General features: G+C 43.1%; 3 protein-coding genes and 2 long non-coding RNA genes across 9 annotated transcripts in view; 4 read left to right on the forward strand and 1 right to left on the reverse strand.

Moving 5' to 3' along the window:
• Window positions 1–81,591: 81,591 nt before the first annotated feature.
• LOC117529936 lies at window positions 81,592–105,150 on the reverse strand. Its single transcript, XR_004566153.1, has 3 exons — window positions 104,967–105,150; window positions 98,598–98,603; window positions 81,592–81,602 (listed from the first exon to the last, which is right to left on the reverse strand). It is a non-coding gene; the product is annotated as an uncharacterized LOC117529936 (long non-coding RNA).
• A 6,181-nt stretch (window positions 105,151–111,331) lies between these two features.
• LOC117529087 (transcription factor 4-like) lies at window positions 111,332–117,950 on the forward strand. The gene is made up of 3 exons (XM_034191791.1): window positions 111,332–111,698; window positions 111,861–111,899; window positions 117,711–117,950. Exons 1-3 carry the CDS (start codon window positions 111,627–111,629, stop codon window positions 117,948–117,950), a joined length of 351 nt encoding a protein of 116 aa, XP_034047682.1. The 5' UTR covers window positions 111,332–111,626.
• Window positions 117,951–139,503: 21,553 nt separating this feature from the next.
• Window positions 139,504–216,589, forward strand: LOC117529755 (transcription factor 4-like). Of its 2 annotated transcripts, XM_034192610.1 has the most exons (5): window positions 139,506–139,987; window positions 140,150–140,188; window positions 146,034–146,106; window positions 215,028–215,083; window positions 216,331–216,432. In XM_034192610.1, the coding sequence occupies exons 1-5, from the start codon at window positions 139,916–139,918 to the stop codon at window positions 216,415–216,417; spliced, it is 327 nt and encodes a 108-aa protein (XP_034048501.1). In that variant the 5' UTR covers window positions 139,506–139,915; the 3' UTR covers window positions 216,418–216,432. The 2 variants fall into 2 exon arrangements, with proteins under 2 accessions (XP_034048502.1, XP_034048501.1); XM_034192611.1 differs by lacking the exon at window positions 140,150–140,188 and having other exon boundaries at window positions 139,504–139,987; window positions 216,331–216,589.
• A 29,162-nt stretch (window positions 216,590–245,751) lies between these two features.
• LOC117529754 (transcription factor 4-like) overlaps window positions 245,752–288,358 on the forward strand; it is a 236,245-nt gene continuing 193,638 nt past the window's right edge. For all 4 annotated transcript variants that reach the window (XM_034192606.1, XM_034192604.1, XM_034192605.1 and 1 more), the window contains exons 1-2: window positions 245,752–245,815; window positions 247,061–247,136. In XM_034192606.1, the coding sequence (XP_034048497.1) occupies window positions 245,762–245,815; window positions 247,061–247,136 (130 nt within the window). In that variant the 5' untranslated portion in view covers window positions 245,752–245,761. The remainder of the gene's footprint in view (window positions 245,816–247,060; window positions 247,137–288,358) is intronic.
• LOC117529759 overlaps window positions 270,703–288,358 on the forward strand; it is a 22,900-nt gene continuing 5,244 nt past the window's right edge. The window contains exons 1-2 of the long non-coding RNA XR_004566094.1: window positions 270,703–270,782; window positions 276,731–276,737. This is a non-coding gene — a long non-coding RNA (uncharacterized LOC117529759). The remainder of the gene's footprint in view (window positions 270,783–276,730; window positions 276,738–288,358) is intronic.

The raw sequence follows: 288,358 nt of genomic DNA on the forward strand, positions 1-288,358 counted from the left end.
AACACCCAGCAAGAGAAGTCACAACTACCACACACACCAAGCCATTCCCCAAAACACACTATAATGCAAGAACTACACAGAAAAGCACAGAACCCAAACCAAGACATGACCGAAAACTGGATAAGACACCCAATACATGACATGGTTGACCTAAAATGACCTGATGAGCCATGTTCTCAAAAATGTGAAAATACATAACTTAAGTAGGGTGGTCAGGGAAGGTTAACCCGGCAGACTCAGTCACTTGTGTTACTTTACCCATTGGACTGCCATTCATGGCGTTAACCACCTGGGGTGCTGCAGATCAGACTGTTTAAGCTGGAGTTCTCCGACAAGAGCTCAGATCCAGAATCAATAAAAACAGGCAAAGTCACTGAAGCCGCATCAACAGTCAAGGTGACCTTTAAAGTGTCAGAAGATGAGCTGTGAGTTACTTGATTCATACTCACCCTTTGATCGGGTGGAGACATTCTCCTGACGGGACATAGCTGACACTCAGTGATCACATGACCGGGTTGACCACAGTAAAAACACAGTCTGTGCTGCAGCCGTCGTTGACACTGCTTCGCGGAAAGGCGGTTGCTTCCCATCTCCATGGATTCCTCGCCGACGACTCCTGATGTGGCACTGCTGGGATGGAAAGGACAAAATGGCCACATCGATTGCTCCCACGGGGTGAAGACAGCTGGCCGCTGGCGCCGCTCTCTTTGCATCATCTCTCTGACAGCCGTTTGTTCAGATGGAGAGCGCGATAAGTGAATCCAAATCCTGGGGCAGATCAGCGGGAACCAGCTGTGTCTTGATCCTGTTTGATAAACCTTGAAAAAATATATCAGTTAAGGCTGCCGCGTTCCAGTCACTCTGAGTGGCAAGTACGCGGAAGTCAATGGCGTTGTTCGCGACCTGCCGCACACCTTGTCTGAGCTTCATTATTGACCTCACTGTGTCTCTCCCTGGTGAGCTGTGCTGAAACACCTGATGGAGCACGTGAGTAAAATTAGCTAGAGTCTCACATAATTCAGCTCTGCTGCTCCATTCTGCGGTAGCCCAGGCACTCGCTCGACCTGACAGGTGTGAAATCATGAACATAATATTCGTGTGATCGGTTGGAAAAGCCGAATTCATTAATTCAAAATGCAACTTGCACTGAGTAATAAAAGGTCTGACATCACCAGTCTGTCCTGAGAAACGTTCAGGCTGCGAGAGATGATTACATATGGCATTGTCTCTCATGGTGGGTGTGGCTGCTCCTGTTCCCAAGTCAGGTGGGGAAGCTGGCACAGTGGAGGAAGACGTGACAGCTTTGAGTCTGTCCAGGAGATGCCCAACATGCAAACTCAGCATAGCCACTAGTTTGTCCTGGCGTTTAGCCAGCTGAGTGAGTCCGGTACACAAAGTAGCTCCTGTCTCTTCCTGTTGAGATAATTGTTGTCCATGGGTGTGCAGCCCCAAGCATATGGGGTCAGTCCCTGCTGTGCCCACATACTGGCCTGATGGTTCTATCATGGTTACAGACTGAACAAGGCAAGACACAAATGTAGGACTCAGACAAAGGAAGGATTGTTCAAAAGGCTTCAGTTGTAGTTCAGGCTGGATTTGGTACATGGTATAGCAGGCAGCACAAAGTAACAGTGTTCAAAACAGACGAGTAGCGAGGTCAGTAGACAGGCAAGAAGTCGGTACATGGCATGGCAAAGACGAGGGACAAGGACACTAGGACATGAAAGCTAGAAAGCTATGATCAGGCAGAGGAGTGCAGGAAACAAGGGACTTAAGAACAGAAGTAATTGGAGACAAGCAGATGCAGGTGGAGAAGGATGAGCAAGAAGAAGGCGTGGTCAACGAAGAGGGAACCAGACACACCCACACCAAGACACAATGAGGGACTAGAGTGCCAACACAAAACACCAACCAAAACTGCACAGAAAAAACCCCCACACAACAACTACAAAATAAAGCACACAGATTACCCACAACTCCACATCATGACATCCCAGTCCGTGCTTCAGACTGCCTGTTTTCTTGGACAAGACATTTCTCTAACTAGTCCACCCAGCTGTAAGTAGGTACCGGCTTTTTGGACAAGACACATCTCTAACTAGTCCACCCAGCTGTGTAAGTAGGTACCAGCTTTGACTGGGGAAGCAACCTGTGATGGACTGGTGTCCAATCAGTGGGAATCATAGACACTTATCTTCCTCAGGTTACAGAAGAATCCCTGGATCAGTCCATAAATAATGGATTTCAGGGCCTATGTTGAACTTGCTTCTTCTTTTTTAAAAGCAATTTTTTTTTGTTAAAAACATTTTGATCAATTTATAAAATCACTGATGAGACCTGATGTATCCACTGAAATTAGTTTTGGTATGATCATTATGACAAACAAAAACAGATTTTCGTGAAAACAACCTGATTGATGGGTTCTGTGCTTTGTCATTTTTCCAAACAATTCACAGATTTTGAAAATGTATCACTCTGGAACAAAAAGGTTTTTTTCCCCACCGTGGAACAAAAGTAGATAAACCTTTAATTTCCTGCACAGGTGTTTGTCCTACAACAGTCACACCATTGACACCAAACAGATTTTCCTGAATGAAGTATTATTTATTTATACCAAACAGATTTTCCTGAATGAAGTATTATTTATTTATTCATCTTTACAATCACTTACTTTTGTTTGTCGATTGTTGGTAAAATTCGGGAAGGTAATAAATAAGTGTTATATACAAGCTTACTTTCATGTATAATTTTATTTAATTAACATAGAGGCACATTAAAGGGAAACTGGACAGTTGTTTAGTGAGAAATGAACACTAACCTTTCACTTGCTGATATTTATTTCACACAACATCGAGTGAAACACCTGCTTCAAAAAAAAAAAAAAAAAGTGTCGTCACTGGCAGTCATATTTAAATCTGATACCCTCATACATCACAGCAACATTTTCCAGACGGAAAACTGGATGTCAAAATACTTTGTCAGGAAGAATGTCTGTCGCCATGGTGATTGGATAAATATTTAAGGATCTGTTGAGTTTGTTGAACTGGTGAACTGGTGGTTGAAGGTTCAGTCTGAATGGTCAGACCTGTCAAAATAATCTGTTTTAAAATGAATTTAGCTCATCATGAGTGTGACGAATACACAAAATCACCAAAGCTAAATTTACCCCTCAACATGAGTTCATGGAAGTATTTTGTACTAAACTTCAACATACTACTGATGTCTTGTTTTTGCAGCAGAGGTTCCTTTAAATGTAATTCAGTTTAGTTTAGTGTCTGTTGAACTAAGTGCTGCTTTTATGGATGAAAACACAAAGTTTGCAAAGGCCATAAAAATTAAAAACATTTGCAGTTTATTTAAAAATTCTTGAAACAAAACAGTCTTAAGTAAAATGCCCAAGTATTTTTGTCACACACATTCTACGAGGGTAAACAGTGTTTTGATTTAAATTTTTTGTTTTTTCAAAAAATAAAATAAAATAAAATAAAAATTCCCCTAAATGAGTCTAAGTGGTGCTCCAAATGTGTCTGTCAGTGCATTACTGGGTCCTTGCTGGGAAGAAGGTCTTATCCTGGTTGTCAGAGTCATCAGCAGCAGCTATGACGTCATTATCTTCAAAATGTTTTCTGGCTAATTGTTTTTTCCTGTTTGGGAACAGATGGAAGTCCAACGGTGACAAATCACAGCGCGGTCGTTGTGTAATGAGCTTGAAGACACAGTCGCACACAGTAACCATGGCAATGGGTGAATTGTGAGGAGGGACGTTGTCCTGATGAAACAAGACACCTTTTGTCAGATTTCTGAGATGCTTCAACTCGATTTCTTCACACAGCTGAATTGGCAGCTTGGCACAGTGGAACCCTTAGCAAGTCATCTGCATCACCAAAAAACAAACAGCCCTGTCATTTTCCCTGCAGATGAAGCCACCGTGGCCTTCTTTAATGGAAGTGGGGACGGGTGTTTGGACTGCACTAATGGTTTCTTTGTTACTGGTGAAAAGTGATGGACCTGTCAGTCCCCCTAGGTTAGAAACCACCTCATGAAATCACCTGGATGTGCTTCAGACTTTCATTGGAGATGATCACTGTAGACATAAATTTTTGGGGGAGATGTATCAGAATCACCCTGCCCTTCCATGTGTCCACGTGTCCTCTTACGCCAGTTGATGGATGAAAGTTCCCACAGTGGTTGCACATCACATGAGCATGTGTATAAAGGAAAATAATGCCAGTTAAACCTTTTTAAAAGGGGCGATAGCTGAATTTTTGTTGTTTTTACAATGGATGTCTCCACGATAACTCATCGACGCTTCATCTCGGACATGGGTGGTCTCTGAAATGAAATCGTGGATGGGCTTGTACGGGATGACCCTTATGGCCTAGGTAGAAGTAGGTCAATTTAAAAGCCTTGGCATCACGAGGATCCTTTAAAACGTGGGTGAGGCCAAGAACATTTTGAAGTACCTTCCTAACTCACTACACAGACACTAAAGGAGCTGAAGCCTATCCCAGCGTCACAGGGCGGGAGACTGGGTTCTCCCTCAGTAGGATGCCATCTAAGCATTTACGACCAACAGTATATAGTAATACATGCAAGCATCGGCTATCAGTTGTCTATTATGCATCATGTGGTGCTCAAGGGCAGCATGGCAGCTTAGTGTGGATAGCAATATTGCCTCACAGTGAGAAGGTCCCAGATTCTGTACCCACTTTCTCCTTTCTGTGCAGAGTTTGTATATTTCCTCTGTGTTTGTGTGGGTGAACTGGAGATGTTAAAGTGACTGTAGGTGTGGGTGAGAACGTGTTGGACTCCATTGCCGTTGATGTGGCTTCTTCAGTTTTGGAAGGCACTCAACCTTCCTTTTGTCACTCAACTGGGTGAGTTCTTCAGTTTTTTGATTTGCTGGGTTTCAAGACATTTTTTGACTTCTTGTTGGTCTTCAAGATGTTTCACCACTTATTCCAGTTACTTTATCAGTTTTTGGACTTATTGTTGCTCTTTGAGACGTTACTTTTGTGTGTATGTGTGTGTAAATAAAACAACTATAGTCACTTGAACGAGTAGCAAAAGTTCTCGAAGACCAACAAGTCGTCTGAAAACTAAAAAAGTACCTGGAATAAATGGTGAAATATCTGGAAGACCAATAAGTCCAACTGCTGAACAGTAAATTTCTAGATGCCGCATTTTCTCAGCTGCAGCTAAAAGATCGTCTGCTAATGTACTAACCATGTCAACATGGATTTGTCTCAGCTAACCTTTTAATTAGGGATGCACCGATACCGACACCAGTATCGAGTATCGGCCCAATCCCGCATTCATTTACTCTTACTTGTAATGGCCGATACTCAGTGACCCAATACCGCTTTACAGCAGTATGATGTCAACCTCTCAATGTGGGATTTTCACACACACACTCGAAATTTCTGGACTAAGTCAAAATGTGTCTGTCAATGCTGTCCATTAATTGGCTGAGAACCGTGGTCCATCATGCGGAGAAAATTCACACACACAGTAAATAAAAAGTCTTACCTGTTTGTGGAATTCATCATCATACGATCCTGAAGAATAATCCACAAAAAGCCTCCCGAGTTTGGAACAGAACATCTGAAAATACTTTAATTCTTTTTGTGGCTGGAAAAAAAAGCTCCTCTTTGACTTCAGCACTTTGCACAGCAGTTCCTCCATCAGAACTCAGATCAGGGTTTCAGCAGCGGAGATTGTCCATCAGGTTTGTGAGTTTCAGCCCTTTGTATGGGTGTTCAGGCGTCTCGGTCCGCTACAGGGGTAATCTGTTTGCGGAATCTCTGTGGCACTGTGTTCGGAACTTCCGCTCGCTTCCACGGTTCATTTACCACAGGCAACGACCTATTCTGTCTGAACCCGAGGAAATCATCCCATGATCCACAAAGGAAAAATAAAATAATGTTAAAATTACTAAGTTTTGCCTTCTTGTGTCGCGACACCGCCTGTGTATGTGTGCGTGGGCGCATGATGCCGTGTGTGTGTAAGCCGTGTTCCTCCAATATTACATGTTCCACCTTTGGTGGGAAAAAACATTTACAGTTTGTATTTGTGTCTGTTACCTGTATGTATTTAATTAAAAGTTACAAAAAATAGTGTGGAGAGTGAAAGACTGTTTAACTCAGTGTTGTAAACAAGAACAGAAACAGGCTCACAGCCGATAAAGCAGAGAAGCTGCTTTTCATCAAAAAGAATCTGCCCCTCACATTTTCAAAAAAGGCTTTTAGTCCTCACAGACATAAATAAAGTTATTGATGGATAGTTTCAGTTCAGTTATTGGTGTGGTATATTTTGCAGTGTTTAAGTTACATTTCAGTGAGATGTCTGGCAGTGTCATGTGCGTTAAGAAACACACAATTAATGTTAAAGAACAATTTGTCGTAGTCAAAATGTGATGTTACATGATTTAAGTGAAATGTTTGTAAATAAAAACCAAGCTAATGATATTGGTAGCACTTACAGTCAAAAAGTAAGGAACAAATGATGAATAAAACATGTTTTCAAAGTCATCATAAAACTGTAATGGTATCATTAAGTGGGTGATTCTTTAACTACGGGCACTATTGGCCTTGTAAATGTAATTTCCACCACACCATTGCCTTACAATATAAAGCGCCTTGGGGCAACTGTTTGTTGTGATTTGGCGCTATATACATGTGCTCTGATGTCACTGTTTATCTCCATAGAAACTACCCAAACAATCTTTCATACAAACTGTTTAGGGACATTACAGTGTTGTGGTGGAAATTACGGCAATAGTGTGGGACAACTACATTTTGTTTAAAAAAATCACAACAGTTGTATGACATTGAATACCCCAATTATGTTTTGATTATTTTACTGATATTTTATTCAGAGATATTTTAAAACATTAGAAAAAAATGTTTCTTTACCATTCATTTTTATCATTGAAGATCAAAAGTCTGGGTGTGGGACAAGCACAACACGGCAATATTTGCATATAATGATGCTGAAAAAAGGTGAAAAAGTCATCATAGACTACTAGAACAAATTTCTTAACACACTTTCATTGTAAAGATAACTATAAAAGTGTGAAATTTCCCCTTTTTTCTGTTTTTCAGATATGTTCAAAGGACATAATAAGTGCCCGTAGTCTAAGAATCACCCAAGTATTCGTTTCAGTACTCGGTATCAACGAGTACCTAAATGTATGTACTCGTACTTGGTGTAGAAAAAAGTGGTATCGGTGCATCCCTACTATTAACTCTCTGGGATCCGAGGGCATTTTTTGGACAGTTCACTCGCCTGGCATAAATGTTTTTATTGTTGCTGTTAACAGCTCTCCCTGCATCCCACAATCAAGTTTTATGTCTCTTTTTTTCAGGACAACCTGTGCTTTCAGAATATATATGTTTTTGTTGTGTTTTATAAGTGTAATAAAGGTTTACAATCAAAAATAGGCAAGGAAAATAAAAATAATTTTCCACACAATTATTCAAAACACACAGCAAACTATAATAAACAACTGTTTTGACACCTTATAAAGGTAATTTGACGTCTTGTGTGAAAGACTGTACAACAATAAGGTTCAAACAATAAACACAAATGCACATTTTGAACAATATATACAAAGTGGTCTATGTGTTTTGTTGTCCATTGATATGGTAAACAGTGCTTCATGCAGAGAAAGCAACAGAGTTATCCAGTAATATTCACATGCAAACTAGTGGAGCAATCCTGATAGTTACACACTCTTTGTTTGAGCATGTGAGATTATCATCAGAGGCTCTCTGTGTGCTCCTGCTTTCACTGATCACTGTGCGTAATGGCGCAGGGCGCACTGAGTATGTACTGATAGTATGTACTCATTGGAGCACCCAGGGGGCTATTCAAACGGGCCAGCTCGTAAGATATCACTCCTGAAAACGATCTTTGGCTTTTCACGTGAGGTAAATCTGCCCTACGATTCGATTTTGGAAAACCATGTGACAGGGAACCAATTCCGATTGGACACTCACATTGTGCACGTCATCACACAGCGTCTATGAGGAGTACAAAGATGGCCGATGGCTGGCTCGAAAGTCCGCAGAGTTAACTTTCCACAAAAAAAAGTAAGTTTCTATCTCATATTCAAAAGTTATATATAATCTAGTAAAACTTGGTCGGCCCCAGAGGGTTAATATTCAGCAGTGGTGGGCACAGATAACCAAAAAATTGACTTCGATAACAGATAATAAGATAACTGAAAAGTTATCTTTGATAAAGATAAACCGATAAACCACCCAAAAATGTATCGGAAGTTACAGATAATCGATAACTGATAAATTCCGGTGTTGTCTATGGGACATTTGCAGTTACTAAACAGCTGAAATTGATTTTTAACACAAAAACGGTAAAAGACCTAAAGAATAAAGAAGAATGTTTGACCATGCTGCCCCCTGCAGGATGCAGCACAGACAAATCCTGCAAGCACCCATGAAATCAACTCTTTTACTAACCATAATCATTTTTCTTTCAACATTCTGCCCCTGCTGGAAGCTCTTGTTTACAACAGTACTCTCACCACATAGACACACCGAGAGCAGCCATAAGGCCAGCTCCCTATCAATTTCAACACTCCGGTCAGGCGGAGGTCTTGAAAAATAAAGTCATACTAACTTACGGTTTTTTGAAAATACTGATAGAATAACTCCATTAATGTCAGTTCTGTCATTTGTACAAAGTTAAAATATAACATATATCTTTTAATGTTGAATAAGGCACTAATTCTGAGGTTTTGTAACAAACACAGACCGCAAAGCATAGTTCAGTAATCCATTATGTAAACCAACACGTTAATGTGACGTGTGTCGTGTGTTGGTTTAAAGATAAATGTGCTTTTGTAAAATATTCCATTTTTATTTGTAAAAACAGGCATTTTTACGGAGCCCTGGAAGTGTCATCGCAATTGCATGTTTTAAAACTTTTATGATGTTGTAAAACGTGCACTCAATATTAGTAAGTAAGTAAATTTATTTATATAGTGCCTTTCACAGACATAAGGCCATGTACACACGTTGTTGGGTATTTGTAAAACCGAATATCTTACCCTTTCGGTTTGGGGAAAAAACTTCATCCACACTACGTCGTTTAAAAAAAAATCCATCCACATCGAACCATATAAATGTGTTGTAATTAGTCTGCCAAACCTCTGGGTGGCGGTACTGATTAAAATTCTATCCAATCAGGAGCCTTATTCTCTTGTCACTTCCACAAAAACTAAAAACATGGCGCCAACCTCGTCCGTGTGGACCGATAAGGAGTCAGAATTACTTCTAACCGTAGTTTTAGAATACAATTTAACAAATATATGCACACAAAAAGTGCCTGGACAATGGACAATACCAATACTTTGAGAGCAGCCATGTACCCAGACGTTTAATACTGCCATGAACACTCCTGGCCAGTAGATGGCAGTAGCGGCCTTGAAAAAATGTCAAACAAAATTCCAGATAATCCGTGTCTGCTACATTTAAGATGCGTGGAATTTAACAAACGCAAATACACTAACGTCTATAAACCCAGAGAATATATTCACGAGAGTTTTAGGCACTAGAATTTAATGCTGTTATCTGTGGACCCTGAACAGCGTGTCTGAAATGCATTTGTCTTGTCATGAACGTCTGAGATTACCTTATGCTACCCATAATGCATTGCTGTCTGGCACAGCATGTGCTCACAAAACTTTAAAAATTAGCACATTACTTTAAAACAAAAACATATATCTGATATTTTCACTTTATAAACTTCAGACATGACAATAATTTTAAATAGCTTGTCTAAAATGAGTGGTTTAATTTGAACCATAAGTTAAACATGTATGCCTCTGGATGACTTGGTGACATCGCGATTATATTAATATGGTGTTAAAGGAAATGACTTTTTTTTTGGTCCCCAGTTCTCCTTTGCTTACAGACGATAGAGTGGTTTGTGTTTGCAGAGGGTAGAACAACATGCCTATTAGAAAACTTTTAACAGGTAGGTCTCAACAGCTTTAACTGTTTTAAAAATGTTTTTCACTGTTCAGCTTAGTTTAATACGTTATCGGTCTAAAAGTTATTAGACGGTAATTCATCGGAAGATAATTAGTCCGATGATGGTTTTTAAATTTATCTAAAAAGATAATCTGATAATGAAAACATTATCTTCGATAATTATCTGTTATCGGATTATCGAAGGTGTGCCCACCACTGATATTCAGATACTTGATGACTCATCATGTTTGGGTTTGATCAAATATTTGCTGTCTCCAACTTTCGAAGTTTAGTTTTGTAAGTCCAATAAGTTGTCTGTAGAATTGGGGAAGAATTGATCTAGTGTCAATTCTTCACAGGTGAGATAAAAGGTCTTCCTTTTCTAGCTGTGTGCCACGTGCACATAATTGTCACTTCAAATATCATGCTGGCTGTCCCTTTCATCACAGTGACCACCGTGGGCAGTGGGCTGCATGGACCACACAACAACGTTTTGTCTGATAGCGCCACCTGCAGAAGTAGCATCCAGTGCTCAAGAAGCCCTGTAAAAGCAGTTTCCCATAGGGCTTAGCAAAAACGAGCAGTGTGGCATTTAGAAGCTTTAGCTGTCTGCTAGCTTCTCTGCATTCATCGTGGCCGAACCCCCCATCTCGTATTTGAACCCCCAGAAATGGGGGGTGGAGTTTATCAGGTCCTACAGACTCTTATTTCTTTTAATATTCTAGTTTCTTCTGGCTATAGCATCGTCTCATAGGATGCTTGTGAAACATAACCTGAATAAGAAAAGTAAGCCCCTTCAGCTGCTGCTTTGTTTACACTCGGGGTCACCACAGCAAAACCAGGTGGATCTGCATGTTGAATTGGCACAAGTTCTATACCAGGTACCCTTTCTGATGCAATTCCACATTACATGGAGAAATGTGGCAGGGTTGGGGTTTGAACCAGGAACCTTCCACACTGAAATCAAGTGCACTAATCACTCGACCATCTCCCAGGCCCAAACTTGAATCAACAAAATTAAACTCAAATACTTTATTCAGGACACAAAAGAGTGGTCCATAACACGAAAGAGACAGACAAAGTAAATACAACAAAACAGTCAGAAATCCACAAAATAAAAAGATGAAATATTTATGTCGAAATTAAATAGCCAGTGGTTACATAGAGTTGAGGTGAACTTGACTGCACACATTGGAGGGTTCACTAGTGTTGCAATTAAGCTGTTGGATGACTCAGATAGTCTACATATACACCTATACATGAGATTCCTGAGTATAGCAGGAAAGGTGGGTACACCAACACTCTCAAACACCTGATTTGCACTGCTCCATGGTGGCACTTTAAGCAGCAGTCTCATGCCATCATTATATGCCACATTAAGTTTCTGCATACTGCTTTTTCTGTAGCGCTGCCATAAGTGGGCAGTATAGATTGGAGGTAATGGTCTAGTGGTTAAGGCGTTGGGCTTGAGACCAGAAGATCCTCGGTTCAAATCCCAGCCTGATTGGAAAATCACTAAGGGCCCTTGGGCAAGGTCTTTAATCCCCTATTGCGCCCGGTGTGTAGTGAGCGCCTTGCATGGCAGCACCCTCACATCGGGGTGAATGTGAGGCATTATTTGCAAAGCGCTTTGAGCATCTGATGTAGATGGAAAAGCGCTATATAAATGCAGTCCATTTATACATTAGGGTGCAAAACATTTTAAAAAGGACACTTTAAAAAGTGTGGTCTTTACACATGATGAACACAGACTAAATTTGCAGTTCAGCATATTAGCTTGTGCATACATCATACAGCATTGTCTGTAAATATCCTTATCATCAGGCAGGTCATCAGTTATATAATGTCATAAATATTTAACTTTGTCACATATTTTAAGGGCAGTACCAGACAAAGAGAAAACAGGAAATGCCAATTTATTGTCCTTGCTTCGATCAATCACAATATTACTCTACTTTGTATTATATTTAATGTCAAAGTCTGAGCCATATTGAGAGCACATGCTTAGTAACTGTTGAAGACCTGCACTATATGGACAAAAAAAAAAAAAAATAATAATAATACGAATGAAGCCTCGCAAAGCTTGCTCATGGTACAAGTGAGTCCTGAACAGGAAGTGCCAAATTTTGAATCCGCAGTAAAACAGGAAATGTTCAAATGTCAAACACTTCCTGGATTGACAGACGAGATCTCATGGAATCTCTCGGGAACTCAGTGGCAAGCTCACACGCAAACAGGAGATGCCAAATTTTCAGTCACAGCGAAACAGGAATTGTCAAATGTTGAACATTTCCTGGCATGGGTGGAGTTAGAGCAGAGGCCAGGGTTGCACTGGACTCCCCTGAATTCTGATTGACACAGATGATTGACATGTCATGGCACCGCACATCTGGTTGAAAGAGCTGCATTTTGAAATTAGTGAGTCACATTGACTGTTAGGTTCCTCCTGTCCAGTAGTTTGTGCTGTGTACCACAAAAAGTTTGAATCCACCTTAGCAGAAGAAGAAAAATGTTTGCCTCAGATTTGAAGTGAACACGTCGTTTGAACTATGGACTTCTAATGACACCAAACTTATATTGGTGAGTAAACCACCATATTTTATGCCAGAAATAAGGTCCAGGTTGTTAAAAGCAGCATTTCTCGTTTAATTCAGGTTGCCTTATATACACATGTTTAAGCTAACAGACAGCAGCTGGTTCATGCTGTGTTGGCTTATTAGTGCAGCAGATAACTGAAACAATTCTTCAAATGGTGATACAAGGATCAAATTCAGCACAAATACAGCTTAGGCACTACACTTTAAAAAACAACAACTGGCCACTTGAATTTTCAATAGGCGGCCAGGTAGGGGTCAGCCCATATATTGGTTCAAATACAGAAACCAGAGGAGAGGTAAGGCAGGTCCTGACATTAATGCCCCCCCCCCCCCCCCCCCCGTTGCATGCGCACCCTCTCTCTCACTCTCTCTCTTATCCACCAGGATATCACCTGTTTAGCAGACTGCAGGACACACTGTCCAGACAGGCTCATGCATGCACAACGGTTTGATCAGATGAGGGAGCCTTAAGCAAGATCAGTGGAGTGGTCAGGTGACCGGAGCTCATGCATGTGCAGTGGTTCGTTCAGATGAGAGAATCCCACGCCTTTCCTCTCTCCACGATATTAGGTCGATGTGCCTGACCACACTACTCATCACCACCACCATAAAGGCCGGACTGCAACTCCACCTCCCCGCCGAGAAATCAGCTACCATTCAGGTAATTTTCTCTGCTGACTCAAAACATTGCATAAGCATAAGCTGAACTTCTTTGCAGCCGTTTTCCTGTGGTGTGTCCTTATCTGTGGGATTGGCGTTTGGTGTGATCAGCGACGGCTTCGCCTCACACCCCAAACCAGATAAGTGGTTAAACAGGAGCTGCACGAGTGTGTGATTGGAGGTGGAGGTGCTCCCTCCTAACTAAACACTGACTGTGGGATTACTGAGTGTGCGAACTCACACTCATCAGGACTGTCTCTGTTCTCTGCCAGCAGTACCGGGTCTGACTGCTGAAGACAGCGGCCACCTGGGGCGCAGGGCTTGGCGGCTCCGGTGTTCTTCAGCTCCGTTGGTGGTGGAAGTTGTGTGGGGATCCGGCTCTTGTCTCGCCAGGCGTCTTCTATCGTCGAGCCTGCCCACACGTCACCTGGTGTATGATTGACAGTCCACCATATTGTTATTGTCTGTACGTCGTTGTGCGATTCACAACATTAAATTGTTACTTTTGGCTTATCCATTGTCTGTTCATTAACGCCCCCTGTTGTGGGTCCGTGTCACGACACTCTCACAACAGGATTTCTCAGCCAGTGTCATGGATCCCGAGGGGCATCAACCATCGCTTGAACAGCCAATGGAAGAGCGAGGTGCACAGACACCAGCAGGAGGCGTGTTGGGTGAGCTGCAGCACATCTTAACCGCCTTTACCGCTCGGTTGGTCTTAGTTACCGAGCAGAGCAGTGTTCTCAATCGTAGGATGGAGGCTCTCACCGCCCAGGTAGAAGCACATGCTCAGGGCGCTGCTGCAGCACCTCCTCCTGCTGACCGTGTGCCAGAAACAGACATTCCGCTGGTCGTTCAACGAACCCCCCCACCTTCCCCTGAAGCATACATAAGCCCTCCGGAGCCGTACGTGGCTGTGTGGAGACGTGCGCGGACTTCTTGATGCAGTGCTCGCTCGTCTTTTCACAGCGTCCCGTCATGTACGCAGCAGACGCCTGCCGGGTGGCTTACGTTATAAATCTGCTTTGAGGAGAGGCATGCGCCTGGGCTACGGCGCTCTGGGAGCAGAATTCACGGCTCCTAACGGTTTATACTGAGTTTGTGAGGGAGTTCCGACAGGTGTTCGACCACCCTCATAGAGGCAAGACCGCTTCAAGTGTGCTGCTGTCGATACGGCAGGGGCGTCGGAGCGCAGCGAAGTATGCAGTCGACTTCCGCATCGCGGCAGCACGAGCCGGCTGGAATGCTGTTGCGCTCCGCGCTGCCTTTGTAAACGGACTGTCTCTGGTCCTTAAGGAGCACCTGGTGGCGAAGGACGAGCCGCGGGATTTAGATGGGCTTATCGACCTGGTTATACAGTTAGACAACCGATTAACAGAACACCGACGGGAGCGAGACGAGGGGCGTGGTCAGGCACAAGCCGTCCCTCTTCCTCCCGGGTCCGAAAGGGAGCCGACTTCCCCACGCTCCGCTGCCAGGGCTCTCCACGTGACAACAGCTCCCCCTGCTGACGTTGCTAGGGAAACGAGCAGGGCCAAAAAGCGATCAGATCAGAGACAAAGGAGGCTGATCCGTGGAGAGTGTTTTCTCTGCAGCTCTACCGAGCACACACAGAGAGAATGCCCCAAACGGTCAAAACAGCAGCACTCGTCCTTAGAGACTGGACTAAGGGTGGGTCACAACACCCACGTGGGGAGACCCCGACGATCTGCACGTATCCCAGTCACGATTCTGAGTGGGGATCTAACCCTTCACGCCCCAGCACTGGTGGACACGGGGTCGGAGGGGAATCTGCTGGATAGCAGATGGGCAAAGGAGGTTGGGCTCCCTCTAGTGGCCTTACCGTCACCATTGTCGGTGCGGGCACTAGATGGCACCCTTCTTCCACTAATCACACACCAGACACAGCCAGTGACATTGGTGGTGTCTGGGAATCACAGGGAAGAGATTGTGTTTTATGTAACACCTTCTACCTTCCGAGTGATTTTGGGTTTTCCATGGGTGTTAAAACACAATCCCCAGATTGATTGGCCGTCTGGGGTTGTGGTTCAGTGGAGGGAAACCTGCCACCGGGAGTGTTTAGGATCCTCGGTTCCACCCGGTGTGACAGCTAAGGAGGAGGTTTCAGTCCCCCCCAATCTGGCGGCGGTGCCAGCCGAGTACCACGACCTTGCTGACGTCTTCAGCAAGGATCTGGCACTCACGCTGCCCCCGCACCGTCCGTACGATTGTGCCATTGATTTGATACCGGGCGCTGAGTACCCGTCCAGCAGGCTGTACAACCTCTCACGTCCGGAACGCGAATCAGTGGAGACCTACATCCGGGACTCGTTAGCTGCCAGGTTGATCCGGAACTCCACCTCCCCGATGGGTGCTGGTTTCTTTTTTGTGGGTAAGAAGGACGGCGGACTCCATCCATGCATTGATTACAGAGGGCTGAACGAGATCACGGTTCGCAACCAATACCCGTTACCTTTGTTGGATTCAGTGTTCATGCCCCTGCATGGAGCCCAAATTTTCACGAAATTGGATCTTAGGAATGCTTATCACCTGGTTCGGATCCGGGAGGGAGACGAGTGGAAGACGGCATTTAACACCCCGTTAGGTCACTTTGAGTACCTGGTCATGCCGTTCGGCCTCACCAATGCGCCTGCGGTGTTCCAAGCGTTGGTTAATGACGTCTTGCGGGACTTCCTGCATCGGTTTGTCTTCGTCTATCTAGACGATATACTCATCTTTTCTCCGGATCCTGAGACCCATGTCAAGCATGTACGTCAGGTCCTACAGCGGTTGTTGGAGAACCGGCTGTTTGTGAAGGGCGAGAAGTGTGAGTTCCACCGCTCTTCTTTGTCTTTCTTGGGGTTCATAATCTCCTCCAACTCCGTCGCCCCTGATCCGGCCAAGGTTGCGGCGGTGAGAGATTGGCCCCAACCAACGAACCGTAGGAAACTACAACAGTTCCTCGGTTTTGCAAATTTCTACCGGAGGTTCATCAAGGGCTACAGTCAGGTAGTTAGCCCCCTGACAGCCCTGACCTCCACAAAAGTCCCCTTCACCTGGTCGGATCGGTGCGAAGCCGCGTTTAGGGAGTTGAAACGCCGGTTCTCGACTGCACCAGTTCTGGTGCAGCCCAGTCCCAAGCGCCAGTTCGTAGTTGAAGTGGATGCCTCTGACTCAGTGATAGGAGCCGTGCTATCCCAGAGCGGGGAGTCCGACAAGGTTCTCCATCCATGTACCTACTTTTCCCGCAGGTTGACCCCAGCTGAACGGAACTATGACGTCGGCAATCGGGAACTTCTTGCGGTGAAGGAGACTCTTGAGGAGTGGAGACACCTGTTGGAGGGAGCATCGGTACTATTTACGGTTTTCACGGACCATCGGAACCTGGAGTACATCCGGACCGCGAAGCGTCTGAACCCAAGCATGCCCGCTGGTCGCTGTTCTTCGGGCGTTTTGACTTCCGGATCACCTACCGCCCCGGGACAAAAAACCAACGATCTGACGCCCTGTCCCGGGTGCATGAAGAGGAGGTCAGGACCGAGCCGTCAGACCCCCCTGACACCATCATCCCCGAGTCCACTGTCATGGCCACCCTTACCTGGGACGTGGAGAAGACCGTCCGGGAGGCCCTGACACGGAGCCCGGACTCGGGGACAGGTCCGAAGGACAAGTTGTACGTCCCACCAGAGGCCAGGGCTGCGGTCCTTGACTTCTGTCACGGTTCCAAGCTCTCCTGTCATCCAGGGGTGCGAAGGACCATGGCAGTGGTCCGGCAGCGCTTCTGGTGGGCGTCTATGGAAGCCGACGTCCGGGAGTATGTCCAGGCCTGCACCACCTGTGCCAGGGGCAAAGCCGACCACCACAAGGCCCAAGGCCTCCTCCAGCCTCTGCCCGTGCCTCGTCGCCCCTGGTCTCATATTGGCCTGGACTTTGTCACGGGCCTCCCGCCGTCCCAGGGCAACACCACCATCTTAACGATAGTGGACCGGTTCTCCAAGGCGGCCCACTTCGTGGCCCTCCCGAAGCTCCTGACGGCCCAGGAGACTGCAGACCTTCTGGTCCACCACGTCGTGCGTCTTCATGGGATTCCATCGGACATTGTCTCGGATCGTGGTCCTCAGTTCTCCTCTCAGGTCTGGAGGAGTTTCTGCAGGGAACTGGGGGCCACCGTCAGTCTCTCGTCTGGGTACCATCCCCAGACGAATGGGCAGGCAGAGCGGACGAACCAGGAACTGGAGCAGGCCCTCCGCTGCGTGACCTCCACGCACCTGAGGGCCTGGAGTGACCACCTGACCTGGATCGAGTACGCTCATAATAGCCAAGTCTCATCTGCCACTGGCCTCTCCCCGTTTGAGGTGTGTTTGGGGTACCAGCCCCCATTGTTTCCACTGGTGGAGGGAGAGGTCGGGGTGCCCTCGGTCCAGGCCCATCTGAGGAAGTGCCGTCGGGTGTGGCGTACCGCCCGCTCTGCCCTGCTCAGAGCCCGGACGAGGGCTAAGGCCCATGCAGACCGCCGGCGTTCCCCGGCCCCTGCATACCAGCCCGGGCAGGAGGTTTGGCTATCCACGAAGGACATCCTCCTGCAGGTGGAATCCCACAAACTCAAAGACAGGTACATCGGACCTTTTCCCATCCTCAAAGTCCTCAGTCCGTCCGCAGTGAAGCTGAAGCTGCCAGCTTCACTGCGGATACACCCCGTGTTTCATGTGTCAAGACTCAAGCCCTGCCATACCTCACCACTGTGTGCCCCGGGACCAGCGCCGCCTCCTGCCCGGATCATTGACGGGGAGCCCGCGTGGACGGTACGCCGGCTCCTGGACGTCCGTCGAAAGGGCCGGGGGTTCCAGTATCTGGTGGACTGTGAGGGTTATGGCCCCGAAGAGCGCTCCTGGGTGAAGAGGAGCTTCATCCTGGACCCGGCCCTCCTGGCCGACTTCTACACCCGTCACCCGGACAAGCCTGGTCGGGCGCCAGGAGGCGCCCGTTGAGGGGGGGGTCCTGTTGTGTGGGCCGCCGAAGAGGAAGTACTGCTGGCCCACCACCACAAGATGGCACCCTGCTTGAAGTGCGGGCTTCAAGCACAAGAGGGTGTCGGAGCAACCAGGAGTGACAGCTGTCATACATCATCCGTACCAGCTGTCACTCATCCACTACTCATCACCACCACCATAAAGGCCGGACTGCAACTCCACCTCCCCGCCGAGAAATCAGCTACCATTCAGGTAATTTTCTCTGCTGACTCAAAATATTGAGTAATAATCTGAACTTCTTTGCAGCCGTTTTCCTGTGGTGTGTCCTTATCTGTGGGATTGGCGTTTGGTGTGATCAGCGACGGCTTCGCCTCACACCCCAAACCAGATAAGTGGTTAAACAGGAGCTGCACGAGTGTGTGATTGGAGGTGGAGGTGCTCCCTCCTAACTAACCACTGACTGTGGGATTACTGAGTGTGCGAACTCACACTCATCAGGACTGTCTCTGTTCTCTGCCAGCAGTACCGGGTCTGACTGCTGAAGACAGCGGCCACCTGGGGCGCAGGGCTTGGCGGCTCCGGTGTTCTTCAGCTCCGTTGGTGGTGGAAGCTGTGTGGGGATCCGGCTCTTCTCTCGCCAGGCGTCTTCTATCGTCGAGCCTGCCCACACGTCACCTGGTGTATGATTGACAGTCCACCATATTGTTATTGTCTGTACGTCGTTGTGCGATTCACACTTTTGGCTTATCCATTGTCCGTTCATTAACGCCCCCTGTTGTGGGTCCGTGTCACGACACTCTCACAACACATTCAGCTGCATTGTGGTGTGCTGCGCTGAGCCTGTGACATGCATCGACTCGCCATGGGGCAGTGGGGCAGCGCACCTGCACATCGTGTGATGATCATATTAGGGTATGTTTGCGTGCAACAGACATTGCACATACCAGTATTTCATTTGTGCTCCCTGAACGGGATTCAGTGGAGGTACACATACAGGTCATCCGTGCCACAATGGGGACATGCCGGCAGGATTTGCTGTGCCTTACCATGGTGAAATACCCTCGTACACGATCAGACTGCTTCAGATGCTGTTTCACACCATTAGCACATTTAGAACGCAGTCAGACTATGATCAGACTGCACTTCAACTGTCGTGCGATCTTTCCCCACTTCGAATGGAACTCGACATTGGAGAGCATGTGCTCTATATTCGGTCTGGCTGCACAAATGCGCCGACTGCTTGAAGTGCACTCAGATAGCTGTCCGAGGTGTTCGATTGCGCTGCAATTTTGACCAAATGACGGTCGAATTTTAATTTAGTTGGCATTCAGGCTGATTCGGCCTGTAGTGTGTAGTGGGTATATCGACCTTTAGGGCAGCCACATGACTGTGCCCACCTGTTCGACTGCTCTGCGAATGCTGTCCGACGTTTCTGAATGCACTTCAACACTTACTGAATGTGATTCGAATGACCAATCTGCCTGGTTTCGGCCTCATTCGTACTAAGTGTGATGGGGTGTTAGGAATCCCTCTGTTGTGTAACTTTTTACTTGCAAGCTTTAAATGTTTAGCAGATATTTATACCACATGCCTTATTATTCTTTAGCATCATAATTGCATCATATATTTCATTACTTTATTACTATCAATATGTCACACTGTAAAAAAGTTACTTTTGTCACTGTTGAACAGCTCATAATCGTGTTTCTGCCATAGTAATTTTCCTGTTTGCCACTTACATCATCGACATTTGTTGGTAATGTTGTTTTACAACTATTAGCTCTTTTGATTTCTTTCCAGAAATCATTAAGACTATTGTTTTGCAGCTTACTTGGAAGCAGTGTTGCCACAGTTACTTTGAAAAAGTAATCCAATTGCTGATTACTGATTACTCCTTGAAAAAGTAACTTAGTTACTTTACTGATTACTCAGTTGTAAAAGTAACTAAGTTAGATTACTAGTTACTTTTTAAGTTACTTTCCCCAGCTGTCGACAACAACCCTCTGCCACCTCAACATGACAATGATACTTGTTTAGCCAAAACTTGCTTTATAGTCACCCTTTCTTGACCTCAATGAAAATAAATACTTGTTTTATAAAAAGTAAAATAAAGACCTCTTTCTTGATCTCATATTTAACTGTTGACAGCACTGTAACAGTAAAACTTGCAATTTCTAGCCTACATTGTTTATAAATGTAACTATTAAATTCTTTGTAACATTTTTGTAACATTTAAATTCTCTCTAAACATTTTACTTGTCGAAATTATTATTATAATAAGTAGTATTAGTAGTTGTAGTAAAAAAAGCCTTCAAAACTGGACCTTTAATCTAGGGGTCATCCTTGCCCCATGCCCCCATTCCATCTGGATTCGCCCCTGCTTTGGTGGTTGAGCACAAAGAATGGATAACATTTATTTATGCAGAAAACATGACCAGATTTACAGGTAAGAAAGTTTTATTGCGTTTTCACATCATGTGGTCCTCAGAAAGAGAGTTTAGGTGCATTTGAGTGGAAAATAGTGTTAGTTGTTGACGCGTCGCGGAGGATCAGCTGTTTTTAACGATCAGATACGGAGCGGCTCAGCTCAGAATTCTAAATAAAGGAGGAAAAAACATAAAAATGTCTTTGTAAAGCTCAGTGCAGGTGTGCTGTTGTCACCGTGCTTTAAGAGGTGAGGACGAGCTGCTGCAGAAAACCGCAGATGAAAAGCTCACAGCCTGCTTAAAGTGGGCAGTTCAGTCGAACCCCGACCTCCTGCCCACGGAGCAAGTATAATGCTGCTATCGACCCACAATGCAAAAATAATAGTAACACACAATGACTTGGAGAAGTAACTTTAATCTGATTACTGATTTGGAAAGATTAACGCGTTAGATTACTCGTTACTAAAAAAGTGTTCAGATTAGAGTAACGCGTTACCGGCATCACTGCTTGCAAGCGAGTCAGACCTCATTGTGGTCTGACTCAATTGTTAATTAGATTTATATCTCTGTTTTATGTCTTCTAAATTTAAGCTTTATGACTTATTTTATTTGTTTGAGGGCTTTCATTATGTGTGTTGTGACATAGTTATTTACAAGCAGTATGTACAGACATACGGATCGGAAGTGAAAAACTAGATCAGTGCAACCCTAGTTTTTACAAACAGACTGTTTTACATATAGACTGTGTTTACAAACAGATGATGTTTACACACAGATTGTGTCAGCACACAGTGTTTACAAACAGATGATGTTTTCTCAGTGTATGTAAACACCATCTATTTGTAAACACTGTAAACTGTGTTTGTAAACAGATGATGTTCACAAACAGACTACGTTTGCAAAGTGTGTTTGCAAATGGATGGTATTTACAAATACATATTGTTTGTATACACTATGTTTACATAGAGATGATGTTTACAAACAGATTATGTTTTCACACAGACCGTGTTTAAATCAGTGTTGACACACAGGCTGTGTGTTTACAAATGGACTATGTTTACATACATCATTTACAAATAGACAGTGTTTCCACATAGTGTTTACAAACAGATGACATTTACAAACACCATGTTTACAAACATGTGATGTTTATAACAGATGTTTACAAATAGACCACGTTTACAAAAAGGTGCTGTTTATACAGAGACTGTGTTTACAAACAGATGGTGTTTACAGACAGATGATGTTTACAAACAGACAGTGTTTACAAAGGACTACAATCAGTAGAAAGAAGGAAACCGATTTAAAGCTTCATCACTGAATGACTTTGTGTGTTTTAGACGGAGAGCGAAAGAAGTGAAAGAAGTGAAAGAGTGATGTCTGGTTTGGTTTCAGGTGTCCAAAATGAATCAGTGTGATGGCAGCTGGAGGTCAGAGGTCACCGCTTCACCCCCTGAAGGTAGAAAATGAGCTGCACCTGCAGACTGACACAGGTGGGGGTTTTACTTTCTGCCTTTATGTGTCTACCCTCACAAATCAAACAGGTCAGGTTCAGGGTCCATATCTGGATTCTGGGAATCTTTACCACTGAAAGATTAGGGAGAGATTTTTTTCATTTTAAAATCTCCGTTGATTAGCCTGATTCCAAGAGAAATAAAACACAATAATAAGCTAATGTCAATAAACCCAGACTGAAGGATCTGATTCAGAAGAGCAGTTTGTACATTTCTGACTCAGCTGCTTTATTCTAATATTTTGACCACTCAGGTTTTCTTCAGGGAAGAATTCCTTAAATTTATCTTCATAAAATTCTTTCATCGCTATCTGTCAGATGCATTTTTGGCACTTTTGAGACGCTCCGTGAAACTTTGTCTCCTTCTCTCTGATGGACCCGTCATTGTCGTCATCGTCCTGTCTCTCTCGCTGTTGCCTGCCAAATGGAATTAAAAAACAATTATTGATAAATGAAGAGTGGCTTTAGCTGTGTGCATTTCTGGATCCAAGCCGAGACCAGAGTACCACATCTGTCATCCAAACGCTGCCACCGCCACTCAAGTGTGACGTAGCATCCTGCGCATTCAACTCACATCTGCACTGCAGTGGCTTCCCTGCAGGGCCGTGTGAAAAATATGTTTTTGTGTGTGAGTGGACGTGTGTGCATGTGCACACGCCTGCTGCCATGTTAGCACGTGTGTGCACGTATGTGTGTGAGGGTGCGAAGGCTATTTTAGACTCTCAGCTTCACGTGTGTTTACTGTGTGACAGACTGACGTATGCACAGATGGCTGATGATGAATATACGAGTTTCTCTTCGCACTTAAGATGTTGACATGAAAACATGCTTAAAGCACATATGATGGAAATGAGACGAACATTCTATAACATAAACATTATCCAAGAATAAAGTCCGAGGACATACTGTGGGGATCCGTAGAACACATTGATAATCGAGTAACCTATCAGTCAATCATTTAAAATAATCAGCACCCGTTCTATAACCACTTGATGTTTTAGTCCATGAAATGTGAAGCAGTGTGTTGGCAAATGTTTGTCAGAAAAAATGGTCGTCGGAGCCAAAGTGCTCATCAGGTCATGTGTCTTAAACAAAAACAACTTTGTTTTTGTTCTTGTTCCTAATAGGGCATCGCAGTCTCGTTTGAGGGTGGGCACTAAAGGGACAAAATATGACGTAATTCCTTTCCTTCTGGGGAAAAAAACATGTCATTTTCTATGAGTTGTTGGGCAAATTACACACAAATAAAGTGAAAATGCAAAGAAAAAGTGACAATGCGGTGGGAAAGTGGACATGTGTTGCAGTTTATTTATGAGCACAATCATGTCAAGGCGGTTTTGCAAGCAAGAGAACTGAGTTACTGTGGTTAGGTGTGTAGGCTAACACTTACGGAAACGACGTCTCCCATCTGCCTCATATTCCCTTCTCCACTGGGAATGGAAAAAAGAAATACTTTTCGTGACTACTTCGGTGATTGCAGCTGAAAACAAAACAGTACACCATTTTTCCATGTGAAGTTATGCTGTGTATATATTGTACAACGTTCATTTACGCCCCCTGTTGTGGGTCCGTGTCACGACACTTTCACAACAGGATTTCTCGGCCAGCGTCATGGATCCTGAGGGGCGTCAACCATCGCTTGAACAGCCAATGGAAGAGCGAGGTGCACAGGCGCCAGCAGGAGGCGTGTTGGGTGAGCTGCTGCACATCTTAACCGCCTTTACCGCTCGGTTGGACTTAGTTACCGAGCAGAGCAGTGATCTCAATCGTAGGATGGAGGCTCTCACCGCCCAGGTGGAAGCGCGTGCTCAGGGCGCTGCTGCAGCACCTCCTCCTGCTGACCGTGTGCCAGAAACAGACATTCCGCTGGTCGTTCAACGAACCCCCCCACCTTCCCCTGAAGCATACATAAGCCCTCCGGAGCCGTACGGAGGCTGTGTGGAGACGTGCGCAGACTTCTTGATGCAGTGCTCGCTCGTCTTTTCACAGCGTCCCGTCATGTACGCAGCAGACGCCTGCCGGGTGGCTTATGTGATCAATTTGCTTCGAGGAGAGGCACGCGCCTGGGCTACGGCGCTTTGGGAGCAGAATTCACGGCTCCTAACGGTTTATACTGAGTTTGTGAGGGAGTTCCGACAGGTGTTCGACCACCCTCATAGAGGCGAGACCGCTTCAAGTGTGCTGCTGTCGATACGGCAGGGGTGTCGGAGCGCAGCGAAGTATGCAGTCGACTTCCGCATCGCAGCAGCGCGAGCCGGCTGGAATGCTGTTGCGCTCCGCGCCGCCTTTGTAAACGGACTGTCTCTGGTCCTTAAGGAGCACCTGGTGGCGAAGGACGAGCCGCGGGATTTAGATGGGCTTATCGACCTGGTTATACAGTTAGACAACCGATTAACGGAACACCGACGGGAGCGAGACGAGGGGCGTGGTCAGGCACATGCCGTCCCTCTTCCTCCCGGGTTCGAAAGGAAGCCGACTTCCCCACGCTCCACTGCCAGGGCTCTCCACGTGACAACAGCTCCCCCTGCTGACGTTGCTATGGAAACGAGCAGGGCCAAAAAACGATCAGATCAGAGACAAAGGAGGCTGATCCGTGGAGAGTGTTTTCTCTGCAGCTCTACCGAGCACACACAGAGAGAATGCCCCAAACGGTCAAAACAGCAGCACTCGTCCTTAGAGACTGGGCTAAGGGTGGGCCACAACACCCACGTGGGGAAACCCCGACGATCTGCACGAATCCCAGTCACGATCCTGAGTGGGGATCTAACCCTTCATGCCCCAGCACTGGTGGACACGGGGTCGGAGGGGAATCTGCTGGATAGCAGATGGGCAAAGGAGGTTGGGCTCCCTCTAGTGGCCTTACCGTCACCATTGTCGGTGCGGGCACTAGATGGCACCCTTCTTCCACTAATCACACACCAGACACAGCCAGTGACATTGGTGGTGTCTGGGAATCACAGGGAGGAGATTGTGTTTTATGTAACACCTTCTACCTCCCGAGTAATTTTGGGTTTTCCATGGGTGTTAAAACACAATCCCCAGATTGATTGGCCGTCTGGGGATGTGGTTCAGTGGAGCGAAACCTGCCACCGGGAGTGTTTAGGATCCTCGGTTCCACCCGGTGTGACAGCTAAGGAGGAGGTTTTAGTCCCCCCCAATCTGGCGGCGGTGCCAGCCGAGTACCATGACCTTGCTGACGTCTTCAGCAAGGATCTGGCACTCACGCTGCCCCCGCACCGTCCGTACGATTGTGCCATTGATTTGATACCGGGCGCTGAGTACCCGTCCAGCAGGCTGTACAACCTCTCACATCCGGAACGCGACTCAATGGAGACCTACATCCAGGACTCGTTAGCTGCCGGGTTGATCCGGAACTCCACCTCCCCGATGGGTGCTGGTTTCTTTTTTGTGGGCAAGAAGGACGGCGGACTCCGTCCATGCATTGATTACAGAGGGCTGAACGAGATCACGGTTCGCAACCGATACCCGTTACCTCTGTTGGATTCAGTGTTCACGCCCCTGCATGGAGCCCAAATTTTCACGAAATTGGATCTTAGGAATGCTTATCACCTGGTTCGGATCCGGGAGGGAGACGAGTGGAAGACGGCATTTAACACCCCGTTAGGTCACTTTGAGTACCTGGTCATGCCGTTCGGCCTCACCAATGCGCCCGCGATGTTCCAAGCATTGGTTAATGACGTCTTGCGGGACTTCCTGCATCAGTTTGTCTTCGTATATCTAGACGATATACTCATCTTTTCCCTACTTTTCCCGCAGGTTGACCCCAGCTGAACGCAACTATGACGTCGGCAATCGGGAACTTCTTGCGGTGAAGGAGGCTCTTGAGGAGTGGAGACACCTGTTGGAGGGAGCATCGGTACCATTTACGGTTTTCACGGACCATCGGAACCTGGAGTACATCCGGACCGCGAAGCGTCTGAACCCCAGGCAAGCCCGCTGGTCGCTGTTCTTCGGGCGTTTTGACTTCCGGATCACCTACCGCCCCGGGACAAAGAACCAACGGTCTGACGCCCTGTCCCGGGTGCATGAAGAGGAGGTCAAGACCGAGCCGTCAGACCCCCCTGACACCATCATCCCCGAGTCCACTGTCGTGGCCACCCTTACCTGGGACGTGGAGAAGACCGTCCGGGAGGCCCTGACACGGAGCCCGGACCCGGGGACAGGTCCGAAGGACAAGCTGTACGTCCCACCAGAGGCCAGGGCTGCGGTCCTTGACTTCTGTCACGGTTCCAAGCTCTCCTGTCATCCAGGGGTGCGAAGGACCGTGGCAGTGGTCCGGCAGCGCTTCTGGTGGGCGTCTATGGAAGCCGACGTCCGGGAATATGTCCAGGCCTGCACCACCTGTGCCAGGGGCAAAGCCGACCGCCACAAGGCCCAAGGCCTCCTCCAGCCTCTGCCCGTGCCTCGTCGCCCCTGGTGCCGTCCCAGGGCAACACCACCATCTTAACGATAGTGGACCGGTTCTCCAAGGCGGCCCACTTCGTGGCCCTCCCGAAGCTCCCGACGGCCCAGGAGACTGCAGACCTCCTGGTCCACCACGTCGTGCGTCTGCATGGGATTCCATCAGACATTGTCTCGGATCGTGGTCCTCAGTTCTCCTCCCAGGTCTGGAGGAGTTTCTGCAGGGAACTGGGGGCCACCGTCAGTCTCTCGTCTGGGTACCACCCCCAGACGAACGGGCAGGCAGAGTGGATGAACCAGGAACTGGAGCAGGCCCTCCGCTGCGTGACCTCCGCGCACCCGATGGCCTGGAGTGACCATCTGGCCTGGATCGAGTACGCTCATAATAGCCAAGTTTCATCTGCCACCGGCCTTTCCCCGTTTGAGGTGTGTTTGGGGTACCAGCCCCCATTGTTTCCGCTAGTGGAGGGAGAGGTCGGGGTGCCCTCGGTCCAGGCCCATCTGAGGAAGTGCCGTCGGGTGTGGCGTACCGCCCGCTCTGCCCTGCTCAGAGCCCGGACGAGGGCTAAGGCCCATGCAGACCGCCGGCGTTCCCCGGCCCCTGCATACCAGCCCGGGCAGGAGGTTTGGCTATCCACAAAGGACATCCCCCTGCAGGTGGAATCCCAGAAGCTCAAGGACAGGTACATAGGACCTTTTGCCATAACCAAAGTCCTCAGTCCAGCCACAGTGAAGCTGAAGCTACCAGCTTCACTGCGGATTCATCCAGTGTTCCATACCTCAAGGATCAAACCCTACCACACATCGACTCTCTGCACCCCCGGACCGGCGCCGCCTCCTGCCCGGATCATAGATGGAGAGCCTGCCTGGACCGTGCGCAGGCTCCTGGATGTCCGTCGAAAGGGCCGGGGGTTCCAGTATCTGGTGGACTGGGAGGCGTATGGACCCGAAGAACGCTCCTGGGTGAAGAGGAGCTTCATCCTGGACCCGGCCCTCCTGGCCGACTTCTACCGGCGGCACCCGGACAAGCCTGGTCGGGCGCCAGGAGGCGGCCGTTGAGGGGGGGGGTCCTGTTGTGTGGGCCGCTGAAGAGGAGGTACTGCTGGCCCACCACCACCAGATGGCGCCCTGCTTGGAGTGTGGGCTTCAAGCACGAGAGGGCGCCGGAGCCACTGGGAGTGACAGCTGTCACTCTTCATCAGCACCAGCTGTCACTCAGCCAACTCATCACCATCTCCATAAAGGCCGGACTGCGACTCCACCTCCTCGCCGAGAAATCAACTACCAATCAGGTAACTTTCTCTGCTGACTCAAAACATTGAGTAATAATCTGAACTTCTTTGCAGCCGTTTTCCTGTGGTGTGTCCTTATCTGTGGGATTGGCGTTTGGTGTGATCAGCGACGGCTTCGCTTCACACCTCAACCAGATAAGTGGTTAGACAGGAGCTGCACGAGTGTGTGATTGGAGGTGGAGGTGCTCCCTCCTTACTGAATACAGACTGTGGGATTACTGAGTGTGCGACCTCACACTCATCAGGACTGTCTCTGTTCTCTGCCAGCAGTACCGGGTCTGACTGCTGAAGACAGCGGCCACCTGGGGCGCAGGGCTTGGCGGCTCCGGTGTTCTTCAGCTCCATTGGCAGTGGAAGCTGTGTGGATCCGGCTCTTCTCTCGCCAGGCGTCTTCTATCGTCGAGCCTGCCCACACGTCACCTGGTGTATGATTGACAGTCACTATATTGTTATTGTCTGTACGTCGTTGTGTGATTCACAACATTAAATTGTTACTTTTGGCTTATCCATTGTCCGTTCATTTATGCCCCCTGTTGTGGGTCCGTGTCACGACACTTTCACAACAGTGGTGCCCTATTAGATGAAGATGCTACAAGATGTTCAGGTGAGCTGGGTTTGAATTCCAGCCCAAAATCTGCTCGTATGTTCATCGCCACATTGAAAAGTGCAAATTATTTACTACTCCAGGCCTGCTGGTAGTGCTATCCAAATTAGTGTGCTTTGTTCCTGCAGGTATAAAGTTTAGCTATAAAAGGTGTTATCATGGCAGATTTTACAAGCACAAGCCTTCGCTTGATTATTGTCTTCTTATTGTCTCATTTTGTCATAAAAATGTATATAATTTAATAATATAATTTAATATAATATTGAAATTTTTGCCACAACATATCAGACAAATATTTATAATTTTGCTAAAAAAGATTACGTCAAGGAAAACCAATAATGAATATATTTTAAAATTTCTTAGTTCCACTGAAATTCAGCATTTAGCATGTAGTTTTTTCCCCTGTTAATTCCTTTTCTTTTCAGTGAAGGTTTTATTGTGAACAAGAATGTAGAATGTTTTTTGTTTTTTTTTTGCGTGTGCACAAACTCCAGGTGACAATGGCTTTAAATGGATGTGTTTGTTTTAAGTAATCTGGGTATTTTTCAGTCAGCTGATGAGCCTTAATAATGTGTCTGTTACAGACATACAAACGGCAAGCACACACAGTAAATTATTATTAATGTGCGTAATAACGGCCTTGCTGTGAATCCATCATCTGATGGCTATCTGTCAGAACGAGGCTATTTTTAGGCTTGCCGCCGGCCGTCTGTGTGTTCCCACATGTATATGTTCTTAAATTTGTGTATTTGTAGGGGTTGTGGGACACGGGTTGTTTTCCACAAAATAGTTTTGTAATTACATCTGCGAGGGGGGAAACTCGTTATCAGCGTTAGCATGCGGCCGACGGCGAGTGCTTTGAAATATGGCTCCTTTTCAGTGCGGCAGCGCCAAAATACTGGTAATAGCTGCTGATAAACAAGGCAAGTGTAATTGCATCTCTTTGCATTTTTAAATAATGCCGCAGAAAAATAAATGTGTTTGCAGAAGACTGTGGCTGCTAGGTGTAAACTGTGGGGGGGGGGGGGGGGCTTTCTGCATTTAGATTTTTAATTTCTGACTGTTTTCACTGCAGATTATCATTTTAGCTCTTTAATAAACTGATATGTTATCTCATTATTTTTGGGATTAATATTAGTTGTATTTATCTGAGGGGATGCTGCTGTCCTTTAGAAAGTTCCAAATGCCTTTCATCAGCAAAAACAGATTTTCTTTTTCATATTTTTCTGGTTTCCTTTAAAGCTAACCAATTTTTTTTTTCATTAAAGTACTTTTTAATTTCTAACACTGTGTAGCCTCAAAAGAACAATCAATGACACAAATGCAAATGCGCTCCTCCTTAAATATGAGAGCATTAAAAAGAGATGTATGATGTTTAAACCATTGTACACAGTATATCTTTAATACAGAACACATTCAATCCAATGCAAATAATTGCATTCTTTATATAGAATGTGTGAACACACGTGCAAACAGGTGTATTCTAATTATACAACTCAGACTGCAGCTGTTGATTTTTTTCATGATCAGTGAATATGTTAATTGAGTTTTTGGTTAATTGATTCATTGTTTGGTCCATAAAATGTTACAAAATAGTGAATAAAAGTCATCAAATGTCTTTTATCCACAACCTAAAGATACCCTGTTTATTGTCAGAGGAGAATAATGACACAAGTTAAGAAACCAGAAAATATTCATATTTAAGAAGCTGAAATCAGAGAATTTGCACATAAAACCCTCAAAATTATTAAAATAGTTGATCAATTTAATAATTGATCAGTCATTGCAGCTCTGTAGAAAACATATTAAAGCCAGTGGAAATTGTTCTGTTCTTCATATAGAAAACTTTAAAACCAGTGCAAAAGGGTCTGTCTTCGATTCAGTCCATTCACTACAACAGAGGTGCATGCTAACTTCAGGTAGTTAGCTTGTTGAGCGACTTTGTCAAGTCAAGCCTAGGAGCATGTCCTGGTGCTGCACTTCACCACATGGACGACACCACGGAACCGCCTTGGGTCTTGGGTGGAAACCACCCAGTCACACAACCGGTCCATTCCCACATCTGTAAAATAACCATCTGTCTGCCACAGCAGGTGAAACATGGGCTTCCCCTTAACCTTCTCCAGCCACTGGCGTCTTCAACACTCAGGTACGCTGGATCATGCACAGCGAAATGTGCGACATGGCCAGAATTTTGAAACTGGCACTCCTTCAGAGCCTCGTCATCTTACCCTCTCTAAGTAACCGTTTATTGAACACAAAATCATTACAGCAGAACCCAAGAATCCTCTGAAGAGACCTGGTACCAAAGACATCCAAGCATCACCTTAGGTCTCTGGTTAGAGTCCAAGTCTTACAACTGTACAGTAAGACAGGATGCACCAGGACCCTAAAAATTGGACCTTCATTCTCCTGCAAAGATATCAAAGATATCAGTATCACCAAACCCCTTTGACCTTTGACCTAATGCCTCCATAAGATCCCAGGTCTCTCTGGATGTCAAAGGATCCAGAGACATGAACATCACTGCTGAGATCAGTGAACGTCTCTACAAGTATAACAACACTTTCACCACATGCAGGTACACTTCAGATGGACGAGTCAAAAAAGTCATTAAAAGTCTGAATCTTAATCTTGACACAGGACAGTCACAAACCCAGACACTCTGTTTCCTCATTCAGCATCATTCACGAAGTCAGGGTCAATAAGCCTTTCCTCACCAACAAAAGCTCCTTAAGTCAATATTTTTCACAACCCAGTCCAACACCCAGCCCAAAACAGTCCAACACCCAGTCCAACATCCAGTCATAGCCCAGCCCAAAACCCAGTCTAACACCCAGCCAAAAAAACAGTCCAACACCCAGTCTAACACTCAGCCCATCACCCAGTCCAGCATCCAGCCCAAAAACCAGTCCATCACCCAGTCCGACACCCAGTCTAACACCCAGCCCATCACCCAGTCCAGCATCCAGCCCAAAAACCAGTCCAACACCCAGTCTAACACTCAGCCCATCACCCAGTCCAACATCCAGTCAAAAAACCAGTCCAACACCCAGTCTAACACTCAGTCCAACACCCAGTCTAACACTCAGCCCATCACCCAGTCCAACATCCAGCCTAAAAACCAGTCCAACACCCAGTCTAACACTCAGCCTATCAGCCAGTCCAGCACCCAGTCTAACACCCAGCCAAAAAGCCAGTCCAACACTCAGTCTAACACCCAGCCCAAAAAACAGTCCAACACCCAGTCCAACATCCAGCTCAAAACCCAGTCCAACACCAAGTCCACACCCAGCCCAAAACCCAGTCCAACGCCACGTCCACCCCCATTCCAACATCCAGTCCAACACCCAGTTTAACACCCAGTCCAACATGCAGTCCTAGTTTGTGATGTCATTGAATATTCTACAAACACATGTTCAACATTAGCGCCATTAGTGATTTTACCAAATAATTGAAACTGATGTTTGACTTTTGTGTATTAGTTTTGGGCAAACAGCGCAGTAGCTATGTCAGCAACTGAAGCGAGCCTTAATGTCCCGCCCAGTGTGTCCTGTGACCAGACATAAATAAGATTTGTAAATTAGGTCTGATGTCTGAAATGGTTTTTCTGTGAAAACGCCTCCAGTTTGTAAATTTTGTAATTTGATTCTTCTCTCTTGTTTTCAACTTTTTTTTAACTCTTCATTTTATTCTCCCTCTCTGTCATCTGTCATCCATCACTCTTCACTCTTCGCCTTTTTTCTTTTCCCTCATCTCTATTCATCAGTCTTTTTATTTTCTTTCTTTTCTTTTTTTTTTTTGCTTTTGCTTTCTCACTTACATTCTTTTTCTTTCTTTCGTTCTTCCTCCACATATATTAGCTGGGCGGTGGGAGGTGGGGGGGTTAGGGTAGGTTTAATTAATACCCGGCATCTCCCTGCTCTGCTCCCCTCTGCGGCTCTGGACATTAATCAGAGGTATTTTCGGGGGAAGTGATGCAGTGCAGGTGCGGATTGTCGGGGCAGAGAGTGAGAGATTCAGATGATATATGGAAATGCACAGCAGACGCTGATCCGGCCGGCCAATCATCATTCATCACCATTCGGTCGCCGGGTGGAAAAAGATGTGCCCACCAATGGAAAACGAGGATGTGACAGATTTAAGTCTGGCTTTATCAGGACAAATAAGACACTTTGTATGTTGAAAACTGGAGACAGAGTTCCTCAATGTATGTCTGGTCACGGAGAAAGAAAAATTTTTACATCAAAAAACAATTGTGGAAATTTATTTAATTTTTGTCACTCCTGCCACTCGAGCCACAACCACGCACTGGTGCCTTGTGCTACCACACCCGCCACACCACGGAATCATTCCGTGTCCTGGATGGCAACCGCCTATGCAGAAAACCATTCTAAACCCACTCGTTTGCTGCAGTCAGGTGAAATGTGGGCGTGTCCTTGTCCTTCCCCTGCCGTTGGGATCCTCAACAGTGAGGCATCTGCACGCTGGATCAGGTCCAGAAAAACACATCACATGGACAAAACGTCATAGCTGATGTTCCCTCAAACAATGTCATTTCAGCAGGACCCAAGGATCCTCCACAGAGACCTGGTACCAAAGACGTTCATTCGTCATTTTAGGTCACTGGTTAGAGTCCACATCTGACAACCAGATGGTAAGACAGGAAGCACCAGGACCCTAACGACTTGGACTTTATCGTCATCACCAAACACCTCTGACCTTTGATCTCATAGACTTCTTCCCAGGATTCTCGGGGTGTCCAAGGCAGAGGACCCAAAGACAAGAAAACCAAAAACCAGATCTTCGTCTGGATCCAGGACAGTTATAAAGCCAGACACAGCTTCTCAAACCATTCATTGATTCCATGAAATTCTCAGCATGTCCTGTTAATCAGCTATGAAGTTTTGTGCTGATTTGATATGGCCTTCTGCCACGGTTGGCAGTCTTTCAGGTTTGTGATAACGAAGCACTCTCTGATAGGTGGATGATGTCATATTTCTATCTGATACTTCCAACTCCATCAGGTCCTTAGATGTGATGTGAGGTTCTGTTGATCCTTCAGAACAAGCATTTGTTCAGTGGTAGTTTTTGGCCTGCTTCCTCAATGATGGAAAGCTTTTAGTGCTTTTCTGTCATAGATTGTTATTTTAAAAGTAATTCCATAAATTTGTGGAATTACTTTTTTAACTCAATATTACTAACCCTACTCCTACCCCCAACCATAACCACCCCCGACTCCCCTGCTGCACTTTTAATTACGTGCACCTGTCATGGAATGAATTAAAATAAATTTGTGCTCCCATGATGAAAATTTTGCACTTTTCATGACAATATGATGAACCAATAGATTAATGTATATTTCGTGCTGCTGAATCACGACATGCTGTGAGACTGACTGGGTTTACATTTTCATAACTTTATGTGGAAATAAATTTGACATTTTTACTGGTTTAAACTTTTTTTTTTATAACATTTTTTACCCACATTTTTACCCCAGTTTTTACCCACATGTATGTTAACTTACGTTTGTAACTATATACTGTCAATGTCCGTACATCGTCTTATTAAAACGTCAATAACAGCTTTATTCAGCATCTCCTTACAATTTTTTAATTTTTATTTTTGGGGTTAAATTTAAACCTTTTCATCCACTTTGATCAAATTTCATTCCACAGTACATTTCCCAAGTTGTTATTCTTTGTAAAACAGTCATTCAGTGACAACACCAGTATAACCAAACAATTCATCAACTAAAAAAACCCCACAGGTTGAGAGAAAACAGTGCTTCACAGCAGCAGTTAGATCAGGAATGAGAACAAATTAATTAAATATCAATAAATGAATTGTCTATATTACTAATCAGCATTTAAAAGATGATGATGATGGCCGTGATTAGAGACAGAGTGAAATAAGCAGCAGGCGAGAGATAATCGTAATGTAATTGCTCCAGCAATACTGTAATCTGATTATGATAGCGTTGCTAAAAAGGGTGAAAACACTCTTTCACTAAATCTCTCCTTCCATCTCTGTCATCCTGTAAACCAACACATTCTCTATATATGATGCCAGTCTGAAAATGTGAAACCACACAAACATTAATCAGTGAGAAAATAAAGAAGCCACAAACTGCAGTACCTGTGCTGCATGTGGGGGGGGGGGGGGCAGTCACGTCACTATGCAGCTGTACGATGACGTCATAACAAATGTATTTACTAAACACACTTAACACAGGTCTTAACCAACATCCTGTAAGTCTAAAGGAAATAAAAATTCACAGTTAAACATAAAAATAATGAAAGAACAGCCAGAGACGTAAAACTATTTTTTAATGAAATTTGACATAAAACATGGTAAAATGGAAAAATAAATTGATTTCAGGTCAGGAGACATGGAGCAAGATTAGCAATAAGATACAGAAGATGTTCTGCAATCAGCCAAGTACAATTTAGCACTAATCTGCCCCCTGGTGGACAGAAAGGCTTTTTCTGTGGAAGGTTGCTAGTTCAAGTCCCGCTTGTGGTCATTTTCTTTCAGATGAGTTTGCATGTTGTTGAATGCAGATCAAATAATTTGGGTTAATTAGAAGATAAAAGTCAGGCAGCACTGTGGCTTAGTGGTTAGCACTGTTCCCTCACAACAAGAAGGTCATGGGATTGATTCCCACCTGTGGCCTTTCTATGTGGAGTTTGCATGTTCTCCCTGTGCTTGCATGGGTTCCCTCTGGGTGCTCCGGCTTCTCCCACATCCAAAGACATGCAAGTTAGGTGGATTGGTAACTTTAAATTGTCCGTAGGTGTGCACGAATGTGTTTGTCTGTATGTGGCTCTATGGGAGATGGGTGTCCTGTCCAGGGTGTACCACACTTCACGCTCTTAATTATAGTAAGCAGTTGAAGATGAGTGAGTGTGAGAAGATTTAAGTCTGTTAGTCAGACTTATCTCACTAACACACACGTATGTACATTCTTGCTTGTCTTTATTAGACTTTAACAGGTTTTGTCATGGACAGTAATATCCTCCCACTTATTACATAAAACACAATGCCGTATGATACGTACACATATTAATGCTCTGAATAACTGATAAAGTCCCTTATATTAATGCTCTGGATAAGTGTGATAAAGTTCTTTATCTGTAGTTTAGAGGTTGATGTACTGGAGTGAATATGGTTGAAGGGTCTGTAATTTCTCCCAGTTCTTTATGTAATATACTACCCGTGTCCAGGAACCAAATCGATATATTTGTGATTTTGAATTTATTGAAGGTCACGTTGAAAATCAGGCCTGGGTCTTCACAGATGGAGTCCATCTTGTGAAAGACCAAGAAGATGGCTCACACAACACCTTTATACAATGTGGGCATTACAGTGGGTGTTGCTTAGTCTATATCTTACTGGCTTTCACAGATAGGGGGAGCCCGCCCTGTATCTGAAACTTGCACATGCGTGATGTAAGTGAAACTTAACTCTTATGATTAAACTTTAAACCAGATCTCAGAGACTTACAAACAGATAACAAAGGCAAATAATTGATCACTAACATAAAATAAGGAATTAGCACAGATATTATCTAACAGGTCTCAGTGTCAGTATTCTACTAACTTTCTGCTTAGCTTTAATGTGAAGGACGATACTTTATGTGATGATCACAGAACATTTAACAGTAAGATCTTTTCCTCTCTTTAAGCGCCATCTGTGTGCAGAACAAGCTGCAGCCACACATGTTGATTAAAGAGTGAATTCACCTTTTTGTAAGTTGGGAAACATGTCATATTATTGTTCCGAAAAAAAAAAAATTAAAAAAGTCTCCACCATCACCCCATGAGGCCGGGACAAACCCTTTCACGGCCCTGTTGGTCCAGTCGCTGCATAAATGTTAGTATAACAAAGTATCGTTGGCAAACATTTTACACCCCGTTAAAATCTTATTGCAACAAATTATATATATATATATATATATATATATATATATATATATATATATATATATATATATGTATATATATATGTTTTTTGTTTTTTTTTACAATTTTCTGTGTGCACCCACACATGCACATGTAGGCTGAAGTTTGTTGTGTGTGTTTGGCGCAAGACAGAGTGGCAGAAAAGCAGCTAAGCTGATGCTCTGGTATTAATTTGTGGGAGGTTATCCTCCGAAGGTTGTTCCGACACGGCCGCTAATCTCTCTGCCGGCTCCCCTTTTAATTTAATTACAGCTTATGGTGTTAATGTTTCATTAAAGTATTATATAGACAAACGTGCGTTTGAGCTGCAGCGTTGGTGTCACGCTCTGTCCCAGACGTGGACGTCTGTTCTCTGGAGACGTTCTCATCCTTTCATCCCGTCTGCTGACAGAAGCTTAACCTGAGAGCCGCTATCAGAGTTTTTCTCTCCACAGGCCACAGCAGATGTCTGATGTCAGCACGAACAAGCGTCAAACCACAACAGCCTGTCATATTTTCATATTTAACTATTCATTTCATTCTAATTTATGGAGTTACGGCAGCAGGAAACACACACACTATGTCAAACACCTGCCCAAACACAAAGTTTGGAACATTTTAGCCTTCTGACCTCAACTGGAGCATTTCTGAGCTCAAATGCACAAAACAAGATCCCAACAGCCCAAATCAAGCTCGCCAGACCTGACTACAACAGTGTTCTGTAACCAGAGCAGCACTCAGTAACTAGAGGAGCACTCAGTAACTAGAGCAGCACTCAGTAACCAGAGCAGCACTCAGTAACTACAACAGCACTCTTTAACTAGAGCAGCACTCAGTAACCAGAGCAGCACTCATTAACTGCAACATCTCTCAGTAACCAGAGTAACACTCAGTAACCAGAGCAGCACTCGTTAACCAGAGTAGCACTCGTTAACCAGAGGAGCACTTATTAACCAGAGCAGCACTCATTAACCAGAGCAGCACTCAGTAACCAGAGCAGTATGTTATGTGTCGACGCGGGTTGAGGAGTGGACCTGCGTCAGACGGAACCCAGCGCTACAAATAACCAGAAAAGCGGTTCCAAAAACAATATATTTATTTCACCCGCTGGTGCATAAAAAGTGTAAAAACAAAAATAGCGTCCTTCTGGTGGAGTGAAGGCTGGCATGCTCTCCAGCGCCCAAAAGGATCGAAGCCCGGCGCTCCTGGACCCACTACCACCGCCAAACACCCCCCAGGTGGACACGACAAACCGACTCTCTGCGAAGCATAGAAGAGGTGAGGTAAGTTAGCAGTTACAACTAATATCCTTCAAAAGACACACACTATCAGCAACACATACAGGTCTGTATTTTAAGCTTTATGCAAATGAGCAGCTTCTCAGAACAGGTGGAGGACCACTTGTCCGCATGCCACAGCAGTGAGAAGCGAGCTGCACAATCCTCATCACAATTCAAGTATACTGCGTAACAAAATACCAAGTTACTATCAACAATTAGTCAAACACCTAATCACCTTTGATGTGTGCTGACAGCATGTGTCCCTCACCCTTCCTTGCTTCACGGGCTCGATGTGTCAAACCCAGGCGCGGTCCTCAGCGTCTCACAAACGAACATCACAAGGTCGAGTTCCCAGCAGTTCTGCTTGAATCACACATGACTTAAATGCAGAACGCCATCCAATTATCTGCTTCAGCTGAAAGTCTTTAAGGTTGCATGTGAGCACCATTCACAGGTGCTGCACATGATGTTGATGAGGGTGAAGGATTCTTCAGCCAGCACCTTCTCCACAGACAAATCAGTTCTCATGCCACCTGGAGAGCAAAGAAAAGAAAAGAACACCAAAATATCCAGCCACACCCCCCAACACACAACACAGTACTCATTAACTAGAGTAGCACTCATTAACCAGAGCAGCACTCATTAACCAGAGCAGCACTCATTAACTGCAACAGCACTCTTAACTAGAGCAACACTCATTAACCAGAGCAGCACTCATTAACTGCAACATCTCTCAGTAACCAGAGCAGCACTCATTAACTACAACAGTACTCTTAACTAGAGCAACACTCATTAACCAGAGCAGCACTCATTAACTGCAACAGCACTCTTAACTAGAGCAACACTCATTAACCAGTGCAGCACTCATTAACTGCAACATCTCTCAGTAACCAGAGCGGCACTCTTTAACTACAGCAGCACTCAGTAACCAGAGCAGCACTCATTAACTACAACAGCACTCTTTAACTCGAGCAGCACTTATGAACTACAACAGTATTCAGTAACCAGGTCAGCACTCTTTAACTACAACAGCAGTCATTAACCAGAACATCACTCATTAACTACAACAGCACTCTTTAACTCGAGTAGCACTTATGAACTACAACAGTATTCAGTAACCAAAGCAGCACTCTTTAACTACAACAGCAGTCATTAACCAGAGCATCACTCATTAACTACAACAGCACTCTTTAACTCGAGTAGCACTTATGAACTACAACAGTATTCAGTAACCAAAGCAGCACTCTTTAACTACAGCAGCACTCATTAACTACAACGGCACTCAGTAACCAGAGCAGCACTCATTAACTGCAACATATCTCAGTAACCAGAGCAGCACTCATTAACTGTAACAGCACTCTTAACTAGAGCAACACTCATTAACCAGAGCAGCCCTCATTAACTGCAACATCTCTCAGTAACCAGAGCGGCACTCTTTAACTACAGCAGCACTCAGTAACCAGAGCAGCACTCATTAACTACAACAGCACTCTTTAACTCGAGCAGCACTTACGAACTACAACAGTATTCAGTAACCAGGTCAGCACTCTTTAACTACAACAGCAGTCATTAACCAGAGCATCACTCATTAACTACAACAGCACTCTTTAACTCGAGTAGCACTTATGAACTACAGCAGTATTCAGTAACCAGAGCAGCACTCATTAACTGCAACAGCACTCTTAACTAGAGCAACACTCATTAACCAGAGCAGCACTCATTAACTGCAACATCTCTCAGTAACCAGAGCAGCACTCATTAACTACAACAGTACTCTTAACTAGAGCAACACTCATTAACCAGAGCAGCACTCATTAACCAGAGCAGCACTCATTAACTGCAACAGCACTCTTAACTAGAGCAACACTCATTAACCAGAGCAGCACTCATTAACTGCAACATCTCTCAGTAACCAGAGCGGCACTCTTTAACTACAGCAGCACTCAGTAACCAGAGCAGCACTCATTAACTACAACAGGACTCTTTAACTCGAGCAGCACTTATGAACTACAACAGTATTCAGTAACCAGGTCAGCACTCTTTAACTACAACAGCAGTCATTAACCAGAGCATCACTCATTAACTACAACAGCACTCTTTAACTCGAGTAGCACTTATGAACTACAACAGTATTCAGTAACCAAAGCAGCACTCTTTAACTACAACAGCAGTCATTAACCAGAGCATCACTCATTAACTACAACAGCACTCTTTAACTCGAGCAGCACTTATGAACTACAACAGTATTCAGTAACCAGAGCAGCACTCTTTAACTACAACAGCAGTCATTAGCCAGAGCATCACTCATTAACTACAACAGCACTCTTTAACTACAGCAGCACTCATTAACTACAACGGCACTCAGTAACCAGAGCAGCACTCATTAACTGCAACATATCTCAGTAACCAGAGCAGCACTCATTAACTGTAACAGCACTCTTAACTAGAGCAACACTCATTAACCAGAGCAGCCCTCATTAACTGCAACATCTCTCAGTAACCAGAGCGGCACTCTTTAACTACAGCAGCACTCAGTAACCAGAGCAGCACTCATTAACTACAACAGCACTCTTTAACTCGAGCAGCACTTACGAACTACAACAGTATTCAGTAACCAGGTCAGCACTCTTTAACTACAACAGCAGTCATTAACCAGAGCATCACTCATTAACTACAACAGCACTCTTTAACTCGAGTAGCACTTATGAACTACAACAGTATTCAGTAACCAGAGCAGCACTCTTTAACTACAGCAGCACTCATTAACTACAACGGCACTCAGTAACCAGAGCAGCACTCATTAACTGCAACATATCTCAGTAACCAGAGCAGCACTCATTAACTACAACAGCAGTCATTAACCAGAGCATCACTCATTAACTACAACTGCACTCTTTAACTCGAGCAGCACTTATGAACTACAGCAGTATTCAGTAACCAGAGCAGCACTCTTTAACTACAACAGCACTCTTTAACTCGAGTAGCACTTATGAACTACAACAGTATTCAGTAACCAGAGCAGCACTCATTAACTGCAACATATCTCAGTAACCAGAGCAGCACTCATTAACTACAACAGCAGTCAGTAACCAGAGCAGCACTCATTAACTACAACAGCACTCTTTAACTCGAGTAGCACTTATGAACTACAACAGTATTCAGTAACCAGAGCAGCACTCATTAACTGCAACATATCTCAGTAACCAGAGCAGCACTCATTAACTACAACAGCAGTCATTAACCAGAGCATCACTCATTAACTACAACTGCACTCTTTAACTCGAGTAGCACTTATGAACTACAACAGTATTCAGTAACCAGAGCAGCACTCATTAACTGCAACATATCTCAGTAACCAGAGCAGCACTCATTAACTACAACAGCAGTCATTAACCAGAGCATCACTCATTAACTACAACAGCACTCTTTAACTCGAGTAGCACTTATGAACTACAACAGTATTCAGTAACCAGAGCAGCACTCTTTAACTACAGCAGCACTAAGTAACCATTTATGGAGTTACAGCAGCAGGAAACACACGCGCACACACACACACCGTGTCAAACACCTACCCAAACACAAACTTTGGAACATTTTAGCCTTCTGACCTCAAGTGGAGCATTTCTGAGCTCAAATGCACAAAACGAGACCCAAACAGCCAAAAACAAGCTCGCCAGACCTGACTACAACACCACTCTTTAACTAGAGTAGCATTCATTAATCAGAGCAGCACTCAGTAACTAGAGCAGCACTCATTAACCAGAGCAGCACTCATTAACTATAGCAGCACTCAGTAACCAGAGCAGCACTCAGTAACCAGAGCAGCACTCATTAACTACAGCAGCACTCGTTAACCAGAGCAGCACTTATGAACTACAACAGCATTCAGTAACCAGAGCAGCACTCATTAATTATAACAGCACTCCATAACCAGAGCAGCACTCATTAACTGCAACAGCTGTCATCAACTAGAGCAGCAATCATCAACTTGAGCAGTACTCAGTAACTGAAGTAGTACTCAGTAATTAGAGTGGCACTCAGTAACTACAGTGGCACTCATTAACTGCAACAGCTCTCAGTAACCAGAGCAGCACTCATTAACTGGAGCATCACCCAGTAACTGGAGCATCACTCAGTAACTAGAGCATCACTCATTATTTAGGACAGTGCTCAATAACTTGAGCAGGACTCATAGCAATCTGTACCCACATGGTACCACTATTGGTGACATTGTGACTTAACAGGTCAGTTCTAGTTGTTGTGGAGCTAATCATTGCACACAAATATCTGAAAATTAGGTAAATGAATATAACCTGAATCAGGAATTTTTCACACAATTTTAGGGGGTCCCAAAAAAACATACAACATTTTATCAGCAAAGAAAATGGTCAAAGCATATGTCTAGGAAATAAATTTATGGCTGGATAGAAAGCTGAAAGGTTGAAGTTTTTCATACCATTGTCAATATTGGCCCTGCATTTTGTCAGTCTCTTAGACAACATGTTCAATGTAGGCTCCGCGTTGGCGCTGCAGATGCTTTGGGGAAAGTGTCCTGAGGAATGTTTCGGATTTCTCGGCAGATGTTTTCATTCAATGCATCGATGCTTGGCATCAACATAAACTTCAGGGTCTCTGCAAGTAAAAAAGAAACATAAGTGATTAAGTTTGTAGCATTTAAGGGTCAAACCGAGTGTTTTAAATGTGTTTTTTTGGGGGGACACCCTATATAGTATATAGTACAGTATAGTATAGAGCCAGAGTTGGGGATAATATTCTCTGCCAGCTAAAAGAAAATGCTGATTAAAGTGATAAATATGGGACATTTTCTGCTGAAATTCACAAAAATAGTATTTTTTTTTTTCTTTTTTCTCCCCTATTTTGGGACATTGGATCACCATCATCACATCATAGCCTCGCTAGTGTAGGAGCCACGAGCTACTCTGGATGCACATTACTCATTACTGCAAACTCATGAACTGCAAACAACTTCATTTGTTTGACTGCAGGTAAACTACTGAACATGTTCAATGCTGCTTCACCTCCTCACCAATGTGTGCACTAGTTCCTAGTTAGTGCCGGCGTTTATGGTGTGATGAAGTTCCAATTTTTCAAAGTGAAGAGATGTGGGTTTTTTCTCAGATGTTTCACAATATAATATCTGTAGTGTCTGTACACCCACCCCCAGTTTTACAGATATGGAATGAAAACCTAAATATCAAAAATATTTACTTATTTATGGTGATTAAACTCTACCTCTAAGGATGAAATACCAAATAATTTTATAAGAACATCAGGCTGATCAAGTCATTGATTACTGTTACCCATACAGCGGCAAAATAAGTATTTAACACATCAGAGCCAAGGACCACTTGTGGAGAGCAATTGAAGAATTGTTTCAAAGAAAACAATAGGTAATGCACTCAACTGTTATGGCCTATATACACGTTCACCACGCAAGACTCCATCGCTGAAGAAAAAGCATATTGAAGCTCCGTTAAAATTTGCTGCACTACACTTAGACAAGCCTGTGACATAACTGGGAGAATATAGTCTGGTCGGATGAGACCAAAATTGAACTCTTTGGTTGCCTGATAGCACTGCACATCACCCCAAAAACATCATACCAACAGTGAAGTTTGGAGGATGGGAATATTGTGGTGTGGGGCTGTTTTTCAGTATCCGGCGCTGGCAAACTTCATATAACTGAAGGAAGGATGAATGGAAAAATGTACTGAGATATTCTTGCTAAAAATTTACCAGGATGATGAAAATGAAACGAGGGTGGACATTTCAGCAGGACAATGATCCCAAACACACAGCCAAGGAAACTCTCAACTGGCTTCAGAGAATGAAAATAAAGCTGCTAGAATGGTCCAGCCAATCACCTGATGTGAATCCAATAGAAAATCTATGGAAAGAACTAAAAATCAGAGTTTATCGAAGAGATCCATGGAACCTTCAAGATTTAAAGACTGTTTTTGTAGAAGAATGGTCTAAAATCACACCTGAGCAATGGATGCAGCTGGTTTCTCCATACAGGAGGAGTCTTAAAGCTGTTATTACCAACAAAGGCTTTTGTACGAAGTATTAAATTTCAGTGTTCAACAGTTTTCCCAGTGTCATTCCATTTTATTACACATAATTTCTATACATATTTGTTTTTTTTGTTTGTTTGTTTGTTTGTTTTTTTGCATGTGTGGATTACCTGGGTTGTTACCAACATCTGGTGAAAACTTCATGTTGGTAGGACGTTAAGAAATGTATTTACTGAGAAAAATGCTCACGTCTTCAATATTTATTTTACTCGCTATATAACAGGTTAGAATCAGCAATTAATTTATTGAAAATGTAACATTGATGTTTTTTAGTTTTTTTTTTTTTTTCAGTTAATTTTTCTAAATTCTAACTTTGCTGTTTAAATGACGTACGAATGAGGAAAAAAACAAAAACAGACCCAGAACATTCACACAAACCATGGGGGTGCTTAAAACATTTGCATATCACTGTGTGAACCTGAAGCTCTTCCCATATTGCTTCATAAAAAGTGATTTTTGTTTTGTTTTACGTGCGCGTGCTGCTACGTTTTCTGACTTGAGCCGTTGTCGCATGAATACAAGGTGAATAAATGAATGAATTGGGAGCAGGTTGCTCATAAGTCGGGTACAGATGTGTTCTGGTGTCAGTCGTAATATTTGAAGCTGTGACGCACATGGCGGTGCTGTCGACACCCGCCTCCGCTGGGACTCGTGTTTGTGCTTCCCCCCGCCACCAAACACTTGAAAGAGACTTGTCAGCATTCCTCTCTGAACTACCTCCGCCTTCTATTAATCTCTCTCTTTCATTCTGTCTTCCCCCGCTCTCCCTCTCTTCCCCCTTAAAGAACAACCTGCAGATTGAATTTTATTTACACTCTCAGACACCAAAATATCTTGAAGAGAAAATGTTTAGAAGACATTAGGAGAAAAATGTTGACCCATGTGCTGCCTGTTCCTCTATTTGTTCTTTCAATATGTTGTATTCATTTTCTGTTTATTACAGTGAGTACTGGTACTGCTACGATAGTACGTCACTGCTACTGCTCTCAGTACTTGCACTTCCACCTACTATTTAGTACTGGTGCTTTATCTGTTCAGTCATCTGCTTGACCCACTGAGTATTGTTGTACTACTGTAATAATACTGTGATAATGCTTTAATAATGCTGTTGTACTGCGCAGCGACATGTTATTGTCCTCTGCTGCTGTTTCTTCATTAGTCACACTTGTTTTCCTGTTGCACTGAGCACTGTTATAATACTGTAATAACTGCACGGACATTATTCTTTCATCGTCACATTGTGAAATATAGTGCAGTTTTTCATGTTGTACTTGTCACGGAGGCCAGCAGGAGTCGCTGTGCATGTAGTAGTCAACCCCCCCCCAACACCCCCAGCAGCCAAAGGATACTGTGGCCACTCAGACCAGAACCTGGGTTTTTAGCCGACTGGTCAGAGCGTCTGTCTCCCATTCCGGAGATCGTGAGTTAGGAGATCAAGTGGGAGGAGTCAACAAACACAACACAATGTAGACGAGAGAGTACAAGCCGCTACACACTGAGTAATTACAGCGTGAGGTAATAGTTGGCAATTAGTGTTGCCTCACTCATTAACCTTTCAACTATTAGTCCTGTTTAAACACAGCTGGCCGTTAATGTAGCAGAGCCCTGTTTAGAGAGTGGAATGGACGACGTTTTTTTCTTTCTGTTCCATTAAATAAGACAAACATGACAATGTGGCTCACATTTTGTCAAGTGATCAGTCGCAGTACTTAAACAGTCAATCCAATTTTTTTATTTTAGATTATTTTTTCAGTATGATACCTTGGCTATGCCCCAGTAACTGTACACACGTCCAGTGTTTGTAGAGATGATGCAGTCTTTGTGCTCGTCTCTAAAACTGCATTACCACTCTACAACTGTTGGTGGTGCTATGCTTTTTCTGTTTTGGATTTCGTCTCTCACAGGTCTCTGCACCCATTGGCCAGATGTACTAAGGTCACTGTATCTGTGTGGTTAAAATAGAACAAATTTAAACTTTTGCTCTGGTGGGCGATCCTGTACGCTTACATCATGATGGGTCAAAGATGTACAGTGCAGGATGGGAAAAGGGCAGTGGCACAGCTGTCAATGTGAACGTGAAGTGAGTGAACACATTCATCAGCACAAAGAAGTCATACGATTTAGCCCTAATGAGGAGCCAACAGCACCATATGTGGCGGTCAGTGGAGGGCGTGGCCAGTAGTGGGTGGCTTTTTTTTTTGTTTGTTTTTGTCTGAAGTTGTTCACCCAGGTTTAGCTAGCCGCTGCTCTGCTAGCAGATAAGTGTATGTGTCTTTCTTCTTTTTGAAATTTGGAACAGGATCCTGAAGTTTTTACTGTTTTGAGTTAAGTGTCAAAGATTTAGCGTGGCTTTGTCTCTTCTGTGATCCATGTAGATTTGTGAACTGTTTTTCTGTGGAAGAGCATGCACCACGCTACTGAAAACAGAATGATATGTTTGCACCAGTTTCTCCGTGGAAGAATGAGCCGTGCAAACAAACTGTCTCCTGCACTCATTTTGTTCGCAGCATCTCATAGCGAGCTCTTGTCAGCGCTGATGCTCGTTAGTGCTAATAGGCACAGATCTGTTCATAAATGACTGGGAGAACGGAGAAGGTGGTTGAGGAAGATGTCAGATTGACAGGCAGGCCAGGATGCTCTTCTTGGATTTGATGTGATGAGAAGGAGTGAAATTTTTCTGCTAAACAGTTTGACTCTGTTTGACTGATAACAGTGATGATGGGTTTCAGGATTTGTTTCTTCTTAGCTGACATGTTTCATTTGAGTTCTGTCATCAACGTTCTGATGCACCAAATTTTTTTTACAGTGGAGAAGCAGTGTGTACCTACAAAGTAATTAGAAACTTGCCACCAACTCTGAAACATTCTCACCGCAGCGCTGACATTAAAATGATTTATAAAATGATGTTGTAACTTGAAAATGATTAGAATCAGATTGATACAAGCTTCATCCCAGCTTCTAATTTAATCTTGACTGATTTTCAATGTATTTGTAATATTTCAGATGTTTTAAGATGTTTTAAACCAGATTTTTAATTTGTAGCTGTCTTTGTGCTGGAGATAGAAACTGTCTCAACTGTTGTTTTAATATGGAAAAACCATCAACCATCACTTTGACCTTTATAGAATTAAGGATTTAAATCATTTACCTGTTGATTGTTATTAGGAAGGTTTAAATTGGAGACGTGTTAGGTGTCATTCTTGGATTATTGGTTGCAACTGGTGCATTTAGCTGCATAGCAACAGGAAATAGTTCCATCATTACAAACAATTTTAATGTAGTATATGAGAACAACGAAGGGCTACAAAATGAACCTTGTGGCACACCACACTTAACTTTAGAATGGTTAAAATTAAACAGACCTGTGCCAGTGTGATGGAGGCCAGCAGCAGTCACTGTGTAATAGCAGTCAATAAACCTCACTCCACAAGTACTAAAAGGATTCTCTGAACCCATGGCCAGAGCCCCGGGTTTTCACCTTCTGTTTACAGAGTCTGCCTCCCATGCCGGAGATCGTGAGTCCACATCCCGAGGGCAGCGAGTGGGAGGAGCCAACAATCATAACAAAAAGCAATCTGCTGCACCAGTAACTCCTACTTGGACAGATAGTAGCATTTGATAGTCACAATTACAACTCTACACAAGGAATTATTCAGTTCAACTTATTTGATTTATATAGTACCAAATCTCAACATTATTACATTTTAATTAATAGTTGTGATCACAGGTAGCCGGCATAGCTTTGCTAGCATACTGGTGGGAATGTTCTCATATTTGTGATCCATTTTTCATTGTTGTTGTCTTGTGTATATCAGCCTCAGTGTTGGGAAAATGTAGTGACACGGACCCACAACAGGGGGCGTAAATGAACGGACAATGGAAGGAGTCAAATTATAACACTTTACTGTTGTGAATGTCACAACCAAACACAGCAGATTCAGAATGTGCAACAGTCAATTAATAAAGGTGTCGTGTGGGCAGGCTCGACGATAGGAGACGTCCGTCTGGAAACGAACCGGAACCACACGATTTCCACCGCCGCCTGAACCCGAGGAATACTGGAGCCGCCAAGTCCCGGAGTCCCCAGGTGGCCACCTTCCCGGCGTGTCGGATCTGGTACTGCTGGCAGAAAGCAAAAGACAGTCAAAGGGTGGGTGTGTGAACACCCAGTAACAATGGTGGGAATGCCACCTCCACCTCTCACTAAACACGTTGCAGCGGTCTCAGATGAAAAGGAGCGCCGTCTTGCACAGCCTCCGCAAAAACGACCGGTTCTCCTGCAAACACTCACAATAACAGATTTATAAATCACAAAAGGCTGAGAGTATTACCTCCAGATGAAGATGATATCTCGGCAGTTTGGTGGAGGTGTCTTCCTGCTTTTATACCAGATGTGATGATTAGTGACAGCTGTCACGGATGATGGGTGACAGCTGTCACCACGGCTTGTTCCTGAGGCGGCAGCGCCCTCTCGTGCCTGAAGCCCGCACTTCAGGCAGGGCGCCTTCTGGTGGTGGGCCAGCAGTACCTCCTCTTCAGCGGCCCACACAACAGGACCCCCCCCTCAACGGGCGCCTCCTGGCGCCCGACCAGGCTTGTCCGGGTGGCGACGATAGAAATCGGCCAGGAGGGCCGGGTCCAGGATGAAGCTCCTCTTCACCCAGGAGCGTTCTTCGGGTCCATACCCCTCCTAGTCCACCAAATACTGGAAACCCTGGCCCATTTGACGGACGTCCAAGAGCCGGCGAACTGTCCAAGCCGCCTCCCCGTCGATAATACGGGCAGGAGGCGGCGTTGGACCGGGTGCACAGAGGGGCGAGGTGTGATGCGGTTTTATCCTGGAGACATGAAAGACCGGATGGATCCCCAGTGAGGCCGGGAGTTGGAGCCTCACTGCGGTAGGACTGAGGACCTTGAGGATGGGGAAGGGTCCAATGAATCGGTCTTTCAACTTGGGGGACTCGACCTGGAGTGGAATGTCCTTGGTGGAAAGCCACACCTCCTGCCCGGGCTGGTATGTGGGGGCCGGGGACCGTCGACGGTCTGCATGGACTTTAGCCCTCGTCCGGGCCCTCAACAAGGCCGAACGGGCGGTGTGCCACACCCGACGGCATCTCCGCAGGTGGGCCTGGACCGAGGGCACACCGACCTCTCCCTCCACCAAAGGAAACAAAGGGGGTTGGTACCCCAGACACACCTCGAACGGGGAGAGGCCGGTGGCAGAGGACACCTGGCTGTTATGAGCGTACTCGATCCAGGCCAGATGTTCACTCCAAGCCGTCGGGTGTGCAGAGGTCGTGCACCTGAGGGCCTGCTCCAACTCCTGGTTGGCCCGTTCGACCTGTCCGTTAGTCTACGGGTGATACCCAGACGAGAGGCTTACAGTGGCCCCCAGTTCCCGGCAGAAACTTCTCCACACCTGCGAGGAGAACTGGGGACCGCGATCCGAAACGATGTCTGTTGGTATCCCATGCAGCCGGACAACATGGTGGACGAGGAGATCCGCCGTCTCCTGGGCCGACGGGAGCTTCGGGAGGGCCACGAAGTGGGCCGCCTTGGAGAAACGGTCCACTATCGTGAGTATGGTGGTGTGTCCCCGGGACGGCGGGAGGCCCGTGACAAAATCCAGATCGATGTGGGATCAGGGGCGGTGAGGCACAGGAAGTGGCTGTAGAAGTCCCTGTGCCTTCTGGTGGTCAGCCTTGCCCCTGGCGCAGGTGGTGCAGGCCTGGATGTAAGCCCGGACATCAGTCTCCAGGGACGCCCACCAGAAGCGCTGCTGGACTACTGCCACGGTCCTACGCACCCCTGGGTGGCAGGAGAGCTTGGACCCTTGACAGAAGTCCAGAACGGCAGCTCTGGCTTCTGGTGGGACGTATAGTCTGTTCTTCGACCCTGTTCCGGGATCCGGGCTCCGTGCCAGGGCCTCCCGGACGGTCTTCTCCACGTCCCAGGTCAGAGCAGCCACGATAGTGGACTCCGGGAGAATGGGTTCCGGTGGATCCGACAGCTCGGTCTTGACTTCCTGTTCATGCACCCGGGACAGGGCATCCGATCTTTGGTTTTTGGTTCCGGGGCGGTAGGTGATCCGGAAGTCAAAACGGCCGAAAAACAGTGACCAACGGGCTTGCCTGGGGTTCAGTCGCTTGGCGGTCCTGATATACTCCAGGTTCCGGTGGTCAGTGAAAACCGTGAAAGGCACTGACGCTCCCTCCAGCAGGTGTCTCCACTCCTCAAGAGCCTCTTTCACCGCAAGGAGCTCTCGATTGCCCACGTCATAGTTCCGCTCTGCTGGGGTCAACCTGCGGGAAAAATAGGCACACGGGTGAAGAACCTTATCGGTTTCTCCGCTCTGGGATAGCACGGCTCCTATCCCTGAGTCAGAGGCGTCCACTTCAACCACAAACTGGCGACCAGGATCGGGCTGCATCAAGACCGGTGCAGTCGAGAACCGGCGTTTCAACTCCCTAAACGCGGCTTCGCACCGATCCGACCAGGTGAAGGGAACTTTTGGTGAGGTCAGGGCCGTCAGGGGGCTAACTACCTGACTATACCCCTTAATGAACCTCCTGTAGAAATTTGCAAAGCCGAGGAACTGTTGCAGCTTCCTACGGCTTGTAGGTTGGGGCCAGTCTCTCACCGCTGCGACCTTGGCCGGATCCGGGGTGACGGAGTTGGAGGACATGATAAACCCCAGGAAGGACAAAGAAGTGCGGTGAAACTCACACTTCTCGCCTTTCACAAACAACCGGTTCTCCAACAACCGCTGCAGGACCTGACGTACATGCCGTACATGGGTCTCAGGGTCCGGAGAAAAGATGAGTATATCATCCAGATATACGAAGACGAATCGGTGCAGGAAGTCCCGCAAGACGTCATTAACCAAAGCTTGGAACGTCGCGGGGGCGTTAGTGAGGCCGAACAGCATGACCAGGTACTCAAAATGACCTAACGGGGTGTTAAATGCCGTCTTCCATTCGTCTCCCTTCCGGATCCGAACTAGGTGGTATGCGTTCCTAAGATCCAACTTTGTGAAGATTTTGGCTCCATGCAGGGGGGTGAACACTGAATCCAACAAAGGCAACGGGTATCGGTTGCGAACCGTGATCTCGTTCAGCCCCCGATAATCAATGCATGGACGAAGACCGCCATCTTTTTTTCCCACAAAAAAGAAACCTGCTCCCATTGGAGAGATGGAGTTACGGATCAACCCGGCAGCTAAGGAGTCCCGGATGTAGGTCTCCATTGATTCGCGCTCAGGTCGGGAGAGGTTGTACAGCCTGCTGGACGGGAACTCCACGCCTGGCAACAAATCGATGGCACAATCATATGGACGGTGCGGGGGAAGAGTGAGTGCCCGATCCTTGCTAAAAACGTCAGCAAGATCATGGTACTCAACCGGCACCGCCGACAGATTGGGGGGAACTTGGACCTGCTCCTTAGCCTGGGAACCGGGAGGAACCGAGGATCCCAAACACATCCGATGGCAGGTTTCGCTCCACTGTACCACCACCCCGGACGGCCAATCAATCCGGGGATTGTGTTTCATCATCCAGGGGAACCCCAGAATCACACGGGAGGTAGAAGGAGTCACAAAAAACTCAATCTCCTCCCTATGATTCCCTGACACTACCAGAGTTACTGGTGGGGTCTTGTGTGTGATTAAAGGGAGTAGGGTGCCATCTAGTGCTCGCACCTGCAATGGTGTAGGTAGCGCCACCAGAGGGAGCCCTACCTCCCTGGCCCATCTGCTGTCTAACAGATTCCCTTCTGACCCTGTGTCTACCAGTGCTGGGGCCTGAAGGGTTAAATCCCCACTAAGGATTGTAACTGGGAGTCGTGCGGCAATATGTGTGTGTCCCACGTGAATTTTTTGGCCCACCCTAAGCCCAGTCTCTAGGGGCGGGCGTTGGTGTTTAATCGTTCGGGGCAGTCGCTCAATTGATGCTCCATTGAGCCACAAACAAAACACGCCCTGCGTGGAAACCTCCTCTGTCTATTAGGTGGTCTAAATGTGGCCCTGCTTGTGTCCATAGCTTCGTCAGCAGGGGGAGCTGTCGCCCCACGGGACGTAGAGGCCAGGGAGCGTGGGAAGGACGGACCTTTCTCGGACCCGGAAGGAAGAGGGACGGCGCGTGCCCGGCCACGTCCTTCGTCTCGTTCCCGACGGCGTTCCTCCAACCGATTGTCTAACCGTATAACGAGATCAATAAGCCCCTCTAATTCCCGCGGTTCATCCTTGGCCACTAGGTGCTCCTTTAGGACTGACGACAGTCCGTTTACAAAGGCGGCGCGGAGCGCAGCGTTATTCCAGCCGGACCTCGCAGCTGCGATGCGGAAGTCGACTGCATAAGCGGCTGCGCTCCGGCGTCCCTGTCTCATCGACAGCAGCACGGTTGAAGCGGTCTCTCCCCTGTTAGGGTGATCAAACACAGTTCTGAACTCCCTCACAAACCCAGTGTATGTGTGAAGGAACCGTGAATTTTGCTCCCAAAGCGCCGTAGCCCAAGCGCGTGCCTCTCCCCGAAGCAGAGTGATCACATAAGCTATTTTGCTTGCGTCTGACGCGTACATGATGGGACGTTGTGCGAAGACGAGCGAACACTGCATAAGAAAGTCCGCACACGTCTCCACACAACCTCCGTACGGCTCAGGAGGGCTTATGTATGCTTCAGGGGATGGTGGGAGGGGTTGTTGAACCACCACTGGAACATTAATATCTAGCACAGGATCGACAGGAGGAGGAGCTGCAGCAGTGCCCTGAGCGCTCGCCGCCACTTGCGCGGAGAGAGCCTCCACCCTGCGGTTCAGGAGGATGTTTTGCTCGGCTATTTGATCCATTCGAGCCGTAAAGGCGGTGAGAATATGCTGTAGCTCACCAATCACGCCTCCTGCAGATGCCTGCGCTCCCTGCTCTCCCATTGGTTGTTCAACAGCCTGGTGACGCCCCTCGGAGTCCATGACGCTGGCCGAGATATCCTGTTGGGAAAGTGTAGTGACACGGACCCACAACAGGGGGCGTAAATGCGTTCATTTACGCCCCCTGTTGTAGCATACTGGTGGGAATGTTCTCATATTTGTGATCCATTTTTCATTGTTGTTGTCTTGTGTATATCAGCCTCAGTGTTGGGAAAATGTAGTGACACGGACCCACAACAGGGGGCGTAAATGAACGGACAATGGAAGGAGTCAAATTATAACACTTTACTGTTGTGAATGTCACAACCAAACACAGCAGATTCAGAATGTGCAACAGTCAATTAATAAAGGTGTCGTGTGGGCAGGCTCGACGATAGGAGACGCCCGTCTGGAAACGAACCGGAACCACACGATTTCCACCGCCGCCTGAACCCGAGGAATACTGGAGCCACCAAGTCCCGGAGTCCCCAGGTGGCCACCTTCCCGGCGTGTCGGATCTGGTACTGCTGGCAGAAAGCAAAAGACAGTCAAAGGGTGGGTGTGTGAACACCCAGTAACAATGGTGGGAATGCCACCTCCACCTCTCACTAAACACGTTGCAGCGGTCTCAGATGAAAAGGAGCGCCGTCTTGCACAGCCTCCGCAAAAACGACCGGTTCTCCTGCAAACACTCACAATAACAGATTTATAAATCACAAAAGGCTGAGAGTATTACCTCCAGATGAAGATGATATCTCGGCAGTTTGGTGGAGGTGTCTTCCTGCTTTTATACCAGATGTGATGATTAGTGACAGCTGTCACGGATGATGGGTGACAGCTGTCACCACGGCTTGTTCCTGAGGCGGCAGCGCCCTCTCGTGCCTGAAGCCCGCACTTCAGGCAGGGCGCCTTCTGGTGGTGGGCCAGCAGTACCTCCTCTTCAGCGGCCCACACAACACTCAGACTGAATTATGAGAGTTTCTCTTTTCATTAATCTGAAGTCTCTGTGTTAATATGCTGCCACCTCTTGTTTATACCTTGTATAAAACAAAGCAGCAGAAAATCAAAATGTTTGAAACAAACTTGTTCACCATTGATTTCTTTGACTGTCATACTGAAGGATTTTAATATTTTGGATTATTTTCAGTTAATTTCCTCACTTATTAGTGTGGATACATAATGCTGAAGGTAAGCATGTGGTCGTGCACACGTTTGTGTTGTTTTGTCTGCATTGCAGGAAGACAACACACACTTGCAGCATTAATTTTATGTGTGTGCATCAGTGCATGCGCGCACACTTGTATCATAGTTTGTCTGTGTGCGTGTGTGTTTAATGTGTATGACAGCAGGTCTGAGGCCACAAAGCACCAATAAACCCAAACCTGAAATCATCAAGGCGGCGTCACGCTGAGATGGAGCGACATGCTGCACGTAAAGCAGGAGAGTCACTAGTTTGAACTCCTCCTCACTACATCTGTCTGCATCAAGCTTCAAAGCTGAAACTTCTCTCAATTTGTGAAACTTCTTAAACATTTACTTTGCTGTGCAGTAACTGGAGTTGGTGTTGGTGTTCTAGACATTCCTCCACTCATCCAAGGGACTTCCTCAGTTTCAAAAGGTGAGCTAGTGAGGGAACCCAACAGTAGACACTCTATGACTAATGCTTTATGTCAGACTATCTTAGCTTTTGAAACTGAAGATATCTCTCGGATGAGTGTTGTAACCCTAAAAACCCCAACAAGAAGTCCACCATGCAAGGCGCCCACTACACTCCGGGAGCAACTAGGGGATTAAGGACCTTGCCCAAGCGCCCTTAGTGATTTTCCGGTCAGGCTGGGATTTGAACCGAGGTTCCTCTGGTCTTAAGCCCAACGCCACTAGACCACTTAAACATTAGCCCATCACCTTCACTAACTAGACCATCACCTCCACTCCCCTGACACAAGTGACTTTGAACCAGAGACTGGAGAGATGCCTTGTTGGGTTACAAGTGTGCCACTGTGCTGCCCAGCACCATCACAAGCTCATCATTCATTCATGTAGTTTATGCCACTTATCTAGGTCCAGGTCGTGGTGGCATCAAAGTAAGGAGCTCATCGCACAATTCCCGATGAAAAATCCAAGGCCAAGTCATTCAACCCCTCTTTGTGGATTCCAAGGCATTCTCATACCAGATGGGAGATGTAATTCTTCTAGTGTGTCCTAGGTCTTCCTCTGGTTCTCCTTCTTTTGGACATGACTGGAAGACCTTCCTAGAACGACGACCAGGGGACATCCCCATCAGGTACCTGAACCACCTCAGCTGGCTCCATTCATTGCGGAGCAGCAGCTTTACTCAGAGTAGCTCCCATTCCAGCTTCTCACCCTGTCCCGGAGTATAAGCTTGGAGGAATGTCATTTCTACTGCTTATACTTGCTATGTTGTTCTTTCTATCACTACCCAAAGATCATGACCATATGTAGGTCAGAATCAGAATAGCCTTTATTCACCAAGTATCCACAAGAATAAAAGGAATGTGACTTTGGTTTGAGCTGCACTGTCTCTGTATGACATGTCTGAATATACACTAAACACTGAATAATTCACAGTAAAAATGTGCAAGTAAAATAAGATGTGCAATAAGAAAAAAATGTGTGAAACAGACAAACAGACTGAATATAGACATGAGGTAGATGAATTAGTGAGGTTTTTGGCAGGTTAAGTTGTTCATCAGTGTGATGGCTTGTGGAAAGAAACTGTTCCTGTGTCTTGTTGTTTTGACGTACAGAGCTCTGTAACGTCCACCAGAGGGGAGGAGTTTAAACAGTGTGTGTCCAGAGTGTGAGGGGTCTGCAGAGATGTTACCAGCTCACTTTCTGGTCCTGCACTGGTATAAGTTCTGGATGGAGGGCAGGCTGGCTCCGATGATTTTTTTCTGCAGACCTGACAGTTTGTTGAAGTCTGTGCCTGTGACGTTTGGAGGCAGAGGGAAACCAAACAGAGATGGAGATGCACAGGACAGACTGGATGATGGATGTGTAAAAGATGATGAGCAGTTCCTGTGGCAGGTTGAACTTCTTGAGCTGTCTGAGGAAGTACATCCTCTGCTGTGACTTTTTCCTGATGGAGTCTATGTGTGAGGTCCACTTCAGCTTGTGGGACATAGTGGATCCCAGCAACCAGAAAGTGTCCACAGTAGGCACAGTGTTGTTGAGGATTGGGGGGGGGGGGGGGGGGGTTGCTTGGTGATGGTGGCTTCCTCCTGAAGTCTATTATCATCTCCACAGTCTTGAGCGGGTTCAGCTGCAGGTTGTTCTCACCACACCAGAGGACCAACTGTTCCACTTCCTTGTCTGTATGCAGCCTCATCACCATCCTGGATGAGTCCAATGATGGTGGGGTCATCTGCAGACTTCAGGAGTTTAACAGAGGGGTTCCCTGAGGTCCAGTCATTTGTATAGATGGAAAAGGAGCATTGGGGAGAGCACACACACCTGAGGGCCTCCAGTGCTGATTGTCCGTGTGCTGGATGTGATGCTCCCCAGCCTCACATGCTGTGTGCTGTCCATCAGGAAGTTGGACATCCTCTGACAGAGAGGTTGGACAGTTTTTTTATGGAGAATGTCAGGGATGATGGTGATGAATGCCAAGCTGAAATCCACAAATAGGATCCTCACGTACCTCTCTGCAGAGTCCAGGTGCTGCAGGATGTAATGCAGTCCTACATTGACTGTATCCTCAACTGACCTGTTTGCCCAGTAGGCAAACTGCAGGGAGTCCAGCAGGGGTCCTGTGATGTCCTTCAGGTTGATCAACACCAGCTGTTCAAAAGACTTCATGACTACAGCTGTCAGGACAACAGGCCTGTCGTCATTTTGGTGAGGGTAAGAGACCAAATGGACTAGTAATTGAGAATCTGGATGTCTGGCTTAGTCCTTTCTTAACCATGACAGTTTGGTACATCATCCGCAGGGCCTCAGATGCCGCACTGACTTATCTATCAGTCTCATGCTCCATCTTACCCCCACTTGTGAACAAGACCCTGAGATATTTGAACTCCTCCACTTGGGGCAGTAACTTCCCCTTGAGCCAGCATGAACAATCCACCCTTTTCCAGAAGAGGACCATGGTCTCAGATGTGCAGGTGCTGATCCTTATCATGTTCACTTCACACTCGGCCTCAAACCTGCTCAGTGTCCTCTGGAGGTCATTGCCAACTGGACACCCTCCAGTTCCTGTCTGCTCCTTGAGATCATGTCTGTGAGCATCACAAACAGGATTGCTGACAAGGAGCCGCCCTGGTGGAGTCCAACAGCCATCAGGAAGAGGTCCAATGAGAGCGAACAAAGACACCATTCCTACTTTGGTCATACAGAGATCGGCTCACGCATTGCAACAGACTCTATATCCCATACTCCCACATTGCCCCCCACAGGACACCTCAAGGGACCCGGTTGTAATCCTTTTCCCAGTCCACAAAACACATGGATTGGTTGGGCATACTCCCAAGCTCCCTCAGAAAGTTGGCCCAGCATTCCATGACCAGGACGGAACCCACATTGCTCTTCCAGGCTCCACAGAGCCTTTTTGCGATTGCATTATTAGCTTTTAGCTTGTTACCCATTAACCTTGACCACTGCATATGACAAGCTAGCGTAGGGTATGTAACCTGTAGTTTAGCAGTAATTTTTCAATACTTATTCATCCTTATAAACATAATTTATGTGTTGTACATATAGATCCCATTTTTTTTTAATTTACCAACTATTACTTGGGCCATGAAGGATGCACTTGCTGTGTCCTTTGTTTTCGGAGGCAGGAAGGCTTTGCCAGCTTCATTCCAAGGAGCCTTTGAAAGCGGACAGCCTAGTCATGGCAGTAAGAGGCTTGCCATCGACGAATGCAGCTTTCGAAGGATGTGGCTCCTGAAGTAGGACACAGCACAAGAGTGACACCTCCACCAAAATGTAATAGTCCGTCAGTCCAGGTGGGGGTGCTGTTTTGCCAAATTCAGGTAACATGGGAACCTATGTGTGTGTGTGTGTGTGTGTGTGTGTGTGTGTGTGTGTGTGCGTGTGTACTTGGTGAAGACTCAGTCACACCTGTTCTGTTCAAACCCTGGCAGTTTGTTGTTTGTCTGCTGCCAATTTGAGGCGTCCCTCGCCCGTCTCCTCTAATAGACTTTGTTGCGATGCCAGAAGTTCAACGCATCTTAAATCATTCTGCCAGTCCAACTCTGACAGTGCATTCTGTGATGTTTAATTAGGAATAATAGTTTCTAATATTTCTTCAATTAGGGTCTGTCTCCCGTTCAGTCAGTTTACGTTAAGTGAAAAAAGCGAGAGGGGGACGAGACGGAAACGAATGCACAGGTAGTTGCCAGGTTGGTTCACCCCAAGGGTTTTATTTAGTCAAAACTGGCACTGCTGATTAATTTAAACTGTTCTCTGAGGAAATCACTAATTAAAATCAGTATGAAAGTCCAAGTGTTTGTGCTACCTGTGGAGGCGACGCTGCTGAGGTTTGTTGGGGAACCTGCAGCACGCTCATCGTTTATGCTGCCAAATCCTGAATCAAACACCAGGTCTGTTAGGCAGGTTAGAGGTCAGCTTGGAAGGACTAAAGCAGGGAATCAAGAATTATTTTTCTTGTTGGAAACAACTTCTGAGGAACATTTAGGTCCAGCATTTGCACACACAGAGGAACCAAAATAACGTGTTAAATAAGATGGATCTGTGATGGAAAGGGCTGAATCCAAAGTTTTGGACTTGATAAGCGTGTATTTGTTGGATTTTCTTTCTGGCTTTATTGTGACTCAGTGTTATTTATGAAAATGGTGTCAGGCTGTTTTTGTTTGTTGGCTTTGGCAGATAAAAGCAGCAACAAAACGCTCACATTTCACTTTTTCTTATTGGGTCAGTGAAGGCTTTTGTGGTGCACTCTGTAAGTCGGACCAAACACACGTGTAAAAGTAGGTCAGACACACACTGTGTCCAACCTGGACCAAAAATTAACACACGTGCACGTTCACATGCCTAGCACAGCATAGCACTTTTAGCTTATAACTTGTGTTTTTGTCTGTTTTCTTCTTGACATCAACAACAAAAAGACCTTTATCATTTGAAAACAAAAATTTGATGGATAGAAAAAATGTAAAAAAAAAAAATGCCCTGAAAAGGCACAAAAACCACAAAACAAATGCACCTCCTGAAAACTGCAGAGCGACACAAAATAGATGCCATTTCCAGGGCGCACTTGATTAATGTTTTTTCGGGATTTTTCCTTTTTTCTTGCTGTCTTTTTTTTAACATTCCTATCGTCTAATAAAAGGTTCACAAACCATCTGTTTCTCCCCCCCAATGCCTTGCCCAAAGGTCCCCCCCTACATGGGATGGCACAGTGCCAAAACACATCCCTTCTTCTCTCTCTCTCTCTCTCTGTCTCTCATCACTTCTTTTTTCTCTTCCTCCTGCCTGTTTCCCCCCTCTGCCCTTCCTTTCTTTCCTCATTTATCTCTCTCTTCCCTTTGTGTATCTTCTCTCGCCTTGATCTCTTCATCCCTTCATCCTTTCCACGATCTCCATTGTTTCAGTCATCTTTCCTCTTTTTCTTTTTGCCTTAACCATTTCCCCTTCACTCTCCCAGTCTTCACTCTTTCTCTTCTCCTCTACTTTAGCTCCCCTTTCTTGCTCTCTCGCTCTCTCTCTCTCTCTCTCCTCCCCTTCTCCCACATGCTGAAGCTCTCTCGCTCATTTACATATTCATAAAGTGCCACTCTCTGCCGTCCAATAGTGTTTAATCCTCCCAAACATCAGCAGCTGGCCGACAGATGGGGCCCGCAGCCAAAAAAAGCAGCAGCACCACCACAAAATAAAAATTTACAGGACGCCCGTGGAATTTATTTAAGGACAGAGGAGGTGTGCGCCGCCCTTTTCTTCCTCTCTCTTACTCTTCCCTCCATTGCATTTTTTCCCCTCCTTTGCCTTCAAAACACCTTAATGTTGATGATTCCTGGTTTCTGATAAAGACGCTCCGGTGATGTAGCGAAAGCTACGTAGTGGTCAGTGTGGAGCTAATCGTCATCCGAATCTAGCATAACAACTGTAAGGTTAGTAAACCTCACTGACTGGTTAGCAGCCTAAAAACACCTGATTAACAGAGTTGATCTTCTACATGTAAATAAGCTCAACAACGTTTTTTCCACAGCTAGCGATGCAAACCATGTAGCGACTAGGCTGCACAAGGAAGTTTGCTAATTTTGTCGCCATTCCCGTGATTCACCTGGCAAAAGAAGACAAATGGCTACATTCAAGAATTGGGGATGACTCAGTTATCTGCCAGGGTGGTTGCTGTCCAGCACAAAAAAAAAAAAAAAAAATCCCACAAAAAAGTACATCGTGATGAAATTTTGTGGACTTGTAACTTGGACGAAGATTGAATTGATGACATTTTCATGGTGTTCTGCAATTCTTTCTTTTGTTTATTTGGTGAGATATTCTTTGATTTTTGTTGAACCTACTTTGTCTCATCACAAAGATGTGAGCAGATGAAGAATAAATAAATGGACTGCATTTATTTAGCGGTTTTCCATCTGCATCAGATGCTCAACACGCTTCACAAATAATGGCTTGCATTCACCCTGATGTCAGGGTGCTGCCACACAAGGTGCTCACTACATACAGGGAGCAACTAGGGGATTAAGGACCTTGCCCAAGGGCCATTAGTGATTTTCTGAGCAGGCTGGGATTTGAACCGAGGATCCTCTGGTCTCAAGCCCAACACTTAACCACTAGACCATCACCTCTCCCAAAGGAGAATTGTCGGTTAATGATATCAGCTATTATTAGCCATTATTGAGTGCTGCGTCTTATTTTTTCTATGATTGTTTCAGATCCTTTTTATGTCGATCTGAAACATTTTAAACTGCATGTCTTAAGGTAAAGTCAATAATAATGATAATAAGTCATGATTGATAGGTACGTTGTGTATTTGTGTAATGGAATAAAATCAGTGTCAGTTTCAGACACACAAACAGCAGCAGTGGAGGAGGCGCAAAGGTCAGGAGGAAACTGAGAATTGGAGAAAAAGGATTAAAACGTGAGGTAATGCAGGTGGAATCTCTGACAAAGAAGAGGAGAGAGAGAAAAACGAAGTAGGAGTGACGGAAGAGAAGAATAAGACTTTGAGGAGAGGAAAGTAGGAAGGTGAAGATGAAGGATGGAGAGGATAAATGGTGTATGTGTGTTTTCTTTTGTTTCTTCTCTAAATGTACATTTTTGTTTTATTCAATAAAATGTAATTTGTCTACAGCAATTTAAAAATCACCTCCAGGGGGTGCTGTTTGACCTTTGAGCAAAAAAAAAAAAAGTACAAATGAAATGTCACACAGAATTTTCTTCAAAATAAGCCTGTACTTCATTTAACTCAGTGTTTCTGTTTTTGTGTCGTTCTAACAACTCAAACTGCAAAATGCTGTAAATATGAGAAACAAGTGATTAAAAACTATCCGATCCTGTATCTACAAATTACATAAAAATATATGAAAGGAAAATTTAAAATAACACAACATGGCTACTGTAGAATAACAAACAAAATAAGCATTTATATATATATATATATATATATATATATATATATATATATATATAATGAAAATCAATACAGCAGTGACACTGGTATACTTTACGTTGTAATGCGTATGCCTATGAGCAAGACCCTGAACCCTAAAATACTCCTGGTGTACACGTTGGCCTCTAGATGTGTACTTGCCTGTAGGGTTGCACATTGGGTCCTGGTGTGCATGTTGGGTCTTGCAATCAGAGTGTGACTGTATTTTGTTTTATTATTATTTATAAAAGTGGACATAATACATGAATGTGAAATGGAAGGTTTGACAATATTGTAATTTGTGTGTTCTGTCACTTATTTTTATTTTTTAAGTAATGAGCAGCCTACCATTATACACCACACTTTATTTAACAAGACACTAACTAGAAACAGCCAGCAGACTCGACCAGCAAGCCATAGGTAATGAGTTATTGGGGGGGAATGTGTTTGATAATTGAGTGACATAAAGTGACCTGCTGGGTTTTTTAATCAGGTCAAAGGTCAGCAGCGGTGTGAAGTTGACTTCAAAGAACGACACTGAAATAAATTCACATAGCTCTGAAAATTTGTGCTGAACATGTGAGTGACAGCAGCAGCTTCCTGACTGCAGCGGCGGTGACATCAGTGTGTTTATTGGTAGAACCTTTTCATCGTGTCTGCCTGCTCCCACCCTGCACTGCACTGACATAAACTCCACCGGGACCCACTCACGGTCAACAAATCAAACACACACCGGGGCGAGCAAACGAGCAGAAAGACACACATGAACAAACACGTAAAGTACCATCCTCCTCCTCCTCCTCAGTGTTCCTCATATTTGAATCTAATCAAAAGCTTGGCTTCCTTCAAAGAGACGTTCGTGACAACTAGAACCCAACTTGTGACTCCACTGCACACATTTTTGTACCCATCTGGTCACCATACATAGGTTGTGGTGTTCCTTTGTAGCCGTTTGCTGGAGCAAATGATCTCACAACCCTCAATGAGCTCCATCCGTCCATCCAAAAACAAACAAAAAGTCCATTTATATCCTTTTCAGACTTAACCCAGTTTCACCCTGAGGTGTAAAATGTGAGGAAAAACCCAGAAGAAGAGTCCAGTTAAAGTTGCAGTTTTCCTGTGTTGAATCCATTAGCTTCTTTCATGGGTCAGGTCTGTCTAAAATCGCATAACACGAACACGATGGTGCTGAAATTAAGCAGAAATATCACCACCACTGTGACCAGAACCAGTGTGGTTTGGTCTAGAAAGTTCAGATCCTTCTCTGAACATTGTCCAGGTACATTTTCTACAGTAAGGGTGATCTGTTGTAAATGCCAATTTCAAAATTGAGGAAATTTGTCACAATTTTAATTTTTTTTAATCATACGAAAAATACATATCACCTTACTGTGCATCCGGAAAGTATTCACTGGACTTCACTTTTTCCACATTTTGTTATGTTACAGCCTTATTCCAAAATGGAGTAAATAATTTTTTTCAAAATTCTACTCTTACACTCCATAATGACAATTTGGATTTTTTTAATGTTTGCAAATTAAAATTAGAAGAAGTCACACGTACATACAGTTGTATGCAAAAGTTTGGGGACCCTTGATAATTTTCACGATTTTCCTTTATAAATCATTGGTTGTCTGGATCAGAAATTTCAGTTAAATACGAGGTCTGTCAATAAAGTATCGTACCTTTTATTTTTTTCAAAAACTATATGGATTTCATTCATATGTTTTTACGTCAGACAAGCTTGAACCCTCGTGCGCTATGCGTAGTTTTTCCACACCTGTCTGGTGACGTCATTCGCCTGTGAGCACACCTTGTGGAAGGAGTGGTCCCGCCCCCTTGTCGGATTTTCATTGTCTGGAAATGGCAGAATGATTTGGACTTTTTTCCATCATAATTTTTAGAGACTGGCACCTGGAACCATTGAAAAATTTATCTGGCTTTCGGTGAAAATTTTACGGGCTTCACAGAGAATAGGACTGTACTACAGCTTTAAGGACAGCTTTAAGGACAGCTTAAGGACAGCGTTAAGGACGCTCGGCGCGCCGCGCTCCAGAGCTGCAACGACGAGGCAGAAAACGCCAGATCATTTCTAAGCTGATGGCTCTGTGGATACAGAGACCATCGTGTGCACTGTCTCTGGTTATCACAAGAGCTGGACATCAGCCATTGTCAGCCATGATGAAGTTTCTAGTATTTACAGAAGTGTGCAATATTATTTAAACAACATGGGCAGATGCATAAATTTGGGCACCCTTGTCATTTTATTGATCTGAATACACGCACTAATTAGTTGAAACACAAAATGCTTTGTAAGCTCATTGACCCTTGACCTCCTTACACAGGTGAATCCAATCATGAGAAGGGTAGTTAGGTGGCCATTTGCAAATGTTTCCCCTCTTTATACGTCTGTTCTAATGAGTGGGAACATGGGAGCCTCTAAACAACTCTCAATGACCTGAAAACAAAGATTGTTCAACATCATGGTTTAGGGTACGGATACAAAAAGCTATCTCAGGAACATAGAGAGGAAATGGAAGACCAGAGGGACAGTACTAGTTAAGGCCGAAGTGGCAGGCCAAGAAAATCTCAGATAAGCGAAGCGAAGGATGGTGAGAACAGTCATAGTCACCCACAGACCTGCTCCAAAGACCTACAATATGATCTTGCTGCAGATAGTGTCTCTGTGCATCGTTCAACCTAAATAGCGCACTTTGCACAAGGAGATACTGTATGATGCTGTAATGCAGAAGAAGCCTGTTCTGTACGCCATACACAGAGTCACTTGTGGTATGCCAAAGCACATTTGGACAAACCAGCCTTCATTTTGGAATAAGGTGCTGTGGACTGATGGAACTAAAAATTTAGTTATTTGAATATAAAAGGAGCAGTATGCATGGCTGAAAAAGAACACAGTATTCCAAGAAAAACACTTGCTACCTACAGGAAAATTTGGAGGTGGTTCCATCATGCTGTGGGCTGTATGGCCAGTGCAGGTACTGGGAATCTTGTTCAGTTGAGGGTCACATGGATTTCAGTCAATATCAGCGGATTCTTGAGAACAATGTTCATGAATCAGTGACAAAGCTGAAGTTGCACCGGGGCTGATCTTTCAACGAGACAATGACCCTAAATGCTGCTCAAATCTACTAAGGCATTCATGCAGAGGAACAAGTACAACGTTCTGGAATGGCCATCTCAGTCCCCAGACCTGAATATTATTGAAAATCTGTGGTGTGATTTTAAGCGGGCTGTCCATGCTCAGAAACCACCAATCTGACTGAACTGGAGATGTTTTGTAAAGAAGAATGGTCCAAAATACCTTTCAGCCAGAATCCAGACTCTCATTGGAAGTCTATAGAAAGCGTTTAGAGTCTATTTCTGCAAAGGAGGATCTACTAATATTGATGGATTTTTTTTCTGTTGGTGTGCCCAAATTTATGCCCTGCCTAATTTTGTTTAAGAATTATTGCACCACTTCTGTAAAGTCTATAACCTTCATTTCACTTCTTAAGTATCACTGTGTTTGTCTGCTATATGATATATTTAACTGAAATTGCTGATCAAACAACCAATGATTTATAAAGGAAAAGCCTGGAAATCATCAGGGTGCCCAAACTTTACATACAACTTATAATATTTACACCCTTTGTGTAAATGCTTTGTTGATGTCACCTTTGGCAGCAATTATAGTCTCAAGTCTTCTTGAATATGAGCCACAAGCTTGGTGCACCTATCTTGAGGCAGTTTTGCCCTTCCTCTTTGGCAGCGACCTCGTCAAGCTCCATCAGGTTGATGGGGAGCGTCGGTGCACAGACATTTTAAGATCTCTCCAGAGATCAATTGGATTGCAGGTCTGGGCTCTGGCTGGGCCACTCAAGGACATTCACAGAGTTGTCTGTCAACGCCACTGAGGTCCTTAGACTGGGTCTCATTAACATAAGATCACTGTCCTCAAATCATTGTTGATTATGATTTAATTATTGATCATCACTTAGATGATATTGGGTTATGTGAAACCTGGCTTAAACCTACAGCTGCCTCCGCCCTTAATGAAGCCTGCCCACCAGCATATACATTTAGTCACGTCCCTCGTGATGCGAAGCAAGGCCGGGGTGTAGCTCTTATGTATAAATCTAGGTTTCGCTTATTAGCTGTTGGGGGTCACAAATATAACTCGTTTGAGCATCTGATTTTCTGCTCTGCTCAGGATATTATGCATTGCCAAGGTCAGAAGAATAAAAATCAGCCGTAGTAGTTTGTCACACTGTATATAGGCCTCCTGGCCCATATTCTGAATTCTTAGATGATTGGTTGCGTTCATTTCTAACTTGTCATGAGAGCAGATAACATTCTGATCATTGGTGACTTTATCATTCATATAAATAAGCTTTCTGATCCCCTCTGCAAATCATTTATGGAAACTGTGGATGCATTAGAATTTCGGTGTTGTGGGCTGGGGTGTTTGGCTGGCTTGGTTTTCTGTTTCTCCCACCAGGTGGTATGCATTCAGGACTGAGTGGCTGAGCATCAGGACCTCACCCTGAACACCTGAGGCTTGTTATCACGTGCAGGTCATCAGGACTCACAGCTGTGGTGTATTTTGTCATAATCAGAGATTGCTGCATTTAAACCTTGAATGCACAGTGTGTGATTGCCAGAGACTCGACCTTGTGAGCAGACGTGTGAGATCGACGTCAGAACAATCTCACCATCACAGACGCAGAGACCGCTCCAGGTTTGACGCCACAGTCTGTGAAGGAGGATTGGGTGAGGTCTCACGCTCTTCAGCACACTTCCTGAGGTAATTTGGTTTTGGTGACTTTTATGAAGTAATGACAGTGGATTTGATGTCCCTCACACCTTGTGTTAGTGAGCTGTCACGTTATGCTAATTGTCTAATCAGCTTCTGCTGCAGTGGAGATTTGAACTGAGTTGTTCCGTGCCTGCAGGGTAAGAAGCTGATGTATAGATTTAAGCCAGGAAGTGTTTGCTGATTGCGTGCACCTTTGAGTTGTGTCTCTCTGTGTGGAGTTGGACTCACCTCATGTTTTCTTTCTTCACAGACTCGGTTTGTCGCGGCCACCTGGGGGGTGTCGGCGGGGTCCCTGGGTCCGAACTGCTGTGGCTCCAGACCGTTTGCGCTGTTGAGAGCGCGCCGTGTTTTCACCTCACCAGACCGCGGACGTTTTAGTTGTTTAGCACTACTACACTGTTATGTTTATTAAATTCTGTTATCCTTTTGAACCGTGCTCTGCTTATTTCATGCTTGGTCCTTCAAACGCTGGGTCGGTTCTCCGACCGCGTCCGAAACATAACATTCGGCAATGCATTCGCGATTCGACGCACATTAGTGGAAATACCCTGGATCTGGTTCTCGCACGTGGTATTGCTGTCACGAATATTGACTTCATTGCCTCTTACATCATGGTCTCTGATCACTCACTTATTAAGTTTACAGTTTCACTGCCGTGTTTAGTGGAACAACAACCTTATTTATCATTACTGCGATGCATCAACTCTCAACTAAGACTGAACTAGAAGCTAGACTGCCTGATGTCTTAGCCTCACTTTTGACAAATACCCAGTCAGTAGACAGACTTGTGGATAGTTTAAACTCAGTGCTCAAACGACACTCGACATGACTGCACCACCTGTGTTGAAACCGCGCTCCCCCAAATCGCAGTCACCCTGGTTCAGTGATTACCTGCGTGACCTCAAGCATAAAGCAAGAGGTCTAGAATGGAAATGGTGTCGTTCAACATTAGTATTCCACCTTGTGTGGTGTGATGCTATCTTCTACAAAGCGTACCTATTACTCTGATTTGATCAACAAAAACAAGCATAACTCAAAGTTCTTGTTCGACACGGTGGCAACACTTATTCATGGACAACTACCTGTAGTTCGCTCTCCTTTTACAGCACAAGATTTCCTGGATTACTTTGAGAAGAAAATAGATGACATTAGGTTGAACATATCCCAGCATGCCTTAACCCAGCCACTACACCCTGCTATTGAGGAGGGCGCCACTACTGAGGTATTACCTAGATTTACAGAATTTGATGGTATCTCTCTAGACATGCTGACGAAACTCGTAACGTCAACAAAAATCACAACCTGTTTATTTGATCCTATACCAACAAAACTGTTAAGGACCTGTGGCCGACTCTTGGGCCGATTGTGCTGGAAATTATTAATCTTTCTTTAACTTCTGGATCTGTTCCCTAAACGTTTCAAATCTGCAGTAATTAACCATTACTTAAGAAACCTAATTTTGACCGTAGTGTATTGAAAAACTATCGGCCGATATCAAATCTATCATTTTGCTCTAAAATTCTGCAAAAAGTGGTGTCACGGCAGCTTGTAGACTATCTTACTGAGAATAATCTCTTTGAGCCGCTTCAGTCTGCTTTTAGAAAATATCATTCCACAGAGACGGCTCTCACTAAAGTGGTGAATGATCTTCTGCTTACAATGGATTCAGACACCACTACGGTTCTGTTGCTGTTAGATCTCAGTGCTGCATTCGATACAGTGGATCATCATATTCTACTTGATAGGCTGGAAAATCATATTGGGATTACTGGGAGTGCCCTTGCATGGCTGACGTCATACTTGACCAGTCGTTCTCACTGTGTTTTGTACAGTAACACTACCTCTAACCTTAGTGACATGAAATTTGGGGTTCCTCAGGGGTCTTTCTTAGGCCCCCTGCTTCTGTCCCTTTATATAGCACCCATTGGGCACATATTGCGGCGTTTTGGGATTACCTTTCACTGCTATGCAGATGATACTCAGTTATATATGCCGATAACTGCTGGTAATCTCGTTCACATAAAATCCTTAGAAGATTGCCTTGCAGCAGTGAGAAGTTGGATGTCTAGAAACTTCCTACTTTTAAACTCTGAAAAGACTGAAATGATGGTTCTTGGTCCAGTGAGACATCGGCATCAATTGACCAGTTAACACTCAGCCTAGGCTCGTGTGTCATACATCACACTGACAAAGTGAGGAACCTTGGGGTAATTTTTGATCCTTCGTTGTCCTTTAGCCTCCATATTAGAAATATTACTAGGACTGCTTTCTTCCACCTGCGAAATATAGCGAAGATTCGTCCCATCCTGTCTATGGCTGATGCTGAGACCCTGATCCATGCGTTCATCTCTTCTAGATTGGACTACTGCAATGTTCTATTTTCTGGTTTACCGCAGTCTAGCATTAGGGGTCTCCAATTGGTTCAGAATGCTGCAGCCAGACTTTTGACACGAAGCAGAAAGTTTGACCACATTACACCCATTTTGGTGTCTCTCCACTGGCTTCCTGTCCCAGTGAGATCAGCTTTTAAAGTTCTGCTACTAACCTATAAAATTATTCATGGACTGGCACCTCCCTACCTAGCTGACCTAATTAAACCTTATGTACCAGCTTGAGCTTTACGTTCTCAGGGTGCAGGACTACTTTGTGTCCCTAGGGTGAATAAGAAGTCTGCGGGCCACAGAGCTTTCTCTTATTGTGCCCCTGTTCTGTGGAATGATCTCCCTGCATCAATAAAACAATCAGATTCTGTGGAGACTTTCAAATCCAGACTTAAGACGCACTTATTTTCCCTTTTATATGGCTAGCATACTAGTGCAGTTTTGTTTTACGCTTTTTACTCTAGCAGGGGTGGTGGCCAAGTGGTTAATGTGCTTGGTTTCAGTTCAGAAGGTTCTGGGTTCAAATCCCACCCCTGCCACATTTCTCCATGTAATGTGGAGTTGCGTCAGGAAGGGCATCCGGCGTAAAACCTGTGCCAAATCAACATGCAGATCCACCTTGGATTTGCTGTGGCAACCCCGAGTGCAAACAAGGGAGCAGCCGAAGGGACTTACTTACTCTTTTAATTCATGTTATTAGTAATTGAAGTGGGCCGCGGCCTCAACTTCACCTAAATTCTGGGTCTTTTAATGAAGCTTAGGGCTAGCGGCCGGCGATCACCTTAGTATTTCTTCTGTTTTTCTTGTTGATTAATGCTGGCAAATTATACAGTATTTTTTGTCTTTCTGATGCCTGATTCTGTTTTTTTCTCTGTTTAAGGTGCAACTCCATCCAGAGATGGGAGTTGTGTTTGTGTTGGCGATCCTCCTGTCCAGCAATTCTTGTGTATACGTCCGTGAATTGTTCTGTGAATTATCTCTGTAATTTATGTTTGTAACATGGCCCAAGCAGAGGGTCACCCCTTTGAGTCTGGTCTGCTTGAGGTTTCTTCCTCAGAGGGAGTTTTTCCTTACCACTGTTGCTCTGGGGGTTGGTAGGGTTAGACCTTACCTGTGTGAAGCGCCTTGAGGCAACTCTGTTGTGATTTGGCACTATATAAGGGAAATAAATTGAAATTGAATTGTCCTGAAGCTTTAATATATTGGCTGTGTGCTTAGGGTCATTGTCCTGCTGTAAGATGAACCGTCGCCCCAGTCTGAGTTCCAGAGCGCTCTGGAGCAGGTTGTCATCCAGGATGTATCTGTACTTTGCTGCATTCATCTTTCCCTCAATCCTGACTAGTCTCCCAGTTCCTGCTGCTGAAAAACATCCTCACAGCATGATGCTGCCACCATCACGCTTCACTGTAGGGATGGAGCCTGGTTCCTCCAAACATGATGGCTGGCATTCGTGCCAAAGAGTTCAGTCTTTGTCTCATCAGACCAGAGAATTTTGTTTCTCATGACTTCAGGTGCCTTTTGGCAAACTAGAGGCGGGCTGCCATGTGCCTTTTACTAAGGAGTGGCTTCCGTCTGGCCACTCTACCATAGAGGCTTGATTGTTGTGGAGATAGTTGTCCTTCTGGAAGGTTCTCCTCTCTCCACAGAGGAATCCTGGCGGTCTGACAGAGTGACCATCAGGTTCTTGGTCACCTCCCTGACTAAGGCTCTCCCCCCCGATCCTCAGTTTAGATGGGCAGCCAGCTCTAGGAAGAGCCCTAGTGGATCTGAACTTCTTCCATTTATGGATGATGGAGGCCACTGTGCTCATTGGGACCTTCAAAGCAACAGAAATGTTTCTGTATCCTTCCCAAGATTTGTGCCTTGAGGCAATCCTGTCTCAGAGGTCTACAGACAATTCCTTAGACTTCATTGGTTTGTGCTCTGACATACACTGTTAACTGTGGGACCGTATATGTAGACAGGGGTGTGCCTTTCCAGATCATGCCCAATCAACTGAATTTTCCCCAGGTGGACTCCAGTTAAACTGTAGAAACATCTCAAAGATGATCAATGGAAACAGGATGCACCTGAGCTCAATTTTTAGCTACGGGCAAAGGCTGCAAATACTTATGTACATCTGATTTTTTAGTTTTTTGTTTTTAATAAATTTGCAAAAGTCTCAAAAAACCTTTTTCACATTGTCATTCTGAGGTATTGTGTGTAGAATTTTGAGGAAAAAAATTAATTTAATCCATTTTGGAGCAAGGCTGTAACATAAAGTGTGGAAAAAGTGAAGCTCTGTTAATACTTTCTGGATCCACTGTATTTTCCACAGTATAACTCACACTGGAGTATAAGTTGAACCTCTTGAAGAGGCAATTTTCCCCCAAACTTTTCCAAAAAGGTAAAATGATTCTGTTTATCTCACAAACCTGTGTTTTGCTTTTCATGGGTTTTATGTTGTGGACGAGGGTCAGGAGGCTTCTGGTCAGAGATTACTGCATATTGCATCCGAGTGTCCACTTTCACCCACTTTTACATAAAATTTCCTCCAAATGACACCAAATAAATTTGATTAGTACTTATTTTTGGATCACGATTTATCCTAACTTCATATTTTATCCTGACATCAAAAATGACACCCAATTAAGGTGTCATTTTTATTTCTGATTTTTTTTTTTTTTTTGCAGCAGAAAAATAAAGGGAGCCCGCCCTTACATACATGAAAAGTGTAGATTTAATATTTCGCATCTTTATTATTTGGGTTTGTTCATTTCTTTCATGTGTTCCTTGTTCTCTGCTGTACTTCATATCAAACTATCTTACGTGCTGTTATCCAGTTTTCAGCAACAAGGAGGGGGTCACCTGATATTTTTACTCTTTTTGGCCAATACACACATCCATCCATCCATCCATTTTCTTCCGCTTTATCCGGAGTCGGGTCGCAGGGGCAGCAGCTCAAGCAAAGCCGCCCAGACCTCCCGATCCACACACACACCTCCCCCAGCTCCTCTGGGGGAACCCCAAGGCGTTCCCAAGCCAGCCGAGAGATGTAGTCCCTCCAGCGTGTCCTGGGTCTTCCCCGGGGCCTCCTCCCAATGGGACGTGCCCGGAACACCTCTCCAGCGAGGCGTCCAGGGGGCATCCAATACACACATAATTTTTTTTATTATTATTTTAATGAACTCTTAGTCTGTACTGTGCTCCTCTTTTTGCGATGACATATTTGTTAAAATACAAACATAAAACACAACGTTTGATTCCATTCTAAATGTATTACTTTACAAACGTAGACATGCCAACATGAAATGTATGACATGATCCCAAATTTTGTTACACCATCACGAACATGTTTTTACTTGTATGACAGTGTATAACAAACTAATACATTAAATCACTTTTCGTGACGTCATTACGAACTTGGCACGAGATCAGGTTGGACATTCACGCACCAAAAGCAAAGAAATTATTTCATCGTGTTGAGATGTAAATTCTGTGCCAGTGCCACACATCATTTGGTAAAACTATCACAGAGCCACATGTAACTACTGCACAAACTGTTAGATTTAATCGATTTAATCTTGCAGTTTGAGCCCAATTAATGAGACTGACAGACATCTTCAGCCAACTGATAAGCTGCTCTGTAGCTATTTTTCTAGTAACAACAGTTTTTTCTCCACAAAAATGAGCATATTTGCTTTTTCACCATCTATTCAATTCCTGTTGTTGCTTCACACCAATGGACACAGTCAGGTATGAGCAAGGGAACGATTGGATTTCCAGTGTTTCTCATGTCATGCAGCATGAATGATTTAAAAAAAAATCTAATTTTCCTGAAGACATGTAAACAATGAAACACATCACGAAAAGGTGATTCAGCATCTTGCCTGTCACTCAGGTCTAAAAGTCCAAACAAACTACAATTCCCATATAATTCCCCATGTGTAGCTTCGCAAATGCCGAACCATTTCATTGGTAAAGTTTTGAAACGATGATGCGTGCACTTGCATGACTCAGTCTTCATTGGAGAAGCACGGTTTATGCTGCATCTTTGCGAATGTGTCCCCCTGCCAAAACGTTAATATCTGCCTATACCGATGTTGTGCCGATATCATCGTGCATCCATGTAAAATTCATGCACTTGTCCACTAGGAGGCAGTATTGTCCTATCACTGTCACTTTGTCTGGCTCACTGAGAAGCAACCACTTGCTGCTGGGTTTGGTTGGCAGCAGATTGCACAATGAAGTTGATGACTATAGCCGTTTCCCCCGCCCACTGTCTGCTGATAGCAGGATCCATGGATCTGGGTTTGAACCTCAGCGGCTGCAGAGCTCTTTGATCCCACACTCCACTCTAATGGAGCTCTCATATGGAGCCTGTAATTTGTCTCTGCTTTAATGCATTTCTGTGTGACACTCAGTAAAGCGTTTGTCTGTCAGATGGACACCTGACATGTAATAACACTGTCACATTAATGTACACCATGTGATCATATTACTGATGGATCCACTGTAAGATCTGTGACTTATTTTATTGTATGTCTGTATATGACTGACAACTGGATGCACAAGTGTCGGTCATGTTGAGGTTCCAGCCGTTCCATCTGCCTCCTGTTTGAAGCATTCATTCATCTTCCATATCCACTTACTCCAAAGGGTCATGGGGGGAGGGGGTGCTCACCCTGGACAGGACCCTCATCTATCGCAGGGTTTTCACCATCTCCCAGACATTTTGCGTACAAATCGACCCTCTTGTTGGCCAGAATTTTAATCCACAATTCAGCAAAATCATTTGGGGAGTGATGTCAAATGTGGAAATCAGGCTTTAGAAATGTTTTCCGAGTTTCTGAGGAGAAAATCCAACTTCTGGATGAAGTTTTTGCTTGTCAGAGATCGAGAAGTCTGTTTCCAGGTTCCATTTAACATAGCATTAGTGTCTTTGTTAGCAGGCTACTTTTTCTCTTACACTGGTAAAGCACAACTTGGCTCAAAGGAATGTGGTTAGTGCATTCTGGCTGAATAAATGATTTTATTAATAATAATAATAATCATAATAATATTTACATAGCATTTTAACACCATACAAATAAAGTGCTTCATAGAATGAAATACAATAACAACAACATGATATCAATGATTGAAACACAATAATAAAAAAAAATAATAAAAAAAATACATAAAACACAATTAAAACACTGCAATAAAATTTCTCAGCGTCAACGATTAGAGGCAGCTGTTAAAAATGTGAGCCCTGAAGCTGAACAATCATCAGTTTTTGAGTGGCAGTTTCCAGTGTTTGGAGACGCGCTGTGTAAACGGCACGCTGAGGGTTTCAAACTACAAACCTCTGCACAGAAGAACAGAGACACTTTTTTTTTAAGTGTCACACCTGAAGCTCGAAGGGACAAATTTATTTGTGTGCTTTTATTACAGTGTAATAAGCAGTTTTCTGTGCGGGTGAGCAGTTTGGACTAATGTTCTCTGACAACTTCACATCATGATAATCGAAAAGAAACAATTCCCAAACCGTCAGCTGCCGTTCTGTGGTTCCTTCACATTGTTGTGCATTTTATGAGCTTTACTTCTTGATCGTAGCGAGTTTTCTCACCCCCCCCCCCCAAAAAAAGGTGAAAATCTACCCAAAGGGAGTCAGTGTTTCCTCGTCTTCACACCTTCCTCATCAGTTCTGCCAAGTTTCCCCAAAGGTGTGCTTCAGCTGGCTGAACGCTGCAGGAAACGATAACGAGCTTATCGCCTCTTCAAACTCTTTCTTTTCAGGATCACAAGCCATTAAGCTTCAATTGCACCAAAGCTGGACATTTTTATGATTTTATTCTACGTGTTTAAACATTTCAGTTTATTCAGTGCACTCATTGCTTTCCTAAATGACAAAAACATGTCAGATCTTTCTCGATTTGTAGGTGTCTTGCAACTGAATTCAGGAAAATGAAAGAATGAATAATGTGCAGAAATGAAGAGATGAAGAGCCGACAGCTTCCTTTCTATAAGTCTTAATAGATCTCTGGTTTTTCCACGTCAGTGGGTGGGACTATTTTTGTGACAAAACATTTTGGATTCCATTTGTCACAGTGTTGAATGTCTTTCACAGCGGGCTTATCTGTTTGTTTGTTTTTTTCTTAAGTGTTAACATTTGTGTTTGTGCTAATCATCTGTTCAATCATTAATCTCAGTCTTTCTTGTGCTTGACTGTTGCCCCAAAAAATCACAAACCTGGCAGTGCTGTAAACTGTTTCATCTGTGGCAATTTGCATATTTATTTATTTTTGGTGATATTATAGATGTTTCCTGATGCAAAATTCTGAAACGTCCTGTTGCCATGCTCAACACTGTGGGGGGTATGCTTCAACCTGTCTGGCCAGCTGTGGTGCAGTGCAAACCACTTGTGCACCACAACAATTATCGCAGACACACCTGGATCTGGACCTAAGCCTGGTCCAGACAAGTCTGGACCATCTAAGGAGAGAAGAATTGGGCTAGCTTATTGGAGGAAAAAAAAAATAAACTGTGAAAGCGTTTGAGGGCCTAATCACACGGCACATGATGAAAGCTGGATGAAGGATAAAAAGTCCAAAAGTCACAAATCGTCAAGAAAATGGACGAAAGATCCTGCACCTTTCCCATCACTGAAAAGCCTGCGAATCAAGAGTAAAGAAAGGAACGAAACAAAATGGAAACTATTGAAAGAAAAATGAAGCGAATGTCGATCTCAATGCTTTAAACAAAATCAAAATGAAACATTCACGATGACGGGATCGAAAGCAGGTATACAACTGAGTGCAGCCAGCCTTGTCTGTTGTGTGGGCCGCTGAAGAGGAGGTACTGCTGGCCCACCACCACCAGAGGGCGCCCTGCCTGGAGTGCGGGCTCCAGGCACCAGAGGGCGCTGCCGCCGACGAAGGCTGTCAGGATGACAGCTGTCACCCATTACTAGACACAGCTGACTGCACTCAGGACGGAGTATATCAGCAGGACAGCGTCTCCACCTCAGTGCCGAGATATCGCCTTGAGATTAAGGTAACCTTCTTTGCTAGTATATATATTGAGGACTCTGATAAACCTTGCTAAACCATTTCAGGACAGCTGATTACAGAAAGCACCTTGCTTGGATAAGTACTCACCTTCCTGCTTCATTATTACAAGAGGTGGAGGCGGCTTCTCCCCTCTCCGTCTACTGGGTGCTGTCGCATCCATACCTGTGTGTTTGTGCTCTTTCCCGCCAGCAGTACCGGATCCGACGAGCGAAGGCAGTGGCCACCTGGGAATTCGGGACTTGGCGGTTCCAGTACTCCTGGTTTTCGGTGGCAGAGGAAATCTGGGTGGTTCCGGTTCGACTGGGACGGACGTCTCCTACCTTCGAGCCTGCCCACACAACACCAGCAGATTTCGACTTACAACTCTAAAGTATTAATTGTTGTATTGGTTGTGCCCTGTTCACAACAGTAAAACTTGTTATTCACCTTTCTCTATTGTCCGTTCATTGCGCCCCCTGTTGTGGGTCCGTGTACCTACACTTTCACAACACTTGTCTTGATGTCTGCAGCACTTGCAGGTGTGGGATTTGGTTAAAACGTGTAAATAGTTACAGTAGTTGACAAAACGTTCTTAACACTATTGTTTCTGTATGAAAATATTGCTTTTTCATCCCAAACGTGGACGGTTCATTAGCGATACAAAGATGTTTTGTTAAGCTTGTCGAAGCTTTTGTTATTGATTCAGTCAGATATCGTCAACCTTCATTCAATATGTCGGACTTGGGAGGTTGAACGAAGTTGGATGAAAGTCAAATGAAAAGGTAACGTCACGAAAACTAAGCAAATGATAAATCAAGAAAGAAAGCAAAATGAGATATAGACGAATTGAGGTTGTCATCGGTATTCGTTCAAATTTTTCAACAGATTTAAAATTCTGATGAAGCGCCAGCTGCAAGATCGAAGCTGGACGAAGGTTAAACGATGCCTCTGAAAGTCAACAACAGTCCACATTTCTTGTTTCGTTTGGGGTTGGTTGTCCTTTGTTAGTGCCGTGTGACCGGGGCTTAAAGCTTTTTACCATCCTCATATGACTCCATTCACACTGAAATCCAAACCCGCATTAACTAATGATCAGTCTACACCATAACAATAGACAGTAATACACAACAGCTAATAAGAAGTTAAAGAGAACAGGTGTTTTTAAATCTGGAACCAAAGATCAGAATCAGATGGCAGGTAATTCCAGAGAAAAGGAGCTCAATAATAGAAAGCCCTCTGACCTGCTGACTACTTTTCCACCTTCCAAATTCTGGAACAGATTAAGTATTTGTGAATAGAACCAGACTGGATTAAGTAATTGTGAACAGAACTGGACCAGATTAAGTTGTTGAGAATAGAACCGGACCAGATTATATCGTTGTGAGCAGACTCAGACCTTATTCCTTTCATTTATGACCCGTCTGAAACAATCTTCTTTGATCTCAATGCACAGTGCAAAGGCAAACGGTCTGTTTCTCATTAACCTTTTACTTTTATAGCGCGTTCCTTTATGCTGCTCTCAGGTCGACAAAATGCTTTTGCTTCACAACAACGAATGCTTTTAATAATGTGCATTTGTACGAGACACCAGAACACTCACACTTGTGGGCAGCTGCTTGGAAAATACCTTAATGCACGCAAGCTCACACGCATGCACACACACACTGTGGCCTTTGAACAGCCAGATGTGTGTATGCAGCAGGTTGTGAGCACGAGTATCATACGGGGGGAGGGCAGGATCTGAAGCTGAAATGCTTCATCAAAAACAGATTCCCTCAACGTGCTGCAGCCTAAACACTTTGTTACAGCTTCACACAGCATGCGTCTCACACAGCGTGCACAGTCCACATTTACACTGGACATGTTCTCCATCTGTTACAGTATTCTCCTAAAAAGCAAGTGGCAGTAGTGAGCAAAGCCACTGTGTAACAAGTTTCAAACAGAAACACATTAAAGTGTTGTGCATTCCAAATAAAACTGCAAAGACTAATTGACTATAATTAAATTAATTGATGGTGATTTGGATAATAGATGAATATTTTGAGGGTTTTTTTTTAAGTTATACAAATTCTCTGATGTCAGCTTTGGGTTATTTTATTTTATTTTTGTTTACTCCTGTCTTGTAGGAAAAACATGACATTTGAAGGGATCATCTTCTGCTCAAGAAAATATTTGATTGACATTTTTCATCATTTTCTGAATTTTCTCGATTAATCCAGAGAATAATTGATGAATCGATTACAAATATAAATGTTAGAGCCAGTCTACCCTGTGTCAGTCTGATCTTGTCAGATCTCAGAAGCCAAAACAGTGTGAGGACTGGTTAGTACTTGGATGGGAGAACTCTTTGGAGAACCAGTGGCTGTGTGCGTTTCTCCAGGTAAAACTGGAGTTGCGTCAAAGGGCATCCGGCATAAATCTTGTGCCAAATACCAATGCGGATCTGGGTGCATCCACTGTGGCGACTCCAAACAAAAGCGAGTGGCCAAAAGGGCAACAACAAAGTTGCAGCCCTCTTCCCGAATCATTGTTCCTAAATTATGTGGCAAATGAAAGAAAACAAAAGACTGTGTCTGACTTCAACATGTCAGTGTGCAGAAACAGCAAAAGTTGACATTATGGGTTTCATTACATCAAAGCTTCGGCCATCTCGTTTTTAAGAGTTTATGTAGATCAGCTGACAGTTACTTCCTGAAGGAGCCAGATGCCATTCGTCTTACTTTTGATCTGTGACCAGTTTTCATTCATCATTTCTGTGTTTTTGTTGAATTTTAGTTGTACGTTTTTTGTCATTTGATAAACTGGATTTGATTTCAGAAAGCGCAGGTACTTTTGTCCATAGAATAGAAACAGTTTTCACCTTAAACTTTATTTTCCACCTGCAGCCTGCACTTTCTCTATTTTTCTTTGCCTTCCGTCATCACTAAATGTTGTGTCTTTGACTTTGACACAGAATGTTCTGGAAGCAGACCCAACAGGTGTCTGACTCCGCCCCCTCAGCACGGCCAGAGGTCAGTGATGTGTTTTGAAGAAAGAAATGAATGTCAGTGTGCAGCATGAAGATTCTGTGTACTTTAAGAAAAAAACAATATGATTCAGACCATCACAATGACATTTTAGAAAACACAATCCATTAGCGTGTGATGAAGCTGCAAAATACCACCATCCTTCAGAGAAATGATTAGATAGTGAAAACATTTTAATAACTCTGTAACTGCAGCCGTGACAATGAAGACACCAAGTCTTATGGTGACTAGGTAGGCTAAGTACAGTATCAACAAGGATGCTATCACATTATTTAAAATTACTTTCCTGGCAAACAACACACTTTATTGCCTGCTACAAATCTGGCATTTGACCTTCATTACCTTGACCCACTTACCTTGATGTTCTTCTGAATGATTTGGCTCATCTTATTAATAAGGTTCCAGAATCCACCTAACTACATATGTCATGTTTGGTCTAAATTTGGTTGAAAATCTAATTCTAGGACTTTAACCCCATTGACGTCGACCTTTGCCAGGGGAATTCCAGGATAGATTTTCGTCCACTTATTAAATTTGGTAGAAATCAACCAAAGACCAGAGAGGAGAAGACCAATAGCCTCCAGCAGACCTTGACCCTAATTGATTCACCTTTGGCTTGCTCAGGAACACACCTACTGTACTTATTTGTGCAAATCATCATCTTTTTCTTTGGCTGCTTCTGTTGGGGGGCACTACAGTTGAACATCCATCTCAATCTGATCCTGTCCTCTGCATCTTCTTCTGTGACTGTCCCTCATCAGCACATCCATAAACCTCCTCTTTGACCTCCCTCTTCTCCTCCTGCTTGCTGGCACCATTCTCAGCATCCATCTCCCTACAGTGGATCCGGAAAGTATTCACAGCGCTTCACTTTTTCCACATTTACAGCCTTATTCCAAAATTGATTAAATTCATTTTTTCTGCAAAATTCTAAACACAGTAGCCCATAATGACAATGTGAAAAATGTTTTTTGATATTTTGGCAAATTTATTAATAATAATAAAAAAACTAAGAAATTACATGTACATTACATGTCCATTTTGGAATAAGGCTGTAACATACCAAAATGTGGAAAAAGTGAAGCTCTGAGAATACTTTCCCTGTATTCCCTTTATTCACACAGCCAAACCTTCTCAGTCTTGCCTCTCTGAGATTGTCTCCAAATCCTGAAAATCCAAATTTGACTATACTGACCCAATAATCTTGATTAAACCACATACCAAGTTTGGTGGAAATAGACCAAAGGACCTGCAAGGATTCTGGAAAGAAATAAAAGCACTCCTTCATTTAGGATCAAGAACAAAACAGCCCCCCCCCCCCCCCCCCCCCCCCACTGTGAATTGTTTGTCAGAGTTTTGAAGCATATGTGCATTATTTTCAAACAAACATAATGTAACAATGATGACGGTGTGATGTTTATTCACACTAGAGCTCGACACAGTTATTATGATTTCAGACAATCAGCCACGTTAAAACGGCAGCTGCTGCTAATGACCAAAAAATCTTCACATGATCAATGTGAAATTATTGAGTTTGGGAACTAACAGTCAGAAATGGATCAACATGAGATTATATGACAATCTGCTCTATGACGACACACACATAGCATGACATACGTCACTGCCACACTAATTCTAATGAGATTCAGGAGCTCAGCTTTCCAACAGAAAATGACCTTTTGTTAAATAGCAACATGCAGAAGGTGCACAGGCTGCCAAAAATTCTACCCGGTCATGATGCTCATTACCACAGACGAGCTAAATTTAATGCTTCTGCTGCTCCAACAACCAGAAAAATACAGAAGAAACCAACTATGTCATAACCAACATGGCAAATGGAGGCTGGATTTTTGACACAAAAAAGTGTTGGGTTCATAAGTATTTGGACAGTTTATGATGTTGCCTCTGTGCACCTCAGTGGAGGTTAGATAAAACAAACAGGATGCACTCTGTAGTGGAGAGTTTCTCTCTCTTTTTGTGTTTAACATTTAAATCAGCTGCAGACTTTGAAATACTGAGGAAAAAACAGTCATCTCTTAAATCTAGACACCCATACACACCAGGCATTCAGTTTTCACATGTTCTGAAATGAACTCTGAAATTATTCATTATTTACTGTGGTGAGCTTCATCCAAATACATATAGACCTCAGCGCGCACACACAAACACGCACATGTTCGCTATAAAGAGCAGACCTCAGCAGCAGCCGTGTCGAGGTCACATTACTCCTGGGCTCAGTGTTTTTGCACGTGCACGATGAGTTTAGGCCACACCCCTTCTTCATCCTTCTATTTTTGCTTATCCTCTCTTCACCTCCCTGCATCTCTCTCTCTCTCTCTCTCTCTCTCTCTCTCTCTCTCTCTCTCTCTCTCTCTCTCTCTGCTGACTCAGCACTTCTTCCTTCCTGTTAAACCTCAGTAACTTAAGCACAATGGTTATATTCAAATGTGTTTCCCACATGGCCTCTGTGGAGCTCCTCGTCCAGTCAGCACAAGCTGCAGCCGAACACGACGACCTACATTTGTGCTTAATAAATCACACCATGGTAAAAATAATCGCCATCATTTTTAGGATTTAGCTTTTAGAGTGCAGAGGAAGAAGAGGAGCAGCTTTGGATATAAATGATTATATGTAATTATAAATCAACCAAAATTGTGATGATGAAGAGGAATAATGATGAAGACTACAATGGAAATCCATCAGTAAAAGTCAAGTTTGGGAGCATGTGCCATTATCACAGTTTGCACATCCGCAACACCACGGAATCATTTTGGGACTTCATTGGCAACCACCCAGGCAGACAACTGGTCCATTCTCACTGTGAACCATCTCTCTGCTGCAGCCAAGTGAAATATGTCTGTGTCCCTAACCAGGTGAAACGTGGGTGTGTCCTTGATCAGGTGAAATATGGGTGTGTGTCCTTGGCCAGGTGAAATGTGGGTGTGTCCCTAACTAGTTTAAATGTGGGTCTGTACTTCACCAGGTGAAATTTGGGCATGTCCTTGCCAAAGTGAAATGTGGGTGTGTCCTTGACCAGGTGAAATGTGGGAGTTAATGAAGTATGTTAATGAAGTATTGATGAGGCTGATGTAGTAAATATGACGATTGGGTCAAGACTGATGATAACGTTGATAAGCTAATGATGACGGTCAAGATGAGGCTACTTGTTGGTGGTGCTGCCATGAAGCTAATTATCTTGCTGTATGGTTGTGAAACTTAACTGAACGAATCTAACCAGTGACCTACAGCGACCACTGGATGTCTTTGATACTGGATCTCTTTGGAGGATCCTTGGGTCCCAGTGGACTAACTTTGTATCAAATGAGGGTTACTTGGAGATACTACGATGAGGAGCATATCACTTGCATTGTGAGGGAGCCGTTGGGAAAGTGTAGTGACACGGACCTACAACAGGGGGCGTAAATGAACGGACAATGGAAGGAGTCAAATTATAACACTTTACTGTTGTGAATGTCACAACCAAACACAGCAGATTCAGAATGTGCAACAGTCAATTAATAAAGATGTCGTGTGGGCAGGCTCGACGATAGGAGACGCCCGTCTGGAAACGAACCGGAACCACACGATTTCCACCGCCACCTGAACCCGAGGAATACTGGAGCCGCCAAGTCCCGGAGTCCCCAGGTGGCCACCTTCCTGGCGTGTCGGATCTGGTACTGCTGGCAGAAAGCAAAAGACAGTCAAAGGGTGGGTGTGTGAACACCCAGTAACAATGGTGGGAATGCCACCTCCACCTCTCACTCAACACGTTGCAGCGGTCTCAGATGAAAAGGAGCGCCGTTTTGCACAGCCTCCGCAAAAACGACCGGTTCTCCTGCAAACACTCACAATAACAGATTTATAAATCACAAAAGGCTGAGAGTATTACCTCCAGATGAAGATGATATCTCGGCAGTTTGGTGGAGGTGTCTTCCTGCTTTTATACCAGATGTGATGATTAGTGACAGCTGTCACGGATGATGGGTGACAGCTGTCACCACGGCTTGTTCCTGAGGCGGCAGCGCCCTCTCGTGCCTGAAGCCCGCACTTCAGGCAGGGCGCCTTCTGATAGTGGGCCAGCAGTACCTCCTCTTCAGCGGCCCACACAACAGGACCCCCCCCCCCCCAACGGGCGCCTCCTGGCGCCCGACCAGGCTTGTCCGGGTGGCGATGATAGAAATCGGCCAGGAGGGCCGGGTCCAGGATGAAGCTCCTCTTCACCCAGGAGCGTTCTTCGGGTCCATACCCCTCCCAGTCCACCAAATACTGGAAACCCCGGCCCATTCGACGGACGTCCAAGAGCCGGCGAACTGTCCAAGCCGGCTCCCCGTCGATAATACGGGCAGGAGGCGGCGCTGGACCGGGTGCACAGAGGGGCGAGGTGTGATGCGGTTTTATCCTGGAGACATGAAAGACCGGATGGATCCGCAGTGAGGCCGGGAGTTGGAGCCTCACTGCGGTAGGACTGAGGACCTTGAGGATGGGGAAGGGTCCAATGAATCGGTCTTTCAACTTGGGGGACTCGACCTGGAGTGGAATGTCCTTGGTGGAAAGCCACACCTCCTGCCCGGGCTGGTATGTGGCGGCCGGGGACCGTCGACGGTCTGCATGGGCTTTAGCCCTCGTCCGGGCCCTCAACAAGGCCGAACGGGCGGTGCGCCACACCCGACGGCATCTCCGCAGGTGGGCCTGGACCGAGGGCACACCGACCTCTCCCTCCACCAAAGGAAACAAAGGGGGTTGGTACCCCAGACACACCTCGAACGGGGAGAGGCCGGTGGCAGAGGACACCTGGCTGTTATGAGCGTACTCGATCCAGGCCAGATGTTCACTCCAAGCTGTCGGGTGTGCGGAGGTCGTGCACCTGAGGGCCTGCTCCAACTCCTGGTTGGCCCGTTCGACCTGTCCGTTAGTCTGCGGGTGATACCCAGACGAGAGGCTTACAGTGGCCCCCAGTTCCCGGCAGAAACTTCTCCACACCTGCGAGGAGAACTGGGGACCGCGATCCGAAACGATGTCTGTTGGTATCCCATGCAGCCGGACAACATGGTGGACGAGGAGATCCGCTATCGTAAGTATGGTGGTGTGTCCCCGGGGCGGCGGGAGGCCCGTGACAAAATCCAGACCGATGTGGGACCAGGGGCGGTGGTCAGCCTTGCCCCTGGCGCAGGCCTGGATGTAAGCCCGGACATCAGTCTCCAGGGACGCCCACCAGAAGCGCTGCCGGACTACTGCCACGGTCCTACGCACCCCTGGGTGGCAGGAGAGCTTGGACCCTTGACAGAAGTCCAGAACGGCAGCTCTGGCTTCTGGTGGGACGTATAGTCTGTTCTTCAGCCCTGTTCCGAGATCCGGGCTCCGTGCCAGGGCCTCCCGGACGGTCTTCTCCACGTCCCAGGTCAGAGCAGCCACGATAGTGGACTCCGGGAGAATGGGTTCCGGTGGATCCGACAGCTCGGTCTTGACTTCCTGTTCATGCACCCGGGACAGGGCATCCGATATTTGGTTTTTGGTCCCGGGGCGGTAGGTGATCCGGAAGTCAAAACGGCCGAAAAACAGTGACCAGCGGGCTTGCCTGGGGTTCAGTCGCTTGGCGGTCCTGATATACTCCAGGTTCCGGTGGTCAGTGAAAACCGTGAAAGGCACCGACGCTCCCTCCAACAGGTGTCTCCACTCCTCAAGAGCCTCTTTCACCGCAAGGAGCTCTCGATTGCCCACGTCATAGTTCCGCTCTGCTGGGTCAACCTGCGGGAAAAATAGGCACACGGGTGAAGAACCTTATCGGTTTCTCCGCTCTGGGATAGCACGGCTCCTATCCCTGAGTCAGAGGCGTCCACTTCAACCACAAACTGGCGACCAGGATCGGGTTGCACCAAGACCGGTGCAGTCGAGAACCGGCGTTTCAACTCCCTAAACGCGGCTTCGCACCGATCCGACCAGGTGAAGGGAACTTTTGGTAAGGTCAGGGCCGTCAGGGGGCTAACTACCTGACTATACCCCTTAATGAACCTCCTGTAGAAATTTGCGAAGCCGAGGAACTGTTGCAGCTTCCTACGGCTTGTAGGTTGGGGCCAGTCTCTCACCGCTGCGACCTTGGCCGGATCCGGGGCGACGGAGTTGGAGGAGATGATAAACCCCAGGAAGGACAAAGAAGTGCGGTGAACTCACACTTCTCGCCCTCCACAAACAACCGGTTCTCCAACAACCGCTGCAGGACCTGACGTACATGCCGTACATGGGTCTCAGGGTCCGGAGAAAAGATGAGTATATCATCCAGATATACGAAGACGAATCGGTGCAGGAAGTCCCGCAAGATGTCATTAACCAAAGCTTGGAACGTCGCAGGGGCGTTAGTGAGGCCGAACGGCATGACCAGGTACTCAAAATGACCTAACGGGGTGTTAAATGCCGTCTTCCATTCGTCTCCCTTCCGGATCCGAACTAGGTGGTATGCGTTCCTAAGATCCAACTTTGTGAAGATTTTGGCTCCATGCAGGGGGGTGAACACTGAATCCAACAAAGGCAACGGGTATCGGTTGCGAACCGTGATCTCGTTCAGCCCCCGATAATCAATGCATGGACGAAGACCGCCATCTTTTTTTCCCACAAAAAAGAAACCTGCTCCCATTGGAGAGGTGGAGTTACGGATCAGCCTGGCAGCTAAGGAGTCCCGGATGTAGGTCTCCATTGATTCGCGCTCAGGTCGGGAGAGGTTGTACAGCCTGCTGGACGGGAACTCCACGCCTGGCAACAAATCGATGGCACAATCATATGGATGGTGCGGGGGAAGAGTGAGTGCCCGATCCTTGCTAAAAACGTCAGCAAGATCGTGGTACTCAACCGGCACCGCCGACAGATTGGGGGGAACTTGGACCTGCTCCTTAGCCTGGGAACCGGGAGGAACCGAGGATCCCAAACACATTCGATGGCAGGTTTCGCTCCACTGTACCACCACCCCGGACGGCCAATCAATCCGGGGATTGTGTTTCATCATCCAGGGGAACCCCAGAATCACACGGGAGGTAGATGGAGTCACAAAAAACTCAATCTCCTCCCTATGATTCCCTGACACTACCAGAGTTACTGGTGGTGTCTTGTGTGTGATTAAAGGGAGTAGGGTGCCATCTAGTGCTCGCACCTGCAATGGTATAGGTAGCGCCACCAGAGGGAGCCCTACCTCCCTGGCCCATCTGCTGTCTAACAGATTCCCTTCTGACCCTGTGTCTACCAGTGCTGGGGCCTGAAGGGTTAAATCCCCACTAAGGATTGTAACTGGGAGTCGTGCGGCAATATGTGTGTGTCCCACGTGAATTTTTTGGCCCACCCTAAGCCCAGTTTCTAGGGGCGGGCGTTGGTGTTTAACCGTTCGGGGCAATCGCTCAATTGATGCTCCATTGAGCCACAAACAAAACACGCCCCGCGTGGAAACCTCCTCTGTCTATTAGGTGGTCTAAATGTGGCCCTGCTCGTGTCCATAGCTTCATCAGCAGGGGGAGCTGTCGCCCCACGGGATGTAGAGGCCAGGGAGCGTGGGAAGGGCGGACCTTTCTCGGACCCGGAAGGAAGAGGGACGGCGCGCGCCCGGCCACGTCCTTCGTCTCGTTCCCGACGCCGTTCCTCCAACCGATTGTCTAACCGTATAACGAGATCAATAAGCCCATCTAATTCCCGCGGTTCATCCTTGGCCACTAGGTGCTCCTTTAGGACTGACGACAGTCCGTTTACAAAGGCGGCGCGGAGCACAGCGTTATTCCAGCCGGACCTCGCAGCCGCGATGCGGAAGTCGACTGCATAAGCGGCTGCGCTCCGGCGTCCCTGTCTCATCGACAGCAGCACGGTTGAAGCGGTCTCTCCCCTGTTAGGGTGATCAAACACAGTTCTGAACTCCCTCACAAACCCAGTGTATGTGTGAAGGAGCCGTGAATTTTGCTCCCAAAGCGCCGTAGCCCAAGTGCATGCCTCTCCCCGAAGCAGAGTGATCACATAAGCTATTTTGCTTGCGTCTGACGCGTACATGACGGGACGTTGTGCGAAGACGAGCGAACACTGCATAAGAAAGTCCGCGCACGTCTCCACACAACCTCCGTACGGCTCAGGAGGGCTTATGTATGCTTCAGGGGATGGTGGGAGGGGTTGTTGAAACACCACTGGAACATTTATATCCTGCACAGGATCGACAGGAGGAGGAGCTGCAGCAGCGCCCTGAGCACTCGCCGCCACTTGCGCGGAGAGAGCCTCCACCCTGCGGTTCAGGAGGATGTTTTACTCGGCTGTTTGATCCATTCGAGCTGTAAAGGCGGTGAGAATATGCTGTAGCTCACCAATCATGCCTCCTGCAGATGCCTGCGCTCCCTGCTCTCCCATTGGTTGTTCAACAGCCTGGTGATGTTGGGAAAGTGTAAGTACACGGACCCACAACAGGGGCGCAAATGAACGGACAATGGAATAGGTCAAATAACAACACTTTACAAACTTTTCAAAGGTCAAATTACAAGGTGTCGTGTGGGCAGGCTCGAAGATAGGAGACGCCTGTCCAAAGCAGAACCGGAACCACACGATTTCCTCCGCCACCAGACCCCGGGAATACTGGAGCCGCCAAGTCCCGAACTCCCAGGTGGCCACTGCCTCCGCGTGTCGGACCTGGTACTGCTGGCGAGGAACAAAAACACAATTAAACGTGGGTGCGCCTGCACCCAGCAATCTGCACGGCAGGGAAGCTACCTCCACCTCTCGTTGGAGAAAAAGTCTGTTATCACTCACAAAAATCACAAAAAAAAGGCTTTCTATCAAGCAGTCAGGCTGAGGATATTACCTTTCAGGTAGAACGATATCTCGGCAAAGAGGTGGAGATGACGTCTTGCTGATATACCGATGCAGATCAGATGAGTGGTGACAGCTGTCACAGGTGATGAGTGTCAGCTGTCACCCCGGCTGCTCCTGTGAGGCGGCAGCGCCCTCTGATGCCTGGAGCCCGCACTCCAGGCAGGGTGCCCTCTGGTGGTGGCCCACACAACAGGACCCCCCCCTCAACGGGCGCCTCCTGGCGCCCGACCAGGCTTGTCCGGGTGGCGGCGGTAGAAATCGGTCAGGAGGGCCGGGTCCAGAATGAAGCTCCTCTTCACCCAGGAGCGTTCTTCAGGTCCGTACCCCTCCCAGTCCACCAAATACTGGAAGCCCCGGCCCATCCTACGGACATCCAAAAGCCGGCGCACAGTCCAAGCCGGCTCGCCATCGATGATCCGGGCAGGAGGCGGTGCCGGACCCGGAGTACAGAGGGGTGAGGTGTGATGTGGTTTGATTCGGGACACGTGAAATACAGGATGGATCCGCAGTGAGGCCGGCAGCTGAAGCCTCACTGTGGCTGGACTGATGACCTTCTGGATTTTGAAGGGACCGATGTAACGGTCCTGTAACTTGGGGGAGTCCACTTTGAGGGGGATGTCCTTTGTCGACAACCACACCTCCTGCCCTGGCCGATACGCAGGGGCCGGGGTCCGCCGACGGTCTGCATGGGCCTTTGACCTCATCCGGGCCCTCAGCAAGGCAGAACGGGCGGCACGCCACACCCTACGGCACTTCCGTAGGTGGGCCTGGACCGAGGGCACACCGACCTCTCCCTCAACCACTGGAAACAAAGGCGGTTGGTACCCCAGACATACCTCGAAAGGGGAGAGGCCGGTGGCTGACGACACCTGGTTGTTATGGGCATACTCGATCCAGGCCAGATGGGTACTCCAGGCCGCCGGGTGCGCGGCTGTCATGCAACGCAGGGCCTGCTCCATCTCCTGATTGGCCCGTTCTGCTTGCCCGTTGGTCTGGGGATGGTACCCGGATGAGAGACTCACCGTGGCCCCCAGTTCCCGGCAGAAGCTCCTCCAGACGTGCGAGGAGAACTGGGGACCGCGATCTGAGACAATGTCTGTTGGGATCCCATGCAGCCGGACGACGTGGTGAACCAGGAGGTCCGCTGTCTCCTGGGCCGTCGGGAGCTTCGGGAGGGCCACGAAGTGGGCCGCCTTGGAGAATCGGTCCACTATCGTGAAGATGGTGGTGTTGCCCTGGGACGGCGGGAGACCCGTGACAAAATCCAGGCCGATGTGGGACCAGGGGCGATGGGGCACGGGCAGCGGCTGGAGCAGACCCGAAGCCCTACGATGGTCAGCCTTGCCCCTGGCGCAGATGGTGCAGGCCTGGATATAATCCCGGACGTCGGCCTCTAGGGACGCCCACCAGAAGCGCTGCCGGACAACTGCCACGGTTCTTCGCACCCCTGGATGACAGGAGAGCTTAGAGCCGTGACAGAAGTCCAGGACTGCAGCCCTAGCTTCTGGTGGGACGTAAAGTCTGTTCTTCGGCCCAGTTCCAGGGTCCGGGCTTCGTGCCAGGGCCTCCCGGACGGTTCTCTCTACGTCCCAGGTGAGGGTGGCCACGATAGTGGACTCCGGGATGATGGGTTCCAGTGGATCCGACAACTCCGTTTTGACTTCATCTTCATGTACCCGGGACAAGGCATCCGATCTCTGGTTCTTGGTCCCGGGACGGTAGGTGATCCGGAAGTCAAAACGGCCGAAGAACAGTGACCAGCGGGCTTGCCTGGGATTCAGCCGCTTGGCGGTCCTGATATACTCCAGGTTCCGGTGGTCAGTGAAAACCGTGAATGGCACGGACGTTCCCTCCAACAGATGTCTCCACTCTTCAAGAGCCTCTTTCACCGCAAGGAGTTCTCGATTGCCGACGTCATAGTTCCGTTCGGCCGGGGTCAACCTGCGGGAAAAATAGGCACACGGGTGAAGGACCTTATCGGTCTTCCCGCTCTGGGAAAGCACAGCTCCATTCCCTGAGTCCGAGGCGTCCACTTCAACCACTAACTGGCGACTAGGATCGGGCTGCACCAGAACGGGTGCAGACGAGAAGCGCCGTTTCAACTCCTTGAACGCGGCATCGCAACGATCCGACCAGGTGAAGGGAACTTTTGGTGAGGTCAGGGCTGTCAGGGGGCTAACTACCTGACTGTAGCCCTTAATGAACCTCCTGTAGAAATGAGCAAAGCCGAGAAACTGTTGCAGCTTCCTACGGCTAGTGGGTTGGGGCCAGTCTCTCACCGCCGCAACCTTGGCCGGATCAGGAGCGACGGAGTTGGGGGAGATGATAAACCCCAGGAAGGACAAAGAGGTGCGGTGGAACTCACACTTCTCGCCCTTCACAAACAGCCGGTTCTCCAACAACCGCTGCAGGACCTGACGTACATGCCGGACATGAGTCTCAGGATCCGGAGAAAAGATGAGTATATCGTCTAGATATATGAAGACGAATCGGTGCAGGAAATCCCGCAAGACATCATTAACTAATGCTTGGAACGTCGCGGGGGCGTTGGTGAGGCCGAACGGCATGACCAGGTACTCAAAGTGACCTAATGTGGTGTTGAATGCCGTCTTCCATTCGTCTCCCTTCCGGATCCGAACCAGGTGATACGCATTTCTAAGATCCAGTTTAGTAAAGATTTTGGCTCCATGCAGGGGGGTGAACACGGAATCTAATAATGGCAACGGGTATAGGTTGCGAACCGTAATCTCATTCAGCCCCCTGTAATCAATACATGGACGAAGTCCGCCATCTTTCTTGCCCACAAAAAAGAAATCTGCCCCCATCGGGGAGGTGGAGTTCCGGATCAGCCCGGCAGCTAATGAGTCCCGGATGTAGGTCTCCATTGATTCGCGCTCAGGTCGTGAGAGGTTGTACAGCCTGCTGGACGGGAACTCAGCGCCTGGAACCAAATCAATGGCACAATCGTACGGACGGTGCGGGGGAAGGGTGAGTGCCAGATCCTTGCTGAAGACGTCAGCAAGATCGTGGTACTCAACCGGCACTGCCGTCAAATTGGGAGGGACTTTGACCTCCTCCTTAGCCTGGGAACCGGGAGGAACCGAGGATCCTAAACACACCCGATGGCAGGTTTCGCTCCACTGAACCACCACCCCAGACGGCCAATCGATCCGGGGATTGTGCTTTAACATCCATGGGATGCCCAAAATCACGTGGGAGGTGGCAGGAGTTACAAAAAACTCAATCTCCTCCCGGTGGTTTCCAGACACCACCAGAGTTACTGGTTGTGTCTTGTGTGTGAGTAAAGGGAGGAGGGTGCCATCTAGTGCCCGCACCTGCAATGGCGTAGGAAGCGCCACCAGAGGGAGCCCTACCTCCTTTGCCCATCTGCTGTCTAGCAGATTCCCTTCTGACCCCGTGTCCACCAGTGCTCGGGCTTGAAGGGTTAAATCCCCGCTCAGGATTGTGACTGGGAGTCGTGTGGCAATTTGTGTGTGTCTCACTTGAATGTCTTGACCCCCCCTTAGCCCAGTCTCTAAGGGCGAGTGTTGACGTTTTGGCCGTTTGGGGCAGTCTCTCTGTGTGTGCTCTGTTGAGCTGCAGAGAAAACACTCTCCACGGATCAGCTTCCCCATTTTGGCCCTGTGCGTCTCCCTAACAACGTCAACAGGGGGAGCTGTTGCCCCACAAAGCGCTGTGGCTGTGGAGCGTGGGGAGGGCGGCCCCTTTTCGAACCCGGAAGGGAGAGGGGCGGCGCGTATCCGGTCACGTCCTTCGCCTCGCTCCCGACGGCGTTCCTCTAACCGATTGTCTAATCGTATAACGAGATCAATAAGCCCGTCTAAATCCCGCGGTTCGTCCTTAGTCACCAGGAGCTCCTTCAGGACCAATGACAGTCCGTTTACGAAGGCGGCGCGGAGGGCAGTGTTATTCCAGCCGGACCTCGCAGCCGCGATGCGGAAGTCGACTGCATAAGCAGCTGCACTCCGGCGCCCCTGTCTCATTGACAGCAGCACGGCTGAAGCGGTCTCTCCTCTATTTGGGTGATCGAACACTGTTCTGAACTCCCTCACAAACCCATCATATGTCAGAAGGAGCCGTGAATTTTGCTCCCAAAGCGCTGTACCCCAAGCGCGTGCCTTGCCGCGAAGCAGATTAATTACATAAGCTATCTTGCTAGAATCAGTCGCGTACATGACGGGACGTTGTGCGAAGACGAGCGAACACTGCATAAGGAAGTCCGCGCACGTCTCCACACAACCTCCGTACGGCTCTGGAGGGCTTATGTATGCTTCAGGGGAAGGTGGGAGGGGTCGTTGAACGACCAGTGGAACGTCACTGTTACGCACAGGGTCGACAGGAGGGAGAGCCGCAGCAGCGCCCTGAGGGCGCGCCTCCACCTGTGCGGCGAGAGCCTCCACCCTGCGGTTAAGGAGGATGTTCTGCTTGGTCATTAAATCCAACCGAGTCGTGAAAACGGTGAGGATCCGCTGCAACTCACCGATCATTCCTCCTGCGGGCGCCTGTGCGCCCTGTTCTTCCATTGGCCGTTCAACAGCCGGTTGACGCCCCTCGGGATCCATGACGTTGGCCGAGATATCCTGTTGGGAAAGTGTAAGTACACGGACCCACAACAGGGGCGCAAATGAACGGACAATGGAATAGGTCAAATAACAACACTTTACTGTTGCGAACGTGCACAACAAACACAACAGATTACACAATAGATCAAAGGTCAAATTACAAGGTGTCGTGTGGGCAGGCTCGAAGATAGGAGACGCCTGTCCAAAGCAGAACCGGAACCACACGATTTCCTCCGCCACCAGACCCCGGGAATACTGGAGCCGCCAAGTCCCGAACTCCCAGGTGGCCACTGCCTCCGCGTGTCGGACCTGGTACTGCTGGCGAGGAACAAAAACACAATTAAACGTGGGTGCGTCTGCACCCAGCAATCTGCACGGCAGGGAAGCTACCTCCACCTCTCGTTGGAGAAAAAGTCTGTTATCACTCACAAAAATCACAAAAAAAAGGCTTTCTATCAAGCAGTCAGGCTGAGGATATTACCTTTCAGGTAGAACGATATCTCGGTAAAGAGGTGGAGATGACGTCTTGCTGATATACCGATGCAGATCAGATGAGTGGTGACAGCTGTCACAGGTGATGAGTGTCAGCTGTCACCCCGGCTGCTCCTGTGAGGCGGCAGCGCCCTCTGGTGCCTGGAGCCCGCACTCCAGGCAGGGTGCCCTCTGGTGGTGGTGGGCCAGCAGTACCTCCTCTTCAGCGGCCCACACAACAGGTGACGCCCCTCGGAGTCCATGACGCTGGCTGAGATATCCTGTTGGGAAAGTGTAGTGACACGGACCCACAACAGGGGGCGTAAATGAACGGACAATGGAAGGAGTCAAATTATAACACTTTACTGTTGTGAATGTCACAACCAAACACAGCAGATTCAGAATGTGCAACAGTCAATTAATAAAGATGTTGTGTGGGCAGGCTCGACAATAGGAGACGCCCGTCTGGAAACGAACCGGAACCACACGATTTCCACCGCCACCTGAACCCGAGGAATACTGGAGCCGCCAAGTCCCGGAGTCCCCAGGTGGCCACCTTCCCGGCGTGTCGGATCTGGTACTGCTGGCAGAAAGCAAAAGACAGTCAAAGGGTGGGTGTGTGAACACCCAGTAACAATGGTGGGAATGCCACCTCCACCTCTCACTCAACACGTTGCAGCGGTCTCAGATGAAAAGGAGCGCCGTTTTGCACAGCCTCCGCAAAAACGACCGGTTCTCCTGCAAACACTCACAATAACAGATTTATAAATCACAAAAGGCATGAAGATGAAGATGATATCTCGGCAGTTTGGTGGAGGTGTCTTCCTGCTTTTATACCAGATGTGATGATTAGTGACAGCTGTCACGGATGATGGGTGACAGCTGTCACCACGGCTTGTTCCTGAGGCGGCAGCGCCCTCTCGTGCCTGAAGCCCGCACTTCAGGCAGGGCGCCTTCTGATGGTGGGCCAGCAGTACCTCCTCTTCAGCGGCCCACACAACAGGAGCATTGGCGTCAGCATTTTGTCCATGTGGTATGTTTTTCTGTGCATGATCCAGGACACCAATGCCTGAGTGTTAAGGACCTCACTAGCTGGAGAAGGCCAAGGGGAGGCACACGTGTCACCTGACTGTGGCAGACAGATTTTTAGGGATGTGGGAATGCACCTGTTGTCACTTTTGTGGTGTCATGGAAACACAGTACCAGTGTATGCTCCCAGACTTGACTTGAGATGAAGGCATGAAGCTGATGATGAAGTTGATGAGTATGGTGATGAGGTTGATGATATCTGATAAGGGTGGTGATGACACTGATGATGAGGTGGATGATGCTTTGAATACACCACAAAGACAACATATTTAATGTTCAAACTGATAAACTTTATTGTTTTTGTGCAAACTTTTGTGTTTTTGTGTTTTGTGGTGTGTGCAAATAGTTGTAGCAACAGGTGTATGAGGCATTAGAAGCAGCTACGATTCTACACATTTTGCATACGATTCATGCGCACTTTATGTGCAAATTGACCAAATTCGCACTATGTGTGAAGGGGCTCAAAGATTTTCAGTGAGTTTGGTGAAAATTTGTTAATTAGATTTTGAGTAACACACCTGTTTAACCCATCTTCTCAGCCCTGCCTCTCTCTTCCAGAAGAACTACTTCCGGTGTCGCCGACCAAACACTCCTCCCTAAAAATCGGTCCACCCTGCCTTCACTGCACATGTGTAATTTCTGAGCATCAGCACCTCATTTCTTCTTAAAACTGTACTCCAGTCATCACCTATCTCAGCGACAGATAATTTGAAGCTTTTGTTCAACAATCATTTCCACATAAATTATGCATTATTTCATGATAAAAGCAGCTGCTGCTGTGCCAACATCATTTGTTACTAACCTATGAAATTGTTCACAGACTGGCCCCTCCCTACTTAAACCTTATGTACGGCCCAGGCACTGCATTCTCAGGGTGCAGGACTAGGTCCCTAGGGTGAATAAACAGTCTCCGGGTCACAGAGCTTTCTCTTATCATGCACCCGCTTTGTAGAATGATCTCCCTGCATCAATAAAACAGTCAGATTCTGTAGAGACTTTCAAGTCCAGACTTAAGACGCACTTATTTTCTCTTTCGTATGGCTAGCATACTGGCTTAGTATGTTACTATGCTTTCTACCCTTTTAAATTAATTTAAAAGGGTAGAAAGGGTAGTAAACCGAGTGAGCCGTGGCCTCAACTTTATCTAAAGTCTGGATCTTTTAGTGAAACCTAGGGCTAGTGGCCGGTGATCACTTTATTATTTCTTCTGGCTTTCTTGTTGCTTAATGCTGACAAATTATACTGTATTTGTTGCCTTTCGGCCGCATGATCCTGTTTTTTCTCTGTATTTGAGGTGTGGCTTCTGCAGGCCTCCCATCCTGTACACCAGCATGGACTCTCAAAACATCCCAAAACTTCCTATATATTCGTATTGTCAGTTGTGTCAGTAACATGGCCCAAGCAGAGGGTCGCCCCTTTGAGTCTGGTCTGCTTGATGTTTCTTCCTCAAATCATCAGAGGGACTTTTTCCTTACTACTGTCACCTGGGTGCTTGCTCTGGGGGTTGGTAAGGTTAGGCCTTACTTGTGTGAAGCTCCTTGAGGCAACTTTGTTTTGGTTTGGCACAATATAAATCAAATAAATTTAACTGAAATTTCAGAGCGCCAGTAATGACTCGTCAATTATCCCTTCATTTTCTGCTTAAAACGGCCTCATTTCTGCTTAAAACTGACTTTAGAATGATTTAAGAGGTTTTACTTTGTCATCTGATGGTTAATAATCACATTATTCCCTTTGATCGCTTTGGGTGTAGAGAGTCAGACTCAGACGAGCTGCTGTGTTCCGGAATGGCGCATGCACAGTGAAGGCAGGGCGGACCAATTTTTTTGGGGGGGGACCGTTCGGTCTGCGACAGCAGGTCAGAATCACACATGTGCAGGCTTCAAAATACCACAAACATATGACAAACAACAACACATGCACACCATCAGCTGCTGAGCAGAGCTTAACCACGCCCCTTGTTCTATAACCATTCCGATCACACATACTGGGAAAGGAACTCTGCAGAACTCTACTTTGAAAACAGACTTCAGTCCTGGTCACGTGGAAGTGTGGCTAAAGCACATTTACCTATGTGGTGTCGAGTGGGCGGGGCTTGACGCTTCCAGGCCTCTTGTGGAATTTGTCACCCTTTTTGTGTCACCACTGTGAAGCTAATACACAAATACTACAGCTAAGATTAAACTATACAGGTACCCGCATCCGTCCATCAACAGGCAGAGGAGAGCAATTACAAGACTGACTTTTTTCTCATCATGCCCGTCTGCACTTACACTTAATGCAGGTTTTCTGTAAACATCAAATAACAATGTAGTGAAATCTTTAGACAGCTTGTGGACTATCCCAGCGCATACCTGTCCTGCCTTATGCCTGTAAACACCAGGCAAGAGGTGTGTTTTAGTGTCTAGATTACAGACTTTAGTGATGTCATAAAGAAAGAATGTTAAAAATGAGATCAAAGGAAACCTTACTTAACCATGATCAACTCTTTCCTGAATGAAGAATTATCTGTCTGATAAATTTTGTTGAAATATGTCCTTTGTCTTTTAAGATTTTGTGTCCAAAAGTGCAGATGATGACTAACAGTCACCCTTCCTCTGGAGGTGCTTCATTACAAATACTTCACAACAGTCATTATTTCATTTTCTGGACCCGCCTCTTCCAGTTTAGGGTAACGAGGGTGGACCCTATCTCAGCAGTGACTGAGTGAGTCACAGGGCTGACACCAAGAAAAACACATTCACACCTACAGTGAATTTGGAGTTTCTAGTTCACTGAACCTGCATGTTTTTGGAAGTGGGAGGAAACTGGAGCATCTGGAAGGAACCTACGTGAACCTGGGGAGAATATGTAAACTCCACACAGAAAAGAGCAGTGGGGAAGAGATCCCACAACCTTCTTGCTGTGAGGCAGCTAAGCCACCGTGCCGCCCTATTTCACATCATGACTCCAAATATTTCACATTTGAATTGGCATCAGTTTTGACCTTTAAAAACAATTGCACAGTGTTACGTGCTGCTCGAAGGTGCAACAAAATAACAAATGTAAATCGGAGCGTTTGACCAACATTGACCCTTGGAGCATCTCAGCTGGAATGAAGCACCAGTTGATCCTTTGTAGTACAGATTCAATAAAAAAGAATTTTCTTTATGTAACAGTGTAGCCCCGTTTGACCGAGAGAGTAACAAAACAAAAACCAAAACATCAAGTGATGTTTCCTCGACAGTGCTTTTAATTTACAGTCACCTCATTTTTCTGAGGCCAAATTTGAGGAAAATAATCATTTTCTGCCCGTGATTAAAGGTCATCCCAATAATTTGCTCACAAAGAGCACAGCTCCAACTCTTTAAAATTTAATGCTGTGATTGATTTATTAACTTATTCATTTATTTTTGAATCGGGCCAAAACTAGAAGTTTATTGAAAGCAGTTACATGAAAAAAGCTCCACCCTGAGGGTAAGAAATTTGAATCTGAGTGTTTGATAATCTGCAGCAATCATGTGACAATGTGAAAGTGGGCGGGGCCATCTGAACTAGTGTGCCTAGATAGAGAGAGTGGCGACATGACGAGTCGAAAAAAAATCGGTCACGTGACTCCTGGTGCCATCTTTGGTTCAAAATAGCATTCGCTGTTAATGTGTCTGCATGTAAATCCAGCTATTTTATTTATTCATTTGCTGAAAATGCTAGGTTGTTGTGAATTTGGAGGCACAAATTGACACAGCAAGTGCTTCAAGATGTATAGATTTCCTTCAGAGCCGAACACAAGAAAAATTTGGGAAAATAAAGTCAGCTGTGTGGGATGGAAGTGACTTCATCGTCAAAGCTTTGAGAGGTAAATTTATTGTTCAGTCCCACGTACAGTAAAACTCATCAAAACCGTTATTGTATAAACTGGATATTCGCAGTCACCAGACAAAAAAGACCCAAAGTTTTTGTATTGTTTTCCATGTAATAAACATCGTATATAACGGATTTTGTACAATGGATTTTTTACTCACATTGGATAAAATGTCCCATCCGAATGCAATGTATTAACATTAAACCCCTCGCATGTGAGACCGGAGTCATTTCCGTGACCGTTTATTTTTTCACACCGTGTTCAGGCTCTGAGTCGCAACCTGACGCACACATCAGGCTGCGGCAGGCTGCGCAGTGAAAGCAGCAAAGTGTGAAATCATAGCTGGCTGTGATTTGACACTTTCAATCCGTCTGCCATCATATTATAATAGCATTTACAGTGCACGTGCTGATTACAAATGGATCAGAAAAGTCCACAACTTTACAGCGCAAAGTCGGTAATAGAGGAAAATGTACAGCTTACCTTTGATTTGGAGGTGATGATTGTAGAAAGAAAAGCTTGTTGAGGGTCAAATTATTCCAGAACAAAGCATAATCCAGAGACGGAGAACTTTAAACTGTGACTGTCATTGTATGACACGGAGCTGCATAAATCAGGGTTAAATTAATTAAATAAGTCATCAGAAATGGTAAATTTATGTAAATTTGATAGCTTAACAATTTTTATATTATTTTGATAGCACCTGTACCTGGATGTGTTGCTGTATGTGGTTAAATGATTTAACAAAATGTTGAAAACATCAAAGGTTCATTCAATAGTTCAGTGCATTTGGAACCAAAATGGCACCATGTTCTGAGTTAACGCCACTCTCTGTATCTAGGCACACTAATCTGAGCTGTTTTGGACCAGCCTCCTCCATGTAAACCAAGTCACTTTACGCAAAAGCTGAGGCATTGTGAGAAATGGAAATTCAGAGTTAGCTATGAGTTCACTGACTACTGCAGCTGACCTCCAGATTACATTTGATTGGATGAAACATTGTAGCTGTCTGGAGCGGACACTAGGATGGGTTGCAGATGATTGATACACCGTCTTTTGGACAGGAGATGTCGAGAACAGAAGGAAATTTTTAATCATAAACATGAAAAATGTTTTTAAAATACCCACATTTCCTTGATTAATAGCCCGGGTGTTTTTTTTTTCAAACCGTGTGGAAACCCGGTGCCTAAACGAGGCACGCTCATATTCAAGGCAGGCAAATATTAACAGAATGCAGCTTGCTGCCTGCTCTGTAATTTCTAAGTTTCACACATATTCCTGGGTGTGGTGAACCAAAGACTACCGCTTTACATCTGTCATGTAACGTCTAGCTAGATGTTCTCAATATCTTATAATCAGCTTGCCTTGCCATATTACAATAGCTTCGACCACTTGAAGTGGGATTCCTTCCAGGGTGGTGATGATGTCTTCATCTAGAGTGAGTTTGGGATCTTTTTCTTCCTCCTCCAGCTGCTGCAGGTCAGCAGTCAGGGCTTAATCTGTGCTGATGATTCCTAATGACTCGAAGAGTTTGGATGTGACTCTTTAGATCCTTACTGTTGAGATTGGCCAGAATTTAGAAACGTACCCACCACACATGGCGTGTATAAATTCCAGCCCAGTCTTACCGGCAGTAAGGCTCGAAAGAGTTACATTCAAAAGCTTTGAATCATCAGGAAATGTCCGAGCAGAATCGTCCACCCTCATCGCTGACCTGCAGCAGCGGGAGGAGGAAGAAGAAGATCCTGAACCCACTCCAGATGAGAAAAATCATCGTCCAAAATCATCCCCACAAAATTGTCTACACAAGATTCCTCACAAAAATGGTCAAATCAGAATTGACTTTTATACAATAGTCTAAATTTTCGGGCTTCACAACTTGACCGCAAGTAAAGCTGAATCGTGAGTTCAATGTGCGGGACGGCTCACTTGTAATATGTTATGGCAATTTTTTTTTCAAAGCTGAAGAAATAGATCTGCTAAGTTCTGCTTCCTTTGTTTCATTTAATGACAATATGCTGTTCTTTTTGGGAAACCCAACAGCTTACAGCTTTGTCTCAAGTGTGTAAGAACTGTACTTCCTGACCAGAATATTGTCTGTCAGCACACACGCTTGAGCAGGAGGCTGCCATTTGGACCCGCGAATGCTCACACAGACTTCACCTCATCACCACCGTGGACACTGAACAGTCACACGGTCCTCGTCTAGTCTCCACTGTGGCCCCTGGAGAGTCACACGATCATCCACCTGGCTTGGCTGTGGTTTCTTGCTGGCCACCTGGGAATCCCCGGGACCAGATACGTACCTTCTTGCAGCCGTGGGGTTGTCCACCAGACACAGTTCGGGACATTGGACGTCTGCCCAGTTGGCTTCTGGCTTCGACTATTGGCGTGGACTGGTCACAACACCAGCCATGGACAGTTTATCTTGGGTTCCGCTGGCAATTAGGCCGTGACTTTTGCAATTTTTTGTCTAGTGGTTGTCATTTTGTTTCTCCTGGGTTGGGTCACGGCGGTTATCGCCTTCCGGCCCCCTCCCTCCCACCCTAGTAGGGTTTTCTGTGTGTTCCGGGTGTTTTGTTGGTGTCAGTCTTTGGGTTTTTGTTTTTCTTTTCTGTTCTGGTCCTTTCTGTGTTTCCTCGTTCTGTTTTGGGGGTGGGTTGTTTAGCGCCGTTGGAGCCGGAACTTGGGGGGAGGGGTACTGTTGGGGGTCTGCCCGGTGGCCTGTTTGGCCATGGTTTTTGGTTTGGTCATATCCGTGGGTTTTCATTTTACCTAATGGCTCTTGGGGTTTTAGGTTCCATATGCATTCAGTTGTTGTTGATTTCTTTAAGTATTAGTATTTTGTGTATGTGTTCATTCTCTGTAGAGGTTTCTTTGTTCATGTCCGTGTTCCCTCATGTTCCACCCCTGCACCCTCATCTGTCTGTAGTGTTTTCCTTTGCACTTCTTCACATTTTCACATTGCTGTTTTCCATTTGCACTCCTTCACTTCTTTGAGTTTTCATTAGTCTTTGTGTTCTGTTCGCTTACTTAATGTTGTTTTTCACTCTTGCACTTTATCACTCCTGAGTTCTATGTTTTGTGATTTCTGTTCTTCTTCAGTTATTGTAATTTATTTTCCTTCTGTCCTATTGTCCTTCTATTGCCATGATTATTCTTACACTGGGTTTGTCTGTTCAGTTATGTCAACCCTAACCCTAACCCACCTGTAGCCTATTTCACCTGCATTACGTAAGCACTTCCTTGTTGGTCAGTCAGTGCTGGCTCATTGTTAATGACACATTCTAATTACAGTTAAACACAATCCAACCACTAAGAGCAGTGGGCAGCCTCAGTCTGGTGCCCGGGGACCAACTCCAGATGTAGAGACACTGCCTTGGTCAGGGGCAGAGAAAGGAGAAGACCCTAAGGCAAGCATTTATTTTTTCCGGCTGAGTTTTGACCCGGCAATTAAATGAGCCAGGCCCGTATTTCAGGTCAGGTGTTTAATCAAGGAAATACAGTACATATTTAACTTTAAAGTAATAACCACAAAACACCCAACAAAAGTATGTTCCGGCACAGCTCTAAGCGAACGTAACAAAAGATGAAAAAAAATGCTTCTGTTTAATATGAAGATAAATGTCAGTGTTCTTCCTCTGTGGCAGAGGCTGAAGGCCGCTCAATGAGTTCAGCTGGAAGGAGGAGGAGGAGGAATGTTCCGGAATGTTGATACCAGGGACAAACACACACTCAGCGATCCGAGTGGAATCAAAGCGTATTAGCCGTGTGGTGTATAGTTCCCCCGTCTTTTCCCAGCATTCTCCACAGCTGTACGATTACACAGGTGTTTGGCAAAAACACACTGAGTGACCACAGAGGGGCTTGTGTGTGTGCATGTATGTGTTTACACTCTGTGTGGGGACCGCTTCGACTTTATACCACTCAAGTGGACGTTTGACCCTTGTTTTTTTTTCCAGAGTCCATTAAAGTGCCGTTTGAGGGCTACAACCCTCTTACAACCCCTGGGAAAAATTATGGAATCACCGGCCTCAGAGGATGTTCATTCAGTTGTTTAATTTTGTAGAAAAAAAGCAGATCACAGACATGACACAAAACTAAAGTCATTTCAAATGGCAACTTTCTGGCTTTAAGATACACTATAAGAAATCAGGAAAAAAAATTGTGGCAGTCAGTAACGGTTACTTTTTTAGACCAAGTAGAGGAAAACAATATGGAATCACTCAATTCTGAGGAAAAAATTATGGAATCATGAAAAACAAAAGAACGCTCCAACACATCACTAGTATTTTGTTGCACCACCTCTGGCTTTTATAACAGCTTGCAGTCTCTGAGGCATGGACTTAATGAGTGACAAACAGTACTCTTCATCAATCTGGCTCCAACTTTCTCTGATTGCTGTTGCCAGATAAGCTTTGCAGGTTGGAGCCTTGTCATGGACCATTTTCTTCAACTTCCACCAAAGATTTTCAATTGGATTAAAATCCGGACTATTTGCAGGCCATGACATTGACCCTATGTGTCTTTTTGCAAGGAATGTTTTCACAGTTTTTGCTCTATGGCAAGATGCATTATCATCTTGAGAAATGATTTCATCATCCCCAAGCATCCTTTCAATTGATGGGATAAGAAAAGTGTCCAAAATATCAACGTAAACTTGTGCATTTATTGATGATGTAATGACAGCCATCTCCCCAGTGCCTTTACCTGACATGCAGCCCCATATCATCAATGACTGTGGAAATTTACATGTTCTCTTCAGGCAGTCATCTTTATAAATCTCATTGGAACGGCACCAAACAAAAGTTCCAGCATCATCACCTTGCCCAATGCAGATTCGAGATTCATCACTGAATATGACTTTTCATCCAGTCATCCACAGTCCACGATTGCTTTTCCTTAGCCCATTGTAACCTTGTTTTTTTCTGTTTAGGTGTTAATGATGGCTTTCGTTTAGCTTTTCTGTATGTAAATCCCATTTCCGTTAGGCGGTTTCGTACAGTTCGGTCACAGACGTTGACTCCAGTTTCCTCCCATTCGTTCCTCATTTGTTTTGTTGTGCATTTTCAATTTTTGAGACATATTGCTTTAAGTTTTCTGTCTTGACGCTTTGATGTCTTCCTTGGTCTACCAGTATGTTTGCCTTTAACAACCTTCCCATGTTGTTTGTATTTGGTCCAGAGTTTAGACACAGCTGACTGAACAACCAACATCTTTTGCAACATTGCATGATGATTTACCCTCTTTTAAGAGGTTGATAATCCTCTCCTTTGTTTCAATTGACATCTCTCGTGTTAGAGCCATGATTCATGTCAGTCCACTTGGTGCAACAGCTCTCCAAGGTGTGATCACTCCTTTTTAGATGCAGACCAACGAGCAGATCTGATTTGATGCAGGTGTTAGTTTTGGGGATGAAAATTTACAGGGTGACTCCATAATTTTTTCCTCAGAATTGAGTGAGTCCATATTTTTTTCCCTCTGCTTGGTCTAAAAAGGTAACTGTTACTGACTGCCACAATTATTTTTCCTGATTTCTTATAGTGTTTCTTAAAGCCAGAAAGTTGCCATTTGAAATGACTTTAGTTTTGTGTCATGTCTGTGATCTGCTTTTTTTTCTACAAAATTAAACAACTGAATGAACATCCTCCGAGGCCAGTGATTCCATAATTTTTGCCAGGGGTTGTATAATGAGGTTTAGATGTGGTTAGTGCTGTAGTTAAGTTGTGTAGTTGTGGTGTTTGGGAATTCATTATTATGTGAGTGAGAGTCATCATAAAGATATGAGGCCTTTCAAATTGACCAAAACTGAAAAAAAAAATTGTTTCTACCAAAATCTAAGCATTATAATGTGGGTTTATTTTTGTAACATGTTGCAAAATTACAGCTCATTTTAATGAAGAGGACATATTTGGTAGGAAATTTCATACTGAATATTATCTTTTACTTCATTACCGTCATGCAGACTAACTACAGGAAGAAGCGTGTATGTGCATGTGTGAGATTTTGAGATTACCCATGACCCATTGTATGTTAACATCCATAAGATTTCTTGTAAATTACTTCCAAATCTACCAAATATTGGTCATAGCATCGGATCCCTTGAATTTCTCCACCTCGGGGGTTGAAATTGTAAATTCTTTCCAGACAGCATCAATTTTGATCATATTGGCAATGACATATTCTGAATCCCTTATCTAAATGCTGATGAATAAAATTATAGTGCTGCCAAACAAATTATTTTTAGGACTTCAAGTAAAAAAACAACAACAACAAAACAGTTGCAATCTACCTTTCGGGACGAATAAATATTCAGGCGTGTGTGTTCATGTGTGTGTATGAAGTAACATGTGCATGTGTGTGCACACATTCATTTATGCACATGCTTGTGTGCATACATGTGCATGGATGCAGACAGCAGAGAAGCTGTCTGCAGAACTGCATATGATGTGCATATGCAGCTCTGCAGAGGAGCTGCCTGTAGGACTGTTTTTGTGTTTTTAGAATATATGTTTATGCTGTTAATTCCTTCCAGTGAGTCACTGCGGCAATTCGACCACCATCGTGTCAGCCTTTAAAAGGGCCACCGCATCCATTTCAACTTTGGGTCCAAAATATTAAACAGCACACGTGTTGTTACCTGCAACTGTTTTCCAAAGCAGAGAAATGGAATGATGACGAGTTTTCCTGACTTTTCTCAGCCCCACTGGATTCACTTCAATGTTTCAGTGCATCCGGAAAGTAGTCACAGCACTTCACCTTATTCCACAAGTTATGTTACAGCCTTATTTAAAAATAGACTAAATTAATTTTTTTCACTCGAAATTCTACTCACAAGGCCCCATAATGACAACATGAAAAATGTTTTATTTTAATTTTTGCACATTTATTCAAAATAAAAAACTAAGAGCTCACATATACGTAAGTATTCACACCCTTTGCTCAGTACTTTGTTGATGCACCTTTTGCAGCAATTACTGCCTCAAGTTTTCTTAAATATGATGCCACAAGCTTGGTGCACCTATCTTTGGACAATTTTGTCCATTCCTCTTTGCAGCACCTTTCAAGCACAATCAGTTGGATGCAGAGTGTCGGTGCAAAGCCATTTTCAGGTCTCTCCAGAGACGTTCAATGGGATTCAGGTCTAGGCTCTGGCTGGGCCACTCAAGGGCATGCACAGATTTGTCCTGAAGCCACTCCTTTGATATCTTGGCTGTGTGCTTAGGGTCATTGTCCTGCTGACAGTTGAACCGTGGGACCAGTCTGAGCAGGTTTTCATCCAGGATGTCTCTGTACGTTGCTGCATTCATCTTTCCCTCAATCCTGACTAGTTCCCCAGTTCCTGCCAGTGAAAAACATCCCCACAGCATGATGCTGCCACTACCATGCTTCACTGTAGAGATGGTGCCTGGTTTTCTCCAACATGACACCTGGCATTCAATCCAAAGAGTTCAATCTTTGTCTCATCAGACCAGAGAATTTTGCTTCTCATGGTCTGAGAGTCCTTCAGGCAAACTCCAGGTGGGCTGCCATCTGCCTTTTACTAAGGAGTGGCTTCCATCTGGCCACTCTACCATACAGGCCTGATTGGTGAGTTGCTGCAAGGATGGTTGTCCTTCTGGAAGGTTCTCCTCTCTCCACAGAGGAATTCCAGGAGCTCTGACTGAGTGACCATAGGGTTCTTGGTCACCTCCCTGACTAAAGTCTTTCTCCTCTGTTCACTCAGTTTAGATAGACAGCCAGTTCTAGGAAGAGTCCTGGTGGATCTCAACTTTTTCCATTTATGGATGATGGAGGCCACTGTGCTCATTGGGACCTTCAAAGCAGCATAAATGTTTCTGTACCCTCCCCAGATTTTTGCCTCAAGACAATCCTGTCTCGGAGGTCTACAGACAATTCCTTTGACTTTGTGCTTTGTTTGTGCTCTGACATGCACTGTCAACTGTGGGACCTTATATGTAGACAGATGTGTGCCTTTCCAAATCATGTCCAATCAACTGAATCTACCCCAGGTGGACTCTGATTGAGCAGTAGAAACATCTCAAAGATGATCAGTGGACACAGGATGCACCTGAGCTCAATTTTGAACTTCGTGGTGATTTCTTTTTTTTTTTAATAAATTTGCAAAAATCTAAAAACAAAGAAAAAAAGAGAAAAGTTTTTTCACATCGTCATTATGGGGTATTGTGTGTAGAATTTTGAGGGAAAAATGAATTTCATCTATTTTGGAAAGAGGCTGTAACATAACAAAATGTGGAAAAAGTGAAGACCGGTGAATACTTTCTGGATGCACTGCAAACAATAATAATAATAATAATAATGATAATAATAATAATAACAATAATAATAATAATAATACTAGGCTGGGTTTGTGGTGCCGGCTCATTATGTAATACATTATGGAGGATGATGTTTGCACTCCTGTTTTGACCCAGATGTGACAGACATGAAGAACGTGTTCTGGGTCAGATTGTGTTGCGTTCCCTGTTCAAGGTTAAAACACTCAGACTAAACCATGATATTTTGTTTGTTATGTAACCCGCCTGCTGTGTTCTCATGCAGATAACAACAGAAAATCAGACAGTTTGAGTTCACAGGATGACACGACACGTGAAAAAATACTCTTCATGATCTCTGAGAGATGATAAAAGCTGCTGATAATCTTCAGAGAATGAAATCAGTCAGTTTAACAGATTAATACCTTTTCTTTCCTTCCTTCCTGCCTTCCTTCCTTCTTTCCTTCCTTTTGAAATCATTCTGTGTCTTTTCTCTGCTGATTTTCAGTGGTATTTTGAGGCAGTTGCACCTGGGAGCTGAGCAACCAACTGTCCAGTTACTTTTGCGCCCTGAAAGTTGTGCTCCAAGCAAATCCAGCGTAACAGTGTCAAGTAAAAAAAAACAAACAAAACATGATAATATTACGGCCTTTATTATTAGTTTATCTCCATTAGTTCCTTTAATCTGCTGACGGGTTAACAGGAGACTTAGTACTTCTTAACAGCAAAACAGATCAAACCTCAGCTGGAGTTTCCCACATTTACCCAAAAAACATCATCTTTTCAAGAAAATCCTTCTCTAATCCACTCCACTATGCAGCTGTGGCTGGAGAAGCAATGGGCACATGTTCCACGCTGCACAGCTCCTCTAATCTTAGCCACAGAACTCTGAGACGCCTTCATAGTAGTCTGGCTCTCTTGGTGGCTTCTCTCACTCTTTTCACTAGGTTTTTTGAGACCTGCTGGCGTGCTAGACTTGCCAGCGCTCGCCTATAGTGGCGAGGAGTACGCACAGCGTTCAGTGGTGTTTAATGTAGCGTGTAAAACTGGAAGTACTTCAGGTAGGCGTCATCTGCTGCATCCTGGCTAGTGTTTTATCAACTTTGTTGCCCCCCTTTCATGGATGTGGTGGTTTTCAGCCCGTCACACAAATGACACGTGTGTGGCGTGTTAGTGGAAGCGTGTAAGTGGTGACTGCATTATGAGTGAATTGAGTGTCAAGTGTTTTGAACATGATCAAAACACTCTCCAGTGCCTGGCGAGTGCCATCAACTGTGCGGTGTTGTGTGATGTGTTTGTGGCGGGTAATGGCGAGTGAAATATCGAGTGCTACACGCGACTCTATAAACGCCACAAACACACTCTCTGTGTGAGAGGGGCTGTATATACATAACATCCCCTGACCTTCATTTATTCATTCATTTTCTGAACCTGCTTATTCCCATTGATGGTCATGGAGGGCTTGAGCCTATCCCAGCGCGCTTTGTGTGAAAGGCGGAGTTACATCTGTTTTAAACTAAAAGTGTCCACACCTTTGCATTCTAATAGTTTGGTTTTGATAAACATTTATAAATTTTTAAAATGTCACACATATTTAATTTCACTGTGATGTTAAAGGGCAGAATTACAGAATAATTACAGAATAAGATAAGACTGATTTTTTTAATGGTATAACAAAATTTAAATGTGTAAAAATCCAAATATTTTCATGCCACTGTACTAAAAATGTGAGAATGTGTGAGCTGGATGTTTTGCTTAGAATGCAAACTGTGACGATGTCATTTCTGCACCATGCTCTAGCACCTTCAAATTAAAGCTGACACTCTGAACATTAAGACTGATTATTGGGTTTCAGTGATAATAATTTGTGGTAAACAGCTGAATGTTGAGTTCTGGATTTACACAGTGATGTTGGTGAAAGTTTCACAGGTTTTTCTGCTCACCTTTAAAGCACAGTTCTTCCTGTGTGTCTGAGCCGGCTCGGGTCCGTCGCTTTTAATGTTTCATGTTGGGATGAGAGTGGGTTCAACATGCTCTCACTTCAAAAAAAATAAAAATAAAAAAAATAAAGTGTTTATTTGGCAGGAAGCGAGCATGGATCTGAGCTTTCAGTCAACACTCTCACATCGAATCTGGGTTTTGAAGGTCCGTGGACGGCAAACAGGCTTTCCACAGCAACAAATACGCCTTTATGTTGTAGCTGCACCTGTGTGTTTCTGCTTTTGCATTACGTGCAGGGTGTAATTTTCAGAAATAGGCCAGTCATTTTCTCCCTGCAGGCTGCAGGCAAGAGGGGGGAAAAAGTGCTGGAAAGTGTTTCCAGAGCTGAGTGCTTTGGTCCTGTTGTGGTTAAAGTGGAGACCTGACCTGCAATCAGGTGATCTCATAAGCACCGCACTCATTTTAACGCACAATCTACTCTAATTATTACAAGTATAAACTAGAGAGAAAGAGGAAAAACCCTCCAGTGCCAACATAGATATCACGGTTGTCAGAATTCAGCCGATCAGCAGAATATCTCTGTGATGTCATAAAATTGGTAAATGGACTGCACTTGCAATGGACTGGAAATAGCACTTTTCCATCTGAATGAGAAGCTCAAAGCACTTTACTATGATGCCTCACATTCACCCACACTGTAAAATCTAACGTGTCGTTTCAACTTAAAAATACGAGTGAAAGGGCTGCCTTAAAATTTCAAGTTAAGTGAAAGAAAATAAGTTGTTATCTAGGTTAGAGATTCCTTGTTGGGTAAACACCTGCGTTAGTTTGGGTTGATTTATCTTTCATAATTGATTTAACTCATTCAGGTAGTTGTTTGAATCTGAAATGGTCAGTTTTATAAACCTTTTGTTTCAGTTAAGTTGACTTGGATTTGTCAGTTGATTTAACTATTTAGGGTAGTTGTCTGAACTAGCAAATCTGTTTCATTTTAATTAAAACTGTAAGTTGTGTAAACCTTTTGTGTCAGTTAACTTGAGACTTGGATTTATTAATTGATTGACATGCTTGGTTGTGATTTGAATTTGCCCACACACACACACACACACACACACACACACACACACACACACACACACACACACTCTTAAATGAAATCGATTAATTTCACCGAGTGAAATTTTTACCTCCGAAGAAACATGCGGTCGACGATGCCCTCAACTTGCGTCCAAAATGGAGGAAGGGAGGAAAGGAGCACATGTTCACCCGCCCGCAGCTGCATTCCCACAATGCATTTCAAGAAAAGCATGATGACGCAGGCGTTTTTATCCCCAAAGTCAAGTTGACTTACATTTCTAATTCAGTTGGGCTTGGATTTTCAAATTAGCATTTATTTTGTAGTTGAGACATTTTAACTAATAATTTCATGTTATTATAACAACCTCAGTAATCATGTGTCTTAATGACATAGAATAATATGTTAGATAACAACAGACAAAATCACAATTTACAGTGCACACACATCAGGATTGCTACCATATCTCATGGCATGTCATGATTCAGCATCACAAATATACATTAATCTATTGGTTCGTGACATTGTCACGAGAGTTCCAAATTTTTGTAATGGGACCACACATTTGCATGAAATTACAGTGATGCAGGGGGGAGGTCTGGGGGGGAGGGGGTTGGTTAGGGTTAGGTTATGGTTATTGTTAGGGGGAGGACTAAGGTTAGTAATAGTAAGATTAAAAAAAACCTGTCATGAAAATTTGACTCATTCATGACAAAACTTGTGAGACTGGGGTACAGGATTCTGTCATGCAAGGCACTCACTGCACAATGGGAGCAACATGGGATTAAGGACCTTCCTCAAGGGTCATTGGTGATTGTCTGGTCTGGCTGGGGTTTGAACTGGGGATCCTCTGGTCTCAAGCCTAACACTTAACCACTAGACCATCACCTCCTTATAAACTGGGTTCATGCTAAAGAAAGAGATAAAAAGAAATAAATGGATGCTGATCCAGATCCCCACAATAATGTATCATACTCCTCTCTCTAAATATCTCCACACTTATTGAAAATCTGATCACATGACCTCCATCCACCTCTGCTGGTTGGTGGAGTTCACAGAACCATGCATGGAAGCCAGAACTTTGGGGCTGCTGATCCTTTTTTCACAGAATCGTGGACTTTGGGCTGGATCTGATCCATTTCAGACATGACCCAGGTCTTTCAGAACAGTCAGTGAAGATATGGACCAGCTTTGGCCCAGTTTGCTGCAGAAAAATCCTGATCCATTCCAGAGTGTGGCCAAATTCTGGTCCAAATACCACATCTGGATGTGTGCCAGAATTACCCATCATTGTCAAAAGATGCCAGCCTGGGCCCATTTATTCTGGACCAGGTGTTTTTGCTATCTAGACTGCTTGAGAGTGATTCCGTTTGGCAGGAACCAGGTTATAGGATCCAGGTAGGTCTTTTGATCCAAATCATTTCATGGAGATTGATGAACATCAAGAGTCAGTGTCCACTCTGTAATTTAGATTTTAGTACACATGTAATGGTAGACAGCCAGTGCTGTGCAGTGACTACACCTTCATCCCCACACCAGAAGATCTTCTAGAGCTAGAGACTGAGAACTTGGGTATTAACCTCCTTAGAATGTCTGTCTCTCATGCCCAAGGTCACGAGTTTGAGTTTATCATCTCGTCCAAATATTGATGTTTTTGACATTTTGTTACCATGTTGATGAGGACTTTATTTTTGGGTATCACCGTGACAGCTTTATTTAAAATGTCTCCAGAAGACCCTCAAAAGTCATTGTCATCATACTTGATTAAAAACATGATCGTGTGGATGTTTTGGGAATTTTGAAGTCTACTGTAGCCACCAACCAAAGAGGAGGGCAGCGTTTGGGATTACTGTGTGCCTGTTGGATTTGGACAACATATCTCAAAAGTAATGGGCAGATTTCATTGAAATTTTGGTCAAAGAATATCTTTCACTTAAGAAAGACATTCTTTGTTATCTTTATTATTGTGAGGCAGGGTTTCCTTTCATTTCTTTTGGAACGGCTTTGTGATGTCCTAATACCCTATAGTGTACCAGCAAAGTCAGTTGTTTGATGCGGTAAGGCCACAGGATTTCATTCATCTGTGGATGGAGGTATGACCATATATTTAACAAAATCAATCTAAAATCAGTCAGTCAGTATACTAGAAGGTGCCACTTGGCCAATAGCAAGCAGACTACAGATAGTCTTTGTGATGTCATAAAGTGACAATGCCATAGACTGAGATAAACAAATGTAATCTTAAAAAATACATGTTGACAGATGGGAGGTTTTTTATGGCAATAAGAAAGTTTAAAATAAAAATGTACTATCTCCATCGTTTGTTAGCTGGCATAGATCCACAATCAAACTATATGAAAAACAAATAATACTACACAAAAACAAAGAATTCATTCAGTTAAAATGGTGCAAGAAATAGTACAAATATATAAAAAAAAATGCAAAATAAAATATGGAAATGGGAAATAAATGTTACTGAAAATCAAAGTTAAAAATAAAAATACTTTTGTTTCGGTAATTCTAAGTGTCCAATGGAAATGAAAGCAGCCAATCGGCGTGCCAATCAGCCAATCAATCAGCGGCACATTTTCTTGAGTTTTTTGCGGAGCAGCAGCTAGGTGGCCGCACGAGCACACGGATCACATGCACACGGGCTCCAGCCTGCGAACCCGCCGCGCCGAGCTCAGGCAGAGCGAGCCCGAACCCAACCCGGTTTCCCCGCGTGACACTGCTCCTCCGTGCGCGCGCCACGGCGATCCGCGGCGGAGCGGCTGCGTCTTAACGCGCACACGTCGGACTTTGGCGGAGAAAAGCCTCCCGTCGTTTCCGGACACTTTGTGGCCACTTTACCTCCTGAATCCGGACTGAGAGCTCGTCCTGAGGATGGCACCAAACTAGAATCCGGATCGAGGGTGTTTGAGTGGATTAATCTGTGGGATCGGGTGTTCCTGTCCGTGTGTGGTTGTGTCCATCCGTCCAGCTCTATGTTTGTAGGTGATTTGTGTTAAAATGCATCACCAGCAGCGGATGGCAGCTTTGGGAACAGACAAGGAGCTCAGTGACTTACTGGATTTCAGCGCGGTGAGCAAAAACACTCCACAGCACCACCAAGGCGTCTTCAGATCCAGCATCCAAACTTCTCTTTATGTGCACTAACTTACACAAAGTCATGTTGTTGATTTTTTGCCATTTAATTTTTTGCCAAATCTGTGATGCTGCATTAGTAATTTTGTTGTCTTATAGATGCGAAACAGCGATTTGAAAATGTTCCCCACATCCATGGTAGTATATCTCATTTTAAGTCCTTTTTCTTCCTTCATTTTGCACCTGATAGATTCTAGAAAACTGTATATTTTTTGCTGTTGTGTGTTAGTTGATGCAGAAGGCTCGATGTTGATGCGTAAAAGCTGCGTGACGCGCAGACGGGCAGCGCGCAAAAGCCAAAACCTCACTTGTTTTTATGACAGTTTGTTTGCTTTCAGTAAAGCAAAAAGCATGTGTGTTTTGAAGTTTAAGGGCAGGAAATAGCGCGTCCGCTCTCGGCCATGTTTTCCCTGAGCCTCCTCCTCCTCCCCTCCTTCACCTCCTCCTCCTTTGGGAGTAAGTTTACTGTGAAGAGGAGGAGGATGACAAAAAAAAAAAAAAAAGAACTCCCCCATAAAAGAAAATCGGTCACACTTTCAGGAGTCCGACAATATGAGTAAGGTGCACAAATACAGAAATTACTATAAAGTCACATTTATGATCTATAAATGCAAATTAAATACATATAAAATGTGCACCAAAAGACTCTGAGATAATGGTGTGAATATTATAGAGATAAAATGCAAAAATAGTCTGGTAGGTCACATTAGAAGCCCAAAGAGAAAAAAATAGCAGAATACAGTCATGCAGAGATTAAATATTACCGGGAAATAGTGTGTGTGGAAGGAGTCTGCTGTTAAAGGAGCTGCTCCTGCCTGCACACTGGATTATACTTAAGAATATTAGATGTAAAAAATATATAAAAGATCTATAAGTCCTGTTTAAATGCTGGTTGTGTTTAGTGATGTAAACAGATGACAGCAGAGGTGGTCCTCTCTGGGAGTATTACATAGATCAATAGAGATACAGCAGTATGCAAAAAAAAAAAGGAAACACAAGATAAAATAAAATTACACAGAAGATGCTGCGGGTTAAAGGAATTACAGTGATGTAACAAAAATACAGGATATGGTAATGTCCCAGGAAAAAAATTGCAAAAGAACAATAGAAGCACAAGGGAAAATATGAATTGATTATATTGACATAAAATCGGAGGTCATGCATGAGGTGGGTTATTTTATGAAAATATATGTAAAGTAAAAAAATATCAAAAGTCATATTTGAAGCCAAAGTGAGAATGTTTATGCGGTAAAATGATGTAGAACGTATCGCTACATGACAGCCCAGGCCTGTAGGTGAACACGCTGCACGGGTTACTGGAAAATGATGCTGATATTTTTATTTGAAGTTTAAATTCCAAACCACAGAATGAATTTATTAAAGTCTAACAACACATTAGGTGGATTGAAATGATTTTTCAATATTACACAAAATATTAAAAGCAAATTTATTGAATGTTATGTCGAAGTGGGACTCTTACAAAGAAATTTAATTTAATAAAGTGATTACAGAATGAATTGTCAGATATGTGTTTGTGCTTATAGTGGTTGAATAATACTTGATGTACAAAAGTCATAATAAAAACAAATATGATGCACATATCAGAAAGATACAAGAATGTCACCGTGCATGCCTGCAGCGTCGAGTCTAAAAATCATCCAAAATGCATCATCGAGAGACTCAGATGTGCTGCTGAGTCGTGCGAGAGATTTCTGGATTTTATAGATTCTACAGTTTTTAAAAAATGTCAGTCATGACTGCATTAATTTACTCAACATTCAGGGAAAGGGCATCTTTAATATTAATTCATGATTTCTCATCAGTCTCATTTATCTGTAAAATCAGTTATTTCTTCGAGGATTCGATAGACCTTAAATCAGATTTATTGTCTAAATGAAGAATTTAAAGGAGAGTTTCCCTCTAAAGCCAAATCATGAAACCGTTTTGTTTTCCCCGTCAGAGCCACGCTGATGTCATCAATCGGGTCATACAGTAAAGCAGAGTGTAGATGTGATGCTAATCCAGTCCACTGTGTTGTCTTTTCATAGATCTGTAGATGGTTATTGGTTCAGATGTTTTTTCTCATGTGTTTAAGTCAGATATGAAGTAGAACTGAAGTGTTTCATTCCAAAACCAGCCATCCAACATTTGCCAAAAGTGACATTGACAAATCAGAGTGGCACTCAGTACATAGTACTGCCAACAATCCACCGGATCTGGGTCACATGACGTGGACAAAGACTGGTGCGACACATAAGTTTTGTATCCTTCATCATTGACACTGTACTCGAGAATTCCTGAATCTGGATCATTTGAAAAACCTAATTCAGTCTTTGTCTTAAAGTAAGCACTCTTTACACCAAATTAAAAAAAATAAAACTATGTCATTACACAGTTTCTGCAGCAGAATTGTTTGCAACATTGTCAAGTATGGCTTGGACCCTATCATCCCTTGGTCACATTGACTACAAGAGGCAGATGCAAAGTGAACAGTTGTCATTCATTTTAAATCAGAGTGGGCATTTTAGAGCAACACGAGATAAGTGGTAGCTATGCTGCCAGCTAGGCGGGGCCATAATAGACAGGAAGTATATTTTATGCAAATACTAAGCAATGTAACACAGTGACTGCTAATCCGAGTGAAGGCAGAGTGATGTATGTTGGTTAGTTGTTGATTATATTTACAGCTCTTTATGATAAAGTTCATGTTTAAACTGTAAAACAGGGGTGCCTAAGTTCGGTTCTCGAGATCTACCTTCCTGACACTCTTAGTTGTCTCCCTGTTCCAATACATTTTTTTTGTCATAATATATATATATATATATATATATATATATATATATATATATATATATATGCATGCAGGAGTGGTGGACAAGTGGTTAATGCGCTTGGTTTCAGTGCAGAAGGTTTCGGGTTCAAATCCAACCCCTGCCACATTTCTCCATGTAATATGGAGTTGCGTCAGGAAAGGCATCTGGCGTAAATCCTGTGCCAGTTCAACATGCAGATCCACCTTGGATTTGCTGTGGCGACCCTGAGTGCAAACAAGGGAGCAGCCGAAGGGACATACTATATATATATATATATATATATATATATATATATATATATATATATATATTTAATTATTCATTTTATTTACTCTGTAATGTCAGTATCCTTTTGGCCAACTGCCAAAAAGTCCCTGTTGGTCAGGCTCTACTTTGTATATGTTTGCGACAGAATTTTTGGTTTCAAATCCACTTTGAAATTAGCCACAATACTATCCACTGATACTCAAATTAAACACATTTGTTTGGATTGAAATCAGCTGTATTGATCTCAAATATCAGAAACTGATCAATAACTATATCAGCTGTTGCTCTTCTCATTAAATGCATCAGGTTGGTCACTTCTTGTTTTTATGTGGTTGTGGTTGGACTCATTTGTTCCGATTGAGTTGTTGGCGTCCTGCTGGAAGAAGAGGCCGTGCACACATATGCACATGTCCACCAGCAGGATTGAACGTTATTACCCTAAAGCTCCCAAAATTTGGACAAATATGGGAATTCCCCTGAAGATACTTAAAAATCAGGCAGTTTGACATTTTCCTGCTTGGACTTTGTCTTTGAGTAATATCTAATTTTGGAGCTCATAGTGGTTAATACTCTTGTCTAACAGTAAGGTTTTGGGTTCAGTCCCACTTATTCCCAATCTGTCGTGGATCAGGAAGGGCCATCCATTGGAAAACTCCTGCCAAATCAAGCAATATGTCTGCTGTGACTCACAGGAGTATCCATAAAAGAATTATGGACCTATAGCTCTTGGGAAGCGTCAGTGTTTGGTGCATCTGATTGTTCTTTTCCTTCCTTAATCGTTTGTCGATTTCACAATGTAAAATCGCTGCATTGGTTCGGTGTACTCTTCGTGGACCTGAGCATTCTTAGTGAGGTCCCTTCCTACATGGTAAAATCACCAGTAACACTGCCAGTGTTAATCTAACACTGGTGATTTTACTGTGTACCTGTGGCAACCAGACTGTATAACTCCTCTCCCTTCTGCAGGATGAATACATAATGACCATTACTCAGAGCTATGTGCAATACTGTCAAGCTCTTTTGCAAGTGTCTTCAGTCATTTTCTCACTGGTGATTTAATGACCAGGACTGAGCAGAGTTTTTGCCCTGCTTTGTATCTGTCTGTGTCCTTGGACAAGACAGGATATCTGCATTTTCCCAGTCCACTCAGTTGCAAATGAGACTGGCCTTGGTTGGGGAGTAATGTGCAATGGACTCACGCCCCATCCAGGGGAAATCGCAGACTCTCCCCCACTTCGCTCTACAGAAATTGGAGATATGCATCAGCCCGTTGAGCCATCTTGGCCTTGACAAGATTTACTTCTACGGGGCTCCAGGTTAAAATTGCACATGTGAATGTTTGATGTGCAAAAGGTGACTACATTTATCGTCCGGCTGAAAACAGGCCAAGTTCTCATTGTGATATTGAACGGGGAAGGAATCATTCCTACCTCATGTTTTGAGTTGACATTCCTTCTTCCGTCAACCAAGAACAGCTTAGAAGAAGAAAGACTTTCTGAAATCGATTCACTTATGTTTTGTATTGTGATACGATTATAAGATTCTGGTCTGGTTCCAAGATACCGATGTAGTAACGTTAGACCATTTGGTCAACACTGTTTGCAAGGTGGGAAAATACACTTGATGCTTCAAATGTCTATTAAACTTTACTTAACCATAATCTTCGTCCTAACTTCAAACTAAACCGCATACATCACAACTTTGGCACCACAATGTGTTGTTAGGCACTGTACTCTCATCCCAAATCAGCATACACTGTTTTCACCTGCCAGAATTATTCGAAGTTCTTTGGTCACAAATGCAGTTGGCTTGAGATGCAGTTGTAGAATCTGGTCTCCATGTAGACTTACAGGATCCAACGGGGACATTGGTTCTGGATGGCTCTACTCTTGGGGCACAAACATTTGCAATTTTCCCCTAAAGTTTACAAAAAGCAAACTCAAACTAGTACACTCTGAAAGTCTGACTTTTATCTCTATCAGAACTTTGTGATGTCATAAAGCAAGAATATGAAAAACAGCCAAGGAGTAAAAGAACCTGATGGAGGAGATAATGAGGGTTGTTTGGAGGCAGATTATGATAAACCTTGAAATATGTTCGTCTCTTCATTGGCCCAGTGACCATCTAACCAAAATTAAGTCACAATTTTGCCACCAGTTTTTAAGTTTATTTCAAACAAGTACAAAGTCAGGAGTGTGATTTGATTACATAGTCCTGCCCTTATCTGTCAGGTGGTGAGCGTAAATGGAACTGGATCCATCAGCAGACCTTCTAGTACCTCTTGGTCCAAATTGGCTGTTTGAGACGAGAACTTTTTGATGATGACCTGTTCTTTAAAAAATAACAAATGTTCACAGAATTGTAGGTTACACGTCTTCATTTGTCTCACAAAAGCCTTAAAACCCAAAACGTTTCATCACACTTAAGAGGAAAAACAGCAGGAATTTATGTTGGAGCAGCTGCAGACAGTTTTTGGCACGTCCATGTGGTCAGATCGGATTCGTTATTGTAGCAGTACTTGTGAATCTGGTTTCAACCTTGACACCTGGACTGGAGTATGTTTTGGAAAATGAACTCTTCATATCTGAGCTCAGATGTTCTGTGATTCTGAACATTCCCATTGTTTTCTTGCTGAAAAAACAAAACACTTTTAATGAAAGCGTTTCCTTCCAAAATAGTAAGAAAAAAAAAAAAAACCACACACAGGGAAAAAAAAACAGAAAAACGCCAAATTGAAGCAAACGAACTTTCCCGTTTGAAGCTGGGTTGGAGGTTTTGTTTTGGAATGAAGCTCTTGGATGTCTGAGCAGAAATGTTGTTCGCGGCGGTGCTGCTGTCGGAGGTAATGTGCGCTCTGTTTGTCTTGTAGATGTTTTCCCCTCCTGTTAGCAGCGGAAAGAACGGACCGACTTCCCTGGGGAGTGGACATTTCTCCAGCACAAGTACGTCAGCTTCCTCCTCGGCCACTTCTCCACCCTCCTTCCTCCTCTTTTCTCCTCCTCGCTGCTCTTACACCTGCTCGCTGCTGTTTGAATTTTCCTGGATGATGATGCGTGCGTGCAGATGCACTTTTGTTTTGTGGATTCAGTTTTATTTTGAGAACTGCTGAACATTTGCAGGATTTTCCTTTTTTTCTTTGTGTGTTCTTTGAGTGCTGGTTGGATCTTTTGGTACGTTCACAGTGTTATTTTTTTTTTGAGTGTTAAAGTTTGCAAGTTGTAATTATTACCTCCATCAAACAGGTTATGTGATCATCAGGCTCTTGTTTAGAGGTTATCTCAAAAAACTATGAACAGATTTAAATAAAATGTGGTGCAGAGGTCAGTTTAAGGTTAGCGAACAGGTTATTGAGTTTTGAAGCGACTGCAGCTGCAGGATGATTTCTAAATTAGTATTTCTGGAATGGCTTCCATTATTTTTTTCTGTTCTGACCCAGTGCATCAGCAAAGTAGCAATAGGAGGGTGTTTTTTTTTTTTTTTTTTACTGGAGTGTGTGTTTTTCTTTTGAGAGAGAGAATAACAGTTTGACAATACAATGTGGAAAAAAAATTCTCCATTTTTACTACAAAAAAAGACATCTACAACCTCTGACAAAAATTATGGAATCACCGGCCTCGGAGGATGTTCATTCAGTTGTTTAATTTTGTAGAAAAAAGCAGATCGCAGACATGACACAAAACTAAAGTCATTTCAAATGGCAACTCTCTGGCTTTAAGAAACACTATAAGAAATCAAGAAAAAAAGATTGTGGCAGTCAGTAACGGTTACTTTTTTAGACCAAGCAGAGGAAAAAAATATGGAATCACTCAATTCTGAGGAATAAATTATGGAATCACCCTGTAAATTTTCATCCCCAAAACTAACACCTGCATCATATCAGATATGCTCGTTAGTCTGCATCTAAAAAGGAGTGAACACACCTTGGAGAGCTGTTGCACCAAGTGGACTGACATGAATCATGGCTCCAACACGAGAGATGTCAATTGCAACAAAGGAGAGGATTATCAAACTCTTAAAAGAGAGTAAATCATCACGCAATGTTGCAAAAGATGTTGATTGTTCACAGTCAGCTGTGTCTAAACTCTGGACCAAATGCAAACAACATGGGAGGGTTGTTAAAGGCAAACATACTGGTAGACCAAGGAAGACATCAAAGTGTCAAGACAGAAAACTTAAAGCAATATGTCTCAAAAATCAAAAAATGTACAACAAACAAATGAGGAACGAATGGGAGGAAACTGGAGTCAACGTCTGTGACCGAACTGTAAGAAACCGCCTAAGGAAATGGGATTTACATACAGAAAAGCTAAACGAAAGCCATCATTAACCTAAACAGAAAAAACAAGGTTACAATGGGCTAAGGAAAAGCAATTGTGGACTGTGGATGACTGGATGAAAGTCATATTCAGTGATGAATCTCGAATCTGCATTGGGCAAGGTGATGATGCTGGAACTTTTGTTTGGTGCCTTTCCAATCAGATGGCTGTGGAGCGTGTGGGGGGCGGCCCCTTTTCGACCCGGAAGGGAGAGGGGCGGCGCGTATCCGGTCACGTCCTTCGCCTCGCTCCCGACGGCGTTCCTCTAACCGATTGTCTAATCGTATAACGAGATCAATAAGCCCGTCTAAATCCCGCGGTTCGTCCTTAGTCACCAGGAGCCCTTCAGGACCAATGACAGTCCGTTTACGAAGGCGGCGCGGAGGGCATGTTATTCCAGCCGGACCTCGCAGCCGCGATGCGGAAGTCGACTGCATAAGCAGCTGCACTCCGGCGCCCCTGTCTCATTGACAGCAGCACGGCTGAAGCGGTCTCTCCTCTATTTGGGTGATCGAACACTGTTCTGAACTCCCTCACAAACCCATCATATGTCAGAAGGAGCCGTGAATTTTGCTCCCAAAGCGCTGTACCCCAAGCGCGTGCCTTGCCGCGAAGCAGATTAATTACATAAGCTATCTTGCTAGAATCAGTCGCGTACATGACGGGACGTTGTGCGAAGACGAGCGAACACTGCATAAGGAAGTCCGCGCACGTCTCCACACAACCTCCGTACGGCTCTGGAGGGCTTATGTATGCTTCAGGGGAAGGTGGGAGGGGTCGTTGAACGACCAGTGGAACGTCACTGTTACGCACAGGGTCGACAGGAGGAGAGCCGCAGCAGCGCCCTGAGCGCGCCTCCACCTGTGCGGCGAGAGCCTCCACCCTGCGGTTAAGGAGGATGTTCTGCTTGGTCATTAAATCCAACCGAGTCGTGAAAACGGTGAGGATCCGCTGCAACTCACCGATCATTCCTCCTGCGGGCGCCTGTGCGCCCTGTTTCTTCCATTGGCCGTTCAACAGCCGGTTGACGCCCCTCGGGATCCATGACGTTGGCCGAGATATCCTGTTGGGAAAGTGTAAGTACACGGACCCACAACAGGGGCGCAAATGAACGGACAATGGAATAGGTCAAATAACAACACTTTACTGTTGCGAACGTGCACAACAAACACAACAGATTACACAATAGATCAAAGGTCAAATTACAAGGTGTCGTGTGGGCAGGCTCGAAGATAGGAGACGCCTGTCCAAAGCAGAACCGGAACCACACGATTTCCTCCGCCACCGACCCCGGGAATACTGGAGCCGCCAAGTCCCGAACTCCCATGGCCACTGCCTCCGCGTGTCGGACCTGGTACTGCTGGCGAGGAACAAAAACACAATTAAACGTGGGTGCGTCTGCACCCAGCAATCTGCACGGCAGGGAAGCTACCTCCACCTCTCGTTGGAGAAAAAGTCTGTTATCACTCACAAAAATCACAAAAAAAAGGCTTTCTATCAAGCAGTCAGGCTGAGGATATTACCTTTCAGGTAGAACGATATCTCGGTAAAGAGGTGGAGATGACGTCTTGCTGATATACCGATGCAGATCAGATGAGTGGTGACAGCTGTCACAGGTGATGAGTGTCAGCTGTCACCCCGGCTGCTCCTGTGAGGCGGCAGCGCCCTCTGGTGCCTGGAGCCCGCACTCCAGGCAGGGTGCCCTCTGGTGGTGGTGGGCCAGCAGTACCTCCTCTTCAGCGGCCCACACAACAGGTGACGCCCCTCGGAGTCCATGACGCTGGCTGAGATATCCTGTTGGGAAAGTGTAGTGACACGGACCCACAACAGGGGCGTAAATGAACGGACAATGGAAGGAGTCAAATTATAACACTTTACTGTTGTGAATGTCACAACCAAACACAGCAGATTCAGAATGTGCAACAGTCAATTAATAAGATGTTGTGTGGGCAGGCTCGACAATAGGAGACGCCCGTCTGGAAACGAACCGGAACCACACGATTTCCACCGCCACCTGAACCCGAGGAATACTGGAGCCGCCAAGTCCCGGAGTCCCCAGGTGGCCACCTTCCCGGCGTGTCGGATCTGGTACTGCTGGCAGAAAGCAAAAGACAGTCAAAGGGTGGGTGTGTGAACACCCAGTAACAATGGTGGGAATGCCACCTCCACCTCTCACTCAACACGTTGCAGCGGTCTCAGATGAAAAGGAGCGCCGTTTTGCACAGCCTCCGCAAAAACGACCGGTTCTCCTGCAAACACTCACAATAACAGATTTATAAATCACAAAAGGCATGAAGATGAAGATGATATCTCGGCAGTTTGGTGGAGGTGTCTTCCTGCTTTTATACCAGATGTGATGATTAGTGACAGCTGTCACGGATGATGGGTGACAGCTGTCACCACGGCTTGTTCCTGAGGCGGCAGCGCCCTCTCGTGCCTGAAGCCCGCACTTCAGGCAGGGCGCCTTCTGATGGTGGGCCAGCAGTACCTCCTCTTCAGCGGCCCACACAACAGGAGCATTGGCGTCAGCATTTTGTCCATGTGGTATGTTTTTCTGTGCATGATCCAGGACACCAATGCCTGAGTGTTAAGGACCTCACTAGCTGGAGAAGGCCAAGGGGAGGCACACGTGTCACCTGACTGTGGCAGACAGATTTTTAGGGATGTGGGAATGCACCTGTTGTCACTTTTGTGGTGTCATGGAAACACAGTACCAGTGTATGCTCCCAGACTTGACTTGAGATGAAGGCATGAAGCTGATGATGAAGTTGATGAGTATGGTGATGAGGTTGATGATATCTGATAAGGGTGGTGATGACACTGATGATGAGGTGGATGATGCTTTGAATACACCACAAAGACAACATATTTAATGTTCAAACTGATAAACTTTATTGTTTTTGTGCAAACTTTTGTGTTTTTGTGTTTTGTGGTGTGCAAATAGTTGTAGCAACAGGTGTATGAGGCATTAGAAGCAGCTACGATTCTACACATTTTGCATACGATTCATGCGCACTTTATGTGCAAATTGACCAAATTCGCACTATGTGTGAAGGGGCTCAAAGATTTTCAGTGAGTTTGGTGAAAATTTGTTAATTAGATTTTGAGTAACACACCTGTTTAACCCATCTTCTCAGCCCTGCCTCTCTCTTCCAGAAGAACTACTTCCGGTGTCGCCGACCAAACACTCCTCCCTAAAAATCGGTCCACCCTGCCTTCACTGCACATGTGTAATTTCTGAGCATCAGCACCTCATTTCTTCTTAAAACTGTACTCCAGTCATCACCTATCTCAGCGACAGATAATTTGAAGCTTTTGTTCAACAATCATTTCCACATAAATTATGCATTATTTCATGATAAAAGCAGCTGCTGCTGTGCCAACATCATTTGTTACTAACCTATGAAATTGTTCACAGACTGGCCCCTCCCTACTTAAACCTTATGTACGGCCCAGGCACTGCATTCTCAGGGTGCAGGACTAGGTCCCTAGGGTGAATAAACAGTCTCCGGGTCACAGAGCTTTCTCTTATCATGCACCCGCTTGTAGAATGATCTCCCTGCATCAATAAAACAGTCAGATTCTGTAGAGACTTTCAAGTCCAGACTTAAGACGCACTTATTTTCTCTTTCGTATGGCTAGCATACTGGCTTAGTATGTTACTATGCTTTCTACCCTTTTAAATTAATTTAAAAGGGTAGAAAGGGTAGTAAACCGAGTGAGCCGTGGCCTCAACTTTATCTAAAGTCTGGATCTTTTAGTGAAACCTAGGGCTAGTGGCCGGTGATCACTTTATTATTTCTTCTGGCTTTCTTGTTGCTTAATGCTGACAAATTATACTGTATTTGTTGCCTTTCGGCCGCATGATCCTGTTTTTTCTCTGTATTTGAGGTGTGGCTTCTGCAGGCCTCCCATCCTGTACACCAGCATGGACTCTCAAAACATCCCAAAACTTCTATATATTCGTATTGTCAGTTGTGTCAGTAACATGGCCCAAGCAGAGGGTCGCCCCTTTGAGTCTGGTCTGCTTGATGTTTCTTCCTCAAATCATCAGAGGGACTTTTTCCTTACTACTGTCACCTGGGTGCTTGCTCTGGGGGTTGGTAAGGTTAGGCCTTACTTGTGTGAAGCTCCTTGAGGCAACTTTGTTTTGGTTTGGCACAATATAAATCAAATAAATTTAACTGAAATTTCAGAGCGCCAGTAATGACTCGTCAATTATCCCTTCATTTTCTGCTTAAAACGGCCTCATTTCTGCTTAAAACTGACTTTAGAATGATTTAAGAGGTTTTACTTTGTCATCTGATGGTTAATAATCACATTATTCCCTTTGATCGCTTGGGTGTAGAGAGTCAGACTCAGACGAGCTGCTGTGTTCCGGAATGGCGCATGCACAGTGAAGGCAGGGCGGACCAATTTTTTGGGGGGGACCGTTCGGCTGCGACAGCAGGTCAGAATCACACATGTGCAGGCTTCAAAATACCACAAACATATGACAAACAACAACACATGCACACCATCAGCTGCTGAGCAGAGCTTAACCACGCCCCTTGTTCATAAACCATTCCGATCACCCATACTGGAAAGGAACTCTGCAGAACTCTACTTTGAAAACAGACTTCAGTCCCTGGTCACGTGAAGTGTGGCTAAAGCACATTTACCTATGTGGTGTCGAGTGGGCGGGGCTTGACGCTTCCAGCCTCTTGTGGAATTTGTCACCCTTTTTGTGTCCACCACTGTGAAGCTAATACACAAATACTACAGCTAAGATTAAACTATACAGGTACCCGCATCCGTCCATCAACAGGCAGAGGAGAGCAATTACAAGACTGACTTTTTTCTCATCATGCCCGTCTGCACTTACACTTAATGCAGGTTTTCTGTAAACATCAAATAACAATGTAGTGAAATCTTTAGACAGCTTGTGGACTATCCCAGCGCATACCTGTCCTGCCTTATGCCTGTAAACACCAGGCAAGAGGTGTGTTTTAGTGTCTAGATTACAGACTTTAGTGATGTCATAAAGAAAGAATGTTAAAAATGAGATCAAAGGAAACCTTACTTAACCATGATCAACTCTTTCCCTGAATGAAGAATTATCTGTCTGATAATTTTGTTGAAATATGTCCTTTGTCTTTTAAGATTTTGTGTCCAAAAGTGCAGATGATGACTAACAGTCACCCTTCCTCTGGAGGTGCTCATTACAAATACTTCACAACAGTCATTATTTCATTTTCTGGACCCGCCTCTTCCAGTTTAGGGTAACGAGGGTGGACCCTATCTCAGCAGTGACTGAGTGAGTCACAGGGCTGACACCAAGAAAAACACATTCACACCTACAGTGAATTTGGAGTTTCTAGTTCACGAACCTGCATGTTTTGGAAGTGGGAGGAAACTGGAGCATCTGGAAGGAACCTACGTGAACCTGGGGAGAATAATGTAAACTCCACACAGAAAAGAGCAGTGGGGAAGAGATCCCACAACCTTCTTGCTGTGAGGCAGCTAAGCCACCGTGCCGCCCTATTTCACATCATGACTCCAAATATTTCACATTTGATTGGCATCAGTTTTGACCTTTAAAAACAATTGCACAGTGTTACGTGCTGCTCGAAGGTGCAACAAAATAACAAATGTAAATCGGAGCGTTGACCAACATTGACCCTTGGAGCATCTCAGCTGGAATGAAGCACCAGTTGATCCTTTGTAGTACAGATTTCAATAAAAAAGAATTTTCTTTATGTAACAGTGTAGCCCCGTTTGACCGAGAGAGTAACAAACAAAAACCAAAACATCAAGTGATGTTTCCTCGACAGTGCTTTTAATTTACAGTCACCTCATTTTTCTGAGGCCAAATTTGAGGAAAATAATCATTTTCTGCCCGTGATTAAAGGTCATCCCAATAATTTGCTCACAAAGAGCACAGCTCCAACTCTTTAAAATTTAATGCTGTGATTGATTTATTAACTTATTCATTTATTTTTGAATCGGGCCAAAACTAGAAGTTTATTGAAAGCAGTTACATGAAAAAAGCTCCACCCCTGAGGGTAAGAAATTTGAATCTGAGTGTTTGATAATCTGCAGCAATCATGTGACAATGTGAAAGTGGGCGGGGCCATCTGAACTCGTGTGCCTAGATAGAGAGAGTGGCGACATGACGAGTCGAAAAAAAATCGGTCACGTGACTCCTGGTGCCATCTTTGGTTCAAAATAGCATTCGCTGTTAATGTGTCTGCATGTAAATCAGCTATTTTATTTATTCATTTGCTGAAATGCTAGGTTGTTGTGAATTTGGAGGCACAAATTGACACAGCAAGTGCTTCAAGATGTATAGATTTCCTTCAGAGCCGAACACAAGAAAAATTTGGGAAAATAAAGTCAGCTGTGTGGGATGGAAGTGACTTCATCGTCAAAGCTTTGAGAGGTAAATTTATTGTTCAGTCCCACGTACAGTAAAACTCATCAAAACCGTATTGTATAAACTGGATATTCGCCAGTCACCAGACAAAAAGACCCAAAGTTTTTGTATTGTTTTCCATGTAATAAACATCGTATATACGGATTTTGTACAATGGATTTTTTACTCACATTGGATAAAATGTCCCATCCGAATGCAATGTATTAACATTAAACCCCTCGCATGTGAGACCGGAGTCATTTCCGTGACCGTTTATTTTTTCACACCGTGTTCAGGCTCTGAGTCGCAACCTGACGCACACATCAGGCTGCGGCAGGCTGCGCAGTGAAAGCAGCAAAGTGTGAAATCATAGCTGGCTGTGATTTGACACTTTCAATCCGTCCTGCATCATATTATAATAGCATTACAGTGCACGTGCTGATTACAAATGGATCAGAAAAGTCCACAACCTTTACAGCGCCAAGTCGGTAATAGAGGAAAATGTACAGCTTACCTTTGATTTGGAGGTGATGATTGTAGAACGAAAAGCTTGTTGAGGGTCAAATTATTCCAGAACAAAGCATAATCCAGAGACGGAGAACTTTAAACTGTGACTGTCTTGTATGACACGGAGCTGCATAAATCAGGGTTAATTAATTAAATAAGTCCTCAGAAATGGTAAATTTATGTAAATTTGATAGCTTAACAATTTTTATATTATTTTGATAGCACCTGTACCTGGATGTGTGCTGTATGTGGTTAAATGATTTAACAAAATGTTGAAAACATCAAAGGTTCATTCAATAGTTCAGTGCATTTGGAACCAAAATGGCACCATGTTCTGAGTTAACGCCACTCTCTGTATCTAGGCACACTAATCTGAGCTGTTTTGGACCAGCCTCCTCCATGTAAACCAAGTCACTTTACGCAAAAGCTGAGGCATTGTGAGAAATGGAAATTCAGAGTAGCTATGAGTTCACTGACTACTGCAGCTGACCTCCAGATTACATTTGATTGGATGAAACATTGTAGCTGTCTGGAGCGGACACTAGGATGGGTTGCAGATGATTGATACACCGTCTTTTGGACAGGAGATGTCCGAGAACAGAAGGAAATTTTAATCATAAACATGAAAATGTTTTTAAAATACCCACATTCCTTGATTAATAGCCAGGGTGTTTTTTTTTTTCAAACCGTGTGGAAAACCCGGTGCCTAAACGAGGCACGCTCATATTCAAGGCAGGCAAATATTAACAGAATGCAGCTTGCTGCCTGCTCTGTAATTTCTAAGTTTCACACATATTCCTGGGTGTGGTGAACCAAAGACTACCGCTTACATCTGTCATGTAACGTCTAGCTAGATGTTCTCAACTATCTTATAATCAGCTTGCCTTGCCATATTACAATAGCTTCGACCACTTGAAGTGGGATTCCTTCCAGGGTGGTGATGATGTCTTCATCTAGAGTGAGTTTGGGATCTTTTCTTCCTCCTCCAGCTGCTGCAGGTCAGCAGTCAGGGCTTAATCTGTGCTGATGATTCCTAATGACTCGAAGAGTTTGGATGTGACTCTTTAGATCCTTACTGTTGCGATTGGCCAGAATTTAGAAACGTACCACCACACATGGCGTGTATAAATTCCAGCCCAGTCCTTACCGCAGTAAGGCCTCGAAAGAGTTACATTCAAAAGCTTTGAATCATCAGGAAATGTCCGAGCAGAATCGTCCACCCTCATCGCTGACCTGCAGCAGCGGGAGGAGGAAGAAGACGATCCTGAACCCACTCCAGATGCGAAAAATCATCGTCCAAAATCATCCCCACAAATGTCTACACAAGATTCCTCACAAAAATGGTCAAATCAGAATTGACTTTTATACAATAGTCTAAATTTTCGGGCTTCACAACTTGACCGCAAGTAAGCTGAATCGTGAGTTCAATGTGCGGGACGGCTCACTTGTAATATGTTATGGCAATTTTTTTTCAAAGCTGAAGAAATAGATCTGCTAAGTTCTGCTTCCTTTGTTTCATTTAATGACAATATGCTGTTCTTTTTGGGAAACCCAACAGCTTACAGCTTTGTCTCAAGTGTGTAAGAACTGTACTTCCTGACCAGAATATTGTCTGTCAGCACACACGCTTGAGCAGGAGGCTGCCATTTGGACCCGCGAATGCTCACACAGACTTCACCTCATCACCACCGTGGACACTGAACAGTCACACGGTCCTCGTCTAGTCTCCACTGTGGCCCCTGGAGAGTCACACGATCATCCACCTGGCTTGGCTGTGGTTTCTTGCTGGCCACCTGGGAATCCCCGGGACCAGATACGTACCTTCTTGCAGCCGTGGGGTTGTCCACCAGACACAGTTCGGGACATTGGACGTCTGCCCAGTTGGCTTCTGGCTTCGACTATTGGCGTGGACTGGTCACAACACCAGCCATGGACAGTTTATCTTGGGTTCCGCTGGCAATTAGGCCGTGACTTTTGCAATTTTTTGTCTAGTGGTTGTCATTTTGTTTCTCCTGGGTTGGGTCACGGCGGTTATCGCCTTCCGGCCCCCTCCCTCCCACCCTGGTAGGGTTTTCTGTGTGTTCCGGGTGTTTTGTTGGTGTCAGTCTTTGGGTTTTTGTTTTTCTTTTCTGTTCTGGTCCTTTCTGTGTTTCCTCGTTCTGTTTTGGGGGTGGGTTGTTTAGCGCCGTTGGAGCCGGAACTTGGGGGGAGGGGTACTGTTGGGGGTCTGCCGGTGGCCTGTTTGGCCATGGTTTTTGGTTTGGTCATATCCGTGGGTTTTCATTTTACCTAATGGCTCTTGGGGTTTTAGGTTCCATATGCATTCAGTTGTTGTTGATTTCTTTAAGTATTAGTATTTTGTGTATGTGTTCATTCTCTGTAGAGGTTTCTTTGTTCATGTCCGTGTTCCCTCATGTTCCACCCCTGCACCCTCATCTGTCTGTAGTGTTTTCCTTTGCACTTCTTCACATTTTCACATTGCTGTTTTCCATTTGCACTCCTTCACTTCTTTGAGTTTTCATTAGTCTTTGTGTTCTGTTCGCTTACTTAATGTTGTTTTTCACTCTTGCACTTTATCACTCCTGAGTTCTATGTTTTGTGATTTCTGTTCTTCTTCAGTTATTGTAATTTATTTTCCTTCTGTCCTATTGTCCTTCTATTGCCATGATTATTCTTACACTGGGTTTGTCTGTTCAGTTATGTCAACCCTAACCCTAACCCACCTGTAGCCTATTTCACCTGCATTACGTAAGCACTTCCTTGTTGGTCAGTCAGTGCTGGCTCATTGTTAATGACACATTCTAATTACAGTTAAACACAATCCAACCACTAAGAGCAGTGGGCAGCCTCAGTCTGGTGCCCGGGGACCAACTCCAGATGTAGAGACACTGCCTTGGTCAGGGGCAGAGAAAGGAGAAGACCCTAAGGCAAGCATTATTTTTTCCGGCTGAGTTTTGACCCGGCAATTAAATGAGCCAGGCCCGTATTTCAGGTCAGGTGTTTAATCAAGGAAATACAGTACATATTTAACTTTAAAGTAATAACCACAAAACACCCAACAAAAGTATGTTCCGGCACAGCTCTAAGCGAACGTAACAAAAGATGAAAAAAAAATGCTTCTGTTTAATATGAAGATAAATGTCAGTGTTCTTCCTCTGTGGCAGAGGCTGAAGGCCGCTCAATGAGTTCAGCTGGAAGGAGGAGGAGGAGGAATGTTCCGGAATGTTGATACCAGGGACAAACACACACTCAGCGATCCGAGTGGAATCAAAGCGTATTAGCCGTGTGGTGTATAGTTCCCCCGTCTTTTCCCAGCATTCTCCACAGCTGTACGATTACACAGGTGTTTGGCAAAAACACACTGAGTGACCACAGAGGGGCTTGTGTGTGTGCATGTATGTGTTTACACTCTGTGTGGGGACCGCTTCGACTTTATACCACTCAAGTGGACGTTTGACCCTTGTTTTTTTTTCCAGAGTCCATTAAAGTGCCGTTTGAGGGCTACAACCCTCTTACAACCCCTGGGAAAAATTATGGAATCACCGGCCTCAGAGGATGTTCATTCAGTTGTTTAATTTTGTAGAAAAAAAGCAGATCACAGACATGACACAAAACTAAAGTCATTTCAAATGGCAACTTTCTGGCTTTAAGATACACTATAAGAAATCAGGAAAAAAAATTGTGGCAGTCAGTAACGGTTACTTTTTTAGACCAAGTAGAGGAAAACAATATGGAATCACTCAATTCTGAGGAAAAAATTATGGAATCATGAAAAACAAAAGAACGCTCCAACACATCACTAGTATTTTGTTGCACCACCTCTGGCTTTTATAACAGCTTGCAGTCTCTGAGGCATGGACTTAATGAGTGACAAACAGTACTCTTCATCAATCTGGCTCCAACTTTCTCTGATTGCTGTTGCCAGATAAGCTTTGCAGGTTGGAGCCTTGTCATGGACCATTTTCTTCAACTTCCACCAAAGATTTTCAATTGGATTAAAATCCGGACTATTTGCAGGCCATGACATTGACCCTATGTGTCTTTTTGCAAGGAATGTTTTCACAGTTTTTGCTCTATGGCAAGATGCATTATCATCTTGAGAAATGATTTCATCATCCCCAAGCATCCTTTCAATTGATGGGATAAGAAAAGTGTCCAAAATATCAACGTAAACTTGTGCATTTATTGATGATGTAATGACAGCCATCTCCCCAGTGCCTTTACCTGACATGCAGCCCCATATCATCAATGACTGTGGAAATTTACATGTTCTCTTCAGGCAGTCATCTTTATAAATCTCATTGGAACGGCACCAAACAAAAGTTCCAGCATCATCACCTTGCCCAATGCAGATTCGAGATTCATCACTGAATATGACTTTTCATCCAGTCATCCACAGTCCACGATTGCTTTTCCTTAGCCCATTGTAACCTTGTTTTTTTCTGTTTAGGTGTTAATGATGGCTTTCGTTTAGCTTTTCTGTATGTAAATCCCATTTCCGTTAGGCGGTTTCGTACAGTTCGGTCACAGACGTTGACTCCAGTTTCCTCCCATTCGTTCCTCATTTGTTTTGTTGTGCATTTTCAATTTTTGAGACATATTGCTTTAAGTTTTCTGTCTTGACGCTTTGATGTCTTCCTTGGTCTACCAGTATGTTTGCCTTTAACAACCTTCCCATGTTGTTTGTATTTGGTCCAGAGTTTAGACACAGCTGACTGAACAACCAACATCTTTTGCAACATTGCATGATGATTTACCCTCTTTTAAGAGGTTGATAATCCTCTCCTTTGTTTCAATTGACATCTCTCGTGTTAGAGCCATGATTCATGTCAGTCCACTTGGTGCAACAGCTCTCCAAGGTGTGATCACTCCTTTTTAGATGCAGACTAACGAGCAGATCTGATTTGATGCAGGTGTTAGTTTTGGGGATGAAAATTTACAGGGTGATTCCATAATTTTTTCCTCAGAATTGAGTGAGTCCATATTTTTTTCCCTCTGCTTGGTCTAAAAAGGTAACCGTTACTGACTGCCACAATTTTTTTTTCCTGATTTCTTATAGTGTTTCTTAAAGCCAGAAAGTTGCCATTTGAAATGACTTTAGTTTTGTGTCATGTCTGTGATCTGCTTTTTTTTCTACAAAATTAAACAACTGAATGAACATCCTCCGAGGCCAGTGATTCCATAATTTTTGCCAGGGGTTGTATAATGAGGTTTAGATGTGGTTAGTGCTGTAGTTAAGTTGTGTAGTTGTGGTGTTTGGGAATTCATTATTATGTGAGTGAGAGTCATCATAAAGATATGAGGCCTTTCAAATTGACCAAAACTGAAAAAAAAAATTGTTTCTACCAAAATCTAAGCATTATAATGTGGGTTTATTTTTGTAACATGTTGCAAAATTACAGCTCATTTTAATGAAGAGGACATATTTGGTAGGAAATTTCATACTGAATATTATCTTTTACTTCATTACCGTCATGCAGACTAACTACAGGAAGAAGCGTGTATGTGCATGTGTGAGATTTTGAGATTACCCATGACCCATTGTATGTTAACATCCATAAGATTTCTTGTAAATTACTTCCAAATCTACCAAATATTGGTCATAGCATCGGATCCCTTGAATTTCTCCACCTCGGGGGTTGAAATTGTAAATTCTTTCCAGACAGCATCAATTTTGATCATATTGGCAATGACATATTCTGAATCCCTTATCTAAATGCTGATGAATAAAATTATAGTGCTGCCAAACAAAATTATTTTTAGGACTTCAAGTAAAAAAACAACAACAACAAAACAGTTGCAATCTACCTTTCGGGACGAATAAATATTCAGGCGTGTGTGTTCATGTGTGTGTATGAAGTAACATGTGCATGTGTGTGCACACATTCATTTATGCACATGCTTGTGTGCATACATGTGCATGGATGCAGACAGCAGAGAAGCTGTCTGCAGAACTGCATATGATGTGCATATGCAGCTCTGCAGAGGAGCTGCCTGTAGGACTGTTTTTGTGTTTTTTAGAATATATGTTTATGCTGTTAATTCCTTCCAGTGAGTCACTGCGGCAATTCGACCACCATCGTGTCAGCCTTTAAAAGGGCCACCGCATCCATTTCAACTTTTGGGTCCAAAATATTAAAACAGCACACGTGTTGTTACCTGCAACTGTTTTCCAAAGCAGAGAAATGGAATGATGACGAGTTTTCCTGACTTTTCTCAGCCCCACTGGATTCACTTCAATGTTTCAGTGCATCCGGAAAGTAGTCACAGCACTTCACTTATTCCACAAGTTATGTTACAGCCTTATTTAAAAATAGACTAAATTAATTTTTTTCACTCGAAATTCTACTCACAAGGCCCCATAATGACAACATGAAAAATGTTTTATTTTTAATTTTTGCACATTTATTCAAAATAAAAAACTAAGAGCTCACATATACGTAAGTATTCACACCCTTTGCTCAGTACTTTGTTGATGCACCTTTTGCAGCAATTACTGCCTCAAGTTTTCTTAAATATGATGCCACAAGCTTGGTGCACCTATCTTTGGACAATTTTGTCCATTCCTCTTTGCAGCACCTTTCAAGCACAATCAGTTGGATGCAGAGTGTCGGTGCAAAGCCATTTTCAGGTCTCTCCAGAGACGTTCAATGGGATTCAGGTCTAGGCTCTGGCTGGGCCACTCAAGGGCATGCACAGATTTGTCCTGAAGCCACTCCTTTGATATCTTGGCTGTGTGCTTAGGGTCATTGTCCTGCTGACAGTTGAACCGTGGGACCAGTCTGAGCAGGTTTTCATCCAGGATGTCTCTGTACGTTGCTGCATTCATCTTTCCCTCAATCCTGACTAGTTCCCCAGTTCCTGCCAGTGAAAAACATCCCCACAGCATGATGCTGCCACTACCATGCTTCACTGTAGAGATGGTGCCTGGTTTTCTCCAAACATGACACCTGGCATTCAATCCAAAGAGTTCAATCTTTGTCTCATCAGACCAGAGAATTTTGCTTCTCATGGTCTGAGAGTCCTTCAGGCAAACTCCAGGTGGGCTGCCATCTGCCTTTTACTAAGGAGTGGCTTCCATCTGGCCACTCTACCATACAGGCCTGATTGGTGAGTTGCTGCAAGGATGGTTGTCCTTCTGGAAGGTTCTCCTCTCTCCACAGAGGAATTCCAGGAGCTCTGACTGAGTGACCATAGGGTTCTTGGTCACCTCCCTGACTAAAGTCTTTCTCCTCTGTTCACTCAGTTTAGATAGACAGCCAGTTCTAGGAAGAGTCCTGGTGGATCTCAACTTTTTCCATTTATGGATGATGGAGGCCACTGTGCTCATTGGGACCTTCAAAGCAGCATAAATGTTTCTGTACCCTCCCCAGATTTTTGCCTCAAGACAATCCTGTCTCGGAGGTCTACAGACAATTCCTTTGACTTTGTGCTTTGTTTGTGCTCTGACATGCACTGTCAACTGTGGGACCTTATATGTAGACAGATGTGTGCCTTTCCAAATCATGTCCAATCAACTGAATCTACCCCAGGTGGACTCTGATTGAGCAGTAGAAACATCTCAAAGATGATCAGTGGACACAGGATGCACCTGAGCTCAATTTTGAACTTCGTGGTGATTTCTTTTTTTTTTTAATAAATTTGCAAAAATCTAAAAACAAAGAAAAAAAGAGAAAAGTTTTTTCACATCGTCATTATGGGGTATTGTGTGTAGAATTTTGAGGGAAAAATGAATTTCATCTATTTTGGAAAGAGGCTGTAACATAACAAATGTGGAAAAAGTGAAGACCGGTGAATACTTTCTGGATGCACTGCAAACAATAATAATAATAATAATAATGATAATAATAATAATAACAATAATAATAATAATAATACTAGGCTGGGTTTGTGGTGCCGGCTCATTATGTAATACATTATGGAGGATGATGTTTGCACTCCTGTTTTGACCCAGATGTGACAGACATGAAGAACGTGTTCTGGGTCAGATTGTGTTGCGTTCCCTGTTCAAGGTTAAAACACTCAGACTAAACCATGATATTTTGTTTGTTATGTAACCCGCCTGCTGTGTTCTCATGCAGATAACAACAGAAAATCAGACAGTTTGAGTTCACAGGATGACACGACACGTGAAAAAATACTCTTCATGATCTCTGAGAGATGATAAAAGCTGCTGATAATCTTCAGAGAATGAAATCAGTCAGTTTAACAGATTAATACCTTTTCTTTCCTTCCTTCCTGCCTTCCTTCCTTCTTTCCTTCCTTTTGAAATCATTCTGTGTCTTTTCTCTGCTGATTTTCAGTGGTATTTTGAGGCAGTTGCACCTGGGAGCTGAGCAACCAACTGTCCAGTTACTTTTGCGCCCTGAAAGTTGTGCTCCAAGCAAATCCAGCGTAACAGTGTCAAGTAAAAAAAAACAAACAAAACATGATAATATTACGGCCTTTATTATTAGTTTATCTCCATTAGTTCCTTTAATCTGCTGACGGGTTAACAGGAGACTTAGTACTTCTTAACAGCAAAACAGATCAAACCTCAGCTGGAGTTTCCCACATTTACCCAAAAAACATCATCTTTTCAAGAAAATCCTTCTCTAATCCACTCCACTATGCAGCTGTGGCTGGAGAAGCAATGGGCACATGTTCCACGCTGCACAGCTCCTCTAATCTTAGCCACAGAACTCTGAGACGCCTTCATAGTAGTCTGGCTCTCTTGGTGGCTTCTCTCACTCTTTTCACTAGGTTTTTTGAGACCTGCTGGCGTGCTAGACTTGCCAGCGCTCGCCTATAGTGGCGAGGAGTACGCACAGCGTTCAGTGGTGTTTAATGTAGCGTGTAAAACTGGAAGTACTTCAGGTAGGCGTCATCTGCTGCATCCTGGCTAGTGTTTTATCAACTTTGTTGCCCCCCTTTCATGGATGTGGTGGTTTTCAGCCCGTCACACAAATGACACGTGTGTGGCGTGTTAGTGGAAGCGTGTAAGTGGTGACTGCATTATGAGTGAATTGAGTGTCAAGTGTTTTGAACATGATCAAAACACTCTCCAGTGCCTGGCGAGTGCCATCAACTGTGCGGTGTTGTGTGATGTGTTTGTGGCGGGTAATGGCGAGTGAAATATCGAGTGCTACACGCGACTCTATAAACGCCACAAACACACTCTCTGTGTGAGAGGGGCTGTATATACATAACATCCCCTGACCTTCATTTATTCATTCATTTTCTGAACCTGCTTATTCCCATTGATGGTCATGGAGGGCTTGAGCCTATCCCAGCGCGCTTTGTGTGAAAGGCGGAGTTACATCTGTTTTAAACTAAAAAGTGTCCACACCTTTGCATTCTAATAGTTTGGTTTTGATAAACATTTATAAATTTTTAAAATGTCACACATATTTAATTTCACTGTGATGTTAAAGGGCAGAATTACAGAATAATTACAGAATAAGATAAGACTGATTTTTTTAATGGTATAACAAAATTTAAATGTGTAAAAATCCAAATATTTTCATGCCACTGTACTAAAAATGTGAGAATGTGTGAGCTGGATGTTTTGCTTAGAATGCAAACTGTGACGATGTCATTTCTGCACCATGCTCTAGCACCTTCAAATTAAAGCTGACTCTCTGAACATTAAGACTGATTATTGGGTTTCAGTGATAATAATTTGTGGTAAACAGCTGAATGTTGAGTTCTGGATTTACACAGTGATGTTGGTGAAAGTTTCACAGGTTTTTCTGCTCACCTTTAAAGCACAGTTCTTCCTGTGTGTCTGAGCCGGCTCGGGTCCGTCGCTTTTAATGTTTCATGTTGGGATGAGAGTGGGTTCAACATGCTCTCACTTCAAAAAAAATAAAAAATAAAAAAAATAAAGTGTTTATTTGGCAGGAAGCGAGCATGGATCTGAGCTTTCAGTCAACACTCTCACATCGAATCTGGGTTTTGAAGGTCCGTGGACGGCAAACAGGCTTTCCACAGCAACAAATACGCCTTTATGTTGTAGCTGCACCTGTGTGTTTCTGCTTTTGCATTACGTGCAGGGTGTAATTTTCAGAAATAGGCCAGTCATTTTCTCCCTGCAGGCTGCAGGCAAGAGGGGGGAAAAAGTGCTGGAAAGTGTTTCCAGAGCTGAGTGCTTTGGTCCTGTTGTGGTTAAAGTGGAGACCTGACCTGCAATCAGGTGATCTCATAAGCACCGCACTCATTTTAACGCACAATCTACTCTAATTATTACAAGTATAAACTAGAGAGAAAGAGGAAAAACCCTCCAGTGCCAACATAGATATCACGGTTGTCAGAATTCAGCCGATCAGCAGAATATCTCTGTGATGTCATAAAATTGGTAAATGGACTGCACTTGCAATGGACTGGAAATAGCACTTTTCCATCTGAATGAGAAGCTCAAAGCACTTTACTATGATGCCTCACATTCACCCACACTGTAAAATCTAACGTGTCGTTTCAACTTAAAAATACGAGTGAAAGGGCTGCCTTAAAATTTCAAGTTAAGTGAAAGAAAATAAGTTGTTATCTAGGTTAGAGATTCCTTGTTGGGTAAACACCTGCGTTAGTTTGGGTTGATTTATCTTTCATAATTGATTTAACTCATTCAGGTAGTTGTTTGAATCTGAAATGGTCAGTTTTATAAACCTTTTGTTTCAGTTAAGTTGACTTGGATTTGTCAGTTGATTTAACTATTTAGGGTAGTTGTCTGAACTAGCAAATCTGTTTCATTTTAATTAAAACTGTAAGTTGTGTAAACCTTTTGTGTCAGTTAACTTGAGACTTGGATTTATTAATTGATTGACATGCTTGGTTGTGATTTGAATTTGCCCACACACACACACACACACACACACACACACACACACACACACACACACACACACACACTCTTAAATGAAATCGATTAATTTCACCGAGTGAAATTTTTACCTCCGAAGAAACATGCGGTCGACGATGCCCTCCAACTTGCGTCCAAAATGGAGGAAGGGAGGAAAGGAGCACATGTTCACCCGCCCGCAGCTGCATTCCCACAATGCATTTCAAGAAAAGCATGATGACGCAGGCGTTTTTATCCCCAAAGTCAAGTTGACTTACATTTCTAATTCAGTTGGGCTTGGATTTTCAAATTAGCATTTATTTTGTAGTTGAGACATTTTTAACTAATAATTTCATGTTATTATAACAACCTCAGTAATCATGTGTCTTAATGACATAGAATAATATGTTAAGATAACAAACAGACAAAATCACAATTTACAGTGCACACACATCAGGATTGCTACCATATCTCATGGCATGTCATGATTCAGCATCACAAAATATACATTAATCTATTGGTTCGTGACATTGTCACGAGAGTTCCAAATTTTTGTAATGGGACCACACATTTGCATGAAATTAACAGTGATGCAGGGGGGAGGTCTGGGGGGGAGGGGGTTGGTTAGGGTTAGGTTATGGTTATTGTTAGGGGGAGGACTAAGGTTAGTAATAGTAAGATTAAAAAAAACCTGTCATGAAAATTTGACTCATTTCATGACAAAACTTGTGAGACTGGGTTACAGGATTCTGTCATGCAAGGCACTCACTGCACAATGGGAGCAACATGGGGATTAAGGACCTTCCTCAAGGGTCATTGGTGATTGTCTGGTCTGGCTGGGGTTTGAACTGGGGATCCTCTGGTCTCAAGCCTAACACTTAACCACTAGACCATCACCTCCTTATAAACTGGGTTCATGCTAAAGAAAGAGATAAAAAGAAATAAATGGATGCTGATCCAGATCCCCACAATAATGTATCATACTCCTCTCTCTAAATATCTCCACACTTATTGAAAATCTGATCACATGACCTCCATCCACCTCTGCTGGTTGGTGGAGTTCACAGAACCATGCATGGAAGCCAGAACTTTGGGGCTGCTGATCCTTTTTTCACAGAATCGTGGACTTTGGGCTGGATCTGATCCATTTCAGACATGACCCAGGTCTTTCAGAACAGTCAGTGAAGATATGGACCAGCTTTGGCCCAGTTTGCTGCAGAAAACTCCTGATCCATTCCAGAGTGTGGCCAAATTCTGGTCCAAATACCACATCTGGATGTGTGCCAGAATTACCCATCATTGTCAAAAGATGCCAGCCTGGGCCCATTTATTCTGGACCAGGTGTTTTTTGCTATCTAGACTGCTTGAGAGTGATTCCGTTTGGCAGGAACCAGGTTATAGGATCCAGGTAGGTCTTTTGATCCAAATCATTTCATGGAGATTGATGAACATCAGAGAGTCAGTGTCCACTCTGTAATTTAGATTTTAGTACACATGTAATGGTAGACAGCCAGTGCTGTGCAGTGACTACACCTTCATCCCCACACCAGAAGATCTTCTAGAGCTAGAGACTGAGAACTTGGATATTAACCTCCTTAGAATGTCTGTCTCTCATGCCCAAGGTCACGAGTTTGAGTTTATCATCTCGTCCAAATATTGATGTTTTTGACATTTTGTTACCATGTTGATGAGGACTTTATTTTTGGGTATCACCGTGACAGCTTTATTATTTAAAATGTCTCCAGAAGACCCTCAAAAGTCATTGTCATCATACACTTGATGATGAAAACATGATCGTGTGGATGTTTTGGGAATTTTGAAGTCTACTGTAGCCACCAACCAAAGAGGAGGGCAGCGTTTGGGATTACTGTGTGCCTGTTGGATTTGGACAACATATCTCAAAAGTAATGGGCAGATTTCATTGAAATTTTGGTCAAAGAATATCTTTCACTTAAGAAAGACATTCTTTGTTATCTTTATTATTGTGAGGCAGGGTTTCCTTTCATTTCTTTTGGAACGGCTTTGTGATGTCCTAATACCCTATAGTGTACCAGCAAAGTCAGTTGTTTGATGCGGTAAGGCCACAGGATTTCATTCATCTGTGGATGGAGGTATGACCATATATTTAACAAAATCAATCTAAAATCAGTCAGTCAGTCAGTATACTAGAAGGTGCCACTTGGCCAATAGCAAGCAGACTACAGATAGTCTTTGTGATGTCATAAAGTGACAATGCCATAGACTGAGATAAACAAATGTAATCTTAAAAAATACATGTTGACAGATGGGAGGTTTTTTATGGCAATAAGAAAGTTTAAAATAATAAAAATGTACTATCTCCATCGTTTGTTAGCTGGCATAGATCCACAATCAAACTATATGAAAAACAAATAATACTACACAAAAACAAAAGAATTCATTCAGTTAAAATGGTGCAAGAAATAGTACAAATATATAAAAAAAAATGCAAAATAAAAATATGGAAATGGGAAATAAATGTTACTGAAAATCAAAGTTAAAAATAAAAATACTTTTGTTTCGGTAATTCTAAGTGTCCAATGGAAATGAAAGCAGCCAATCGGCGTGCCAATCAGCCAATCAATCAGCGGCACATTTTCTTGAGTTTTTTGCGGAGCAGCAGCTAGGTGGCCGCACGAGCACACGGATCACATGCACACGGGCTCCAGCCTGCGAACCCGCCGCCGATCCGAGCTCAGGCAGGAGCAGAGCCCGAACCCAACCCGGTTTCCCCGCGTGACACTGCTCCTCCGTGCGCGCGCCACGGCGATCCGCGGCGGAGCGGCTGCGTCTTAACGCGCACACGTCGGACTTTGGCGGAGAAAAGCCTCCCGTCGTTTCCGGACACTTTGTGGCCACTTTACCTCCTGAATCCGGACTGAGAGCTCGTCCTGAGGATGGCACCAAACTAGAATCCGGATCGAGGGTGTTTGAGTGGATTAATCTGTGGGATCGGGTGTTCCTGTCCGTGTGTGGTTGTGTCCATCCGTCCAGCTCTATGTTTGTAGGTGATTTGTGTTAAAATGCATCACCAGCAGCGGATGGCAGCTTTGGGAACAGACAAGGAGCTCAGTGACTTACTGGATTTCAGCGCGGTGAGCAAAAACACTCCACAGCACCACCAAGGCGTCTTCAGATCCAGCATCCAAACTTCTCTTTATGTGCACTAACTTACACAAAGTCATGTTGTTGATTTTTTGCCATTTAATTTTTTGCCAAATCTGTGATGCTGCATTAGTAATTTTGTTGTCTTATAGATGCGAAACAGCGATTTGAAAATGTTCCCCACATCCATGGTAGTATATCTCATTTTAAGTCCTTTTTCTTCCTTCATTTTGCACCTGATAGATTCTAGAAAACTGTATATTTTTTGCTGTTGTGTGTTAGTTGATGCAGAAGGCTCGATGTTGATGCGTAAAAGCTGCGTGACGCGCAGACGGGCAGCGCGCAAAAGCCAAAACCTCACTTGTTTTTATGACAGTTTGTTTGCTTTCAGTAAAGCAAAAAGCATGTGTGTTTTGAAGTTTAAGGGCAGGAAATAGCGCGTCCGCTCTCGGCCATGTTTTCCCTGAGCCTCCTCCTCCTCCCCTCCTTCACCTCCTCCTCCTTTGGGAGTAAGTTTACTGTGAAGAGGAGGAGGATGACAAAAAAAAAAAAAAAAGAAACTCCCCCATAAAAGAAAATCGGTCACACTTTCAGGAGTCCGACAATATGAGTAAGGTGCACAAATACAGAAATTACTATAAAGTCACATTTATGATCTATAAATGCAAATTAAATACATATAAAATGTGCACCAAAAGACTCTGAGATAATGGTGTGAATATTATAGAGATAAAATGCAAAAATAGTCTGGTAGGTCACATTAGAAGCCCAAAGAGAAAAAAAATAGCAGAATACAGTCATGCAGAGATGATTAAATATTACCGGGAAATAGTGTGTGTGGAAGGAGTCTGCTGTTAAAGGAGCTGCTCCTGCCTGCACACTGGATTATACTTGTAAGAATATTAGATGTAAAAAATATATAAAAGATCTATAATGTCCTGTTTAAATGCTGGTTGTGTTTAGTGATGTAAACAGATGACAGCAGAGGTGGTCCTCTCTGGGAGTATTACATAGATCAATATAGAGATACAGCAGTATGCAAAAAAAAAAAAGGAAACACAAGATAAAATAAAATTACACAGAAGATGCTGCGGGTTAAAGGAATTACAGTGATGTAACAAAAATACAGGATATGGTAATGTCCCAGGAAAAAAATTGCAAAAGATACAATAGAAGCACAAGGGAAAATATGAATTGATTATATTGACATAAAATCGGAGGTCATGCATGAGGGTGGGTTATTTTATGAAAATATATATGTAAAGTAAAAAAATATCAAAAGTCATATTTGAAGCCAAAGTGAGAATGTTTATGCGGTAAAATGATGTAGAACGTATCGCTACATGACAGCCCAGGCCTGTAGGTGAACACGCGTGCACGGGTTACTGGAAAATGATGCTGATATTTTTATTTGAAGTTTAAATTCCAAACCACAGAATGAATTTATTAAAGTCTAACAACACATTAGGTGGATTGAAATGATTTTTCAATATTACACAAAATATTAAAAGCAAAATTTATTGAATGTTATGTCGAAGTGGGACTCTTACAAAGAAATTTAATTTAATAAAAGTGATTACAGAATGAATTGTCAGATATGTGTTTGTGCTTATAGTGGTTGAATAATACTTGATGTACAAAGAAGTCATAGGAATAAAAACACAAATATGATGCACATATCAGAAAGATACAAGAATGTCACCGTGCATGCCTGCAGCGTCGAGTCTAAAAATCATCCAAAATGCATCATCGAGAGACTCAGATGTGCTGCTGAGTCGTGCGAGAGATTTCTGGATTTTTATAGATTCTACAGTTTTTAAAAAATGTCAGTCATGACTGCATTAATTTACTCAACATTCAGGGAAAGGGCATCTTTAATATTAATTCATGATTTCTCATCAGTCTCATTTATCTGTAAAATCAGTTATTTCTTCGAGGATTCGATAGACCCGTTAAATCAGATTTATTGTCTAAATGAAGAATTTAAAGGAGAGTTTCCCTCTAAAGCCAAATCATGAAACCGTTTTGTTTTCCCCGTCAGAGCCACGCGGTGATGTCATCAATCGGGTCATACAGTAAAGCAGAGTGTAGATGTGATGCTAATCCAGTCCACTGTGTTGTCTTTTCATAGATCTGTAGATGGTTATTGGTTCAGATGTTTTTTCTCATGTGTTTAAGTCAGATATGAAGTAGAACTGAAGTGTTTCATTCCAAAACCAGCCATCCAACATTTGCCAAAAGTGACATTGACAAATCAGAGTGGCACTCAGTACATAGTACTGCCAACAATCCACCGGATCTGGGTCACATGACGTGGACAAAGACTGGTGCGACACATAAGTTTTGTATCCTTCATCATTGACACTGTACTCGAGAATTCCTGAATCTGGATCATTTGAAAAACCTAATTCAGTCTTTGTCTTAAAGTAAGCACTCTTTACACCAAATTAAAAAAAATAAAACTATGTCATTACACAGTTTCTGCAGCAGAATTGTTTGCAACATTGTCAAGTATGGCTTGGACCCTATCATCCCTTGGTCACATTGACTACAAGAGGCAGATGCAAAGTGAACAGTTGTCATTCATTTTAAATCAGAGTGGGCATTTTAGAGCAACACGAGATAAGTGGTAGCTATGCTGCCAGCTAGGCGGGGCCATAATAGACAGGAAGTATATTTTATGCAAATACTAAGCAATGTAACACAGTGACTGCTAATCCGAGTGAAGGCAGAGTGATGTATGTTGGTTAGTTGTTGATTATATTTACAGCTCTTTATGATAAAGTTCATGTTTAAACTGTAAAACAGGGGTGCCCAAGTTCGGTTCTCGAGATCTACCTTCCTGACACTCTTAGTTGTCTCCCTGTTCCAATACATTTTTTTTGTCTAATATATATATATATATATATATATATATATATATATATATATATGCATGCAGGAGTGGTGGACAAGTGGTTAATGCGCTTGGTTTCAGTGCAGAAGGTTTCGGGTTCAAATCCAACCCCTGCCACATTTCTCCATGTAATATGGAGTTGCGTCAGGAAAGGCATCTGGCGTAAATCCTGTGCCAGTTCAACATGCAGATCCACCTTGGATTTGCTGTGGCGACCCTGAGTGCAAACAAGGGAGCAGCCGAAGGGACATACTATATATATATATATATATATATATATATATATATATATATATATATATATATATATATTTAATTATTCATTTTATTTACTCTGTAATGTCAGTATCCTTTTGGCCAACTGCCAAAAAGTCCCTGTTGGTCAGGCTCTACTTTGTATATGTTTGCGACAGAATTTTTGGTTTCAAATCCACTTTGAAATTAGCCACAATACTATCCACTGATACTCAAATTAAACACATTTGTTTGGATTGAAATCAGCTGTATTGATCTCAAATATCAGAAACTGATCAATAACTATATCAGCTGTTGCTCTTCTCATTAAATGCATCAGGTTGGTCACTTCTTGTTTTTATGTGGTTGTGGTTGGACTCATTTGTTCCGATTGAGTTGTTGGCGTCCTGCTGGAAGAAGAGGCCGTGCACACATATGCACATGTCCACCAGCAGGATTGAACGTTATTACCCTAAAGCTCCCAAAATTTGGACAAATATGGGAATTCCCCTGAAGATACTTAAAAATCAGGCAGTTTGACATTTTCCTGCTTGGACTTTGTCTTTGAGTAATATCTAATTTTGGAGCTCATAGTGGTTAATACTCTTGTCTAACAGTAAGGTTTTGGGTTCAGTCCCACTTATTCCCAATCTGTCGTGGATCAGGAAGGGCCATCCATTGGAAAACTCCTGCCAAATCAAGCAATATGTCTGCTGTGACTCACAGGAGTAGCCATAAAAGAATTATGGACCTATAGCTCTTGGGAAGCGTCAGTGTTTGGTGCATCTGATTGTTCTTTTCCTTCCTTAATCGTTTGTCGATTTCACAATGTAAAATCGCTGCATTGGTTCGGTGTACTCTTCGTGGACCTGAGCATTCTTAGTGAGGTCCCTTCCTACATGGTAAAATCACCAGTAACACTGCCAGTGTTAATCTAACACTGGTGATTTTACTGTGTACCTGTGGCAACCAGACTGTATAACTCCTCTCCCTTCTGCAGGATGAATACATAATGACCAGTTACTCAGAGCTATGTGCAATACTGTCAAGCTCTTTTGCAAGTGTCTTCAGTCATTTTCTCACTGGTGATTTAATGACCAGGACTGAGCAGAGTTTTTGCCCTGCTTTGTATCTGTCTGTGTCCTTGGACAAGACAGGATATCTGCATTTTCCCAGTCCACTCAGTTGCAAATGAGACTGGCCTTGGTTGGGGAGTAATGTGCAATGGACTCACGCCCCATCCAGGGGAAATCGCAGACTCTCCCCCACTTCGCTCTACAGAAATTGGAGATATGCATCAGCCCGTTGAGCCATCTTGGCCTTGACAAGATTTACTTCTACGGGGCTCCAGGTTAAAATTGCACATGTGGAATGTTTGATGTGCAAAAGGTGACTACATTTATCGTCCGGCTGAAAACAGGCCAAGTTCTCATTGTGATATTGAACGGGGAAGGAATCATTCCTACCTCATGTTTTGAGTTGACATTCCTTCTTCCGTCAACCAAGAACAGCTTAGAAGAAGAAAGACTTTCTGAAATCGATTCACTTATGTTTTGTATTGTGATACGATTATAAGATTCTGGTCTGGTTCCAAGATACCGATGTAGTAACGTTAGACCATTTGGTCAACACTGTTTGCAAGGTGGGAAAATACACTTGATGCTTCAAATGTCTATTAAACTTTACTTAACCATAATCTTCGTCCTAACTTCAAACTAAACCGCATACATCACAACTTTGGCACCACAATGTGTTGTTAGGCACTGTACTCTCATCCCAAATCAGCATACACTGTTTTCACCTGCCAGAATTATTCGAAGTTCTTTGGTCACAAATGCAGTTGGCTTGAGATGCAGTTGTAGAATCTGGTCTCCATGTAGACTTACAGGATCCAACGGGGACATTGGTTCTGGATGGCTCTACTCTTGGGGCACAAACATTTGCAATTTTCCCCTAAAGTTTACAAAAAGCAAACTCAAACTAGTACACTCTGAAAGTCTGACTTTTATCTCTATCAGAACTTTGTGATGTCATAAAGCAAGAATATGAAAAACAGCCAAGGAGTAAAAGAACCTGATGGAGGAGATAATGAGGGTTGTTTGGAGGCAGATTATGATAAACCTTGAAATATGTTCGTCTCTTCATTGGCCCAGTGACCATCTAACCAAAATTAAGTCACAATTTTGCCACCAGTTTTTAAGTTTATTTCAAACAAGTACAAAGTCAGGAGTGTGATTTGATTACATAGTCCTGCCCTTATCTGTCAGGTGGTGAGCGTAAATGGAACTGGATCCATCAGCAGACCTTCTAGTACCTCTTGGTCCAAATTGGCTGTTTGAGACGAGAACTTTTTGATGATGACCTGTTCTTTAAAAAATAACAAATGTTCACAGAATTGTAGGTTACACGTCTTCATTTGTCTCACAAAAGCCTTAAAACCCAAAACGTTTCATCACACTTAAGAGGAAAAACAGCAGGAATTTATGTTGGAGCAGCTGCAGACAGTTTTTGGCACGTCCATGTGGTCAGATCGGATTCGTTATTGTAGCAGTACTTGTGAATCTGGTTTCAACCTTGACACCTGGACTGGAGTATGTTTTGGAAAATGAACTCTTCATATCTGAGCTCAGATGTTCTGTGATTCTGAACATTCCCATTGTTTTCTTGCTGAAAAAACAAAACACTTTTAATGAAAGCGTTTCCTTCCAAAATAGTAAGAAAAAAAAAAAAAAAACACACACAGGGAAAAAAAAACAGAAAAACGCCAAATTGAAGCAAACGAACTTTCCCGTTTGAAGCTGGGTTGGAGGTTTTGTTTTGGAATGAAGCTCTTGGATGTCTGAGCAGAAATGTTGTTCGCGGCGGTGCTGCTGTCGGAGGTAATGTGCGCTCTGTTTGTCTTGTAGATGTTTTCCCCTCCTGTTAGCAGCGGAAAGAACGGACCGACTTCCCTGGGGAGTGGACATTTCTCCAGCACAAGTACGTCAGCTTCCTCCTCGGCCACTTCTCCACCCTCCTTCCTCCTCTTTTCTCCTCCTCGCTGCTCTTACACCTGCTCGCTGCTGTTTGAATTTTCCTGGATGATGATGCGTGCGTGCAGATGCACTTTTGTTTTGTGGATTCAGTTTTATTTTGAGAACTGCTGAACATTTGCAGGATTTTCCTTTTTTTCTTTGTGTGTTCTTTGAGTGCTGGTTGGATCTTTTGGTACGTTCACAGTGTTATTTTATTTTTTTGAGTGTTAAAGTTTGCAAGTTGTAATTATTACCTCCATCAAACAGGTTATGTGATCATCAGGCTCTTGTTTAGAGGTTATCTCAAAAAACTATGAACAGATTTAAATAAAATGTGGTGCAGAGGTCAGTTTAAGGTTAGCGAACAGGTTATTGAGTTTTGAAGCGACTGCAGCTGCAGGATGATTTCTAAATTAGTATTTCTGGAATGGCTTCCATTATTTTTTTCTGTTCTGACCCAGTGCATCAGCAAAGTAGCAATAGGAGGGTGTTTTTTTTTTTTTTTTTTACTGGAGTGTGTGTTTTTCTTTTGAGAGAGAGAATAACAGTTTGACAATACAATGTGGAAAAAAAATTCTCCATTTTTACTACAAAAAAAGACATCTACAACCTCTGACAAAAATTATGGAATCACCGGCCTCGGAGGATGTTCATTCAGTTGTTTAATTTTGTAGAAAAAAGCAGATCGCAGACATGACACAAAACTAAAGTCATTTCAAATGGCAACTCTCTGGCTTTAAGAAACACTATAAGAAATCAAGAAAAAAAGATTGTGGCAGTCAGTAACGGTTACTTTTTTAGACCAAGCAGAGGAAAAAAATATGGAATCACTCAATTCTGAGGAATAAATTATGGAATCACCCTGTAAATTTTCATCCCCAAAACTAACACCTGCATCATATCAGATATGCTCGTTAGTCTGCATCTAAAAAGGAGTGAACACACCTTGGAGAGCTGTTGCACCAAGTGGACTGACATGAATCATGGCTCCAACACGAGAGATGTCAATTGCAACAAAGGAGAGGATTATCAAACTCTTAAAAGAGAGTAAATCATCACGCAATGTTGCAAAAGATGTTGATTGTTCACAGTCAGCTGTGTCTAAACTCTGGACCAAATGCAAACAACATGGGAGGGTTGTTAAAGGCAAACATACTGGTAGACCAAGGAAGACATCAAAGTGTCAAGACAGAAAACTTAAAGCAATATGTCTCAAAAATCAAAAAATGTACAACAAAACAAATGAGGAACGAATGGGAGGAAACTGGAGTCAACGTCTGTGACCGAACTGTAAGAAACCGCCTAAAGGAAATGGGATTTACATACAGAAAAGCTAAACGAAAGCCATCATTAACACCTAAACAGAAAAAAACAAGGTTACAATGGGCTAAGGAAAAGCAATTGTGGACTGTGGATGACTGGATGAAAGTCATATTCAGTGATGAATCTCGAATCTGCATTGGGCAAGGTGATGATGCTGGAACTTTTGTTTGGTGCCTTTCCAATCAGATTTATAAAGATGACTGCCTGAAGAGAACATGTAAATTTCCACAGTCATTGATGATATGGGGCTGCATGTCAGGTAAAGGCACTGGGGAGATGGCTGTCATTACATCGTCAATAAATGCACAAGTTTATGTTGATATTTTGGACAATTGAAAGGATGTTTGGGGATGATGAAATCATTTTTCAAGATGATAATGCATCTTGCCATAGAGCAAAAACTGCAAAAACATTCCTTGCAAAAAGACACATAGGGTCAATGTCATGGCATAGGGTCAATGTCAATGAGCAGATCTGATTTGATGCAGGTGTTAATTTGGGGGATGAAAATTTACAGGGTGATTCCATAATTCTTTCCTCAGAATTGAGTGATTCCATATTTTTTTTCCTCTGCTTGGTCTAAAAAAGTAACCGTTACTGACTGCCACAATCTTTTTTTCTTGATTTCTTATAGTGTTTCTTAAAGCCAGAAAGTTGCCATTTGAAATGACTTTAGTTTTGTGTCATGTCTGTGATCTGCTTTTTTTCTACAAAATTAAACAACTGAATGAACATCCTCTGAGGCCGGTGATTCCATAATTTTTGCCAGGGGTTGTATATGGTGGAAGAGAGGCAGAAAGAGATCAAAAACAAAAGTAATGTACAAAATCAACCGCCATATATTCCAGAAAGTAATTTAAATAAAATGGAACCAAATAAAAATCACACCCAGAACACTCCCAACCCACCAATCCCCATTTTTTAGTCCGAGCTAGCTAGATTTTAAATGAGTCATTTGCATTTTATTGCATGAAATAAGTATTTGATACAATAGAAAAACAGTATTTGGTACAGAAACCTTTGTTTGCAGTTACAGAGGTCAGACGTTTCCTGTAGTTCAAGTTTGCACACTGCAGCAGGGATTTTGGTCCACTCCTCCACACAGATCTTCTCCAGATCTTTCAGGTTTGGAGTTTCAGCTCCCTCCAAAGATTTTCTACTGAGTTCAGGTCTGGAGACTGGCCAGGCCACTCCAGGACCTTGAAATGCTTCTTACGGAGCCCCTCCTTAGTTGCCCTGGCTGTGTGTTTGGGGTCATTGTCATGCTGGAAGACCCAGTCACGACCCATCTTCAATGCTCTTACCAAGGGAAGGAGGTTGTTTCCCAAAATCTCACGATACATGGCCCCATCCATCCTCCCTTCAATACAGTGCAGTCGTCCTGTCCCCTTTGCAGAAAAGCACACCCAAAAATGATGTTTCCACCCCCATGTTTCATGGTTGGGACAGTGTTCTTAGTGTTCTTGGGGTTGTTCTCATCCTCCAAACACGGCGAGTGGAGTTGATACCAAAAACCTCTATTTTGGTCTCATCTGACATCATGGCCTTCTCCCATGCCTCCTCTGGATCATCCAGATGCTCACTGGTGAACTTCAAACAGGCCCGGACATGTATTGGCTTGAGCAGGGGGATCTTGCGTGCTCTGCAGGATTTTAAACCATGACGGCATTGTGTGTTACTAATGGACTCTTTGTGACTGTGGTCTCAGCTCTCTTCAGGTCATTGACCAGGTCCTCCCATGTAGTTCTGAGCTTTGTCAGAATCATCTTTACCCCACGAAGTGAGACCTTGCATGGAGCCCCAAACCAAGGAAGAATGACAGTCATCTTGTGTTTCTTCCATTTTCTAATAATTACGCCAACAGTTGATGAATCTCGAATCTGCATTGGGCAAGGTGATGATGCTGGAACTTTTGTTTGGTGCCATTCCAATGAGATTTATAAAGATGACTGCCTGAAGAGAACATGTAAATTTCCAGTCATTGATGATATGGGGCTGCATGTCAGGTAAATATATATATATATATATATATATATATATATATATATATATATATATATATATATATATATATATATATATATATATATATATATATATATAGGTGGCTGGGTTGATAAACCTCAGTTCTAAATGGAGTATGAGCCCAGATGAAAACCAGGATGTTGTGTGGGCCGCTGAAGAGGAGGTACTGCTGGCCCACCACCACCAGAGGGCACCCTGCCTGGAGTGCGGGCTCCAGGCACCAGAGGGCGCTGCCGCCTCACAGGAGCAGCCGGGGTGACAGCTGTCACTTATCACCTATGACAGCTGTCACCAATCATCTGATCATCAGTGGTATATCAGCAAGACGACATCTCCACCTCTTCGCCGAGATATCGCTCTACCGAGGAGGTAACGTTCTCAGCCGACTATATTGTCTTCCTGACAGGAATACCTGTTGCTTTGTGTGTTTGGATAACAGATATTGTGTTGTTTTCTTCCGACGAGAGGTGGAGGTGTTTTCCCACCATACGTGTTGCTGGGTGCAAACGCACCCACATCTAACTGTTTTTGTTCCTCGCCAGCAGTACCAGATCCGACAAGCGGAGGCAGTGGCCACCTGGGAGTTCGGGACTTGGCGGCTCCAGTATTCCCGGGGTTCGGTGGCGGAGGAAATCGTGTGGTTCCGGTTCTGCTTTGGACAGACGTCTCTTATCTTCGAGCCTGCCCACGTGACACATTTTGTGAATTGACTTCTTTTCTATTACTGTAATTCGCCGTGTTTGTTGTGCTTATTCACAACAGTAAAGAGTTGTTATTTGACTTCCTCCATTGTCCGTTCATTTGCGCCCCCTGTTGTGGGTCCGTGTTCCTACACTTTCACAACAGGATATCTCGGCCAACGTCATGGACCCCGAGGGGCGTCAACCGGCTGTTGAACGGCCAATGGAAGAGCAGGGCGCACAGGCGTCTGCAGGAGGAATGATTGGTGAGTTGCAGCGTATCCTCACCGCTTTTACGGCTCGGTTGGATCTGATGACCGAGCAGAACGTCCTCCTTAACCGCAGGGTGGAGGCTCTCGCCGCGCAGGTGGAAGCGCGCCCTCAGGGCGCTGCTGCGGCTCCCCCTCCTGTCGATCCTGTGCGCAACAGTGACGTTCCACAGGTCATTCAACGACCCCTCCCACCTTCCCCTGAAGGTGGGAGCCCTCCAGAGCCGTACGGGGGTTGTGTGGAGACGTGCGCGGACTTACTTATGCAGTGTTCGCTCGTCTTCGCACAACGTCCCGTCATGTACGCAACTGATGCTAGTAAGATAGCTTATGTGATTAATCTGCTTCGCGGTGAGGCACGCGCTTGGGCTACAGCGCTCTGGGAGCAAAATTCACGGCTCCTTCAGACATATGATGGGTTTGTGAGGGAATTCAGAACAGTGTTCGATCACCCAAATAGAGGAGAGACCGCTTCAGCCGTACTGCTGTCAATGAGACAGGGGCGCCGGAGCGCAGCTGCTTATGCAGTCGACTTCCGCATCGCGGCTGCGAGGTCCGGCTGGAATAGCACTGCCCTCCGTGCCGCCTTCGTAAACGGACTGTCATTGGTCCTGAAGGAGCACCTGGTGGCTAAGGACGAACCGCGGGATTTAGACGGGCTTATTGATCTCGCTATACGATTAGACAATCGGTTAGAAGAACGCCGTCGGGAACGAGACGAAGGGCGTGGCCGGGCACGCGCCGTCCCTCTCCCTTCCGGTTCCGACTGAGTTCCGCCCACCCCACGCTCCACGGCCTCTACGCTCCGTGTGGTTACAGCTCTCCCTGCTGATGAAGCTATGGACACGAGCAGGGCCACATTTAGGCCACCAGATAGACAGAGGAGGCTGGTCCGCGGAGCGTGATTTGTTTGTGGCTCAATAGAGCATCAAGTGAGGGACTGCCCCGAACGGTTAAACACCGACGCCCGCCCCTAGAAACTGGGCCAGGGGTGGGCCAAGACATTCACGTGGGACATACCCATATTGCCACACGACTCCCAGTTACAATCCTTTATGAGGATTTAACCCTTCAGGCCCCAGCACTGGTGGACACGGGCTCTGAAGGGGATCTGCTAGACAGCAGATGGGCCAGGGAGGCAGGGCTCCCTCTGGTGGCGCTTACTTCACCTGTGCAGGTGCGGGCACTAGATGGCTCCCTACTCCCTCTAATCACACATAAGACACCACCAGTAACCCTGGTGGTGTCAGGGAACCACCGGGAGGAGATCGAGTTTTTTGTGACTCCTGCCACCTCCCGTGTGATTCTCGGGTTCCCCTGGATGTTAAAACACAATCCCCGGATCGATTGGCCGTCCGGGGTAGTGGTTCAGTGGAGCGAGACCTGCCATCGGGTATGTTTAGGTTCCTCGGTTCCTCCCGGTTCCCAGGCTAGGGAGGAGGTCAGAGTCCCGCCCAATCTTGGGACGGTGCCGGTGGAGTACCATGACCTTGTGGATGTGTTCAGCAAGGACCTGGCGCTCACCCTTCCCCCGCACCGTCCGTACGATTGTGCCATTGATTTGGTTCCAGGCGTTGAGTTCCCGTCCAGCAGGCTGTACAACCTCTCACGACCTGAGCGCGAATCAATGGAGACCTACATCCGGGACTCGTTAGCTGCCGGGTTGATCCGGAATTCCACCTCCCCGATGGGTGCAGGTTTCTTTTTTGTGGGAAAGAAAGATGGCGGACTTCGTCCATGCATTGATTACAGGGGGCTGAACGAAATCACGGTTCGTAACCGATACCCGTTGCCCTTGTTGGATTCAGTGTTCACGCCCCTGCATGGAGCCCAAATATTGACAAAGCTAGATCTTAGAAATGTGTATCACCTGGTTCGGATCCGGAACCGAGTGGAAGACGGGTGGAAGACGGCATTTAACACCCCCTTAGGTCACTTTGAGTACCTGGTCATGCCGTTCGGCCTCACCAACGCCCCCGCAACGTTCCAAGCATTAGTTAATGATGTCTTGCGGGATTTCCTGCACCGATTCGTCTTCGTATATCTAGACGATATACTCATCTTTTCTCTGGATCCTGAGACCCATGTCCGGCATGTACGTCAGGTCCTGCAGCGGTTGTTGGAGAACCGGCTGTTTGTGAAGGGCGAGAAGTGTGAGTTTCACCGCACTTCTTTGTCATTCCTGGGGTTTATCATCTCCCCCAACTCCGTCGCTCCTGATCCGGCCAAGGTTGCGGCGGTGAGAGACTGGCCCCAACCTACCAGCCGTAGGAAGCTGCAACAGTTTCTCGGCTTTGCAAATTTCTACAGGAGGTTCATTAAGGGCTACAGTCAGGTAGTTAGCCCCCTGACAGCCCTGACCTCGCCAAAAGTCCCCTTCACCTGGTCGGATCGGTGCGATGCCGCGTTCAAGGAGTTGAAACGGCGCTTCTCGTCTGCACCTGTTCTGGTGCAGCCCGATCCTAGTCGCCAGTTTGTGGTTGAAGTGGACGCCTCGGACTCAGGGATAGGAGCCGTGCTATCCCAGAGCGGAGAGACCGATAAGGTCCTTCACCCGTGTGCCTATTTTTCCCGCAGGTTGACCCCGGCCGAACGGAACTATGACGTCGGCAATCGAGAACTCCTTGCGGTGAAAGAGGCTCTTGAAGAGTGGAGACATCTGTTGGAGGGAACGTCCGTGCCATTCACGGTTTTCACTGACCACCGGAACCTGGAGTATATCAGGACCGCCAAGCGGCTGAACCCCAGGCAAGCCCGCTGGTCACTGTTCTTCGGCCGTTTTGGCTTCCGGATCACCTACCGCCCCGGGACCAAAAACCAGAGATCGGATGCCTTGTCCCGGGTGCATGAAGACGAAGTCAAAACGGAGTTGTCGGATCCACCGGAACCCATCATCCCGGAGTCCGCTATCATGGCTACCCTCACCTGGGACGTAGAAAAAACCGTCCGGGAGGCCCTGGCACGGAACCCGGACCCCGGAACTGGGCCGAAGAACAAACTTTACGTCCCACCAGAGGCCAGGGCTGCAGTCCTGGACTTCTGTCACGGCTCCAAGTTCTCCTGTCATCCGGGGGTGCGAAGAACCGTGGCAGTTGTCCGGCAGCGCTTCTGGTGGGCGTCCCTGGAGGCCGACGTCCGGGACTATATCCAGGCCTGCACCACCTGCGCCAGGGGCAAGGCTGACCACTGCAGGGCATCGGGACTGCTCCAGCCGCTGCCTGTACCTCATCGCCCCTGGTCCCACATCGGCCTGGATTTTGTCACGGGCCTCCCGCCATCCCAGGGCAACACCACCATCCTCACGATAGTGGACCGATTCTCCAAGGCGGCCCACTTCGTGGCCCTCCCGAAGCTCCCTACTGCCCAGGAGACAGCGGACCTCCTGGTCCACCACGTCGTCCGGCTGCATGGGATTCCAACAGACATCGTCTCCGATCGCGGTCCCCAGTTCTCCTCGCAAGTCTGGAGGAGTTTCTGCCGGGAACTGGGGGCCACGGTGAGTCTCTCATCCGGGTATCATCCTCAGACCAACGGGCAAGCAGAACGGGCCAATCAGGAGGTGGAACAGGCCCTGCGCTGCGTGACAGCCGCGCACCCGGCGGCCTGGAGTACCCATTTGGACTGGATCGAGTATGCCCATAACAGCCAGGTGTCTTCAGCCACCGGCCTCTCCCCTTTTGAGGTATGTCTGGGGTACCAGCCCCCGTTGTTTCCGGTGGTTGAGGGAGAGGTCGGTGTGCCCTCGGTCCAGGCCCACCTGCGGAAGTGCCGTCGGGTGTGGCGCGCCACCCGTTCTGCTTTGCTAAAGGCCCGGATGAGGGCAAAGTCCCATGCAGACCGTCGGCGGACCCCGGCCCCTGCGTATCGGCCAGGGCAGGAGGTGTGGTTGTCGACAAAGGACATTCCCCTCCAAGTGGACTCCCCTAAACTGCAGGATCGTTACATCGGTCCCTTCACGATCCTCAAGGTCATCAGTCCAGCCGCAGTGAGGCCGGAAGCCGAAGCCTCACTGCGCATCCATCCTGTTTTCCATGTGTCCCGGATAAAGCCACATCATACCTCACCCCTCTGTACTCCGGGTCCGGCACCGCCTCCTGCCCGGATCATCGATGGCGAGCCGGCTTGGACTGTGCGCCGGCTCTTAGATGTCCGTAGGATGGGCCGGGGCTTCCAGTATTTGGTGGACTGGGAGGGGTACGGACCTGAAGAACGCTCCTGGGTGAAGAGGAGCTTCATCCTGGACCCGGCCCTCCTGGCCGATTTCTACCGCCGCCACCCGGACAAGCCTGGTCGGGCGCCAGGAGGCGCCCGTTGCGGGGGGGGTCCTGTTGTGTGGGCCGCTGAAAAGGAGGTACTGCTGGCCCACCACCACCAGAGGGCACCCTGCCTGGAGTGCGGGCTCCAGGCACCAGAGGGCGCTGCCGCCTCACAGGAGCAGCCGGGGTGACAGCTGTCACTTATCACCTATGACAGCTGTCACCAATCATCTGATCATCAGTGGTATATCAGCAAGACGACATCTCCACCTCTTCGCCGAGATATCGCTCTACCGAGGAGGTAACGTTCTCAGCCGACTATATTGTCTTCCTGACAGGAATACCTGTTGCTTTGTGTGTTTGGATAACAGATATTGTGTTGTTTTCTTCCGACGAGAGGTGGAGGTGTTTTCCCACCATATGTGTTGCTGGGTGCAAACGCACCCACATCTAACTGTTTTTGTTCCTCGCCAGCAGTACCAGATCCGACAAGCGGAGGCAGTGGCCACCTGGGAGTTCGGGACTTGGCGGCTCCAGTATTCCCGGGGTTCGGTGGCGGAGGAAATTGTGTGGTTCCGGTTCTGCTTTGGACAGACTTCTCTTATCTTCGAGCCTGCCCACGTGACACATTTTGTGAATTGACTTCTTTTCTATTATTGTAATTCGCCGTGTTTGTTGTGCTTATTCACAACAGTAAGGAGTTGTTATTTGACTTCCTCCATTGTCCGTTCATTTGCGCCCCCTTGTTGTGGGTCCGTGTTCCTACACTTTCACAACACAGGAGGCTGGAAGAATGAGCGCTTCTCTAACAAGAGTGCATGCAGTGGCACCAGTGTCATCATATGAAGCTCCACGCCTGTGAATCACCCCGTGACCTCTGTGTCGAACCTCACACCTGGGAGGTGGTCGTGTTGTACAGAAGGAGTGTGTGTTGCCAGTTTTAATTATAATGGTTTTATTATTTGCTGACTTTTGCTTTGTGAGGAGCGAGCAGCACAGACGGATTCATACTATGTAAAAAAAAAAAAAAAAAAGGTAAACATATGATGTTTATGAAGAAATTACTTGAATTAAATAACTTCTTACTGACTACTTAAAAGCCTGTGTAATGTCTCCTACAGATTATTATGAGTTATTATGATTATTATGAGTGAAAATACGGGGATATTTTGGGGAGATTTACACAAGAAGAAAAATTTTCAATTTGGACGTTTAGAATTAGTTTAGTGTGGTTGTGACATAGTTTTGTTTCCTATATTTATTTAAACCATGAAAACAACTGACACCAGAAGGATTGACTTTCTCAGGGCCAGTACTCCAATTTTAAAAACAACAACAAAAAAACCTGCAGTAGTAACAGGAATTCTCAGGCATTATTTGTAAAGCACTTTGAGCGTCTGGTACAGATGGAAAAGCGCTATATAAATGCAGTCCATTTACCGTTATATATATATATAAACACTTCCTTTAAACTATTCACAGATAGAAGGACAATTAGCTGATTTCCGTCTATCAATGATGCAAATGCTACATCATTTTGTATGGAGGTTAATGGAACTCAACTATCAGGGATCCTAAATATAGCTACCAATGCCAATGGGCAGGGCTGCAAAGTGTTTTCAAGAAGTTTTAACATAATACCAAAAAAAACTAAGCCAAAAAGTATGTAGGTTTGGACAAAGGAAGAACCTACGACTTAAATGGCAAGGAGAGCCATGACATCAATCACATTTGTCTTCTGTCTCAGGAAATATTTCATAAAGTCTTGATTTAGAAAAATTAACCTGATGTAGAACTTTAAATTGGATAAGTCCAAGCCGTGCACAGAGGGAGTGGTTCTAATCTTATCTATAGCTTTATCCCACAGTGCATCCTTCAGCTGCATACCCAGTTCCTTTTCCCATGCGATCTTAATTTTACTGATCAAATCTGGTTTAAAGGATAAGATGTAATTATAAGACTTTGAAATAAATCCTTTTTCATGTGGATTAAGGGAGAGAAAATCCTTCCAGGACTGTTCAGGGGTATCAGTGGAAAATTTGTAAAAGTCTTAGAAATGAAGCTACGGATTTGAAAATAGCGAAAGAGATGTGTTACGGGCAGTCCGTAAGTAGTGGACAAGTTGACAAAGGAATCAAAAACCCCCTCAGCAAATAAATCTTTCCAACATTTCAAACCTTTATCATACCAGAGGGAAATGGTTGTGTCCAAAAGTGAAGCGGGAAATAAATGATTGTTCTTAATTGGTGCTGAAAGAAAGACAGCCTGAAATTTGTAATGATGTCTAAACTAATTCCAAATCTTAAGAGTGTTCAACACTACAGGATTGTCAGTGAACGGAGAGATTTTGACAGCCAAGAATGAGGAAAGTAAGGCTAAATTTGAGGATGCCTTACAGGAAAATAGCTCCAGTTTACATCAAAAAGTATTCGGCAAGCCAACACAAAAATAAAGTTTTTGAATGTGTGCAGCCCAAAAATAGTACAGAAAATTCAGAAAAGCAACACCACCAGTCAATTTACATTGTAACAAAGTTGTGCGAACTCTTGGAGATTTCCCACCCCATATGAAAGAACAAACAGACCTGTCTAAAGAGACAAAGAAGTACTTTGGCAGAAAAAAATGAAATGAATGGATTGGAACAAAAAAGTAATTTGGGCAAGATATTAATTGTGACTGCGTTAATTCTACTAACTAAAGAAAGCGGAAGCCTGTTCCACTGTTTCATGCCAGATTTAATCTTTGCAATAAGGGGGGGGGGGAAGTTAGCTGAAAAAATATTAGATAATGAATGCATCACATTAATACTCAGTTATTTAAATTTCGTGTTATTTAACTAAAATGTGAATATAGACTAGTCATGTTTCAGTGTGACCTCATTAACTGGAAAGCATTCACTTTTCCCAACGTTTAATTAATACCCAGAAAACATTCAAAATCTTCCAGAATTTTCAAGATGGCAGGAATGGAAGTTACGGGATTAGAAATGGATAATAAAAGATCACCCGCATACAGTGATAGTTTATAATCTGAGCCATTGCGCAAGATACTATTAAACAGGAGGATCGCAAAGTGATAATCAAAGGTTCAATAGCAAAGAGCAAGGGTGAGAGAGGGCATACCTCATTTTAGGCAAAGTAGTCTGAATGAATATATTTGTATGGACACTACCTTGATGGGATGTATAGAGAAGACGGATCCAAGAGATGAATTTCTCTTCAAAACCAAATTTCTCCAGTACTACAAAAAGGGGTTTTCACTCTACTCAGTCACATGCTTTCTCTGCATCCAAGGAAATTACAACCTCAGGGAGTACAGAGGATTTTTTAATGTAAATAACATTAAAATGAGTATGAATATTAAAAAACATTTGTCATCCTTTAAGACCCCTTCATACATAGCATGAATGAGGCCAAATGGGACACTAAGGAGGATTTGGACAACAGTCATGCAAATTCGAACTGCACTCGAAGGCCTCCTACGTCCCCACAGCATGATGCTGCCACCACCATGCTTCACTGTAGCAATGGTGCCTGGTTTCCTTCAAGCATAGCGCCTGGCATCCACGCCAAAGAGTTTAATCTTTGTCTTATCAGACCAGAGAATTTTGTTTCTCATGGTCTAAGAGTCCTTTGGGTGCCTTCTGGTAAACTCCAAGCAGGCTACATCTGCCTTTTACTAAGGAGTGGCTTTGGTCTGGCCACTCTACCATACAGGCCTGATTGGTGGATTGCTGCAGAGATGGTTGTTCTTCTGGAAGGTTCTTCTCTCTTCACAGAGGAATGCTGGAGCTCTGATGGAGTGACCAACAGGTTCTTGGTCAACTCCCTGACTAAGGCCCTTCTCCCACAATTGCTCAGTTTAGACGGGACCTTCAAAGCAGCAGAAATGTTTATGTACCCTTCCCCAGGTTTGTGCCTCGAGTCAATCATGTCTCAGAGGTCTACAGACAATTCCTTTGACTTGCTTGGTTTGTGCTCCGACATGCACTGTCAACTGTGAGACCTTATATGTAGACAGGTGTGTGCCTTTCCAAATCATGTTCAAACAACCGAATTTACCCTAGGTGGACTCCAATTAAGCTGTAGAAACATCTTAAGGATGACCAGTGGAAACAGGATGCACCTGAGCTCAGTTTTGAGCTTCATGGCAAAGGCTGTGAATACTTATGTACATGTAATTTCTTAGTTTTTTGTTTTCATTTTTAATATATTTGCAAAAATCTAAAAAGCTTTTTTCACATTGTGATTGTGGAGTATTTTGTGTAGAATATTGAGGAAAAAAATGAATTTCATTCTTTTTGGAATAAGGCTCTGTAACATAACAAAATGTGTAAATAGTGAACCACTGTGAATACTTTCTGGATGCACTGTAATGGCCCAGTCACATGGCACATGACGATTCCTGAACGAACGGAAAAAGTAAAAAAAAAGAAGTCACAATTCATTGAGGAAAAAGTGGACGAAAGAGCTTTATCACTGAACAGCTTGCGAAGCAAGAGAACCAATGGGAAATTAGGAAAACTGAAGCTAACGATCTCAACGCTTTAAATAAAATGCATCTGGAGCCACAGCTGGAACAGTGTGTGTCTCCATCTCTGAGTTCCAGGACTCGGCGCTGGGACGAAGCTCATAGCATCTGAGTCCTAGAGAAACTGCAAACAGAAGCTGTGGAGATCTGTGCATGTCGGTGGGACTACCTGCTCTGGTTCCTTGTCCAAAACAAAAGAGGGATCATCTCCTCATCATCAGAATCCTCACTGTCTGTCGACACGCTGCGCACTCCGTCTTGCTTCAATTCAAAAAACCAAAAACCTCTGGTGTGCCGTGGTCCCTGCTGCATCACTGTATTACGTTACTAAGCCATATATATTGATTTATAACAGAAAACTGTCAAAACAGGGAATAAATATGTGTAAAGTTGATTGAGTATATCAGAACAGTAAATTGATCAGTGCGTGTGAATGCCACACATTGACTCTCATATGCGGTTATTTCCACCAGCTGCAGCTTCCAGAACAGCTCTTTATATAATCTTTTGAATTATCTACCTGTGGCCACATGTACAAAAGGACTGGATTGTCATTCCTACACTGATATTGTTATATTTAATAAAAAATAATAAGAGCATGCAGGAGCTGCTGCTCTCGCTACCGCTGCATTCATGTACCATCGGAAAATACACATTTTTGTTGTTTCAAATTCAGCAGTTGTTTGTGGCAAAATAATTAATTGTATCGACACAAAAGATTAATTCTTCCCTATATAAGGTGACTGAGACCATTGAACCTGACTCTCCACCCAGAAAAAAAAATCCAAGTAAACAGGCTGAGTTTGCTCTATAATTTCCCACAGTACATGAACACAGCAGCCTCAGCGCTCACAAACTGGCTTCTGCACAGTGTGAAAACATTCAGCTGCTCGAATGAAGTCAAATTAAACAATAACATTACAAAAACTAAAACGATTAAAAAAACGTCAAGAACGACAGCAAAACGAAACATGGACGAATTGAGGTTTTTGTTGCCTGTCGTTCAAATTTTTCAACAGTTTGAAATTCCTGACGAAGCACCAGCTGCAGGAATGAAGCTGCGCGAAGGTTTAACAATGCCAACGAAAGTCAACAAAAGTCCAGATTTCTTGTTTCGTCAGGGCTTCGTTGCCTTTCGTTAAGTGCTGTGTGACTGGGCCGTAAGACCGCTGAGAAACTTCTTCACTTTGGAGGCAACATTATGGAATTCAGAAGAGTATAATGCAGAATTAAAAGATTTAAAAATAGCATTGATTTCAGTGGGATCAGCAGTAAGAACATGAGCGGTATTTCTAAATTGGTGTATCAGATGCGAGGCAACCTCTCGCTTTAGCTGATGAACCAACAAAGGACTTGGCTTGTCACCATGCTCATAGTTATGTTTCGAGTGCATAATAGCAAAAGATGTTATTTAAATAGTTCTGGAGAGAGATTCAGACTGCATCTCTGATCTATAGCACAAAAAGACAATGAAATCTCACTGAGTCTGGAGTTTAGTTTTTTTGTGGAATGTGCTGAGTAGGAGATAATTTGCCCTCTAAAATAAGATTAGAGTGTTTCCCAAAGTAATGAACAAGTACAATATTTGTTATAATTAAATTCAAAGAAATCATCAGTAGTATAGATAAATTGGCAGAATTTCTTGTCTGACAGGGGTGGGGGGCTCATCTTTAATTAACAAACTGAATGCTTAACAAAACAGGTGCATGCTCGGAAATTGCAATGCTTAAATAATCTGTGTCCACTACCTTTGTATTGAGAGTACTATCTATTAGAAAGCAGTCAATTTTAGAATAAGACCAATAAACTGAGGGGAAAAAAATAATTTTTTTGGAAGAGGGATTACGAGATATCCAAGGGTCAACAACACCATTATGCAGCATAAAATCGTAAAATATTGTACAACCCCTGGCAAAAATTATGGAATCACCGGCCTCGCAGCATGTTCATTCAGTTGTTTAATTTTGTAGAAAAAAAGCAGATCACAGACATGACACAAAACTAAAGTCATTTCAAATGGCAACTTTCTGGCTTTAAGAAACACTATAAGAAATCAAGAAAAAAAGATTGTGGTAGTCAGTAATGGTTACTTTTTTTAGACCAAGCAGAGGAAAAAAATATGGACTCACTCAATTCTGAGGAATAAATTATGGAATCACCCTGTACATTTTCATCCCCAAAACTAACACCTGCATCAAATCACATCTGCTTGTTAGTCTGCATCTAAAAAGGAGTGATCACACCTTGGAGAGCTGTTGCACCAAGTGGACTGACATGAATCATGCCTCCAACACGAGAGATGTCAGTTGAAACAAAGGAGAGGATTATCAAACTCTTAAAAGAGGGTAAATCATCACGCAATGTTACAAAAGATGTTGGTTGTTCACAGTCAGCTGTGTCTAAACTCTGGACCAAATACAAACAACATGGGAAGGTTGTTAAAGGCAAACATACTGGTAGACCAAGGAAGACATCAAAGCGTCAAGACAGAAAACTTAAAACAATATGTCTCAAAAATCGAAAATGCACAACAAAACAAATGAGAAACGAATGGGAGGAAACTGGAGTCAACGTCTGTGACCGAACTGTAAGAAACCGCCTAAAGGAAATGGGATTTACATACAGAAAAGCTAAATGAAAGCCATCATTAACACCTAAACAGAAAAAAACAAGGTTACAATGGGCTAAAGAAAAGCAATCGTGGACTGTGGATGACTGGATGAAAGTCATATTCAGTGATGAATCTCGAATCTGCATTGGGCAAGGTGATGATGCTGGAACTTTTGTTTGGTGCCATTCCAATGAGATTTATAAAGATGACTGCCTGAAGAGAACATGTAAATTTCCACAGTCATTGATGATATGGGGCTGCATGTCAGGTAAAGGCACTGGGGAGATGGCTGTCATTACATCATCAATAAATGCACAAGTTTACGTTGATATTTTGGACACTTTTCTGATGTTTAAGGATGATGAAATCATTTTTCAAGAAGATAATGCATCTTGCCATAGAGCAAAAACTGTGAAAACATTCCTTGCAAAAAGACACATAGGGTCAATTTCATGACATAGGGTTAATGTCAACGAGCAGATGTGATTTGATGCAGGTGTTAGTTTTGGGGATGGAAATTTACAGGGTGATTCCATAATTTATTCCTCAGAATTGAGTGAGTCCATATTTTTTTCCTCTGCTTGGTCTAAAAAAGTAACCGTTACTGACTGCCACAATCTTTTTTTCTTGATTTCTTATAGTGTTTCTTAAAGCCAGAAAGTTGCCATTTGAAATGACTTTAGTTTTGTGTCATGTCTGTGATCTGCTTTTTTTCTACAAAATTAAACACCTGAATGAACATCCTCCGAGGCCGGTGATTCCATAATTTTTGCCAGGGGTTGTAGACGTAACAGAGTGACATAAATTACAGGGATTAGATCGATCCAATAACTGGTCTAGAACACAGTTGAGATCCCCTCCAAATATTAGAAAATGTGTATCTACAAATGGAAGACTCCTTAATAGTTTGTTAGCAAATTCAGTGTCATCAAAATTTGGGGCATAAACGTTAACCAGCAAAACCTTCTTCTGCATTTGTGTCCCTGCAATAATGAGGTACCATCCACTTTTATCAGCAATTACATTTGTGGGTACAAAGACCTCTTTGGAACACCAGCGCCTGTGTGTTTGTCCAGGTTATACTGGAGTTGTGTCAGGAAGGGCATCCGGCGTTAAAATTGTGCCAAATACCAATGTGGATCTGGTTGTATCCTCTATGGTGACCCCGAACAAAACGGGAGCAGCGGAATGGACGACAACAACATTTGTGGGTATCAAATTGTGTTTTCTTATGAATTAAGATGGGCAACCTCTCTTGATTTCGAGTTAAAGTTGGAGTGATAAGGTTGACTCACCCATGGCCAATGAAACCTATGATGATCCTTGTTCCACAGATGTGTCTCCTGTAAAAATACTACATCAGGGTTTGAGCAGTTCAGGTGGTAAAGAACTTTGGATCTTTTAATCTCATTACCCATTCCTTTAACATTCAAACTGATGAATCTGACACATGAGCCTGTTCCGGCAGTGCTGGGAGTTCTGTTATAGTCAGCCATTCTCCAACAACAAAAAATAAGACTCCACAAAGCCTGAGCGAGACAAGCTAACACCAAAAGTTCCATTAAAAATAAGGGACAGCAGTGAAAAACTCCAAAACAACAAATTATGTATAGTGGCTTGCAGGAGTGGAAGAAAAAATCCATCAACAAGCCACCTTGGGGAATAACAACATTGCACCAAATCAACAGTACCATTGACGTAAGGAAGAAAAAAATGTGGGTAGGGGGGTGCATTGGGCACTTTAGCATTGTTAAAAAAAAAAAAAAAAAAATTAAATAAGCAAGAAGGAACCCATGTCAAAGTGTCCTCTACTCAGAGCAAGTTGGAGATACCAAATCAACGTTTATGGTACTGAACCCACAGCAACCATAAAAAGAGGAGTGGTGGGGGTGGGAGCAGCATACTGAAAATGCAATTAGTAGATGAAGAAAGTTCTCCAAATAAATAAAATTACAGCTTGAAGTGGAGGCTTAAGGGGTAACGCACACACACAAAATGTACTTGTCTCTAAATAAAATGGCGTGTAGCCATTCTTCAACTCATGACCAACTAATAAACTGCTAAGTAGTCAAGTGTGCGACAGTCTCCCCTATAAACATTATTATTAAAACCTGCTGTGTTTCAAAAAACAAAACAACAAAAAAAAACAACAACATATGAATCTGGAATATAACAGAGTATAAAAAGAAGAAGCGTATCTAAATCAGGAACTGAAACATGTTAAAAAATACCAACAAGTATTTAATAATTTTTTCCCCCTTTATTTTTTCCCTCCTTCCCTTTACTTTTGATTTCTCTTTCTCTTTTTTTTTTCTTTTCAGAATGAAAGCAAGTCTGTTTGTTTAAGAACGTTATGTGCAAACTGGCTACTCTGTTAGAAACTTGTAGCAGCAATATGGGTTAAAATCATTCCATGGAAAAAAGCAAAAACACTAACTTATAATGCAATTACAAACCCAGATATGAAGGATAATACCACCGTAGATCAACCAGTTCATTTATTGATCAATATCTCAGTGTAATGTTTGGCATCCTCAGCAGAGCAAAAGTCTCTCTCAACCCCATTATGAGTGATACGGAGGAGCGCTGGATAAAACAAACTGTATTGGACGCCCTCCATCGACCGTAGAAGCCGTCTGACATCATTGAATGCAGGTGGTGGCCAAGTGGAAGCAGGTGCAAGCGCACTCACCAGTGCGCTTGGTTTCAATGTGGAAGGTTCCTGGTTCAAACCCCACCCGTGCCACATTTCCCCATGTAATGTGGAGTTGCATCAGGAAGAGCATCCAGCGTAAAACTTGTGCCAATTCAACATGCAGATCCACCTTGGATTTGCTGTGGCGACCCCGAGTGCACAACAAGGGAGCAGCTAAAGGGACTTTTTTTTTTTAATGAGTGATGCAGAGCCGCACTGGATAAAACGGACCATTACAGACGTCCTCCGTCGACCACAAAATATCGACGCAGTCACCATGGTGTAGAAATCTAGCAACAATGGCTCGTGGCCATGCATCAGGCTTGGATTTGGGTAGAAGAGTTTGATGGGACTGGTTCTTTTTCAAGGCAGAATGCTTCTTTTAGCAGATTGGCCACAGCAACAGTCGTGCTGCTGTTGGGGCCTTCTGGTACTCCTGCAATCCTAATATTGTTTTGTCTGGATGTGGCCTCCAAATCTTCACATTTGGTTAAATTAGCTGTGAGGATTTGAACTGTAATTTTCATGGCTGCAACATCATCAGAGCAGCTCGTGACCAAATGTTCCATTTCCCCCAGAGTACCTTTCAGTGCTAACAGGTTAGCTTCAGCAGCAGCTTTGTTGGTTGCTAATTTTGTCTTCAAAGATTGTGAATCAAGCCTGATAGGTACCAAAGCATCTTCCCGTACAGAGTGAAAAGCCGAGTGAAGTTTGGTTTTAAGAACTGACATCTCTTTCCTCATAGCAGCTGCGAACTGGTGTTTCAGATCTTGCATATCGAGTATGCACTGTTAATGCAGCAGATAACAGAATATTTGCAGAGGAATCCTTCAAATCCAGTTACAAGCACCAAACTTTGACTGTGTATACCTTTTGGTACATATTATAGAAAAATAATGTTAGCCATTTGAATTTTCAATAGGGGCCAAGTAGGGGTCAAATGAAAAACTGCGTGGGGTAAAATTTTTTTTCCAATATTTTAATTTTCAATAGGGGCCAAGTAGGGGTCAAATGAAAAACTGCATGGGGTAAAAAAAATGTTCCAGTCATATTGAAAGCTACACCACATTATGTGTCTGATCACAAAGATAGTTTGGACTATCTGTGACTGAATGTTCTGGAGTTATGGGGAAAAAACAGCAAGCATGGCGACAGTGGTCACGTTCAGTTTTTACAGGGGTCAAAAGTTAAAGTTGCTCCAATTATGGTAAAACATGGTGCAAATTATTGGTTGAGTTAGTAGGATTTTAAAAATGAATAGTTTGCACCATGTGTCATGCTTATAGTTATCATGTTACGGGGTAACATATGTCACATAGAATCCAATGGACGTCGACGTTGTTTGACCTTTACTTTGGAGACCAAACATTCAACACAGTCAGAACTATTCCATTTTTTAATCCTGTTAGTTCAACCAATAATTTGCACCACGTTTTACCAAAACTGGAGCAACTTTAACTTTTGACCCCTGTACAAACTGAAACTGACCTTTGTCACCATTCTTGCTGTTTTTACCCCATAACTCTAGAACATTCAGTTATAGATAGTCCAAACTATACCTTTTTGGAATCTTTGTGATCAGACACATAATGTGGTGTAGCTTTCAATATGATTGGAACATTTTTTGACCCATATGCACTTCTTCAATTGACCCCTACTTGGCCCCCTATTGAAAATTCAAATGGCTAACATTATTTTTCTACAATATGTACCAAAAGGTATACACAGTCAAATTTTGGTGCTTGTAACTGGATTTGAACAGTTATCTGCTGTACTATGTGGTCGGGGAGAAGCACAAGCAGCAGGTGGAGACGCATCAGAAGAAGCCACGGCTCGAGCTTGTTGAGGAGGGCATGTTTGTGACTGATTCATGGGATGGCTTTTGTTGCTCTTTCAGGTCATTGTCGCCTGGTGTCACAATGGCCCGAAGTACAGAAAAAAATGTTAAAAAATAATAATAAGGCTAAAAAATGCTGGAAACACTGTAAATAACAATCGAAGACGAGAAAAGCGGGAGCTTCTAGAATCCACGTCTTACTCCATTACCGGCTCAGCAGTGCCCCCTGGAGTGTGAGGGTCTGTGTGTCTGTGGACAGGATAACTCAAAAAGAGCTGGATGGATTTCTTCAAAGTTGGTGGGAATATTACTTGCATAGACATCTGGAGGTGATTAGATTTTGGACTAGTTTGGTCAAAGGTCAAATGTGAAGGTCATGGAAAATATGATCAGGAAACAACTTTTTTGTAATATCTCAACAACTAAGAAGGCTACATGGATGGTCTAAAGCATATATTGATTAGAAAAATATCTGTAATTGTTTGGTATGAGTGACTTCATCATGAAGTCCTTATGATGAAGTCATTCATAGCTAAAAACACCACTACAGACAGCTGTATATTCACTTTTATGTGACAGTGTAGAGAGCTTCCAGAGTAGGCATCAGCCCTCTGATGCCTTTCTTTTGTACTCTGTTCAAACACTGCCCCCAGCGGTACTTCATTACATTTCAGGACAAAAACAACTGAGAACTGTTGGTCATCAATGAAGGATTGCACTCTGTGAGGACACAATACTTAGATTATTTTCCTGCAGTAAAAGTGCAACAGCATCCATCATTCATGTATATGTGAAAAGCGAGTACAGAATCTGTGTACTGCACTCGACACAAGACCAGAACCAGATTATGTGACTGATTTAAGAGTTCATAATCATTCAGTCCATTTCCACAACTGATTTCCACAACTTTATTTAAAGAATTCATTGATTAACAGTAAGATGTATTTTCACCCATCATTCACAGATAATTTACTTCCATTCTGCTGATGCTGGACTGTGGTAAACCAGAGAGTAGAATGTTGCAGTAATCCAATCTAGAAGAGACAAAGGCATGGATCAGAGTCTCTGCCAACTGTTTTGATAATTGATAAATGATTCACTGCTTTGAGTCTTTTTTTTAATCAAAATTCTATGATTTCAGCTTCTTAAAAGTGAACATTTTCTGATTTATTTTACTCGCTGCCTGACTCTGATCTAAACTGAATGTCTTTGACCTGTGGACAAAACAAGACCTTTGAAGGAGTTATCTTGAGAGAACACTGAATGACACCTTTCAATTTTTTGACATTTTATGGACCTAACTACAAATGGATGAATCACAAAAGTAATTGATGGACAAAACCGTGATGAATTTAATGGTTCGTTGCAGCCCTAATAATACGTAGTGATTATAACAGGGTGTTTGGGACGATCTGGGCTGAACCTTGTCACTGTTTTTCATGAGCAGTGTTTGAGGTTCCATTATTTAGATCTCTCTCTCTTCTTTCTAACTTCTTGAGCTTATCGAGATGTTTTCAGAGCACATGAAGCCTTCCAGATGAGAATTAGCAGCTCCAGATTTGCCTTTAAGGCATTTTTTTTTTTTTTTAGAAGGCAGCATATTGGTTAGACTCTGGGTCGTTCATGAGTAGCTCCTCTTGAGTTAAGGTGTTCACATATCTTAAGGTTTGGTTCACACGTGAGGTAAAAGTGGAACGTGAGATTGCAGACCTGAGATGTTTCAGGTACATCCAGCTGGAAGGAGAGTTCTGGAGTCGATCCAGAGTTATTTCATGTTACGTCAAAAAGGCCAACTATGAAGTACGAACATGCACGTCAAACATTTTCATTGCTGCCCCACATTACAGTCGTGTGTGTGTGATGTTATTTTGGAATGACTGTTTTTCAGCTGTTAAAGTTGAATCCTGAAGGAGACTTCCTGTTTTTCTGATTTGTTCTTTCCTGTGTGTGTGTGTGTGTGTGTGTGTGTGTGTGTGTGTGTGTGTGTGTGTGTGTGTGTGTGTGTTCTGACATTGTGGAGGCTTTGACTACCATTTTATAGGGGACCTCCCTCCCCCTATTGTTTAAAAGTTACTTTTTTAGGGTTCAGACTTTTTTTTAATTAACTTTTTGCGGCTGAACGGCACATACCTCTGTGCCCCTGTAGGTCCAGGTCAAAGGTCACCAACAGATTTGAGGTTATCTCGGTGGAATGCTTCATCATCATAGTGGCACTGAGGTTTTGAGATCCTGAGGTGCCATCTTTGTTGTTGTTTGTGTTCTTTTGAAGCTGTTGTTTGCTGATGTGCTGTGTGTATAAACCTTTACATTTTGCCATTAAACAGTTTTGGGTGGAATTTTGCTCCCATTCTTTAAATGTTCAGTTTTCTTTAAGGTTCAGACTTTTTTTTTTCCACTGATTGTGACTGAACACCATGTATCTCAATGCTGCCACACGGAAGAAATAAGAATCTCTTGCAGAAGAATCAAATGGTTTATGAAATATACAAGTCGGAAACAGATGAGATCAAGGATTACAATTTCTGCTCCAGAATAATTAGTTGCTTTGAAGTTAAACATTCACCACTTATTACTTTGTACATATTTGCTGTGAACAGTGATGTTGTTGTGTATGTTGTGTCATATCGTGGAGCTGGTGTATGGTTGCACCCCTACTTCAGTCTCTGTCTCTCTTTGTGTTTACAGCTGGAGTTTGACTGTAAACAGAAATCACTAAAACACATTTATTGTTCTTAGTTTTTAAGTGTAAATCTTGTCAAAATGGTTGCCTGTCTTTAATCTTGTTCAGCCTCTGGGTGATGGTTGATGATGTCATTGACGGGTCAAAGGGGTGAGCGTCGTCTGTCGGCCCTTTTGTCGTCTTGTTTATGTATTTTGTAGTGTAAAATGATCCTTTGTTGAGGTTTTAACCTCTTTTGGACACAGAAGAACAAATCCCGATGTGTTTGTGTTTAGAGACTTCTGTAAATGACGTGCGGAAGCCATTTTGTTTGCTGGTTTGAAAGCATGGTGACGCTGAGATGTTGTCTTTGTTTTTTGGTTGTTGTTGTTTGTGCGCTGCAGTTTGCTGATGTGCTCTGCATACAAATGCGCTGAACAACAACAAAATCTTCTGACGGGCTTTGCATGTTTGGCTGTAATTTGTGGTGGTTGTTTGTCTTCAGTTTGCTGCTACGGCGTGTAGCTTCAATTTTTTTATTTATTTTTTTGGGGGGGATGCACAAACACACAAACAGCCAGAAGACACTTCACAATGGCTGACTGTGCTCACCCCTGCTGTGGCGTTCTGCAGGCCTCGGCATTTTGATGAGCCTGGCACTGTTTGTGAATGCAGCTAATTAGAACTCTATAGACCTCCACAAGCGTGAGAGCAGCTCGCTGTACGGTTTTCCAAAGGCTGGGGCCGGGCCAGATGCAGGGACACACTGAGACTGAATCTGGTCCACATACTGTGGGGGGAGTTGGCAGCATTGTCATGGTACTGGAACACACTGATTGATATCTAAACCAATCAAAAATAGTTCTGATCAGCGGCAGCTTTGTGAGGACATGATGGAGGCTCGTACCCTCAAACAAGATGCTTAATTTCCCTGTTAAATCCAGAGTTCAGTGACCAGACGCAGTCAGTGTAACAAGAATTTAAAGTGCTAAAAAGAAATCTGTATGTATTAGATCTGACAGTGTGGTTAAGGAGGTGGGGGGCATGCTGCTCACCACAAGTTGGGAAATGTCTTTTAAACCACTGCTGGTCTTCAGTATGTTTAAACTCTGCTTCGTGGTTATTTCTAAGATGGAGCCTGTTAACTTACAAGTCCAGAGCATCTTTTTTTTTTTTTATGGGCAGCACTGTGGATTAGTGGTTAGCACTGTTGCCTCACAGCAAGAAGGTCATGGGATCAACTCCTCCTGTGGCCTTTCTGTGTGGAGTTTGTGTGGGTTCTCTCTGGGTGCTCTGGATTCCTCCCACATCCAAAGACATGCAGGTTAGGTGAGTTGGAAACTTTATAATTGTCCAGGTCTCCTTTGCAAAAGAGATCTCGATCTCAATGGGACTAACCTGGTTAAATAAAGATTAAATTTTATGACGTTCTTTGTCACTACAGGGTGTGACGTCTGACCGCTGTTTGTTGCTGCACATCATTTCCCCCAGTAACCTGCTGCTGAAAGGGGCGGGGTTTCTCACTAGGAATTCAGTGTCTCCCATCGAAAGTTCAGCAGACAAATCACAGCCCAGCCCAAATTAAAAGTGGCCTATCACAGGGGTGGGTCTTAAAAGCTAATATTTATTTATTTATTATTATTATTAATATTTTTGTCTTTGTCAGGGAGAATAAATAAGATGTGCATTTGGGCCTCATTTAAGAGTTTAGTGAAGGTCTTCCATGGAGAAGAAATTCTTCAAAGATAAAATTGAAATTAATAATATTTTTTTAATAACACCCTGAAAACTGTAAAAATCAAAAATAAATAAAATAGAATATACATTTTAAAAAGGATTTTGAACACCCTGAAAAGTTTTAACAGATTTTTAAAATTTTTGTTTGTTTGTTTGTTTGTTTTTTTTAGGTGACAGGCATGAACTGCAATTGAGTGCATGTGTACTTAACTCTTTGACAATGTCTCTAAAATTGAAATACTTTGTCTTGTTAAAACAATCAACAGCGTCACGGGGGAGGGGGATGGTGGTTCATGTTCTAACAGAGTATCTGTTTGTCCTTGTCCTCCAGTCTTACGGTTTTATTGGTGACTTTGACTGTAGCGGACGGTGACCTGTCCACAGTGTAAGTTATGTCACACCCAGTGCATGCTGGGATACTTTCCAGCCAATGTGCAGGTGCAACCCCCACATGGACTGAACGGAAGCAAATGGTTGGATATGGTTTAAAATAATCCTGACAGAAGAAACAAAGGCAACCCCATACATTTTTGGCAAGAGGAAAAAAGAAGCAAACTTCAAACTTTGTTGTTCAAGAAGCCAAAGTGAGCAAAATGTAAATGGCTCCACATCATCTTTTGGGAAAACATCTGGAGCTTTGACTCGGTGGTGAGTCGGCCCGGCGAAGCAAGCGGCACGTCAGTCTCTTGAGTTTTGTCAAATAAAAAACCCCTTGACAAATCCACGCTGAGCTCTGCAGACACCATCCCTGAAATCACTGCCATTATTAGCACAGTCATTATTAGCATTAGCAGAGAAAATGGAGCTAATAATATTTACCATTATGGATAAAAATGCCTATTAATCCCTAATCCTCACCACAATTAAGAGCACGGGTGGCTGTTTTAAGTCGTTCTGCGCCGTCTCGGCAGACATGCACACAAACGGTGGGAGGTGGAGTCAACTGCTGGCTCCGTTCTGAAAGTGATCAGTGTGTTTTGAGTGACGGGCATAACGGAGCCAGATTTGACTGAATAGAGACAAGAGGGCGGCGGCAAAACGCGTTATCTGTCTCGGTACAAGACATCGAATCAAACGGCAGAGAGGATTTTATTAAAGCTGCCCCCTCATTTTTCCCCCTCCCTCTCTGCTCTGAACTGTGATTTAATAAGCTATGCCAATTAGGCGAACAAAAATCAGCCGTGCCATCGGGGCTGGATCTGCCCGCACCCACATTTCTCCGCTAAAGCGGAACGTTTGCTGGTGGCGGCAGCAGCGGTTTTCTCTTCGTCTTTGCTTGTGAATAGAAAAGGATGAGGTGGAAGGTGGCGAAGATAAAAAGGATTTGGGGATAAGTTTTGATGGACAGATGATGTATAAAATCTTACCAAGTTCTCGTCTTTATGTTTTGGTGTTGATGTGAATCTGGATGAGTAATGTAGATCTTTTTTGGCAGTTTTTCAGCAATGTTTTTTGTGACTTTCGCATACTTCTCTTTTTGGAGGTGGGATGGTCAACTCAACCAAGAGATGGAAGATTTTCTGGTTTGGTTCAAATCAGGACCTAAAAGTAGATTCTCTCCATCTTTTTAGTTTGAGCAGAATTTTAAGAATTTTTGACTTTTTCAAAAAGTAGTCCTCCAATCATGGTGCATCTTGCCACTCACACACGTCCCCATGACTGTTAAAAAGTGAGGTTTGTCACAGATTTGGATCACTGAGTTCTCAATTTGGGCCCTGAGGACTTAGTGGTTACCGACCTTCAGTGGCTGGAGAAGGTCAGAAGGTTAAAAAAGGATCAGAGTCCATCCTGGTTCTTTCAGGAGGGCTCAGACACAACGACGGCATGTCTGCTGGAAAAAAAGAAGTCTTTTGAGAGGTCTGCAGTTCGTCTCAGTGGACACACAGGAACTCACTGCTACAGTATAAGTTCTAGTCTGCATTTTTTTTGGACTGTGAGAGGAAACTGGACAACAGTGAGATGACCCACATGCACACAGACACCAGGTTTTAACCCAGAATCTTCTTTATGAGGTGCTGGTACCATGCAGTCAGGCTCTGGAACTAGATTCCCCCCTGTAGACGTCAACATGAAGACTGAAGAACAGATCAGGGGTTAAGAACAAAGAATATTCTTTCTTACTTTGAGGAACTACTTCCTCCATTGCTAATGTCCAGTTGCACAAGTAGTGTGGATACAATAGTTTGCCCTTTTGCCCCTTAAACATCCTCGCCCCCCCCGCTTTGGGCCCTGCTATGGACACTCGTTCCAAATCTCATCAAATCCCTCAGATCCCGTTTTTGTGCTGAAAACTTCATTCTCATTTTTCCCCCCACATTTACGTTCTCTCTCTTCCAACATTACTGACACAGAAACAAACGGCGGAGAAACACCTAAACCAGCCAAGACCTGAAATAGACGGGCGGCGGCGGTGGCGGCTGTGATTGTGGTGGTTTCTGATTTGACAGGCAGAGTGAAGCCACTCGCTGTACAGCTTCATCCAGGAGATTAGAAAGAGTTTGAAGTGTGCTTTATCTTTCCAGGGATGATCCTGAAATAAACAACGGCAGCAAAATCTCTCAATAATTAAAACACCTAATCCACATCCTGGTTGGTGATGACCGTGGGTTGAGCGTGTCAGCCGGGACTGACTGGGATTGTGCGGCGGTGTTTATGTTTATAGCGCTTTGTGTTGAAGGTGAATTTATAGCTCACAAAAATACATCAAGTGTAGAGAAGCAAGATGTGTCGATTCTTTGTGTGAAGGTTGTCAAAATGCTGCGTGTTCGCGCTGACGTCGGAATCGGCAGATAAACCAAATCCTGAAACCTGTTTTCATTCATCGTCTTCTTTTCCACGACATTTCTCTTATTTCACGCTTTTATTCAGCCTTTTTTCTTTCCACACAGCCTCATTTTGCTCTTCATGGTCCCGTTTTTCCAAAGCGTCTGGAACGATCTGAAAGTGTGTTATCTCCGGTGGCGAGGTTTTCGCCTTTCAGCTCCCCGTGGTTTTTGGTTTTATGGAACAGACACCGTCACATTCCAGTGACGATTCAGGAGGCTATTGTTTTTATGATTTCAGTCAGTAACTCTAAAACAGTTTGATCCAATCTGGATTCTCTGTTCTCACTTGGATTTAAGGCAATTCAAAACTAACTGGCAATCACATGTAATCAAATTACATTAGTGGCTGCACCACTTGACACAAGAGGAAGGACGTACAAGAAAGGATGTTAAAAAAGAAGATCAATCAATCAATCAATCAATCAACTTTTTTTTTATATAGCGCCAAATCACAACAAACAGTTGCCCCAAGGCGCTCTATACTGCAAGGCAAGGCCATACAATAATTATGAAAAACCCCAACGGTCAAAACGACCCCCTATGAGCAAGCACTTGGCTACAGTGGGAAGGAAAAACTCCCTTTTAACAGGAAGAAACCTCCAGCAGAACCAGGCTCAGGGAGGGGCAGTCTTCTGCTGAGACTGGTTGGGGCTGAGGGAAAGAACCAGGAAAAAGACATGCTGTGGAGGGAGGCAGAGATCGATCACTAATGATTAAATGCAGAGTGATGCATACGGAGCAAAAAGAGAAAGAAACAGTGCATCATGGGAACCCCCCCACAGTCTACGTCTAAAGCAGCATAACCAAGGATGGTCCAGGGTCACCTGATCCAGCCCTAACTATAAGCCTTAGCGAAAAGGAAAGTTTTAAGCCTAATCTTAAAAGTAGAGAGGGTATCTGTCTCCCTGATCTGAATTGGGAGCTGGTTCCGCAGGAGAGGAGCCTGAAAGCTGAAGGCTCTGCCTCCCATTCTACTCTTACAAACCCTAGGAACTACAAGTAAGCCTGCAGTCTGAGAGCGAAGCGCTCATAATGGGGGTGATATGGTACTACGAGGTCCCTAAGATAAGATGGGACCTGATTATTCAAAGCTTATAAGGTAAGAAGAAGAATTTTAATTCTATTCTAGAATTAACAGGAAGCCAATGAAGAGAGGCCAACACGGGTGAGATATGCTCTCTCCTGCTAGTCCCCGTCAGTACTCTAGCTGCAGCATTCTGAACCAACTGAAGGCTTTTTAGGGAACTTTTAGGACACCTGATAATAATGAATTACAATAGTCCAGCCTAGAGGAAATAAATGCATGAATTAGTTTTTCAGCATCACTCTGAGACAAGACCTTTCTGATTTAGAGATATTGCGTAAATGCAAAAAGGCAGTCCTACATATTTGTTTAATATGCGCTTTGAATGACATATCCTGATCAAAAATGACTCCAAGATTTCTCACAGTATTACTAGAGGTCAGGGAAATGCCATCCAGAGTAAAGATCTGGTTAGACACCATGCTTCTAAGATTTGGTGGGCCAAGTACAATAACTTCAGTTTTATCTGAGTTTAAAAGCAGGAAATTAGAGGTCATCCATGTCTTTATGTCTGTAAGACAATCCTGCAGTTTAGCTAATTGGTGTGTATCCTCTGGCTTCATGGATAGATAAAGCTGGGTATCATCTGCGTAACAATGAAAATTTAAGCAATACCGTCTAATAATACTGCCTAAGGGAAGCATGTATAAAGTGAATAAAATTGGTCCTAGCACAGAACCTTGTGGAACTCCATAATTAACTTTAGTCTGTGAAGAAGATTCCCCATTTACATGAACAAACTGTAATCTATTAGACAAATATGATTCAAACCACCGCAGCGCAGTGCCTTTAATACCTATGGCATGCTCTAATCTCTGTAATAAAATTTTATGGTCAACAGTATCAAAAGCAGCACTGAGGTCCAACAGAACAAGCACAGAGATAAGTCCACTGTCCGAAGCCATAAGAAGATCATTTGTAACCTTCACTAATGCTGTTTCTGTACTATGATGAATTCTAAAACCTGACTGAAACTCTTCAAATAGACCATTCCTCTGCAGGTGATCAGTTAGCTGTTTTACAACTACCCTCTCAAGAATCTTTGAGAGAAAAGGAAGGTTGGAGATTGGCCTATAATTAGCTAAGATAGCTGGGTCAAGTGATGGCTTTTTAAGTAATAGTTTAATTACTGCCACCTTAAAAGCCTGTGTACATAACCAACTAACAAAGATAGATTGATCATATTTAAGATTGAAGCATTAAATAATGGTAGGACTTCCTTGAGCAGCCTGGCAGGAATGGGGTCTAATAAACATGTTGATGGTTTGGATGAAGTAACTAATGAAAATAACTCAGACAGAACAATCGGAGAGAAAGAGTCTAACCAAATACCGGCATCACTGAAAGCAGCCAAAGATAACGATACATCTTTGGGATGGTTATGAGTAATTTTTTCTCTAATAGTCAAAATTTTGTTAGCAAAGAAAGTCCTGAAGTCATTACTAGTTAAAGTTAATGGAATACTCAGCTCAATAGAGCTCTGACTCTTTGTCAGCCTGGCTACAGTGCTGAAAAGAAACCTGGGGTTGTTCTTATTTTCTTCAATTAGTGATGAGTAGAAAGATGTCCTAGCTTTACGGAGGGCTTTTTTATAGAGCAACAAACTCTTTTTCCAGGCTAAGTGAAGATCTTCTAATTAGTGAGACACCATTTCCTCTCCAACTTACGGGTTATCTGCTTTAAGCTACGAGTTTGTGAGTTATACCACGGAGTCAGACACTTCTGATTTAAAGCTCTCTTTTTCAGAGGAGCTACAGCATCCAAAGTTGTCTTCAATGAGGATGTAAACTATTGACGAGATACTCTATCTCCCTTACAGAGTTTAGGTAGCTACTCTGCTCTGTGTTGGTATATGACATTAGAGAACATAAAGAAGGAATCATATCCTTAAACCTAGTTACAGCGCTTTCTGAAAGACTTCTAGTGTAATGAAACTTATTCCCCACTGCAGGGTAGTCCATCAGGGTAAATGTAAATGTTATTTTAAAATGATCAGACAGAAGGGAGTTTTCAGGGAATACTGTTAAGTCTTCTATTTCCATACCATAAGTCAGAACAAGATCTAAGATATGATTAAATTGGTGGGTGGACTCATTTACTTTTTGAGCAAAGCCAATAGAGTCTAATAATAGATTAAATGCAGTGTTGAGGCTGTCATTCTCAGCATCTGTGTGGATGTTAAAATCGCCCACTATAATTATCTTATCTGAGCTAAGCACTAAGTCAGACAAAAGGTCTGAAAATTCACAAAGAAACTCACAGTAACGACCAGGTGGACGATAGATAATAACAAATAAAACTGGTTTTTGGGACTTCCAATTTGGATGGACAAGACTAAGAGACAAGCTTTCAAATGAATTAAAGCTCTGTCTAGGTTTTTGATTAATTAATAAGCTGGAATGGAAGATTGCTGCTAATCCTCCGCCCCGGCCCGTGCTACGAGCATTCTGACAGTTAGTGTGACTCGGGGGTGTTGACTCATTTAAACTGACATATTCATCCATTCATTCATTCAAGATAAGTGTGTGTGTCAGGAAATGCTGCTTAAATGTAATATTTTTCCTTTTCTCTTTTTAACAGTGTGATTTTAATCCTGTTTTATGATGCTAGAAGGGTCTACAGATGCTGTGACAAACTGGTGCTTACTGTTGTTCTCTGCTGGCTGACAGAGGTCATAATGACTTTGGCCAAGAATCTTCTTGATGAAGACTATGATGGTGATAGTGATGATGATAAGCCAGTTGAGGATCAAAGTCTCTTTGCCTCATGATGTCATCTTTAAGACAACAGTCATCAGAGCCTTTGTTGTTTGATGTTCTGTGGCGCTCAAATGTATATCGGAATGAATGAATCATGTTATTGTTCATGTTATGTTGTCATTACTCGTCGTCTTTGACTGTAAAACACTGGGACATCACCGCGGCTGTGAGTTAACACCTGCCTGCAGGCTCAGATACTTCAGTGTCCAACGCTTTTGTCTCTGTCTGCTGGTGAAATACCTACCGATGACCAGCAGGTACCAGCGTGGGTAGACTACAGCAACACTGCACGCCAGCGTCGTCTTGATAGACCTGGACAGCAGTTGTGTTCTACCCACCTCCCACATCACCACTGGGGGCAGTGAAGAGCAGAAATCAAAGCACTGTGTAGAAGACATCCAGAGTTGAACCGTTTCAGCCTGTTAGCATAGCTTAGCATGTTGTCACTCCTAGAGAGATAATGTGGAAATGTATAATGTGGATGTCCTGTGTGTTGAAACCTACCTGTTTTATTTTCTACCTTTTTTCCTTTTTTTTTTAGCCTGTCTGGACTAACTAATGTCCGTCATACATCCACAACTCTTAGAAAATAATCCTTCAGTTCTTGATGGATTTAGATTCCAGTGCATTTGCGTCATCTTAGTGAGTGCTGTTCACAATTCTTCCTTTCAGAATTTTGAAATTTTAGGGAAAAATAGTTGTTGGTGGAAAAACAGTGAAATTCTGCCAAAATATGGCATGTCCCCAAAATGCATGGTTGCTGGGAGAAAAATTTCACAAAAATAACACACTGTTGAAGAAAACTGACACATTTTTGTAAAGATTTTTGAAGAGAAACACGTCACCTGACCGCAGCAATTTTTGTAAAGATTTTTGATGAGAAACACGTCACCTGGCTGCAGCAATAAGATCGGCGCTCGGCTTTTTTCTCTATACAGAGCAAATGCTCACAGCGGTACACACCTATGCCACTCTTATTACCCACAACTCTTTTCACTGTGTTGGCCAAAAGCAACGCTGGCGCATAGTGCACACTGACCTTAAGGAGGAGGAGGGGCCGTGCATGTGTTGAGACTACCACAGTGTTTGACCCTGATGTCACCCTTAATTTTTATCCTAAAGCTAACCTTACCCATCATCTGTTGTTCTGTATTACCTTTGGACCTGACTTTGGACAGAAGCCTCCTAAAAGCTCCGCCTCCTCTGGTACGACCCCTGGCGCCCTTTATTCCGTGTCTTGTGGCTGTACCTCACAGATGTAGACGTGACATGTTTCTGTATTCATGTTAAGAGCTCTGACAAAGAGGTGGGACTTGATGCTTCCAAATGGGAACATTGTTATTGATAGTACCACAGAACCGCCACGTTTCCTCTCCTCCAATCAGCTGACACAAAAGATCTCATTCCTCCACCTTCCCTACAGTTGGCGTTACCTCTCCAGCTAAACAGCATTTACACTCGACCGTGTATCTGTGATGTTGGAGAGGTGTTTCTGCGCTCGCTCTCACACCTGTTCATACCGGCTGCAGCACAATGGCAGTCACCGAGCCTAATTACCCGCTCCTTAAAAAATAAAGGCGTGGGGAACGTCAACCCACCTGCCTACTAATTACAGCCACACTCAACTCCTCTGCAACAAACGTCATTCCAATTAGAACCATCAACGCTTTCAGGGCGCCGCCACAAAACCGTTGCAGCTAATTGTCAAGACAAAGGTTTGATAGTTGTGGTGGTTCATTCCACTTCCTCCTTCCTGCTGTATTTCCTCTTCCTAGTTCTTTTCAACTCTGTCGTTTGTTTTCCTCCTATACCTCATCCTCTTTTTCCTTCCGTTCAAACATTTTTATTTTATAACTTTTATTAGTTTTATGTCTTTTCTCATTTCAGTAATTTGACTCCTTTTTTCTTCAACATTTGAATCTCTTCTCCCACAGCTTCATCATACATCCTCCTCTTCCTCCCTTTTCATCATTTGTTTTTTTTTTTTCCATTTGTTGGTATTTAACATCGTCACGTCTTCTCTCAACCCTCATCTTCATCCTGTTTCTTTAACTAAATTTTCTCCTCATTTTTTGTGTCACATTTGTTCCACTTCTTCCTTTTAAACATTTTAATCTCTTCAGCCACAAACTTGCTTCCTTCCTGAATCTTTCTTATTAGAAAATGATCTCAAATGTTGGTCACCACTTAGTTTGATTCAGGTGTCAGACTTCATGGATGAAGTCATTTATTTTGTGAGGGCTATAAAAGCTCCATTATCACATTTTGTTTTCTTTTCCACTCTGCATCACTTTGCCACTTTTTTCTGAGGATATTCTGAGAACAAAACATCCTGTTTCCTCCATCCTTCCTCCTTTTCCTCCATTTCTTCTTCTGCTCTTTGTTCACGTAACAGGCACAAGCTCGGCAAGCACACATCTCCACCTAACCACCATCAGCCCTGCCATTCAAGGCTCTTTATGATGTCATAAGCAGAGAATGTTACAGAGAGAAAGTCTGTGATTCTCCCCTTATGACATCACAAAGAGCCATCACTGAATCTTTACATGATGAAGAGCTCCAGCTGACAGAGGACTGATGGAGGTCATGTGATCGCCCTGTTTTTGTTAATTCAGTCATTCTGTGGTTCCTTGTGGGTGTGTTTGCTCTCGGAGTGCTCCCTAGTTTCCTGATCGCTGTGCGAACTCAGGATTCAATTGAAGGCGTTCAGCGTGTTAATGTGATGCCGGCTACATTGCCAGCAACACAGCGAACTGTCACGCAGCAGACATGGCCGGGTTAAACCATCTGGATCACAGAAAGGAGGGGGAGCCGGCAAATGGTTCGACCCAGCTTTTGTTTTATTCTCAGGCTTTGGCAGTGGTGGCACCCGAGTGCCACTGCCAAGTGTGTGTGTGTGTGTGTGTGTGTGTGTGTGTGTGTGTGTGTGTGTGTGTGTGTGTGTGTGTGTGTGTGTGTGTGTGTGTGTGTGTGTTTTTTACATTCAACCCCCTCATTTCCACACACACACATAGACTGTAAATTGTCTGGAACACCCCGGTACCATCTGTTCTTGTGACGGGCCAGATAGAGTGTACCGTATATGTGTGTGCATATTTTTATGTCTTCGTGGGGACCAGTTTGACTCGAGTCCTCACTTTTTCACACGGCAGGTTTTGGGTCAGAATCAGGTTTAGGTTTTTGGGTTTGTGCACTATGTAAGCAGGATAAATGTGTGTGTGTGTGTGTGTGTGTGGTGAAAGAAAGTTGTGCACGTGTCTTTTGATTCTTCTGTGCACGTGTTCCATGGTTGTTTATATTGTTAAAGCTGGTTAGTTTTAATTTACAGCATTTTGTGTCAGTAATTTTTCTGTCATATAAAATGGCAGAAAACAGAAGGAAAAAAAATTAACCAGTTTGTCTCCTGTTTAATAAGGCACCACAGTCTCATTTGAACCCTGCATGATATCACGGGATTTGACCACTTATGGGGACCTCCAGTACCGTTGTGCAGTATATGCACAGCATAACTTCACACAGGAAAATGGTGTACTGTTTTTTGTTTTTGGCTGCAATCACCGAAGCAGTCGCAAAAAGTGTTTTATTTTTTCAGCCCCCAGTGGAGAAGGGAAGACGAAGCGAATGGGAGCGGTCGTGTTGGTAAGTGTTAGCCTACACAGCTAACCAGTGTAGCTATGTTCTCTCGCCTGCAAAACCGCCTCGAAATGTTTGTGCTGTGGGTCATAAACAAACCGCAACACGTTCACTTTCCCACCACATTGTCACTTGTTCTTTCCATTTTTACTTTATTTGCATGTAATTTGCCCAAAAACTCATAGAAAATGCTGTTTTTTTTCCCCAGAAGGAGAGAAATTACATCATATGTGTCATATTTTACCCATTTAGCTCCCGCCATCAAACGAGACTGCGGTGCCCAATTAGTTTAAACCAGTTTACAGTTTAATTCCAGGTAATATGATTCTAAATCAGTTTAAAGGTGCTCTACACTGTGTTGACACTTTGAGCTGGAGAGTTGACCTTTGAACTCTGATAGTGTTCCTGCCTCCATCACAAGTTTCAAACCCGTGACTTTTGCATTGCTGGTGGTTTTCATTAGGAATTTAAACAATCTTACTGCCTTGCTAAAAGGAAGTGAACTCCAAACTCCTCACAGTGTTACTGCCTTGTTTCTAGGAATCAAACCTTAACTCTGGCGTTTGTGCCTTGCTCATGAGCTGTGTGATGTGACAGTTTTGAACCTTTCATTGACAAAATTTTGTGTGGGAGAGAGACACATGTGGGCTGACCTGAGAAGACCGGCCTGCTTGTCCCTGATTGGCTGAAGAACATCTGGCAGTGTGCGTGAGAGCACATTGATCGCTGCTCACATTCCACTGTCAGGAACATGAATAGCACTAAGACTTCACGCCAAACATTCTCTCTCTCATTTTTCCTCTTTACATTCTTCCCCCCTCTCTCCTTTTTCCTGCTGTTGTTTTATCTGTTTTACCTTCTATTTTTCTTCTCTTCCCACACTCACAATTTCTCATGTGGACTTTTTTCCATTTCTCCAGATTTTCACCTCATTTTCTCTTTTCATTCCCCTGTTCTCCTATTTTCTATCTGTCACAGTCTTCCCCTCTTCTATTTTTTTTCTTTTCTTCTCTTTCACACTCCTGTCTTCAGTCATTCTCTATTTGACTTTAAAAAGTTTTACTCACTTCCTTTTCCCCTCTTGCTAATTTCCCATTTTTGTATTTATTCATTTTTAGATTGTTCCTTTCTTTGTTTGTGTACTCATTCTACATTATAAATCTAAAAAAATACCAAACTTTGAATGAAATAAATCGTGTGTTTTGGAGTGCACATTGAGCCTTGCTCGAGTGTACGTTGGGCCTTCCGTTAGTGGATTTAGGGTCTTGCTGTAGCGCACGTTGGGTCTTGCTCTAGCCGATGTTGGGCCTTGCCCTAGCCCACGCTGGGCCTTGCTGTAGGAGATGTTGGGCCTTGCTGTGGCACACGTTGGGCCTTGCTCTAAGTGCACATTGGGCCTGCCTTGGACGTGTCTCAAAAGAAGAGAGTTGACTCAGAAAAATGTGAGACATAGACTTTAGATTGATCAAAGAATTGAACTCCTTCTAAAGGACTTTTTTTGTCTTCCATTTGACTTTCTTCAGACTTGGCTTGGTTGTGTGAATTTGATTTAAGAATTGTCCTGACAAACACTGGAAATACTTTTCTTTTGACCATCTGGACAAACCTAAGATTAATCTTTTCCTGAATAACTTGCAGAAAGCAGTTGTAGATTGATTTGTACCTGAAACGCTTCCTGCTGCTCAGACTGAACCATGCGTCACTGTTGAATGTTAATTGAAAAATTGGATTATTTATGTTTGTGCATTTGTGGTTGTTTGTCATCTTTGACAGTTTAGTGTTTGTGATCACTTCAGGCTGAAGCTTTAAGTTCCACACTGTGCTTAGCTGGTTCAGAGAACATTTAAAGAAGACATTTAGGGTATTTTTCTTTTTTCCCCCGTCAACTTTAGTTTTTTCCCTCTGGTTTTCCGTCCTGCTGCCTGTTCTACAGCGGTCCTTTGGCAGCTTGAGGCCATTTAAAGGATCAATTATCCAATAAATGCAGCTTTATGAAGTTGTTTCCCTGCTGCTGTGCTCCATGAAGGCTGCACGATATGACAAGATTCACACGTCCTCAGGCTTTAAAGGGAAAAATACACACAACAGTTCTTACAGAAAATAAACATAAATTTCTCTTTTTTCATCATTATGACCAAAAAAAAAAAAAAAACAATGTGTGGTGAAGAAAGCAAATCTGGACTTTTTTTCTTTCTAGTGGTTGTTTGGAGTTTCAGTTGGATTGTCTAATCTGTGCTGATGTTTTACATTTAGTTTAAATTTGTTGTTTAACATACAAATTTATGTCAGCATCAAATCAGTGGCTGTGGAATTCAACAATATCAGGCAAAAACTGAGATGCCATTATGTTACCATTAGCTAGCTGAGGACGTAATCCAGTTTTAACAAAATCCTGTTGGAGTTGTCTGAAAGATTGTTTTCAAACAACAGTAAGCTATAAAATGCAAATAACTGTCAAGCAAAGTTACTAGCAGTCATGCTGATAGGCTAGTAAGCCTAGGTTAAATGTAAACCGGGCAGCTTAGCTAGTAAATCCTGTTATGATAATTTATCATTATGTCTAACATTAGCTGAACTTTGATATTGTTTAGTTATTGATTATTACCAAATGATTTCACCTTGTAGTTGTGACATTAGATATTTGTGCATGCTGATTAGCTTTCTCCGCTAACACAATAACTGTTGGAAGCTATTGCGACAGTTAAGTCACAATGTCACGCAATTGTGCAGATACATTTTGATCATTCCAATTGTGAAAGTTCTGAACATTAGCTTGCTAAGTCTTGCCGTCAACCGCACTGCAAGCTTAAAACACATTAAAGTTCACGCTCATTTATGATGCAAATTGTAGTGTTTTCAGGGCAGAAACCAAAACACAGGAAGTGAGTACCCTCCAAAATAGTGTTTTTAAAAAAGCCACTGTGAAGGTTTTTATTTGTAACTCTTTCAGATCTGTGGGTGTGGCCACAAACTGTCAGTACTTGACTCAGCACAGAGGGAGCAGAACTAATTGGTTCAGTGAGTCTTTAAGGGAGGAGGCGGGGCCAGAGGTGTGTCACTCCAACATGTGCTTTTTGATGATTGGCTGACGCACTTAGTGACGCACATCCTCGCACTTAATTCATCACTCACTGTGCGTCACTCAGAAAATGTGTCTGTTGACTGGAATGTGGAACAAAGATCAGTAAATATTTTTAGGAAAACAGCCACTAAATCCATGTTGGTTCCTGTTCTGCTCAGCCTCTGAACTTCCAAAGGATTTGATAACAAATGTGGAACTAGAGAAGCACTCAGGGCGCGTAGCTTTGCCAAGAACACTCCTCAGTTTGAGCATTGAACAGTCGGCTGTGACAAATGCTCAGGGTCAAACATGCACATGCACGAATGTGTATGTTTGACCCTGAGCATTTTTCAGGGTCCAACCCAGGATCCACATGCACTCTCTTTCTCTCTCTGTCATTACAAGTGTTCATTAGGAGGCAATAAAACAAGCGTTGCCTGTTCTCCAGCTCATATGTAGTTCCCAATCCCATGGATGCAGACCCTCCACCTGTGGCCTCGCTTCACGTTTACTCAGCTCTTTCTCATCTGTAGAGCGGCGTGCGTGCTGAAATGTGTGCATAAAGCGGTAGCCATATTGGATAAACTACAGTGGGGCAAAAAAGTATTTAGTCAGTCCTTGATTGTGCAAGTTCTCCTACTTAGAAAGATGAGAGAGGTCTGTAATTTTCAACATAGGTACACTTCAACTATGAGAGATAAAATGAGAAAAAAAAAATCCAGGAAATCGCATTGTAGGATTTTTAAATAATTTATTTTTAAATTATGGTGGAAAATAAGTATTTGCTCACCCACAAGCAAGCAAGATTTCTGGCTCTCACAGATCTGTAACTTATTCTTTAAAAAGCTCTTCTGTCCTCCCCCGTTACCTGTATTAATGGCACCTGTTGGAACTTATCTGTATAAAAGACACCTGTCCACAGCCTCAAACAGTCAGACTCCAAACTCAACCATGGCCAAGACCAAAGAGCTGTTGAAGGACACCAGGAAGAAAATTGTAGACCTGCACCAAGCTGGGAAGAGTGAATCTACAATAGTCAAGCATGTTGGTGTGAATAAATCAACTGTGGGAGCAATTGTAAGAAAATGGAAGATAATCCATTGATAATCTCCCTCGATCTGGGGTTCCATGCAAGATGTCATCCTGTGGGGTCAAAATGATCATGAGAATGGTCAACAAAAATCCCAGAACTACACGGAGGGACCTGATGAATGACCTGCAGAGAGCTGGGACCAAAGTAACAAAGGCTACACACTACACAGAGAGGGACTCAAATCCTGCAGTGCCAGGTATGTCCCCCTGCTTAAGCCAGTACGTGTCCAGGCCCATCTGAAGTTTGGCAGAGAAGAGGATTGGGAGAATATCATGTGGTCAGATTAAACCAAAATAGAAGTTTTTGGTAAAAACTCAACTGAGTTGCATTCCAAGCACCACACCATATCTTCTGTGAAGCATGGGGGTGGAAACATCATGCTTTGAGGCTGTTTTTCTGCAGAGAGGACAGGACGACTGATCCGTGTTAAGGGAAGAATGAACGTGACCATGTATCATGAGATTTTAAGCCAAAACCTCCTTCCATCAGTGAGAGCATTGAAGATGCAACATGGCTGGGTCTTCCAGCATGACAATGATCCCAAACACACCGCTCGGGCAAAGGAGTAGCTCCGTGAAAAGCATTTCAAGGTCCTGGAGTGGTCAAGCCAGTCTCCAGACCTCAACCCCATAGAAAATTTGTGGAGGGAGTTGAAAGTCCCTGTTGCCCAGTGACAGCCCCAAAACATCACTGCTCTAGAGGAGATCTGCATGGAGGAATGGGCCAAAATACCATATACAGTGTGTGAAGAGTTACAGGAAACATTTGATCTCTGTCATTGACAACAAAGATCATGTTACAAAGTACTGAGTTGAACTTTTGTTATTGACCAAATACTTATTTTCCACCATAATTTACAAATAAATTCTTTAAAAATCCTACAATGTGATTTCCTGGATTTTTTTTTTCTCATTTTGTCTCTCATAGTTGAAGTGAACCTATGATGAAAATTACAGACCTCTGTCATCTTTCTAAGTCAGAGAACTTGCACAAAAAGAGGCTGACTAAATACTTTGTTGCCCCACTGTACATCTTAAAGTCACAGCAATGTGGCAAAAGTTTTGGTTGTTTCCAAAAGTTACCCAGTTAAGACCAGCATTTCCTAGCTCCTGATTGGCTGAGCAAACCTGACATAGTAAATTAGCAGTGGTCGAAGCAGGGAGTTACTTCCTGTACTCAGAGTGTACTGTGACAGGAACTACTTGTGTTCTCAGCAGAGGAAGCAGAACTAAATCTGGACTTGGGTTTTAACCCCAGGTGACGTCTTCAGTACCAAATGTCTTAAATTAATCAATCAAAACGTGTCGTATATTGCGGCCATTACACACATGCCAAAATTTTGGAAAATTTAATTACAAATTTGACCCCAAAACAAAAAACACACGACAACAACAAAAACGTTGAAAATACAGTTTACTTTAAATTTAATTTGCAGTAACTGACTTTAAATGGTCTTTTCAGCACAAATATTTTTTCCCCCTGTAGAAGTCGATTTATTTATTACTTCTGTTTAGGTGATTTATGGATAGCTGTTGTATGGCAGAGTGTAAGTGTCAAAAAGTTGGATGTTTAATGGCCAGTGCAGCCCTGAATGTTTGTTGAGGAGCGGAGTTTTTACAGAGCTCGTTAATGTTACACGTGTCTGTCCTCTGTTTGTGTCTGTTCTCTGTTAGCTGTTGGTTGGGATCATTGATTGTTGATTTCATGGTTTAGTTCCTGTGATGTTTAGTTTGTGCTCTCAGAGATCGTGTCAGTCAGTGTGGACGTTTAGCATGTGTGATTGAGGTTTTTGGTGCAGATCAGGAAGTGTTCCACGCGATGTGACAGCTGACTGAAATCAGAGCCGCCATGTTAACACGGTGTGGGTTTGCAGCTGTGGCGGAAGTATCAGCTCTGAGTGCTTCTCTGTTCATCACTGTGCACTAACACGCACGCTTCACCCAGCAGGCGTGTTATGTGTTTGTGTTGCCAGCGTGTTCAGAGAGCCGCTCCCACGTGCTCAGACATGAACGATGTGGTTTTCAGTCGGGGAAGCCTTCACTTTGCTGCATGTGCACGTGCACGTGTGTGTCTTAGCGGCTGCAACAAGGCCTGCTCTTACTCAAGTGTCACAGTTTTGGCCTTCTGACATCTGCTGCCTGAATGCGCCTCAGTCCCACGTGTGTTTCAGTCACTCACACACGCAGTGCACCTTCACCCCTCCCCCCACTATCCTCTTGCTGGGCATATGTGCACATTGCTGCACCGCTGTTGGCATACTTCAGTGCAGAGGTTCTACATTGACATCATAGGTCAAAGGGCACACACTAACCGCTGCCATATTGGTGGTCAGCAGTTGCACATCCCGATGTTCGCTTTCTGTGTTCTAATCCGAGGTCTTTGGGTCCTGCTGGTTTCAGTGACTGAAGACCCAGACTGTATCAGGAACAAATATAAGTCCATCTAATCAGGATCTGTTCTGATCTGGATCTATTGCTGCTGGTCTCCAATCTGTGTGTGTAATTGATGGAGGGATGAGAACACACACTGTGTTGGTGCCACAGAAGAGAGAGCATGAGGCTTTGTGTGGAGACGGTTCATTAAACAGCAAGCGATCGGATAATCAGACCTTATTTTTATTTTCTCGCTTTCACTTCACCACATACACAGTCGCATGTTTCTGTGAAATATTTCAGCAGATTGTCAGAGAAGTTTTGAGTTCTATGTGTTGGAATATGCAGGCCTTCAGAAAAGATCGCAGAGGACGGCTTGAACCACTGCTGTCAATTAAAACCATTGCCAAAATGGCGCAGGGAGCAATGATGCCACGTGTGCCCGGTGAGAACAGCTGATCTTCCTCACGTGTCCAGAAGTCACAGGTTGTTGCAACTTTAGATAAACAGTCAGCGTGATGTCTGCAGACGCGATGGCTCCTATATTTGTTACATTCAGGGTGGGCAGGTGTCGTGTGTATGCCGAGTCCGGACGTGTTTTGTGGTAAACATCCATGAAGGTGTGCCAGCAACAGCTCTTTTCCATTTAACGCAACAAGTATAAAGTCAGCTGTCCTTTATTCGAAATCTGGTCTCATCTCAAGGTGCCAAGATAAATGGTTTTTAAACTAGACTCAGGTTTGCTCGCAACGTGAAGTCCGGCCCTGCAGTGCGTGCAGGGTAGACTTTTTCTAACTCTTCCTGTTTGGAGAACACTGTGCGCCAGCTTGGTTTCGGCACTTATTAAAGACCATAGCAATCTGGGACCTGGGTGCTGGACTGATCTCGGGGGAAACATTTCACATAATGCACAGCGTTGAAGTCTAAAGTTAGCAAGCAAAACTTTACACTTTCAGGACTTGATCAGGAGTTTATTGAATGATTATAAGAAGAAGATTCTTTTTAACTTAAATGCTGCAGAATGGCTTAAATTTGGTTTGATGTGTTTTAGCAGCCTGCAGTTCAAAGAAAAGTTGATGTGCACATTGAAATTAGGGGTCAGCCAATTATCAGTACAATTATCAGTAATTAGGGGTCTGTGATAATTAGGGGTCAACCGATTATCAGAACGATTATCGGCCTTAGATTGACTGATTACTGGCTGTGATAATTGGCCAGGCTGATACTTGACAATATATATACATTAGGGGTTAACCGATTATCTGCGCCGCTAATTGGTCAACCCTTTCTTTGAAATCAACGATGTTCTTAGTTTTCTTTGTACTTCCACACTTCACACTTTTAGCCATTGTCACACTGGAATACCTGGTTCTGGTTCTGGGGATGATTTTCTTTTAGCTGTGGTTATTTATGAGGTAAGAGTGGCCCGGTGAAGAGGCAGCGAATCACACTTGAGTGTAATTTAATTGGATTGTTGATGGTCTCGGCCACACTTGATGAATTTGTGATGTGGAGTTTGGTTTTGTAACTATACAAATTGGGCTGATGGAAAACAAACTGCAGCAAATTAATGTTGAGAATGTTTTCCTGCTTCCTTAATGAGCTGCAGTCTCACAAACACGCTGACGTGTGCGTCAACGTTTACTCACTTTTTATAACAAACTGTGTGTGCATTTTGTGCGTTTGATGGTTTTAAGCAAACACGTTGATCTTTGTGTGACGATGGTCTCGTTCACACTAAAATAAAAGCCTACTTCTAATTTTGAATTGCAGGATGTCTTCATTATTTGTCCAGTCAAATGGGATTTGGTGATCTTTTCCCATAATGCCTCAGTTGTGGCTAAACATCTTTGGATTTGTTTGTGCAAAGCGGGCGGCTCGGCCGTCAGCGTTTGTGTCCACAGTTTTGTCAAAACAATAATCTGAGATCTACTCGTATTCTCTGTTTTAGCCTGTGTGGGTGTTTTCAGAGGACTGGGGGTTTGAGGCGAAATGAGGAAGTTTATTTTATGTTTGGAAAGTGAGAAACGGAATGTGATGACGCCCGTTTTTCAGCCTCCACGTCATTTTGGATGGACGTCTGTTCAAAAAAAATCCCCTCTTATCAGGTGTTCTGTCTCATCCACATCAACATCTCTGTAAATGCCAGTGTTGATCTGCATCCAGCTGTGGCTTCTATGTCATTTTATTCAGTTGTGGCTCTCCAGGATTATGCAGAAATACTTGCTCTTTAAAGGCGGAGCTTATGTGATTGCGTGCACGTTAGGTCAAATGTCCTCCACGGAATTCAGTGACAGTTCTTTTGTTGAATGAATTGATCAGATTTGAATGCTGACTCAGATCTCGAGATCTGCCTCCAAGCCATTCCTGTTGTCCGACCTTGTAGAACGGACTCATGACTTATTTATTTTGTGTCAAGTCTGGGAGCAGCAGTGCTGCCATCTGTTGCTGCATTTACCAAACCACGCAACCATCTTGGGTTCTGGATGGCAGCCATCCAAGCAGACAACAGGTCCATCCCCACCTTGACCAAGTAACATTCTACCTGCTGAAGCCAGGTGAAACAAAGGTATATCCTTGACTTTCTACAGCCGTTGGGGTCCTCAACACTGAGGCAGCTGTGTGCTGGATCATGTCTAGAGAAACACACTGCATCTGAGTCTCACTATGTAACTTATTCCCGTGGTATCCAAGGATCCTCTGGAGAGACCTGGTACCAAACACATCCAGTTGTCGCTTTGGGTCACTGGTTTGAGTCCAAATCTCACAACAATAAAGGACCCTAAATACCTTGGACCCTCTTGCCAAGAGCATGTATGAAAATTTCATGCATGCAAAATAACTGGCAGGGTTGGTGAAGGTTCCTGGAAACCTAGTTCCTGGTTTGATGTAAGTTTACAAATGTGAATTGCATGTGTAAGGGGAAAAAAAAAAGTATTTGCTGCTTGTGTGATTTTTGGGTTGAAATGGAACTTTGAAATGAATTGCAGCAGAAATCCATTCAACAGGTGTACGACATGAGGGAACGTGATGGAGGTGATGGAAGCGTTTGTGTTAGCGTGTAGTATTTGTGGCTGTGTGTGGGTGTGTGTCTCTGTAGCCTTGCACACATGCAGACATGCTAACTCGTTAGCAGCTTCTCACTTCTTGTTTCCAGAATAGGAGGTGCCACCCAGGTGGCAATCCCACGATGTACCTCTCCCCAGTCAACGTTAACGGTCGCTGTTGGTAACGACCTCAGCAGGGGAGAAAACTTTTTTTTTTTTTTACGTTGATCTGTATCAGTGAGTTCATACAGGCTGAAATTTGTGTATTTTATCAAATTAAGTTACAGATGTGTCTTAATGCTCTTAATTCCAGTGGGGTTTGGTCTTGGCAGAGATATGTGTTCACTGAGTGCCGTTCTAGAGATGCAGCGGGTTACCCTGTGCACAAGAAGGTAAATTTTATGCTGAATTGCGGCTGCCTGGGTTGAATTTTACCTCTGATCCTGGATGAGTGGGACTTTTTGCAGCACAATTTTGTTTTTAAACTCTGGTGCAAATGGAGGTTTTTCTGTTTGTCAAGAACAGCTAGTTTAGGAACCCGGGTTGGGGAGGTAAGGTGGGTTCCAGAATGTGAAGATGTTGTGCAGAATTCTGAGAAGCTTTGCCTTGTGAGTTCTGAGTGTGCTGGTGGTGGAAACGACGGTTTGGAGCTTCTGTTGGATGCGTTTCTTAGTAAATGTCTGCACTGGTTTCAGCGGCCTGTTTATTATTAGAGGTTCGGACTCACCAGAGCGGGGCTCTCACTTCCCCCTCAGCGCCACAAACCAACTGCTACGTAACTAATGCACAGGGCGCTTCCTGTACAGGTGCAAGTGGATATTTATATTCACGTCAAAACCACAAACCTTCACAACAGCTGGATTTATCACGTCACACGGTGGTGGCTGCTGGAACACATCTACTGCACTGCAGCATCGCTGCTGCCTTCAGCATGTCCACAAATAATCAGGAAAAAAAGGCTCTTCTAAAGACGACACTAAGAATGATTAGTATTTCGTTTTGGTTGGTTTAATGTGTAAAACAGAGTTAAAGTGACTTTTAGGCTGTATTTATCCTGAACAAAGCCGGCGTGACATCAATATGAAGCCCATGTCTGGGCGTCGCCATGTCGAGAGCCTCTCCCATGCTAATTCACAATGAAATTAATTTATAAGGGGCTAGAGCATGGGTGACTCTGTGTGTGATGACAGAAGCCTCTTCAAGTGAGAACTAACTAGTTACTAACAGGCTGGTGAACATTTAAATGTATGAGCCGCTTATTTTCTCAGTTATCGTACATTAAGTGGACCCAATAGATGAAGCTACCAACTCAGCCACATGGGGTGTGCAGCCAGTACACTCAGAGTGCCGGTCCCAAGCTTGGATACATGAGTATGGTTGTGTCAGGAAGAGCATCCGGCATGAAACGCCAACACAACTATGTAGACTAAACATCGAATTTCCATAAAAGATCAGTCGAGGCCCAGGTGAACAATGACCGCCACCGGTGCCGTTGCACAACAGGGTGTCGGCGGAAATTGGTTTACTGCTGGGCGAAGAAGAAGAGGAGGAAGAGAATATGTCCACAGACAGCAGGAGAAGAGGAAAGCTAGAAGGGTGGAAGTGAGAGTCAGGACTTTGAATGTTGGCAGTATGACTGGTAAAGGGAGAGAGCTGGCTGATATGATGGAGAGAAGAAAGGTAGACATTGTGTGTGCAAGAAACCAAGTGGAAGGGAAGTAAGAGCAGGCAGTGGGGAAGTGGGTTCAAGTTGTATCACGTTGTTGTATCATGGTATGAATAGGAAGAGAAATGGTGTTGGGGTCATTATAAAGTAAGAGTACAGTTGTGCTCAAAAGGTTACATACCCTGGTGGAATTTTTTTTTTTTTTTTTTTGGCCATTTTTCAGAGAATATGAATAACACAAAAACGTTTTTTCACTCATGGTTAGTGGTTGGGTGAAGCCGTTTATTGTCAGACAACCAGGTTTACTCTTTTGAAATCATAATGACAACACAAACTACCCAAATTACCCTGATCAAAAGTTTACATACTCCTTTTCTTAATACTGCGTGTTGCCCCCTTTAACATCACTGACAGCTTGGAGTCTTTTGTGGTGGTTGTGGACGAGGCTCTCTGATGGTGAAGCTGCCATGGAATATGTCTTGGACTTTATTTACATTAATTACAAAGAAATACAAACGGTATAGCACTTTATGGTAAATCTGCATGGAGTAGACAGTTCTCAAAAACTGAGTGACTGTGCAAGAAGGAGAAGAAGAAGTAGTGATGCATTTTGCATCACTACTCTTAGCTTTATAGTGGAGTAGAGCAGAAAAGGATTCTCTTTCACCAAAACAGATCAGATCCAAGCTTGCATCTCAGATGTACCTTCTGGCAAATTGTAGCTAAACTTTCAGGTCTTCTTTTTAAGAAAATCCTCCTCTATACCATTTCATCATGAAGATGGATAACTGGTGATACAAAATGCAAAATGCATGTAAGTCCAGCTATTTTATTTATTTATTTGCTGGAAATGCCAGGTTGCTCTGCATTTGGATACAGAAATAGACACAGCAAGGGCTTCAAGATGTACAGATTCCCTTCAGATCCGAACAGAAGAGAAATTTGTGAAAATAAAGTCAGCCATGTGGGATGGAAGCCGACATCGTCAAAGCTTTGCGAGGTAGGTAAATTTATTGTTCAGTCCCATGTACAGTAAAACTCACCTAAACCGTCATCGTATAAACCAGATATTTGCAGTCACCGGACAAAAAAACGTCCCAATGTTTTTGTATTTCCATGTAATAAACACCGTATATAATGGATTTTATATAATGGATTTTTGGCTTACACTGGATAAAATGTTCCTTCCGATCGCAATGTATTTCCATTAAAAACTCGAGCAGTCTGGACGTGCACAGTAACAGAGGTACAAATTAAAGTTCAGCTCAGACACTCGCCGATTTGAGGAAAGTGGGACCGGAGTCATTTCTGTGATTGAAAGACTGACCTTTTTTTTTTTTTTTTTTTTTTCTTCACACCGTGTTCAGACTCTGACCTACAGCCTGACGTGCACCTGTTAATAAATCAGACACAAAAAAGGCTTTCATCTGTAGTGAGAGTAGAGAGCAGGTTGAGTTTAGCTTGGAGAGGTGTAGATATGCTCTGGAGATAAGGGGAATGAAAGTCAGTAGGTACAGGACTGATTACATGTGTGTATGAGAGGGAGCCCGGTGGAAGAGTGTGATTACAATTAGTAGAAGTCGTGAAAATAGATGAGTTTAAATCTGTGGTGTCCATAGTATTCCAGAAAGGGCCAAGAGGGTGTAGTTTTCTTTGCAGCCACAAACTCCAGCACGTGATTTTACTGATGCGCTCATCCCATCTGCTCAGAGTGATGTTAATCAGTGAAATCTCCTGCTGGAGACAGTGGCTGCAAAGAAAACGTGCACCCTCTTGGCCCTTTCTGGAATATTTTGGACACCACTGATTTAAGTACTTAGGATCTACTGTCCACTGTAATGGAGAGCGTCGTTGGGAGGTGAAGAAGAGAAGGCAGGCAAGGTGGAGTGGGTGGAGAAAGTTGTCAGGAGTGAAGAAGAAGAAGAATGGATAAAGCTACCGACAGCTGCTAAAACTGATAACACCGTTAGCATTCAAAATTTTATGAGAATTTTGCTCAGTATGAATACTGCAGCAGAGATGTCTCAGATGATCCGTTCAGACTCGCACAACAAGCCAGGTTATTCCAGGTCGTTGTAATAAAATACTCCAAACAGACACAAAAACAACAAAACAGCTAGCAGCCACAGCGAGTGGACATATGCGAGTGATTCAAAACAGATTCCACAGCTGTCTAAAACCTGTAAGAACTGAACCCTGGTCATTTTTAAAAAGGATTCCACAGACCTGCTTATGTTTTGTTCTTGCATGTGTTGTGATGCGTTAACAGAATTACAGTTAACTTCGCCTTAACTGTTATTTTATAAACCGGGTATTCACTGTCACTGGACAAAAGCAAAAGTCCACATTTTTTGTATGGTTTTCCATGTAATAAACACTGTACATACTGGATTTTGAATAACAGATTTTTGCTCACATCGGACTAAACATTCCATCCCATTGCAATGTAATTCCATTAAAAACCCCTCGTAACACACAAGTACACAGAGCATTCTAGTCATTCCCAGTCTCAAAAGAGGTACAAAATGAAGTTCAGCACTGACACTTGCCAATTTGAGGAAAAGGAAGGAGGAAAGTGGATAACATATTTCCTTGATTAAAAGGCCGGGTGTGTGTTTATCTTTCTCAAATCGTGCTTAGACCCGGCGCCTAAACGAGGCTGTGCGTAATTCAAGGTCAGGCATTTAATCAAGGAAATACGTAGGAAATATGCCTGTAATTAATCTATTACATACATATAATGGATTTTGGCCGTTTTATACAAATGGCAGATTTCGGTTATAACGACTAAATTCGTTGGTCCACCTGAATCATTATATGCGAGTTTTACTGTACTTCAAATGTTTTTTGGTTGATCTCCATTGTTTTTACTGATCAGAGAAAGAACACGTTAGTTTTTAGTGTTTCTCAGTGAGCAGGTTTATGGGGAAGTTTTTAACAATTCAACCAGCTTCTGAAAAACATTGATAAAATACAAGTTCCATGACACTCTGTGAGATTTCAGCTGTGTCAGTTTAAATCTCTGCGTTTTCATACAGACACCTCATGTTAATTAACTTGATCTACATGTATTCAGTACAAATTTAATTAAAAATTTCACCGCTGTAAGCGGCTGCGTTTCTTTTCTGTCGACTGCAGACGTTTGTGTTCTTAACATTCGTGCTTTCACACGCCGCCATGTCTCAGCTGCCCGCTAGGAGCAACTTGTGGATGAAGGACCTTGCTCAAGAGCACTTTAGTGGGAGCAACGAGGCTGAGAGAAGTCCAACCCAAACCATCTGTCCATATTAGTGAAAAATGTTTGTTTATTAAAAGTCACTGAAATGCTGTAAAGCGATGCTACAGCATTATAATAATAATAATGATAATAAATTATTAGTATTTTGCCCTATAGATAATTAAAAGTAACTTCAAATCAAAATGTACAGCAATGAAATTTTAGTAAAGGGTTTAAAAGTATTTTAAAAGAAGAAAAAAACTAGAGCTTAAGTGTTGTCACATTTTCAACAGGTGATTTTATTCTTAGTTGTGGGCACGCAGTGCCTTAGTGGTTAGCACTGTTGCCTCACAGCTAGAAGGTCATGGGATCGATTCCCACCTGTGGTCTTTCTGTATGGAGTTTGCATGTTCTCCTCCGGGTTCTCTGGCTTCCTCCCGCATCCAAAAACATGCAGGTTAGGTGGATTGGAAGCTTTAAATTGTCTGTAGGTGTAAGTGTGGATGTGAATGTGTTTGTCTATATGTGGCCCTGTGACAGACTGGCATCCTGTCCAGGCTGTACCCTGCCTCACGCTCTGTGACTGCTGGGATAGGCTTCAGCCCCCCGTGACCCTTAACTGGTGTAAGCAGTTGAGGATGAGTGAGTGAGTGAGTGAGTGAATTAATTCTTTCAGCTTTAAAGCATTCCTTGTGTGGGTGGGGTCAGCAGGTGGGGGCGTGTCTGGAGGAGGGGCTCAGAGGACACAAAGTCTTCTGGCTCGCTGCTCGTGTTTACACTTGACGACGGGATGGCATGAAAGCACGAGGAGAGGCAGGAGATAAAAGGAAGTGAAGAAAGATGGGGAGATGAAGGGGAGAGGGGCAGAGCATGGTGAGGAGGAAGAGGAGGTGAGCGAGGAGGTATAAAAAGAAAAAAAAGCTTTCAGGCCTCATTTAGTCTCTTTAAAACTCTGTTGAGTGAGAAGTAAAAGACCCTCCTGAAAATGTTTTAATGCTTCCACAAAACTGAAGTGCCAATAAAAAACATTATTATTATATTATATTATTGTTTTCATAAAATCACATCAAAATCTAAAAAAAAAAAACCCCCTGTATATTCTTTTACAAAATCTGTGTTCTAATTTGAAAGTGAAAACAAAATTCTGTATGATCAAAATGAAGTATGAAACTGAAAATAAGCTGACATTATGTCCAAGGAACAGTGTAGGCGACTATCAGTTTTGTTTATTATACGAGGTCTGTCAATAAAGTAACGGTCCAGTTTATTTTTATTTTTTAATTATATGGATTTGAATCACGTGCGATTGCATCAGACAAGGTTGAACTGTCGTGCGCATGCGTGAGTTTTTCCATGCCTGTCGGTGACATCATTCGCCTGTGAGCACGGCTTGTGGGAGGAGCGCTCCACCCCCCTCGTTGGATTTTTTCCTGAGAGAAAATGGCCTAATGCTTGGAGCAGCGCTATTGCATTAAATTCTGCCAGAACCGTGGCGACAGCCAGGCAGAAACGATTCGAAAAATCCAAACGGCTTTCGGAGATGAAGCCATGAGCAGCACACGGATTAAGGAGTGGTACAACCGGTTTAAAGACGGGCGCGTAACGGTGGAGAGAGAGCCGCGCTCCGGTCGGCCATCAACAAGCCGAAATGACGAGATTGTTTCCAAAGTGCACGCTGTGGTTATGCGGGATCGTCGTGTGACTGTCCGAGAAATTGCAGAGGAAGTGGACATTAACAGGACTTCGGCACATTAAATCGTGACGGAAGATTTGGGCATGAAACGAGTGGCGGCGAAGTTCGTGCCAAAGTTGCTGACGGCGGAGCAAAAGCAACATCGTGTTGAAGTCTCACAGGACATACTGGACTCCATTCACACTGATCCCAGCTTTATGGACACTATAATCACCGGAGATGAGTCCTGGGTGTACGGGTACGATCCGGAAACGAAATTCCAGTCGTCACAGTGGAAGCATTCCACGTCACCAAGACCGAAGAAGGCGCGCCAAGTGTGCAGCAAGATCAAGGTAATGCTGACTGTTTTTTTGACTCCCGTGGTGTGGTACATCATGAGTACGCACCACAGGGTCAAACAATAACAAAGGAGTATTACAGGGATGTCCTCCGTCGTCTGCGCAAGAGACCGGAGTTGTGGGCCAGAGGAAATTGGCGCCTCCACCACGACAACGCAACAGCTCATTCCTCTCATTTAATTCAGACTTATTTGACCAAAAACCAGACTCCGGTGGTTCAACAGGCACCTTACTCCCCTGACATGGCCCCTTGCGACTTCTGGCTCTTCCCAAAACTTAAAATACCATTAAAAGGAACCCGACTTGAGACAAGAGAGGACATCATGGCTGCGACGACGGCGGAGCTGCGCGCCATCCCGAAAAAGGCGTTTTTGGAATGCTTCCAACAGTGGTGACACCACTGGGAGAAGTGTGTGGAGTCCCAAGGAGAGTACTTCGAGGGTGATTAGGTTTCCAACCCTCCAGGTAAGCCAGTTTTTTTTTTCCCAGCCAATGGTCCGATACTTTATTGACAGACCTCGTATATTAATAAATAATAATTAGTGCTGTCAGGCAGTTAAAAAAAATGTAATTATGTACAAGGTTTGCAATTATTTAAATTGATCACATTTATTTGCAAAAAACATGCACAGACTCTCAAACACAAAAACAATGAAGAAAAAAATTCACACTTAAAAATAATTACAGAAATATTATAATGTATAAAAATAAATTGCAGTCTGCGAACTTTGCATAAATGGGGTATCATGAACATACTGAGCATTATTTATTGATGCACTACAAAATATGTTTAAAAAATGTTACCACTTAAGGTGGTGGAGTGTCAACTGCAATTTTCACTTTGCATGTCAGTTTTTTTTCTGTGTGTGTGTGTGTGTGTGTGTGTGTGTGTGTGTGTGTGTGTGTGTGTGTGTGTGTGTGTGTGTGTGTGTGTGTGATTTTGGAATATAGCTGTAATCCTGGGCTGTTGAGGAAGTGTGTGTGTTCCTGTCGGGGGGTTAATAATCTAAGGTAAAATTAGAAGATCTGAGGGGGTGGGGTTATTTCTGTTACATATGTCATAGAGTTGTTAAATATGTTGTGACATAAATTCATCTTAAATCAGGATAATATCTGTAAATACCCTCAGAATTATGGGACTTTGGAGATGTTGAACATTAAATATCACATGAAAATCCATTCATTTTCTATACCCACTTACTCCAATTAAGGGTCATGGGGAGGGGATGGGGAGCTGGAGCCTATCCTAGTCATCATAGGGCATGAGATGTGGTCCACACAGCACGCCAGTCTGTTGCACGGCCACATATAGACAAACACAGATAATGGATAATATAAAGTTTCCAGTTCACCTAACCTGCATGTCTTTGGAAGTGGACAGAAGTCAGGGCACCAGGAGAGAACCCACACAAACATGGATAGAATATGCAAACTCCACACAGAAAGGCCACACAGGTGGGAATCGATCACATGACCTTCTTGCTGTGAGGCAACAGCGCTAACCACTAAGTCACCATGCTGCCTAAACGCTTGAAAATATAAAAAATAAAAGTGATTTGGCACAATATGACCCCTTTAATAATTATCTTATTGATTCAAGACCAATTTATTTTTAAATCTGCCCATTGAATATTAAAATCTAGATGAAAAACATCATGAATCAAGCATTTTTTAAGTCTGTCAGAATTCCGTGTGGTTGTTTTAATTAACAATCATTAAAGTGGAACCACAGTTTGAGACATAACAATGACGGTTATTAAAGCAAGTTGTTTGGTATAAAAAATATTTTGCAGATATTGTTGGGAAAGTGTAGGTACACGGACCCATAACAGGGGGCGCAAATGAACGGACAATGGAGTAGGTCAAATAACAACACTTTACTGTTGTGAATGGGCACAACAAATACAACAGATTACAACAATAGACAAAAGTCAATTCACAAAAGGTGTCGTGTGGGCAGGCTCGAAGATAGGAGACGTCTGTCCAAAGCAGAACCGGAACCACACGATTTCCTCCGCCACCAGACCCCGGGAATACTGGAGCCGCCAAGTCCCGAATTCCCAGGTGGCCACTGCCTCCGCGTGTCGGACCTGGTACTGCTGGCGAGGAACAAAAAAACAATTAAATGTGGGCGCGTTTGCACCCAGGAATCCGCACGGCAGGAAAACTACCTCCACCTCTCGTTGGAAAAGGAGTCAACTAACAACGCACAAAAGTCACAAAAGATCACTGTCAAACAGTCAGCTGAGTACGTTACCTTCCAGGTAGAACGATATCTCGGCAAAGAGATGGAGACGTCGTCCTGCTGATGTACTCCTGCTGATCGGATGATTGGTAACAGCTGTTGCAGGTGATGCGTGACAGCTGTCACCCTGGCTGCTCCTGTGAGGCGGCTGTGCCCTCTGGTGCCTGGAGCCCGCACTCCAGACAGGGCGCCCTCTGGTGGTGGGCCAGCAGTACCTCCTCTTCTGGCGGCCCACACAACAGGACCCCCCCCCCCCCCCCCCCCAACGGGCGCCTCCTGGCGCCCGACCAGGCTTGTCCGGGTGGCGGCGGTAGAAATCGGCCAGGAGGGCCGGGTCCAGGATGAAGCTCCTCTTCACCCAGGAGCGTTCTTCGGGACTGTACCCCTCCCAGTCCACCAAATACTGGAAGCCCCGGCCCATCCTACGGACATCCAAGAGCCGGCGTACAGTCCAAGCCGGCTCTCCATCGATGATCCGGGCAGGAGGCGGCGCCGGACCCGGGGTACAGAGGGGTGAGGTGTGATGTGGTTTGATTCGGGACACATGAAACACAGGATGGATCCGCAGTGAGGTCGGAAGCTGAAGCCTCACTGCGGCTGGACTGATGACCTTACGGATCTTGAAAGGGCCGATGTAACGGTCCTGTAGCTTGGGGGAGTCCACTCTGAGGGGAATGTCCTTTGTGGATAACCACACCTCCTGCCCTGGCCGATACACAGGGGCCGGGGTCCGCCGACGGTCTGCATGGGCTTTTGCCCTCGTCCGGGCCTTTAGCAAAGCAGAACGGGCGGCACGCCACACCCGACGGCACTTCCGTAGGTGGGCCTGGACCGAGGGCACACCGACCTCTCCCTCAACCACCGGAAACAACGGGGGCTGATACCCCAGACACACCTCAAAAGGGGAGAGGCCGGTGGCTGAAGACACCTGGCTGTTATGGGCGTACTCGATCCAGGCCAAATGGGTACTCCAGGCCGCCGGGTGTGCGGCAGTCACGCCGCGCAAGGCCTGTTCCACCTCCTGGTTTACCCGTTCTGCTTGCCCGTTGGTCTGAGGGTGGTACCCAGACGAGAGACTCACCGTGGCCCCCAGTTCCCGGCAGAAGCTCCTCCAGACTTGCGAGGAGAACTGGGGACCGCGATCGGAGACGATGTCTGTTGGAATCCCATGCAGCCGGACGACGTGGTGGACCAGGAGGTCCACTGTCTCCTGGGCAGTCGGAAGCTTCGGGAGGGCCACGAAGTGGGCCGCCTTGGAGAATCGGTCCACTATCGTGAGGATGGTGGTGTTGCCCTGGGACGGCGGGAGGCCCGTGACAAAATCCAGGCCGATGTGGGACCAGGGGCGATGAGGCACAGGCAGCGGCTGGAGCAGTCCCGATGCCCTGCGGTGGTCAGCCTTGCCCCTGGCGCAGGTGGTGCAGGCCTGGATATAATCCCGGACGTCGGCCTCTAGGGACGCCCACCAGAAGCGCTGCTGGACAACTGCCACGGTTCTTCGCACCCCTGGATGACAGGAGAGCTTGGAGCCGTGACAGAAGTCCAGGACTGCAGCCCTAGCTTCTGGTGGGACGTGTAGTTTGTTCTTCGGCCCAGTTCCGGGGTCCGGGCTTCGTGCCAGGGCCTCCCGGACGGTTCTCTCTACGTCCCAGGTGAGGGTGGCCACGATAGTGGACTCCGGGATGATGGGCTCCGGTGGATCCGACAACTCCGCTTTGACTTCATCTTCATGTACCCGGGACAAGGCATCCGATCTCTGGTTTTTGGTCCCGGGACGGTAGGTGATCTGGAAGTCAAAACGGCCGAAGAACAGTGACCAGCGGGCTTGCCTGGGGTTCAGCCGCTTGGCGGTCCTGATATACTCCAGGTTCCGGTGGTCAGTGAAAACCGTGAATGGCACGGACGTTCCCTCCAACAGATCAATCAATCAATCAATCAATTTTTTTTATATAGCGCCAAATCACAACAAACAGTTGCCCCAAGGCGCTTTATATTGTAAGGCAAGGCCATACAATAATTATGTAAAACCCCAACGGTCAAAACGACCCCCTGTGAGCAAGCACTTGGCTACAGTGGGAAGGAAAAACTCCCTTTTAACAGGAAGAAACCTCCAGCAGAACCAGGCTCAGGGAGGGGCAGTCCTCTGCTGGGACTGGTTGGGGCTGAGGGAGAGAACCAGGAAAAAGACATGCTGTGGAGGGGAGCAGAGATCGATCACTAATGATTAAATGCAGAGTGGTGCATACAGAGCAAAAAGAGAAAGAAACAGTGCATCATGGGAACCCCCCAGCAGTCTACGTCTATAGCAGCATAACTAAGGGATGGTTCAGGGTCACCTGATCCAGCCCTAACTATAAGCTTTAGCAAAAAGGAAAGTTTTAAGCCTAATCTTAAAAGTAGAGAGGGTGTCTGTCTCCCTGATCTGAATTGGGAGCTGGTTCCACAGGAGAGGAGCCTGAAAGCTGAAGGCTCTGCCTCCCATTCTACTCTTACAAACCCTAGGAACTACAAGTAAGCCTGCAGTCTGAGAGCGAAGCGCTCTATTGGGGTGATATGGTACTACGAGGTCCCTAAGATAAGATGGGACCTGATTATTCAAAACCCTATAAGTAAGAAGAAGAATTTTAAATTCTATTCTAGAATTAACAGGAAGCCAATGAAGAGAGGCCAATATGGGTGAGATATGCTCTCTCCTTCTAGTCCCCGTCAGTACTCTAGCTGCAGCATTTTGAATTAACTGAAGGCTTTTTAGGGAACTTTTAGGACAACCTGATAATAATGAATTACAATAGTCCAGCCTAGAGGAAATAAATGCATGAATTAGTTTTTCAGCATCACTCTGAGACAAGACCTTTCTGATTTTAGAGATATTGCGTAAATGCAAAAAGGCAGTCCTACATATTTGTTTAATATGCGCTTTGAATGACATATCAGATGTCTCCACTCTTCAAGAGCCTCTTTCACCGCAAGGAGTTCTCGATTGCCGACGTCATAGTTCCGTTCGGCCGGGGTCAAGCTGCGGGAAAAATAGGCACACGGGTGAAGGACCTTATCGGTCTTCCCGCTCTGGGAAAGCACAGCTCCTATCCCTGAGTCCGAGGCGTCCACTTCAACCACTAACTGGCGACTAGGATCGGGCTGCACCAGAACGGGTTCAGACGAGAAGCGCCGTTTCAACTCCTTGAACACGGCATCGCAACGATCCGACCAGGTGAAGGGGACTTTTGGTGAGGTCAGGGCTGTCAGGGGGCTAACTACCTGACTGTAGCCCTTAATGAACCTCCTGTAGAAATTTGCAAAGCCGAGGAACTGTTGCAGCTTCCTACGGCTAGTGGGTTGGGGCCAGTCTCTCACCGCCGCAACCTTGGCCGGATCAGGAGCGACGGAGTTGGGGGAGATGATAAACCCCAGGAAGGACAAAGATGTGCGGTGAAACTCACACTTCTCGCCCTTCACAAACAGCCGGTTCTCCAACAACCGCTGCAGGACCTGACGTACATGCCGGACATGAGTCTCAGGATCCGGGGAAAAGATGAGTATATCGTCTAGATATACGAAGACGAATCGGTGCAGGAAATCCCGCAAGACATCATTAACTAATGCTTGGAACGTCGCGGGGGCGTTTGTGAGGCCGAACGGCATGACCAGGTACTCAAAGTGACCTAATGGGGTGTTGAATGCCGTCTTCCATTCGTCTCCCTTCCGGATCTGAACCAGGTGATACGCATTTCTAAGATCCAGCTTAGTAAAGATTTTGGCTCCATGCAGGGGGGTGAACACGGAATCTAATAATGGCAACGGGTATCGGTTGCGAACCGTAATCTCATTCAGCCCCTGTAATCAATACATGGACGAAGTCCGCCATCTTTCTTGCCCACAAAAAAGAAACCTGCCCCCATCGGGGAGGTGGAGTTCCGGATCAGCCCGGCAGCTAATGAGTCCCGGATGTAGGTCTCCATTGATTCGCGCTCAGGTCGTGAGAGGTTGTACAGCCTGCTGGACGGGAACTCAGCGCCTGGAACCAAATCAATGGCACAATCGTACGGACGGTGCGGGGGAAGGGTGAGTGCCAGATCCTTGCTGAAGACGTCAGCAAGATCGTGGTACTCAACCGGCACTGCCGTCAGATTGGGAGGGACTTTGACCTCCTCCTTAGCCTGGGAACCGGGAGGAACCGAGGATCCTAAACACACCCGATGGCAGGTTTCGCTCCACTGAACCACCACCCCAGACGGCCAATCGATCCGGGGATTGTGCTTTAACATCCATGGGATGCCCAAAATCACGCGGGAGGTAGAAGGAGTTACAAAAAACTCAATCTCCTCCCGGTGGTTTCCAGACACCACCAGAGTTACTGGTTGTGTCTTGTGTGTGAGTAAAGGGAGGAGGGTGCCATCTAGTGCCCGCACCTGCAATGGCGAAGGAAGCGCCACCAGAGGGAGCCCTACCTCCTTTGCCCATCTGCTGTCTAGCAGATTCCCTTCTGACCCCGTGTCCACCAGTGCTCGGGCTTGAAGGGTTAAATCCCCGCTCAGGATTGTGACTGGGAGTCGTGTGGCAATTTGTGTGTGTCTCACTTGAATGTCTTGACCCCCCCTTAGCCCAGTCTCTAAGGGCGAGTGTTGACGTTTTGGCCGTTGGGGCAGTCTCTCTGTGTGTGCTCTGTTGAGCTGCAGAGAAAACACTCTCCACGGATCAGCCTCCCCATTTTGGCCCTGTGCGTTTCCCTAACAATGTCAACAGGGGGAGCTGTTGCCCCACAAAGCGCTGCGGCTGTGGAGCGTGGGGAGGGCGGCCCTTTTCGAACCCGGAAGGGAGAGGGGCGGCGCGTATCCGGTCACGTCCTTCGCCTCGCTCCCGACGGCGTTCCTCTAACCGATTGTCTAATCGTATAACGAGATCAATAAGCCCGTCCAAATCCCGCGGTTCGTCCTTAGCCACCAGGTGCTCCTTCAGGACCAACGATAGTCCGTTTACGAAGGCGGCACGGAGGGCAGTGCTATTCCAGCCGGACCTCGCAGCCGCGATGCGGAAGCCGACTGCATAAGCAGCTGCGCTCCGGCGCCCCTGTCTCATTGACAGCAGCACGGCTGAAGCGGTCTCTCCTCTATTTGGGTGATCGAACACTGTTCTGAACTCCCTCACAAACCCATCATATGTCAGAAGGAGCCGTGAATTTTGCTCCCAGAGCGCTGTAGCCCAAGCGCGTGCCTTGCCGCGAAGCAGATTAATCACATAAGCTATCTTGCTAGAATCAGTCGCGTACATGACGGGTCGTTGTGCGAAGACGAGCGAACACTGCATAAGAAAGTCCGCGCATGTCTCCACACAACCCCCGTACGGCTCTGGAGGGCTTATGTATGCTTCAGGGGAAGGTGGGAGGGGTCGTTGAACGACCTGTGGAACGTCACTGTTGCGCACAGGATCGACAGGAGGGGGAGCCGCAGCAGCGCCCTGAGGGCGCGCCTCCACCTGCGCGGCGAGAGCCTCCACCCTGCGGTTAAGGAGGACGTTCTGCTCGGTCATCAGATCCATCCGAGCAGTAAAAGCGGTGAGGTTTCGCTGCAACTCACCGCTCATTCCTCCTGCAGACGCCTGTGCGCCCTGCTCTTCCATTGGCCGTTCAACAGCCGGTTGACGCCCCTCGGGGTCCATGATGTTGGCCGAGATATCCTGTTGGGAAAGTGTAGGTACACGGACCCACAACAGGGGGTGCAAATGAACGGACAATGGAGTAGGTCAAATAACAACACTTTACTGTTGTGAATGGGCACAACAAATACAACAGATTACAACAATAGACAAAAGTCAATTCACAAAAGGTGTCGTGTGGGCAGGCTCGAAGATAGGAGACGTCTGTCCAAAGCAGAACCGGAACCACACGATTTCCTCCGCCACCAGACCCCGGGAATACTGGAGCCGCCAAGTCCCGAATTCCCAGGTGGCCACTGCCTCCGCGTGTCGGACCTGGTACTGCTGGCGAGGAACAAAAAAACAATTAAATGTGGGCGCGTTTGCACCCAGGAATCCGCACGGCAGGAAAACTACCTCCACCTCTCGTTGGAAAAGGAGTCAACTAACAACGCACAAAAGTCACAAAAGATCACTGTCAAACAGTCAGCTGAGTACGTTACCTTCCAGGTAGAACGATATCTCGGCAAAGAGATGGAGACGTCGTCCTGCTGATGTACTCCTGCTGATCGGATGATTGGTAACAGCTGTTGCAGGTGATGCGTGACAGCTGTCACCCTGGCTGCTCCTGTGAGGCGGCTGTGCCCTCTGGTGCCTGGAGCCCGCACTCCAGACAGGGCACCCTCTGGTGGTGGGCCAGCAGTACCTCCTCTTCTGGCGGCCCACACAACAGATATTTCACCTATATGTGTCATTGAGCATCTATTATTCTTCACCTTGGAGAATAATAGAGTTAATCCATGCTCTGCTGATTGTTACTTTTCTGTGGCACTATTAAAACAAACAAACAAAAACTTCTGGTCTGGTGCTGTTTAAAGCCTATGCAAAAAAGTGTCCAAAGGCACAGACATGCAAACCAATTATTGCTATCAAAAATGCTCTTTGTTTCCAGACCAAGTCAGTGACTTCAAAATAAAAAGGATCAAAGTGCACTTAATTTTTATTAAAAAAAAAACATTAACATGCTATAGGTGCTGCAATTAATTAACCTAAATTAATGCATTCTTTTGACAGCCATTATTTAATATATGTATTATAACAACTGCTTGGTCAAAGTACGTTTAGTTTATTACATCTTAATAAGTGTCACAGAAACCTCTTCATCAAAGTGCGTTTAGTTTATTACATTTTAATATGTGTCACAGCAACCTCTTCATCAAAGTGCGTTTAGTTTATTACATTTTAATATGTGTCACAGCAACTGCTTTGCCATGTACATTTAGTTTATTACATCTTAAGTGTCATAGCAACCTCTTCATCAAAGTGCATTTAGTTTATTACATCTTAATACGTGTCACAGCAACCGCTTCGTCAATGTATGTTTAGTTTATAACGTTCCTTAGAGCGCACTTTACGTACCTAGCTTAAGGTCGTGTGAAGGTTGTCGCTCACGGCTAACGGCTGTTATGATTTAAATATGTAACACTCAAGTACACTTTAATGAGTCAGCTGATCAACAAACCACATCTGATCTGGTTTAAGGAATGGACACGCCCTCTGTAGGATGGGCTAACATCTCAGTTTAATAAAGGAAGCTATGAAGTGAAGAGGTAAGGAACAAAGGATTAGCCACTTGTCCATCGCTGGCGAGGGGAAAAGCAGAAGAAGAAAACATGGAGGGCAGTTTTGTATTTTCACTGCTAATTAAGAGCAGATGTTGAGGTACAAATCTCCAAGTTGCTTGAATGCAGCTCAACTGTTTCCTGATTTACTTTCTGGGCTTTTATTTATCTATTTTTTGGTTCTGGATTTTTTGGGAGCAAGAGACGGACGTTTTCCCTCTCTCTCCCTCTGTGTGTGTGTGTGTGTGTGTGTGTGTGTGTGTGTGTGTGTGTGTGTGTGTGTGTGTGTGTGTGTGTGTGTGTGTGTGTGTAATTAAGTCTCTCTCGTGCCTGCGGTCGCGTCAGCTTTAAGGTGGCAGGTGTCTCTGAGATAGTTTTATAATTCCTGCAAACACCAAACGCTCCGCGGAGACAAAACAACCGGAATTGAGTCGTCAGACCCAAAATCTCTCTCAAACACGTCTGTCTGTCTTTATTTGAACTTCGGCTGAATCTTTGACAGGTTGTTGAGAAATAAGACGTGACGCAGATGTTTGCCTCTGGGGATCCCCCCCCCCTTTTTTTTTTTTACTATTTTGAGGTGAAACACCTTTAACTGTAAATTTGTCAGTGTTGTCCTCTGTGGAATAAACGTTATTGTCTTATTTCCAGCAAGACCTGTCTGAAGATGAAATGATCCTAAAAGACAATTAACAAGCTTTTTTTTTTGATGCAGTAAATCAGAACAAACTTAACAGAAAAATTCTGATGTTTTAACATGATTGCTTTTTGAACACCACTTTAGTCTGCACAGATGTTTACGAGAGCCGATATGGATTTGTTTTCTGGTCCTAAGCCAACATTAGGGAGTAAAACATTTACGGTGCTGATATCTGCCAATGCATAAATACAAATGGCAATGATTTCAAATGTTTTTTTATCAGCCTCTGATGACAAAGAACGCTAATTGAGGCTTCATGATTTGCAGTTCAAACATTAACTTTATGATGAATAAATATAAACAACCAACCAACGTCACTCGGATTGGCAGTCATGGTGTCGCATCACTCAGCATTTGTATCAAATTAACTTCTCGTCTGTTTTGGCCCTGCCTAGCTGGGAGCGTAGTGACCACTCATCTTTTGTAACTGTAACATCCATTCTGTTTGAAAATGAAAGACAGCTGGTTGCTTTGCATCTGTCTCTTGTAGCTAATGTGACTGAGGCGTGATAGGGGTCCTAGCCATGCTTGACAGTATTGTAAACAATGCCGCTAGTGCCGGCTTCTGGTCAACCTATGTAATCATGCCATTATGCAGGTTGATCATTATGTAGATTGACCCAGGGGAGTGGTTAAAGTGGTGGGCTTGTGACCAGAAGATCCTCTGTTCAAATCCCAGTCAGACTGAGACATCACTCAGGGCCCTTGGTGCCAGGTCCTTAATCCCCACGTTTCTTCTGTTGTGTAGTGACTGGGTGAATGTGCATCATCTCTGTAAAGCACTTTGGCCATGAAAGCACTATATAAATACAGTCTATCATTTTCAAAAGCAAAGTGGGTTTTTTTTCGTCTGTAAAATCAGTTGAAGTTCAAATAAGAATTTTAATATCAGCAAAAATAACAGCAACACCCATACGAGGTCTGTTAGAAAAGTATCAGACCTTTTTATTTTTTGCAAAAACCATATGGATTTGAATCAAGTGTGATTGCATCAGCCAAGCTTGAACCTTCGCGCGCATGCGTGAGTTTTTTCACGCCTGTTGGCTGCGTCATTCGCCTGTGAGCAGGCTTTGTGTGAGCAGTGGTCCACCCCCCTCGTTGGATTTTTATTGCGAGTAAAATGTCAGAATGATTTGGAGCTTTGCTGCATCAAATTTTTCCAGAAACTGTGAGAGACAGCCAGGTGGACACCAGTCGGAAAATCCAGATGGCTTTCAGGGATGATTTTATGGGGATCACACAGATTAAGGAGTGTTACAGCCAGTTTAAAGACTGCCCACAGCGGCTGAGAGCGCACCATGCTCCGAGCGCCGATCGACAGGCTGAAACGACCAGATCATTTCCAAAGTGAAGGCTGTGTTGATCCTGGACGTCGTCTGACTACCACAGAAATGGCAGAAGACGTGGACATCAGCACTTTTTCGGCACATTCCACTGTTACAGGAGTTTTTTTCATGGAAAGAGGAGCGGAGGGATGCATCACCGTGCCGCTCATGGCGCGGCACAAACCACCTCCGTGTTGGTCTCACAGGGCGGCTTTCAGATGGCTCAGGCGGTTTGCGGTGGCTTTTCAGTCGTGTGACTATCCGAGAAATTGTGCATGAGCTGGACATGCCCCAACATGTCCTGTGAGGCTTCATCACGGCGTTGCTTTGCGCCATGCGGAAACGTCCCGACACGCGGAATTCCTCCGCACGTCTGTCTCAGTGTGCCGAAAAGGTGCTGATGTCCACGTCTTCCGCAATTTCTGTGCTAGTCAGACGACGTCCTGGTTCAACACAGCGTCCAGTTTAGAAATGAACGGCACATTCCACTGTTACAGGAGTTTTTGTCATGGAAAGAGGAGCGGAGGAGTTCCACGAGTCGCGGCGGATCCGAATGGCGCAAAGCAACGCCGTGATGAAGCCTTACAGGACATGTTGGGGCATGTCCAGCTCATACATAATTTCTCGGATAGTCACACGACTGAAAAGCCACTGAAAGCCGTCTGAGCCATCTGAAAGCCGTCCTGTGAGACCAACACGGAGGTGGTTTTGTGCCGCACCATGAGCGGCACGGTGGCGCATCCCTCCGCTCCTCTTTCCATGAGGCCAAGTTTACAACTCGAATTGTAATTTTTCTAAGTCTGAAAACATTGTTTTCCCGAGTACAATCAAGCGCAGCAATAATCCTGAGTGTGTCCTCAGCACATATAGCTGAGTAGGGGCAGAGCCTCTCACTTCTTCCCAATGAATTCTGGTGTTCCTCAGGGATGTGTTGTGGCTCCTACCTGGACTGGGTGTTCCGTCAGGTTGTGGAAACCAGCATCTTAGGTGTCTGTTGCTGAGGAAAGGTTTAGTGTCCTCAACTTCATGGGCAATTCTGTGATCTTTGTGGAATCAATGGATCCTCCGATTGTGGCACTTGAGAAGCATCATGGTGGAGCAGATGAGTGTTCTTAAAAAAAAAAAGATGTGAAATTTCAGTTTGCGAGAAGGCACATGGGAGACTTGAGCCTAGATTTGATCTCTTTTCTGTTCCACTCGACTGTGAGCGCTTAAAGTTGCACTTTGCACAGTTTTTCTTGGTGGCTTGCCTCACTGGTCTACTTCTTGTGTTGTGGCTCCCTTTTTGATAACTGCTTCCTCTAGTCAGATTTACTGTACAGTGCCACACTGTATTTTTTAATGTTTGATTGAAATCAAATCCAAGAAAATGTTTGTGTCCGTTCCATGATGTGTCCAAAGAAAACTGGCTGTAAAAGTGATGTTTTAGTCGAAATTTGTACCAGTAACTGTGTCACACAAACACTTTATGTCAGATTGTTTTATTATTAGACGGTTCATTTGCGCTCATTTCTAAATGTTGTATTTGTCTTTAAAATTGGCAGTTAGTCTGAGCAGGACGGTGGAACGAACGGTTAACTGTTGAAGCTCAGATCTTATTTGTGTTTACAAAGGAGCTTCCCAGCAGCAGCTTTCATGTGTGTTGTCGTCACTTTGTAAAAGTTTGACAGACACCTGCTGCGCTTTTTGCTTCCTGGTAGAATTTTTGCCGCTTTTGTTGGTGAAGGTGTGCAGAGATCTAAGCCGCAGTTGGCACGGCTTCACATGGGCCTGTGTGCAGAGACGAGGGGTTTGTCTTGCACAAAACAACACGAGGAAAAAAAAAAGGAGCGCTCTTCTTATTATCAATATTAATCTCCCTTTTTGGAAAGGCATCTGTGGACTGGCTGCCTTTAAAACAACAAAACGCTGGTGATTGAAGAAAGCCATGTTTGAACTTGTTAATGTTTTTCTCTCTGTCTTCATTTTGCCATTAGCTGTCCAAGCTGTTATGTGTTTTTTCAGCTTTAATGGGATTTTTTTTAAAACAAAGGAACAGAGAAACAAGAAACATTCAGAAAAAAAGGCTGAAAAAACTTGCAATTTTTTTTGTGTGTGTGTGTGTGCGTGCATATTTGTGTGCACACACATTTGTCAGGTAGTTGTGTAAGGGTGTGTGTGTAAGAGTTTTTGTTCCTGTGGGCTCTACCGTAGTGCACTGTAAAACTACAACTTATATGTTTTATATACTTTTATTGATATTGTTATGATGAAAATTTTACTACTGTTCAAAGCTAATTTGGGAGAATTTGGGGGGGGAGGAGTATTTGTGCATATGTCTCATAGGGTTTTATGCATTTTTAGTTTATTTTTCCTTGGTTTTGTTTTGACATTGTGACAAGTGTGCACAGTGTTCAATGTACGGTTTAATATGCTTAACAAACTGTGCTTTGACTTTTACCTTAAAAAGTAGCAGAGCTGCCTACCGTCCTGCATTGGGCGGTATTTACCCCATGTCCCATGTCCCCCATGAGTGTGTGTGGGACGGCAATTAGTCCTGCAGTTGTGCGGGTCCGGGCACACCCCTGGACCTCCTAGTTATGCTTCACGCTGTTGGCGCTCGTGGCCACGCATGGGTGTCCCAGGGTGCACATAACTGGCACTCATGGTACTTGTGCATGCTAAAAACAAATGATGCATAGCAGAAACACAAGGGAAGCGCTTCATAAGAGGAAAGCAATGACAGAAAAGTGTTGATAGTAAAACCAATGATGGGAAAAGTGTTTCACTCTTATGTGCACCCCTGCGCACTGGTACATTCAAATGTTAGCAGGTTTGAAGTACTGCAGGCAATGCATCTCGGTACTTCCATGCAGTCAGGAGAGTTTAAAATCGTTCTCTGTCACCTTTTGCCAACAACAAACGAAAACATTTTTACACATTTTAAAAGGCAATGGGCAATCCACTCTGATTGGTTGAATTTGTAGTACCCCCACATCACTGGTGCAACATGCCATGAGTAATGTGGAACACATTATCCAGTATCTTTGCACACAGCGCTCTAGTTTGCACTGAGATTTGGCAACATGTTAATAATGTGTGCCCACGTTCAAGATAGGGCCCTTTGTGAAAATCCAAAAGCATTTTTATCCAAACCCCTTCAATGTGTCACCACTCTGTAGGTGACTGTATGACATCACACAGCAACTCATTTCCAGTTGTGAGGTTCAAGTGCTCACATTGAGAAAAACAAACTGTATTTAGGACGGCAGAAGCTTTTGATCTTGATCATACTTTGTGGGTTCTGAAGTGTTGATTCACGATTACACAAAACTGTCCAATGAATAAGTTGCCTGGCAGTCATGTGACATTGTTTCCATCTCTTGGTTCTTGCGTAACAAAATGGTAGCATCAAAGCAGAGTGAAAAATGCTACAATGTAAACTTTTTTTCCCAGCTAAACCAAGCTAGTAAGTCTGAGTTAATTGGTCAAAATTAGCAGAAACCTAGTTAAACTAAGTGTGTGTGCTGGTTAAAGTTGAGTAACGTGTGCCGGGCTGCAGTTGTTACAGCGTTCTGGTTATGTGTAAGGGTACTGAGAGTAAACTTACTCACATCCAGATGTTCTAATTATAGAACGGCTCTGCTGCCTAATGACAGGAAACACGGGCGCGTTCGTGTTCATGCACAAATAATTCACTGACAGACACGCTGAGGGCGCAAACATGAATGAAATTCTGTCATTAACCTCCTGACCTCTGATTCCTCCTTTAATTTCCCCTGAAAGTACCTTTTTATATGTTGACAAAAGTATTTTCACGTCGTCAGCGTTTCACTGAAGCTGTAAAACTTCGGCTGCAGCTCACACTTATTGATAAGAATCAGTCAATCAGTGATTCCTGAAGGTTGAAGAATCAATTATTTCATTTGTGAAAACTCAGAAAATTGAGAAAATACAAAAACAATTTCATAAAACCAAAGATGACCCTCAGGATTTGAAATTGGTATTTAAAACCGTCTTTCTCAATATTTGAATTTCTGAAATTATGATCTTAAAATCTGTGACAGAAGTGGAAGAAAGGAAAAGAGGAATGGTGAAGGTATAAAGAGGGATGAGTAGGAGATAAGGAAGGAAGAAAAGGGGTAAAGAGAGGAGGATCTCAGGGATTACAGCGTGTTAATCTGTAAGAAGCTTTAAAGATGAAGATAGAGAGATGTAATATGTAATCTGACTCTTAATTTGACCTGAAACTCTCTCTCTCTCTCTCTCTCCCTCCCTCCCTCCCCCCTCTGTGTGTGTGTGTGTGTGTGTGTGTGTGTGTGCTGGTATTTATCTTGTTGTGGGGGCTCACGCCCCATTGATTATTTTCATTTTCTGATTTTGGCTCAGCGTTCCATAAACAGTTTTGATTTGTTGTACGCTCACTGGCCACTTTATTAGGTACACCTTGCTAGTACTGCATTTTCCTTCAGAACTGCCTTAATTCTTCATGGCATAGATTCAAACAGGTGTTGGAAACAATCCTCAGAGATGTTGGTCCATATTGACATGATGGCATCACGCAGTCGCACTTCAGCAGTTTCTGAAATACTCAGACCAGGTAGACAGAAGCCTCTCCAGTCACAGCCACTGTTCTCGTGAGTCCTTTGGAGTTGACGCAGGTGTTTTGGTGGCTTCCCTCATTAGACTGCTTCATGCATACTCGCTCAGTTTTTGACACGTTTATCTCACACCATTTTTACTCTTTTATTCGGACTTAAAAAATTAAATGTAATAATAAACCGATATATGCATATATGTGAGAGGGGGTGTGGCCTATCACCTGAACTTCATCAGAAACAGAAATCATTCTATCAGAATTAAACTTCGCCAAGTGTGGCTTCGCCGTCGCACGCCTGTTTTTGTCCTCATAGGCCCACATGCACATACACACATGCACGCGGGCTAAGTGTATTAATAGGAGTCTGTTTTGTGTCGGGCACGTTTTAATAGGATCACGGAGAGAGAGACATGGAGCTGTCTGTCAGTCTAAATTCATTAACTGATGATAGATAGAGAGGGGGAGACCGGGGGATAGAGGGGGAGGTTTTGAGCTTCTAAAAGTGGACTTTTGTATAAATTGTGTGTGGTGTAATTTCTCGCCCTCAGTCGCAGGTCTTATCAGGTGCAGGACACATGGGTGCCTCCTTCTCTTCTCCTGCTCACCCACCTTTATGTTCCGCTCCTCCTCCTCCTCTTTCTATTCCAATCTCTCTCCTCAATGCTGAGGAGGCCTTCTTTAATTGATCTCCTCCTGCTACTCATCTTCCTCTTCACCTCCTTTTCTTCGGCCTCTAAACTTCATCTCATCTCCTCTTTCCTTGGTTCTTCTCTTTCCACCTCTCCTCATTTTCTGTCATCCCTCCTTGTTTCCTTCCCTCATCTTCTTCTCCTGCTTTTCATTTCTTCTCCTCTGCCTTTTAATGTGTCTTTACACCTCTCTCTCTCTCTTTTCCTCTGTCCTTGTTTCCTCTCCTTTAAAATACCCTTTTCCTTCAGTAAATGCTAAGTTAATTTTTATGTGGATCCCAGTAATCATCATTTGGGACTTGTCTTGTCCCAGAGGGCTTGTCTTATTGATCAGCTGGACGTCTGTCGTTTGTTCATCTGTATCATCACGTTTAAAACAGTGACCATCAGTGTTTACCTCATCATTAAAATGTTTATTTAAATTGCTTTGTCTCTCTCTTGCTCTCTGTCTGTCTTTGTCTCCCTTTTGTCTATGTCTGTCTGGCTCTCTGTTTGTCTCTGTGTCTATTTATCTGTGTCTTTGTCTCTGTCCATCTCTCTCTCTCTCTCTCTCTCTCTCTCTCTCTCTCTCTCTCTGTCCATCTCTGTCTGTATCTCTCTCTCTCCCTGTCTCTCCTGCTGTCCCCCTCTCTGTCTGTCTCTGATTCTCTCTTTATGTCTCTCTGTCTGTCTGTCTCTCTCTCAGATATGGAGGAGAGGACGGGTGCGGCGTCATGGGGAAGTGGAAGTCGTTCTTCAAAGGTAATGTTCCTGTAATAACACATTTATTACCTTGAAGTCATAACTACTGCGAATCAAGGTATTAATACAGTTTCTCTGAGTAATCCCATGTCATCAGGAGCACTGTGAGATTTAGTCTGGAATACAATCATATTCAGTGAACCTTTTTAAAGATTTCAGGACAGAATCTGTTCATGATCCTGGCTGGATCAGATCAGGATTACACCAGGATGACAGCATGATCATATGGACCAGAACAAGATCGCCAGTAACAGATCTGGATCTGGTCTGACTTGAAACTCGATGATGTTCAGTTCATCATTGCATAAAAATCCATTAAGGGTCATGAAGAAATAGGATTAGGATTAAATTTAAAACATCAGATCTGGGTTCACTTAGAATCAGGCAAGTATTCCAAATGGAGGAAAATAATAAAATAATAATTATAAAGCCTTTATTGTCATTATTCATACTGTATAGTGGTCAAAATGTGTCCTCTGCATTTAACCCATCCTAATTACAGTTAGACACAATCCAACCACTAGGAGCAGTGGGCAGCCACAGTCTGGCGCCCGCGGACCAACTCCAAATGTAGAGACGCTGCCTTGGTCAGGGGCAGAGAAAGGAGCAGACCCTAAATAAGTATGTTTTTGATTGTGGGAGGAAACCGGAGTGCCCAGAGGAAGCCCACGCAGACACGGGGAGAACATGCAAACCCCACACAGAAAGAGCAGGAAGAGATCCCACAACCTTGCTGTGAGGCATTAGTGCTAACCACTAATCCACCGTGTTGGATTAAAATTAGAATTAGATTGACTTTAAATTAAAATGTGATCAGATCTAATTGATATTACTGTCAGACTGGAATCACATCAGGAGCTGATTGGGATCATATTGTTATTAAAAGAGTAGAATCAGATCAGGATCATGTTAGAATCGCAATAGGATCACATGAGGATCAGGATCAGAATTAGTTAGGGTCATGATCAACAGGTTAAAATCAGTTTTGGATACTTTTCAGAGTGAAGTCAGACTGTGATTAAGATTTGCATCAAGATCAGAATGAAATCAAACACTACTGAGAAAAAAAATCTGGATCATACTGGATGAGAGTGAGATCGAATTGAAATCAATCTGGTTTTAACTGGGGTTCAGATTATGATTAGATTAAGATTAGAACTCAGTAGTATGAATACTGCAGTTAGTACTTGTGTTGCTGTCAGTACTACGACTGTCAGTGACTGGTGTATTTGTGTTTGTGTCTTCAGAGTTTTGTGGAGGGGTCCCAGTACATGACATCACATGACAGCCTCTCGCCACCGTACCCTAACTCCAGGCTAGGAGGTAAACAATGACTCTGTTTTGTTTTGTTTTTTTGCTATTGACTATTTTTTGTTTTTATTTATTTTTTAAATATATGTTTGAGACTGGCTTTGAAAAGCTGGAGCAGATTGGTCATCTGGCATCTTTGTCTCTCGGCCCGTTGTGTGCTCATTTACCCATGATGCTCTCTGCCTCTGGCCCTCTGCGATGTGGTGCCAGTTGTGAGCAAATGTCCGCTGACACAGATAATCTGCCTCAGATGTACTCGTGCAGAAGCAGTGTGTAATTAGCTTTGACTGGTGATTCACATACGGAGAACGTTGGCTGTATTCATGAATTTTCACTTCTTAAAACTTGTGAACCGCCACTGTTTCGGAGTGAGTGGGCATTTGTGAAGCCGCTACATGACTCGCCGTCCTGGTCATGCTAACGATCTGAGCAAGTTCACCTACTCATTGAGCTCAGCTGCGGTTAAGTATAACCTTTTAACTTGTCAGTCACACTTTATCTTTCTGACGTATGTGCTGTCCTAACCAGAGACAGCTGATGAAATAAATTCTGTACTTTGGTGTGTACAAATAGATTGACAGAAAAAACAAACATACGAGGTCTGTCAATAAAGTATAGGTCCTTTTTATTTTTTTCAAAAACTATATGGATTTCATTCATATGTTTTTACGTCAGACATGCTTGAACCCTCGTGCGCATGCGTGAGTTTTTCCACGCCTGTCGGTGACGTCATCCGCCTGTGAGCACGCCTTGTGGGAGGAGTCGTCCAGCCCCTCGTCGGAATTCCTTTGTCTGAGAAGTTGCTGAGAGACTGGCGCTTTGTTTGATCAAAATTTTTTCTAAACCTGTGAGGCACATCGAAGTGGACACGGTTCAAAAAATTAAGCTGGTTTTCGGTGAAAATTTTAACGGCTGATGAGAGATTTTGAGGTGATACTGTGGCTTTAAGGACTTCCCACGGAGCGAGACGTGGTGCAGCGGTCCCAGGCGCCGTCGTCAGCCTGTTTCAAGCTGAAAACCTCCACATTTCAGGCTCTATTGATCCAGGACGTCGTGAGAGAACAGAGAAGTTTCAGAAGTCGGTTTCAGCATTTTATCCGGATATTCCACTGTTAAAGGAGATTTTTTTAATGAAAGACGTGCGGACGGATTGCAGCGTCGGCTCGCAGCCACCGCGACGCTCCGCCACAGGAAAAACACCTCTGTTGGAAGCCTTAAGGACAAGTTGGAACATGCCCAACTGTTAAACAATTTCTCATATACTCACTCCACTGAAAGCCATCAAAAGCCGCCTGGATTTTACAAATGGTTATCAACACGGAGGTGTTTTTCCTGTGCCGCCGCACCGCGCCGGCTGCGTCCCGACGCGCAGACCCGTCCACACGTCTTTCATTAAAAAAATCTCCTTTAACAGTGGAATATCCGGATAAAATGCTGAAACCGACTTCTTCTGAAACTTCTCTGTTCTCTCATGACGTCCTGGATCAATAGAGTCTGAAATGTGGAGGTTTTCAGCTTGAAACAGGCTGATGACGGCGCCTGGGAGTGCTGCACGATGTCTCGCTCCGTGGGAAGTCCTTAAAGCGACAGTATCACCTCAAAATCTCTCATCAGCCGTTAAAATTTTCACCAAAAACCAGCTTAATTTTTCAAACCGTGTCCACTTCGATGTGCCTCACATGTTAGAAAAAATTTTGATCAAAACAAAGCGCCAGTCTCTCAGCAACTTCTCAGACAAAGGAATTCCGACGAGGGGCTGGACGACTCCTCCCACAAGGCGTGCTCACAGGCGGATGACGTCACCGACAGGCGTGGAAAAACTCACGCATGCGCACGAGGGTTCAAGCATGTCTGACGTAAAAACATATGAATGAAATCCATATAGTTTTTGAAAAAAATAAAAAGGACCTATACTTTATTGACAGCCCTTGTATATTGGAGGCCGGCTGTGATACAGACAGAATTTTGTGAGTTAGCCAGTTGCTAATTGCATTTGGCTAGCTTCCTTATTTTAGCCTGCTAACTTCATTAGTCAAAAAAGCAGTGGTGCACATGGATATTTAGTGTGTTTATTGAAATGTGAGTTTTGTTATATGTTAAACAGTTGAGTCGTGGATCATATGAAAACTTTCTTTCCTTGTAATTCTTCTTCCTGCTGAGAAATTGTGATCTGATATGATTTCAGGCCATTTGCAGACCAATAAATCAAATTTATGTTGATAGATTTTTTTTAAGTAAACTGGCTGTTATACAGTTAACCTTAAAAAAAGAAAAGATCATTAGCCTAATTAATGGTGTTAATAATGACAAGGTAGAGGATATAAAAAATATAGAAGCTAAGTGGCTGAAGGTGAAGTGTGTGTTGGTCTCAGATGATCCATTGTGTTGGCGATGTGTTGTGACAGTGTTGTGATTGTGAACGTCCACCGCGGCAGCCGACACCACGACAGGAAGCCGAGTCAGAAATGGAAATATTGCTCTTCATCTGGCACGCGGGAGTTGCAATTTACTTTGATAAGGATAACGCTAAGAGGCGGAGACAGCCGGGGATATGGAAAACACACAGCGGCATAAATATTCCTCCCAGTGCCGGGAAAACAGCAGCCGAGTCTAAAACCATCCGGACTCAGCACCTCGTCAGGTGACACAGTGTCAAAGTACACGCCATCTGTTAACCTCATAATCATTATTTCACCAAACATTTCCACAGGCTCAGCATCAACCCGATCCAGATCTGGAACCAGATTCTAGAAGTTTCAGACAGACACTGTTTGTGTTTTAGCTTCAATGATATTGTTTGTGACCTTTATGACATAGGTTTACGTGTTCTCGGTACATCTCCACAATCAAACGGACCTGGATTCTGAAATGGGTTCTTTGCGCTGAGCGGGTTTGAACCCAGCTGCTTTTAGTGAGTGTGAACGCAGCCCCTCTTTAACCTGGAGTGTGTTTCTTCTCCCTCCTCCACCGCCAGATTACAGTGATGTTATGCTCCAGATAATCAGTGAAGGGATTAATGTCGTCTCACCGAGTCCACCAGATTAAACTTCCCCCCAGTGCACACGCTCGGCGCGTCCACTTTCACTGACATGTAGAGGACAGCGTACAAGTCTCAGGCACGATTATTACATTCAAATCTTAAAAATGCTTCACAAAAACATCATGTTGTCAGAATTTATGACGAGTGATGATTGTGGTGTTTTTCTGTGTGTGAGCAGCAGGTTTGTGTGTCAGTGTGCTCTTAATCGTGCGTGTGAGTGTGCCGTCAGTATCGGGTGCAGTTAAGATCAGGTACTTTCAGGATCTTTGAGGGTCACGGTCATGTGCAGTCAGGATCTCATACGGTCAAGGTCTCAGGCAGTCAGGGTCTCTTAAAGTCAGGGTTTTGTATTGTCAAGGTCTTCTTTGGTCGATATATATCTTTTTTTGTGGTCAGGGATTTGTGTGGTCAGTGTCTTGTATGGTCAAGGTCTCATGTATCAGGGTCTGTTAAGGTTGAGGTCACGTAAGGTCAGGATTTCATACGGTCAAGCACTGATATGGTCAGGGTTACATACAGCCAGGGTTTTGTGCACTCAGGCTCTTGTACGGTCAGGGTTACGCATGGTGAGGGTCTCATACGGTTAAAATTTCGTGCAGTCAGGGACTGTGTGGTCAGGGTTTTGTGTAATCAGGGTCTCGTGTGGTCGGGGTCAGCAAGTCAACAACATCTACGGCGTTCTAGTTGTGCGTGTTGCATTTAGCACTTAGCGTGAGATGTAAACAGGTGTCAGTGGAGAGCAGCAACTCTTCCACAATGTGGCAACATGTCTTTCTTTGGCAGCTGACAAAATTCCTCACTGTCATCTCACCTCAAAAATGATTACAGCTGTTCACATGGTCAGATTTGTATGGAACCAGCCGAGCGGTTCACAAGGGTTTGTGACCTCATCATTTCAGTATTCTGTGGAAGCATCTCCACACGTAAGCTGCATAGCCCGATGCTTTACAACGAAAGCCGTATTATTTTTAAACACTGAGCTTAGCTGAAACTGTTTTCATGAAAGCAAAATGTATCACGTCCAATTTTTTTACAAGCCTCCAAATTCCTAAAAGGTCCAACTATAAAATTTAAATACATTTAAATACTTAAATAATTTTAGGTTCAAGCATTAGTACATTATCATTCATTTGACTTTATAGTACACAATAATGGCACTCTGAATTCTGTTTTAATTTTAATCTAATTTATGTTAAATACATGCCATTTTATCAAATGTTAACTGTTGTTCCATATTGCTGTAAAGTGAAGTGTGGTTAGTTTTGTCAAAAGTTTTTAATGAAATACTGTAAAACTTTTGTTTTTGCTGGTTTTGTGTTTCTGTGTGCAACACTTTGTACGTCTTTGATCTGTGCCTATGTGTTATATATCGAATGTTTTCATGTGTGTAATTTTTTTTCCTTATGGAAATGTACATTTTTGTGGGTTTTTCCCCTGTATGTCTATCTATGCTGTCATCTGCGTTGTGCGATTGCGTGCGCTGGAGCAGGTGCACCGGCTCAAACTGTAACTGTCACCTACATAGTAAATGAGCGTCTCGGTGGTTTCAGCCGGTAAGCACATTCTGTCAGACTGTGTCTCACAGCTGCTTTGTTTAGGATTCTGAAATCTTTGTTTGTACCTCAGTAATATGATGATCAGTGACACTGCTACCAAAAACAAAACCAACAACAACCAATCCCTGATTCTGAAGAGGTCAACCAGCAGCTTCTCTGGATGGGTCAGCGGTCACTTAAAGAGACTTTAGGATTGACAAAGTGAGCGAACACATTAACAGGAATCTAATCCTTTTGTCTATTGATGTAGGGTGGCTGGAAGCTTTAGGACATGAAGTACCTTAAAAAATTTGTCACTTTTGGACTAATACTTTAATAATTTCGTGTTTGATTATTGATGGTTGTCATCCCTCCTTATATTTCTGTTTAGAGTCACCACGGCTTAAGTTATGGGGCTATTCCATTCCTTCCCGGTTAATCCCGAATAGCAGATGTTTGGAAGCATCACAGTAACTTCTTGATCCATCTTTGTCAATCTTGAACAAACATGGTATACGTAGTAGTTACGGCCATCATTGGTGCAAGATTTGAAATCGGGATCCAATTTTTCACCATTCAAAAATTTAACCTCGATTCTCGAAATCGTTGATAGTATATGGTTACTTCGGGGTATTTTGAGTCTTAACACTTTGTACTTTTCATGGTGGCTTAGTGGTTAGCACTGTTGTCGCACAGCAAGAACATCCTGGGATCGATTCCCACCTGTGGCCTTTCTGTGTGGAGTTTGGATGTTCTCCCTGTGTTTGTGTGGGTTTCCTCCGGGTGTTCTGGCTTCCTCCCACATCTAAAGACATGCAGGTTAGGTGAATTGGAAACTTTATAATTGTCCAGGTCTCCCTTGTAAAAGAGATCTCGATCTCAGTGGGGCTAACCTGGTTTAAAAAAAGTTTATATTTAGAATTTCACGGCTTTAATCATGTTTGAACTTCTTTAAAGAGGGTATTTGTAGTGACTGTTCCTTGAAACTTGTTTGAGCTTGATCCATCAGGGTAAAAACTTGAAGTTAAAGCAGTGTTTGTTGCAGTTTTTGTTAAAAGCTAAACATCACAATCACATCTGGCCGACAGAGCACCTCCTTTCTTTCATTTTGGGCAGGGTGCCAGGTGAGTACTTTATAAGCCAACCTGTTAGATTAAGCCCTTTCATCCCGTTTTTGCACTTTTTTGGATTGTGGGCGATGGTCGTAGAATGTTGCACTGTGGAATAGCCCTGTTATTGATGGAATGTTTGGCTTGTGTTCCATATTCAGTGATTGCGAACAGGTGAAAGTTGATCCTGAAATTACTCTGTGGTTAGAAATACAGCTACAGAATTCTAGGATTGTTCACCTTGGCAGATGTATGAATTCTGAGTGCTCCTTTGCTCAGTGTTTGTATTGTCTGTTATGTTCATGATAAGTAGCATTAACAGGTTAATGGCCTCGAACCCCGCCTCCTCCTCCTCCTCCTCGTCTCCTTATTTTTGTGGGAAGCGGTGAGTTGGCCGTCTGTTTCACCTTTGAGTGACCTTATTAATGAGCGAGAGCCACACGTTGGACCCCCTCAGAGGACACTCACATCTGTCCACTGCACAAATAGAACAGTGTGCCTCCATCCCCGTAACATTAAGTTTGACCGTGTTGAATTAATGTGCTCGTTATTGTTTTTATCATAACTATTAATCTGTTGAAGTCCATCAGATCACTGCTGCAGACCTGAAGTGATTGATCAGTGGATTAATCAATTAGTTGCTCAACATGGAAACACTCATAAATTCTTGATTATAAATAAACAGTTTAAGTAGTTTGTAATTAAAAATGTTAAATGTTGTCAGTTTTGATGGAAAATCTGTCATTTGAGTTAGACAAATATGAACTTTGTTGTTTGTTGTTTGTTTGTTTATGACTGTTCTGTAATGTTATAAAGTGTTGTCTCTGTGTTCCTACATTCAAAAGTAATGGATTAAAAGTTATTAAAAATGACATTATTATATGTAGATTTGTCCAGTTACTTGTAGTCCAGACAGACAGTGATGTCATTCCTACACAGATCAAATTCATGTTGTCACTTTTCATTATGGGTTCATATTCACATTTAATTTACTCTGTAATATATTGAAATGTGGCCAGTCTCCATATATTTATGAGCCCGACCATGATTCGTCTTCAGTGACCCAACAGATGATAACAAGCGTTTATCAAATCTTACTTTGTGGATTTCTGTTCTTTTTCATTTACTCCAAACTCATTGTTACTCAGTACTTTTACATTTTAACTTTTTTTTCGCTCTCCTGCCTGTTTTTCCACTTTTTCCCTCACCTGCACTTTCTTTGTTTCTTTTTTTTTTTTTTACTTTCTCTCCATCCAAGTATTATTTTCTCCTTCGTGCAGACCAGGACCTCCTGTCTCCCTCAGTACCCCGGAACTCCTCACCTCAGCTGGGTGCAGTTCCAAGGTCGTCCCCCCATCTGTCCCTGATGGGACTGTGTGCTCCGAATATTTAACAAAGAAAAGGCAGAACAGTGGAGGACAAAAAGAAAGAAAATAAAACCACAGAGACAGCAATTCACACAAGATAATGACTTTAGTTTATATCAGATAAAACCGTTAACATTCAGCTTTTTGAAGGAAATTGGAAGTGAACACTTCTGATTTAACCCCAAACATGAGCTTGGGTTATATCTGTGTGCAGAACAACACACAGCAAAGCTGCAAACTCTGCTTAGAAACGGAAACAACAGAAAAATCCAGTTTTGACAAGAGAGCTCCAAAACTTTCGCTTTGATTCAGAACTGAAAAAATCCAGTTTATATAATGGAGCCGAAACTCTTTCTTAGACGATGGAGATGAAAATCCAGTTTCAGCAACTTATTCATTAATTTTCTACCGCTTATCTGAGTCCGGGTCATGGTGGCAGTAGACAGTGCAGCTCATCCCATGCTTCCCTATCCTCAGCCAAGTCCTGTAAGTCTTCCTGGGGGATCTGGAGCCATTCCCAAGACAGTTGGGAATATAATCTCTCCATCATGTCATGAGTCTTCCCTGGGGCCTCCTCCCAGTTGGGATGTGCCTGGAAGACCTCCCTAGGGACACCACCAGGGGGCATCCTTACCAGATGTCCAAACCACCTCAGCTGGCTCATGCAAAGAAGAAATGCCTCCACTCAGTGTCCCTCCTGCACAGTCAAGCTTCTCACCCTGTCGCTGAATGTAAGCCCAGATACCGAAGGAGGAATTTCATTTTTGCCACTTGTAAGAGTCTCACCTTCTGGCTCAGTTCCTTCTTCACCACGATGGTTCAGTCCAGCATTCAAAGGACTTGAGACACAGCCCCAATCTGTCTGTCTGTCATGCCCCAACTTACCCTCAAGGACCAGACCCCAGGATACTTGAACCCCTCAAGTTGGAGCAGTAACTCTCTCCTGATCCAGAGTGGACAATCCACCATTTTTCTAACAGATGACCATGGTGTCCAGTTTGGATGTGCTGATTCTCATCCCAGTCGCTTCACTGTGGGCCTCAAACCTGCTCAGTGCCCATCGGGATCACTGTCTGATGAAGCCAACAGAAGAACATCATCCACAAAAAGCAGAGACGCAACTCTGAGGTCAGAACTGGTTTTTGCCCACACGCCAACACCTCTGTCTGGGAGTTTTTGGACCACATTTTTCTCGCATAAAAAAAACTGACTTGTGTAATATTTGTGTCCGTCCCCTCAAAGGTTGTCAGTATGGCTTGTGATTGGAAATGAATGTGACATGTAATATCTGCATAGATTACTTGGAGTTAATGTTTTACCTTCCTGAAACAAATCTGCATGAATTTATTGATGGCACCAAAATACAGCAAGATTAATTTTGCTTCCAAAATCTGTTTTAGTGCTAAAAAGTAGTTTGTATAAATCTATCAAATGAAATAATAATTCTTGTGTTGCTCCTCGCTGTGAATCAGCGTCTGTTGTCTCGGTTGTCAGTAATGGAAAGGGATCAGTTTCTGTCTGATTATTGCAGTATTTTGATTGGATGTCACTCATTGATTAGCGTTGCATTGACTTTGCTGTGTTAACACGGAGTCGCATTGTACGAGTATTTAGTGTATTATGTTTGAAGGGGCCGCGTGTCACATGTAATTGGTCTGTGTAATTAGATCTGACACGGTAATAATAGGTGTCGTCAACGCAAGCAGGGTGGCGGGTGGAAATGTAAAATCTATTCTGTGAAAGGAGACGCTTCAACAACGGCCCATGGTGCTTTAGGGTCCATGTTCAGGAGAAATGTCCCTGAAAAACTGTTTTAATATGAAAGGTTCACAGAAGAACTGTCAGACTTAGGAAAAGGTTCTCTGCGCAACTTTGATGTTAGATTAAACGCTATAAGCTCTGCAGAGGCAAAACACCCAACACATTTCCAATATCTTCATTTATTAATATATTTGACTGTGTTCAAACAATCACCTTGCTAAAGCCTCAAAACTCCAGAGGGAAAAAGACAACAAAAATGAGTTTTGCATATTTTGTTCTGTAAGATTTTGATTACCTCCAAAAGAAGGCCCATAGCATCAAATGTAATTGAAAAACGATGTACGTAACCCAAAACGCAGCACTATGGTCATCATAAGGTCACCTGGTGGTCATCATATGTTCATCATAGGTTCATTATAAATTGACCATATGGCGACCATAAGGTCATTATAAATTGACCATATTGCAACCTTAAGGTCATCATAAAGCGACCATAAGTCATCATAAATTGACCATAAGGTCATTATAAATGGACCATATGGCGACATAAGGCCATCATATGGCAACCATAAGGTCATTATAAATTGACCATATGGTGACCATAAGGTCATCAGAAATTGACCATATGGTGATCATATGGTGGCCATAAGTTCATCATAAAGTGACCATATGGCTTCCATAAGGTCATCATAAAGCAACCATAAGGCCATAATAAAGCGACCATATGCCGACCATAAGGTCATCATAATGCGACCATATGGCTTCCATATGGCGGCCATAGGTTTATCATAAAGTGACTATATGGCTTCCATAAGGTCATCATAAAGCAACCATAAGGCCATAATAAAGTGACCGACCATATGGGCGGCCATAAGATCATCATAAAGTGACCATATGGCAACCATAAGGTCATCATATGGCAGCCATAAGTTTATCATAAAGTGACCATGTAGCTTTCATAAGGTCATCATAAAGCGACCATATGCCAATCATAAGTTCGTCATAAAGCAACCATAAGGCCATAATAAAGTGACCATAAGGTCATCATAAAGTGACCATATGGCTTCCATAAGGTCATCATAAAGTGACCATATGGCGACCATAAGGTCATCATAAAGTGACCATAGGCTTCCATAAGGTCATCATAAAGCGACCATATGGCGGCCATAGTTTATCATAAAGTGACCATATAGCTTCCATAAGGTCATCATAAAGCAACCAATAAGACCATAATAAAGCGACCATATGGCGACCATAAGGTCACATAAAGTGACCATATGGCTTCCATAAGTTCATCATAAGGTGACCTTAAGGCATGAATAAAGCGACCATATGGTGACCATAAGGTTATCATAAAGTGACCATATGGTCATCATATGTTTGTCAAAAATTGACCACATGGTGATCATAAGGTCATCATCAGTGGCACCTGTACGTTAATGTGTGCATTATGGTGCTACACCATGGCTGTTATATTAAATATCAAAGTCAGTGTTTAGGATTTTGGAAGAGACCTGAATCTCTCATGTTTTCCTTCTCTTTCTAATGAAAATTTGATACAGATATGTTTTTGACATCCACTTGCAAACATAAAGCTGTCCCTGTGCAGTGTTGTATAAAGTACCGGAAAATCACACTTAAGTAAAAGTACAGATACCCATTAAAAAAATGACTTTGGTAGAAGTTCAAGTCACTGATTGAAATGCTACTCAAGTAAAAGTCTTAAAGTATCTATTTATTGTACTTAAGTATGACAAGTAATGTACAACTAAATGTACTCAAGTATTGAAAGTAAAAGTACAAGTAAATGTTAATCAAAACGGACTGTTTTTATATTAAAGTTTATCTAGGCTTGTAAATGACTGGTAGTATTAGTCAAAATACTGAAAATTGTGCACATCACAAAAACACTTCAGAAACAAGGTTTCAAAACCTAAACGAGAGTAGGCTACTCACTTGGTGTTCACAAAACAGGTATTTATTTCTATATGTATTATTTATTTTCATTGTTACATGGTTTTATCTTTTCTGTTGTGTTTCGTTTCATTAGGTTCTTTTTCTCTTTCTCTAAAATTGTATTGTAACATTATTAGTCTATTATTGTTGACTATTATTGTCTATTATGTAGACTATTATTGTTGTTACTATAAATATGAATAAAAATAAATAAAAAAATACAATTTGACTCTTTTACGACAACGAACGTTAAGCCATTAATTATAGAGAAAACAAATCAACGCAAACGTGCTGATGCGAACAGCTTAATGCTAACTAACATTGAAAATGCCATAGACATGCTAACGCGTTAGCATCGGTCCTGTTTTTAAGTTATAAAATACATCTATCAACTGTTTCAGAAGACCATAACAGGTCGGTTTAACATAAAAATATTAAATATTACTCACAGACATATGCTCTTCGGGGTTTTAGTGGGGAAAAATTAGGATAAAGTGAAATATAGCAATCTACACGAATCATAGATCGAAGCACTGCTTCGACCTGCGAATCACTGCTTCGATTGGTTCAAGGTTCAAAGCAAAGCTGCGCTGCAGAAAAGTTGATTACAGACCCACTGCAGGTCTGTAATAGAGAAATGTTCATTTTCCTGATAAACAAGTGCGCAAGTGCGCAACTGCAAAAAGCCTACCGGACATGCCTCATGACAAATCGGCCTGACTTTGTTGCAGTCACTAGTAATCAGTGGTGTCTCTGGGGTGAAAACACGACTTTTTTGTGTGTGTATTTTTTTTTGTTTTGTTTTGTTTGAATTTGTTTTTTTGTAACGAGTAACGGCATGGCGCATAGAAATGTATCGAAGTAGAAGTATGCAATTAAGGTCGGAAATGTAGTGAAGTAAAAGTGAAAGTAAGCTGAATTTAAAAAACTCAAAGTACAAAGTCTCCCAAAACATACTAAAGTACAGTAGTGAAATATTTTTACTTCGTTACTATACAACACTGTCCCTGTGTGATTTGAGGTTTATTTTGTAAGTGGTAGTTTTTTCTTCAGTCTGCTTGTTCAGTCAGATTACTTGTGGTCCATGTTACCGCAACTAGTGAAGCAATCAGGTTTTATTGTTGAAATTTGCTGTTGATGAAACTGAAAGCTTTGATTCTCAGATCAAGATACAAATTCATAATCTGCATTTTTACAAAGGACTCAGTTTAAAACATTTCTACTGTTTCTAGCATTTTTTGATTGATAGTTTTTTTTAATAATAATCAAATCAAATCAATTTTATTTATATAGCGCCAAATCACAACAAACAGTTGCCCCAAGGCGCTTTATATTGTAAGGCAAAGCCATACAATAATTACGGAAAAACCCCAACAGTCAAAACGACCCCCTGTGAGCAAGCACTTGGCGACAGTGGGAAGGAAAAACTCCCTTTTAACAGGAAGAAACCTCCAGCAGAACCAGGCTCAGGGAGGGGCAGTCTTCTGCTGGGACTGGTTGGGGCTGACGGAGAGAACCAGGAAAAAGACATGCTGTGGAGGGGAGCAGAGATCAATCACTAATGATTAAATGCAGAGTGGTGCATACAGAGCAAAAAGAGAAAGAAACACCCAGTGCATCATGGGAACCCCCCAGCAGTCTAAGTCTATAGCAGCATAACTAAGGGATGGTTCAGGGTCACCTGATACAGCCCTAACTATAAGCTTTAGCAAAAAGGAAAGTTTTAAGCCTAATCTTAAAAGTAGAGAGGGTGTCTGTCTCCCTGATCCGAATTGGGAGCTGGTTCCAGAGGAGAGGAGCCTGAAAGCTGAAGGCTCTGCCTCCCATTCTACTCTTAAAAATCCTAGGAACTACAAGTAAGCCTGCCGTCTGAGAGCGAAGCGCTCTATTGGGGTGATATGGTACTATGAGGTCCCTAAGATAAGATGGGACCTGATTATTCAAAACCTTATAAGTAAGAAGAAGAATTTTAAATTCTATTCTAGAATTAACAGGAAGCCAATGAAGAGAAGCCAATATGGGTGAAATATACTCTCTCCTTCTAGTCCCTGTCAGTACTCTAGCTGCAGCATTTTGAATTAACTGAAGGCTTTTCAGGGAACTTTTAGGACAACCTGATAATAATGAATTACAGTAGTCCAGCCTAGAGGAAATAAATCCATGAATTAGTTTTTCAGCATCACTCTGAGACAAGACCTTTCTAATTTTAGAGATATTGCGCAAATGCAAAAAAGCAGTCCTACATATTTGTTTAATATGCGCATTGAATGACATATCTTGATCAAAAATGACTCCAAGATTTCTCACAGTATTACTAGAGGTCAGGGTAATGCCATCCAGAGTAAGGATCTGGTTAGACACCATGTTTCTAAGATTTGTGGGGCCAAGTACAATAACTTCAGTTTTATCTGAGTTTAAAAGCAGGAAATTAGAGGTCATCCATGTCTTTATGTCTGTAAGATAATCCTGCAGTTTAGCTAATTGGGTGTGTCCTCTGGCTTCATGGATAGATAAAGCTGGGTATCATCTTCGTAACAATGAAAATTTAAGCAATGCTGTCTAATAATACTGCCTAAGGGAAGCATGTATAAAGTGAATAAAATTGGTCCTAGCACAGAACCTTGTGGAACTCCATAATTAACCTTAGTCTGTGAAGAAGATTCCCCATTTACATGAACAAATTGTAATCTATTAGATAAATATGATTCAAACCACCGCAGCGCAGTGCCTTTAATACCTATGGCATGCTCTAATCTCTGTAATAAAATTTTATGGTCAGCAGTATCAAAAGCAGCACTGAGGTCTAACAGAACAAGCACAGAGATGAGTCCACTGTCTGAGGCCATAGAAGATCATTTGTAACCTTCACTAATGCTGTTTTTGTACTATGATGAATTCTAAACCCTGACTGAAACTCTTCAAATAGACCATTCCTCTGCAGATGATCAGTTAGCTGTTTTACAACTACCCTTTCAAGAATTTTTGAGAGAAAAGAAAGGTTGGAGATTGGCCTATAATTAGCTAAGATAGCTGGGTCAAGTGATGGCTTTTTAAGTAATGGTTTAATTACTGCCACCTTAAAAGCCTATGGTACATAGCCAACTAATAAAGATAGATTGATCATATTTAAGATCGAAGCATTAACTAACGGTAGGGCTTCCTTGAGCAGCCTGGAAGGAATGGGGTCTAATAGACATGTTAATGGTTTGGAAGAAGTAACTAATGAAAATAACTCAGAAGAACAATCGGAGAGAAAGAGTCTAACCAAATACCGGCATCACTGAAAGCAGCCAAAGATAATGATACGTCTTTGGGATGGTTATGAGTAATTTTTTCTCTAATAGTTAAAATTTTATTAGCAAAGAAAGTCATGAAGTCATTACTAGTTAAAGTTAAAGGTACTAGGCTCAGTAGAGCTCTGACTCTTTGTCAGCCTGGCTACAATGCTGAAAAGAAACCTGGGGTTGTTCTTATTTTCTTCAATTAGTGATGAGTAGTAAGATGTCCTAGCTTTACGCAGGGCTTTTTTATAGAGCAACAGACTCTTTTTCCAGGCTAAGTGAAGATCTTCTAAATTAGTGAGACGCCATTTCCTCTCCAACTTACGGGTTGTCTGCTTTAAGCTGCGAGGTTGTGAGTTATACCATGGAGTCAGGCACTTCTGATTTAAGGCTCTCTTTTTCAGAGGAGCTACAGCATCCAAAGTTGTCCTCAAAGAGGATATAGAACTATTGACGAGATAATCTGTCTCACTCACAGAGTTTAGGTAGCTACTCTGCCCTGTGTTGGTATATGGCATTGGAGAACATAAAGAAGGAATCATATCCTTAAACCTAGTTACAGCGCTTTCTGAAAGACTTCTACTATAATAAAACTTATTCCCCACTGCTGGGTAGTCCATCAGAGTAAATGTAAATGTTATTAAGAAATGATCAGACAGAAGGGGTTTTTCAGGGAATACTGTTAAGTCTTCAATTTCCATACCATAAGTCAGAACAAGATCTAAGGTATGATTAAAGTGGTGGGTGGACTCATTTACATTTTGAGCAAAGCCAATCGAGTCTAACAATAGATTAAATGCAGTATTGAGGCTGTCATTCTCAGCATCTGTGTGGATGTTAAAATCGCCCACTATAATTATCTTATCTGAGCTAAGCACTAAGTCAGACAAAAGGTCCGAAAATTCACAGAGAAACTCACAGTAACGACCAGGTGGACGATAGATAATAACAAATAAAACTGGTTTTTGTGACTTCCAATTTGGATGGACAAGACTAAGAGTCAAGCTTTCAAATTAATTAAAGATCTGTCTGGGTTTTTGATTAATTAATAAGCTGGAGTGGAAGATTGCTGCTAATCCTCCGCCTCGGCCCGTGCTACGAGCATTCTGGCAGTTAGTGTGACTCGGGGGTGTTGACTAATTTAAACTAACATATTAATCCTGCTGTAACCAGGTTTCTCTAAGGCAGAATAAATCAATATATTGATCAATTATTATATCATTTACTAACAGGGACTTAGAAGAGAGAGATCTAATGTTTAATAGACCACATTTAACTGTTTTAGTCTGTGGTGCAGTTGAAGGTGCTATATTATTTTTCTTTTTGAATTTTTATGCTTAAATAGATTTTTGCTGGTTATTGGTGGTCTGGGAGCAGGCACAGTCTCTACGGGGGTGGGGTAATGAGGGGATGGCAGGGGAGAGAAGCTGCAGAGAGGTGTGTAAGACTACAACTCTGCTTTCTGGTCCCAACCCTGGATAGTCACGGTTTGGAGGATTTAAGAAAATTGGCCAGATTTCTAGAATTGAGAGCTGCTCCATCCAAAGTGGGATGGATGCCGTCTCTCCTAACAAGACCAGGGTTTCCCCAGAAGCTTTGCCAATTATCTATGAAGCCCACCTCATTTTTGGACACCATTCAGACAGACAGCAATTCAAGGAGAACATGCAGCTAAACATGTCACTCCCGGTCCGATTGGGGAGGGGCCCAGAGAAAACTACTATTATGACATAAATGACTCAAATACTCCTTCAGGGTTAAGTGTGCGATCAGCACCATGGACAGATCTAGTTAAGAAGCTGTAGACCTGCGTGCATTTCAAGGCTACAAATGTGTTTGATGTTAGCTGCAGATCCTTGAATGATTGAATGGTATCACAGGGGTCCTGGTTTTCTTTCACCAGCTGTTTGTGAATGTGCTTGAAAATAATCCACATGCAGTAACTGTACACACTACAGGAGCAGTACAACTGTAGGGGCAGTATAACTGTATAGATGGTGTAACTGTAGGGGCGGTGTAACAGTAGGGGTGGTGCAACAGTAGGGTGTATCTGTACAGGCGGTGTATCTGTATGGCCAGCGTATTTGTACAGGCAGAGTATCTGTACGGGTGGTGTAACTGTACAGGCAGTGTAACTGTAAGTGCGGTATAACAACCGGGGACGGTGTAACAATACAGGTGGTGTAACAGTAAGGGCGGTATAACAACCGGGGATGGTGTAACACTACAGGAGGTGTAACTGTGTGATCAGTATAACTGTAGGGGCAGTGTAGCAGCAGGGGGCGGTGTAAGTGTATGGGGGGTGGTGTAAACCTAGGGGAGGTGTAACAGCAGTGGGTGGTAGGGGCAGTGTGTGGAAAACAGCTGGATCTGTAATAAAATGAAAACTGAAAATGTTGACAAAAAATGATGTCATAAGCAGCAGGTTCATGACGGACACTTTGTAGAAAACCTCGAACTGTTACTAAGTTTTACTTCTTTGATGTCTGTTATCTGGCATATGATCATTTTCATCAAGATCAGTGCATTGATTTATCTTTTTCTTTAATTTTTTTAAGAAAACAAATTCAGAATCCAGACCTGAACCCCAGTCAGTGCCAGAATAAAACAGGTTCTATGTGTTGATGACGTTAAATGTTCTGTACTTGATGGTGATTGGCTGAAAGGTTTTGTTAGTAACCCTACAGAGACAGAGAAACTCGGGTGAAAATGAGCTGTTAGAGAGAAAATATGAGCGATCAGTCAGTAAACTCCCCCCAGAGAATAAACCCATCAGGTATGTGAGCAGAGGCTCTTGTGACATAGCAGCTTTTAAAACCCACGTAAAGCGTAATTAAAGTCGTTTATAGAAGCACTCAGACGCAGGTCCTATTTTAGCCTCAGCAGAGCGGTGACATGTTGGAGCCGTGTGTGTGGAGTGCTGCTCTAGTTTTAGTTTGGGGCCTTGTTTGTCTTCGAGTGAAGTCTGTCTGTCTCCGTCTTCTGTCATCCGTCCAGATGAGGCCTCTGGAGAGCGAGCTGAGGTCATGTGTGCGGGTGTGTGCATGTGCGTGCATGTGTGTGTGCCCATGCATGCGCGTGCACATGTGTGTGTGACAGACTGTGAAATGGTGCATCGTAGCACCTGGGCCCTTCAGTGTTGATTGATCGGCTTGGTCATGTGGAAGAGTCCCATCTGGACGGCCATGCTATGATGTGTGTGTGTGTGTGTGTGTGTGTGTGTGTGTGTGTGTGTGGTGTGTGTGTGTGTGTGGTGTGTGTGTGTGTGTGTGTGTGTGTGTGTGTGTGTGTGTGTGTGAGAGAGAGAGAGTGAGCTTGTTTGCTTGTTTGTGCATGGGGTGAGAGAGAGAGAGACAGAGACGTCAACAACATTCACACTGAAAGCCTTACATTTATTTTTTTAAGAACCACTTTTCATGTTTCTGACAGTCAGTCTGTCACTTGTGTTACTTATTGGTTTCTTTACCGCCACCAAACGCAAAATCGTACTCTGCTTCTTTGGGTGTTTATTTATTTTTAAAGCAGGACATTAATTCAAACCTAAAAAATTCAGCACTGTTTATTTAAAAAAAAAAATTCCCTGCTCTGTTGTCTAAAAGTCAACAGCACGATCAAAATTAAAAACTAGAGCACTGCGCTCATAGAGCGCAAACCCCCGCCAACACTAGTTTCCAATTCCATAAATTTTTTTACCTTGAAAAAAAATTTCAAGGTCAAAGTCCTGTTAGAAGTGGCTTTTCATAAGCTAAAATATAATACAAAAAGGGTTTTTCAATGTTAAAATCAAATAGCCGATAAATCTGCAATACGGATCAGATGCGGCTCAAACTTCGTTCATTCATTGAGAGTGCCAGTTTGCACCTTATTTTCACAAATGAGAGTGAATGAGGCACTTTTGTTTGAGATATAATGCAAAATGTACACCAAATTAACTTTTCAAAATTAAATTCAAATGTCCACAAAATCCACATTCCGGATCAGATCTGGTGTAACAGTATATCTGCCCACAGTGACTGTAAAGGAATTACAGGCTCCAAATAAAATGATGTAGGGGTGAGGGAAATCACCATGAGACCTACGATGTCTGAATGAATGACATCCTTCAGTGATTGTGATTGGAGAGATTGCAACATTGTTTCTAGGTTTGCACTTATGTGTGCAAACACTATAACACACGGCACATTATCTTCTGGTGAAGGAGGTTGTCCATAACCCGGGTTAGCAAGTTAGCCACAGGAATGGCAACCAGCTGTAAAAAGTGTTTCAACCCCACGTAGAAATGAAGAGATGAATCAGAAGATGACGACTGTTTGAAGGCAGATTGTGAGCATTTAGAAAATATTCACCTCAGAAAACACAAGCATTTATTCTGGTCCATCTACCGCATTAATAAAGGATTTTTTTTAAGTTAATTTGTGACAATTTGTGACACACAAATAATTTGGATAAATCATTTTAATGCACATTTTGGCACCATAAATAATTTTTTTTAATTTTTATTTTAACAATACAACTTCAGAAACTTTAAACCAGAATTACATCACACTTTAGTCAATAAAAGTACTGTGCTGTTTGTTTGCTTCTTTATTTTTACATTAAAAATGTAAATTTTTACATTAAAAATGTAAATTTCCTAAAGGTGCAATTGCAAACAGCAGTGGGCAGTATGACAGTACAGCGGTGTACAATCTTGGTGGCTTCCCTCACCCCTGTTTTATCATTTTATTCAACGCCTGTAATTCCTTCACAGTCATCATGGATGTCTATTTCCTGCTGAATTCCATCTAATTTTGACAGAAGACGTTATTTCACTTAAAACATTCATACGCTGTGTTCCTGATTCATTGTGGTTTTGCAGCTCACTGGATGCTACGTCCTGAAGCGCCACCATGTGGATCAGCTGACTTTTTCTTCCTCACTTTATTTCATTATCTTTTTCATCACATTGTAAATCCAAGGAACAAAGATATTTTTTTAATTTAGCATAAAACTTTTATCATTATTTAAAATGTTATTCATGTTTGAATGTTTTTTTGTGTTTGTTTTTTTTTATTCACAGGAATAAGATACTGAAACTGACGTCCTGCTGTAATTACATCGATTGATGCCGGTGATCGGTGAAGATGCACATCTTCATTAACTAAGATTCCAGCTAATCAGCATAACTGTAACCCTCCTCTGCTGTGACATCATCTCAAGTGGGGGCGCGTCTAGAAGATGTTCCGCAGATGATTGTTAGAGTTGTGCTGATTGGCTGAAATCTTACAACCCCAATTCCAATGAAGTTGGGATGTTGTGTGAAATGTAAATAAAAACAGAATACAATGATTTGCAAATCCTCGTCAACCTATATTCAGTTGAATACACCACAAAGACAAGATATTTAATGTTCAAACTGATAGTTTTTTTTTCGTGCAAATATTTGCTCATTTTGAAGTGGATGCCTGCAACGTGTTTCAAAAAAGCTATTTACATTTTACACAATGTCCCAACTTCATTGGAATTGGGGTTGTAGTAACCGGTGATGCTGCACTGGTCCTCGGTATTCGTTTCGGGTTGGGGTTAGGAGGTTATTATTGTGGCAGGACACCGGTCTTGGCAAGGACTTGGATATTCATGGATCCATGGTGAATTCTCATCAGTACACTTTGTTCAAAGTTCTGCCTTCCTGTATTGACTAAAGCTGTTTTGCCCGGTAACCTGATCAGGATTATGAAGTCTTGGAGTTGTCGCAGCGTCGACAAATGGAAAAAGAACTATGTAACATCACAGACATTTCTAATGATGACCTCCGTCAAAACTGCTGGATAACGTTTTTATATCCATCCGGTGTGAGAAGTGCTTCGGAATATTGTTGGATTCGGCTAAGACAGAGAAAAAATCACAATCACTAAACACTACAAAAATAAAGAGATGAGAGAAAGAAACAAGGTTTTCTGAAACCAAGCCAACTGATAATTAATGCCTCTGACATCATGGTGCTCTAATTAAGCCTAGCATTCATTAAGCTGGGGGGTGGGGGGTGTCGTTAGTGAGGTTTTTTTGGATGGGGCAGATTCACTCAGTCACCATTGTTTCTTCTTTAGAGACAATGAAGAGATGAAGGGGACAGAAAGACAAACAGTCCTGGACAGTGATACGTTCTTTCAGGTGGTCCAGCGGGTCTCCTGGTGGCCATCTTGGGACTCCCCTGATCATCTGACTTTTATCAAAATGAACTGGTTACTGGTTATGAGCACTGGTGTTGCACATGTCCATCAAACCATTGCTCTTATTACAAACTGGTCTGTTAACTCATTTTTGTTGCTAGTTGTTCATCAGTAATGATTGTTGCATTGCTCAATAACCCGCTAACTAGTTTCATAGAGTGTTCAAGTACTTTAGCTAAACAAGTAAAGGAAAAGAAGAGAACCTACACTAAAACTAAGGACACCTAAAAAGTCGCAATTAAATAATAAAGTTTCCTGTAAAAGGCCAAAGCATTTAGAGGTACACATGAAAGAAATAAAGGAGCTTACGAGCAGGGGTGGTGGCCAAGTGGTTAATGCGCTTGGTTTCAGTTCAGAAGGTTCCGGGTTCAAATCCCACCCCTGCCACATTTCTCCATGTAATGTGGAGTTGCGTTAGGAAGGGCATCCGGCGTAAAACTTGTGCCAATTCAACATGCAGATCCACCTTGGATTTGCTGTGGCGACCCCGAGTGCAAACAAGGGAGAAGCCGAAAGCCGACTTACTTACACAGTACTGTGTGAGTGAGGGGAGCCAAAAAAAGTTTAATTTCTTAAAACTGTGAGTGATTAAACCAGGATTAGAACTGTAATCCACCAAAAATTGTATTATTACAATTTCTTTTCATGGCGGCAGTGCTTGGCAGGGCACCCCATTTGTTGTTCTTGTATATAGTTTACTTAAGTTGTTGAATTGCGTAAAGGCAGGTTGGGTTGTGTCCGTGAGAACAAGATTATATACAATTCACCATGTGAAAGATGTTCCCTCTTCTTGGGTTTCTCCCTTTTTGATCCCCGGTATCTGTTCTCGAATGTGTGATGAGCTGCTGGTCTGCAATGTTGTCTTCTCTTGGGGTGAAGGGACATTCCCAAGGAGACCTGGACTCACCTGGAGGGATACTGTGCACACTCTCTGGTCTCTTCTTTAAAAAAGAGAAGGGAATGCATCCTTGTATATGCTTTTTAATTTTATACCTGCCCTTTCTTTATATATATATATATATATATATATATATATATATATATATATATATATATATATATATATAATATAAATGGGATTAGAGGATCAAAAGAATTTCAGACTGAACAAACAAGAATAAAAAAAAACTAAAGAAGTTCACACTATGGAATATAGGAAATAGCAGGTTGGCTGAAAATATTTGAGTAAACGTTTTAACTAAAAGTGCTGAACAGACCAAAGACCTAATAAGACTGAGCTCAGTCTAAAAGACTGAATCTGGTTAAGACCAGAGTTGGCTTTTCTAAAAGAAACATCAGCTAATTAAATTAAAATAAATAATGAAGATGTTTATCTTTGGAAGCCTGGGGGCCAAATGCTTCAAATAATTAAAGGTTCTTGGGTTACGGGACATTCATCTGAGTTCTCACAGCCTAGGACAGGCTAGGGCCTTCTAGGATGGTGAGACTAGAGCTGAAGGACAAGGGGTAAGCCATACTAATTCAGTCACAATTAAAGTGAAGGCTGGAGGATTAATGACAGGATCTAGGTCAGGATTAGGTACGATTAAAGTCTTTCAGACTAGACATTAAGAGCAAGAACTTAAGAACTCGATGATGATGCAGAGTATTGCGGATTGATAAATTGAATGACTTATTCTGTGTTAAGATGTAGCTGGACGAGATGTTCCACTAATGACAAGACCCAAAATGTAAGTGGTGGTGGCGATACAACAGCAGCAGAAGGGTTAAGAGCAGGTAACAGGTATTCTGGGCCTACAGGTACTAATACTAAAATAGTAACAATTAAATCAGACAGATGGTTGGACAAGAACTAACAGGGTTTCAAGTACTAACTGATGGTACTGAATGCTACAGGACCACAGCTAACAGAAGCTTTAAATATCAGAGATTTGCTGCAATCCCCCCAAGGACTCCAGCTATAAGGATTCGATGTTAAAAAAGGACCCAAGATTAATTTTTCAACTTAAAATGCCTTCTGCTAAAAGTTTGTACCTGCAACAATGCGTTCAATGAAATATGTTGGAATTAGAGGTCTTAGATGTGCTGGAGACTTTAGACTAAAGATGGGGGGCAAAGGATTGATTGATTGGGACAGAAATTACAGGATTAGAACGGATATGAGGTGTAATAATGTTTTATTTATTTATTTATTTTGCTAAAAATATCTACAGCTAAAAAAAGCTATTGTCCTATAAAACTAAAGTATCTCTGAATAACGGTCATCTTTAAAAACAAAGAGAAAAGATATAGGGTGGTAAATGCTAATCTGAAATTATGGCAGTCTTGGACTAGAGGTAAAGGATCAGATGCACAAGGGTTTAAAATTTATGATTAGTGGTTTGACTAAATATCCTCAGATGACTAAAATGCCCCAACTTGATTAGTACTGAAGTACTAATCAAGCTGGGGTCAGGTTAACCCGGCTAACGAGTTAAAGTACAAACATTGACGAGGTGTAGGACTACAACCGCTAATGCCAAAGTAGCAATATTAAAATACAGAATGTGGGACTAAAACTACAGGAACTATGATTAAATGTGCTCCGATATAAGGTTATAAATATCTTGAATTGGTGGTAGGTCTTGGTATTGTACACCAAAAATGCTAGTGAGGATTACCCGTACCGCTGCTCTGCCTACTGGGCCCAGTTTCATAAAGCAATCTAATCTTGTTTAGTCAAATAAACTCACGACTAATTTTAATTTTATTTTTTATGTTAGTCTTTGCACAAAGTGCTTAGTCGGCTAAGGTTCAACACAAACCCATACGAGGTCTGTTAGAAAGTATCAGACCTTTTTATTTTTTGCAAAAACCATATGGATTTGAATCAAGTGTGATTGCATCAGCCAAGCTTGAACCTTGCGCGCCATGCGTGAGTTTTTCACGCCTGTTGGCTGCGTCATTCGCCTGTGAGCAGGCTTGTGTGAGCAGTGGTCCACCCCCTCGTTGGATTTTTATTGCGAGTAAAATGTCAGAATGATTGGAGCTTTGCTGCATCAAATTTTTCCAGAAACTGTGAGAGACAGCCAGGTGGACACCAGTCGGAAAATCCAGATGGCTTTCAGGGATGATTTTATGGGGATCACACAGATTAAGGAGTGTACAGCCAGTTTAAAGACTGCCCACAGCGGCTGAGAGCGCACCATGCTCCGAGCGCCGATCGACAGGCTGAAACGACCAGATCATTCCAAAGTGAAGGCTGTGTGATCCTGGACGTCGTCTGACTACCACAGAAATGGCAGAAGACGTGGACATCAGCACTTTTCGGCACATTCCACTGTTACAGGAGTTTTTTCATGGAAAGAGGAGCGGAGGGATGCATCACCGTGCCGCTCATGGCGCGGCACAAACCACCTCCGTGTTGGTCTCACAGGGCGGCTTTCAGATGGCTCAGGCGGTTTGCGGTGGCTTTTCAGTCGTGTGACTATCCGAGAAATTGTGCATGAGCTGGACATGCCCCAACATGTCCTGTGAGGCTTCATCACGGCGTTGCTTTGCGCCATGCGGAAACGTCCCGACACGCGGAATTCCTCCGCACGTCTGTCTCAGTGTGCCGAAAAGGTGCTGATGTCCACGTCTTCCGCAATTTCTGTGCTAGTCAGACGACGTCCTGGATCAACACAGCGTCCAGTTTAGAAATGAACGGCACATTCCACTGTTACAGGAGTTTTTGTCATGGAAAGAGGAGCGGAGGAGTTCCACGAGTCGCGGCGGATCCGAATGGCGCAAAGCAACGCCGTGATGAAGCCTTACAGGACATGTTGGGGCATGTCCAGCTCATACATAATTTCTCGGATAGTCACACGACTGAAAAGCCACTGAAAGCCGTCTGAGCCATCTGAAAGCCGTCCTGTGAGACCAACACGGAGGTGGTTTTGTGCCGCACCATGAGCGGCACGGTGGCGCATCCCTCCGCTCCTCTTTCCATGAGGCCAAGTTTACAACTCGAATTGTAATTTTTCTAAGTCTGAAAACATTTTTTCCCGAGTACAATCAAGCGCAGCAATAATCCTGAGTGTGTCCTCAGCACATATAGCTGAGTAGGGGCAGAGCCTCTCACTTCTTCCCAATGAATTCTGGTGTTCCTCAGGGATGTGTTGTGGCTCCTACCTGGACTGGGTGTTCCGTCAGGTTGTGGAAACCAGCATCTTAGGTGTCTGTTGCTGAGGAAAGGTTTAGTGTCCTCAACTTCATGGGCAATTCTGTGATCTTTGTGGAATCAATGGATCCTCCGATTGTGGCACTTGAGAAGCATCATGGTGGAGCAGGAGTGTTCTTAAAAAAAAAAAGAGGTGAAATTTCAGTTTGCGAGAAGGCACATGGGAGACTTGAGCCTAGATTTGATCTCTTTCTGTTCCACTCGACTGTGAGCGCTTAAAGTTGCACTTTGCACAGTTTTTCTTGGTGGCTTGCCTCACTGGTCTACTTCTTGTGTTGTGGCTCCCTTTTTGATAACTGCTTCCTCTAGTCAGATTTACTGTACAGTGCCACACTGTATTTTTTAATGTTTGATTGAAATCAAATCCAAGAAAATGTTTGTGTCCGTTCCATGATGTGTCCAAAGAAAACTGGCTGTAAAAGTGATGTTTTAGTCGAAATTTGTACCAGTAACTGTGTCACACAAACACTTTATGTCAGATTGTTTTATTATTAGACGGTTCATTTGCGCTCATTTCTAAATGTTGTATTTTGTCTTTAAAATTGGCAGTTAGTCTGAGCAGGACGGTGGAACGAACGGTTAACTGGTTGAAGCTCAGATCTTATTTGTGTTTACAAAGGAGCTTCCCAGCAGCAGCTTTCATGTGTGTTGTCGTCACTTTGTAAAAGTTTGACAGACACCTGCTGCGCTTTTTGCTTCCTGGTAGAATTTTTGCCGCTTTTGTTGGTGAAGGTGTGCAGAGATCTAAGCCGCAGTTGGCACGGCTTCACATGGGCCTGTGTGCAGAGACGAGGGGTTTGTCTTGCACAAAACAACACGAGGAAAAAAAAAAGGAGCGCTCTTCTTATTATCAATATTAATCTCCCTTTTTGGAAAGGCATCTGTGGACTGGCTGCCTTTAAAACAACAAAACGCTGGTGATTGAAGAAAGCCATGTTTGAACTTGTTAATGTTTTTCTCTCTGTCTTCATTTTGCCATTAGCTGTCCAAGCTGTGTGTTTTTCAGCTTTAATGGGATTTTTTTTAAAACAAAGGAACAGAGAAACAAGAAACATTCAGAAAAAAAGGCTGAAAAAACTTGCAATTTTTTTTGTGTGGTGTGTGTGCGTGCATATTTGTGTGCACACACATTTGTCAGGTAGTTGTGTAAGGGTGTGTGTGTAAGAGTTTTGTTCCTGTGGGCTCTACGTAGTGCACTGTAAAACTACAACTTATATGTTTTATATACTTTTATTGATATTGTTATGATGAAAATTTTACTACTGTTCAAAGCTAATTTGGGAGAATTTGGGGGGGGAGGAGTATTTGTGCATATGTCTCATAGGGTTTTATGCATTTTTAGTTTATTTTTCCTTGGTTTTGTTTTGACATTGTGACAAGTGTGCACAGTGTTCAATGTACGGTTTAATATGCTTAACAAACTGTGCTTTGACTTTTACCTTAAAAAGTAGCAGAGCTGCCTACCGTCCTGCATTGGGCGGTATTTACCCATGTCCCATGTCCCCCATGAGTGTGTGTGGGACGGCAATTAGTCCTGCAGTTGTGCGGGTCCGGGCACACCCCTGGACCTCCTAGTTATGCTTCACGCTGTTGGCGCTCGTGGCCACGCATGGGTGTCCCAGGGTGCACATAACTGGCACTCATGGTACTTGTGCATGCTAAAAACAAATGATGCATAGCAGAAAACACAAGGGAAGCGCTTCATAAGAGGAAAGCAATGACAGAAAAGTGTTGATAGTAAAACCAATGATGGGAAAAGTGTTTCACTCTTATGTGCACCCCTGCGCACTGGTACATTCAAATGTTAGCAGGTTTGAAGTACTGCAGGCAATGCATCTCGGTACTTCCATGCAGTCAGGAGAGTTTAAAATCGTTCTCTGTCACCTTTTGCCAACAACAAACGAAAACATTTTTACACATTTTAAAAGGCAATGGGCAATCCACTCTGATTGGTTGAATTTGTAGTACCCCCACATCACTGGTGCAACATGCCATGAGTAATGTGGAACACATTATCCAGTATCTTTGCACACAGCGCTCTAGTTTGCACTGAGATTTGGCAACATGTTAATAATGTGTGCCCACGTTCAAGATAGGGCCCTTTGTGAAAATCCAAAAGCATTTTTATCCAAACCCCTTCAATGTGTCACCACTCTGTAGGTGACTGTATGACATCACACAGCAACTCATTTCCAGTTGTGAGGTTCAAGTGCTCACATTGAGAAAAACAAACTGTATTTAGGACGGCAGAAGCTTTTGATCTTGATCATACTTTGTGGGTTCATGAAGTGTTGATTCACGATTACACAAAACTGTCCAATGAATAAGTTGCCTGGCAGTCATGTGACATTGTTTCCATCTCTTGGTTCCTTGCGTAACAAAATGGTAGCATCAAAGCAGAGTGAAAATGCTACAATGTAACTTTTTTCCCAGCTAAACCAAGCTATAAGTCTGAGTTAAATTGGTCAAAATTAGCAGAAACTAGTTAAACTAAGTGTGTGCTGGTTAAAGTTGAGTAACGTGTGCCGGGCTGCAGTTGTTACAGCGTTCTGGTTATGTGTAAGGGTACTGAGAGTAAACTTACTCACATCCAGATGTTCTAATTATAGAACGGCTCTGCTGCCTAATGACAGGAAACACGGGCGCGTTCGTGTTCATGCACAAATAATTCACTGACAGACACGCTGAGGGCGCAAACATGAATGAAATTCTTGTCATTAACCTCCTGACCTCTGATTTCCTCCTTTAATTTCCCCTGAAAGTACCTTTTTATATGTTGACAAAAGTATTTTCACGTCGTCAGCGTTTCACTGAAGCTGTAAACTTCGGCTGCAGCTCACACTTATTGATAAGAATCAGTCAATCAGTGATTCATGAAGGTTGAAGAATCAATTATTTCATTTGTGAAACCTCAGAAAATTTGAGAAAATACCAAAAACAATTTCATAAAACCCAAAGATGACCCTCAGGATTTGAAATTTGTATTTAAAAACCGTCTTCTCAATATTTGAATTTCTGAAATTATGATCTTTAAAATCTGTGACAGAAGTGGAAGAAAGGAAAAGAGGAATGGTGAAGGTATAAAGAGGGATGAGTAGGAGATAAGGAAGGAAGAAAAGGGGTAAAGAGAGGAGGATCTCAGGGATTACAGCGTGTTAATCTGTAAGAAGCTTTAAAGATGAAGATAGAGAGATGTAATATGTAATCTGACTCTTAATTTGACCTGAACTCTCTCTCTCTCTCTCTCTCCCTCCCTCCCTCCCCCCTCTGTGTGTGTGTGTGTGTGTGTGTGTGTGTGTGTGCTGGTATTTATCTTGTTGTGGGGGCTCACGCCCCATTGATTATTTTCATTTTCTGATTTTGGCTCAGCGTTCCATAAACAGTTTTGATTTGTTGTACGCTCACTGGCCACTTTATTAGGTACACCTTGCTAGTACTGCATTTTCCTTCAGAACTGCCTTAATTCTTCATGGCATAGATTCAAACAGGTGTTGGAAACAATCCTCAGAGATGTTGGTCCATATTGACATGATGGCATCACGCAGTCGCACTTCAGCAGTTTCTGAAATACTCAGACCAGGTAGACAGAAGCCTCTCCAGTCACAGCCACTGTTCTCGTGAGTCCTTTGGAGTTGACGCAGGTGTTTTGGTGGCTTCCCTCATTAGACTGCTTCATGCATACTCGCTCAGTTTTTGACACGTTTATCTCACACCATTTTTACTCTTTTATTCGGACTTAAAAAATTAAATGTAATAATAAACCGATATATGCATATATGTGAGAGGGGGTGTGGCCTATCACCTGAACTTCATCAGAAACAGAAATCATTCTATCAGAATTAAACTTCGCCAAGTGTGGCTTCGCCGTCGCACGCCTGTTTTTGTCCTCATAGGCCCACATGCACATACACACATGCACGCGGGCTAAGTGTATTAATAGGAGTCTGTTTTGTGTCGGGCACGTTTTAATAGGATCACGGAGAGAGAGACATGGAGCTGTCTGTCAGTCTAAATTCATTAACTGATGATAGATAGAGAGGGGGAGACGGGGGGAGAGGGGGAGGTTTTGAGCTTCTAAAAGTGGACTTTTGTATAAATTGTGTGTGGTGTAATTTCTCGCCCTCAGTCGCAGGTCTTATCAGGTGCAGGACACATGGGTGCCTCCTTCTCTTCTCCTGCTCACCCACCTTTATGTTCCGCTCCTCCTCCTCCTCTTTCTATTCCAATCTCTCTCCTCAATGCTGAGGAGGCCTTCTTTAATTGATCTCCTCCTGCTACTCATCTTCCTCTTCACCTCCTTTTCTTCGGCCTCTAAACTTCATCTCATCTCCTCTTTCCTTGGTTCTTCTCTTTCCACCTCTCCTCATTTTCTGTCATCCCTCCTTGTTTCCTTCCCTCATCTTCTTCTCCTGCTTTTCATTTCTTCTCCTCTGCCTTTTAATGTGTCTTTACACCTCTCTCTCTCTTTTCCTCTGTCCTTGTTTCCTCTCCTTTAAAATCCCTTTCCTTCAGTAAATGCTAAGTTAATTTTTATGTGGATCCCAGTAATCATCATTTGGGATTGTCTTGTCCCAGAGGGCTTGTCTTATTGATCAGTGGACGTCTGTCGGTTGTTCATCTGTATTCATCACGTTTAAAACAGTGACCATCAGTGTTTACCTCATCATTAAAATGTTTATTTAAATTGCTTTGTCTCTCTCTTGCTCTCTGTCTGTCTTTGTCTCCCTTTTGTCTATGTCTGTCTGGCTCTCTGTTTGTCTCTGTGTCTATTTATCTGTGTCTTTGTCTCTGTCCATCTCTCTCTCTCTCTCTCTCTCTCTCTCTCTCTCTCTCTCTGTCCATCTCTGTCTGTATCTCTCTCTCTCCCTGTCTCTCCTGCTGTCCCCCTCTCTGTCTGTCTCTGATTCTCTCTTTATGTCTCTCTGTCTGTCTGTCTCTCTCTCAGATATGGAGGAGAGGACGGGTGCGGCGTCATGGGGAAGTGGAAGTCGTTCTTCAAAGGTAATGTTCCTGTAATAACACATTTATTACCTTGAAGTCATAACTACTGCGAATCAAGGTATTAATACAGTTTCTCTGAGTAATCCCATGTCATCAGGAGCACTGTGAGATTTAGTCTGGAATACAATCATATTCAGTGAACCTTTTAAAGATTTCAGGACAGAATCTGTTCATGATCCTGGCTGGATCAGATCAGGATTACACCAGGATGACAGCATGATCATATGGACCAGAACAAGATCGCCAGTAAACAGATCTGGATCTGGTCTGACTTGAACTCGATGATGTTCAGTTCATCATTGCATAAAAATCCATTAAGGGTCATGAAGAAATAGGATTAGGATTAAATTTAAAACATCAGATCTGGGTTCACTTAGAATCAGGCAAGTATTCCAAATGGAGGAAAATAATAAAATAATAATTATAAAGCCTTTATTGTCATTATTCATACTGTATAGTGGTCAAAATGTGTCCTCTGCATTTAACCCATCCTAATTACAGTTAGACACAATCCAACCACTAGGAGCAGTGGGCAGCCACAGTCTGGCGCCCGCGGACCAACTCCAAATGTAGAGACGCTGCCTTGGTCAGGGGCAGAGAAAGGAGCAGACCCTAATAAGTATGTTTTTGATTGTGGGAGGAAACCGGAGTGCCCAGAGGAAGCCCACGCAGACACGGGGAGAACATGCAACCCCACACAGAAAGAGCAGGAAGAGATCCCACAACCTTGCTGTGAGGCATTAGTGCTAACCACTAATCCACCGTGTTGGATTAAAATTAGAATTAGATTGACTTTTAAATTAAAATGTGATCAGATCTAATTGATATTACTGTCAGACTGGAATCACATCAGGAGCTGATTTGGGATCATATTGTTATTAAAAGAGTAGAATCAGATCAGGATCATGTTAGAATCGCAATAGGATCACATGAGGATCAGGATCAGAATTAGTTAGGGTCATGATCAACAGGTTAAAATCAGTTTTGGATACTTTTCAGAGTGAAGTCAGACTGTGATTAAGATTTGCATCAAGATCAGAATGAAATCAAACACTACTGAGAAAAAAAATCTGGATCATACTGGATGAGAGTGAGATCGAATTGAAATCAATCTGGTTTTAACTGGGGTCAGATTATGATTAGATTAAGATTAGAACTCAGTAGTATGAATACTGCAGTTAGTACTTGTGTTGCTGTCAGTACTACGACTGTCAGTGACTGGTGTATTTGTGTTTGTGTCTTCAGAGTTTTGTGGAGGGGTCCCAGTACATGACATCACATGACAGCCTCTCGCCACCGTACCCTAACTCCAGGCTAGGAGGTAAACAATGACTCTGTTTTGTTTTGTTTTTTTGCTATTGACTATTTTTTGTTTTTATTTATTTTTTAAATATATGTTTGAGACTGGCTTTGAAAAGCTGGAGCAGATTGGTCATCTGGCATCTTTGTCTCTCGGCCCGTTGTGTGCTCATTTACCCATGATGCTCTCTGCCTCTGGCCCTCTGCGATGTGGTGCCAGTTGTGAGCAAATGTCCGCTGACACAGATAATCTGCCTCAGATGTACTCGTGCAGAAGCAGTGTGTAATTAGCTTTGACTGGGTGATTCACATACGGAGAACGTTGGCTGTATTCATGAATTTTCACTTCTTAAAACTTGTGAACCGCCACTGTTTCGGAGTGAGTGGGCATTTGTGAAGCCGCTACATGACTCGCCGTCCTGGTCATGCTAACGATCTGAGCAAGTTCACCTACTCATTGAGCTCAGCTGCGGTTAAGTATAACCTTTTAACTTGTCAGTCACACTTTATCTTTCTGACGTATGTGCTGTCCTAACCAGAGACAGCTGATGAAATAAATTCTGTACTTTGGTGTGTACAAATAGATTGACAGAAAAAACAAACATACGAGGTCTGTCAATAAAGTATAGGTCCTTTTTATTTTTTTCAAAAACTATATGGATTTCATCATATGTTTTTACGTCAGACATGCTTGAACCCTCGTGCGCATGCGTGAGTTTTTCCACGCCTGTCGGTGACGTCATCCGCCTGTGAGCACGCCTTGTGGGAGGAGTCGTCCAGCCCCTCGTCGGAATTCCTTTGTCTGAGAAGTTGCTGAGAGACTGGCGCTTTGTTTGATCAAACTTTTTTCTAAACCTGTGAGGCACATCGAAGTGGACACGGTTCAAAAAATTAAGCTGGTTTTCGGTGAAAATTTTAACGGCTGATGAGAGATTTTGAGGTGATACTGTGGCTTTAAGGACTTCCCACGGAGCGAGACGTGGTGCAGCGGTCCCAGGCGCCGTCGTCAGCCTGTTTCAAGCTGAAAACCTCCACATTTCAGGCTCTATTGATCCAGGACGTCGTGAGAGAACAGAGAAGTTTCAGAAGTCGGTTTCAGCATTTTATCCGGATATTCCACTGTTAAAGGAGATTTTTTTAATGAAAGACGTGCGGACGGATTGCAGCGTCGGCTCGCAGCCACCGCGACGCTCCGCCACAGGAAAAACACCTCTGTTGGAAGCCTTAAGGACAAGTTGGAACATGCCCAACTGTTAAACAATTTCTCATATACTCACTCCACTGAAAGCCATCAAAAGCCGCCTGGATTTTACAAATGGTTATCAACACGGAGGTGTTTTTCCTGTGCCGCCGCACCGCGCCGGCTGCGTCCCGACGCGCAGACCCGTCCACACGTCTTTCATTAAAAAAATCTCCTTTAACAGTGGAATATCCGGATAAAATGCTGAAACCGACTTCTTCTGAAACTTCTCTGTTCTCTCATGACGTCCTGGATCAATAGAGTCTGAAATGTGGAGGTTTTCAGCTTGAAACAGGCTGATGACGGCGCCTGGGAGTGCTGCACGATGTCTCGCTCCGTGGGAAGTCCTTAAAGCGACAGTATCACCTCAAAATCTCTCATCAGCCGTTAAAATTTTCACCAAAAACCAGCTTAATTTTTCAAACCGTGTCCACTTCGATGTGCCTCACATGTTTAGAAAAAATTTTGATCAAACAAAGCGCCAGTCTCTCAGCAACTTCTCAGACAAAGGAATTCCGACGAGGGGCTGGACGACTCCTCCCACAAGGCGTGCTCACAGGCGGATGACGTCACCGAACAGGCGTGGAAAAACTCACGCATGCGCACGAGGGTTCAAGCATGTCTGACGTAAAAACATATGAATGAAATCCATATAGTTTTTGAAAAAAATAAAAAGGACCTATACTTTATTGACAGCCCTTGTATATTGGAGGCCGGCTGTGATACAGACAGAATTTTGTGAGTTAGCCAGTTGCTAATTGCATTTGGCTAGCTTCCTTATTTTAGCCTGCTAACTTCATTAGTCAAAAAAGCAGTGGTGCACATGGATATTTAGTGTGTTTTATTGAAATGTGAGTTTTGTTATATGTTAAACAGTTGAGTCGTGGATCATATGAAAACTTTCTTTCCTTGTAATTCTTCTTCCTGCTGAGAAATTGTGATCTGATATGATTTCAGGCCATTTGCAGACCAATAAATCAAATTTATGTTGATAGATTTTTTTTAAGTAAACTGGCTGTTATACAGTTAACCTTAAAAAAAAGAAAAGATCATTAGCCTAATTAATGGTGTTAATAATGACAAGGTAGAGGATATAAAAAAATATAGAAGCTAAGTGGCTGAAGGTGAAGTGTGTGTTGGTCTCAGATGATCCATTGTGTTGGCGATGTGTTGTGACAGTGTTGTGATTGTGAACGTCACCGCGGCAGCCGACACCACGACAGGAAGCCGAGTCAGAAATGGAAATATTGCTCTTCATCTGGCACGCGGGAGTTGCAATTTACTTTGATAAGGATAACGCTAAGAGGCGGAGACAGCCGGGGATATGGAAAACACACAGCGGCATAAATATTCCTCCCAGTGCCGGGAAAACAGCAGCCGAGTCTAAAACCATCCGGACTCAGCACCTCGTCAGGTGACACAGTGTCAAAGTACACGCCATCTGTTAACCTCATAATCATTATTTCACCAAACATTTCCACAGGCTCAGCATCAACCCGATCCAGATCTGGAACCAGATTCTAGAAGTTTCAGACAGACACTGTTTGTGTTTTAGCTTCAATGATATTGTTTGTGACCTTTATGACATAGGTTTACGTGTTCTCGGTACATCTCCACAATCAAACGGACCTGGATTCTGAAATGGGTTCTTTGCGCTGAGCGGGTTTGAACCCAGCTGCTTTTAGTGAGTGTGAACGCAGCCCCTCTTTAACCTGGAGTGTGTTTCTTCTCCCTCCTCCACCGCCAGATTACAGTGATGTTATGCTCCAGATAATCAGTGAAGGGATTAATGTCGTCTCACCGAGTCCACCAGATTAAACTTCCCCCCAGTGCACACGCTCGGCGCGTCCACTTTCACTGACATGTAGAGGACAGCGTACAAGTCTCAGGCACGATTATTACATTCAAATCTTAAAAATGCTTCACAAAACATCATGTTGTCAGAATTTATGACGAGTGATGATTGTGGTGTTTTTCTGTGTGTGAGCAGCAGGTTTGTGTGTCAGTGTGCTCTTAATCGTGCGTGTGAGTGTGCCGTCAGTATCGGGTGCAGTTAAGATCAGGTACTTTCAGGATCTTTGAGGGTCACGGTCATGTGCAGTCAGGATCTCATACGGTCAAGGTCTCAGGCAGTCAGGGTCTCTTAAAGTCAGGGTTTTGTATTGTCAAGGTCTTCTTTGGTCGATATATATCTTTTTTTGTGGTCAGGGATTTGTGTGGTCAGTGTCTTGTATGGTCAAGGTCTCATGTATCAGGGTCTGTTAAGGTTGAGGTCACGTAAGGTCAGGATTTCATACGGTCAAGCACTGATATGGTCAGGGTTACATACAGCCAGGGTTTTGTGCACTCAGGCTCTTGTACGGTCAGGGTTACGCATGGTGAGGGTCTCATACGGTTAAAATTTCGTGCAGTCAGGGACTTGTGTGGTCAGGGTTTTGTGTAATCAGGGTCTCGTGTGGTCGGGGTCAGCAAGTCAACAACATCTACGGCGTTCTAGTTGTGCGTGTTGCATTTAGCACTTAGCGTGAGATGTAAACAGGTGTCAGTGGAGAGCAGCAACTCTTCCACAATGTGGCAACATGTCTTTCTTTGGCAGCTGACAAAATTCCTCACTGTCATCTCACCTCAAAAATGATTACAGCTGTTCACATGGTCAGATTTGTATGGAACCAGCCGAGCGGTTCACAAGGGTTTGTGACCTCATCATTTCAGTATTCTGTGGAAGCATCTCCACACGTAAGCTGCATAGCCCGATGCTTTACAACGAAAGCCGTATTATTTTTAAACACTGAGCTTAGCTGAAACTGTTTTCATGAAAGCAAAATGTATCACGTCCAATTTTTTTACAAGCCTCCAAATTCCTAAAAGGTCCAACTATAAAATTTAAATACATTTAAATACTTAAATAATTTTAGGTTCAAGCATTAAGTACATTATCATTCATTTGACTTTATAGTACACAATAATGGCACTCTGAATTCTGTTTTAATTTTAATCTAATTTATGTTAAATACATGCCATTTTATCAAATGTTAACTGTTGTTCCATATTGCTGTAAAGTGAAGTGTGGTTAGTTTTGTCAAAAGTTTTTAATGAAATACTGTAAAACTTTTGTTTTTGCTGGTTTTGTGTTTCTGTGTGCAACACTTTGTACGTCTTTGATCTGTGCCTATGTGTTATATATCGAATGTTTTCATGTGTGTAATTTTTTTTCCTTATGGAAATGTACATTTTTGTGGGTTTTTCCCCTGTATGTCTATCTATGCTGTCATCTGCGTTGTGCGATTGCGTGCGCTGGAGCAGGTGCACCGGCTCAAACTGTAACTGTCACCTACATAGTAAATGAGCGTCTCGGTGGTTTCAGCCGGTAAGCACATTCTGTCAGACTGTGTCTCACAGCTGCTTTGTTTAGGATTCTGAAATCTTTGTTTGTACCTCAGTAATATGATGATCAGTGACACTGCTACCAAAAACAAAACCAACAACAACCAATCCCTGATTCTGAAGAGGTCAACCAGCAGCTTCTCTGGATGGGTCAGCGGTCACTTAAAGAGACTTTAGGATTGACAAAGTGAGCGAACACATTAACAGGAATCTAATCCTTTTGTCTATTGATGTAGGGTGGCTGGAAGCTTTAGGACATGAAGTACCTTAAAAAAATTTGTCACTTTTTGGACTAATACTTTAATAATTTCGTGTTTGATTATTGATGGTTGTCATCCCTCCTTATATTTCTGTTTAGAGTCACCACGGCTTAAGTTATGGGGCTATTCCATTCCTTCCCGGTTAATCCCGAATAGCAGATGTTTGGAAGCATCACAGTAACTTCTTGATCCATCTTTGTCAATCTTGAACAAACATGGTATACGTAGTAGTTACGGCCATCATTGGTGCAAGATTTGAAATCGGGATCCAATTTTTCACCATTCAAAAATTTAACCTCGATTCTCGAAATCGTTGATAGTATATGGTTACTTCTGGGTATTTTGAGTCTTAACACTTTGTACTTTTCATGGTGGCTTAGTGGTTAGCACTGTTGTCGCACAGCAAGAACATCCTGGGATCGATTCCCACCTGTGGCCTTTCTGTGTGGAGTTTGGATGTTCTCCCTGTGTTTGTGTGGGTTTCCTCCGGGTGTTCTGGCTTCCTCCCACATCTAAAGACATGCAGGTTAGGTGAATTGGAAACTTTATAATTGTCCAGGTCTCCCTTGTAAAAGAGATCTCGATCTCAGTGGGGCTAACCTGGTTTAAAAAAAGTTTATATTTAGAATTTCACGGCTTTAATCATGTTTGAACTTCTTTAAAGAGGGTATTTGTAGTGACTGTTCCTTGAAACTTGTTTGAGCTTGATCCATCAGGGTAAAAACTTGAAGTTAAAGCAGTGTTTGTTGCAGTTTTTGTTAAAAGCTGAACATCACAATCACATCTGGCCGACAGAGCACCTCCTTTCTTTCATTTTGGGCAGGGTGCCAGGTGAGTACTTTATAAGCCAACCTGTTAGATTAAGCCCTTTCATCCCGTTTTTGCACTTTTTTGGATTGTGGGCGATGGTCGTAGAATGTTGCACTGTGGAATAGCCCTGTTATTGATGGAATGTTTGGCTTGTGTTCCATATTCAGTGATTGCGAACAGGTGAAAGTTGATCCTGAAATTACTCTGTGGTTAGAAATACAGCTACAGAATTCTAGGATTGTTCACCTTGGCAGATGTATGAATTCTGAGTGCTCCTTTGCTCAGTGTTTGTATTTGTCTGTTATGTTCATGATAAGTAGCATTAACAGGTTAATGGCCTCGACCCCGCCTCCTCCTCCTCCTCCTCGTCTCCTTATTTTTGTGGGAAGCGGTGAGTTGGCCGTCTGTTTCACCTTTGAGTGACCTTATTAATGAGCGAGAGCCACACGTTGGACCCCCTCAGAGGACACTCACATCTGTCCACTGCACAAATAGAACAGTGTGCCTCCATCCCCGTAACATTAAGTTTGACCGTGTTGAATTAATGTGCTCGTTATTGTTTTTATCATAACTATTAATCTGTTGAAGTCCATCAGATCACTGCTGCAGACCTGAAGTGATTGATCAGTGGATTAATCAATTAGTTGCTCAACATGGAAACACTCATAAATTCTTGATTATAAATAAACAGTTTAAGTAGTTTGTAATTAAAAATGTTAAATGTTGTCAGTTTTGATGGAAAATCTGTCATTTGAGTTAGACAAATATGAACTTTGTTGTTTGTTTGTTTGTTTGTTTATGACTGTTCTGTAATGTTATAAAGTGTTGTCTCTGTGTTCCTACATTCAAAAGTAATGGATTAAAAGTTATTAAAAATGACATTATTATAATGTAGATTTGTCCAGTTACTTGTAGTCCAGACAGACAGTGATGTCATTCCTACACAGATCAAATTCATGTTGTCACTTTTCATTATGGGTTCATATTCAACATTTAATTTACTCTGTAATATATTGAAATGTGGCCAGTCTCCATATATTTATGAGCCCGACCATGATTCGTCTTCAGTGACCCAACAGATGATAACAAGCGTTTATCAAATCTTACTTTGTGGATTTCTGTTCTTTTTCATTTACTCCAAACTCATTGTTACTCAGTACTTTTACATTTTAACTTTTTTTTCGCTCTCCTGCCTGTTTTTCCACTTTTTCCCTCACCTGCACTTTCTTTGTTTCTTTTTTTTTTTTTTACTTTCTCTCCATCCAAGTATTATTTTCTCCTTCGTGCAGACCAGGACCTCCTGTCTCCCTCAGTACCCCGGAACTCCTCACCTCAGCTGGGTGCAGTTCCAAGGTCGTCCCCCCATCTGTCCCTGATGGGACTGTGTGCTCCGAATATTTAACAAAGAAAAGGCAGAACAGTGGAGGACAAAAGAAAGAAAATAAAACCACAGAGACAGCAATTCACACAAGATAATGACTTTAGTTTATATCAGATAAAACCGTTAACATTCAGCTTTTTGAAGGAAATTGGAAGTGAACACTTCTGATTTAACCCCAAACATGAGCTTGGGTTATATCTGTGTGCAGAACAACACACAGCAAAGCTGCAAACTCTGGCTTAGAAACGGAAACAACAGAAAAATCCAGTTTTGACAAGAGAGCTCCAAACTTTCGCTTTGATTCAGAACTGAAAAATCCAGTTTATATAATGGAGCCGAAACTCTTTCTTAGACGATGGAGATGAAAAATCCAGTTTCAGCAACTTATTCATTAATTTTCTACCGCTTATCTGAGTCCGGGTCATGGTGGCAGTAGACAGTGCAGCTCATCCCATGCTTCCCTATCCTCAGCCAAGTCCTGTAAGTCTTCCTGGGGGATCTGGAGCCATTCCCAAGACAGTTGGGGAATATAATCTCTCCATCATGTCATGAGTCTTCCCTGGGGCCTCCTCCCAGTTGGATGTGCCTGGAAGACCTCCCTAGGGACACCACCAGGGGGCATCCTTACCAGATGTCCAAACCACCTCAGCTGGCTCATGCAAAGAAGAAATGCCTCCACTCAGTGTCCCTCCTGCACAGTCAAGCTTCTCACCCTGTCGCTGAATGTAAGCCCAGATACCCGAAGGAGGAATTTCATTTTTGCCACTTGTAAGAGTCTCACCTTCTGGCTCAGTTCCTTCTTCACCACGATGGTTCAGTCCAGCATTCAAAGGACTTGAGACACAGCCCCAATCTGTCTGTCTGTCATGCCCCAACTTACCCTCAAGGACCAGACCCCAGGATACTTGAACCCCTCAAGTTGGAGCAGTAACTCTCTCCTGATCCAGAGTGGACAATCCACCATTTTCTAACAGATGACCATGGTGTCCAGTTTGGATGTGCTGATTCTCATCCCAGTCGCTTCACTGTGGGCCTCAAACCTGCTCAGTGCCCATCGGGATCACTGTCTGATGAAGCCAACAGAAGAACATCATCCACAAAAAGCAGAGACGCAACTCTGAGGTCAGAACTGGTTTTGCCCACAACGCCAACACCTCTGTCTGGGAGTTTTTGGACCACATTTTTCTCGCATAAAAAAAACTGACTTGTGTAATATTTGTGTCCGTCCCCTCAAAGGTTGTCAGTATGGCTTGTGATTGGAAATGAATGTGAACATGTAATATCTGCATAGATTACTTGGAGTTAATGTTTTACCTTCCTGAACAAATCTGCATGAATTTATTGATGGCACCAAAATACAGCAAGATTAATTTTGCTTCCAAAATCTGTTTTAGTGCTAAAAAGTAGTTTGTATAAATCTATCAAATGAAATAATAATTCTTGTGTTGCTCCTCGCTGTGAATCAGCGTCTGTTGTCTCGGTTGTCAGTAATGGAAAGGGATCAGTTTCTGTCTGATTATTGCAGTATTTTGATTGGATGTCACTCATTGATTAGCGTTGCATTGACTTTGCTGTGTTAACACGGAGTCGCATTGTACGAGTATTTAGTGTATTATTGTTTTGAAGGGGCCGCGTGTCACATGTAAATTGTCTGTGTAATTAGATCTGACACGGTAATAATAGGTGTCGTCAACGCAAGCAGGGTGGCGGGTGGAAATGTAAAAATCTATTCTGTGAAAGGAGACGCTTCAACAACGGCCCATGGTGCTTTAGGGTCCATGTTCAGGAGAAATGTCCCTGAAAAACTGTTTTAATATGAAAGGTTCACAGAAGAACTGTCAGACTTAGGAAAAGGTTCTCTGCGCAACTTTGATGTTAGATTAAACGCTATAAGCTCTGCAGAGGCAAAACACCCAACACATTTCCAATATCTTCATTTATTAATATATTTGACTGTGTTCAAACAATCACCTTGCTAAAGCCTCAAAACTCCAGAGGGAAAAAGACAACAAAAATGAGTTTTGCATATTTTGTTCTGTAAGATTTTGATTACCTCCAAAAGAAGGCCCATAGCATCAAATGTAATTGAAAAACGATGTACGTAACCCAAAACGCAGCACTATGGTCATCATAAGGTCACCTGGTGGTCATCATATGTTCATCATAGGTTCATTATAAATTGACCATATGGCGACCATAAGGTCATTATAAATTGACCATATTGCAACCTTAAGGTCATCATAAAGCGACCATAAGGTCATCATAAATTGACCATAAGGTCATTATAAATGGACCATATGGCGACCATAAGGCCATCATATGGCAACCATAAGGTCATTATAAATTGACCATATGGTGACCATAAGGTCATCAGAAATTGACCATATGGTGATCATATGGTGGCCATAAGTTCATCATAAAGTGACCATATGGCTTCCATAAGGTCATCATAAAGCAACCATAAGGCCATAATAAAGCGACCATATGCCGACCATAAGGTCATCATAATGCGACCATATGGCTTCCATATGGCGGCCATAGGTTTATCATAAAGTGACTATATGGCTTCCATAAGGTCATCATAAAGCAACCATAAGGCCATAATAAAGTGACCGACCATATGGCGGCCATAAGATCATCATAAAGTGACCATATGGCAACCATAAGGTCATCATATGGCAGCCATAAGTTTATCATAAAGTGACCATGTAGCTTTCATAAGGTCATCATAAAGCGACCATATGCCAATCATAAGTTCGTCATAAAGCAACCATAAGGCCATAATAAAGTGACCATAAGGTCATCATAAAGTGACCATATGGCTTCCATAAGGTCATCATAAAGTGACCATATGGCGACCATAAGGTCATCATAAAGTGACCATATGGCTTCCATAAGGTCATCATAAAGCGACCATATGGCGGCCATAGGTTTATCATAAAGTGACCATATAGCTTCCATAAGGTCATCATAAAGCAACCATAAGACCATAATAAAGCGACCATATGGCGACCATAAGGTCAACATAAAGTGACCATATGGCTTCCATAAGTTCATCATAAGGTGACCTTAAGGCCATAATAAAGCGACCATATGGTGACCATAAGGTTATCATAAAGTGACCATATGGTCATCATATGTTTGTCAAAAATTGACCACATGGTGATCATAAGGTCATCATCAGGTGGCACCTGTACGTTAATGTGTGCATTTATGGTGCTACACCATGGCTGTTATATTAAATATCAAAGTCAGTGTTTAGGATTTTGGAAGAGACCTGAATCTCTCATGTTTTCCTTCTCTTTCTAATGAAAATTTGATACAGATATGTTTTTGACATCCACTTGCAAACATAAAGCTGTCCCTGTGCAGTGTTGTATAAAGTACCGGAAAATCACACTTAAGTAAAAGTACAGATACCCATTAAAAAAATGACTTTGGTAGAAGTTCAAGTCACTGATTGAAATGCTACTCAAGTAAAAGTCTTAAAGTATCTAGTATTTATTGTACTTAAGTATGACAAGTAATGTACAACTAAATGTACTCAAGTATTGAAAGTAAAAGTACAAGTAAATGTTAATCAAAAACGGACTGATTTTTTTTATATTAAAGTTTATCTAGGCTTGTAAATGACTGGTAGTATTAGTCAAAATACTGAAAATTGTGCACATCACACAAAAACACTTCAGAAACAAGGTTTCAAAACCTAAACGAGAGTAGGCTACTCACTTGGTGTTCACAATAACAGGTATTTATTTCTATATGTATTTATTTATTTTCATTGTTACATGGTTTTATCTTTTCTGTTGTGTTTCGTTTCATTAGGTTCTTTTTCTCTTTCTCTAAAATTGTATTGTAACATTATTAGTCTATTATTGTTGACTATTATTGTCTATTATGTAGACTATTATTGTTGTTACTATAATATATGAATAAAAATAAATAAAAAAATACAATTTGACTCTTTTACGACAACGAACGTTAAGCCATTAATTATAGAGAAAACAAATCAACGCAAACGTGCTGATGCGAACAGCTTAATGCTAACTAACATTGAAAATGCCATAGACATGCTAACGCGTTAGCATCGGTCCTGTTTTTAAGTTATAAAATACATCTATCAACTGTTTCAGAAGACCATAACAGGTCGGTTTAACATAAAAATATTAAATATTACTCACAGACATATGCTCTTCGGGGTTTTAGTGGGGAAAAATTAGGATAAAGTGAAATATAGCAATCTATCCACGAATCATAGATCGAAGCACTGCTTCGACCTGCGAATCACTGCTTCGATTGGTTCAAGGTTCAAAGCAAAGCTGCGCTGCAGAAAAGTTGATTACAGACCCACTGCAGGTCTGTAATAGAGAAATGTTCATTTTCCTGATAAACAAGTGCGCAAGTGCGCAACTGCAAAAAAGCCTACCGGACATGCCTCATGACAAATCGGCCTGACTTTGTTGCAGTCACTAGTAATCAGTGGTGTCTCTGGGTGAAAACACGACTTTTTTCGTGTGTGTATTTTTTTTTGTTTTGTTTTGTTTGAATTTGTTTTTTTTGTAACGAGTAACGGCATGGCGCATAGAAAATGTATCGAAGTAGAAGTATGCAATTAAGGTCGGAAATGTAGTGAAGTAAAAGTGAAAGTAAGCTGAATTTAAAAAACTCAAAGTACAAAGTCTCCCAAAACATACTAAAGTACAGTAGTGAAATATTTTTACTTCGTTACTATACAACACTGTCCCTGTGTGATTTGAGGTTTATTTTGTAAGTGGTAGTTTTTTCTTCAGTCTGCTTGTTCAGTCAGATTACTTGTGGTCCATGTTACCGCAACTAGTGAAGCAATCAGGTTTTATTGTTGAAATTTGCTGTTGATGAAACTGAAAGCTTTGATTCTCAGATCAAGATACAAATTCATAATCTGCATTTTTACAAAGGACTCAGTTTAAAACATTTCTACTGTTTCTAGCATTTTTTGATTGATAGTTTTTTTTAATAATAATCAAATCAAATCAATTTTATTTATATAGCGCCAAATCACAACAAACAGTTGCCCCAAGGCGCTTTATATTGTAAGGCAAAGCCATACAATAATTACGGAAAAAACCCCAACAGTCAAAACGACCCCCTGTGAGCAAGCACTTGGCGACAGTGGGAAGGAAAAACTCCCTTTTAACAGGAAGAAACCTCCAGCAGAACCAGGCTCAGGGAGGGGCAGTCTTCTGCTGGGACTGGTTGGGGCTGACGGAGAGAACCAGGAAAAAGACATGCTGTGGAGGGGAGCAGAGATCAATCACTAATGATTAAATGCAGAGTGGTGCATACAGAGCAAAAAGAGAAAGAAACACCCAGTGCATCATGGGAACCCCCCAGCAGTCTAAGTCTATAGCAGCATAACTAAGGGATGGTTCAGGGTCACCTGATACAGCCCTAACTATAAGCTTTAGCAAAAAGGAAAGTTTTAAGCCTAATCTTAAAAGTAGAGAGGGTGTCTGTCTCCCTGATCCGAATTGGGAGCTGGTTCCAGAGGAGAGGAGCCTGAAAGCTGAAGGCTCTGCCTCCCATTCTACTCTTAAAAATCCTAGGAACTACAAGTAAGCCTGCCGTCTGAGAGCGAAGCGCTCTATTGGGGTGATATGGTACTATGAGGTCCCTAAGATAAGATGGGACCTGATTATTCAAAACCTTATAAGTAAGAAGAAGAATTTTAAATTCTATTCTAGAATTAACAGGAAGCCAATGAAGAGAAGCCAATATGGGTGAAATATACTCTCTCCTTCTAGTCCCTGTCAGTACTCTAGCTGCAGCATTTTGAATTAACTGAAGGCTTTTCAGGGAACTTTTAGGACAACCTGATAATAATGAATTACAGTAGTCCAGCCTAGAGGAAATAAATCCATGAATTAGTTTTTCAGCATCACTCTGAGACAAGACCTTTCTAATTTTAGAGATATTGCGCAAATGCAAAAAAGCAGTCCTACATATTTGTTTAATATGCGCATTGAATGACATATCTTGATCAAAAATGACTCCAAGATTTCTCACAGTATTACTAGAGGTCAGGGTAATGCCATCCAGAGTAAGGATCTGGTTAGACACCATGTTTCTAAGATTTGTGGGGCCAAGTACAATAACTTCAGTTTTATCTGAGTTTAAAAGCAGGAAATTAGAGGTCATCCATGTCTTTATGTCTGTAAGATAATCCTGCAGTTTAGCTAATTGGTGTGTGTCCTCTGGCTTCATGGATAGATAAAGCTGGGTATCATCTTCGTAACAATGAAAATTTAAGCAATGCTGTCTAATAATACTGCCTAAGGGAAGCATGTATAAAGTGAATAAAATTGGTCCTAGCACAGAACCTTGTGGAACTCCATAATTAACCTTAGTCTGTGAAGAAGATTCCCCATTTACATGAACAAATTGTAATCTATTAGATAAATATGATTCAAACCACCGCAGCGCAGTGCCTTTAATACCTATGGCATGCTCTAATCTCTGTAATAAAATTTTATGGTCAGCAGTATCAAAAGCAGCACTGAGGTCTAACAGAACAAGCACAGAGATGAGTCCACTGTCTGAGGCCATACGAAGATCATTTGTAACCTTCACTAATGCTGTTTTTGTACTATGATGAATTCTAAACCCTGACTGAAACTCTTCAAATAGACCATTCCTCTGCAGATGATCAGTTAGCTGTTTTACAACTACCCTTTCAAGAATTTTTGAGAGAAAAGAAAGGTTGGAGATTGGCCTATAATTAGCTAAGATAGCTGGGTCAAGTGATGGCTTTTTAAGTAATGGTTTAATTACTGCCACCTTAAAAGCCTATGGTACATAGCCAACTAATAAAGATAGATTGATCATATTTAAGATCGAAGCATTAACTAACGGTAGGGCTTCCTTGAGCAGCCTGGAAGGAATGGGGTCTAATAGACATGTTAATGGTTTGGAAGAAGTAACTAATGAAAATAACTCAGACAGAACAATCGGAGAGAAAGAGTCTAACCAAATACCGGCATCACTGAAAGCAGCCAAAGATAATGATACGTCTTTGGGATGGTTATGAGTAATTTTTTCTCTAATAGTTAAAATTTTATTAGCAAAGAAAGTCATGAAGTCATTACTAGTTAAAGTTAAAGGAATACTAGGCTCAGTAGAGCTCTGACTCTTTGTCAGCCTGGCTACAATGCTGAAAAGAAACCTGGGGTTGTTCTTATTTTCTTCAATTAGTGATGAGTAGTAAGATGTCCTAGCTTTACGCAGGGCTTTTTTATAGAGCAACAGACTCTTTTTCCAGGCTAAGTGAAGATCTTCTAAATTAGTGAGACGCCATTTCCTCTCCAACTTACGGGTTGTCTGCTTTAAGCTGCGAGGTTGTGAGTTATACCATGGAGTCAGGCACTTCTGATTTAAGGCTCTCTTTTTCAGAGGAGCTACAGCATCCAAAGTTGTCCTCAAAGAGGATATAGAACTATTGACGAGATAATCTGTCTCACTCACAGAGTTTAGGTAGCTACTCTGCCCTGTGTTGGTATATGGCATTGGAGAACATAAAGAAGGAATCATATCCTTAAACCTAGTTACAGCGCTTTCTGAAAGACTTCTACTATAATAAAACTTATTCCCCACTGCTGGGTAGTCCATCAGAGTAAATGTAAATGTTATTAAGAAATGATCAGACAGAAGGGGTTTTTCAGGGAATACTGTTAAGTCTTCAATTTCCATACCATAAGTCAGAACAAGATCTAAGGTATGATTAAAGTGGTGGGTGGACTCATTTACATTTTGAGCAAAGCCAATCGAGTCTAACAATAGATTAAATGCAGTATTGAGGCTGTCATTCTCAGCATCTGTGTGGATGTTAAAATCGCCCACTATAATTATCTTATCTGAGCTAAGCACTAAGTCAGACAAAAGGTCCGAAAATTCACAGAGAAACTCACAGTAACGACCAGGTGGACGATAGATAATAACAAATAAAACTGGTTTTTGTGACTTCCAATTTGGATGGACAAGACTAAGAGTCAAGCTTTCAAATTAATTAAAGATCTGTCTGGGTTTTTGATTAATTAATAAGCTGGAGTGGAAGATTGCTGCTAATCCTCCGCCTCGGCCCGTGCTACGAGCATTCTGGCAGTTAGTGTGACTCGGGGGTGTTGACTAATTTAAACTAACATATTAATCCTGCTGTAACCAGGTTTCTCTAAGGCAGAATAAATCAATATATTGATCAATTATTATATCATTTACTAACAGGGACTTAGAAGAGAGAGATCTAATGTTTAATAGACCACATTTAACTGTTTTAGTCTGTGGTGCAGTTGAAGGTGCTATATTATTTTTTCTTTTTGAATTTTTATGCTTAAATAGATTTTTGCTGGTTATTGGTGGTCTGGGAGCAGGCACAGTCTCTACGGGGGTGGGGTAATGAGGGGATGGCAGGGGGAGAGAAGCTGCAGAGAGGTGTGTAAGACTACAACTCTGCTTTCTGGTCCCAACCCTGGATAGTCACGGTTTGGAGGATTTAAGAAAATTGGCCAGATTTCTAGAATTGAGAGCTGCTCCATCCAAAGTGGGATGGATGCCGTCTCTCCTAACAAGACCAGGGTTTCCCCAGAAGCTTTGCCAATTATCTATGAAGCCCACCTCATTTTTTGGACACCATTCAGACAGCCAGCAATTCAAGGAGAACATGCAGCTAAACATGTCACTCCCGGTCCGATTGGGGAGGGGCCCAGAGAAAACTACTATTATGACATAAATGACTCAAATACTCCTTCAGGGTTAAGTGTGCGATCAGCACCATGGACAGATCTAGTTAAGAAGCTGTAGACCTGCGTGCATTTCAAGGCTACAAATGTGTTTGATGTTAGCTGCAGATCCTTGAATGATTGAATGGTATCACAGGGGTCCTGGTTTTCTTTCACCAGCTGTTTGTGAATGTGCTTGAAAATAATCCACATGCAGTAACTGTACACACTACAGGAGCAGTACAACTGTAGGGGCAGTATAACTGTATAGATGGTGTAACTGTAGGGGCGGTGTAACAGTAGGGGTGGTGCAACAGTAGGGTGTATCTGTACAGGCGGTGTATCTGTATGGCCAGCGTATTTGTACAGGCAGAGTATCTGTACGGGTGGTGTAACTGTACAGGCAGTGTAACTGTAAGTGCGGTATAACAACCGGGGACGGTGTAACAATACAGGTGGTGTAACAGTAAGGGCGGTATAACAACCGGGGATGGTGTAACACTACAGGAGGTGTAACTGTGTGATCAGTATAACTGTAGGGGCAGTGTAGCAGCAGGGGGCGGTGTAAGTGTATGGGCGGTGGTGTAAACCTAGGGGAGGTGTAACAGCAGTGGGTGGTAGGGGCAGTGTGTGGAAAACAGCTGGATCTGTAATAAAATGAAAACTGAAAATGTTGACAAAAAATGATGTCATAAGCAGCAGGTTCATGACGGACACTTTGTAGAAAACCTCGAACTGTTACTAAGTTTTACTTCTTTGATGTCTGTTATCTGGCATATGATCATTTTCATCAAGATCAGTGCATTGATTTATCTTTTTCTTTAATTTTTTTAAGAAAACAAATTCAGAATCCAGACCTGAACCCCAGTCAGTGCCAGAATAAAACAGGTTCTATGTGTTGATGACGTTAAATGTTCTGTACTTGATGGTGATTGGCTGAAAGGTTTTTGTTAGTAACCCTACAGAGACAGAGAAACTCGGGTGAAAATGAGCTGTTAGAGAGAAAATATGAGCGATCAGTCAGTAAACTCCCCCCAGAGAATAAACCCATCAGGTATGTGAGCAGAGGCTCTTGTGACATAGCAGCTTTTAAAACCCACGTAAAGCGTAATTAAAGTCGTTTATAGAAGCACTCAGACGCAGGTCCTATTTTTAGCCTCAGCAGAGCGGTGACATGTTGGAGCCGTGTGTGTGGAGTGCTGCTCTAGTTTTAGTTTGGGGCCTTGTTTGTCTTCGAGTTGAAGTCTGTCTGTCTCCGTCTTCTGTCATCCGTCCAGATGAGGCCTCTGGAGAGCGAGCTGAGGTCATGTGTGCGGGTGTGTGCATGTGCGTGCATGTGTGTGTGCCCATGCATGCGCGTGCACATGTGTGTGTGACAGACTGTGAAATGGTGCATCGTAGCACCTGGGCCCTTCAGTGTTGATTGATCGGCTTGGTCATGTGGAAGAGTCCCATCTGGACGGCCATGCTATGATGTGTGTGTGTGTGTGTGTGTGTGTGTGTGTGTGTGTGTGTGTGTGTGTGTGTGTGTGTGTGTGTGTGTGTGTGTGTGTGTGTGTGTGTGTGTGTGTGTGTGTGTGTGTGAGAGAGAGAGAGTGAGCTTGTTTGCTTGTTTGTGCATGGGGTGAGAGAGAGAGAGACAGAGACGTCAACAACATTCACACTGAAAGCCTTACATTTATTTTTTAAGAACCACTTTTCATGTTTCTGACAGTCAGTCTGTCACTTGTGTTACTTATTGGTTTCTTTACCGCCACCAAACGCAAAATCGTACTCTGCTTCTTTGGGTGTTTATTTATTTTTAAAGCAGGACATTAATTCAAACCTAAAAAATTCAGCACTGTTTATTTAAAAAAAAAAATTCCCTGCTCTGTTGTCTAAAAGTCAACAGCACGATCAAAATTAAAAACTAGAGCACTGCGCTCATAGAGCGCAAACCCCCGCCAACACTAGTTTCCAATTCCATAAATTTTTTTACCTTGAAAAAAATTTCAAGGTCAAAGTCCTGTTAGAAGTGGCTTTTCATAAGCTAAAATATAATACAAAAAGGGTTTTTCAATGTTAAAATCAAATAGCCGATAAATCTGCAATACGGATCAGATGCGGCTCAAACTTCGTTCATTCATTGAGAGTGCCAGTTTGCACCTTATTTTCACAAATGAGAGTGAATGAGGCACTTTTGTTTGAGATATAATGCAAAATGTACACCAAATTAACTTTTCAAAATTAAATTCAAATGTCCACAAAATCCACATTCCGGATCAGATCTGGTGTAACAGTATATCTGCCCACAGTGACTGTAAAGGAATTACAGGCTCCAAATAAAATGATGTAGGGGTGAGGGAAATCACCATGAGACCTACGATGTCTGAATGAATGACATCCTTCAGTGATTGTGATTGGAGAGATTGCAACATTGTTTCTAGGTTTGCACTTATGTGTGCAAACACTATAACACACGGCACATTATCTTCTGGTGAAGGAGGTTGTCCATAACCCGGGTTAGCAAGTTAGCCACAGGAATGGCAACCAGCTGTAAAAAGTGTTTCAACCCCACGTAGAAATGAAGAGATGAATCAGAAGATGACGACTGTTTGAAGGCAGATTGTGAGCATTTAGAAAATATTCACCTCAGAAAACACAAGCATTTATTCTGGTCCATCTACCGCATTAATAAAGGATTTTTTTTAAGTTAATTTGTGACAATTTGTGACACACAAATAATTTGGATAAATCATTTTAATGCACATTTTGGCACCATAATATAATTTTTTTTTAATTTTTATTTTAACAATACAACTTCAGAAACTTTAAACCAGAATTACATCACACTTTAGTCAATAAAAGTACTGTGCTGTTTGTTTGCTTCTTTATTTTTACATTAAAAATGTAAATTTTTACATTAAAAATGTAAATTTCCTAAAGGTGCAATTGCAAACAGCAGTGGGCAGTATGACAGTACAGCGGTGTACAATCTTGGTGGCTTCCCTCACCCCTGTTTTATAATTTTATTCAACGCCTGTAATTCCTTCACAGTCATCATGGATGTCTATTTCCTGCTGAATTCCATCTAATTTTGACAGAAGACGTTATTTCACTTAAAACATTCATACGCTGTGTTCCTGATTCATTGTGGTTTTTGCAGCTCACTGGATGCTACGTCCTGAAGCGCCACCATGTGGATCAGCTGACTTTTTCTTCCTCACTTTATTTCATTATCTTTTTCATCACATTGTAAATCCAAGGAACAAAGATATATTTTTTTAATTTAGCATAAAACTTTTATCATTATTTAAAATGTTATTCATGTTTGAATGTTTTTTTGTGTTTGTTTTTTTTTTATTCACAGGAATAAGATACTGAAACTGACGTCCTGCTGTAATTACATCGATTGATGCCGGTGATCGGTGAAGATGCACATCTTCATTAACTAAGATTCCAGCTAATCAGCATAACTGTAACCCTCCTCTGCTGTGACATCATCTCAAGTGGGGGCGCGTCTAGAAGATGTTCCGCAGATGATTGTTAGAGTTGTGCTGATTGGCTGAAATCTTACAACCCCAATTCCAATGAAGTTGGGATGTTGTGTGAAATGTAAATAAAAACAGAATACAATGATTTGCAAATCCTCGTCAACCTATATTCAGTTGAATACACCACAAAGACAAGATATTTAATGTTCAAACTGATAGTTTTTTTTTCGTGCAAATATTTGCTCATTTTGAAGTGGATGCCTGCAACGTGTTTCAAAAAAGCTATTTACATTTTACACAATGTCCCAACTTCATTGGAATTGGGGTTGTAGTAACCGGTGATGCTGCACTGGTCCTCGGTATTCGTTTCGGGTTGGGGTTAGGAGGTTATTATTGTGGCAGGACACCGGTCTTGGCAAGGACTTGGATATTCATGGATCCATGGTGAATTCTCATCAGTACACTTTGTTCAAAGTTCTGCCTTCCTGTATTGACTAAAGCTGTTTTGCCCGGTAACCTGATCAGGATTATGAAGTCTTGGAGTTGTCGCAGCGTCGACAAATGGAAAAAGAACTATGTAACATCACAGACATTTCTAATGATGACCTCCGTCAAAACTGCTGGATAACGTTTTTATATCCATCCGGTGTGAGAAGTGCTTCGGAATATTGTTGGATTCGGCTAAGACAGAGAAAAAATCACAATCACTAAACACTACAAAAATAAAGAGATGAGAGAAAGAAACAAGGTTTTCTGAAACCAAGCCAACTGATAATTAATGCCTCTGACATCATGGTGCTCTAATTAAGCCTAGCATTCATTAAGCTGGGGGGTGGGGGGTGTCGTTAGTGAGGTTTTTTTGGATGGGGCAGATTCACTCAGTCACCATTGTTTCTTCTTTTAGAGACAATGAAGAGATGAAGGGGACAGAAAGACAAACAGTCCTGGACAGTGATACGTTCTTTCAGGTGGTCCAGCGGGTCTCCTGGTGGCCATCTTGGGACTCCCCTGATCATCTGACTTTTATCAAAATGAACTGGTTACTGGTTATGAGCACTGGTGTTGCACATGTCCATCAAACCATTGCTCTTATTACAAACTGGTCTGTTTAACTCATTTTTGTTGCTAGTTGTTCATCAGTAATGATTGTTGCATTGCTCAATAACCCGCTAACTAGTTTCATAGAGTGTTCAAGTACTTTAGCTAAACAAGTAAAGGAAAAGAAGAGAACCTACACTAAAACTAAGGACACCTAAAAAGTCGCAATTAAATAATAAAGTTTCCTGTAAAAGGCCAAAGCATTTAGAGGTACACATGAAAGAAATAAAGGAGCTTACGAGCAGGGGTGGTGGCCAAGTGGTTAATGCGCTTGGTTTCAGTTCAGAAGGTTCCGGGTTCAAATCCCACCCCTGCCACATTTCTCCATGTAATGTGGAGTTGCGTTAGGAAGGGCATCCGGCGTAAAACTTGTGCCAATTCAACATGCAGATCCACCTTGGATTTGCTGTGGCGACCCCGAGTGCAAACAAGGGAGAAGCCGAAAGCCGACTTACTTACACAGTACTGTGTGAGTGAGGGGAGCCAAAAAAAGTTTAATTTCTTAAAACTGTGAGTGATTAAACCAGGATTAGAACTGTAATCCACCAAAAATTGTATTATTACAATTTCTTTTCATGGCGGCAGTGCTTGGCAGGGCACCCCATTTGTTGTTCTTGTATATAGTTTACTTAAGTTGTTGAATTGCGTAAAGGCAGGTTGGGTTGTGTCCGTGAGAACAAGATTATATACAATTCACCATGTGAAAGATGTTCCCTCTTCTTGGGTTTCTCCCTTTTTGATCCCCGGTATCTGTTCTCGAATGTGTGATGAGCTGCTGGTCTGCAATGTTGTCTTCTCTTGGGGTGAAGGGACATTCCCAAGGAGACCTGGACTCACCTGGAGGGATACTGTGCACACTCTCTGGTCTCTTCTTTAAAAAAGAGAAGGGAATGCATCCTTGTATATGCTTTTTAATTTTATACCTGCCCTTTCTTTATATATATATATATATATATATATATATATATATATATATATATATATATATATATATATATAAATGGGATTAGAGGATCAAAAGAATTTCAGACTGAACAAACAAGAATAAAAAAAAACTAAAGAAGTTCACACTATGGAATATAGGAAATAGCAGGTTGGCTGAAAATATTTGAGTAAACGTTTTAACTAAAAGTGCTGAACAGACCAAAGACCTAATAAGACTGAGCTCAGTCTAAAAGACTGAATCTGGTTAAGACCAGAGTTGGCTTTTCTAAAAGAAACATCAGCTAATTAAATTAAAATAAATAATGAAGATGTTTATCTTTGGAAGCCTGGGGGCCAAATGCTTCAAATAATTAAAGGTTCTTGGGTTACGGGACATTCATCTGAGTTCTCACAGCCTAGGACAGGCTAGGGCCTTCTAGGATGGTGAGACTAGAGCTGAAGGACAAGGGGTAAGCCATACTAATTCAGTCACAATTAAAGTGAAGGCTGGAGGATTAATGACAGGATCTAGGTCAGGATTAGGTACGATTAAAGTCTTTCAGACTAGACATTAAGAGCAAGAACTTAAGAACTCGATGATGATGCAGAGTATTGCGGATTGATAAATTGAATGACTTATTCTGTGTTAAGATGTAGCTGGACGAGATGTTCCACTAATGACAAGACCCAAAATGTAAGTGGTGGTGGCGATACAACAGCAGCAGAAGGGTTAAGAGCAGGTAACAGGTATTCTGGGCCTACAGGTACTAATACTAAAATAGTAACAATTAAATCAGACAGATGGTTGGACAAGAACTAACAGGGTTTCAAGTACTAACTGATGGTACTGAATGCTACAGGACCACAGCTAACAGAAGCTTTAAATATCAGAGATTTGCTGCAATCCCCCCAAGGACTCCAGCTATAAGGATTCGATGTTAAAAAAGGACCCAAGATTAATTTTTCAACTTAAAATGCCTTCTGCTAAAAGTTTGTACCTGCAACAATGCGTTCAATGAAATATGTTGGAATTAGAGGTCTTAGATGTGCTGGAGACTTTAGACTAAAGATGGGGGGCAAAGGATTGATTGATTGGGACAGAAATTACAGGATTAGAACGGATATGAGGTGTAATAATGTTTTATTTATTTATTTATTTTGCTAAAAATATCTACAGCTAAAAAAAGCTATTGTCCTATAAAACTAAAGTATCTCTGAATAACGGTCATCTTTAAAAACAAAGAGAAAAGATATAGGGTGGTAAATGCTAATCTGAAATTATGGCAGTCTTGGACTAGAGGTAAAGGATCAGATGCACAAGGGTTTAAAATTTATGATTAGTGGTTTGACTAAATATCCTCAGATGACTAAAATGCCCCAACTTGATTAGTACTGAAGTACTAATCAAGCTGGGGTCAGGTTAACCCGGCTAACGAGTTAAAGTACAAACATTGACGAGGTGTAGGACTACAACCGCTAATGCCAAAGTAGCATAAATATTAAAATACAGAATGTGGGACTAAAACTACAGGAACTATGATTAAATGTGCTCCGATATAAGGTTATAAATATCTTGAATTGGTGGTAGGTCTTGGTATTGTACACCAAAAATGCTAGTGAGGATTACCCGTACCGCTGCTCTGCCTACTGGGCCCAGTTTCATAAAGCAATCTAATCTTGTTTAGTCAAATAAACTCACGACTAATTTTTAATTTTTATTTTTTTATGTTAGTCTTTGCACAAAGTGCTTAGTCGGCTAAGGTTTCGCATTACCAGACTAAAGTTTTTAGCCTGGTACAGAGGGAGGCTAATCTTATTTTCGTCAACAAAACTTCAGTGTCTTACCTCAAAAAATGGCAGCTAACATGTACCAACACTTGATGGAACACTCAAGAGCACCCCCACATCGCTCATATTCCTCCAAAAGGTGATCGACCTCTGCTTTTGGCCATGGTTGTAGCAGATGACTGTTGTGATGTGTTTGTAACAGTTCTCACATTAGCCACCAGGCGTTGCTGTTGCGATGAGCAGTGTTGTGTGCAAAAAAAGGCTTGACGGAAGTATGTAGAAGAACTGCTACGCTAAGAGCTAAGTATGTTGTTCTGCAGTTTGTATGTGTCCCTAAATGTTAATATGCCAGTTAACGAAACAAAGAATGAATAGTTCATGACAACAACCAACCCGGACGTAAACCAAATTCTTGCGCATTGGGGGCCTTTCTTGGCAGTGGCACTCGTGAGGCCGTTATGCCTGTGGAAATCGTAGACCAACGTAAAACGTCTAATCTACACGTTTAGCCGTTGATGTGAAACTGTGATTAGATGGATAATGGTGGGCGACTAACCGTAGTAGTCGACTAAGTAAGTTTAGTGGACTTAAAGATTACACCGCTTTATGAAACCAAGTCCAGGTTAGCTAAACCTGGTGTCTGCTAGCTCTTAGTTGACTGAACAGACCTGTCTGAGCTCGTTATGTGAATAAACTTAGTGACCACTCGTCAAGGTGTTCAGATCAAAGGAACTTAATAATGGAGGCAGAATGACAGGTGAGTGAGCTAGTGGGTTAAGCGACAACCGCTGAGCCTGTTTAAGGTGACACATTCTAATGCTTCACTAATAAGCGAGTTTGTACTCCAGAGCTAAATTGATAAAAATCAAAGTGTTGCCTGTTACTGTTGGGATGTAAACATAGAATTGATTGTTGATCGGCTAAAGAAGGAAAATATTGATTCAAGTACAACTGCAGAGTATGAAACTCAGTGAAAAGAACAAAAAGACAAAAATCTAAAAAGTAAAGTTTGTGGCGGGGCTCCTTTTTTTTGATGGTTGGATTTTCTGATAGCTAATTAGGCATGGAGGGCCAGCCATCGACAGCTGTATTCATCATCATAAAAAGTAATAATTAATGACATTCCAACAAAGAAGAATATGCAAATGAGCTCCCCTCATTAGCATTTTCATATTCAGCTCCCATAATGCTTTTGCTGACAAGGTTGTAATTAATGAAAATTCATGTCTCTTAGCTGAGGTCTAGATTGGATCGCATTCATTCGCAATCCCCCAAACGAGGGGGAGAGAGAGGAAAAAAACATGACGAGGATCACTGCCAAGTTTTTTGGGTGAAGAGGGAGGGAGGGAGGGAGGGACGAGAGACACCAGGAGACAGAGAGAGAGAGAGGGAGGAGAGAAGGATGGAGATGGAGAGGACGGCAGATGGCGAGAGAGTTGAAAGAAGATGAGCTGAGGATGGAAAGAAAAGAGGGAGGAATAAATACGGAAGAGAACTGAATCATGAATGAACGATGGATGAGAAGGAAAAATGGACAGAAAGACGGAGAGAAAAACTGAGAGATTAAAAAATAAAACAGTGAAATACAAATTAATTTGTTGGCAGGAGGAGGTGGGGCAAAAAAAGAGAATGTTCTGTCCATTTTTGTGACTTCATGACCTCGTAACAGTGCCACCACCAGGTCATACTTATATAACATTTTGGAGGCTGACTGAAAAGAATCAGTGCAGATTTCAAATAGATTCTACCTCAAAAGGACAATATTATATCTGACTGACACAGCACTTTAACGTGTACAGTGACACACGTGTGTTTCAGTATAATGTTCCTTTATAAAAATAGTTTTTCAGTATGTTTATTATGTACCATTAGTATATCAAATCTAATATTATTCAAATATATATTATTATCATCATTTTATTCTTTGTTAGCTTTTATTTCTTTTTTATTATTCTTATTACACAAATGTAGCTGGAAAGACAATTTCATTTTATTAGAGTATGTATGTAATTTTTTAGAATTGGAGGATTATTTCACACACAAGCAACTTGATGTTTTTTTTTAAGATGAAAAATATGGCATGTTGGTGCAGGTGATTTAAAATTCTAGTGAGGAGAAACCACTGGAGTTTGGACACTTTAAAATGTATATTTAAAAATGGTAACTGTTAAAAACTTTTAAATGTTTCTTCCAACAATTGAGTTTACTTTATTTCCCTTCTCTTATTTGCATATTATATTATGAATAGCAGTTGGCTCATACCATTAACGCTGTAAATTTTAGTTTTTCCCAAAATTCGAGCATTATCAAATCGGTTTATTTTTGAAACGTGTTTCAAAATTGCAGCTCATTTAAAAATAAAATAAAATATATATATATATATATATATATATATATATATATATATATATATTTATCTGGGGGAAATTTCATAATGAATATTTTATTTTCCTTTAACACCATCTACAGGAGGAAATGTGTGTGTGCATGCATGCAGTTCTGAAATTATCGGAAATTACCTTTGACTTTGCTTGATGCGCTAGATTTCGAAGTGTTTATTTCTCACAAACATTTACAAAATATGGTCGATACAAAAGAAATTCATGGCCGTGTGTTCATTTGAAATTTTTTCCTTCAGGTGAAAAAATATGACATATTGCCATTGTCACATTTTGAATCGCTTATTTAAAGGCTAATAAATACAATTATAGTGTTGCCAAAGAAAATTATTTTTATGACTTAAATCTTATGACTTAAACACAGACTATATCTTACTTCATTTAAAAAAAAATAGAGTTTTAGCATTTAAACACAACTTTTTTCAGTTTATAGATTATAGATATGTTGTGCACAGTTGTCACTAGGGATGTGAATGTTTCAGTATCTCATGATTCGATTCCATTCCGATTCATGGGGTCACGATTAGTTCAAAATCATGTTGATTCAAAAACATTTTTTTTTTGATTGCAAATCAATTCAGCACATACAGCTGCTACGTTCGGGATCTTGTCAAGTGCTGCAGTGCGCTAAGAAAGGTGCTCAGTTGTCTGCATCATGGCTCTGAAGCCTTTGTTGTGACGCTATAGGGGTGCAGGCCTTTAGAAGTGAAACAGACGATGATGTAGTTTTTTTTCACGTTAAGTATTGGCTGGGAGTTTGTTAAAGTGCTGCTGTATTCACTGGACAGCTGCTCATGTTAGCTGTTGTGGCTGCTCCACTTCCTTCAGCTGATGGCGTGCTAAATGCACTCCAGCATTCCTTCCAAAATGCTTGACCATCTTGCACAGCTTGCATGTAGACTTGGTCTTATCAAGCTGCTTTTTTTTGTTTGTTTTTGTTTTTACAACTGGACTGTTAATTTTTTTTGCGGGGGGGGGGGGGGGGGTTAACTGGACTGGTAATTTGTTTTTGTTTTTTTTTTGTTTTTACAACTGGACTGTTAATTTTGGGGGGGTTAACTGGACTGGTAATTTGTTTTTTTTGTTGTTGTTGTTTTTACAACTGGACTGTTAATTTTGGGGGGGTTAACTGGACTGGTAATTTGTTTTTTTTTGTTGTTGTTTTTACAACTGGACTGTTAATTTTGGGGGGGTTAACTGGACTGGTAATTTGTTTTTGTTTTTTGTTGTTTTTACAACTGGACTGTTAATTTTGGGGGGGTTAACTGGACTGGTAATTTGTTTTTGTTTTTTGTTGTTTTTACAACTGGACTGTTAATTTTGGGGGGGTTAACTGGACTGGTAATTTGTTTTTGTTTTTTGTTGTTGTTGTTTTTACAACTGGACTGTTAATTTTGGGGGGGTTAACTGGACTGGTAATTTTTTTGTTGTTGTTTTTACAACTGGACTGTTAATTTTGGGGGGTTTAACTGGACTGGTAATTTGTTTTTGTTTTTTTTGTTGTTGTTTTTACAACTGGACTGTTAATTTTGGGGGGGGTTAACTGGACTGGTAATTTGTTTTGGTTTGTAAAATGACTGGGGCCTCATGTACAAAGCGTGCTTACATACAAAAACCTGGTGTACACCTGTCTCCACGGCAACGCTCAGCTGTATCAAAAGTGAAATGACCGTGGAAATGTACGGTGCATCACGCAAAAATCCTGGCTAGCATACGCACATTTGTACAGCTATTGTTCCACTGTGGACATGTAAAGGTGATGCTGGGAACCGTTAATAGTGTAAAAACAAGAAGTCATCAGAGTGATGTGCACATCAGTGACACACTGATGAACAATTAACACACCCACGTGTTTGCAATTATATTGCTGGATATAAGACCACGTGCAAAGTGACGCAAAGTGATAAAATGGCACTAACAGTGGCTGCGTTAGCGTTGTTAAAGTACCTTCCAAATGGTGCAATCCGACATGAGCATGTAGTCAGGGAACGCGACGCAATTACTTGCAAATGATGATAATTGGCTCATAAACCGATTTCGTTTACCAAGGCCACTGTTACTGGAGTTGCACACAGAACTGCAGCCGGTCCAGAGCGAATTACAGCGAGGAGCCATGGGTTGTCTGTGCCCACATAAGTGCTGACCACGCTGGCCATCTTGGCATCATGGGCATTCCAGCGTGAGCTGGCTGATCAGTGGAATGTACAAACCCAACGTCCGTGGATTCATGGCTACGCACACTTTGATATATCTGAATATGTTTGTGCTTATGCCTGATTCAGGGTTTTTGGAGTACGCCAACTTTTAGTACAAAGTCAACGCAAGTCTTTGTACATACACTGCATTTGTACAGCTGGGTGTAGCACCGTTTATCATAGCTTACAGTATAGTTGGTTCTTTTATGTTTGATAACCCACATTAATTCATACTTTTGTCCACATTTATTTTTATATGTATTTGTTAATACCGTTATTGTAGGTTTAACTACGCTATTATACTTTGTACACCTATTACCGTTTTTGTTTATCTTGTTAGCTTGGTAGGTACGGTTGGCTTATTAACGGCTAATTTAGCTCTTCTTACTATAACTAGTTTATTTTTATTTACAACTTTATTTTACATGATGTAGATTTTTAATGATTCATCAGTTTGTGTTCTTTTAAAGATGTCAACATGTAGTACCTAAGTTCTTAGGTTTCCATTTGATAGCATATAGATTGTTTTTTTTTTATTATGCTATTTATTATTTATTATTTTATTTTGATTTATTATGCTTTTTTATTTTCCTATAGTATGCTAGCAGAGTTACTTTAGATAGATACCAATACACATTACCTCATAGCTTATCTTTCTATAATAAAATACCAGATTTATAGCTTAGCCTACTAACTATAATTTAATTTTACTACTAGTCTACATACTAAAATACCTATGCTACAATCTTCTCCTGTATTAATATTTAGGTTTTATAACCTACTCCTGTATATTATATAGTACCATATTTATTGTATATGTTGTATATTAGTTATATATATGATGTCTTATGTCTTATTATTTATTATTATATATATCCTTTTTTCGTGAGCCGCTTGGATGGGTAGGGAGAGTTCCCATGGGATAAAAAAGCTTTTCAACCTACCATCCCTAGTTCTCAAGACCAGGCACCTAAGTGGCTCTCCTCTACTCTTTTCTACTCTTCTATTTTACTCTTCCTTTTTAGATATTTAGATATACCTTAGTATACTAGCATAGTTCCACCTTAGAATTGGAATATAATATATAAGATATACCTTACTGAATTTTCATGAGGCCCCTGGTCTTTTTTTTTTTTTTTTTTACTAACTGGATTCAATTTTTGGGGGGTTTGCAAATGGACTGGTAATGTTTTGGTTTGTAACAGTACTGGTATTTTTTTTTGGGGGGGGGGGGGGTAATTGCACTGGTAATTTGGTTATATTACACTAATAATAATTTGTGGGGGGGGGGGGGTATAACTTCATCTGTTGCCCTCCCCCCATTTTTCTGGGTCGTCTCTTCAGGTGTTGTTTCCTGGAGTCAAACGTCTCATCGCGCTGAATGATTTGAATGTGTGATTGTGCTGCCGTTGTACACCTGTGCGGAGCGATGACACTGACAGATTGTTGGACAGATCTGTGTGGTTTGGGTTTTTCTTTTTTTTTTTTTTTTCTTGGGCACCTGAACACAGTTAATAATCAGACTCTGCTCTTCACTCTGCAGCAGCTTGTAATCAGCATCTCTAATCACAATATTCAACATGAAACATCCTGTCACATGACATCCTGCAGCTTTGGCGGCCGGACACTCTGAGGTTAACCGTCGTCAAAATTATATTTTTACGTTCAGATGTTGAAAACACTAAAACGAGATGTTCTACTTTGGAAGTTTGAACAAGAAAAAAATGGGACTTTTAGCATCAATAAAATCCTCCTTTATGGTTGTTCTGGTTTCACCTGCGCCGATGTTTAAGAGAAGTTTGTCTGAGCTGGAAATCAGCATTACTCAGATTTTATGCATTTATTAAAACGGAGCACGTAGCTGAGTGCAGAAGGTGATTGATTACCAATATGTAGACCTGGGTTTGGTTCCAGGTCAACTGTACTTGTCACACTTCATCTGCATTGTCTCAGTCCACCCTGCTGGAAATGGGCATGAGCCACTAGAGGGAGTTGTAGCCTCTAATGCATGTCACATTACAGTATTCAGTGATAAGCACTGGCACCAACGGGCCTCAGGACCTGGACTGGACTTAAGTCTTCTCCTTATTACATTAAAACCAGTGTGATTAAATCTGTCATATCACTCTTCATAGAATGGACACACCTGTGCTCACTATGTCATTCTAACATTTTGGACAGTAAATTTCAGATTAAATTTAGATTCATTTCAGTGCTTATTTTTGGTTGTTGTTCATGTTCAGGACCAGTCGTAAGCTGTCGTTATTCTTGCGACGTCTGTTGTGATGGACATTAGCTCTGAGCACAAGAGCAGTTAGTGGATTAGCTATGTAGCTATGCCGCACACTTTTATTTTATAAAATCCTGCTTCTCTGAAGTATAAACTGCTTCAAAAACAGATCCATTTAGTTTAACGTCAGTTGTAAGAAAAGACTATTACAAATTCTTAAAGGGCATATCTCACTTCTGTCAACACTATCTTTTAAAAAAAATTATATACTAGATTATAAATCATTTCTTCAAAGTCTTTAACTTATGTGGGCCCTGATGTAGCTGATAAAAGTAAAATATGCAGGAGTGCATCAGAAAAATACAAGACAGATTCATAGCCATAATCCATAACCATTACGTAACATTTGGAACAGATTTTTAGCTGCGTAAAGGTAACTCGCCTACGTCCAATTACAGTTTCATTCTTGGACTTGTATGCCAGTATGTCAATGTTGGTTGCTTTTTGTATTCAGAAAAAACAAAACTAAAATGAGCACAAAGTATCAGTACATACGTACCCTGAGAAATGTATCCTGCAGAATTCTCCTCCTGTGTTCGCCCACCACAGCCATGTAGAATCACTCCTGCTCTGGTTCACACAAATTCATGTATAAAGTCGTTGTCTCCTTTCAAATTGTACAAACACGTGATGGTCAGTAAAGATCCGATCTCCAATCGTCAGGGATGCCGGTAATGCGTTACTCTTATTTGACCACTTTTTTCAGTAACGAGTAATCTAGCGCGTTAATATTTCCAAATTAGTAATCAGATTAAAGTTACTTCTCCAAGTCACTGTGCGTTAATATTATTTTCGTATTTTTATATAGTATAAATCAGGAATGTCTAATACATAATACATCAACATTACAATTGACCAGTCGATCGCAGAGATAGTGTGGCTAGTCTACCCATTAAATATGGCTATCGGGTATTGAGAAGACTTTGCGTCCATCTATCCATCTGTCTATCCATCTGTCTGTGCTCAACATCTGTCCAGTCCTATTACTGCCAGAGTCTTCACATTAACAGGACACAGACCTTGGACAAATTCAAAGATGGCTAACCTTGACTTATTTTAAGAGGTTAAAAAGTCACATTCTCATTCTGTTCTGTGTTTCTTTTTTTTTTTTTTTTTTTTTTTTGAGGGGCGAGGTGACACCCAATCACAGTAGAGAAATACTGTGACATCAGTGGCTGGTCTAACCAACTGCAAACTGTTTCATTTGTGTACAAATATAACCTCTTTGTCATACATTATGTAAAAGCTAGTGAGAAATAAACACTTCTAAAACTGAAAACGCTTTTTAGAACCTAACAACACTTCTGAAGTGATTTACAAGACATTTTGCGGACATTAACGTGGTGACATCACAGGCTGGTCTAGCTAGCTGCAAACTCTATTTCGTTTGTGTGTAAATATAACCTCTTTGTCATATATTGTGTAAAAGCTAGCAAGAAAGAAACACATCTAAAACTGAAAATTCTCATTTTTGCAATGCGATAACACTTTTGGAGTGATTTACAAGACATTTCGCGGATGTAAGTGTGCATACTAACTTCCGCAAACTCAAGGCTAACTTCCGCTATTGACAAAAGCTCATGTATGTGCACACGCATGGTCTCCTGCAGACGCCATTAAAAAGAAAATATTGTTTATGATTGATTGGTTGATAGAGGGGCACTATTGAACATGTACAAATTGTACATAAGACAATAGGATCTTAATAATTAATGTAAATAACAATAAATGTATAATTAATTATATATATATATATATATAGAGAGAGAGAGAGAGAGAGAGAGAGAGAGAGAGAGAGAGAGAGAGAGAGAGAGAGAGCGAGAGAGAGAGAGAGAGGCAAATAAGTAAGTTGATTTTGCAAATTTTCCCAATTACAAAGAAGGGAGAGGTCTGTAATTTTTATCATAGGTCAACTGTGAGAGACAGAATCTAAACAAAATTCAGAAAATCACATTGTATGATTTTTAAATAAGTAATTTGTTTTAGGTACATATATACCAATTAAACAACTGCATATTATAAAGAAGACAATGCTCATACGCCAAGGGCATTTTATCATTGCATTATCTTTTTTCATAAAATAAGTATTTATGTTCATTGAAGTCAAGAAAGACTTACTTTATTTCATTTTTTACAGTAAGGTATTTTTTTCAGGTAATATTATTTAAGTTCAACTTAAAATATCAGGACATACATTGTTTACTTTGTGTTAGTTTTAAAAATGCAGTTCCAATAAAGTGAGTATTGGCAAAACCGGTTATCATTTTGATGTTGAGGTGGCAGGGAAGGTTGTTGTCAGCAGCTGCTTAAAGTAACTAATAAAGTAACTAGTAATCTAACTTAGTTACTTTTAAAATTGAGTAACTGGTAAAGTAACTAAGTTCTTTTTTCAGCAATTGGATTACTTTTTCAAAGTGACTCTGGCAACTCTGCCAATCGTCCATAGTCGTTGATCCGTTAAGGCAACCCCATTAAGATTGCAACAGCAATCACTTTCTGAAAAAAAAAAGGGAAACGCCGGTGTAACACAAATGTCTGTGAAAACCATAAAAGAGACTAGCATTTTGATGTAGAGATTACATCTTCATCAGAGTCCTGACTCTGGACTCAGGACTCTAATGTATTCTCTACATCAGGGGTGGGCAACTTGTTCCACAAAGGGCTAAGAGGGTGCAGGTTTTATTTTTTTAGTTTGGGAGATCTTGCGACTTATACTCAGGTGCGACTTATATTCCGAAAGGTCACACATTCATCACTACGAATGATAATAATTATAATGACTATTTATATAAGAATTTACCAGGAATCAAAGCACTAAACAAAATAAAAAAGTACACAATGTTTATTTCCCACAACAGTGTGACTTATACTCTGGAGCGACTTATATGAGTTTTTTCCTTCAAGAGGCATTTTTTTAACAGTTGCATCTTGTACTCTGGAAAATACTGTATATTCTGCATGATATGATAAAAAATTAAAAATCAGGTTGTAAGTTACCAGCTTCTGGTGACAGATGGGCTGAAATTGTAGATTGTGTGTGTGTGTGTTGATTTTTTTTTTTTTTCATATATGATTGTGATCTCAGAAAAACAAACACAATGTGGAGCCATGATTATTCATCATCAAATTTGAGGAACATACAAATGATGGGAAAAATGGAAGTCTTTATCGGTGTGGGAATGACTCTGGTATTAATGCATAATAATTATGGTAATAACTGTGGTAATAATTATGCTAACAGTGGTAATAATTATGCTAGTAGCCATTAATAACTGTGGTAACAATTATCATATTAACTGTTAATAACTGTGGTATAATTATGGTAACTGTTAAGTGTGGTAATAACCGTGTTATTCACTGTGGTAATAATTCTGGTAATAACTGGGCTAATATACAATATAACAGTGTACTTCAGTAGAACTTTAACTTCAGTGCTAGTTTACTCCTCTGTTGTCTGCCTTATTATTGTTAGCGCAGGAGTGCTTTCTCTGTGTGTGTGTGTGTGTGTGTGTGTGTGTGTGTGTGTGTGTGTGTGTGTGTGTGTGCGCGTGCGCGGGGGGGGGGGGGTATCACTGGAGCTTTGAACACATGCATCTGATGGAAGAACTGCTTTAGAAATGCACTATATTTGACATTAAAGTCGTCCCAAACCAAAACACTTTTGGAGACTATTTGTTATCAATCTAATGAATCTTTATGTTGAGGTTTGTATGATTAGAAATGATAGTGACCTAACGTGTTCAGGCTTCATCTGTGTCGAGATGTTTGGTATAAAATAAAAATAATTCTTAAAAAACCAGCAGCAAGTCGAAGCTGAACAAAGCAAACAAGCGAGTCGACTGGAATACTGATGTTCTGTTTGTGTGTGTGTGTGTGTGTGTGTCATTGGCACGATTTTGCCATCGCCCCCTGGGCTTTGCCAACGTGGCACAGAATCTGTCTTTGTTATAAAACTGTGTGTGTGTGTGTGTGTGTGTGTGTGTGTGTGTGTGTGTGTGTGTGTGTGTGTGTGTGTGTGTGTGTGTGTGTGTGAGAGAGAGAGAGAGAGAGAGAGAGAGAGAGAGAGAGATGGAGTCTTTCCCTGAAACACACACACGAACACCAACAGAGGTGAATAAAAAGTGAAAATATTGTTGCTAAATGCATTTTTGTAAACAACAATAAAATAATTGAAAAGGCCTTTTTAAAATGTTCCTTTTAATTTACTGCTATTACTATTACTGCTGCTACTACTACTAATGATCATAATAATAAATTATTAATAGTATATGGGTTATTTTAGGTTGTGTTTTTGCAAATTAATTTTTAAAACATTTTATACATAACAGGTATCTAGATTTGAGTAGTAATTATGGCTATATTAGTTTTTTTTATTTATTTATGTAATTTAACATTGTTTCTAATATTTAATTCATCCATTTAACTTCTTTACCCTCATTTGACCTGTTAATTTAATAACAAATTGATTGAAATTAGTTTTATTGGTTGGTAATTTTTATTGATTTTATTTCGGTTTATTTTATTTATTTATTTATTTATTTTTATTTGGGCTTATTTATTTATTTTTTAGTTTTTTTTTAAAGAAATTTAATATAAGTTGAAAAATTAATTGAATTAAAATGTGTTATTTTGGCTGATTTATTGTATATTTTAATGTAATTTGGCGGGGTGTTTTCTAGCAGTAATTTTGTCCATTTAAACCTTTTTTTGTTGTTGTTGTTTCTTTGTTTTTTGTTTGTTTGTACTTTGTGTCACATCTTTGTGTTTGTTGCGATGCTGAAGTTTTACTTTGCAAAAATAAATAAAATAAAATGTGGGTAGAGTCAGATGTGTTTCTTCCTCTTCTGTATTTTGACTGCATTTCTTTGTTCTCTTTCCTTCTCTCCCTCCATCTCTTCCTCACATCTTCTTTGCATTTCCTGTAAATTCTATCTTTTATTTCCTCTCTTCATTTTTCTTCCACTTTATTCTTTTCACTGCATCCTTTTCACCTGTCCAGCACTCCTTCATTCATCCCATTCAAATGAAGGCTTCTGTGAAAATGCAAACTCATGTTCCTGTTGTTTTAAATTCCGCTACACTTCCACACTTGATCTGATGCACTCTTCAGATTATCTGAAAGAGTTAAAAACTCATGTTTTGATTGGCAGGTGCTTGTCTGTAGGCCGGGCATGTTTTTTTTTTTTTTTTTTTTAGATCCTCTGGAACCTTATTAACACAAGGGTTTGCACAAGTAGATGCACATAATACAGCAGCAATAAGAAATGGATCACAGTGATGCTGATGAAAGTGTTGACTGTGTATTCTGGATTGTGTTTTTACATTTTGCAGAGTAAATTGGGCATATTTCAACATTTTGAACATGTTCTATGTGCACTGATGTTGATTAAACCTGGCAGTCATTTGAAATGTGGTTCAGATCAGGATTCGGATTTGTTACATTTTGATCTTAATGAATTAGTGCTATTGTTAAAGAAATTAGAACAAAAAACATGGAACGCTGTTAATTCAGTGATCGCTCAGGTGTATATGCTCTGTGAGTTCACCTCTAGTTTATTGTCTGGATCATTAAAGAAAGAAAAAAATAATTTGTGTTTATTACATAAATGTCTGATTTTTTTTGTGGGGGTGCGGTGGGGGTGGTGGTGATGTATGTTAATTACATTTGTGTGTGTAACTGTGTTTGTGTGTGTGGCGGTGCCCTCTTTGTGGCTCCGTCTAAACTCAACACGTCTGTTTTGTCTGAACAGATGTTTCCTGTGGCACGATTTTAGGTAACAGCCTCGCCAATACGCTGTCTTCTTACACACACACAGTTGTGTGCACACTTGTCTTTTGTGTGTTTTTTTTTAATTAAAATTTCACTCATTTGAGGTTGTGCTGCAGTTTCTTTTCTTACACTGTGTGATCAACATTTTTGAGATTGATGGAGGACAAAACTCATTCATTCCGGTGGAGCTGAATAACAGAATATACCACTCCAAATCACACACTATTTATAGTCTCTGTATGCTCTATAATATATTTTGTGCACGTTACGGTAATGTTGCACATTAGATCTCTATGATGTGTGCAATAGATTGATGTCGTGCAGACAAATTATCATGTTTACTCTGAGGTCATTTGTCCTATGTGCAAAAAAAATCTGTGTTGCACGCACAAGTTACTCTGTATAGTTTTCATTACAACCCCAAATCAGAAAAAGTTTGTCACTGTATGGAAAGTGCAAATAATAATAATAAAACACCACAGTGATTCTTATGATTACTTTGACTTCTATTTCACTGCAGACAATATGAACCCAAGATATTTAATGCATTCATGTTTTGTATGGTCACCTTCATCCATTCCTGCATTCAAGGCCTGCAGCACATTCCTGTCCAGGGTGTAGTTTGCCTCATGCCCTACAACTGCTGTGACCCTTAATTGGGCTAAGCGGGTATAGAAAATAGATGGGATTTGGATGCATCTCCTTCAACACTGCATGATATCATTAAACCATGTAAAGAATATGGAGGAATTTCAGTGTGTCAAGGGCAAGAGTGCAAGCCTAACCTGACCACTTGTGATCTGTGATCCCTCACATGTCACTGCATCAAGAACTGTCATTCATCAATAGCTGATATAACCACATGGGCAAGGGATTACTTTGGGAAACCTTTGTCAAACTCTACAATCCAGAGTTACATTCACCAACTTTACTGTGCAAAAAAAGAAGGCTTATGTTAACCTTGTCCATAAGCGGCCTCAAATTGTCTGGGCTTGGAGACAGCTGGGTTGGACCATCATACAGTGGAAATGCATTTTGTGGTTAGATGAATCAACATTCCAGATCTTCTTTTGAAGAAATGGATGCTGTGTGCTCCTGGAACAAAGATAAAAAAGGACCATCCAGACTGTTATCAGCAACAAGTCCAAAAGCCAGGGTCTGTCATGGTCCGGGGTTGTGTCAGTGCTCTTGACAGAGGTCATTTACACTTCTGTGATGCAGCATTAATGCAGAAAAGTCCACTGAGATTTTAGAGCAACATATGCTGCCTTCAAGATGATATCTTTTCCAGGGACGTCCATGCATTTTTCAACAAGACTGAAAAATCACATTCTGCACACATTACAAAGGCATGACTGCAGAAGAAGAGGGAACGGGTTCTGGACTGGCCTGCCTGCAGTCCTGACCTGTCTCCAGTAGAGAATGTGTGGAAAATTTGGAAACGGAAAATGCAACATTAATGGTCCCGAACTGTTACACATCTTAACACATGTTTGCAGAAAGAATGGGACAAAATAACACCTGAAACGCTTCATCGCTTAGTGTCCTCAATAGCAAAACGTCTTATTAGTGTTGTGAGAAGGAATGGCAAAGTAGTAAATGCTTTAGTGTCCCAACTTTTTTTGGACAGTCTTTCAGACCTGAAATGCAGGAATGGATGAATATTAACAAATTAAATGAAGTTGACAAGGGGAAAAAAACATGTTTTGGGTTCATACAGTCTGCACTGAAACAGAAGTCAAACTAAATGTAAGATTCACTGCAGATTCCCCCCCAGTAACCTCTAGTGGCTAATGAATCTTCTGGTGAGTGTATGTCAGATTAAGTGGATTGTTGTTGGTGGACCATCAGAAAGAAGATGGGATTTAGTTTTTGTTTAGGACCAGATGAAATAATTGAAAATTATCACTGTGAGAAAAGAAAAAAAAAAACATACTTTGAAGTCTCTGACCTCAAAATACACATTTGACCTCCATCATGTCAGGGATCAAACAGCTGTGCCATCCATTGCTGCATCCAACTGTCTTAGGTCCTGGTTCACAACCCCCCAGCCAGACATCCCGTCCATCCCAAGCTGGCAAAAGTAGCTGCCTACATGCAACATTTTTTGGTATGTTTTCAGTTCGCTTTCCATGTTGCTTGTGTAACATGATGACGCAATAAATTTAAGTGATGTATTATTGATTATTTTGTCTGTCAGGATAGTTTCTGTGACATAGCAGCATTTATTAATACCTGTCAGTCAGGGACGGTTTAGCTACATTCTGCCCCCAGTGGACAAATGTGTTACAGGCTCATGTGGACCATTATGTGAAATATGTGGTTTAGTTTTCATGAATGCCAATAAAACTAACCCTTAATAAGAAACATTACCTTAACCCCAAATGAACTGGACGCACGACAATGAGAACATCAATACTTCAGCAGCTCACAGAGTCCTTCTGTGAGGGTAACGTGTCAAACATCACGTCCAGTCAGCTGAACCCGTGCAGATGAAGCAGTCAATGCTTCAGACTTTGTCAACTGGATTTTAATCTCTGGAAACAACACGTGGAGGTTCATCAGCGTTCAGTGGATGGATGATTCCTGGTGCAGGGTTGAGGTGATGGTTTGAGTCACCTTTAACATCTGTATGTGATGTCAGTGATCACCGAGTGGGTTAGGACATTTTTTTATTTCATTTTAAACTTAGAACTCCAAAAATGCAGATTTTTTTTTTAACACTGCTATAATCTGTAGTTTAAAGACAGTTGGGTCTTTAAAATAGTCAGAGATCACCCACCCTGCTCTTAGAGATCAGCTGCCTTGCATGTGTAATTAATTCAGGTGTGTTCAGCCAATCAGAAGCTGTGAAACACCACACTTGGCTAATCAGCAGGTACACACAGGAAGCATGGATAGGTGACCTTCAGGAGGAGGCTCGGTGACCCTGTGCAGGGTTGATGACCTCCAGGAGGAGGGTCAGTGACCCCGTGCAGACACGTTTCTGTGTGACCTGCTAGTTAAAACATTATTGTTATTATTATTATTTTATCCACCCTGAGGTGTGAGGTCTGCTGGTGTCCATCTAGTTTTTGGGACCTCATCAATAATTACCTAACATTCTGCACCATATGAGCTCCGCCTGAAGTAACTGATCAATGTTCCTGGTTGATTGATTGGTTGATTAGCTCATTTTTACACAGAGTGATGATATGTCGACTGTAATTTTTTTGCCCAGTATTGATCCACAATCCCCTGATTGTGTTGCAGATTATTATTTAAACTGAACACAGAGAAATAAAAACACCTTCATTGTGATGCGCTCCAGCACTCGTTTCTTTTCTCCCCCCCGTAGTTTGCTGTAGTCTCTTGCTCACTCTCTCTCTGTGCCATATGGTGTACCATGGTACATTTAGCTTGTCACTGATAATGGATGGCCGTGGAAGCCCAGTTTTGCTTTAAGCGCTGCTCGCTGCTCGTCTGCGTGCGCGGTGGATGATGGCTGCCGATGCTTTCGGCCGTGAGATGAGGGATCATGAAGCAAAATCAAACCCAACATGCAGAAACACACACACACGCCTGTGTGTGTGTTTCACCACCATCAGTGCCACGGTCAGCTCACACGCTGTGTGTTCTCATTCCTCTGATCTGATTGGTCAGTTCATTAGCTGTTTCAGACTTTAATCCAGTTTGACTTCCGCTGAACGTCTGTTTTAGATTTGAAATGGAAACGAGTTAAAATTCTTGTTTGCCACAAATGTATCCATTTTAGTGCTGATTGCTTTCAAAAAAGCAACTGCCAATCACAGCAAAATTGACAGTGTTAATTTAAGACTGTAACACTCAAAGTGCATGATTGTGATTTAAGTTCTTTTGTTTCCATCAAAGAAGTAGTGAAATATCGGCTTAAATATCCTATGTGCCTTCTGACAAACTTGAACCTCAATTTTCTTTTTACTAAAGTTTATGATGAAGCTGTGACTGTAGAAACAACAGACAAAAACCTCTCCAATGTCACTCTCTCTCTCACTCACTCACACACACACACACACACACACACACACATTTAATTTATTCGATATTTAAAATATTAGTTTTAACATTATTTTAAAATGACAAATTAAATTGAGATAGTTGAAAGACTTCTCAAATATAATTTAATATATTACAATATATACCCAATGTAAATATGAAAATGTGATTTTATGAAATCTACGTCTCTTTTATTTTTTTATTTATTGTTTAATGTATATTAATTTTGTTGGGGGTGAAATCTAATAATTCATGTCTCATATAAATAAATGTAATTAATTTTGAAAATATTTTTAATGACAGATAAATTATAGATTCAGTAATAAAATATTAACAACGATTAGAAGACAAAAACACTATACATTCTCTGTTTTGTTTTGTTTTTAATTCTATATAAATTGTTGTAGAAAATTGTTTCATATATATATATATATATATATATATATATATATATATATATTTGTAAATGACTGAGAATTCATGAAACGCTATGCTCAGCTGTCTTCTGTGAATAAAGTGTTTAATACGGAGTGGAAAGTCGGCACAGTTTTCGTCTGAGTGCAGACGTGATGCTGTGACAACTGACCTGCGGCCAGAGGTGGAAAAAAAAATCAGAGACTGAGGTTCAGAGGGCTGCGAACCCAAAGAATCAAATCTACATCGCAGAGGCGACTACAAAGTTTCCTGCATGCCGCGGCCTTGGTGACCTGGCCATTGGTTTGTTTCCATGGCAGCAGACATGGCAGAGACTCTGCTGGCACACAGTGAATGGAACTGAGCTCACAAAGAGCTTAAAAACTGGCCTGCAGGTTCAAATCCCAGGCCACGTAGCAAGGCAGCAGGACTGCTGGTGGTTCAGTTCCCACTGTGGAGCTCATACTAAAATAACAAAAATACAATGATCATTATAAGACAATGGGTCTGAGAGTTTATACGTATTAACTCATAGCATATTTAAAAATCACCACTGGAACTGGATTTTCTAAGTAAATTAGAATGTCAAAAAGGATGTCACTCATAACAAACTAATGAAGAGAGATTTTGGTTTATTTACTGATTATTATAATGACATATTTTCAGATTTACGATATATATATACACAATATACGCGTATATTGCGTGTGTGTAAACGTCACAGATTTGTCGTTGGCGTTGACCATTTCTGTGGATCTCCGCGCTTGCTAAGAGATATTTTCACTTTAACAGTTTTTAAGATTTGGTTTGTGGCACTTTGACAGCAGCCGTCTGTGTTGGCGGTTGTAGGCGCCATGATGTCTGCGTCCGTCCTCCTGCTGTCCATTTCTTTCCGCCGTCCTCACCGCTGGGTGTCACATGGGGCGGGCCCGCTGTGACGGAGCTGCCCTGATCGCCGCCTCTTTAGCAGCGTGTGGGAGCAGATATGTCATTATTCTGCAGCCAGGTGGTCGTGTCAAATCGCACAGCGTACATCAATGACAGGACGCCACTC

This window comes from Thalassophryne amazonica, chromosome 17 (assembly GCF_902500255.1).
Source record: "Thalassophryne amazonica chromosome 17, fThaAma1.1, whole genome shotgun sequence".
Taxonomy (NCBI): Eukaryota; Metazoa; Chordata; class Actinopteri; order Batrachoidiformes; family Batrachoididae; genus Thalassophryne; species Thalassophryne amazonica.

Bases quoted from the DNA above. Each gene is read 5' to 3' on its own strand.
- LOC117529087 (XM_034191791.1), top strand. From the start codon at position 111,627: ATGCATCACCAGCAGCGGATGGCAGCTTTGGGAACAGACAAGGAGCTC. The intron at 111,699-111,860 runs GTGAGCAAAAAC...GTTGTCTTATAG, and splicing joins ACTTACTGGATTTCAGCGCG to ATGCGAAACAGCGATTTGAA. The intron at 111,900-117,710 runs GTAGTATATCTC...TTTGTCTTGTAG, and splicing joins AAATGTTCCCCACATCCATG to ATGTTTTCCCCTCCTGTTAG.
- LOC117529755 (XM_034192610.1), top strand. From the start codon at position 139,916: ATGCATCACCAGCAGCGGATGGCAGCTTTGGGAACAGACAAGGAGCTC. The intron at 140,189-146,033 runs GTAGTATATCTC...TTTGTCTTGTAG, and splicing joins AAATGTTCCCCACATCCATG to ATGTTTTCCCCTCCTGTTAG. The intron at 146,107-215,027 runs GTACGTCAGCTT...TCTCTCTCTCAG, and splicing joins TGGACATTTCTCCAGCACAA to ATATGGAGGAGAGGACGGGT.